Source organism: Scleropages formosus, chromosome 21 (assembly GCF_900964775.1).
Source record: "Scleropages formosus chromosome 21, fSclFor1.1, whole genome shotgun sequence".
Classification (NCBI taxonomy): Eukaryota; Metazoa; Chordata; class Actinopteri; order Osteoglossiformes; family Osteoglossidae; genus Scleropages; species Scleropages formosus.
Genome location: NC_041826.1, coordinates 4,554,929 through 4,821,023, shown reverse-complemented (window position 1 = coordinate 4,821,023; position 266,095 = coordinate 4,554,929). Strand labels below are relative to the sequence as shown.

At 44.1% G+C, this 266,095-nt stretch overlaps 5 protein-coding genes and 1 pseudogene across 6 annotated transcripts in view; 1 reads left to right on the top strand and 5 right to left on the bottom strand.

Annotated features, from left to right (window-relative positions):
* Positions 1 to 6,046: 6,046 nt before the first annotated feature.
* LOC108924226 (leucine-rich alpha-2-glycoprotein-like) lies at positions 6,047 to 12,140 on the bottom strand. The gene is made up of 2 exons (XM_029247482.1): positions 12,123 to 12,140; positions 6,047 to 7,138 (listed from the first exon to the last, which is right to left on the bottom strand). The coding sequence occupies exons 1-2, from the start codon at positions 12,138 to 12,140 to the stop codon at positions 6,047 to 6,049; spliced, it is 1,110 nt and encodes a 369-aa protein (XP_029103315.1).
* Positions 12,141 to 53,107: 40,967 nt separating this feature from the next.
* Positions 53,108 to 108,119, bottom strand: LOC108924212 (aryl hydrocarbon receptor-like). Its single transcript, XM_018735432.2, has 11 exons — positions 107,450 to 108,119; positions 103,107 to 103,294; positions 78,414 to 78,529; positions 71,722 to 71,811; positions 68,353 to 68,476; positions 67,163 to 67,296; positions 64,022 to 64,224; positions 63,721 to 63,830; positions 62,138 to 62,279; positions 59,975 to 61,559; positions 53,108 to 53,664 (listed from the first exon to the last, which is right to left on the bottom strand). Exons 1-11 carry the CDS (start codon positions 107,488 to 107,490, stop codon positions 53,506 to 53,508), a joined length of 2,892 nt encoding a protein of 963 aa, XP_018590948.1. The 5' UTR covers positions 107,491 to 108,119; the 3' UTR covers positions 53,108 to 53,505.
* Positions 108,120 to 118,176: 10,057 nt separating this feature from the next.
* On the bottom strand, positions 118,177 to 177,138 carry LOC108924283 (aryl hydrocarbon receptor-like). Of its 2 annotated transcripts, none has more exons than XM_018735551.1 (11): positions 176,779 to 177,138; positions 165,353 to 165,540; positions 131,026 to 131,147; positions 126,325 to 126,414; positions 123,455 to 123,575; positions 122,937 to 123,076; positions 122,426 to 122,628; positions 122,139 to 122,248; positions 121,808 to 121,949; positions 119,820 to 121,716; positions 118,177 to 118,957 (listed from the first exon to the last, which is right to left on the bottom strand). In XM_018735551.1, the coding sequence occupies exons 1-11, from the start codon at positions 176,835 to 176,837 to the stop codon at positions 118,856 to 118,858; spliced, it is 3,174 nt and encodes a 1,057-aa protein (XP_018591067.1). In that variant the 5' UTR covers positions 176,838 to 177,138; the 3' UTR covers positions 118,177 to 118,855. The 2 variants fall into 2 exon arrangements, with proteins under 2 accessions (XP_018591067.1, XP_018591068.1); XM_018735552.1 differs by having other exon boundaries at positions 118,177 to 118,954.
* A 14,463-nt stretch (positions 177,139 to 191,601) lies between these two features.
* ndufa10 (NADH:ubiquinone oxidoreductase subunit A10) lies at positions 191,602 to 209,300 on the top strand. Its single transcript, XM_018735585.2, has 10 exons — positions 191,602 to 191,744; positions 192,544 to 192,712; positions 193,173 to 193,388; positions 193,495 to 193,581; positions 194,318 to 194,439; positions 200,508 to 200,587; positions 201,305 to 201,359; positions 202,789 to 202,874; positions 205,184 to 205,292; positions 209,103 to 209,300. The coding sequence occupies exons 1-10, from the start codon at positions 191,670 to 191,672 to the stop codon at positions 209,169 to 209,171; spliced, it is 1,068 nt and encodes a 355-aa protein (XP_018591101.2). The 5' UTR covers positions 191,602 to 191,669; the 3' UTR covers positions 209,172 to 209,300.
* A 13,021-nt stretch (positions 209,301 to 222,321) lies between these two features.
* Positions 222,322 to 235,435, bottom strand: LOC114909286 (uncharacterized; annotated as a pseudogene).
* Positions 235,436 to 256,866: 21,431 nt separating this feature from the next.
* gypc (glycophorin C (Gerbich blood group)) overlaps positions 256,867 to 266,095 on the bottom strand; it is a 24,931-nt gene continuing 15,702 nt past the window's right edge. Inside the window, exons 3-5 of the mRNA XM_018735550.2 lie at positions 260,025 to 260,084; positions 258,497 to 258,526; positions 256,867 to 257,776 (exon numbers count right to left, since the gene is read on the bottom strand). Of these exons, the coding sequence (XP_018591066.1) occupies positions 257,580 to 257,776; positions 258,497 to 258,526; positions 260,025 to 260,084 (287 nt within the window). The 3' untranslated portion in view covers positions 256,867 to 257,579. The remainder of the gene's footprint in view (positions 257,777 to 258,496; positions 258,527 to 260,024; positions 260,085 to 266,095) is intronic.

Here is a 266,095-nt window from a genome sequence, read left to right as displayed (position 1 = left end):
GATATAACAGTCACTTTATATGAATGGTTCACTTGTGAAACCCAGAAGCTGCTGTTTGAGGCTTTGAAATCCACCACAAAGCAGGTACAGTGCAGTACCTCTTCCCCCTAGCAGAGCCGGACTCAGTTCCCAGTGACTGTCTTTCAATAGCGCCCCCTAGTGTCTGAGAACGCAGTCGTTTCCCTGAGCTCCATCCGCTTAGCGCTAGGCTTAGATACAAATATCCGGATATTTTTGGAGATATTTAGAAGTTTCTGAGATATTTAGAATTTTTCGAGATATTTAAAAAAAAAACTGATATCGTGGGAATGGGCATGGTGGTGCAGCATTTTAATCCTTTTCATTTCCAAGCAAAACCAGGACAGGGCAGCATTTTGACTAAATATTTAATAAATAATGATTTGCACAGATAAAGTACTCAACATTAAAATGATCTCAAATGTTGCTGAGCAATAAAAGAAGCCACTTGCAAGTTTGTACTGTAAGTATAATGTCTGGTCAGGAAGGAAAGCCGTAAAAACAATTTAAAGTTGGTTTTTCATGTGAAATATACAGCGAGCTCTTTCAAGGTTTTTTTATAGTATGGAACGCTTATGTTAAGCCCATCCATCCATCCATCCATCCATCCATCCATCCATCCATCCATCCATCCATCCAACCAACCATCCATCTATCCATCCATCCATCCATCCATCCATCCAAGCATGTGCCCACAGGGGAGCCATAGGACTGTAGGCCAATTGGTAAATCACAGCACTTGAGTGAAGCCCCAGCTCCCACTTGCTCTGTACGGTTCTGTACAGCACTTATAGAGCTGCAGCCAGAGGAACAAACACAAGGACAACAAACAAACCACACACACACACACACTGAGCAGGAATCAAACATACAGTATACGTCTGTTTTATTTGTGAGCCTTAATAACTACTAAAAGAGCTGAACGAGAGCAGGTAGACAGTCATACAATGTTAGATTGATTCATGAAGAGAATCTGCCTTGTTATGTCACATTACTGAAGTAATTGTGTCTGTTTTAGGGATATGTTGTGGTATTTTAGCATAAATAAGAAGAATAATTTCATTAAATAATAAGCTGGGGCTCAGGAATGCATAAATATTTTTTACTGTAAATTAATGCTAATTATGTCTTTGAATTGTGGGAATGATCCTTACAAAGGGTTTTTCAGGAGCACATTATGCAGGTAAGGGGGAACTCTGAACTCCACCTCTCTTCTGTGTCGCTGAGTTTTACTCGCTTCTGTTCTTTGGGCACATCGATAGAGGTTCCATTCATCCCGCGGCAAAAGACGAGTGAGGAGTGGTGTAGCGAGAAGCCCTGGTGCCTCTCAGGTCCTGCACTCTGGGTTTGGATGGAGGTTTGAATTAAGCTTAGTCTATGTGGAGCCCACATGTTCATCCTGTGTTCTGCATGGATTTTGTCTGGTGCTCTGGTTTCCTCCCAAAGTCCAAAGACATGTTTCATGGGAATTGGCCACTTTGCATTCCCCACAGTGTGTGTAATATGTACATCTGGTGACCCTTTCAGGAAAGGGGTACATTTTCAGAGTTTGAACCATATTAGACCTCATGGACTACTTGCTCGTCCTCTGTGAACCGCCACCTTACCGTGGTGGAGGGGTTTGAGTGCCTGAATGAGTCCAGGAGCTATGTTGTCTGGGGCTATATGCCCCTGGTAGGGTCTCCCATGGCAGACAGGTCCTGGATGACAGACGAGACAAAGCGCGGTTCAAAAACCCCTTATGAAGAAAAAATCAAGGCTTTCGTTTACCCCGCCCGGTATGGGGTCACCGGGGCCCCACCCTGGAGCCAGGCCTGGGGGGGGGGCTCGCAGGCGAGCGCCTGGTGGCCAGGTCTATGCCCACGGGGCCTGGCTGGGCTCAGCCCAAAGCCAAGACGTGGAGCCGCTCTTCGGTGGGCTCACCACCTGCCGGAGAGGACGTAAGGGGCCGGTGCATTGTGATTTGGGCGGTGGTCGGGGCCGAGTGCCCGGCCGACCACCGCCCAAACCTCAAGCGCCAACTCTGGTTTTTGGGACTTGGAATGTCACCTCACTGGCGGGGAAGGAGCCTGAGCTGGTGCGGGAAGTTGAGAGATACCATCTAGATATAGTCGGGCTCACTTCCACTCACAGCTTGGGTTCTGGAACCACTCTTCTCGATCAAGGGTGGACTCTCCACTATTCTGGCGTTGCCCAAGGTGAGAGGCGGCGTGTGGGACAACCTGGGGACATTAGATAGTCCTCATCCTTGAATAGGTGTGGGCTTATTAATAGCCCCCCAGTTCAGCCGCCATGTGTTGGAGTCTACCCTGGTGAATGAGAGGGTCGTCTCCCTACGCCTTCGGGTCAGGGAACGGTCTCTCACTGTCGTTTGTGCTTATGCGCCTAGCGGCAGTGTAGAGTACCCAGTCTTTTCCCTGGGGGGCATGCTGGAAAGCGCTCCCACTGGGGACTCTGTCGTTCTACTGGGGGACTTTAACGCCCACGTGGGCAGCGACAGTGATACCTGGAGGGGCGTGATTGGGAGGAACGGCCTCCCTGATCTGAACCCGAGCGGTGAGTTGTTATTGGATTTCTGTGCTAGTCGCGGTTTATCCATAACGAACACCATGTTCATGCATAAGGGTGTCCATCAGTGCACTTGGCACCAGGACACCCTAGGTCGGAGGTCGATGATCGACTTTGTAGTCATTTCTTCTGACCTTCGGCCATATGTCTTGGACACTCGGGTGAAGAGAGGGGCTGAGCTGTCAACTGATCACCACCTGGTGGTGAGTTGGATTCGATGGCGGGGGAAAAAGCTGGACAGACCTGGCAGGCCCAAACGCATAGTGAGGGTCTGTTGGGAACGTTTGGCGGAGGCCCCTGTCAGAGAAGTCTTCAACTCCCACCTCCGGCAGAGCTTCAACCAGGTCCCGAGGGAGGTGGGGGACACTACCTCCACATACTAATGGACTATGTTCCGCGCCTCCATTGTCGGGGCGGCGGTTTGGAGCTGCGGCCATAAGGTCTCCGGCGCCTGTCGCGGCGGCAATCCCTGAACACGGTGGTGGACACCGGAAGTAAGGGATGCCGTCAAGCTGAAGAAGGAGTTCTATCAGGCCTGGCTGGCTCATGGGACTCCTGAAGCAGCTGACAGGTACCGACGGGCCAAACGGAGCGCGGCTCTGGCAGTCACTGCGGCAAAAACTCGAGCTTGGGAGGAGTTCGGTGAGGCCATGGAGGAAGACTTTCGGTCAGCCTCAAAGAGATTCTGGCAAACCGTCCGGCGACTCAGAGGGGGGAAGCGGTGTTCCACGAACACTGTTTACAGTGGAAGTGGTGCACTGCTGACCTCAGCTGAGGATGTTCTCGGGCGGTGGAAGGAGTACTTTGAGGATCTCCTCAATCCCTCCGACATGCCTTCCGTAGAGGGGGACTCGTCCATTACCCTGGCAGAAGTTGCTGAGGTAGTCAAAAAACTCCTCGGTGGCAAGGCTCCGGGGGTGGATGAGATCCGCCCCGAGTTTCTCAAGTCTCTGGATGTTGTGGGGCTGTCTTGGCTGACACGCCTCTGCAGCATCGCGTGGAGTTCGGGAACGGTGCCTCTGGACTGGCAGACCGGGGTGGTGGTCCCTCTTTTAAGAAGGGGGACCGGAGATTGTGTTCCAACTACAGGGGGATCACACTCCTTAGCCTCCCTGGGAAAGTCTATGCAGGGGTACTGGAGAGGAGAATCCGACCGATAGTCGAAGCTCGGATTCAGAAGGAGCAATGCGGTTTTCGCCCTGGCCGTGGAACACTGGACCAGCTCTATACCCTCACTAGGGTGTTGGAGGGTTCGTGGGAGTTTGCCCAACCAGTCCATATGTGTTTTGTGGACCTGGAGAAGGCATTTGACCGTGTCCCTCGTGGCATCCTGTGGGAGGTACTTCGGGATTATGGGGTTCGGGGCTCGTTGCTACGGGCTGTTCGTTCCCTGTATGACCGGAGCAGGAGCTTGGTTCGCATTGCCGGCAGTAAGTCAGACCTGTTCCCGGTGCATGTTGGACTCCGCCAGGGCTGCCCTTTATCACCGATTCTGTTCATTATCTTTATGGACAGAATTTCTAGGCACAGCCAGGGAATGGAGAGTGTCTGTTTTGGTGGCCGCAGGATCTCGTCTCTGCTTTCTGCGGACGATGTGGTCCTGCTGGCTTCATCAAGTCAAGACTTGTAGCGTGCACTGGGGAGGTTTGCAGCCGAGTGCGAAGCGGCGGGGATGAGAATCAGCACCTCCAAATCCGAGGCCATGGTTCTCAGTCGGAAAAAGGTGGATTGCCCCCTCCGGGTTAGGGGGGAGCTCCTCCCTCAAGTGGAGGAGTTTAAGTATCTCGGGGTCTTGTTCACGAGTGAGGGAAAAATGGAGCGGCAGGTTGACAGACGGATCGGTGTGGCGTCCGCAGTAATGCGGTCATTGTACCGGTCTGTTGTGGTGAAGAGGAAGCTGAGTCGTAAGGCGAAGCTCTCAATTTACCGGTCGATCTACGTTCCTACCCTCACCTATGGTCATGAACTCTGGATCATGACCAAAAGAATGAGATCGCGGATACAAGCGGCAGAAATGAGTTTCCTCCACAGAGTGGCTGGGCGCACCCTTAGGGATAGGGTGAGGAGCTCAGTCACCCGGGAGAAGCTCGGAGTAGAGCCGCTGCTCCTCCGCATCGAGAGGAGCCAGTTGAGGTGGTTTGGGCATCTGTTCCGGATGCCTCCTGGACACCTCCCTGGGGAGGTGTTCTGGGCTTGTCCCACTGGGAGGAGGCCTCGGGGCAGACCCAGGACACGTTGGAGAGACTATGTCTCCCGGCTGGCCTGGGAACGCCTTGGGGTTCCCCCAGAGGAACTGGAGGAGGTGTGCGGGGAGAGGGAAGTCTGGAGGACTCTGCTCGGACTGCTGCCCCCGCGACCCCGCCCCGGATAAAAGCAGAGGAAGATGGATGGATGGATGGACTACTTGCTCCTGTCATGGCAATAGAAACCGTCCACCATACTTGGGGTGCACACATCACAACGCGAGAACAGTGAAAACAGTCCTAGAACAGTAGAAATAGCACGAATTGTATTTCTACCGCAACAAGTGCGGCAAAACTGACTTCCAAGTTAAAATGATCACTTGGGATGTAAATAGAGTCTTTGAACAAGTGAAATATTGTTTTAAACGGAAAATCAGTCTGTTCGTAATCCCACCGGAGTATTTCCAAGTCCTCTGCCGGTTTTTTGTTTAATGCATTTATTTTTATTCTTAAAAAGAACAATATTTTGCAGTCGTGGTCTATACTTGTATTTCTATTTACATATGGAGGGTCCTAGGGAGAGGGGGTGCAGTCGCGCGGTGGCGCAGTGGGTTGGACCAGGTCCTGCTTTCCGGTGGGTCTGGGGTTTGAGTCCTGCTTGGGGTGCCTTGTGATGGACTGGCGTCCCGTCCTGGGTGTGTCCTCTCCCCCTCCAGCCTTACACCCTCAGTTGCTGGGTTAGGCTCTGGTTCCCCATGACCCTGTATGGGACAAGTGGTTCAGAAAGTGTGGGTGGGTCCTAGGGATTAACTTTCTTTAAAATTATAATGTGATCTGAATGTGAACACACACACACACACACACACACACACACACACACACACACACACACAGTGACTGAAACCACTTAGTCGAAGCAGGGTCATGGCGAACCACAGCCTAACCCGGGATGACACGGCACAAGGCTGGAGGGGGACGGGACACACCCAGGACGGGACGCCAGTCCATCGCAAGGCACCCCATGCGGGTCTCAAACCCCAGACCCACCAGCGAGGAGGCACAGGCCAAACACTGTAATTTACAGCACTTGATTTCCACTTCCAATATTACTCCGTGTTGTTGCCTTTCTTTGTTGCTGTATGTCACTGCGATCCTGATGTTCTCATTAAAAACAAAGAAGGAAAAGGACTCTCTTTTGTTAATTTGGGATCAGCAAAACTTTAGGAATGTGAGCAAGGGACAAATTGATGGTATTTTCAGTCACCGGGAACTGATCGCTAGCCCTGGGGATCATAGGGGGTGTCGCTTTCCTCGCTCCAGTGCACGCCCGTTCGCTTCTTCCTGTTCTTCTCCGCCATGACGACGGCAGCCACCACGGTGATTACCACGGTGACAGTGATGATGAGCACGGTGACCGTCTCCGCGACGCAGAGCTGTGAGTCGACCTCCTCGAGCCGGTAGCCCTGCAGCTCGGGAGGCTCTGCGCAGCTCAGGGTGGCGTAGTCGTCCAGGAAGAGCCTCTGTACGCTGCGCAGCTTGCGAAACACCCTCTGCAGGTCGCAGTCGCAGTGCCATCGGTTTCCTCCCAGCAGGATGTGGGTGCTGTAGCTGGGGATGCTCAACAGGGTCCTGAAGCGGATGGAGCTGAGGCGGTTGTGGGCTAGGTCTAGCGTGGCCAGGCTAGCGAGGGGCGTGAAGACCCCTCCCTCGGTAGCGTCGATGAGGTTTCCCCGCAGGTCGAGCACCTCCAGTGAGCGCAGTGTGGAGAAAATGCCACCGCCCAGGAACTCGAGCCGGTTGTCCTGCAGGTGCAGCCTGCGCAGGGCTGTCATTCCGCCGAAGGCGCGCACGTGGATGGTTCGGATGGCGTTGGCGCTCAGGTCGAGCCTCCTCAGGCCATCCAGGTAGAGGAAGCTTCCGCTTTCCAAGCCCGTGAGCCGGTTCTGCCCCAGCAGCAGCTCCTTCAGGGAGCCTAGGCCCAGAGAAAAGCCAGCACTCAGGATGGAGATCCTGTTGCGGCTCAGGTCCAGCCTCTGGAGGCTCTGCAGGGAGTAGAAGGTGCCATCAGCAAGAGCGCTGATGTTGTTGCCGTTCAGGAGGAGCACCCTGATCCTGCGGAGGGGGTGGAAGTAGCCGGCGGGGATGTGACCCAGCTGGTTGAGGGACAGGTCCAGGTGTTCGGCGAAAGGGGGCACGTTCCTGGGGAGATGGCCGAAGAGGGCATCGGAGCAGTTCACAAACCTGAACTCCCCCAGGCAGGTACAGCCTTTCCCGCACAGGCTGGTATATGAAGCTGACTTAGAATGTACCACCATCACAACAGGGAGAAGCCACATTGAAAACTTCATTTCTGCTCTTTTCGAAGAGACCTGTGAAAGTTAAATGAAGCGGAGATATTTTTCAGCGTTGGACTGCTCGCAAAGTGATCGACGGAGGCCAAACCGAAGAAAAAGCGAATATGTGCATTAACGGCGTTAACAGTATAGCAGGGAAAGTATTCGAGCTGAGAGGTACTAGTTAATAAATAAATAAGTAAACGGTGGAAAAGTGAAGAGGTGTCCAAGGGGACTCAGAATGGAAAGAAAGAAGAGCTTTAAAGAAATAAAAATGGATAGATACCTAAGAAAGATCCATGATGTCATCGGTACCCACAGGCTGATCCCTGGAGAGGCTCAGCTTCAGCACCCAAAGAGAATTATGGCCATTTCTCTGACCTGTGAGTGAGGAGGAAGAGGAGGAAGAACCTGGTGGGGATGAGGCCGACGCGCAGTGACCCCGGGAGCCAGGCTGAGGCAGGAAGCACAGGGCACAGCGAGGGAAGGAGGGAGGGATGCTGTTATTGTGCACAGGATGGCTGTTGACAGGAGAGAGACCAGCAGAAAGCAGGACTGGTCAATAATTTACATTCGTGCAGGACAAAGAGAGCCAGAAAGCCTTTGGGCAACCTGGGGACATTAGATAGTCCTCATCCTTGATATACATATTAAAATGAGGAAAGGCAATTTACAATATTTGTTGTAATAACAATAAAAATATAAAATGTAAAGACAGAAAGGAGATCAGAGTCCCGGCGACTGACTTGTGCTTTATTATAGACACAATATGCAAGCGGAAATGTTTAATTTGCGCAGCCTGCTGTCAACCGAAGCATTGCTGTGGCAGCAAGACCACGGTGGATTTTAAAAAACGGAACCCGCAAACTTGCAGCCACCGCAAAATGTGTGAAGCGGCTGATTTAACGGCTATAAATAATTAATGTTATTGTTAAAGATGGAGCTGTAGGGAAAATACTACCAGTGTTTGATGTTGCTGATCCTCCAGTTGCCTCAGAGGAGTATTTCGCAAGAGTAACACTATTGCATTTATTTAGCAGACACTTTCCTCCAAAGTGACTTCCAATGAACTCTATGTAGTGTTATCAGCCCACACTTCTTATTCACCAGGGTAACTTACACTGCTAGATACACTACTTACACTGGGTCAGTCATCCATACATCAGTGGAACACACACACCCTCTCTGTCACTCACACACTATGGAGAACTTGAACAGCATGTCTTTGGAGTGTGGGAGGAAACCAGAGCACCCGGACAAAACACACAGACACAGGGAGAACATGGAAACTCCACACACACTAAGTGGGGATCAAACCCACATCCTCTCACACCTCCCAGGTGCTGTGAGACAGCAGTGCTACTCACTGCACCACTGTGCCACCATTGCATGAAACCCTACACTCAGTGACATCCCACATGACATGATGACAGCTAACCCTCAAGCACAGTAGCATTGTTTACTTCACTGCAATATTTTTTAGCACAGCCAGGCTTGTGCTGCTCTTTGCTGGCGACCCAGTGACACATCGCAGGACTGCTTTTCACTGGAAATGTCCTCAGCAGGTCTGTGCCCTTGCGCAAAGTAAACATCCCATCAATGCAGACTGCAGCACCTGGTTACCCATCCATGTACCTGACACCCTATTATCAGGTTACATTGGCTCTCCAGGGAAGAGAAGGCTTAGGGTTTCAACAAGCTGTTCTAGACAACACTAGACCCTGACCTTGATTCTGAGAACAGCAACATCTATTGATCTGTCTCTCTACATATGTATATTACATTTATTCATTTAGCTGATGCTTTTCTCCAAAGTGACTTACAATGTTAACCTATTTACAATCATTTACTCATTTATACAGCTGGGTATTTTTACTGGAGCAATTTAGGGTAGGTACCTTGCTCAAGGGTACTATAACTGGAGAGGGGATTCGAACCTGCAACCAGAGGGGTACAAAGGCAGAAGCTTTAACAGCCATCCTACCAGCTGTCTCCAGATACATTTCCACAACCTCCTCTTCATTCCTATTTGCTAATCGATCAATAATAAAAACACGTCCAGCGTTTGTCAGTTTCTGGCCGCTTTCAACTTTATTAATATGCACAATCAATAAAAGCTTTAATAAAACTGAGGGTTTCTTTACAGGTTAGGTTCTGTAAAAGTCCTGGTTATAGTAATAATACATGAAAAATACCTTGTAAAACCTTACAAAAGCCTTTAACATTTTAACTTTGATCTGTTGAGATTAAAGCCAATTTAAAACGATGGACAATGTGCTGTCTCCACAATATCCAGTACAATGTCAATTCACGACTGATTCAACTCAAAATCATCTTGTTATTGATCATCAAGACTCAAGAAAACCTGATATAAACACCGTGGAAGTGGATTGAATTAAGGCGGTTCCACACTATTTTCCTTGTTCGGTTTGGGCGTATTTCACCCTGCAACTCACTGAAATGTTCTCGAATAGATGTGAACAAAACAAAATTAAAACAATAAATTGATAGATAACTTGGGAAATGCTTTCAATTTTGAAAATTCATAACCTGACCATTCATAACACGGGAATCCAACGTATAAATATCAGTGAGAACTGAACTTGCTGTCATGTTTAAGATTCCATTGACATGATGTAGACTCCATGGGTGGGTGGCACGGTGGCACAGCGGGTAGCGCTACTGTCCCACAGCACCTGGGTGGTGCGAGAGGACAGGGGTAAGATCCCCACTCAGTCTGTGTGGAGTCTGCATGTTGACCCTATGTCTGCATGGGTTTCTTCCAAGGGCTCTGGTTTCCTCCCACAGTCCAAAGACAAGCTGTTCAGGTTTCCCCCCATAGTGTGTGAGTGACAGCAAGAGTGTGTCCCACTCATGTATAGAGGAGTTACCCATTGTAAGTAGTGTATCTAGCAGTGTAAGTCTTTGGGTGCTCTGGTTTCCTCCCACAGTCCAAAGACATGCTGCTCAGCACCCATAGTGTGTGTGTGTGTGTGTGTGTGTGTGTGTGTGTGTGTGTGTGTGTGTGTGTGTGCGTGTGCGTGTGTGTGTTCCACTGATGTATGGATGAGTGACCCATTGTAAGTAGTGTACCTAGCAGTGTAAGTCACCGTGGTGAATAATGTGTGGGGGCTCATAACACTACACAGAGTTGATTTGAAGTCACTTTGGAGAAAAGCATCTGCTAAATTAATAAATGCATATGAGGACCGTTGGCTATTCTACACTCCTAGTAGATGAAACTCCTAACCCCAAAAATTGGTTAAGAAAATCAGGACAATTTTTGAGCACCCCTATTTAATTCTGTCCTGAGATCATTGAAACAGATCATTTTCCAGTCCTATTCATGTGCAATCCGAGACAGAAACCATGCAACTGCATTGCATGAAGAGTTCGAGCAGGTTCAGACACCAGCCTCAGCACTAACTACAGCAGGAAGAAGGAACTGAAGAAACACTCACCTGCCCTCCTTGCCCCGGCTGGTGTTGGGTCCAAATCAAAAACAGCAACCTAAAGGGTGGATTAAGCTCCCTATATGAGTTCTGTCCATGCAGATCCGCGCAAAGCCAAGAATATAGAAGTGACCCTGCATGCAGGGCATAGTGTAAACATTGCCACCATGGGAAGAATTATGGCACACAACATCCGACAGAGATAAAGCGACGTATCTGCAAGCCGCAGCACGAGAATATTTTTCGAGAAAAGAAGACACCCTGATGAGGTTCTAATCCGTTCCTTGGATTACACAGGGACGATGACACGATCCGCATTGCGAGCGACCCGATGAAGGGAACAGATGTTCAACGCTCAAATAGTCATTCAGTTTAATGGTCAACTTGTTTTGGTGAAAACCCAACACAAAAATGACAATAAATGAAATTTAATGTCTGACCAAAGGGGGAGGGGGGGGGGGGAACCCTACATTTCCACCGCTGATCTCAGTAGCGTAAAGATTCATGGAGGAAGCCCAGGTGTCCTCCTGAAGCCCTTAGTAAGTATACTTGAGCATATGCGCAGTACCACGGTATCGCTGTGAGCGAGAGATACGCCCTGGATGTTTTCTGAATCTGAGTGTCATTCAGTCAAAGAGGGACAGCTGGTAGTGCAGTGTTTAGAGCTGCTGCCTTTGGACCCCCCAGGTTGCATGTTTGATTCCTACCTCCAGCTGTTGTACCCTTGAGCAAGGTACTTACCCTCAACTCCTCAACTGTATAAGTGGGTAAACAAATTGTAACCTTGACATTTTGTGTAAAAGTGTCTGCTACGTGAAGAAATGTGATGAGCTACATATCATCTTAATTTTAACATAAATTTCTACTTCCTAAACCATCCTTCCACCACCTGGATACTTTCATATTTAAAAGGAAGAAAAAGATTGAAATGCTGCTTGACATCCTTGAATTTAGTAAAGCAAAATTAATTGAAGGGTTACAGTTTATCGAACTCTGCTCAGGAAGACAGTAACCCTTCCACCGTGTTTTACCATCACATTATAACATCCTTGTGACTCTCATGATTCAGGATTAAATTTATGAATCTTATTCATCTTCTGTAGAAATAGCAGCACCAGGTGGCAGCCGGTTTAAGCTCAGGAGAGCAAGCAACTTCACACAAAAAGTACGAAGAATAAAAAACAGCAGCCAAGAGCTGTTTGACAGAAGTGTCATGTGCTTTTCCTTCATGATCATCGCTCGTTTTCATATGAGTTCTACTGCATGATGAACGCTGCTCTTCTGGCATCTTTCGGAGTTCCGCCCTATTTTCACACTTCCGCGGCAAGTGCTCTTGGCTCATTGCTGCCTCTCTGGCAAACCGTGTGGCTGGAGGGAACTGTGTCAAGGTGAAGAAGGAAAAACATCGCGGGGAAAATTCAAACTGGAGTGTATAAAGAGAGATGATGACATGAGGACTGAGAAACTTCTAGATACACATGGAAAATAAATAAAGATTTTAAGAGTCAGTTTCAATATTTCAGGTTTTCACTTCACCATGTTTTTGATGGAAGTAAGGCCCATCGTACCTCATTGGGCACAGTCATCTCCACATGCTGTAGCTCTGGGGTTGTTGCTCCCTACTTTGTCTGTAAGGGGCTTAAACATATAAAATGTATAGAGGAGATATACATTTTTGTGAATCAACGTGACAATCAGAGCTATAGGAGTCTTGCACATTTTCATTTTTTGTTGGCAGTTCTTTTTGATTGACATGTAAAGACATCTGGAATGAACAGATATGAAATGTGAAAAGCTGAGCCGTACGAAATAAATTGACACTTTATCTGGAAAACACACAAGTCGTCGGTATTAAACAGCAAAGAGATACTGTGCGGGAACAGGCAGCGAGGAATGTGCAAAGCAGAAGGAATGTTTCAACTAAATTTTATATTCATCTTACCTTTTTATCTTATCGTTAATGTATTTGGGAACTTCCCACCTGCGTTCTTAATTTTACTCCTATAACAATATGTATTAAAACACAGCATTACATCGGGGGCACGGTGGTGCAGTGGGTTTGGCTGGGTCTTGCTCTCTGAAGGGTCTGGGGTTCGAGTCCTGCTCGGGGTGCCTTGCGATGAACTGGTGTCCCATCCTGGGTGTGTCCCCTCCCCCTTCAGCCTTGTGCCCTGTGTTGCCGGGTTAGGCTCTGGTTTGCTGTGACCCTGCTTGGGACAAATGGCTTCAGACAGTGTGTTTATTGATCAACCTGGACAAAGAGTCTGGGGGTGACAATTAACTCAAGTCTGTCCTTCTCTCAGCACATCAAAGCCATGACCTGGTTCTGCAGATACATCCTGCATAATATTTGTAGGATCTGACTCTGCCCAACTACTTGTCCAGGCCCTGGTGACATCCTGTCTGGATACTGCAACTCTCTCCTGTGTGGCCATCCAGCTACTGCCATTTTCAAGATTCAAGAGTTTATTGTCATGTGTACAGTAAACAGTTCGTTACACCATACAATGAAATTCTTACTCTGTGAATCCTCTCAGCAGCCTATGACATAAATTACAAGGACATAAGGAAAGAAAAATAAAAAACACAAGGAAAGAAAAACACAAGGTGTAAATCACAAATTTACAAAAATTACTATTAGTGCAAAAATCCAAGAAACAATGTTATATACATATATAAAGTGTGCAGTGCAACTCCGCCGAGGGATTCCTTCGGGGTCCCCTGCTGGTCCCAAGCCCGGATAAAGGAGGACCCCATCCCGTAAAAAACCCACACCGCTACAGAAACGCCAACAAGTACTCAAGACATCTCAGACATCTCGGCCTTGGGCGAAGATGGACTTCCAGCTCGAAGTCTTATGACGCGGAGTGGTGAAAGCCAGAAGCATCTGGAAGCTGCTCAGCCGATCACCATCCTTTCAACCAAGGCCACCCTTAACATCGGGACGTGGAATGTGAGGACCATGTACGAAGCTGGAAAGGCGGCACAGGTGGCCGCAGAAATGAGGGCCTACAGACTTGCCATCTTGGGAATCAGCGAGTCACGGTGGACTGGCTCAGGCCAGAAGAGGCTATCATCGGGAGAAATGCTGCTGTTTTCAGGACACGAGGAAGACAACGCCCCCCACACCTAGGTGTGGCTCTGATGTTAAATAAGACAGCCCAGAGAGCTCTCACCGGATGGGAGGCCCATGGACCACACATCATCACAGCAACCTTTAGAACTAAGATGAGAAGGATTAACATGAATGTGGTGCAGTGTTACGCCCCAACTAATGACAGTGATAAAGAGCAGAAGGAGGAATTCTACGACAGACTGCAGACCGTCATCCAGAGTTTGCCAGGAAGAGATGTCACCATTGTCATGGGAGACCTCAATGCCAAGATTGGCAGCGACAATAGGGGCTATGAGGAGATTACGGGGCAGCAAGGACTAGGTGAGATGAATGACAATGGAGAAAGATTTGTCAACCTATGTGCCACAAGCAACCTGGTCATTGGCAGAAGCATCTTCCCTCATCGAAGGATTCATAAGGCAACCTGAGTTTCACCGGATCTATCTACAGAGAACCAGATAGACTATGTGTGCATCACAAGGAGGTTCCGGAGATCCCTGCAGGACGTACGCGCCAAGCGAGAAGCAGATGTTGCCTCAGACCATCACCTCCTTGTGGCTCGCCTCAGGCTCAAGCTAAAGAAGACATGGACAGGAGAGACAAACCAGCGCCAGAGATACAACACCGCCCTTCTCAAGGAGGCGACAAAGTTAGAGGAATACAGATTAACCCTCACCAACAAGTTCCAGGCTCTGCAGGAGCTTCTGGATGAGGAGACTATTGATGTGAGATGGAAGGCAGTGAAGGAGGCAATGATAACAACATGCCAGGAAGTACTAGACCTCAGGAAACACAACCACAAGGAGTGGATTTCAGTAGAGACCATGAAGAAGATACAGGAAAGGAAGGAAAAGAGGATAACTCTTAACAACAGCCGTACACGGGCCGAGAAAGCCAGAGCACAGGAAGTATACAGGGAGGCCAACAAAAGTACAAAGAGGAGCATCAAGATTGACAAAAAGAAATACTTTGACTCTCTGTCTACTGAGGCTGAAGAAGCAGCTCGACAAGGGAATATGAAAGATCTATACACCACTACAAAAAAGCTGTCTGGAAAGTTCAACAAACTAGAAAGGCCTGTAAAGGACAAGGAGGGAAGGACCATCACTGGAGATGAGGGACAGAAGAAAAGATGGGTAGAACACTTTGAAGAGCTGCTTAATAGACCAGCCCCTCAGGACCCACCAGACATCCAGCCAGCTGCTGTAGACCTGCCTATCGATTGCAGGGAGCCCACCAGGGAGGAGATCCGTAAGGCCATCAAACTGCCGAAAATTGGCAAGGCAGCTGGACCTGACAACATTCTAGCAGAGGCATTGAAAGCTGACATCGAAACCACAGTGGAGATGCTATACCCCCTTTTCAAGAAAATCTGGGAGGAAGAACTTGTCCCAACAGAATGGAAGGAGGGATACCTCATCAAGCTACCAAAGAAAGGCGACCTCAGCAGCTGCTCCAACTATAGAGGCAACACTCTTGTCGGTTCCAGGTAAGGTGTTTAATACGATCCTCCTCAACAGAATGAAGGACACAGTTGACCAACAGCTCCGAGACCAGCAGGCAGGATTCCGGAAAGAGCGATCCTGCACAGATCAAATAGCCACGCTGCGTATTATATTGGAGCGGTCAATAGAATGGAACTCACCACTCTACATAAACTTCATTGACTATGAGAAAGCCTTTGACAGTGTAGACAGAGACACCCTGTGGAAGCTGATGAGACATTACGGAATACCAGAGAAGTTTACCAACATCATCAGGAACTCCTACGACGGGATGACCTGCAGGGTGGTGCATGGTAAGCAGCTCACTAGCGCTTTCCAGGTGCGAACAGGAGTTAGACAAGGATGTCTCCTGTCACCATTTTTGTTCCTGCTTGTGATTGATTGGGTGATGAAGACCTCCACAGCCGAGAAGCGACTTGGGATCCAATGGACACCTTGGGAACAGTTGGATGACTTGGATTTTGCAGATGACCTCGCCCTTCTCTCACATACCCACCAACAAATGCAGGAGAAGACCAGCACTGTGGCAGAGAACTCAGCACGAGTAGGTCTCATCATCCACAGAGGGAAGAGCAAGATACTGAGGGTCAATGCAGGCAAGGACTCTCCAATCACACTTGACGGTGAAGTGTTAGAAGAGGTGGACAGCGTCTCCTACCTAGGCAGCATAATCGACAAGCAGGGTGGGACAGATGTTGACGTCAGAGTCAGAATAGGCAAGGCAAGGGCAGCTTTCCTGCAACTGAAGAACGTGTGAGGGTCCAGAGTTCTGACAGTTAAGACTAAGACCCGAATTTTCAACTCCAACGTAAAGTCAGTCCTACTTTACGGAGCAGAGACCTGGAGGACCACCGTCACCACCACAAAAAAGATACAGAATGTCATCAACAACTGTTTGCGACAGCTTCTCAGGATCCACCGTCCCGTGATCATCAGCAACCAAGAGCTATGGCAGAAATCAGGACAACAACCAGGAGAAGATGATATCCTGCAAAGACGCTGGTGATGGATCGGCCATACTCTACAAAAGCCAGCTTCAAACACTACAAGAAGAGCCCTCACGTGGAACCCCCAAGGCAAGAGGAAGCGAGGCCGGCCAAAAAACACATGGCGACGCCACCTGGATGCAGAAGCCAAGAGGATGGGCCAAACCTGGGGAAAACTGGAAAAACTGGCCCAGGACAGAGATGCCTGGAGAGCCCTTGTTGACAGCCTATGCCCCAAGAGGGGTAGTAGGCATAAGTAAGTAAGTAAGTAAAGTGTGCAGTGTGCAATGTAAACGTGGAAGTTGTACATGTGCAAAGTCCTGGAGAGGTAGATTGGGTTTATTCGCAGTTGAGGAGGGGTGTGTATTTGCGTAAGCAAGGTATGCGGAGGTAGTCTGTGGTCTCTGACGTTATTGGCGTTGTGGATGTGTATGTGTGTGGGAGGGATAGGGGGTAGTTGACACCTCTCAGGTTCAGAGGGTGAACTGTGTTTGCTGTGATGGGTGGAGAAGCAGTGGATGGGTGTTGTTCACAAGCCTGATGGCCTGTGGGTAAAAACAGTTTTTTAGTCTTGAAGTTCTGGCTTTAACACTCCTGTAGCGTCTACCTGATGGTAAGGGTGTGAAAAGGCTGTGCTGGGGATGACTGTTGTCCTTGATGATGTTAGTGGCTCTCCTGGTGGTTCTGGCCTGGTATAGGCTCTCCAGTGATGGTAAGGATGTTCCCGAGATGGTATGAGCAGCTTTCACCACTCGCTGTAGCGCCTTACGATCCTGTCCTGTGCAGCTTCCAAACCACACTGTGATAGAGCGGGTGAGGACACTTTCGATTGCACGCCTATAGAAGCTTCTGAGGATTTGGCTTGGCGTGGCAAATTTCCTCAGCCTTCTCAAGAAGTGCAGATGCTGATGTAATTTCTTCACCAGATGTTTTGTGTTGTGAGACCATGTGAGATCTTCAGTAATGCGAACACCCAGGAATCCGAAGCTGCTCACTCTTTCATCAAACCTGTGCAGCTTTTACAAAATGCTGCTGCACGAGTTGTGTTTGATTTGCCAAAGAGTTCCCACGTATCTCCTCTACTCATTTCTCCGCACTGGCTTCCTATAGCTGCCCGAATCAAATTCAAAACCCTGGTTATTGTCTACAAATGCATCAATAGAACTGCTCTCAGCTATTTACAGGTCTTGATCAACCTCTAAACCCAACCAGATCCCTTTGCTCGTCTACTTCTGCTCGCTTGGTGGTCCCACACACGAAAGGTAAAGTACGGAGGTTCTCGGTTCTGGCTCCGTTGTGGTGGAATGACCTCCCCCTCTCACTCAGAACTGCTGAAACTCTGTCTACATTGAAGAAGGGTCTGAAAACTCACCTTTACTGTACCCATTTCTCCCAAGATCTCTCCAGCTCATGTGTGGTGTAAATGTTCATGCACCCTAACTTCATGATCATCTCCAGATAAGCCTTTACACAGCCGCTACTCCTGCATTGTACGTGAATGCTTGTGTACCTCATAAAAAAAAAAAAAATTTTAAGAAGGTTATCAGGATTCATCTATCCCGTGTTTTAAGAAACACATTTATAATAATTTTAATTAGAAATGTAAAGGCACACTTTTCTTGCAACTTTTCATTTCAAGTTAAAGTGCACCGGGGGTGCGGTGACGTAGTGGGTTGGACCGGGTCCTGCTTTCTGGTGGGTTTGGGGTTCGAGTCCTGCTTGGGGTGCTTCCCGACAGTCTGGCGTCCTGTACTGGATGTGTCCCCTCCCCCTTCAGCCTTACGTCCTGTGTTGCTGGGTTAGGCTCTGGCTCCCTGTGACCCTGTATGGGGACAAGTGGTTCAGACAGTGTGTGTGTGTGTTAAAGTGCACCCAGAGTCTATTGACATATCTGTATGAGTAACATGACATGGGATCAGTGAAAGGGTGTATGCTGGGCTGCCCTGTATCATGTGACCATGTGACTGTCAGAACAAAAGAGGTACACATCAGACATTGTACTGTCTGTCAAAGGGCATTTTTAGAGCCTGTACTGGTGTTGCACACACAGTCTAAAAGCAGTTGTCCCAAACAGGGTCACAATGAACTGGAGCCTAACCCAGCAACACAGGGCATAAGGCTGGAGGGGGAGGGGACACACCCAGGACAGGACACCAGTCCATCGCAAGGCACACCAAGCGGGACTCAAACCCCAGACCCACCAGAGAGCAGGTTGTGGCAGACCCCACCATGCCACAACACCCCCCATGCTGGTGTCTCGTGCTAATTTAATGAACTGCACCACGGGAACTACGAACATGCACTTTCCGAAGGCCTTTGTGCAAAACAGAAGAAAATATTTCCCAAGACTTGAACAAACAAAGAGTGTGAGAAAACACACGTATAAAGGTGCACGAGGCAATACGGGTCGTGCGGAAACGCAGATGAAAAGGTGCAGGTGGAATAACATAGTGATGATACACATGAAAAGTGTGATTATGGATTCCGGTAAAATGCTGATGCAAAAGTAAATGGATGTTTTCTTATGCCGGGAGGGAATGGAAGTGGTCTGCCAACAAAAATAAATTCTTCATGCATGAAGAATATGATTGAGGATATAAGCATTGTAAAGAAATTTCCTGCCATTCAGTGACAATTACTTTCATTAACCGTCTGTCTTTTCCAGGGTGGCAGGAGTCCGGAGCCCATCCTGGAGCCACTAGGCGGTCGGGTACGAGGGCTGAGTGCTAGATGGGACACGAGTCTGATTTAGCAAAGAGATATTCAGGTATATAAAAACTATTTAAGATGTTTAAGAAAATATTTAAGTTTTTTGAAGAAATTAAGCACCATGACCTCCGCCAGGTACGAATAAATAGTGAAATACATGTTTAAAACAACGAAAGGTAAATTAATAATTGTAAAGTGACTTCCAGTTTAAAACTTGTGTTTACCAAGGTTTTTGTGAGAAGTTATGATGCAAAAATGTTGTTAATTGGTTTGCATGAAGCCAGAAATACTTGTTTATCTCACTGTCTTAATACCTTAAGTGATTTGAACAAAAGACATCTCTGTCACACACACCATCTGAAACCTCTTGTCCCATACAGGGTCGCAGCAAACCGGAGCCTAACCCAGCAACACAGGGCACAAGGCTGGAGGGGGAGGGGACACACCCAGGATGGGACACCAGTCTGTCACAAGGCACCCCCAGCAGGACTCAAACCCCAGACCCACTGGAGAGGAGGATCCAGTCAAACCCACTGTGCCACTGCACCACAACCCCCCAAAAAAGAAATACACACACACACACACATTTTCAGAACCGCTTGTCCCATACGGGGTCGCGGGGAACCGGAGCCTACCCGGCAACACAGGGCGTAAGGCCAGAGGAGGAGGGGACACACCCAGGATGGGACGCCAGTCCGTCGCAAGGCACCCCAAGCGGGACTTGAACCCCAGACCCACCGCAGAGCAGGACCGTGGTCCAACCCACTGTGCCACCGCACCCCCCCAAAAAAGAAATAGCTTCACCTAAATAACTGGATCAAGTTCTTGTGATTTCTATAGATCTACATGTAAGGTGCAGCAAAAAGGCCAGATACTGAGATAAGATATAAAATATACTTTTACTTCTTTCTGGAGAAAGGCAAGATAGCTAAACCTGAAAGTACATTTACATTTACATTTATTCATTTAGCAGATGCTTTTGTCCAAAGCGATGTAGATCTCAGCAAAAGTACAGTTTATGCACTACATTAAGAGAAAGAGACATGGCTGCAGACATGTGACTCTCAAGTAAACCTAGTTTGTTCCCTACCACTTGCTGCACCGAGGTTCATTGTTCGAGCAGGTGCATAAGACACAGGATAGACAAATCCTGATACCCTCCTACCATTTTTAAAAAAAAAATATTATAAGACACACAAACAAGCAAAACAATGCCTCAGGCTGAATAAAGGCTTATCTGGGGATGCTCATGAACTTACAGTACATGAACATTTACACCGTATGTGAGCTGGAGAAATCTTGGGCGAACTGAATCTGGAAAAGGTCAGTTTTCAGACCCTTCTTGAATGTAGACAGAGTTTCAGCAGTTCTGATTGACAGGGGAAGGTCGTTCCACCACAATGGAAGCAGAACCGAGAACCTCCGTACTTTACCTTTCGTGCGCGGGACCACCAAGCGAGCAGAAGTAGACCAGCGAAGGGATCTGGCTGGGGCGTATCAGTTGATCAAGTCTTGTAAATAGCTGGGAGCAGTTCTACTGCTGCAGTTCTACTGATGCATTTGTAGACAATAACCAGGGTTTTGAATTTGATTCGGGCAGCTATAGGAAGCCAGTGCAGAGTAGAGGACATACATGGGAGTGCTTTGGCAAATCGAACACAACTCGTGCAGCAGCATTCTGCAGAAGCTGCAGAGGTTTGATGGCATTAGTGGGAAGGCCACACGAGAGAGTTGCACTGGTCCAGATAGGATGTCACCATGGTCTGAATATGTAGTTGGGCAGAGTCAATTGTGAGGTAGGGCCGGATTCTACGAATACTATGGAGGATGAATCGGCAAGTGTCCTGCAAAATTTATATAATTAGGATTAAATAAACCAGGAAATTAGGGAAGGTGAATAAATTAAAACAAATGAAAACGCACTGAAATATTTTTACAGCTTTAATATTGTTAAGATGTATCTATTAACCCCTCCGCGAACCGCCACCTTAACGTGGTGGAGGGGTTTGAGCGCCTGAATGATCTCAGGAGCTATGTTGCCTGGGGCTATATGCCCCTGGTAGGGTCTCCCAAGGCAAACAGGTCCTGGGTGACAGACGAGACAAAGTGCGGTTCAAAATCCCCTTATGACTGTTAAATCAAGGATCTCGTTCACCCCGCCCGGTATGGGGTCACCGGGGCCCCACCCTGGAGCCAGGCCTGCTGGCCAGGTCTACGCCCAGGGGGCCTGGCCGGGCTCAGCCCGAAGCCAAGACGTGGAGCCGCTCTTTGGTGGGCTCACCACCTGCCGGAGAGGACGTAAGGGACCAGTGCGTTGTGATTTGGGCGGTGGTCGGGGCCGAGTGCCCGGCCGACCCAAACCTCGGGCGTCAACTCTGGCTTTTGGGACTTGGAATGTCACCTCACTGGTGGGGAAGGAGCCTGAGCTAGTGCAGGAGGTTGAGAGATACCGTCTAGATATAGTCGGGCTCACTTCCACTCACAGCTTGGGTTCTGGGACCACTCTTCTCGATCAAGGGTGGACTCTCCACTATTCCGGCGTTGCCCAGGGTGAGAGGCAGCGGGCGGGTGTGGGCTTATTAATAGCCCCCCAGTTCAGCCACCATGTGTTGGAGTCTCCCTGCGCCTTCGGGTCAGGGAACGGTCTCTCACTGTCGTTTGTGCTTATGCGCCTAGTGGCAGTGCAGAGTACCCGGCCGTTTTAGAGTCCCTGAGGGGCGTGCTGGAAAGCGCTCCCACTGGGGACCCTGTCGTTCTACTGGGGGACTTTAATGCCCATGTGGGCAGCAACAGTGACACCTGGAGGGGCGTGATTGGGTGGAACGGCCTCCCTGATCTGAACCTGAGCGGTGAATTGGATTTCTGCGCTAGTCACGGTTTGTCCATAACGAACACCATGTTCATGCATAAGGGTGTCCATCAGTGCACTTGGCACCAGGACACCCTAGGTCGGAGGTCGATGATCGACTTTGTAGTCGTTTCTTCTGATCTTCAGCCGTATGTCTTGGACACTCAGGTGAAGAGAGGGGCTGAGCTGTCAACTGATCACCACCTGGTGGTGAGTTGGATTCGATGGCGGGGGAAAAAGCTGGACAGACCTGGCAGGCCCAAACGCATAGTGAGGGTCTGTTGGGAACGTTTGGCGGAGGCCCCTGTCAGAGAGGTCTTCAACTCCCACCTCCGACAGAGCTTCAACCAGGTCCCGAGGGAGGTGGGGGACATTGAGTCCGAATGGACTATGCTCCACACCTCCATTGTCGGGGCGGCGGTTCGGAGCTGCGGCCATAAAGTCTCCAGCGCCTGTCACGGCGGCAATCCCCGAACACGGTGGTGGACACTGGAGGTAAGGGATGCCGTCAAGCTGAAGAAGGAGTTCTATCGGGCCTGGCTGGCTCACGGGACTCCTGAAGCAGCTGACGGGTACCGGCGGGCCAGACGGAATGCGGCTCTGGCAGTCACCGCGGCAAAAACTCGGGCTTGGGAGGAGTTCGGTGAGGCCATGGAGGAAGACTTTCAGTCGGCCTCAAAGAGATTCTGGCAAACTGTCCGGCGACTCAGAGGGGGGAAGCGGTGTTCCGCCAGCACTGTTTACAATGGAAGTGGTGCGCTGCTGACCTCAACTGAGCATGTCCTCGGGGGGTGGAAAGAGTACTTTGAGGATCTCCTCAATCCCTCCGACACGCCTTCCGTAGAGGAAGCTGAGGCCGGGGACTCGGAGGGGGACTCGTCCATTACCCTGGCTGAAGTTGCTGAGGTAGTCAAAAAACTCCTCGGTGGCAAGGCTCCGGGGGTGGATGAGATCCGCCCCGAGTTTCTCAAGTCTCTGGATGTTGTGGGGCTGTCTTGGCTGACACGCCTCTGCAGCATCGCGTGGAGTTCGGGAACGGTGCCTCTGGACTGGCAGACCGGGGTGGTGGTCCCTCTTTTTAAGAAGGGGGACCGGAGATTGTGTTCCAACTATAGGGGGATCACACTCCTTAGCCTCCCTGGGAAAGTCTATGCTGGGGTACTGGAGAGGAGAATCCGACTGATAGTCGAACCTCGGATCCAGGAGGAGCAATGCGGTTTTCGCCCTGGCCGTGGAACTGGCACTGGACCAGCTCTATACCCTCACTAGGGTGTTGGAGGGTTCATGGGAGTTTGCCCAACCAGTCCATATGTGTTTTGTGCACTTGGAGAAGGCATTCGACCGTGTCCCTCGTGGCATCCTGTGAGAGGTACTTCGGGATTATGGGGTTCGAGGCTCGTTGCTATGGGCTGTTCGTTCCCTGTATGACCGGAGCAGGAGCTTGGTTTGCATTGCCGGCAGTAAGTCAGACCTGTTCCCGGTGCATGCTGGATTCCGCCAGGGCTGCCCTTTGTCACCGATTCTGTTCATTATCTTCATGGACAGAATTTCTAGGCGCAGCCAGGGAATGGAGAGTGTCTGTTTTGGTGGCCGCAGGATCTCGTCTCTGCTTTCTGCGGACGATGTGGTCCTGCTGGCTTCATCAAGTCAAGACTTGTAGCGTGCACTGGGGAGGTTTGCAGCCGAGTGCGAAGCGGCGGGGATGAGAATCAGCACCTCCAAATCCGAGACCATGGTCCTCAGTCGGAAAAAGGTGGATTGCCCCCTCCGGGTTAGGGGGGAGCTCCTCCCTCAAGTGGAGGAGTTTAAGTATCTCGGGGTCTTGTTCACGAGTGAGGGAAAAATGGAGCGCCAGGTTGACAGACGGATCGGTGCGGCGTCCGCGGTAATGCGGTCATTGTACCGGTCTGTTGTGGTGAAGAAGGAGCTGAGTCGTAAGGCGAAGCTCTCAATTTACCGGTCGATCTACGTTCCTACCCTCACCTATGGTCATGAACTCTGGATCATGACCGAAAGAATGAGATCGCGGATACAAGCGGCAGAAATGAGTTTCCTCCGCAGAGTGGCTGGGCGCACCGTTAGGGATAGGGTGAGGAGCTCAGTCACCCGGGAGGAGCTCAGAGTACAGCCGCTGCTCCTCCGCATCGAGAGGAGCCAGTTGAGGTGGCTCGGGCATCTGTTCCGGATGCCTCCTGGACGCCTCCCTGGGGAGGTGTTCCGGGCTTGTCCCACTGGGAGGAGGCCTCGGGGCAGACCCAGGACACGTTGGAGAGACTACGTCTCCCAGCTGGCCTGGGAACGCCTTGGGGTTCCCCCAGAGGAGCTGGAGGAGGTTTGCGGGGAGAGGGAAGTCTGGGGGGCTCTGCTTGGACTGTTGCCCCCACGACCCGGTCCCAGATAAGTGGAGGTGGATGGATGGATGGATGGATGCATCTATCAAATATTTATCTGAAGACAGCAATGATGTCTTTTCTTATAATCGGGACAAAGTATGAAGAATAAACAATGAAATACAGAGCATAACAAGGAAGCTCCTGCATTTATTTTTTTTAATTTGATTTTAATTTTGAACCAAGCCCAAATGTTCAACATCCAAACCACATTAAATATATGTCAAGTCGCTTTCTTGTCATTTCAACCATACACGGCTGGTACAGTGAAACGAAACAACGTTCCTCCAGGACCATGGTCCTACATAAAAAAAAAAATAGATTGTGTAAACCAAGCTTGATGGAACAGCTAAGAAACAGAATATTATTTACATAAAAAAAATTTCCTCCGAAGGAAATGGCAGTGATTGTTCAGTAGTGTTTAGCTGACGCCATTGTCCAAGGAGACCCACGGTGCTGGACACCGTAGGCCGTAAATGAAGAGGGAAAAAACATGTACAAAGTCTTCCTTAGATTCTCAGAGACGGGTGTCATGGACACAGGTACGAGTAACAGTAGGGATGCCCTGCAGCCCAATATTGGTGCAGGTGTGAAGGAGCAGGACACTGCCAGCGCCTCCGACTGATGTTCTAACGTTTCTTAGTGTGTTGATGACACTACTGCACCTGAGAGGAAAGGGACGAAAGGGCAAGGCTCTTCATCAACCAACACTCGGTTGGGCATATGGTTGTGTTGCTGTAATATTATTACTGCCTTTCAAACCTTTGCAAATGTAAAACCTAGATGGTAAGTTATGAAATGATGTGGTCCACAGCCTATGCTGTAATAGGGAATATACTATATATAAATAGGTATTGCCTACACACACACACATATATACAGCGTATGCATATATAAATATAGATAAATTATTAATTATTATTAATTATTACATTAATAAATTCATAGATAAGCTCATAAATGGTTTATACACAAGGAATTTTTAAAACTGACAACAAGATCAGATATTTAGAGCACCACCATGCCCCCTAGTATCCCCTATACTATGACTAGATATATTCTCCATTGCTGAAAGGTTTTTCTCCAGACAGACATTGCGGCATCAGATTTTATTCGTTCTTCTGAGTAAACTGATGTAAATCCCTGCTGGGATTGGACACAGCGCTCAAGAGCCCTGATGTGACTAGTGCTGCTCCAATGAATTCTTTTCTCAAGTTCTTGGTGACCACTTTGTTTAATGAATTTAATTTTGATAAACCTGATTAACTACCACACATTTTCCGAGTTGTGCAATACTGTGAACGTATAAATCAAAATTCAAGGTGATGCAAAAGCCTAAATACGATCAATGCATTGCTGCAAAATGTTTAACTTCCAGACTCCTAAATAAAATATTCAATTTAAAATATTTAGCTTGGCCTTGGCGGTTTTTTTCAGTGTGTGCTGACCTCTCAGGTGAGGATCCCAACTAGGAATACGAAAGTGTTTGCAACTTGTTTGTTCGTAACTCCGAAGTCACAATTACCCCAAAGTTACAATAAATAAATAAATGCTTAATAACGCAGACATCTCGATTTATTTGTGGTTTCATTCTGTGGAAAACCAATTTAAAGTTATAATAAGAAAAATTGTTCTAAAACTTCTTCTTCTTTATTACAGTTTCTTACAATGGAAACAAATTGAGAACAAATTAAATTTAAATTAATCTCCATGAACTCCTGAACAGTGCTGACAGCTCACTGATTCAAACCACTAGCATGTGCAATTCTCCTCATCACTGTTTCCTGAATCTGCACTTTGTTTTATTCCATGATCATCTGTGTCATAATACCACACTGGTGCTGACTTGCACCATTAGAATGAAATACATTCCTACAGAAGCTGTAAACACCGTTGAAGTGAGTTGAATATACTGTAGGTGATCACAGGCGATCATTATTTGTCTGAGTGTGTTTTGCTATGGAAAACTGAAAGAACTATATTGTGGAAGTCAGGGATACATAAGAACATTAGTATAAATTTTTATAAACATTGGAAGGCTGTGTTAACAGTTCCATGTTAACGGCCATAGGAACCACCAAACAGAAAATGTACAAAAGCATCCTGAGAGCCATCTGTGACACATGTACATCAGGTTCAAGAAGCGAACAGATGTGGGGCGATAGTGACTGGATGTCCTGTACATTTTATTGAAAGTATCCTCACTCACTCACTCACTCACTCACTCACTCACTCACTCACCCAATAACCACTTTCATGTCTACGTCCTTATCCCAAGAGAAGGTCATGGTTGATCAGAGCCTATCCCAGAAGCACAGGGTGCTACACTAGGGAGGCTAGACCCCAAATTCTATCACACACACACACACACACACACACACACACACACACACACACACACACACACACACACACACCCTAAGGGTAATTTGCGTTACCAGGGTTCCTGAAACACATCTTTGGGCCGTGGGAGGAACCCCACGCAAACATGAGGAGAACGTGCAAACGGCACACACGTACCAGGGATGGAACCTAGGCTTGATCACACGGTCCAAATAAGAGAGGAAGTGGCTTTCCAGCCCTACAAGACAGAAGGAAATCTACAGTGTTTAGCAATAAGGAAAAAGTAAATCTATTCTGCTAGTCCAACGCAAACTGCCAACAGCCTAGAGACGCACAGCAAGCAGCAACTCTTCTAAATCCGAAACTCAACACTCAACACAAAATCTCCTTCTCAATCCATCTTTAATTGGGAATTTTCTATCAGTTGAGTGGCCATGCTGTGTGTTGGCATGTGTGAAACGCTTACCATCTGCTCATCGAGGATGGAAGTTCATGTGCAGTATCACTGGCAATGCTGCACATGAACTTCCATCCTGGACCAGCAGATGGTAGGAGTTTCACACATATTATCACCCCATTCTCCAAGTTCCTCATCTGCACATCATTGTACAGGTATCCCCCTTTATAAGGACCTAACTTGTTCCTGAAAACAGTCTGCAGACCAAGATTATGTAAACCAGGAGGTCCTCTACCATCATTTTAAATCTGAAAAAAGATGCGTTCCTGGACTTGAATGAACTTTCCCCAGAATTTCCACAAACACCCACCAAAAAACGAAAGTCTCAAAAAAACAGTAAGCAAAACATTAGGATGATAAGATACCAAACACAATCAAGAGGGAAATGAATAAAGACTAAATTAGGGCAGAAATGTATTAATTTTTTACCAAACTACTGTATAGTAAGTACAGGTAAACATATAAAAGACACATAGAGTATATTTACATTTACATTTATTCATTTGGCGGACGCCTTTCTCTAAAGTGACGTGCATATCAGAGAATAATACAGATAGTAATCTACATCAACGGAAAGAGAGATTTGGATGCAGACATGTGATTCTAGAGTAGAGTCCATTTGTCACATACCACGGCATAAACCAATATACTGTATATTATAAGAGTAGCTGCATACAGGTTTTTTCATTATTAGACAAATTGTTATTAAAAATGATAAAACAGAACAAAAACATACATGTTTATCAAACACTTATGAGATCAGGGTAGAGGTAAGTTTTGAGATCCTCTTAAATGTAGAGGTATATGAACAAAAAAAAAAAACATTGAAAAATAGAAGGAAAACATTTCTCAAAACTGTAATAGAATAACTTGAAAAAGAATGCAAAATTATGAAGCGGTTATCATATGCTGTTTAAAAGTCTGTGCCTCAGTGGCTCATGACTTATACATCACCAGGGAAAAGACTGCCTCAAACACTGTAAAAAAGTACCTAATACTGGGAGTAATCTATATACCGGGGTATAATTGTATACCATGAAGTAGAATTCTCAGAGGGGCAGCTTGTAGGACTTTCTGAGATTTTCCTGCACAAGCGCAATCTTTGTAAACTCGTTTTGGCCAAAGTGACATGGAATAATGCAAATACTTCATGTAGCCCACAGTAGATGTTTATTGAAATGTTCTTGGAAGCCCAACGTATAAAAACAGAGTGAAACGAAACACTTCGAAGTGACACTGAAGGAACAGAAGTGTTTCTGATGAACACCGTTGGCTCCTGTTGGTATGAGGGGACAAACACACGGAGGGAAAGTACGGGTGAAGATGTCCACAGAGAGGGAAAAAGGGAAACCTACACCCACTCAAGTGTCTGCCAACCAACATCAACCACCGCTTGTGCTGAACAGGGTCACAACGAGCCAGAGCCTATCTGGCAACACAGGGTGCAAGGCTGAAGGAGGAGGGGACACACCCTGGACAGGACACCAGTCCACTACAAGGCACCCCAAGCAGGACTCAAACTCCAGATTACTGAATTCCTTCATATCATCATTCAGTGAGGGCCAATACCATATTCTACTGCCCCAAAAAATACTTTTCTCAGTTTATAAGCTTTAGAAAGCTGCCCATGATACTCTGCATTCCAAGTGACTTCCCATGTTTTTGCTAGCAACTTTTGGCCCAGATAGGCTGCACTTAAAATAATTAATAAAAGATGACCCAATATGGCAATTCTTTATTCATATGAAGGGGGTGGTGGGTTGTTTGCAGAATGTTAGTGTGGAATAAGTGCTCTCGTTCACTCATTATTGGGGATCTACTGCCATGCAATCACAGTCATCCTTCTTGCTTATGAAGGTGCACCATAAATATGAATTCATTTATGTATTTAGCCCACTGCCAGGGCAAAATGTGAAAGCAACACATTGGTGGGTTGCCTGTGTGTTAGTCCCTTGGCATCATGTTGGGCTAGTATATATCTGTAGTTCAGCATGCTGTTTGTTCCCCACATGTGAATTTGCAAAAACTTGGCGATATCAGCAGCGCAAGGCAGCACGGCTCCTTTTCTTTTGTTCGTCCACAGCGTTCTCGTCTTTGCGCGTTTTGATCTGCTCATCTGCATCGAGTCGATGAGTCAACGGGTGATTGAAAGGAAGCTGTTCCTCCATAGAGATCCAAGGAGCTTCCATTTTTACATCCAAGAGCATTAGAAGGGATCAAGGGAAAGTGGTGGTTCAGAAAGGATAGCCTGACAGCCAGGGCAAGGACACAGAGCCCCAGGGGGCAGGACAAGTGGACGGGGGCGGTGCCGAGGAGACGGGTCACTGCGGTGGCATCTTGACTCAAAGGAAAATATTTTTATTGTCTGGTTAAGGAATCTATCTCGACTGGTACATTCACTCAAATCAAAAAATGAGATTTTTTTTCAGCTTTTACATTTACATTTATTCATTTAGCAGACACTTTTCTCCAAAGCGATGTACATCTCAGAGAAATACAATTTGTGCCGTACCTTAGGAGAAAGAGAGACATAACTGCAGAGGTGTGATTCTTGAAGTACAGCTTGTTTCTTTCCACTATATGGCACCAATGTTCATCACACAAGTAGCTGCATAAAACTATCCGAATATCCAGGATCCCTGATCGCTTTCCTAGCAATGATTTTTTTAAAAATTTTAAATTAATTTTTTTTTTTGAGATATCCGGGCACGATCTTAAAGTTATGGTGCATGAACATTTACACAGATGTGGGACCTCCAAGCAGGCAGATGTGGAAGAGCGTAGCAGTCTGGTTGAGATGTATCGGATGAACTCAGCATCCTGTTGAAGAAAAGCTGGTTTCCAGCAAACGTTTGACTGGTGCTTTTCAGCTGCACGGTCCCATTGATCGGAGTGATGTACTTACAGTAGCAGTACTTACAGTCGAATTTGCTGAGCCTGCATGTGACCGTCTCTGCTTCCGTGATAAAGGTACCGTGCTCAGATTAAAAGCACAACCAGAATTTGTGGAGAAGTTTGAAGAGGCAAATGTTTACAAATGATCCCTTTTCTGAAGTGGTGACAGGATACTTTTTTCAGTTTCATCATCATGTGCGCAAACACGCGCAAACACACACACTTTCCAAACCGCTTTTCCCATACGGGGTTGCGGGGAACCGTAGCCTACCCGGCAACACAGGGCATAAGGCCGGAGGGGGAGGGGACACACCCAGGACAGGACGCCAGTCCGTCACAAGGCACCCCAAGTGGGAGTCGAACCCCAGATCCACCGGAGAGCAGGACCGTGGTCCAACCCACTGCACCACCGCACCCCCTTGAGTGCGAACAGCACCGGTCAAATGTTTGCTGGAAAGCACCTTTTGTTCCACAGGGTGCCGAGATCATGAAATGAGGGTGCCATGTCTTCCCAGAAATGTCTGGGAAGTTCTGTTCAGATCATCATGCAGAAGTATTTTCCAAGGCACCCAGATTAACCCAAACTTTGCACTGGTACTGTACATGAAATGATCTTTCCTGGGAATTTTTTGTTAATCTTTCAGATTTACAGTGACAATAAGGTTACTTAAAGTCTTCGCCCCATCATCCAAAGTGAATTGAAATGCCTGTGTTTCTAGATTGGTGTTGCCATGTCAGACCTCTTTCTAGATGAGATAGACATTGCTCCCTAAAAGTATTTCTTCCAGAGCAGAGATTGACACTTTAAAACATTGTCTAATGCCCCTCTACTTTGGCTTCCAAATGTAACTGAAGCTGGAAGTCAGTTTCTGACTTGGAATTAACTGTTTGTCCACCCACTACCTACGCCACAATGACTAAAAGCTGTGATGTAATGTGATTCAATAAGGTGCAATTTAAAACATCAGAAAAAGTCTAAATGAACTGGAAAATTTACTGTGGGATTTATTTATTTATTCTGTTTTCACACAATGCGGTCTCAGTGTTGTACTCTGGAAACACTAAGTGTGCTGAGGGATAAAACACGGACCCTAGTTTATTATTTCTGTCTGATATTAACGTAAAGCAACAGTAAAGTTAATTGTACTTTAAAATGGAAACATAAAATACATCAGCCTCACAAGTGTCTATTCAAAGTGCTGAGTTCTGCTCTATGCACATGAAGCAGAGCAGTATTTCTTCTGCAAATCACAGGAAAATGAAACAAAAGAGTGTAAGTTGCAGTGAAATGGAGGATTGTATAGGGAGAACAAATTAAAAAGTGCTTCATCTTAAATGCTGACTGTGTGTCTCACGGTAAACTTTCCAAAACTGACTACGAGGAAGAGATTGATTCATCACATTAACATATTTGACAGCAACTGGTTAAATTTAATTTGCTGTCTGAATAGTGTACTAATAGAAAGATACGTCTGTTTATTTGTTAGGTAGTTTCTAGATACAACAATAATAAACTAACAATATGCTGACTATGTGTCCTATGAGAAGCCACCTGCTGACTGTTTTTGTTATTGTTTGTGCATTTTGCTGCCCCTGGTGGCTGAAAGCAGAACTGCTATGTCGTTTAGAAAATAAAACAGCGAAGAAAAGGCAATTTAGAACTTGGAAATATTTGTATGTTCGAAAATTCGTAATTCAAATGTTTGTAACACAACATATAAATATACTGCATTAGAAATTTTGCTATACAGGGAACTGGCTAAAGATAATATGAATTGGAATTGAGCTGTTTGTTTCAGCCAGTAATTTCAATATTTATCACCTTAATATAAAGCTCATGCTTGCATATGACAATGTTTTACAGCCAGTGGTAAATGGATGATGAGGGGCTTCAGCATATGCATACTTCCCCTCGATGATGAGTGAATGTTCTGTGGCTTTCCAGAAGCCCTACTAGGAGCTCTGGTGCAGCACTGGACTGAGAGCTTCCATCACATTATCAGTTCTAAAGCGACATCTGCTCGGCCCCTTCTTGGTACTGACCTCAAAAATTCTGAATTGTGTTCCTCCAGATTTACCGTTTGGCAAAGAGGATTACTTTTTTATTGCAGAAAACACCCTCTCTGTTAACAGTTTATATGAGCACAGAGTGAAAGTGAGCTAAACGTGCTGTTTTCCTCCCTCCGACTGCGAAGGAGAGATATTTAACATTTTTTCTTTGCCCGTTATCTCTGAAAGTTTACTAGAGAAGGAAAGCAGTCTTTCAGTGTGTCTTCTGTCTTTGGAACCAAACAGAGTAATTGGGGCATTTAAATAGCTCTTTTCATGTCACAATATGTTTTTATATTTTTTCTTAGCTTCGAATATTTACGGTTTTCATGAATTTGTTTAGCTGATCTTTTTGTCCAAGTGACTTACAATGTTAGTTGGCCTACGATTATTTACACATTTATAACAGCTGGGTAACGCTACTGGAGCAATGGAGTAAGTTCCTTGCTCAGAGGTGCTACAGCCAGAGATGGGGATCAAACCTGCAACCTTCGGATCCAAAGGCAACAGCTGTAACACTGTGGTTACTGCTGAAGTCGCTCAGCTGACAATTTTATCCAAAGCAACTTGAAGCATTTAGCTGAATTTTACGGAGTATTTTACTGGTGCGAATGTGGGCAAGTAAGTTGCTGAAGGACACAGCAGCAGTAGCAGGGTAAGGGCCTACAACTGGCAACTTAAGCGCTTAACAGCTGCACTACCTGCTGTTTCATTACTTAAAAAGATATTTTTCTGTATCTGAGAAAAGTCTAATTAAATCTTGCAAAAAATATATTGCATGCAACAGCATGGGTTTAACTGCTCATAATATGGACATGAGGAACAGTCCAGTGCCAAAAATTTCAGAAACCACCAGTTTGGTAGACTGGCTGCTAAATGTCGAAGTGCAAAACATACAAACAAATAAGAATGGTTGTGCCAAAAGTAATTTACTCTGTGAAAGGAGTTTTTTTTCATGGCATTCAAGACAGACTAAGACCAGATTTCAGAGTTGGCGCATGTCCTGTGTCAACCTCCCAGACACCTACTGCGTACGAGTGCCAAGTTTCAGGTGTGGAAACCACCCTCGCCTTTTGTGTATGGTATAATTGTGACCGTGGACAAAGAGCCTTTGTTTCTGGCGTCTACATTGCTATCTGATAAGACCCTTTCATGGGGGTGGGATCGACATCATCCCCAAAATACGGAAACCTTTGAACTTACCACCTTCCTGAAAGGGAAAGAAAGCACTGAGCGAAACAGGGTGTGTTAAAGGAACAGTACTTATTTTTTTCTTTTGTTCAACATCATCTCCAATGGTTGGAAGCACTACAAATTCTACATGGGTCACTATGGATACAAAGATTTTGTTTCTTCTCCGTTCTTCGGATTTCCCTGTCTGTGCGTGTGAGAAGAGAGGCTTCGAGAAGGTACGACCGCAACAAATTAAGGAGAGAACATGGTCCGGTCAAGCAGATCCATTGCTTACCTCTCCTTCTTGCTGGCACATGCACCAAGACCTGCTCTGTTCAGGGACCATCAGCAAAAGCGGGTTCACATTTGGTTCATTCACTGGTTGTTGCTACATGTCTTACCCATCTAGCTGCACTTAAGATGCACTCTGGGAAAATCGGTCCTAGAGAGTGGGCTTTCATGCCCATGGGTTTATGCGTGTGTGGAAACAGAATTAACGGTTGGGGGATGGGTGTGTGGCAGAATCGCCTGGTTGTGGTAGGAGATGCCCTATTCCTTACCCGTATCACCATCTTCCAGTGACCTGCAGAAAGAAAGAACTTAAATCATACGATGTTAAAGCAAGTTTTATGGAAATGTATGTGATACGATGTGTGATTGGATGTGGGTTTGACTGTGCAATTTTCAAGGTCTCCATGGCTGTTCTGGTTTCCTCTCACAGTACAAAGACATGTTTCAGATGATTTTAGTGACCCTAAATTACTCTTAGTGGGCATGTACATGCTACATTGCTCTGATATATAGATGGGTGAATTATCATAGGAAGTTTATTCTAGAGTATCCAGCATTGCAGGTCAGCTTGGACTTGGTTGCAACTAAAGCATAAAACAGGGGCTGATGGCCAAAGGTTTGCTCACTTTAGAGGTGCCAAAGAAAGGACAGCCTTTACTAACAAACGAGACCATCTGATAACGATTAGATGTTTACTGCTGTGCGGTTATCCACTGCCGCCGAAGTAGAGCCAAGGCCAATTAAGTCAACAAAAAAATAATTGCTGACCACATGGCGTTAATGGCTAAATCTGCAAGTGATGTGATCTGCTGTTTATGACAGTGGAGCACTGAGTTCTTTAGGGCAACTTTGACTGTGAAAAGTGTTGGAGGCTAAAACATCCGAAGGCAGTCAGGATTTTATTGGCTTTTTAGAGGCGCAGTGTGGTTGAAATAGCATTACCATCTTTGAAATCATACATTTTGCTAAAATAATGGCGACTCCCTTCCCTTCTAGTCAAATCCCCCAGTTTAACCATCAGCTATGTAGCTCCTATAGACTGGAAATGTAAATGTCGATGTTGAAAAAATCTCTAAGTGGGCGTCTCTTTCTGCAGCACATCGGTTTGCTCCATGTGAGACTGACACAGGCGTGTGTTAAGTCTGGAGAAACCTTAGGTTTGTGGACTTTTTGCACTATTACCATTTTTCCCATAACGACTAATTCATCTGTCAGAATTTTTTATGAACGAGTTACATTCACATTTATTCATTTAGCAGACTTTTTTCTCTAAAGCGACGTACATCTCAGCGAAAATACAATTTGTGCATTACATTAGAAAGAGAGACTCAGTTGCAGATGTGTGATTCTTAAGCACAGTTAGTTTTCACCATACGAACCTATGTTCATCACATGAGTAGCTGCATAAAACTCAGAATATCGATGATTCCTAATCACCTCCCTACTATTTTTTTAAAGATACATATAAACATTTAAGTTACATTACAGGAGTAGCTGCGTAAAGGATTGCTCTGGGCGTGATCTTAAAGTTATGGTGCATGAACATTTACACCTTACATGAACTTAAGAGATGATGGACCAAGTGAGCCCGGAAGAGAGGAGTTTTAAGACCCTTTTTAAATGTGGACAGAGATTCAGCAGCTCTGAGTGAGAGAGGGAGGTCGTTCCACCACAACGGAACCAGAACCGAGAACCTCCGTGCTTTACCACGGAGTTAAAAAGATTGCAGTTTGCGTTAATGCATTTTCCAATGATATCGAGCAAAGTGCTGAAGTATGCAGTTTGGAAGTAGTTGGTAGCATATTTCCCGTATCTAAATTAGGACAATTTTAATATGGGTGTGAACAGGAGGGCAGTTAAGCATAGTGAACATTACTTGCAGTGTAGCACAGAATAACAAAGTGCCCAGCCAACTGAAGGAAGAAAGACTTCAACAAATATGTATGTATGTCTATACGGTACACTTATCATACAGTGTGAGACTAAAAAAAGATATAAAAGGCAATCATGTCTTGTTGCGTGAACCGCATTTTGCTTATATTTTAGCAGCACACGATGTCATAAGTAACATGGAGTGTTTCAGTATGGATCTGCACACATGGTGTGCTGAACCACTGTACCTCTTGTTTGAACAGCTTATGTGTTCAGCTTTGGCAGCAATAAATTGCAATATTCTGGATTTTTTTATCCCTGTACTCATAAGGGGCGTCTACCTGTGGATAGAAACCCAGGAAAACGGATGCGTCACCCAAATCATTAGTTTTCTAGTAGGATTCAAGGTTACATTAGGAGGCACGCTGCGCTTGTCTTCAGGGATCCGAGTTCCAGTCTTGGTGGGACTGTGCCTTCCTTCCCTCGAAACACTGTGGGTGGCACAGTGGGTGGTGCTGTTGCCGTGTGAACTCGTGCCATATTACCGTTGATGAAGGTACTCACCCTGAATTGATGTACTAAGAATACCCTGCTGGACAAACTCATAGGTACTAGTAGGGCAGTTTGTGTGCAAAATGTACGATGTAACTCTCCTTTTACAAAGGCTTCAGCTAAAAACAATAGCAATTTTGTAAAGGAAGACAAAATATCTGAGACTCTGTTTCTGCCAAACTTAACTTAAACTTGAATCGCCCAAAGACTTTAATGAGAATCAAAAATGCGGTAATTGCATTCAACTTTACACCGCAAAGTGTTCGTGAATTTTCTGCGTTGTCTGAGATGAGTGCTGTCCTTAAAGAATGTATTAATTCTTTAAACATGCAGACTTATTGCAGAAATGGACAGCAGGGACAAGGGGAGACTTTGGGATGCTTTGTGTGCATCTGATCCTGCTTTTGGTTGTTGCGTTGATGAACAAGCAGTCGCGTACATGAGTATTAATGGAAACAGACTCCAAAGAGGGAATGCTCCCCAGAGCTTGTCAAAGTGAAAAAGTGAGGCCACCCCTGATGCTGCACAGCAAGAACTTCCATTTTTACAAGCCACAGTGTTTGGCTCCTCTCCCCATCTTCAGAAGGGCTTGACGACATTTGCCGACAAGGCTGTTAAGGGCCAGGATTGACGCCCTGTGTCCTTGGCTTCTTGGCGATCCGGCAAAGTCCTCCAGAATGTTGAGTGTGTGTGAGCCTCCCTGAACCTGACTCGAGTCCAAGGAAGCTGGTAAAAGTCCTGCTTAACCACCCAGTGCAGTGAGGCCCATGTACTAAAAATATGACCGCAAATCACTGCCATCAATCACTTTATGTGTATCACACTGAGAGTTAAAGCGAATCTCTGAGAGAACTTGATGTATCACTTAGTTTACGTCTATAAAATATTCACAGCCTTCTAGTATTCTCCCTGGGCCCTGGGAACGGTCCATCTGAACTTGAGAGAACTTTAGGAGAACTGGGAAGCTGTGTTGCAGCAATAAGCAAAATGAAGAAAAGAAAACACTTTAGGCTGCTTTACAACATCGCTAAAACGAAGACCACAAAAATGCAAGCAATGGTGTGAACTGAAAATGGAAATTATTGATAAAACGCATAAAACACACACAACGCTTTTGGCCAGGTTGCAATTTAGCTTGAAAGACTGATTAAATATTTGCCATACTGACACAAACCATATACATTCTGTTTTTGCATTTGCTCCAAAAGCCGCATTTAATTAGTTAATTACAGCAAATATTTAATATTTTCTGACCATGGTACTTTTTAGCCAATAACAAATTCTATACATCAGCATGTTTTTCAAGCCAAAACTACATGTTTGCACATGATTAAAAAGAAACTGGACCAAGAAGAGAAAATGTACAGGATGAAAACCAGCAAAGGTCTCTGTCCCTCACTGGAATGTGATTGAGACCCTTGGTTGCTGGTCTCATCTTGACACCATTATGTTCACCTTCAAGTTACTCTCAGCTGAGCCATTCTGAGAACCGCACCTTGCATACTGTCATATGACGAGATAATCCAACATCCAAACTTTAGTGACCCTCATGTTCTCTTCATACATTTGCCAAAGGTGCTCAAAAGCAAATGCAGAAGTCTACAGTCAAGAAATGGCAATACATCATTGTGCTGCGGCATGTATTAATTATTGATCGATTGACTTTGACCATGAGCTCGATGCTGTCCTTCCTGCACAGCTTGACTTGCTTTTCCACAGGCTGCGCTCTCCTCAAGACCTTAGGCCGCACTTAAGTCACATTGCATCCCAAGAGCTTCGCTGAGGGCTCAGTCAAGAGCGAACACTAAGAAGCCCTATCAAAACATTATGAGTGGGTCTCTTACATCTTTACATTGTTGGTGTTCCCCTCTGGCTGTCAACTAATCGCAAAGCATTACACAAGTCTGGGTCAGTCCGATTTCAAGTGGAACAAGGAGAAGATTTCCCTTTTGAGCTCGCTTTTAAAACCAGAAAGCCAAGAATAGAACAGAAATGGAGTTAAAAAAAATCTCTCTGTTCATAACCCCATCCATCACAACAGTAAATCCGATTTTTACCGGATCATGAAAGGAAATTTTAAACCTTGTTAAATTTATTTAAAGTCAATAAGAGACACGGCATGTTAAATCTGACTTTAAAGGCAGGGAGAAATGCTGTTTGCAGCTCTTAAAATCCCACAAAAAGCTAATTCAGTGTTCATGCTAAAATCCATAGACGGGCTTATCACGTGCAGAGCATTAAGGGCCTGCTTTTCTTTTGATCCGTCTCCACTCCGTGCTCACCAGGACCACTGTCTCTACCTTGGGTGGGTGGTGTGTACATCTGCACTGACTGGCTTACTGGGACCAGCTGCTGACCCCAGCAGTCAGAAGGTCTCATCTATCATCTGATTCCTGCTCTTCCATACTGATGTACAAGAGGATATGATTGTTCCTTGCCGTTCAACTTTACCAACAACCCTGCAGCTGGGAGAAGATTAAGGGAAAAACATGTGGAACCTTTAAAATGTACAGGACTCCTATATTTTCAACATCTGGCTGTTGATTCCTGCTGGTTTCTACAGGTGAATTTTTTACAGTACTGCAAGTTCCAGTGTAAACTGGAGGTCCATGTAGGAGCACTAGTGTTCGACTGGAGAGGCGCGCTTAGCAAGAAGAGCCTTGGCCTCCTAAATAGACAGGTTGGGTTAACGAAGGAGAACACATATTTTCTCGAAGTCAAAGCCATGGAGGGAAGTGTTGTGATGACGGACGCTTTCAATCGGAGAATGACTAGGACTGGATGTCGGATGGAAGGGTACAGAAAACATAATGAAGACTAATGATGGTGATCACCTAAACCCTTGGGGGTAATCACCAGAATGAAGAAGGGCTTATCCTATTTTTCATGTGGCGACTGTGCTTTAAACAGTCGAAATGTTGTCCAATCAGGCTGGGGTTTTAGTCGGTAAGAGTCCGACAGTACCCGTATCTAAGCATTTTCGGGTTTCCATGATGGATTTCCCCAGCCTTGGCTTGGCCAAAAAAAAATAAGACTTCAAGTGCTATTTAATTCTGCGCCTGTGTGCATCTCTTCCATGACAAACCTCACAGGATACACAGCCACAGCAAGGACAGCTGGTAGTGTAGTAGTCAGCGCTACTTCCTTCAAGTCAAAAGGTTGCATGTTTGAATCCCAGGCACTGCTGTAGTGCACTTGAACAAGCTACTTACCAGAAACTCCTCCAGTAAAAATTACCACACTGTATGAATGGATAAGTACCTTAACATTCTAAGTCGCTTTGGAGAAAAGTGTCAGATAACGAAACACATGTAAACCGTTCAGTAAATTCATTTGAGGAGCACAGCTATTTAAAGTGCTTCTTCTCCGCCTACACGCTCATTCCTGACTGAAGGAAGCTCTTGTTTAGTTTGAGGTTTACGAGGGGTCTCGTTACTACCATAATGTATAACTCATTTTCAATCAGTGTACCTTGAAAAGGTTGGAAAAATACTTAGCTGATGCATTTATGATACATATTCCATTTTGACATCTTGAGTACTCCTTCAGTCTACAGCAACCCAGTGCCACTCCAATTAAGGATGTCACACCTTAGTTGCGGAGGATCTACTAGGTAGTCGGTGTACAGCTCTGGTCAACAAGGTCAACACACACATCTCTGTGTGTACTACTCTGTGTGAGTGCCAGAGACAGTGTGTTCCACTGATGTATGGAGGAGTGACCCATTGTAAGTAGTGTACCTAGCAGTGTAAGTCACCATGGTGAATAAGGTGCGTGGGCTGATAACACTACACAGAGTTCATTGGAAGTCGATTTGGAGAAACATGTCTGCTAAATGAATAAATGTAATGTACAGCTGGTTCCCGATTTACGATTGGGTTACGTTCCACAAAACCCATCGCAAGTCAAAGATGCATTTAATACACACCTCTCTGTGACAGACTAGGAGATGCGGATCACTGAAAATTGGGGACCACTTGTAAATGTACTAGGTGGGTGTAGATGATAATAGCTTCAATCTGATAAAGTCACCATAGGCTTACTGGCCATCTGATATCATTTACATTTATTTGCTTAGCAGACACTTTTCTCCAAAGCGACTTACAATGGATACTACGTAGTGTTACTAGCCCACACACCTTATTCACCAAGGTGACTCACACTACTTACCATGGGTCACTCATCCATACATCAGTGGAACACACTCTCTGTGACACACACACTACGAGGGAACCTGAACAGCATGTCTGTGGACTGTGGGAGGAAACCAGAGCACCCAGAGGAAACCCACGCAGACACGGGGAGAACACGCAAATGCCACACAGACTGAGTGGGGTTCGGACCCACATCCTTTCGCACCACCTAGGTGCTGGGAGACAGCAGTGCTACTCGCCATGACACCCTGCCACCCATATCATCTGAAAGCTTCCAGCTTGTCTGTTACTCTTGAAACGGTGCGATAAGAAGGATTTATGTGAAAGAAGAGTGGAGTGTATCCTGTAGCTTAAGACATGGGTTCATTTAAATCTGCTTTGTGCGGCATCCGGATGGGAGTTACACAAAATTTACAAAAAGTAAAATGACCCCACGTGCAGAGCGTATTTATCAGTGCACAGTGCAAACTGTAAAGTACCGGGTGGAGGTGAAACAAAGAACGTGGGACAAGGAGACGCAACGTGTATCCGCGCAAGGGTGAAAAGTGAAACGTGAACCTGTGAGTAGGACTTGAACACGGAGGCGTAACAAAGCACCAGACTAGAACATTGGAGAACAAGAGGCAGGAGTAGACAGGACAGGCACTCAGGACCAGAACATAAACACCTATGGAACAAAACTAAGGACCCAGGGAACTAAAAAATCACCAATAGAAATGCTCATTAAGAATCTACAGTCTATCCTCCGCCGCTTGCTCCTTTTATACCTCAGCAACTACCACATTGTGAACAGGTGCATGGGTCTGGGCCGGCGGCACTGAGTGGCGCCTCCTCTGGCCCGTAGAGGTATTACCCCTATAGGTCGTGATACTTTGTGCTTTCGTAACGATGGAGTAATAGAAGAGACCAGGAATAATTATCAGTTTCGTAATTAAACCAATCAATTAATTAAATGAAGGAATAGCAAGAAAAAGAATGCATCTAAATGATTTATTTATCAGGGGTGTGATCAGAATAAACTCTATCATTCAGTCAGCCAGTTTTCTTCCCCTTGCCCGATGACAGGGTTCGAGCACTCGAGTAATGTGAAGAGTTCAGCGTTCAGAGTAAACTGGCTGGCAGTTCTTTTCATAGTGGCCCTCACATAACCACCAAAATAAGACTGAAGTCCTCTTTCCTGTGTTTTGCTGTCTGTGCTATCTTGGAATTTCTTAAACGTCATGAGCTGGTGATAGGGAAGTATAAAACGCCAAAAGCTGCTTTCAAAATACTGCCAGAGAGGAATTCAAATCTGTTGTGTTTATAGCAAATATGTGGAGGAGCTTCCAAACTGTGATCAACCAAACATATACACACATTTAACAGACTGGACATACTCAGTACAAACTTGAAGTGGGCAGGATACGCAATTTTGCTGAATTTTTTAAAGATTAGTCCATCTTTAACCCCCACAATTACTCAGCCCTTACAGTTGCTGTGCTACATTCCTCATAAGTGACGTCCCAGTGATCTCATGATGCCCTCTGACCTCCTCCAAGCAACGCCCCCTCATGAAAGTATTTTTCTGCCTAAAACTTACACAATCACCTTCAGAGTTTACTGCAAAGAGATTTGGAACATGAGAAATAAAAAAAAAACTTCAAGCGAGATTGAGGTGTCCTGCATACCTATGTTTTTAATTTAATTTAATTTTATGTGTACCCAGGCCGAGGCAATTCAGAGTGATACAAAACACAACAATGGGTATAGTGCGTGTTGATGAGGAAGGAAAAGGAAGATTTAATCATTTTAGACATTACAAAATTTGTGTTTGGTGCATACTCTTCTTTTTACTTTGATCCTCATTTAAAATTTAAAAGGCCATGTTGAAATATTGGATCAGCTTTGCACCTCATTATTTGCAGCTCTGTGCAAGTCACACATTTTTAAACCAGGTTTTAAAACCCCGTTTGTGGTCTCTCAGTGGATAATAAAAATTTGACTAGGTATGCAAAAAATCTTTCAAGAGACCAGACGTGGGCACTTAATAGCTAGACACCTCATGGCTCCGCACCACTCTCGTGGATGAATTCTGGTACGGATGCAGGCAGTGGAGTCAGAAGAGGAAGCCCTTCGGAGGGGCCTTCACAAAAACAAGGAATGCTTAAAAAAAACATATATTTTGAGTATACAGTATGTACATACAAATATATACACACAAACACTGGCTGAAACTGCTTTTCCCGAATGGGATTGTGGCAAACCGGAGCCTAACCCGGCAACACAGGGCACAAGGCTGGAGGGGGAGAGGACACACCCAGGACGGGATGCCAGTCCATCGCAAGGCACCCCAAGCAGGACTTGAACCCCAGACCCACCAGAGAGCAGGACCCGGCCAAACCCGCTGCCCCCTCCAAATATACATTTAATCTGAAAGTTGCATCCTATGCTATACCATACATTTGTCAGGGCTGGGGCAGTACTGGATAAGTCGTTGACTGGATCACACTTCTGTGTCAAGACATGTGCGTCTGTATTTGTTTGAATATACGGTATGAGTGTTTGACATATATCACAGGAGTGCTGTTTGTCTTTGGAACTGTATAATCTTTCATTATCACTACTAGCGTGTACTAGTTGAAAACAGGGTCTTACAATGAAATCAAACTGGGGCTTTGCTGTTGTGCTGTAGAGGCTTCTGCATGGCGCTTTGTTATGGGCAATGGAAAGGAAAAGGCTGTTAAACTCAGCTCTGCAAGCAACATGGGCACGGGGAGGCAGAGTGAACTGGGAGCGTCTGTGTGCTGGAGCGGAAGCGATTGGAACCGACAGGCCGCACGACGGGTTTGTTAGTGGACAGGGTCCGGTGTAGGCCGTCTTATACAAAGATCTGTACAATGGGCATCAATCATGCGTAAGATAAATGGAAAAAGAACGAAAAAAAAACTGGCTGCAGGAGGGGGGCAAAATACGGAAAGAGATCAATAACCAGTTTCTGTAACTCAAAAAAAAGGGCATAGCTGAAAAGGACTTGTTTAGGTTTCGAGGTTCAAAGAAATATCCCTGTCAGATGAGCAGTAAGGAGACTGGACTCTGAAAACATGCAAGGGAATTTGGAGTGAGGGGTCACCTGCATATGTAAATGATGTCCATTCTGGAGGATTTTACGTAAATGAGCAAATTCAGTTTCAGCCTATCTCTATGCCAGAAAACCTTTTATGATAACTAATGTATGTATGTATTCTACTGGGTTATAGCTATGGGTATAAAGATACTGTATGAAGCATTGGTAAATGTGTAAATCAAATCTGCAATCATCCGACACCTTCCTGTTTGAGGCTGCTTGTGTTTTTAGCTATATTTGATGTTGTTCTGGGTATTTCTTCCACCCTTGTGGTACCTTCTTATTGATATTCATCAGTTTCATCATCTAATTCATCATCTAATTCAGAGGCAAACATAAGTGGATGCTACTTTGTCCTAAATGGCATGGGAATTGCTCATCTGTATGACATCTGTCACTCTCAGGGCTCTTGGATTTGTAGCATTACAGAAGACCTTGAATCCAGGTCACAAGACTGTTTGGTCTCACCAATGAATCCCCAACTCAAGCGCATTACCTATCTTGCCATTAGGGAAACGGCTCTCACAGCATGAAGACATGCATTTATGGAATATTTTAAACCTTTTCTGTGGGTTGGTGGATCAGTACCAGTGAAGGCTCCCAGTGATCTATCTACACACATTCGCCAAAGGCTATTAATGCCTCTTAACTGCTACGTTTTCAGCCATGCCTTGGGTGAATGTGAACACGGCTATCATTGAACCAATTCCTTATTATGGAACACTGATCTCCATACTGTAGCTACCTCCTTCTACTCACAGTGAAAATCACAGTGGCATATGGTGGAGTTGACATTTTTCAACTACACTATGTGAGTGGTGTAATGTAGGTTGCTAATATTATTTTTACCATCTCTTTCAAGTCGTTCAGTGGGAGGATGTGGCAAGCTGAAAGACCAAAGAGAATGAAGTTGAGAAAATACCTTGTTTTTTCATTCCATTGACCATGTTGCACATGTGTATGTAAACTGGCCAGAAATGTACTCATACAGATTCAAAACCCCCAGTGGAAAACCCTAAAGTGCCCATTTTTAACTAAAAAAGTGACAAGAGGTGGGTGAGCACAGAGGACCATGTGACGTCACAGGCACATACATTGATGACAGCTTAAGGATGCAACACATTTAACATGTTTTATTGCAGATCCTGAAAATATGTCATTCAAGCATTAAAAAGGGAGATCCAAATCACCCATCTTGGATTCCTCATTGCAGTGGAACGAGAAAGTATGGCAAAAAGCAGACATGCCCTGGGGAAATTTAAAGAAAAGTTTCTGTTCCTCCTATTCAGTATGTTGCCATTAAAGAGCCATCCGGTTTTCCGCAGCTTGAGCAAGGTCCTGCCTTGCTAAAAAGCAATCCGGGTCATGGCACCAGGAATTGTTGAGGAATTTATGAAGACGTATGCTTCAGCAGAGGCTTTATTTGAACTTTTGCAAAGGTGAGCGTTCTGAACTACTCATACAGAAGAGATGTCCAGAATGTCTTCTATAGTGACTAGGCAACTCATCTCAACATAGTCAATGCAAAACGGCACTTTCATTTGTATTTGATTTATCTTAACTTGTTTACGACTGACATATCCTGATAGTAAAAATACCAGTTCCTTAGACCCCTGTTAAGCTCTATATCACAATTCTCACCAGACCATAAAGGAAAGCCATGTCATTTTTGCAAGGCCATCTTGCTGAAATTCACTTCTACTTCTTAGTTCGACTCCCTCCTTATCTCGTTTCTGGCACTTTAAATGACACATGTGTCATGACCCCAGGGGGTGAAAGTCCCAATAGCCACCCAAGACAACAGGACATCAGGTCCCAATAAATCTGATGACATATGTGCTCGCAGCTCTATCAAAGGGCTGAGGTCACGTAGGTGGTTTGCAGATTCTTAATCAGCGCTTTACTTCTGTCAGAACACTCTGTGTGTCTCAATGTACTGTGTTTATTGTGTAACTTCATTTCTTCTTTTGCACTAAGCACTTGTATGTACCCCTGTTATTGAGGTCATTGTATTTTACATCCTTGGCCGGACGTTCCAGTAAAAAACGTCCGTTTCCATTTCCTCGTCCAGACGTTACAACATGGAGGACTCGGATTGTCTGTATTTTTTTCAGTTCCAAAAAACCTTATTCTTTTGAATTCGATCCACCTTATTTTAATAGAGCGCTCTTCTCACCAGAGTTACCAGTGTGCTGAACAAGGTTGTAACGTTAGACAAGGTTACTGAAATACAAAATTACCAGTATGACACATATACTTAACAACAAGTAAGCCATCTGGTAACAGTGGACAGGAAAAAAGAGTGAAAAATAAATTTAAAAATTAACCTTTGGGGGTCCCCACATCAGTTGCTGCCAACCCCTCTTCGGCTTACAAATGTCGACACATAGGACCTCTGTGGATGTATCTAATGAATGCGGTTGTCAAGACTAAAACTAGAATTCATAGAAGCTATAATTTGTTGTTCAAGCCCAAGGTTTGTCTCATCACTCAGCCAGTAGCAATTTACACCAAGCTTCATGGGTTGGCAGTGGCTCCCAAAGACAGAAAAAAGTAAATAGAAAAAACTGGGAAAGAGAGTAATTACTCTGGTGTCATGACCTTGGGGAGATTACAACAGTGAACCACGTGGGAAGGTCATCAGAACTGATTCCACATACCTAACCAATATCTGCACCTCATTAACACAACCATTAAAAGACGTAGACTTACCTGCAGTACTCATGGAATCTCAACGAGACAACAGTGCTCACTGCACTCCTAACTTCTTGCCCCGGCTCTTGACTCCTAGCTCCTGACTCTTCTGGTTTTGACCGCTGCTTGAACCTTCGACCTCAATTTCGGATTACGGACAACGTTTGCAAGAGCGGCTCTGACTTTTGCTTGGCTCTTCGACCTAGATTTCTGATTCGCCCCACACAACAAAACCACTGCTTCTGCTAAAAACCGTACTTGCGTTCTGACTGACACCTCACAAGAATCATCACATCTGGTACCCAACAAACAAAAATGCATAATGAATAGATTGAATAACTCGACAACAAAAGAAAAGGGAAAAATCAAAAAAGGGAACCCAAAAGAAAATCTTATTTTTAACAAAACATGGACACATGCCACTGAATTTCTGAGAGCTTTCTTCGGAGAATGTATTCATTTTATAAATTTAAGGAAGCCAAAATTTCCCAGAAGTTTCAGAAATTTCCCAAAATCAAGGTTCTGTACAATAAAGTGTTTTTACTGAGTGATTTACTACATGGCTACAGAGGGAGAGGGAGCGATAAAGAGAGGGAGAACAAAAGAACGAAATGCACAGAAAGTCCGGCAAATTCCATGGGGTATGAGTTACATGAGAACACATATCTCTTCCCACATCAGACAGAGGCAGTGGAGAATAAAGAGCTGGGGAAATAAACCCAGCTTGTTATTCAGGCTAGTTTATGCTTTTGGGAGGGACTGCGAGAGAAACGGACAAGCTGGTCTAAAACAGCATTGAGGGCCTTGGGGTTGACAACCTTCCTTGAGGAGATCTTCCATCAGCCTTCCTTGAGTTACCTGGACAAGCTGTTTCTTATTTTCCTCAGCCCCTGTCCACTGGAGAGGAGTGGGCTGGGTCAGGTGGCTAGATATGACTGGATGCAGGTTCTGAGGATGAGGGAAGTGCTAGTGGGAGGCCCTACCTAGGGAACAAATACCCTATTATTAGAGCAGGCGCCCTACGTCTCCCAGTAGGCACTTCGAAATCAGTGCCCTTTCCTGTCATTGTTGTGCCTGTTTTGAGGACATGTGGAGGGTGCTGCTCCCTTTGAGGGTCGCTTTGGGGCTTTCGTGGGCCACTCAAGTGCCCTTGTGAAGGCTTTCGAACAAGTAATAAAAGGAAAAGCTGCACCAGAAAAGGGCATGAAAAGCACAGGCTGTGGATAAAACAACATGTCCAACCTTAGCACGAGTATTGATTCTCATCGAGAATGGGAAGAAACAGCTGAATGAAGGCTTGCACATGAACATCAGCAAAATTAAGCACTGGAGAAAGTATAAGGTCATTCATAAGTTTATTAGGACAAATATGCTTCACCACCTCTACAGAGAAAATTCATTACTGCAGAAGAAAGTAATGCTCAGGCTTCTCATTAGCAAAATAGAAAAATACCACCTAACCATAACGACGTAATAACAAACACCAGTTTTTTCTAAGATACTACTTAAGCCAACCTGGTAAGGATCCGAGATCAGGTAAAGGTAAAGAAGATCAAAGCTGGAAAGGATGGAGTTCCATCAAGAGAAGATGTTTCTCTGCATGTACTTTAGGTAGTGGTAGATGTTTTGTCCCCCTGCTGGGCTGCTGTGAAAATGGGAGCAAGTGCAGCAAGTGTCCAGAAAGTATGAGTGTGGAATGGGGCTGGACTGGGGGAACGAGATTAAGAGCATCTATAGGGAGAGGAGACCTTACTTGGATGTGCACGCATCAAAGCCAAGACTTCATGGATGAACAGCACAGCCTGCTCCATTCTCTCCATCCAAGAGCAGCCAATGTCAAAACTCTTCACATCTTAGTGAAAGACTTTATGTGTCTGTAAGACTACAGCCTGGTTTCCTCTTGTGTCTCTGTGGTTACTTAGTCACGGATGAACGACACTGTGGACATAAACAAGCAAAAGAAGTCAAAGGACTGCGGCCTTGGGATAGATGTCAAGACTCACAACCCTGGACTGAAGAGCAAGTGAGTGGTGACTGTATCTGGGTGCCCTGCACTCCCCTGTGCCCTTGGCCAACAGCCACTTCCCAGGCCTGAGTGGATGTCCATCATCTACAGCCACTAACACACTTTGCCTTATGAAAATGTCACCTTCCTCTGTTGAGTTCCAGATGAACCTCAGAAAGCACAATACACACATTGCTTACTGCCACGCCCTCTCCGCCGGAACACCGAAGCTCACCTGATGCCACTCTTGGACAAACGCATAAAAGGCTGAGGAAGGCAAGGAGCTAGTGCGGAACCTTGTTCAGCCTACCGACTAGCGACTCCTGACCCAGCCTATTGCGCCCTACTTCCTTTGCCCTGTTTCGTGTACCCTCTCCTAGTCCCTTTGTGCTCATTTTGGATAACCGACCTCTCGCCTGTTTACCGATCTCGTCTTTTTGGATTCCGCTTTTGCTGAGTTTCGCCCCTCGGAACACTTTGCCTGCCCTCTGACAACGACTTTGGATTTCCAACATAAAAGCCCTGTGTACTCCGCACTTGAGTCCGACTACTTCCTTCCGGAACCCCGACATGGCACTTACATAATGGGGTTAACCCATTTTGTGAAATCACCCTGCAAATTCCCACTATTCCTTATAGAAAAAGCAATGGGTTTCTCCATGAGAAACATGCTACCTAAAATTAATCAAAACACCAAAATAAAAGGTATTTGTACGTATGCAAATAACATATTTTTGCTTTTGTAATAAAACAAATTATAGCAGGTCTTTTAATGTTATATTTTCATTTATTCATTCATTATCAATAATCATTTGTCCAATGCAGGTTTGCATTAGTCCAGAGCCTATCCAGCAAACATGTGGTGTGAGACAAGGGTCACCCTGTACAGACACACTTTAGTAATTTGGCTGAGGGATGCTTATGAAATATAGAAATAAATTTCACAAAATCACTACCTATGTCACTCTGCAAAGCACTGTTAGAAGTGTTGTGTAGCATTACTAACAAATATATGAACTTAATTTGACTGCAAGATTAACACTTTATTTATGACAGTGTAAGGACATTTTACAGCTGTTTGTATGATTTCAGTAACTTAATTAATAGTTACATGTTTACAGTGTATTTCTATGAGGAGTCAAAGGTCCCAGATTCGAATCTCACTCCAGCTGTAGTAACTGTGAGTAATGTACTTGATTAAAAATCACCCAGTTGGAGAAACAAGCAATAATAAAAAATAATGGGATGAAGTGAGATTATCCTTATATTCTCCTGTGCAAAAGGGATCAGGTGAATTACACTGGACTGGACAACTCCAGATTATTTTCTATGAACCTCTGCATTTTGCGGGACAGAGAATTTAAGTGAATATAAAAACATGGTGTGGAGTGCTGCTTGGGTGGAACTTTTGGTTGTTTCTTCTCTTAAGGTAAGCATTGTATTTCTCTTCTATCTGAGTTGTAACTGTGAATTAGTGTTGTTTAAAAAAGAGGCATTGAAGGGGAATGACCATGAAAGGGACAGTGTCATTGTACTGAATAATAAGGTCGTTGAAAAGAAATGGATATTTTCATAATCCATTGTATCAGTTTTTTGTTGCACGTTGCCAACTCAAAACCCAAGTCTACAATATCATAACTCCTCAGGATACCTTTAAATCCAGGCTAAAGACCCACACGTTCAAAATGGCTTGCATAATACATGTCCTCCTTTTTCATGCCCCCTTCATCCCTTTCTTCATTCACGTTACTTTTATTTTCTCAGTTTTATTATTTTATTCTGTTGTTCTTGGGGTCATGGCGGTGTAACAGATGCCACACAGGTTTTGGGATATGCCCTTGGATGTGGGCTCTAATCTGGCATAGTTTGTACATTTACATTTATTAATTTAGCAGGTGCTTTTCTCCAGATGACATACATCTCATAGAAAAATAAAATGCGTGCATTACATTAGCAGAAAGAGAGACTTGGATGCAGACGTTAATTTTTCTCCACCATATGAATCAATGTACATCACAGGAGTAGCCGCACAAACGTTTATCTGAATATCAATGACTCCTTCCTAGTAATTTTTTTCTTTTAAATATATACAAATTTACGTGACATTACAGGAGTAGTTTTCCAAAGTTTGCATTTACATGTATTTGTGTGTAGCTCCACTGAGTGCTCCAGTGCCCTTCCACAATCCAGAGATGTGTTTCAGGTGGACTGATGACTCTGAATTGCCCTTAGTGTGTGTCGGTGTGAGTGAATGAATGTGGTTGTACCCTGCCTCAAGCCCTGTATGTTCAGAATGGGCTCTGGACCATCCCAGCACTGAGTTACAAAAGCAGTCATTAATAATAAATGGATTCAGTTTTTCTTTTTTTATTATTATATTTTTTAAGTGCTGTTTTTTTTTTTTAATTTTTGTTTTATACGGCTCTTTTATTGTATGTTTAATACCGATTCATCTGTTCAGCTAACCCTGCTCTTCAGAGCTATTTGCAAAGTATCATTAGTGATGAAAGAATAATAAATGAGATCATACAGTGTCATTCCTGCCTTTCAAGAGATTTATACACATTAAATCACTTCAGGATTTAAACGGAAAAGGGCAACGCTCTCCTTTGCCTTCGCGGTTTTTTGCACTTTAAATCTTTCTTGCTTTAAGGTGCATTACCATTGTAGCTGATACACAATCATGAGATTTTTGTGTTGCTTCACAGCAGGCACATGGGTATGAGACCACTGGGATATGCAGGAAAAATTCAACATACAATGGGGGAAGCTGTTTGCCTTGTGCGGTGGTTGACATCTCCAGGCACGTACTTTGAATAGAAATTTCTGTTCTTGTAAGCTCATTAGGCAACATTCATTACATTTGCTTTTAAAGTTCCGATTCTTGGGAAAGGAGCTTTCATTATATGAGAGAAGCCACGATACATATAAGGAAAAAGAGAAAAATGGCAGCATACATTCAAATTCCATTTTATTGTAACTCTGGTTTCCAGTGCTAAATCCATCTTATTTATATATATGCAGCTCTCTGTCATTGACTGAATCCAAGTTCAGCCTCATCAGCCATTTTTGAGACCCAACAAACAAGGCCACAAGAGAACAAGCTAAGAACATACCTGAATAACAGTGTATCTGATGAGGGTTACAGAAATGTAGTTAGTATGAACAACAATCATTTTTTTTGCCATAAAGCTTGTTACACATTAGGGCACTCTACCAAGTTCAACGTCATTAAAGCAATAATCACAATAAAATATTTTTGAAAAATTAATGAAATGTGCCAAATAACAAATGAATCAGGAACACCCACACACGCACAATGTCTACACCCGCTTGTCCCAAGTCGGGTTGCGGCAAACCGGACCCTAATCTGGTACCATAGGGCGCAGGGCTGGAGGGGGAGGGGACACACCCAGGATGGGACGCCAATCCATCGCAAGGCACTCCAAGCAGGACTCGAGCTCCAGACCCTCCACACAGCGTGCCCTGGCCAAACCAGCTGCGCCATCCCCCCATGAATCAGGAATAGCCAGTGTTATTAAAACAGAAGACAAAGTTCTGATGAAGAGGAGATGAAGATTCTGGGATTTACAATATTTCTAAAGAATTTCTGTTAACAGGATATAAGATTAAACATGGGAGATCATGATTCTGGCAGATATTCCGAAAGTGGATTCTTTTATAAACTGTCCGACATAAGACGAGCAAAGTTTAGAAATAGCCATCTCTAATGTGTGAATAGATTTTATCGAACAATCACAAATTGGTAAGATGTAAATTTGCACACTTTAATAACTTCTGTTCCTCCAAAAACACAAAAGGAATGAAATATCCAAAAGTTTACAGAAACAAAACCATCTTGGTCTTGTGACGGCCTCCGTATAAACACATCAAAATTTCAGATTACATAATTACATGAAACGGCATCATTCAAAGTGATTGCACAAATCCTTTATTTCTGAGAATCAGAGAGTACATTTTAACAAGCAGTCATAGGATAAACTGTCGCCCTTCATTTTAACATCTACAACAACCTCCAGTGTGTTAGCATATTAAAATAAATTTAACGTGATTTTTTTAAAAAAAAAAGTTTAACTTTGACAAATCTCTGCAATAAACATAAAACTCTCTGAGGTGAATTTCACCAGTATGGCACCTTTTCTTTATTGTAAGTGTCAAAACTTTTTTCAGAGCATGTCTTTGAAATGAAATACAGTACTTTAGGTTTTTATACGGTATAAAATAAAAAACAAAAACCCTATACAGCTACTTTTAGTGCTAGTGAAAAGAGTGTATTACATAGCTGTGCTTCATGTTTTTTTTTTTAAATAGTGCTTCAAGAAATGTAATAAAAATCACTTCTTTTACTATTTACATACCTGTTCTTTTAAAACTCCAATTTCGTTGATTGTCAATTTGCCTTTTAAATATATATTTTACCTTAGTTAAATTTTAAATGAGTTTTAGTTCCGATATAAGAAGCATCTTCACATATATAAAAAAGCCAAAGAAAAAAGAGGCAAACCTGTAAACAGGATAGTGGTTGTGCTGATTTGTCTGACTTTATCAAAGCAGGAGCAACTTCAGTAGTAGTAATAACAGTAGTAAAATCAGCATTCAGCACCCATATGATGAAATAATTTACTTGTTTACAACACAAATAAAACATTCAAGAATGTGTGTCATCTGCCCAGTGAAGAAAAAAATACAGCCACGATCATAAGTTTCACACTGTTTGGTTTACGGATCAGCGCTTGAGATGCTGTGATTATGTCAGATGGGAAGAACACACCACACAGCTCACTAACTGGGCTACCATTAAAAAAAAATTTCAATATGCTTTATAAGAAAAAGTAATAACCCCTTGTTGGTCTCATCACTGTAATTTACAATACTATCATTGCTTATTTTCACAGTGCAAACTGTAGGAGGAAAAAAGTTTCATCTGATCTCTCCTGCTACCACCCTGTTGATGTTACTGTTTAACACTGATCTCCACCGTACCCTCCTCTCATAAACTACTGTGCCACTTTCTACAACTCACTAATGACATCACAATAAACCCAGCATTCAGATACATCTTCATCTCGGAATCGTATTCCAACACCAAAACCAAACACAGACATTGCAGAAAAATCCTACCTGTAACCCAGATGCAGCTCAGAAAGACACCTTTGTTTCTCTCAAGGTAACATGGGAGTTGAAACCATAAAGCTTTTGAGTCTCGCTGCACCTGGCTCTTTCTAAAAGTACCAGTTTCAGAACACCTTCTAAAAGTCTTCTTTTACAAACTCCAGAAAGGTAAAAGAACTGCTACCGAAACGTTTTTTCTCAAAAGTGCTGAGATTTTATCTCTGAAATCCACGTGTCCACCTGAAACACCATCTCTGTTTCAAAGAACCTCCTTCATAAATCAAGACTCCCACTCATACACAGTAAACACTGCTGTGTGCAGCAAACCTGAGGTTTAATCACTGAATAGTGGAACGGGTACCGTGAGCCATTCTTCAGCATTCATGTAAAAACAAGGTACACGCCGAGACCATTTTTTCACAACACTTTTTGTCAGAAAGGAATAGATTTTGGGCTGAGTTCAGCATGGACACCAGACTCCTTCCTAGACACTTCTAATGTACAGTATATCATATGGCAGGGAAACAAACAGCAACATACGCACGAAAAGACAAACATACCGAAAGAACAAAAAAAGGTCAATTTTTGTTCTTGCGCTTTTATTATTTGAAAGGCCGACCCTTTGAGCAATTCAAGATACCACACTCCCTGTCAGTGATCACGAGCCAGATGCTCTCTCAGAGGTACAGGTCTGTAGTCTGGGTGCCTGGGAGGCTGGACAGTCCTTCAGGACAGGGCTGGGCGCCCTCAGCAGGGACTCCAGCAGCCCCGTTGGACAGCAGGTTGCCCCCGACATAGGACACGCTGGTGCTGCCCAGGAGGCCTATGTTCTCCATCTGCAACAAAGCAAGACATGGCATCAGGGGCTGAAAGCTGTACCACGGTGAGACGGCACTGACTCGGTAGACCTCCAGCCGGCAACAAAAAATGGACATTTTCAGCCCCACCAAATCACACCCCTTACAACATTTACAGCATTTTTACGTTCGCCTGATACACACATTTGTTTGATGGAAATTTCATATAGTGGACTTTACACTCATTGCTTTACTTATCAGAGATAGTGGTCAAAATAGTGCAAAATTTATCCACGCAGTGGGATATTCCTCAACGGTAACATTTTAATATTTAGTAATGCTAAGTGTGGGAATAGAAAACAAGTCCTGCTCTCTGTATTCTTCATTGCCAAACAGTAAGTTGTTTGTTTCAATTTCATATTTTATAATAACTTAATATTTTAACATTTTTATTTCAAGTTTTGTTACTTCATCACACTGATAATGATGTGCTAAAGATTTATCATCATAATCACATTCATCATCGTTATGCTAAGATATGATGCTGTAAGTAACACTGGGTGTGCACAAAGAAGAAGACGGAAATTGAGGAAGTGAAGAAAGAACTAGACTCAATAGTGTACATGGCTCTGGAAGGTGGTACCGTACTCTTACAAGTTATATAAGGACGCAAAGCATTAAAGATCAACTCCAGCTGGCGACCGAGACGTTGACCTTGAAGGGGGGCACATAAAGCAAGCAGCCAGATATTTTACAAATCTCTGCTACACTTCGTTGTTATGATCATGGGGATGGTGAAACCTTTAGCACAATATTCAGCACTTTCAAAAATGAAAATAAAAAGGGAACGGGGCACAAAGCACAACACAAGGGCAACACGTCACAATATGCAGCAGGAGCCATTCCGGAGTTATCGTGCAGGTCAAAGGTGAACAGTTGTGTCTGTATGCGCTAAACGCAAGGGAAAATACATCTTTTTAAAATAATCAACTAATGCATGGAGTTCAGCTGGTGTAGAAGTGTAGCTTGTTCTCCGAGCCCAGTTGTGAGCGCACCCATGCTGGATGATAAAACATGCTAAAGCTTGTTGGGAAAATGTCTGTTTGCAGTGAAGACTGTGCTACCTAAACTAGGAACACACTTATGTGTAAAATGACATCTTTGATCATTCTTTCTCTTTTTGTTATTGTTTCACTTACACACACACACTTTCTGAACCGCTTACCCCATATGGGGTCACGGAGCCTCACCCAGCAACACAGGGCGTAAGGCCAGAGGGGGAGGGGACACACCCAGGACGGGACACCAGTCCGTCGCAAGGCACCCCAAGCGGGACTCGAACCCCAGACCCACCGGAGAGCAGGACCCGGTCCAACCCACTGCGCCACCACACCCCCCTCACTTACATTTACCTTTATTCATTTATAGCAGACACTTTTCTCCAAAGCAACTTCTAACACACTCAATGTAGTGTTATGAGCCCACATACCTTATTCACCAGGGTAACTTACACTGCTAGATACACTACTTACAGTGGGTCACTCATCCATACATCAGTGGAACACACACTCTCTCTCTGTCACTCACACACTATGAGGAAACCTGAAAAGCATGTCTTTGGACTGTGGGAGGAAACCAGAGCACCCAAAGGAAACCCATGCAGACACGGGGAGAACATGCAAACTCCACACACGCTGAGCAGAGATCGAACCCACATCCTCTTGCACCACCCAGGTGCTGTAGGACAGCAGCGCTACTCGCTGTGCCGCTGTGCCGCCATGACACCCATACATTAGTGGAACTATGGGTGAACCTGAACAGCACACCTTTGGACATGCAGTTCAGACTCACTCTTCAGAAAGTCTTGGGCTCCTGATGCTGGTGAAGCCTCTGATAAAGCAAGTGCAGTGAGAGGAACAAAATACGGGAAAGGATGGAAAGGAGGTAGAAGCCCTGACTACTACGAGGGAGTGAATGTGTAGGGCAGTTAACCTCAGCAGAACAAACTGGACCGGACAGGCAGAGCTTTCTGGGAGATTATCAGGGTCGGGAGGCAAGTACGCTGGTGGAAAGATACCACAAAAGGAAGAAATATTCTTCTTTCTGCCCTGCATATTCGTGCAATGCTGTGTTCGTAGAGGCGGGGCTTCCACATGTAACGACGGGTACGAATGTAGGGCAGCGACTGTCATCAGACACATTCAGTGCTGTTGCTGCTTTTTACTTTCAATTTCCAAAGAAACACTTGTGCAAGTAATAAAACAAAAACATGTTCAAGTGGATTACAATCAACCCCTGTCAGAGTAAGTAAAAGTCTGGGGAGTTTTATGAAGCCAATTATGATATCCTTCTGAGAAACTCCTGGCGTCGGACAAACAGAACAGCCTTGGGATGTGTATGCACTGATCAAACCCAAAGAAAAGAGACTGCTGATGATCCAAACTAATGATCCCACAAATTTGGTCTAAGCAGATAAGAGGCAAGTTTACTGCGTGAGCCTGCTATGCGTTTTACTCCAGAGTGGTTTAGGGAATTCTGCAACAAACCATGTGGGAGTTTGGACCCTGCAAAAAAGCCACTGCCATGGCTATTAGCCCGGCTCTAAGTAAGCCTGATCAGTGTGTTTAAAAGGATTAGTTCGATGTCATCTGCCTAAAAAACCCACACAAGCAAACCTCCTATTGCTTCTCAACGGGACACCACATGAGTGAGGATGTGTCACTCTCAGCAGAGTCCATGTCTTCTCAAACCCATCCAGGCTATTCACTTCCGCGCATCCTTCCTTCTACTCCCTCCTCTGACCCTTGAAATCATTCGTCACAAACATTGCCACATCCCACCTCTTGCTCTTCATTGTTGTTGAACATGCGATGTGCCCTGGTGTCATGTAGGCACGACAGGGCACTGGCACATTCTGGCCCATCCTCTTACCTCTGTGGTTCTCACCTGTATCCCGTACCAGAATAAGAATGAAAGCACGTCCTTGGGCAAACCTTGGCTATAATCGGGACACTCTGGAGGCACTGAGGTTGTTTGTGAGTCAGTGTAATTACGTGTACCCCCTTCCAGAGTCCCATTGACTCAAGTGAGCTGTACCAGGATTCCTTTGGAGTAGAACCCTGGGCTTGGAGTGGCAGTGAGAGGAGTCAACCCTGAGGGTTTCACTGTGATGATTGGCATACCTCTTCTTGAGTGCGTGGGGTACAAAACACTACCCTCGTAGAGCACATTGCCTGTGTGTCACTACTCTGACTATTTTCATACTTGCACTTCAAAGTTCAACCAACCAATTTCAAGAACCACTTGTCTCAAGTAGGGTTGCTGTGAGCCAGAGCCTATCTCACAGACACTGAGTACAAGGCTGAAGTGGTGGGCACACCCTGGACAGGACATCAGTCCATCACAGGGTCACAACTAAGTAGCCAGCCACACAGCTGGGCAAAGGTACTGGAACAACTGCAGGGCAAGCACCTTGCTCAAGGGCGCTACAGCCAGAGGCAGGGATCAAACCAGCAACCTTTGGAGCCTAAGGCAGCTGCTCCAACCACAACACCACCAGCTGGCTTCAAGTTTCAATCTTTAAATTTCAAACTTATTGCAAAATCTATTGTGTTTCACATTGTTTCACATTGCGTTCATCCATCCATCCATCATTAATCAATATTTGTCTGAGTGTTACAATCGGGCCACTGACGAAAGAATGTTGTTGAAAGAGTAAGAAAAAGTTTAAAAACTGCAGGCAGAGCATAAAAAGAAATTCACAACATTTAACTGTGAAGTCTGCGCTTTCAAATAGTCATGATTACCCTGCAGTTATACTGTATTTCTGTTAAATTCCTCGTGAAACACCTTGGTACACACAGAGGGCTCATTGTTGGTGCACAGCAGGAATGCATAGTCCTTTATGTAAATGTGTATGCTTTACATGTATGAGGAAGATTAGCAGATGCACAGAACACATACACAGAATATTGCAGTTTCTTACAAGAGAATCTTACTTTTTACATTTCAATGAAAAGTTATTTCCCTGGTTTGATTTTCTATACATTTGCCTGTTTGACGATGAGTTTAATGTGATCTCAACCCAAATATTACCATTAATGAAGAAAGCCCAGGTAATCTCCAAACACTCCAATGTGGAAAAAATAATTAGTCCCCTAAATGATTATACCACATTTATACCACAACAATCTTCCACGAGTCCTGAGAATAATCTTTGTGTTTTTTCCATCCATCCATCTTCCTCCGCTTATCCGGGACCGGGGGCAGTAGTCCAAGCAGAGCCCCCCAGACTTCCCTCTCCCCGCACACCTCCTCCAGTTCCCCTGGGGAAACCCCAAGGCGTTCCCAGGCCAGCCGGGAGACATAGTCTCTCCAACGTGTCCTGGGTCTGCCCCGAGGCCTCCTCCCATTGGGACATGCCCGGAACACCTCCCCAGGGAGGCATCCGGAACAGATGCCCGAGCCACCTCAGCTGGCTCCTCTCGATGCGGAGGAGCAGCAGCTCTACTCCGAGCTCGTCCCGGGTGACTGAGCTCCTCACCCTAACCTTTGTGTTTTTTGTCTCTCATTTTCTTTTTAATGAGCATTGCTTCCACGCTTAGCTCTCACCAAAATATCTCACTTTTGCTGTGTCTGTCTTCACGTAGATTCATGAACACCGAGTTTAGCTGAGACACGTAGAGACCTACAGCCTCCTGGATGTTGTTCTACAGTTTATCGTCACATTGATGATGTTACACCTTGCTTTTTGGGAGATGACGGCCACTGCTAAGTAGACTCACCACCGTCCAGAACTTTCTCTACACACACACATTTTCTGAACCGCTCGTCCCATACGGGGTTGCGGGGAACCGGAGCCTACCCGGCAACACAGGACGTAAGGCCGGAGGGGGAGGGGACACACCCAGGACGGGGAACTTTCTCTAGTTTTGTAAAAATGGTTCTGACTACGGTTGAGTTGAGATTGAAGCCTTAGAAATCGCTGTGCAGCGTCCTCTCCGGCCTGATCGGCCGGTGCAGGGAGATCCGCCTCCGTGAACCTGCGTTCTGCCGACTTCGCTTCTGAGGGTAACGATTTAAACCGGCGGAATTCATGTTGTACGGGGTCGGCCCTAACCATTCCTCATTGTTTACCAAATATTCCAGGAGCTGAGCGCGATTGCTCTGGTAATGAAGTCCATTTCACTCTTGTGAAAGTGGCTGTTACACTTTCACACTAGATGGTTGCTTGTGTTGTGTACCAAAGAAATGAAAGAACAACAGTGGTCTCATTCTCTCTTGGCTTCCATTCTCTGGTTCCCTTCTATGTCTTGTTATGCTGGTTACATGTAGATGGTAGATCTTCACTTTACTCACAGTATGAGAACAATGGAGAAGTGGTCCCATGCCTAGGAAGCTCCAGACTTCTTATTCAATCACCTTAAACAGCTATACCTTACAGTTTAACCCATCGATATCTAGTAAACTCTTTATCAAAACAAGTCTCTTGACTGTTTCCATTCTCCGTAGAAGCTACTTTATTTGCCAAGAATTGAAAGATGTTCGTTACTCTACAGAGAGACCGTAGGAGCAGACAACGTGTGAGGAAGTGGTCCCTTAACTCGTCCCTCGTATGTCTCTCCATCCAGCCCGATTCGCTGTGTTTCTCGGTAAAGCTAGGCTAAGCATGAGAGCACAGATGCACGTTGTTTTCCTGGCGGCAAGGCGAGAGACTCTAAACTTTCTGACATGTGTGCTCAAGCTTTGCCTTGAACGCCTCAAACCAGTACATTTGTTACAGTGGCTAAAGGGCTGCTTAGCATGTCATCGGCCTCATCCCAGACAGAAGGTACAGCTCATGACAAGAGCTGTTATCGTAAAATAGCAGTTAACTGTCAGTATGTTGCAAAGCAGTAAATACATTTTGTCAGTAAGATGAATAATAGACAATAAACAGATAAATAATAAAAAAGCAGATTTGTATTTGAAATACATTTAGATCATTTTCACCAGACACCACCTTGCATCACTCAACACTTATGTTAAAGGGCATTGGGTCATCTAACCTGACACATCCCAATGGTGCTCCATACCAAGCTATACACCCAAGATCAGACATGAAGGTCTAGGAAGCTCAAACCATTTCAGAATTCCCACCAGTGGCCTTCAACACAGCTTTGATGAACTAAATATCTTCCCCAGTTGGTTTGAACTTCAGTGACGCGCAAACAAAGGACCACAGTGCACACTTTGCAAATTCCATGCTAACACAACATACCGCACAAGGTTCAGATAAACACACTATCCATTCTATGAAAATATGGTGGTTTTACAGCACTTCTATGCCAGCTTGTGAACTGGCTCTTACCTTATTGTGGGTAAGGTCCTGTGACACTGTGCTGGCGAACATGCCATAGGACTCCAGAGTAGGCATCTGCTCGGGTTGTCCCATAGTCAGAATGTGCTCTAGGGAGACATTCTGAGTTGCGTACTGTGAGAAACAGCTAGATGACACTTGAGTCTGACTGGTTGACTGCTGTTGCTGTTGTCTGGGAGAAGCTATGGGATATGTTGAGGAGGCTGACAGCACACCCTGGTACTGTCCCACACCACCATTTACTGTAAACTCCACAGAGGGTCCATCTGACGTGCTGTAGGCCACGTAGGAGGTCCCAGGTGGCAGAGCAGTGGACGTACTGGGCGCTGAGGTTACACAAGTGCCAACGTGCCAGTTGTGGATGAACCGTTCACTGGACCCCGGTTCTACTTGGCCGTGGAGAAGGGTAGGACTGCTGTAATTGTAGGCCTGCCACTGCTGGGCATCCACAGGCACCTGTCCGAGGGTTGAGCAGACCCCGTTAACGAATGCGTCCCCATTGGTGATTGTCTGTTTGAAATGACACTGAGACTGGAGTTGGACTAGAACTTGGTTCTGGTGACACTGCTGTGGTTGGAGCTTGGGCAGCTGGTGTGAGATGGTTTCTTGGACCATATCCACTTCCTGTGATGCCCAATGACCATTGTGGAGTGACTGCTCCCAATCCAGCAGTCCATTCTCCACAGGCAGGGCTTCAGAGTTGGCATGCTGGCTTGGTGGCAGGGAGACTTGCGACCCCCCCTGTTGTTGCCAGGGGTCTGATTTGGTTTGCACTGACTGAGCTTTCAGGTGCTGCTGCATTTTCTGCGAGAGCTCCAAAATGGGTGGCTGCAGCTGTGGCCTGCCGGGCAGATAACACATTTGGGCGGTCTGAAGAGAGGCAGTGAGGCTGTCGTGAGCTGGCTGGGTCATGGCCTGGGACTGGGAAACTGATAACTGGGTGTTATTGCCTTCCTCAGTCCTGCCTTCCAGAGAGTCGTGGATATAAGACAGGATTTCATTGTTGGTCAGCAGGTCATTGAGGGAGGGAATGTAGTGTGGGTCCATTTCTACACGCATCATCCTTTCATCAAGAAGCAGCAGCTCCAGGTCTTCAGCATTGAGCCCCAGGTTTTCCAGGGCATTGAAGAGCTCGCTGTTGGAGCAGTTCTCATCACCCTCCAAGGTCAAGGAATCCAGCGTGGACAGGAGTGGATCCAAATTAGCCTTCTCGAGCTCAGGCTCTTCCAATCTGTTTGCAGGAGATGTCCAGGCATCACCACCTGACAAGCCCCCACCCAGTTCACTGGCCAGGCTGCTGTGGAAAGACAATTTGGGCTCTGGAGCCGCCTGACACACGTAAACGGACTCGTCCTGTCTCATCATGGCTCCTAGGAGAGAGCTGGGGTCCACATTGTCCTGGGAGCACTTGTCGGACTTTCCCTTCTTGAACTTGGTGCTCTTGCCCTTGCTCTGGAAGGCATCGGGGAAACCGGGCATGGGGCAGCTTATCTGGTACAGCAGAGCCTCGCCAGTGGCAAATGTAAAGGGGAGGTGCATGGAGCGCTTCCGCAGGTGCTCCCCACCCTCTTCCTCCCTAGTGCAAGAAATCAAGCAATACTGCTCATCACACCTGGGCCCCAGATCAGGGAAGTGTAACATACATTAGGCAGCTGAGATTCCCGCAGAACTCTTGGGAGTTAAACAGAAGAACTGAAACAAAACTGAATGACTAAACACTGCATCTGAACCATCAAACTCCTACTTATTTAATTCCTATTAATAATGAACAGTGTGTTCACTTCTAATTTTATCCATCAAGTGTAAGTCTGGCTTTTATATAAAAACTATGACTATATTCATGACTGATAGGCTACTAAATGGTCGTTGTGCATTCTGGCCTATCAGTCATGAATATAGTCATAGTCATAGTTTAGCACAGTAGTTTTGATTTTGACAGGAAAAATAAACAGAAAGGAAGGAAATGTACAGCACCTAAAAGAGTATTACCATTTCAAAGAGATCTCAGAGCGCTTTACTGACCATTGGGGGCCTCGATATTCCCCCCCAAAAATAAACTGGTAAACTGAATTATTAATCAAAACACATTTTAAGAAGTGCAAGGCAGCTGTAACAGTAATATTTTTAGTGGACCATACAGGTATGTGCACTTACACAAGGGGCCTCTGGGTTGCAATGATGTAGTCAGGTTTGCTGTTCTTATATACCAGTCTAGCATTGGCTTGCACCCACTTCCAGCGGTTATCCTTGGTGAGGAGCCTGAAGACAGTGAGTCCGCTCTCTCCTGTCTTGATCACTGCAAACAAGTTAGTAACAACAGCTCACCATGGCATGCTGTGATTTAGCATTGTCTAAAAGCAAATGAAGCAGTGTGTGAGGAAGTATGGGGAAAGAGGTAACTGCACCATGGTCACCAACTGAGGGAGTGTGTATGAGGGTTCTTCAGCTTTCCCAGAGCTAGTTTATCAAGCAGCCAGGGCACAGGTGGAAGGAACTATGGCTCCATTGTTTCCGCAGAAGAGCCTTAGCAGTAATGGGATCAGCAGACAACTGTATGCTGGCCGAAGCAATGATCCTCAGGGGCCACTTGCAAAACGTGTCATGCTCTTAAATTCGGAGGCCAAAGACATGCCTTTGTTGTGCTTTAGGATTTCCTTATCGCCTGGGAAAGGTTTGCCCGAACATCTAAAATTCTTGCATGTGAAAACTCATTAGGCAGTACTATCTCATACTGTGTCACAGGCCGACAGAAGAGCTGCAAATGGTGGCAAAGACTTTCTGCTTGAACACATTAAAAGTGAATTTCTTGGACAGGGGTTCCTTTAAACCCAGGGTAAACCTGCCACTTTGGATAAAAGTGTCCATTAAGCAAAGAGTTAATGAATACATATCCAGAAGAACCTTATTTATTATCGCAATTTTGAAAATCAATTTCTTATATTTCTCCGCAAACTGCACTTCATATTCTGAAAGGGTATGTCAAAAATGTTTAAGTACATGGCTCCTCAGATTTCTTATTTTTAAAAAAAATTTTGATTCCAATTCAAAAACATTTAAAGCAGCACACTGGGATTTTTCATAAATTTCTCATTTCACCTCTTCAAATACTGTTTGACACCATTTCAGCTTTCGCCTACTTTTTCTTGTTTTGCGCCGCAGGTTTTTTCCTTCCACTGAGCACAAACCTACAAGTCTTTACCCTAATCGTTGTAGTATCCCTCCTCATGAAGTCACTGCAAATTCTGGATATTTACAGTTCCAGACTCGCAATCTGGATCTGCTGCCCTACTTCATTTGCCCATCCCCCCTCTGGCTTGGGCCTTTGCTCAATCTCTCCCATAATCTGGGGGATTATGGGAGACCACGTGCCTGTTTAGATAGCCATCACTGCCCCAGCTTCTGCCCAACTGTTTCTGGTCAGGAGGACTGATTACCCATCAACCACTTGGCTGAGTGGTGAGAGAGCGGGAGGGGACCCTGTTGCGCAATATCACTTATAATACTTGTGACGTTGGGTTCACTGGGTTCACACACTGAACTGGGTGAGTTTTTCCATAAAAACACAACAGAGACCGACAGGATGGTTCAGGGGTGACAAGATCAGCACAGTCTGTATGAAGGAACTGGTGCTACAGTAGATGTCATTGGCCTCCATGTTCATGTCATTATTGCAGGTGATCATCTTTTGTCTAGAAGACTCCAAGAGAATACAAAGAAGCAGTAGTGAAGAATCTTACTCCTCATGTGGTTCTCAGCACAATGGACCATATCAGCTGCGTGGATGAACTGATACCCGGAACCTCGCACTCGCAGCTCTGCCTCCGTGTAGCCCAAGACAATCTTCCCCCTGGGATGAAAACCCAAAGAAGAACACCACAAAACACAAAGTGTGATAAAACTACAATGAACATAACCTCAATAAGAGCTAGAACAACATACTGAGAATATTTTGAATAAAATGTGTAAACAGTACGTAATTCTACAATGTTATGATAATGCTTGTAATTTGAAAAGCGATGCGACAGCTAGGGCTGTTACTTGGCATCACAGGCCATGGGTGTGAAGTCCAGCTTGTGCTTGGTCCTGAAGATCATGTTCTTGGTCCGGATCTCCAAGATCGAGGGAGGCTGCAGAGGTGTCGCGATGGCAAATAGGGCAAGCTGGGGAGGCGCCTGAACACCACTGTGCAGTCGTCGGTTCTGTCCGTGGAGGAACTTCAGTCTGCCCTGTAGGTTAAGTGCCTACAGGTGCAGGGGATGGATAGGAAGGGATGATGTTACACTGCTTCAGTTATGTCATGTGAGCTTGATTTATGTGACAGTCTGCCCTCCTGGAGTTTCAACAGCCTTTCCTATAACTCCCTATTTCATATGCATACTCATACACACACAGGAGCGTGCAGCCCTTCTAGGTCAGTTTTGATCAACCAAGTTCAGTGATGATGCTGGAGTCAAACTTAAGGCAGGAGAGTCCAAACTGAATATGTATGTTGTTTAAGTAGATGCACATTATCAAAAAAGAAAAAGCAACTGAACCCAACCCCAATAAGACATCTGATCTCTTATTCTTTAATGTATTTCCTGAAAAATCATCCTTGGAAACAGAGGCCAACCATCCTTTTGCATTAAATCCTCACTGCTGCTCCAGAAACACGAAGATTTTTAACTGTGACCATTAGCTTTCTTGACAAGCATGGCAAGGGCCAGGAACACAGTCAAAACTCTTGCTTATAAGGCCAAGATAAATACGGTGACTTCAGCACTCAAATTGGGTTGTGCAAAGTACAGAAAATCAAATATTGAGAAAGCAAAATAAAACAGGAGCCTTATATTTTTGAAAGACATTATAATGAATTTGAAATTTGCGCATGATTTACCACTGAGTGAAGAACAGCTGAAACTCTATGAGGACTATGCCTTGGGGGAAAAACAGATCACTGAAGATTAATCAACATACAAGGGATAAAATGGCAAAGTAACTTAATACATCATCTTGCTCTCATTCAAACAGGCCTACATAACACAGGAGTTATTGATGGTGAAGAAAGGAATAAAGGAGTATTTTCTTGATTCAGAATTGTCAAACCATATTTAAAAAAAATCCTTCTAAAACATGCTCAACAGCAAAGGGTTTTGTTAAGGGGGTTTAGTAGCTTGTGCTAATTTTCTTTGTCTGATGCAATCATCATAAATGATCCAGTACTTGTGACTCTGATGTGACTGTGAGGGCCTTTCCTTTGAAGCACACTGGCAAGCACAAGGTGGTGGTCATGTTTTTCCCTTTAACAGCAAATTTTCTCATACAGTTCCAGTAGCATAAGAGATATGTATACTGAATAACGCCTGCAAGAAAATTCAACCTCAGCATTAAAACACTGGCCCTTGTCAGCTCTCTTCTGTGTGTGTGTCCGGACAGTAGAAAGTTTAATTCTGTGATGGTGTGTCAACAAAAGAGTGGGGGCAAGAATGGGGCAAGACCTATGAATTGGAATATGAGACAGGCATGTCTTATGGTTCACTCAAGCTGCCTATGTGGAGTAAAAGCCCCCCAAAATATTCCAGAATCCTCTATCAGCTCCATGAACCATTTAGGTAGGTGCAACTTCATTAAATCAAAATTTTGCCTTTGAATCCAAGCCCAGTTGGTAACTGAAATGTTATCCCTCGGAATCCCTTGTATTCTGCCATCCTTGCTCAACCTCTTTCTTCCAAGAGATTAACTTGGTAGGCTCCGCAGGTTACTCTTCTTAGGGAACCTCTAACAGCAGAGGCTGAGGCCTTGAGATGGGGACGTGGGCCTCTAGAACTCTGAGCTCCAAATCAGGTTTCGTCATGGACGATAAAAAGCCAAGCACTTGCACATCATTCATCTCGCTGGGTGTTGTCCCTCATGAGTGACTCATGGGTAGTGAGTCATGATACTGATTAATGTCCACACGTCATGCTACCAGCCACTAAAGACTCTGCTTGGATGTACATCCATTGGAAAGCTCATTAAAGGAATTAATAAAAATTAAGAAGAATCAAAGTCAAATGACTAATGACATTTCAAATACTTGTGTGCTATATTCATTTGGTCAACATGACTCTCTTTTACTAGGTGAATAACAGGCTTGGCAAACTGCCTGTAGTCCATTTCATTCTGATTATTCAGTTACATTTTACATTTTACATTTATTTAGCTGACACTTTCTGTCCAAAGCGACTTCCAATGAACTCTATGTAGTGTCATCAGCCCATACACCTTATTCACCAAGGTGACTTACACTGCTAGATACACTACTTACAATGGGTCACTCATCCATACGTTTTCAGTTCTGCAGCTCTATAACAAAAAACACCAAGCAGATAACAGCAAGTTCAAGCTAACAGAAGTATGTGTTAAGTCTAAACCTAAAATCAACACTGGTCGTCACTTGAAACTTGCTGGTCATGTTGTTGTTCGAGGTCAGCTATGTTCCCTTTGATTGTCCTCTTTGTAGACATGACAATAGGTAAGGCTTGGTCTTTACGTCTTCTCTAAGAAAGTTCTCTTATTTCACCCTCCTCTTCTTTCCACTGAGACTAAACCCTCTTTCCCCATGACCTAGTTGCTCTCTTAAGATGGATAATTTGTGAGAATTGTGGCTTCTCATCATACAAGGGTCTAAAGTGGTACAACACCTCATTTAGCCATACAAATGGGCTGTCAGGGTACAGCAGACATGGAAGGGCATATGGTGGTGCAGTACTGCTCATGAAGGCAGATGGAAGCAGGGCTGGCCAGGAGCCTGGGAACCCCACGCCTCTCAGGATACCCTGATTCCTGCCTTGGACGGGGGCAGTTCCCTAGGCCTTTGTTGTCCTGCTCAGCACAGTCATGGGACACCAGACTTGTGGCATAGAGGATCAGAACACTCCTTTCTAATAAACGTGATATCCACTGTTCTTGGCTTGGTGCACACCACACACATATACACACTCCACACATTCCAGCAGGCATATTTTTGTATCGGCACAACTTTTAACACGACAGTATTCAGAGCTGGATTAAACTGTTAAGTTGTACATCATTTTGAAGAACAGATTCTGCCAAATGAATAAATCTATTAATTACTTTCAATCAAGGTGAATTTCCAACCCTATGGCAATGAAGTGGCCAAAAGTTACACAGTCAGTTTAAGGAATTAGAGGTTCGCACCAGGAAGCCAGAGGAGTTATCCAGGAGACAGCGGAAGCGACACATAAAACTCCTCTCCAGGAAGGAGGAGTTTTCTGGGGGTAGCTGGTCTGGGTTGTAGGTGACCAAGGCTGGACTAGTGACTGACTCTCCATCTGAAGAAAAAGGCATGAAGTTAAGCAGTGTCAGCCTGTCAGAACAGCAGCATCTGGACTCTTTACACATCAGCTGAGAAATGTCTGATATTCACTGTGTCGAGACATAAGGTTGTGCCTTGATTTGCAAACCTTGGACAACTCCTGTCTCACCAGGTATCCATCACACACAGGCTATGCAGACTACTGCTGCTGTTCATGAACAGCCTGTGTCTTATCCACACCCAGGTGATGACGAAAGCCTCTAATGATGTGTACCCTCAGCCCGACCTGCTGGGCTACAAGCATTTCCAGCTCTTAGTCAAGCAGTTGTTTTGAACACAGAAGCATCAGTAATGTCGGGTTGCCTTTAATTAAAGCAGACGCCCATCCCTGCTGTAGCATTTACTCTGTGTCTTGGGGGGCTTCTCATAAAGGTCACAGACTTCCCTGCAATTGCACTCACCATTCAGTCCATCAGGTAAGCAAGTCAAGCACATGGGGTAGAAGGTACAGTTCCTAAGTACTCTACCAGTATAAAACCACTCAAATGGACACCGAAACAGCAAATGAAATCAATATGTAGTCTTGTAAGTAACACACATTTTAATGCCTCTTTGTATCTGTGGCAAGAACCACAGGAGGTCATCCTTGGGTGCCTGCCTGCTTTTCCATTCTGAGCAGTACTATTCACAAGGAGATGTTCAACCCATAAATACTGAAAATAACTGGTTTAAGCATACCAGAACAATTAATTTGTTCGAGCTACTTCAGCAAAACAATATAAAAAGGACTAGATGATCTACAAAGGACCTCAAATGTTTGACAGTAATATTACACCTTGTGAGTGAGTCACGTCTACCTCCATCCATCCATCCATCCATCCATCCATCCATCCATCCATTTTCTATCCCGCTTGTCCTAGTAGGGTCGCGGAGGCAGTAGTCTACCTCCTCATTCTTAATGCCACGTAATACACATGATTTGTTACGCATCGTTTGTGGTCTGTGTGACTGCAGGGTGCCAATCATAGTGGGGAGGGAGGTATGTAGGTTTAGAGAGGGAGGAGGGTCTCACCCGTGGGGGTCTCATCCTGCTCGCCTACTGCTGGCGGGTTCAGTGCCCAGTGCAGGTTTCTCCTGAACTCCTGTTGGTCCTCAGTGTGAATGAGCTCAAACACGCTCTGGTGCATAACATCCGTCTGAGGCAGGAGAGGGCACAGAGAGGTGGGCTGGTCACTACAATAAATCAGGCTCTCAAATGATTTTCACCACAAATCACCCTTCGTAGACGTCAAGTAGCTATGTCACAAAGATCAGCAGAAAAACAAACAGAAGAATCATGTGCTTTTTGGACAGCAACTATTGTATATAAATCATGGGAAGATCAAATAGTGCTTGCCACTTCAGAAAAATGTTATTATATGTATGAATATACAATTACAAATGCTAACTGAGAAGGCTATTTTAAATATATAAGCTCTTCCAAAGATCTAACATAGAATTATTCATAGGTAACTAGTAGATTACTGAATAAATCACACAAAACATCCTTCACAAATATCCAGTGTGCATGTCACAAAGATGAACGGAAAAAGCCAACTAAACCCCCAAAACACAACTGTAGGTAAACAACCAAACAAATAAGTTAATAAATGAAATATTTATTAATTAATTTATTTATAATGAATGAATGAACGGGGGGTGCGGTGGCGCAGTGGGTTGGACCACAGTCCTGTTCTCCGGTGGGTCTGGGGTTCGAATCCCGCTTGGGGTGCCTTCCGACGGACTGGCGTCCCGTCCTGGGTGTGTCCCCTCCCCCTCCGGCCTTACGCCCTGTGTTACCGGGTTGGCTCCGGTTCCCCGCGACCCCGTATGGGACAAGGGGTTCTGAGAATGTGTGTGTGTGAATGAATGAATGAAACACTACATACATTTGGGGGTTACAATACATTTTATATTAATACATTTTTGAAGTCCTTGACTTGCAGTGGGGTTCCTTTCCGATGACCTAAATCATTATAAATGTTACACAGTATTATATAAACCCTAAGGATACACATACAATTAATACGCATAAACACTGTGTTGTATAATAGGCCTTTGTTATATTTAAAAGACAATGGCTTAGTCAAAATCAATTTTTCAGTCAAATCAGAAATTTGGTGCCTTGCGGCAGCGCTGGCAATCGTTGTTGTACTACAGATGGAGCGATGTTATGGCGAAAAACAAACGTTACGTCCTTACGACGTTATGACCAAATGTCTGAACTCAAAAATAATATAATAATGTTGATAGGATAGGAGTTAAATCCAGGTCATAATAAGATGTATATGTCATAAGTCAAGAACTACCTGTACAATAACATCAATATTATTTTGACAGAATAATGCACCTAAGAAACTTAGAATTTTACCCTTCACACAATGATTTTAGGAACCAAGTACATAGCATGATCTTTTCTCCCATGCTTCTGTCTGTGTTGCGCATTTGTAGGTGTAGTGTGCTTTCAGAGAGAAGTGATAGAAGACTGTTATTAAGGCTACCGATATAGACCTATCCATTGCTGATAATTTTTTAAGTGATTTACTTTACAATTGGAGTAGAGACCTATGGCGCTACCCAAAGCCAATTTAAATAATCAGAATAAATCCATAACACTAACCTGTTCTATTCAAGATAGCTGCAGAAATGGAGAAAGACTGCATTTTACATCATACCCAACATTCAGGTTTCTTGCTCCCTGGTTTTATGTTTAAATGTGGTTTAAATTTGGTATTGACTTGACATGGAATATATTTAATACACTCAGACAAGCGAATAACATCCAATTAATTGAAGTTCAAATAAAATATGAAATCAAAAGGATAACGTATAGGTAGGATTTAAAAGGAAGAAAACTCCATATGCCTTTTACACCAGAAGTAAATTACAACTAGCGTCCTACCCGGAGACAGGCTCATTTCAGTTACAAGAATCCGACTATACAAGGAGTTGTATTTAATACCCCTAATTGGTTTTACAGGCTAGGGGGTGTGGTGGCACAGGCGGTTCGGCCTGTGCCTGCTCTCTGGTGGGTCTGGGGTTCGAGTCCCGCTTGGGGTGCCTTGCGATGGACTGGTGTCTCGTCCTGGGCGTGTCCCCTTCGTCCTGTGTTGCTGGGTTAGGCTCCAGTTTGCCGCAAGCCCGCTTGGGCTGAGCGGTTTCAGTCAATGTTTGTGTGCCTGTTTTACGGGCATTTGTTCACATTTACGAGAACCAAATCTGGATTTCTGTGCCTCACCACAGCTGAATGGTGCGATAAAAAATAAACACTTTTTACATTTATTTATTTAGCAGTCAGAGGGGTGCGGTGGCGCAGTGGGTTGAGCCACAGTCCTTCTCTTCGGTGGGTCTGGGGTTCGAGTCCCGCTGGGGGTGCCTTGCGACAGACTGGCGTCCTGTCCTGGGTGTGTCCCCTCCCCCTCCGGCCTTACGCCCTGTGTTACCGGGTAGGCTCCGGTTCCCCGTGACCCCATATGGGATAAGCGGTTCAGAAAATGTGTGTGTATTTAGCAGTCAGCTTTGCTGATAGCTTTATCCAAGGCGACTTACAGTGATAGCGACACAACACTAAACTTCCTACAATCTTTCACACATTTATACAGTACGGCAAGGTAACACACAAACATACACACTAGAAAAACACCTCTTGGAGAAAAGCCACACTAACATATAAAGTACACACAGACCGACAAGGGAGTGAACCCACAACCAGTTGCACAGTCCAGACGCTGTGACACACCGCGTCAACTTGTTCAGAAAGCGAGGAATGTGTGTATGCTTTGTCTTTGAGCGTTACTGAAATGTACGGTATGTAATAGCTACAACAGAGCTGATGAAATGCAGGTAGACAGGCGGCAGTACGAAGTAATGAATGAAGTGAAAGCGTCTTGTTATGTTGTGCTACAACTCATTAACTGCTGCAGTAACTGTTCCTATTTTAATGGGATTTTGTGATATTTTACCATAAATGGGTGTTACTTTTGGAGCTCAGGAATGCATTAAGTTCTGTCACCGAAACTAATGGTAACGACATTTTTGAGTAAAGAGAATTCACCTGAAGAAAGGTTTTCTGGGAATGCATTACATTTGTAAGGTGACGTAAGACTTTGTGTGAAAGACTCTAAAGAGGCCTAGGAACGTGAGCATAGCTATCAGTCTGGTTTATATCTGTCCCTAAAATAGGGTACAAATGAGCTTGTTTAACTTCTTAACCCGTAGATGACCTGGAGGTCTTATCAAACATTCATCCAAGGGAAATCCTGAGGAAAGCAAGATCAGATTAAAGCAGAGCCTTCCTTAGCTGGCAACCACGAACCAGAGCAGAGATAGAAGGCACATGACAGGAGATGCTGAACTAAATGCTTGGCGTGGTGCAAGTGGGGGTTTGAGGAGCTCAACTTACCTGATGGAATCCCAGGTAATCCTGAATGGTGTGAGATGAGTAAAATATGATCCCTTCTGCTGTGACCACCAGTACAAAGCCATTGAGGGCCTGTGGAAAGAAGTACAGGGCTTCTCTTAAAAGAATATGAAATTAGAAGTTTCTTCCATAATGGAAGTTAAGAAAAAAATCAGTTGAACAAGTCCAGTAGAGGATCCAGTTTGAATTGGTGCAGTAAAAGCGACCTACTACACAGTCCTAACACAGAGACTGAAAGCAGTGCAAAGGAAAAAGGCTGATGCAGATTATTACAGCACTGTGCCTCCAAGACAATTACTAAAGAGCTGTTCAGGAGAAAGAAAAACAGCAGGATGCAGGGGACCAGGAGACCATGGGATCAGGGACATCGCTGACAGTAAAAATAAGCCTCACCGAAAGCGTTTCTGGTTGTCTTATTCCTTGAAGAAATTGTTTCCATTCGGTTCTTTAGTTCCATACTTCCTTTAGCTTCATAACATTTTCATTTAACTTTATTCCACTCTCCAAATCCCCCAGCTAAAAACTCTTTAACAGCACAGTTTATAACTATGCTCCTCCAACACCACCTCTTTACTCCTTTGAGCAGGACACAGCTGAAGGGGTATTGTTCAAAACAAACATGGCCACTCTGTGGAGGAGGACGCAATCTCTCATATGCATCAGATACAGACTGTCAAGAAAGAGAAAAGAGATCTCCATGTGGTGTTTTTGGACTTGGCAAATGCTTCTGGGTCAGTTGCGCACAGTTTACGAAGGGAGGCATTCAGGTTTTGTAAGGTCCTTGAGTGTTTCGAGGCTGCTGAAAGTCTACTTCGGGGATATTCAGTTTTGTTTCAGTACAAAAAAGCTACACAACATTTTGGCATCAGCTGGAGGTTGGAATCATGGCTGGATGTACAATTTCACCACTAGTGTTCACGATGGCAATGAAAGTTATTGGCTTCCAAATGGGAAGGCAGTGTGAGGCTGCAGGATGGGATGCGCCTACCCCCCTATTAGAGTCTTCATGGGCGACATGACGACAGTTGGTGGAAAGGTGGTGCAGGAGAGGTTTTGTATCGATTAGGAAGTAATTCCCTCTATTCTGAAAAAAACTAGATAAAAGCCTGGGAAGGTGCTATAATTCCATGTTGTGTGCTAAGGAGCAAGTTGTGGCACTAAGGGAGGAGGTTGTGAAGGAAATTAAGAGCACTGATGCGTCCCTCCTGTCTGGGAAACTGAAATTCTGATATTTGCAGTTTGGGCTGTTGCCATGCTTTGAACATCCACTTAAAGTATATGAGTTTTACGTCACGGAGGTTGAAAAGCTGGAGCAAATTTTTTGTAAGGTTGTAAGGAAGTGGTTGAGAGTGCCATGCTGTTTAAGTAGTGTGGCGTTATAGGGTAAGGGCATTTTTGAGCTGCTGGTGATGAGTTTGGTCAAAAATTATAAATGTGCTGAAGTGGGCTTGAAGATGACATTGGTGGGATCGAAGGATGTGATGGTGAGAAAGGTGGTGCCATTGGTAAGGACGGGTAGGGGGCGAAACCCTAAAGACGGGGTTGGTGGAATTTGGCGTTAGAGGCTGTTCATTAAGGGTGGCGGTGAAGGGGTTGTCTGAGGCTGCTGAGAAGGCAAGTAAGTGGTCATGGACGAGAAGAGAGCAGGTTAGTTGGGACTGCAAGTTTGAGGGAAGTGTGTAATGTTTTGGTAAAGTTGGTGGCTGGTGGCTAGCAATGGAAGGCAGCTTCTGCTGGTATGTATAGAGGTGTGGTATTGTTAACTGGGATGATTTGAGTTTGTGGAGTTGGTGCGTTTGCTGTGGGTAGAGGGCATTTAACATGTGTGTGGAGGAGGGGTGGGCGTGGGACACCAGATTTCACTGTTGACCTTCCTGAGGTGTTATGGGTTTAATTCAATGAAACAGCGACGAAGGGAGGTGCCCACTTGACAAACTCAATGAAATACCCATGTTGGCACCCTGTGGTCAATGTGGTGGTTGAAGGAGGAGATCAAGCCGCTTGGTCTTGAGCTGTGGAGATGTATGATGGCAAAGCCGGACGTCTTTCTCTGTGGCTTCATGGCGAAGTCGGTTGGACTGGGTCCTTATGTACAGCCGTTGTAACATGCAAATAGGGTGTAACATCTCAAGCTGTGTATGTTGAATGAATGAATATAATCAAGGGGGTACTTTTAACATCTGTCCTTATTTTATTATGAATGTGAAGTCTAACATGACCCCAAGGAAACCAAATGCAACTGGAATATTTATGCAAACAATGGCCTTGCATGCTCAACAGCATGTAGAAAAAAGCATAAAAGTATTTTGTTGGATATGCCAAAAAAAAAAAAAAAAAATTTAAAGGTTAAGATGCCTTGGTGTGCACCCTGTTGGGTTAAAATTTGATCTCTGAGGTGAGTGTTCATTAAATGTTACAAGAGAGGAAATGCAGAAGTACTCTAATGAGTAAGGACAGTAAAGGCTTATATCTGCACAAATAATGACAGAAAACTGCCTTGGGCCAAAAATGGCGGCATTTGGTGGCCAAGTGGAAAGAGCCACTTTAATGCCAAGACACAGCTGGGGCAACAACACATCCAAACAAAAGCGCAAGGTGCCAGGACAGGGCTACAATAGTCATGTCCCATTTGTCTGCGAAAAAAGACCCAAAATAAATATGATACAACAGAGCTGTGAAAAGCACACGTTTGGCCCTCTTCCAAAACTCCACAGGATACTCCTTTTCCCCCGGTCATCTTGAAGATGACTAAGAGAGGGGTATGCCGAGTCTGAAGCTCTTCCACCCTACATGGCAATCATTGACGGCGATTCCAAATAGTCCAGGGAAACACAAACTCTACATGGTTAGATGGTTCTATATGTTTAATCTCTTGGTAAATATACAATGTTCATGAAATTAATTATAGCTTCTTCAGGGATATCGGGTGTTGGATCTCAAGAGCCTGCAGTTAACGCTTGGACGCGTAAGCTATACTATAGAGAGACACAACAAGTTCTGTCTTGTCGCAGTCATTCATTTTCAGCCTTTATGGCTACGTGTGGGACACCATTAGACCCTTTGGAGCCTCGCACAGCCAGCATCTGGTCCAAAATGACAATGTGCCTCTCTGGTTACTGCTGACTGCCAGACTCCTCAGTCCGTCCCTTTCACCCAGCAACTCTCCACAGTCCAGCTCCAGCAGTGTCCAACAAAACCTGCAATCCATGAACTCCCACTCTGTGTCAATATCAATATTCACATGCAGTTTTCTGCAGCATACAGACCTGCCCTGGGGCACCGTGACTTGTATTTCAATTAGACACTAATATAAAAAGTGCTTGGCAACATCTTGCAACTCTAAGGACCATGAACTGTCACTGACAAGGAATGAAGCTTGAGTGTGTGTGTGTGTGTGTGTGTGTGCATGTTCATGGCTGACAGAAAGAAAAGAAAGAAGAGGAAAGAGGGCGCTAAGAAGCGAGAGTGAGAGTGACTCCTGAGACATGTGGAGACGGCTGTGTTTGTTTTTACACAAGTTGTGTTATTTGGGCTGGATGTCAAGACGTCCAACGGAGTGACAGCAAACTCTGCCAAAGTAGAGCGAAAAAGGATGTGCGCTAGAAATTTCTCTGCATCTTTTCCCACTCAGCCCTCCCCCGTAGTACAACAGGATGTACAGTATTTATACATAAACAAGGAGAAACAGATTCGTATTGTCGTCCGTTGAAACTGACCCTCTCTTAACGTCGATGAAAACGAAATGCTTATGAATAGCACCTCTAGCTGAGCATCTGTGGTTTTATAATGAGATGTACAAACACAAGCATGAAGGGGCCGTGGCATTCAAGAGTACAATAAATGAAAACAAGAGACCAATTTTACATTCCCCACACACACGAGGGAAAAACGGTTAATGCAGTTTGGGGAGGATTATGATGTTTGGAGCCTCCCATTACTGTCAGACCCAAAAGTCACTACAGAAAGCTTTCCACATATTAACCAGCATTCTGCAAGTTTATCCTTTCTCCAAAAAGTGAAATATTTCCTTTAAAAGACATCTCCCAAAAATAAACAAAGCTGCTCTGCGTCTATTAACGTTAACAAGAAATGACCTTGAAAAGTATTTTCGACAAACTCCCTGTATAACCCACACTCACAAAAAAAAAAAAAAACCTATGTTCCAAAACATTGAAGAATACTTTCTGTTCTCTTTCTTCCTCCGATAAATTTTTGATGTCCTCGTGGCTCATCTATAATTCATGGCAGAGCGCAGAAAAGACGAGAGGCTCGGTCAGAAATAGCCTCCGCCGCCATTCCCGCGCGCTCCTACGAGCACGGCCCTCCCATAATGGCCTCCCTCCGGCCGTCTCTCGGTCTCTCTCACCCGCGCCTGCGGAGCCACCCGAGACGTTCCTTGCTCTGTTTACTGTTTGACTAAGCACTACTCCTCTTTAGTGGCACAACAAAGATGGCTGTGGGGCAAAGCGGCCCCTCATGTCAACACACCGGGTGCGGGGGAGGGGGAAGTTTCGCCCAATTAGGGATCGCGGGGAGGACGGCGTTAATGTTTTAATATTATTTTTTAAGTACCATCGGAGCACCGAAGCAGCGAGGGCCCGGCGTCCCTGGTGCGTTAACGTATAGACGTCCGAACTAATTAACGTCGGAAGTGTCCTCTCAGCCAAGGTCGGGCTGGGGCCCAGCGGGGTCGGCCGTCGCGTTCGGCACACACAAAGAGCTCTTGTGTGCTTACAGTACAGCTTGGCCTCCTGGAAGTTTCCAGAAAGGGTCTGTCGTGTCACCGTGCAGGACGCAAAGTTCCCCTAACCAGGTCTGAGCGCTCAAAGGAGAAGCTGCAACTAGTTACTGCGACTGCCACAAAAGCGAAAAAAAAATACCGTGTTCTGACTCTTCCACCTCATATATAGAGAGAAATAAGCTGATGGAAAAGGACTCGACAGCTCGACGTTCACGGCTGCCAAAAACAGTTACGTTACTCATGTCTTTCTCTCAAAAAATGTAGCGATGCTTATTTGCCAAGTTTCAAAACCCCTTACAGATACTATAAAAATGTTTTACTTCAAGGGGGCGCGGTGGTGCAGTGGGTTGGACCAGGTCCTGCTCTCCGGTGGGTCTGGGGTTCGAGTCCCGCTTGGGGTGCCTTGCGACGGACTGGCGTCCTGTACTGGGTGTGTCCCCTCCCCCTCCGGCCTTACGCCCTGCGTTGCCGGGTAGGCTCCGGTTCCCCGCGACCCCATTTGGGACAAGCGGTTCCGAAAATGTGTGTGTGTGTGTGTTTTACTTCAATAGTACTAATTTATAACATTTTTCTATATTTACTTCTGCTAACGGTTGTCCAAAACTGGACTAACATGTCGATGACACTCCTGCTAACGTAGAGAAAGATGGCTGAGAGAAGTTCTGACTTCAGATCATCCAAAATACATGTGGCAGCTGACAAATGCACTCACCGGTTTACAGAAACACACATTCGGGGCTCTACATGTGGAGCACTTCCGCTAATCGGCGCTGTAGAATAAACAGCCCAAGGAGCAATGATGGATGACTGACGAAGACGGATGAGTCGGAAGAGCGCTCACTGAACAGTAAATGTAGAGCCCGAACATTTACGTGCATTTATTTAGCAGACACTTTTCTCGAAAGCATCTTCCAATGAACTCTATATAGTGTTATCAGCCCACTCACCTTATTCACCGCGGTGACTTATACTGCTAAACACACAGTGCCGATACTGCATTTTCATTCACAGAAAAGCACACGGGTGTTTTTTGGAAATCTTTCTCAGCATTGTGCTTTCTTTCTTACTTCTTATTCTAATGCACTACCATTCAGGTCCATAAGCGCTAGTTCCCAAAATTTTCTTGGGAGCATGGGTTATCTCCAGTTCGTTCATTTACTGACCTCATCCCTGTGGAAATATTCAGAAACAGATGGACGTGTTGAGCAATGAACTGTGGATGATTTGCTGTCTACTGCAAACTGATTATGACTGGTAATAAGACAAAAGTATTTTGAAAAGCTCAGATTAAAAGCGACGGATTAAGACCGGGACACCGGACACTGATGGCTGGATCAGCGAAGACGCCGCGCAGGATGCGGATGGCCTGCTGGTCGTACGTACTCTTGGTGCCGTGTGGTCTAAGCCAGCACAGGAGCCAAAGTGTGATATGTCTTTGGGCCGAATACTCCTGTCTTTCCCGCTCTGCACTGGCCACGGCGACTCGAACCTTACATCGTCTGGCAGTTCAAGACACACCCTGTGAGCATAAACTTCCAACAAGCACTCTGACATCAAGTGCTAGTTCACTTTCAGTTCTGAAAAAAACTTCTCTGCCTTCTTCCTCTCCCTCCGTTCCACTCTCCCTCCCTTGCTTGTCTGTTCAAACCTTTATGCTTTATTTAGCTGAGGACAGCGGCGAGCCAGATGTGCCTAGGTTGGCAAGGGGGGAGGGACGGGCACGTGGGGGAGTGTGGCTGTGGGGGAGGATGCCAGCTAAAGCTGGACTAAATTCAGGGCGTGGACTAAGGTGACAACAGGCAAAAACTGCAAAAACACAGAAAGTGCATTGGCGACGAACGGGCTTTCGCGATGCATTCGCATACAATCTCACACATACGTGCTCATGCACGCATGCACACACGCGCGCACGCTGCATGCCCCATGTACCAACCTGCAGGAGGAGCTCTCCCTCAGGCAGCCAGTGGTCCACCAGTCCCGCGGCTGTGCCATCGTCACGACTGCTGGAGCCAGCCCTTGCCTCTTTTCCAGGGTGGCTTTTCAGGGCGACTGAAAAACGAAGGAAGAGGGCGGTCGTCAGTAACGCCTTACTGATTCACCACTGCCGATTCACACAGCATGCTGTAGTGCTTCAAGTACGCAGAGCGCGCTCGACGAGCCCCGGCTCATTAACGGCCCATCGAGGTGGTACTCAAAGACCAACGCGGTTTCCTAACTCGGTCAAATCGTAATCGCAAAGGGTCACTTCATTATCTAGGTGCCGCTCCTTGCCTCCCTGCAGGCAGCCAGGCACTCTCGGCTGGCCCCGCACGCTCTGCAAATGGCACTAAAGGGCCGTCTCCGGGTGCCCGGGGGCCGCCCTGTGTTATTTCTAAGTGCTACTGATGTGTTTGCAAACGCTCATTATGAGCGAACGGTGAGCCAGTGAGGCAGAGAAGATGAACTCGCAGAGAAAGGAGTAGAGCAGAGGCAGAAAAACCAGGAAGAGAGACGGAGAGCGAGCGAAAGAGATGGGGGGGGGGGGGGGCGGGGGGGCGAGACGAGCCTTTGCCACAATCGTCAGGCAGCTCGGAAGGTTTTGGCCCAGGAAGTGATGCTGCTTTAACACAAATCTGTCATTTAAAATAGACTCAAAGTCCAAACTAGAGCCGCATTAGCGAAAGCCAGAGCTCGCGCACGTGAACGCTCTCCGCTCTACCGTGGTGTATCAGTGTATCAGCACAACCCAAAGGGGTGAGGCGGCGTACACTAACTCACTATAAGAAGTGCCAGTTGAACAACTCAAGGAGGATCTTATGAAAAAGGCAGGAGCCCCCCACAAATGTTGGAGGCGCACTGAGACATGAGCTGAGGTGACATTTCCTTCTGGCGTCACTATATTTGTGCTCCGTGGTCTAGCTCCTCCCCTCGCTTCCCCCCCCTCTTGCCCGTCTGTTTGGTCTGGCCTCACTGCCCAGGTTTAATCTGTGACATAATAAAGGGCTGTTATTTGTGGGAGAAGAGTAATGGCCCTTATTCCCTTAGGATGGAGAGCCCTTCTCCAGCAGCGAGGACGTGGGTTAATGGTCTAAAGACAAACCCATGGGCAGTAGGGGTGGGTGTTTGGAGAAAAGGCATCTCCATATGGGTACTGCTACACTTGTTGACAAATAAGCCCCGACAAACCCCGTGACGGTACGTCAGATGGACTGGCCCAACATTTCAGTAACTCTTGATAAATGGCCTTTCCCTACTCAGACGTATGAATAATAATATTAAACACTTTCTTCTTGCAGAATGGATCACTTAGCATAGTGTCATAGTATTATAGTGTCATCTTCAGAAAACACACGCAATATCTCCTGGGTTGAATCCCCACAGTTAAAAAGTAACGGATCGAATCCCGAACCAAGCAACGTGAGCAACCACTTGGCCTGAGTGGAGTTGGGGCCAGCTGGAACCGTATCCGGCAACACGGCGCAAGGCCGGACGCACACGCACACAGGATGAGAAGCCAGTCCACCGCAAGGTACCCCAAGCAGGGCTCGAACCCGAGCAGTGGGCACCTGGCCAAACCACCGCGCCCCCTTACTCAAATCTCTTTAGTAAAAAATGTTTGGCTCTATATTTGCTGGAAACATGCATCCATCCATAACATACAAGCAAACACAAGCTCCTAGTTTCATTACACTAACTCTGAGAAAATGAGGCCTTCTGTAGATTCACATTCATCTAGCGTGGGACCACCGCTTCATTAGACTCAGTGAAGATCAGGGGCCCTAAGGAGAAAAGAGAACAGGAGCGATCGGCCTTGGCCATTTTGCCTGAGCGGTTGCTTAATTAAGGCACAAGGCGAACTTTGTTGTGTGAACCGAAGTGGTTAGCAGTGGGTGAACTGACCAGTGAACTGAAACACAACAGGGACAGGGGCCTGGAGGACTTGCATGAGTGAGTGAGCGAGCGAGGGCTGCCTTTCCTCGTCTCGGCGAGTCAAGGACGGACACTTCTCGCTCACACGATATGTGGAAAGTGCATTAATGGGGGGGGAGGGGGAGGGGAGAGGTCACCCTGGGGTGTGACATCTCAGCAGCACCTTCATCCACTGTCAGGATTTTACAAGAGAAGTGCGTGGATGGAGGGGGTGTGGGCAGTGCTTCTTCTACTGTCCATCGAATCCACAGTCACTGCACTGCCACACTCAGTAACTGCACAGCAGCGGACTGCTGTGAGCCGTGCTGTGCTACAACCACCATGTTCGGATGCATTAAAATCAACATAAGAGAAGCCAGTGCCAGTGCTAATTTACTATTCAACAAAACAGGTCAATGTGAGGAAAGATCTGCGTGCTGTGAGCTTTCATCTGATCGTATACGAAAAAAACACACATCGCAAATGTGAAGTTAATATACGTCCATCAGACGCCAACAGCAGACATGGAGGCTGATCTGTGTTAGACAGCAGTATGGCACTGCTTACGAACCAACAAGTAAGCAGTGAACAATAAAAATTTAGAAAAAAATGCTAGAGTAAATACGCTAATGAGAAGCCTTGTGGCAAGGATTTGAACATGTTAGTATGATCTGGAGGTGGGGTGGGAAAGAGCCTTCCTGACGGCCCTATGAGTTACATAACCAGACAGGTCCTGACCTATGACCCGTTGAGCAACATCTTGACATGGTTTGCTCAGTGGACCAAGGACAAGCCTGCTGTTGTCCCTGATGTGATCTGATGGCAGGCTGCGTCAAAAAGCTGGGGGCTGGAGGGCTCCTACAATGGCAGATTTCAGGGATGGGGTGCAAAGCTAGGGATTAGGGGAGGGCTATGACTACAACAGAAGGTTAAACGAAAAGCCCGCATGATCACAGACAATACCCAGTTTTATTGATCTAATTGCATTTACATAAAGATATCATCTGATGGCAACTCGTCTCTGCTTCCCAACTGCCAAAACACTGACGCACTTACTTACACTGGCATACTCACTTTGACACACAGAGAGGGCTTCCAAACACACAATAGACCAGATGACACCATATGTCCTGCTGAACCACAGCCAGATGATTATTTAAGAGCTGGGCATGTCTGGAGATAAAAGGGTCTGAAAGCACTCTAAATCAACGGCCTGGTCAAATTCGGAATGAAATTTTCGGCGCTGGCACCATTCGCTAGGCTCTATCAACCCAGCTGGGACATCCACACTGACTTTTGAACAGTTGTTTCAGCAGTTCAGCTCACAGATGTGACACAAAAAAAGACATTTCCACACAGTATTGCTCCAACTGGAAATGATTAGGTCTTCTTAATTTGCTGTAAACAAATGCATGGCGCTGAAAACGACAACAAATGGAAGAAGAATGGGATTTACTGTTTCTTACTAAGCTTGGTGGCTTTCATCTTCTTCAAACGCATTTTAGGAGCCTTACGACATGTTTCAGAGCGCTCCATAAGACCCCGCAGTCACAGTACAAATAAGATAAAAAAGATGGGCAACAGAACTACATTTCATCCATAACTGAATTAAACATCGCCAATAAAATCTCTAAGAATTTCAAACTGAGACTCTGACATTTTAAAGACCCTTTTTGTTAATTCTGAGAAGTGTCATTTTCATAAAGCAGCTGAATTGTAATTAAACTTGAGCTACTAATAAAGCACAGTAATAACCAACAGTCAACTGCATAAATCAAAGGGTCTTTTCTTTCGGCAGTATCTTTAATTCGGAAAGTGGCCAATGAAATGAACAGCAATGAAATAAAATTAAATCAAATAACATCTAATGTAACAGCGATTAGGATACGGCGGCTTATTGAATGATGAGTATGGACAGTGCAGCACCTTATTCAGCCGAAGCAACTCTTCACTATTGTCCACCGTTCGTCCGTCGCCAGCACTCATCACTGTTTTGTAGAGGGAAATCCACTGCTGAAGTGTAGCTGAATGTGTTCTAAGTGTAACTTTGTTCATGTTGACTCTTAGGTTATTTACCATCCGGCTCTAATATAAAACTAGGAGACGTCTTTACACTGTTCAAAAGTTACATTCAACATTGAATGAGAGTGGAAGGTAAATAGGATCACAAAATTTACATTATAATATTTGTCCTAGATGAACATTTGTTGCAATACTACTCTAGGCGCATCCTTTATAGCAAATGGAATTACATAATTCACCAAAATGAAAAACCTCCAAAAAACATCTGTGTACTGCTATTGCTGAAGTTCACACTCACTAGTTCACAAGACATGTGCGATTAGTGTATTAATAAAAATAATATCCATCCATCCATATTAACCGTTTGCCCTGGTCAGGGTCACAGTGACCGGAGGTTCTCCTTGAATCATTGGCTGGAAGCCTGAGGAGGGGTACACCTTGGATGGGATTCCAGTCCATTGCAGGGTAGTTACATGTACACACACAAACATACACACTCACCCATCCACACACTGTTGGCAACTGAGTTCCACCAATCCACCTGAAGAGCATGTCTTTGGACTGTGGGAGGAAACCAGAGCACCTGGGTGTGCATACAAAACTCCAGGCAATGAACTTGTGATTAACAGCTCGGGTGTGAGGCAGAATATATTTCTAAAACCCATCTGCTGCCCTGGTGCCATGCCCTCAACAACTTGGGGCCTAGCAGCCCCTCTAAGAACTAAAGCGTATGTGAATGGACTGTTTCGGACTGATCAGCATAACAGGGTGGTGTTATACCATTTCTGTGTAATAGAGGGTTATTTTAGCAAAGGATTGTTTATAGCCCCTGCCTTTGCTTTTGTTTTGGGAGTGTGTTTTCTTATGTGTGTAGTTCTTCCTACTTGGGGTTTCCTCAACCATTACCTCATGCACAAGTAATGTGATCACTGCCAGAGGACTGCATTGAGGAAGGTATATTTATCTAATAGCTGCTGTTGAAGGTTTTATTTTTCCTCCAAAAGTTTTGTTATGGATGCAGCCAACAAAAATAATCCTGTAAATAATACAGTCTGTGACTATAATTTAATAACAAACTGTATTTTATGACTATAACTAGACTCTTATTAAAATGTCAACCATCATAGTTTATAAGGGTCATTTGATGCGGATAACTGTGTTTTTAATTGTGTTTACATTACATTTCATTACATTAATGGTGTTTACATGTTCAACTGTAATTCTAGAGATGAATGATTGGCACTCTGCTGCCAGGCATTTAACCTTAAAAATACGGAGGAATCGCTTACAGTGTATGTACTGTTTTTGTATTCCTAGCACCATGTCATTACTGTAAACCACATATGGAATTCCACAAAAAAACACTTAGTCACAAAAAGGAGTACAGTACACTGAAAGTCCATGTAACTAAATACATTATTGTATAAGGCAAATGGAAATGCAAATAAAAGGTTTGTATATATTGCTATCATGGCAGAGGCAAAATTTGTTGATTTGCTTTTGTTTAGCAGTTTACCATAACTGGGAGACAAATAATCATCTTATGCGTGTACATAATTGTACATAATCATCGGATGCAAGCAGATAATGTGAAACAGTAGTGATCTGGACGATGGTGGGATGGCAGAATTGTGAAATGACAATACCCTAGAAGGCCTAAACCTAGCACCACTGAGTTTCAGAACCACATGCTCTCCCAGAGACAAGATCTATTTGACTAAGAAGCCATTCTCCCCACCTGTTGTCAATAATACCCTACAGGGGGTAAGGTGGGGTACACCCTGGTTGGGATTCCAGGTAGTTCATAAAGTCAAGGTTGTTTAGAATAAGGCAATGCTAAAGACCAAGTCCTACTTCTCTGCTGTCAGCCAGCTCCTCTGCCTTACCTGTCCAGTGTCCATTTGGGTGCCTTCACCTGCACATTATTATGACGATATTGCAGGGCAGTTGGGAGGTAACACAATAAAGTGAAAAGTTCTTACATGCTGGAAAAGGCCTTTTCACCTGTACTGCCGTTTATAGAGTTTGCAAAATCCAAAAATTAACAGATAAAATAAGAATTTCATAATAACTAACTGTTACGATGGACAAAACACAACATTACAAATCAATAGGTTGAGCACAAAGAATGTTCAGAGAAGCATTTTATTTAGGTTGTAGGACCCCATACTAAATGGGCGCCCCAGCTCAACATTCCCTTATAAATGGGTCTATAGCTCCTTTATGAATATAATTCAGGAGGTCATTGTCCCTTTAGTTTGACGGGTCATTGGCGTACCAGCCCGCTGGGGTGAACTGTGTTGTTAAGAGTGCTGCGTAGTAGGTCACTGCACATCATGCCTCTGAGCTCATGGACGGGAAAATGCATTGATTGGAAAAATTAATCAGAAAGATAAAACATGAAATACACATTCCTATGTGTTCTGTGTTGAAAACATGGTCTCCGCAACTTTAATCACCCTTTAAAAACAAAATATTTTAACAATTATCCACACTTACAGGTGTAGCAGGAAGAAATCAAAGAAATGTAAACACTTTAGATTATTTTATTAACTCGAAACTGCTCCATTCTTAATATTTAATGCTATATTGCTCTAGTATTACAGCAGTTCCAGTAATAGCATTTATTCTCATTACATTGTTATAACTATTGTACTGCCTGGATTTATTCAAACAAAACCACTTCTATCTAGTTGCCTGCTGTTCATGAAGACCCTTTAATATGATATCAATGCAATGGACCATCAAGCTTGTCTGGATGAATGAGTCATAGAGGAGCACTGGCAGTTGAACAATAAGCTGCAATGGAAAAGGGCCTTTTCTTGTATGAAATATTAACGCCGTGGCCTATTTGTGCTATATCAAGTGCTGACTACATCATGGCAGCAGATGCTGACAACTCACAGCGCCTGAGGCTTCCAGGAGCAGAAAGTGGTTCTGACTGCACTGAACTGACTGGCACTGTTCTCCAGCCCACTACCCTTCAGTGGAAGGGACGTCGCGGCGACCCCCACCGAGAGATAAAAATGTTTCCACGCACACTTCTACCCGCTACCTGCAAAATGGCCCTCTTCATCTGGGAAGACACTGCAACAGCTTAAGCATTTTTTCAGCACAACCATATGGAGTCTGGATCAAGAGCAAGACGGACTTCTACTGTTGGCAGTCATTCATTGCTACCTGTACAGCGTGGCTCACCAGCACAAAGTTAGTCTATATGCTGAAGTTCACTGCTAAGTATGGCTTTCCATTCTTGCAGTTCACGTTCTAGGAAAAAGACTTTGGGATGAAGGCTTAAGAATGGCTACACAGGATGGATGTTATCTGCCATGCCCTCTTCCGCCCTCCACCTTAAATCACATTACGAGGTGCTTTAGAGGAGAAGTTAATTAAGTAAACCTGACAAAAGCAGTGACCCAGAAAATCTGACCACTCAAAAGGGGACTCACCAGGGGCTCTTTATTGCTTAAGTATGTAGTAATGATTATGCATTAACACTGTGCATTCAGGGTAGAACCAATGAGCTGCAAGGAGATTCTGGAACATTCTGGGTACCGCAGTAATGGTCACTGCAAACTATGACAGCCATCAGGGTTCCCCTGTCACTGTCCTTAGCTGGTAACTCCCTGCTTAACGATTTAGTCTAGGTCACAGACTTACAAGCCTCCACATCCTGCAATGCTGATCTTTGGGAGCAAACTATGACGATCTTCAACACTTTCTGAAGAAAGATCTGCTTTTGCAATGCCTGAAATAGCAGGTCTAACATTTGTGGGCTGTCAGCGAAGGAACTGTGTTCATGAGATTAATTTGAAGGAAATGCAAAAATGAACAAAGGAAAGTTCTGAAATGTCCAGTCTTATTCTTATTTTCACTTATTTCATAGGGTAGCCAGGACCTAACTCTTTAGGCAAATGGACAAAACGGTGTAACCCTGCCTGACATACAACAATGTAAATTAAGGAATTTTAATGCATGCCAATAACTAAAATTGTAATAAAATAAAGTAAGATCATATTTCTGAAAGGTATGCTTAAAGATCTAGCCACACCTTAGTTGTGCAAGTGCAACATTTTTATATCCTCACTTTTGCTCTGAATTGATGATATTGCTAGTTGTGTATAAATAAATTTTACTTATTCGTGAAGAGAACATCTTTGCTTTATGTTATTAATCAAGTTATGAATCCATCGGCATCTTCGTACCTCAGGTCCTTCTACACCTCTCTGAATACCTACAAATAAGCCTTGCGTACACAGGTGTCACAACTTGAACATACACACATTGGTGGAGACTGTACACTTGATACAGTTTTGAAGAGGACTCCCCTCCTGCATACTGCAGTGTGCTTTGCCCTTCACTCATTGGGCAGGGTATGTCTCCAAACAGGAAGCGGTAAAGGGTCACCCATCCAAAAACTGTGCAAGGGAAGCACTGTCCAGTTCCCTTTAATTTGAACATCAAGTGTTAGATTTACCAACGGAACAAGGAGGAAGGAAACTCTTATGAAGAAACACATACGAAATATCCATCAGTGTCACAAGGGAAATGGTGTTCGTCCCTTTGTCCTCGCTGACCCCACATTGTGAACGGTGTTTAGTCTGAAAGGAAAGGGACACAAGACAATTCTGATCCGCCACTGTGTGAGTCTTTACTCCAAATGTCTATGTGTACCACACAGTTTGTACTTTCATGTGCTTTGATTCAATTTTCCATATGCTCCTATTTAAGCAACTACACAAAACAGTTCATGGCACCTGATTTGTCCACCACAGGCAGTCATACATGCGTTCTTTTTTCAAATTCTCTTTCTTGGTCTTGAAAGGTTTCACATTCCACTTCCTATGGCTTTATTTCTGTAGTTGTATGGAAACAGTTTCCAGCACACAAATTAATCTGTTTTCTGTGCAACCCAATCTGCAGCCATCTGAAAGCATCCTTTTCACTGCTCAAGCTCAATGTAAACTCTCTCTGCTTAACCTTGTCTGACAAAAACAATTCAACAGAACACATCAAAACAAGGGAAAAAGCAAATAAATAATTCTTTGAAAGTGTTTACCGCTTCCTGAAGTCCATTCATATTTCCTCCAAAAAGAAAACACTAAATAATAAATGCATGCAAAAATACTTACGTACAAAGTACTCTGTTAAGAACAAACGGCTAGACATGCAGTGACACAGCTGCCTTACTGCCTGGCCATCAAAGAAAAACTGCTTTAAAACAACAAATGCAAAGAGTTATTGAGGCTTGCAAGCACACAATTTAACTTTGAGACGTTAGATTTCATGTAAGAGAAGAGACATCAATGCAATTTGCTGGAAAGGTGGTCTTTGAGAGCTTTCAACTCATGAGCCCTATGACGGACAAGAATTTTTTTTACAGCAGCAGGTAACACTATGAATTATGAGAGTAAAAATACAGATAATCAATTCAAACAGCTGTTTAAGTTGGCTTATACGAAAGTTTCCTGTTGTTTAAAATATATTTGCTATTATTTATGCACACTGCCTTATTCAAATAAACACCCCGGATGATACATGACTTTAAGAAAAAAATATTTAAAAAAAGGAACAGACATGACTAATATGTAGAGTTTCAAGACCTGATGTACAAATTATTTGCTCACAATATAAAATATTCACGGAAAAGTCGAGGAACTTCTAGATGACAAAACTTGTGATCCTAGATCATTTTAATGCAACTGAAGTATTCCTATGAAACCTGAAAGTAGAGAAAGGAGCAATTACAGTTTAGATGGGAGTAACGCTGGAAAAGACAAGATCACATTCAGAGACAATGCTGTTCTACTAGTGACAAGACCATTTTGCCAACACTGGCCAACTGTCAAATTCTGGAGCTTTAGAACTGATTAGCTGATGGGTCAAACTTGTAATTTAATTATTGACCTAGCTAGGACCCTGTGGCCAACATGCCCTGTCAGCAAACAGAAATCTTTTCAACATCCTCCAGGATTACTCTAATCTCATTCTACATTTATGGTTTGAAAAGTACAAAGAGCCTGGGTCCTGAGAACAACAGTGTTTCTGCTGTACTCGTACTGTTTGATTATGTGAATGCTTATACAGTGTGAAAGACTGTTGAAAAATGAAATAGGCCAGCAGAGTTCAAATGCACTTTTGTCCATTTTAAGAACTGAAGTTGGTAACAGTCTCACAGGGATTATTAACGTCACTATTTGTTCCTTGTATAAACAAGGAAATATCACTAAAGACATTCCAGTCCAGGCCATGTGTCTTCAGAAAAACCATCTGGATACAATGGCTCCACCTGGCCCCCCCTAAAGTCCTCACATCTCAGATAATGAAACCTCTTAAACACATGTTATGCTGAATCTTCAAGCAGCTAATGTTTAAACAGCAACCACAGGAACGTCCCATAAGGGGCTTATGTCAAGGAGGGCCAAGATAGAGAGCAGACAGGATGACGGGTAGATTCCCCACAATAAGCACTGCTAAGGCGTACAGATGGCTGCCTAGTTTAATATACCTTATTTATTGACTGTCTTGTCTAGAATTAACCTTATTTCATTTTTCTGGAACTGCTATAAAACCACATCATGTCCACTAAATTGCACTGTAAATTATGTTTTTGCAGAAAATAATTCCATGACAGCTACAATATGGCACAACGAGTGGCATTCAACACGGCACAATAACAGCCAAGGGAAAGTGATCCTGATTATTCTTCAACATGCTAGCTAATGGTACCTTTTCAGTTGTTGGGCATTAGTGTTACCTTCAAAACTGCACTAGAGCAACTTCTTGCTTCTTTTAGGCTTTTGATTGAGCTCTCTCACCTCTCATCTAAACCCCAGAAACCCTACATTTCAGGCCCCTGTGTAACCTAAAGTTACAGGAACAGAAAAAAAAGGCTCAGCAGCTCTGTGAATTGTTCAACAAACACATAAAACAAAGATCCCTAAGCCAGAACCCTTTGGAATGACAGCTGTCTGTGTGCAACCTGGGTTTCGCAGAGACAAAAAGAAAATGGGGTTAGTGGATTTAGAAAAAGAGGCATCAATATGTGCATTATTTAACAGAAACACAACACTACCATCTGCATTCACTGTTTATTATTGCTTATTGCAATAGCTACACTCCAGTCTGGGACAGTCATATGAGGCCTGGTCACCTGCGTGCCTTCTGTCACAGTGCAAGGGTCTGGATGAAAAGCACTTGGAGGACGATCTAGTGACCACTGACTGAGCTAAAAGAGAAGCATGTCACAGCACAGACCTATGGATTTTTTCCTCTTGACTTGACAGTCATGTTACTGAACAGTAATTATTAGGGAAAAACATCAATATGCACTTGATTAAAGCAAATGTGTTTATACCCAACCCCAGAGCCAGACAACAACACAAGCCATTACATGAATTAAAGAACTAAAACATGGCAGCACTGAACACCTGCTCTGAATATTATTGTTACTACTAACGCACTGTAAATAACAAGAAAAATGACACATAAAACAGGCAGAAACTGAAGGAAATGTCCGAGTTTAGGTAGAAAAGCTAGTTTACAGTTCGGTTACAATAATCTTCTCTTTTGGAATCCCAAGTGGAAAAGGGAGAGGCTGATGAGAAAACCTGGGTACAGCGTTGAACAAACTAACACCAAAGAATCACGCGTCTCCATCCAGATCTCTCCTGCTGGTGTAATATGCTATTGCACTGCTCTGTTTCTCACTTTGGAGAAAAACGTGTGTAAAATGAATACATGTAAATGTAAGTAGCAAGCCTCACCCTGCAGCTCAACACTTGTGCAGTCGATGAGCAATGAGAAGCCTCAGCAATGAAGAAGGCAAGTAAGACTTTTCTGGTGAGCGCAACATGAATGAAGTTTGTTCCTTAGAGGTAAAACAAAACATATTAAAGGGCTTCAAGTCCACATGTTATGGGAACATGTAAACAGAACTAATGTATACTCTACTCTGGCCAAATCTTACTCTTCTATTTGATGTGAAACAGCATCAAAGCTGTAGTTTGTCCGTCACAACTGGCAAAAGAACAGCTGAAAAGTCATTCCACATGTGATCGGGTTTGAAATGCAGTAGTGCTTAACACACTCTGCCACATACAGACAGACCACTTTTCTGGCCATCAACAGAAATCAAGTAAAAAAAAAGAATAAACCCTAAAGTATTAATGATTACTAATAACAGTGCAATGCCGGCAGAGGGAATGTTTTCTTTCTCTGAATAGAACTGTACCCCTGTTTTTGTCTGTGAGAAACTGGTTAATAAGCCCTGATACTGAGCATGAGGGTGCAGAGGTCGACCAGAAACAGCAACACTCTTGTTAAATAAAGCTATAACAAAAGGAAAATTATGTACAGGGCATCAAAGGACCCTTTCTGTCAGGATCAAAGTGAAAACAGTGAAATTCCAAGCATAGCCTATCATGTTCAGTAAAGAGCACTTTCCCATAGGTCTCCAACACACTGGAAGTAAGCGGTAATTATAGACAACAAAGTATTATGATGGCAAAGATCAAATACTTGAACATATATGGCCTGAGTAAAAGCATGTGGTCTAAAGAGAGAATGCTGGAAATATAGTTTTTTTTTTCCCAGTGCATCTGAGACCCTTTCCTTCAATCTGTTTTATTTCCCAGAATCGCAGTTGTCTTTTCACTGCTGACGGCAAAAGTTCTGAGCATCCTTGCAGATCAAAGTGCTGGAGAAACACCGTAAAAACACCCAAATTGGCCCCTGTGCTTAAGCCCACACCAGAGCCGCTACAAACCACACAGCACTCCACTGACACAGGAAAGCAGAAACAAGCCAGCTGGAACAACTCTGTGTATTTAGCACTAATGGGAACGAATATTATTTATGCTGTAGCTGTTAGATCTGTTTTAAGTTGTTATTACAGAATTGTATCATTTTGTCAGTATGATGAAAAATACACACACACACACACACACACACACACACACACACACACACACACACACACACATTTTCAGAACCGCTCGTCCCATACGGGGTCACGGGGAACCGGAGCCAACCCGGCAACACAGGGCGTAAGGCCGGAAGGGGAGGGGACACACCCAGGACGGGACGCCAGTCCGTCGCAAGGCACCCCAAGCGGGACTCGAACCCCAGACCCACCGGACAGCAGGACTGCAGTCCAACCCACTGCGCCACCGCTCCCCCTATGATGAAAAATAATGCTCGAGAAATCGTTTTCTTCAGCTCCACTGTGGCAATCTATTTCCATTAGAGCCATCCATTTGATAGTATACATACTGAACATTAGAGAAAAACAGGAAGTATTGTGTGTGGGGCAGCAGGTTCTGTAGCGGTTACATCTGTCACTGTACACTCAAAGTATACGGCTTCAAATCCCACCCCTTGCTGCACTACCCTTGATAAAGGTACTAACCCTGAATTGCTCCAGTTCAAGTACATTTTCTCCATATATTTCTTCTGCCAACCCACAGTGCTACTGTTCAGGTGTCCTGGTGACTCCAAACTGCTTGTTCTCTGGGTCTTTGACATCGAACCTATGACACAAATGAGGTCAGACACAAACCTGTAACCAGAAGGCTGTCGATTCATATCTACTCTTGAATAAACCACAATTGCTCCAGTAAAACACTGACATATAAACAGTTAAAATCATTTTTGAAAAGTACATAAAAGCACGAACCAAACAACAAAATAAAAAAGCATTCCAGCAGATCAAACATACACTTATTTTTAAAGTCCACACAGCAGTGCATCATGGAACTTTTACAGCAGCATGTGGTAACCACCACCACAATACAAGGTCCACAATGCACTGCTGTATCCTGCACCCCTGCTGCTGTGGTTTTCCCATGGCTCTGCTTGTCACCATGCCACTGTACATGTGTCATATGCCACAGAAGAACCCAGCCAAGTGGAAATGAAGGGGTTTGAGCACAAGTATGAAAACATCTTTAGCATTGCTGTGGACACACAGCCAGCAATAACAACTTGGAAGGGATTAGTGAAATACAAGCCCAGCAACAAACCAACGGCTTTCTTTTAATGCCTGGCAAAACATTCAAATGGAGGAACTCGGATCAGAGCGCAGCCTTACAATACTGAGTGATTTTTACTGTTAGACGAAATACATTAAAGCTTCTAAAATTGAAAACACTGATTTTATGGAAGAAGAAAAGAACAAATGCAGTCATTTATGGAAAGTAAAAATATATATATATTTTACTAGTTTGTTTTTAGTGCCTGTTTCACTCTTAATGTCTTTTAATCTTAATGTCTTGACAATGTATGCAAGTGTTTCCTGAAGCCCTCGCTCTCTTACAGAATGGCCAGCCTCTCAAAATAGCTGTATTACAAACACTTGCAGAACAGCACATCTGGACAATGAGACAAATAAGCAAACAGGGAAAAAAAAGGCTGTTAAATCAAAAAGCGACATCTGTATTATTCTGACCAAAGCATAGATTAAACCAACAGACCAGAAGGCAACCTGTTCTCCTTCAATCTGTTGTGATTGCTTCATGTTGTCCCTGTGTGGTCTGTCTCTGTTCTATACTGTAGTATTTACTGAAGTATTGCAGTAACATGTACAAGACAGCAATCCCACGTGACAAGCAAGCACAGAACTGGGCCTGAGAGGAGGTGCTGTTTCCACTGATTTTAATGAGCAGTAATTGGATCTTTATGTTCAGAAAATGTTTGACATACAATGATAGATGATTCTTGGCCTCTAAAGCTGTGCATCTGCAGATCTTACTTTGAAGACAGTTCCATCCCCTTTGTCCAACTCCAAGCTCTCTGGCGAATGTTTGTGAAACACGAGCTTGCGGGAACAAAGTGGAGAAAAAAGGGTATGCTGGGTCTCCGTTACAGACTCTAGCCTCTCCCCGGCAGACATTGTCATCGTGCTCAAAGTTTACTTAAAAGCTGGCAAAGCAATTAGAGCTCATAAGCTTCCTTGGCAGAGGGCCCCTTCCTGCTTCTACTCACGCAAGACAGTCCCGCTTCGCCTTTGGGCCGCTGTCTAATAACGGTGGCTAATTTCCTCATACAGGCGAAAGACAGGGCTGGGCCTGGCCAAGATAAACGAGGCCATTGTGAAAATGTGAGAAGCCTGTAGCTGGGGCGAGAGGGGGAAGGGGGATTTGTCTAACGATGGCGCATACCAACAGCGCTCTGGCCCTGTGCCAAGCCCCTCTCAGCTGCGGCCACTTATGCAACGCGCCCTTTTGAACGCCAAAACAGTGGTATGCCCTGGCTGAACAAGACGTTAAAGCAGGCCCGTGCTGAGGGGACCACTGCTTTCTCTGCTTGTTTGCTTCATTCTGGCCTTCTGTGCTCTAAAAGTGGCTTCGAGGTGCAGGGACCGTCCGGGGAGTTTGGCACCACTCAAGCCTTGGTCACAGTGCACCATGTGGGGAATTCATGGCACAAGCGCTAAAACTGGTGTTGGACATGGCGGGAACTTGTTACAAGGGAACAGCACGGAGCTGGAAGTAGTGCTTGCTCCTAACAGCAGCTGAGGTCCAAACACAGGCCGCACTGTGTCTGCAAAATGGAGCACTGTCGCTTTAAATGGCATCTGACCAATGGGACTCAGGCAGCGTGTGAGAAAGCCCAGCTCCCCATGGTTAGGGAGCTCCCACTGTTGACAAATTGAATCATGTTCCCCTTCTCTGTTGGCAGCCTTTTTTAAATCTCAATAAATTCCAGCTGAAATGTACATTTCTTTAGGGCTGGTGTTGATAGGAGAGACCTTTTCATGAATTGAATAACATTTCACTTAACTAATAAGGAGGCACATTACTTATGACAACACAATGTTTGAGATGTCACAGAACCAGTTAAACAGGCCATATAGTTAAACATATAGGAACATATACACACACCCTTATATATACTTAAATACTGTATTATTATTTATAGAAGAACCCTGAGCAGATGGAGAGAAAATGTTCCATTTAAACAAAGCTTGTTTCACAGAGGTTCAAAAGTTCATTGCTGCTGACCCAGTACCCTCAACAACCCCTACTGGCTTGTCTTTTGACTTTTTTTTCAAAGGAATATCAGCCCTCCATAAGTGGATTAAATTAATTTATTTCAGAGATGTTTAAAAAACCTTTCATCCTTAAATGCAAATTTCAAGCAGACTGCCTTGTGTTGCATGTGGGATATGAACACATGATGGCACTGGGGGCTCCAGTCACAAAAGAAGGACAGCCATAAAAATAACAAGCCAGTCATTCTGTGATTCAGTGCAAACGGATGTGACTAACTCTGCTTGTTAGGTAAACTACAGTAAATGAGGCTGGACTGGGAGCTCTCACAGGTCCATAGGAGTGCACTTTGTGTTGTCTTTGTGGACGGTGTTTAGGAGCGGGCTGTTGTGTTAGCGAGAAACATCGAACCTTTGGGCACTGCTGGCCTCCCCTGAGAAGCAGAGGAGTGGTCGCCTCCTCCTGCTTCTCTTCCTTCTCCTCATCCTCCTCACTTTCAGCACAGAAGGCTGAGTGCTGTGGCCTGGGCAAATGATGCAGAATTGACCTACTCTGACTTGAAAAAGGGGGACACAGAAGGACCAAATGCACATACGCAGACATACAGGCGTGCGTGTGTTCGTGTGTGTGGGGCTGTTTTACTCCCCGGACGTATTTATTCCCAGACGTATCGCGGAACCAAACCTCATGGCCACAAAGCTGGTGACAAGTGAATCGGTCATGCAGCGGGATGGGAAATTCCAACCACTGCTGCAGCAGGAGTCCATGGAGGCTTCGGCATGGAACTCATAAAAGACACCTTGTTCTGCTCCATGGCCTCTGGGTTCACAAGCGTGGAGACACACTTAATTCACAAAATCACACAAAAGCACACAGCTTGGTTATCAGTGATATCACATCCTCCAGATGACTTGTGGCCTTGTCAAGACACCAGTAGCATTGTTAAAAGCAACGGATAACACTGCATTGAAGGATCTGCACTTGTGATCAAAATGCTGCTTGCGAAACATTAAGAGAGGAGACTGGAGAAAACTACTCTATTTGGACTGATTATTACAATATGCATAGCACTCCAAGCTATGAAAGTAACTCCTAAGCAGCTAATCGCAAGTAGTAAATGTTACTCCTCGATGTGGAAAATCGCGCGATCAACGGTAAATCAATCATAGTAAAAGTTACACAGCATTTAATCATCATTTTACAGCAAAAATGAATAACAGTTCCACAATATATTCCATGCTATAGCCGGTCCTTGTATTGTTCCAATGCTATTCAAAAACTGAGTGTAGCTGAGACACAGAAAAAGACGTAGACAAGATTGCAAGAGAGAGAGATATTTCTCCAAACTGACTTGTGACTCTGCCATAAGCTTTTCAGACAAGGGTTGGAAACCCAGCAAGACAGAACACATCAAGTACAAGTTGTCAGTGAAAAGAAGACAACAAATTTAAGTTTAAATTATGTTTTTTTTTCCACTTCATGGCACCTCTGCCATACTTCACTGGCACACCACACTGTTTAATGAGACTCACACACACACACATTTTCAGAACCACTTGTCCCATATGGGGTCACGGGGAACCGGAGCCTACCCGGTAACACAGGGCGTAAGGCCGGAGAGGGAGGGAACACACCCAGGACGGGACGCCAGTCCGTCGCAAGGCACCCCAAACGGGACTCAAACCCCAGACCCACCGGAAAGCAGGACTGTGGTCCAACCCACTGCGCCACCGCACCCCCTTAATGAGACTCTTTCTCCTCTAACTAGACAGCAGTTTTCAGCAGGGCTGGTACACATGCCCACTGTCGATGAGTTTCTGGCCTTACACAGAAATAGTTTTGGATTTTTCATTAATCCAAACACAGCACTTAAAAAGAAATGTATTAGAATTTTGGTATCTCACCTAAAATACCATGAAGGCCTTCATTATTTCTTCCCTATTGTTGCAGTTTTGCCTCTCTTGTAAGCCCTGGTCTAGCTAACTGCAGGTGTTGTGTGCTCCTGCCGATGCTCTGTCATAAAGGAAGTGATCAACAGCCCTTCCTTGAACTATCTTCAAACGATGTTGCTCTCCACAGATCTGCCTTTTTGCACATTCTCAATTTTGCCCATGAACCTGAAGGACAGAGCAAAAGAATGTGAGAATATCACCCTAGAATTAGACATCTGGCCTCCAGCACTGGGCAGAGGTTCAGAGGTTTTTGTTTAGTTTTATAGGCTGATGATCTGAAGTTCAAGTCCCAGCTCTGAACCTAGAGTGGGGAAGTGAACTCACTGCACAGTCACCAAAAATTAATGTAGATGTACGTTAAGGCTACTGTTTGCAGGGACTTCATTTGTACCTGAGAGTTCAGCATTCCATAACATGCAGGGTACAGCTGAATAAGGCAATATGGCTGAAGAGAATGAAAAATGCCATAGCGTTCAAAGCTGTTCAGAATCATAGAAATCATCCTGTTTTGGCTGTAATCGCCTGCTTACAACAATATATCTTACGGTTGTACATGTCACTATTGCTCCTACAAATTAACCAATCGAGTTTGTATGTGGGGTTCATTTACATACTTCTTTAATTTGCTACAGCAAAAAAGACATGGGAGGGAAATAAGATCCTGAGCCCAAGATCAAACCAGACATGGTAATTGGAACCACATTCTGAGCACACTGGGAATGTACATGTGAACTGCATTTATTCGGCAGCTTCAGCAACAATTAGAGTACCTGTTAAAATAAAGCACTGGTCTAATGGCTTGAAAGGGTGTTCAGATTATCCAAATGTTTGCCTCCTGACTGTTAAACACTTATACTTACCATATCGTATAAACAACTTGGCCAGACTTTGTCGCCTGTAGGGAGGCAGGATTGAACACTATTGAAGATGCTGTCCAGAAGACACTATCCAGTTCTACACACAGACCGCATCCCATGCTATTATGCTGCAACTGGTAGTCTATCCCCTTTGGGTCTCTCTCTCTCTCTATAAACACAAAAACCCTCCAAACTGCTTCTGCCTTCATGAAATAGCAAAATGATGCATTCACATTCTTTAAAAAAATTCTAAAATTGAAAAAAGATATGCAACATAAATATCCCTTGAGTATAACTTGTTAAGAGGGGGTGTGATGGTGCAGTGGGTTTGACTGGATCCTGCTCTCTGGTGGGCGTGGGGTTCGAGTCCTGCTTGGGGTGCCTTGTGATGGACTGGCATCCCATCCTGGGTGTGCCCCCTCCCTCTCCCCCTCCCGCCCTGCGCTCTGTGCTGCCAGGTTAGGCTCCAGTTCACCACAACCTCGCTTGGGACAAGTGATTTCAGACTGTGTGTGTTTGTATGTATATATGTATGTTTACCTCAATATTGAGACTGATGTCTTTCAGAAGAAACCACAGCATTTCTAAATAAACTTCTCTGGTGAGAATTTTGATTTTGGTAAAATTTTGCATTTTCTTTTTGGCAGATTTGCACAATCTCTCTAAAGTTGCCTGACAAACTTTTTCACAGTTCTTCATTAGGGTTCAGAACAGCTCAGAACTGTGTCTAGTCTACTCACACTCCTGTCTACCCAGAAGCTGCTTCACTACCTCCAGAGATACATTTCTGAGTCCATCTTATCAGAAACACTGTCTTCCTGTCCCCAAAAACTGAAGGAATCCTTTAAAGTTCTCATCTCAGGCCTTTCTTCTTCTTCTTCTTCTTCTTCTTCTTCTTCTTCTTCTTATTATTATTATTATTAGATAGAAGAGTTTATGGAAATCTTCCAACAATTTTAAAAGCTGGTGAAAAAGCAGTGAAAAATCAGTACTTAACTTTGTTACTGACAAGAATGTTTGATTTCTGATAAGCAGTTCAATGGCACTTCCATGGGGTACTGAAGATAGCCAAAGCAGCTGCAGTAGTGAAAATGATGCAGATGTTAATAAGGAAGCAGACAAGAGGAAGTGTAGCAGGTTGTGTTTCTCGTCAGGACTGGGCAGTATGTGTGCTTTGCTAGTTATGCTACTTCCTATCACTGAGTGACTCGCTCTGGGCCTCCAGGCTTTGCTGTGTTTCCCACGTCCTTGTAGCGCTTGGATCAGTGGTGCACTTTTCTTTCCAAATGCAGAGACTCTGGAGGAAAGAAAGAGTGTGAGAGAACACGTCTCTGTCTAAGCTGCACTAAACCCAGAGGAGGCCAATGACCTGTTGGGAAATCTGGATGGTGTGGACTTGAGAGGATCACAGAAATCAGCTGCCCCTACAAGTAGCTTATTTTCTCGGAAGTGCTCATCTTCAGACATGGGACAGTTATCTTTCTGTGCCTCATCCAGATCCAGCAGGTAAACGCTTAGGTGTCACAATCATAGCTGAACTGAGTCACATTGCTATGTGAAGGGCAGCAGGTGGTGGAGTGGTTGGAGCTGCAGCCTTTCACTCAAAGAACCAGGCTGCTACAGGACCCTTGAGCAAGGTACTTACCCTGAATTGATATACTAAAAAGTATTCTGCTGTATAAATGGGTAAATCACTGGAAGTAGTTAAATTTTGTTAGTCACTTTAGGGGAAAGTCTCAGCTAAATAAATGTAAATGTGTGTGACAAAAGTCCACACAGTAAAGGGTACACAGGAGAATCACAGATGCCTGTTAAACATGTCCAGTTTGTGCTGTTTATACAAGTACTGGTGTACCGCATCAGAGGCATCATCGGCAAGGGACCCACAAAGCTCAGCTTTGAATTTATGAAGTAGGTGAGCCATGCTTTTGCATCATGTGGACAGAATGGAGCATGCCTCAATGAAACTGCTTCACGACCCAATGGCACAGCAGCTGCACTAACACAGCCAGGCAGTAGTCAATCAGGAATGTATCTGAGTCAGCCAATGGCTCTACTGCCCTGGTGCTGGACCACTTAAGAGCCACCTGGCTGCGAGTGGAACTCCCTTTGGAGAAGGGAAGTTCGCCTGGCCAGTTTTTCCAGTTGCATGACCTATCTGAGGCCACATCCGTTCCATTATCACTATCTTGGAATGTCCTGATGTAATACAGCTGTTGTTGTCTGTCCAATAACCATGGCATTTTAAATGGAACAATTACAAAACTTAGCGTTCACTCAGAGTTCTATCTTCCCCACGTACATCTGGGATACAATACAGCAATTTAAAATGAAAAACCTTAGGCAATTTTAATATTACCTATAAATGATACAAACCAGCAGCAAAGACATACATAAAGGATACACTTCTGAGTGGATATAAATCCCAGTCATCCCAAAAGATGAAAACTTGGTAACTACAGTGATGCTGCCAGTTGTGATGTGTGACACTGTGTCCATATCCACTCACAGTGATTTAGCTATTGATACAGCAGGGTAATTTGTACTTTATCCATTCAGGGTAAGTAGTCTAACCAAGGGTACGTGAGGAGGTGAGGTTCAGACCTGGGTCCTGCAAAGGCAAAGTTGCAGCTCTGACAGCAACACCACCTGCTGCCCACTTAGTACAAGTATCACCTGCATCATCAATGTTACACACCCTGAACACACAGATTTTAAGTGATATGTCTGTAAATTGTAACCTTCACATTTTAAGCTAAAAGGGAAATAGCAAAGAATGACATCAGGTGGGTGCACTGGTTTGTGATCCTGGAACAGCTTGCTTTCTGCATCAGCATGAATGGAGGACATGCTGATGTGACCTCCCTGCCCCACAGCCAACCTCCTTCTGAAGATTAAAATGCGTGATGCATGTTTATAAAAGCTGTCAGTGCAGCCCTTTCCAGATCACAAATGATGGAATATGCTTTGAAGAGATCAACCACACAGAACACTACCTTGTTTTTTGGTTTCTGAATAAATCTTATGATGGCTCATGCGGCAAAATATTTCACAACTCCACCACGCTACGCTTTTGGTTGCTGCCACTTTAAAGCCAGCAGTCTCTTTAGACCAAGACGACAACAACAACAGAAATATCAAAAGCAGAGAAAGGTTTAGGGCCCTCAGGTCATCCCTTAAAGCCCAATGTGCATAACATCACAATGTTAAAATTAACCGTAACCTCACAAATACCCTGGAGTGTAGAACGGTCTCTCCCTTATCAAACTATTAATTTAGCTCATATAACACAACATAAGGTCAACCTTTTCAAATATTAAAAGCCCTCTGTTGTTCATCTGTGGTACTCAACGAATAATAAACACAAAACCAACATATTACACAATAAACAAAGCCGCTGAGAAAGAATTCGGTGTAGAATCTAGTATATTATTTTCCTTTCTATCTAGTAGAGGCAAACCAAAACATATGCATGCTATATTACCAATAGACTGATAAAACTATTATAGTTGCAATAAAACATTGACCAAGGCTCATCTAAGTGATCCACCCCAGTGGTCCAGTATCTCTGGTCCAGGCAGCTGTCCACATGCACACAGTGCTCACATGTGCCGGCTTGCCCTTTGAGAATCACCAGAACCAAAGTCCTAAAACACACATACACACTACCAGATCCTGCTCAGATCATAGGTACTGTTTCCATTCCACTCACTTCAACAACCACTTTCAAAGCCAGAGTCTTAAACAAACATGTCCCTCCCTCCATTTTATAAATTCTTTAAGCTCATTTTTTTTTCATTATTAATGCTTCATGAGAATCCAGAGCTCAGAGCACCACTTCCACCAGAGGAGGAAAGCCTTGATGAAAATGTGAAAATTTGTTGTGACTATATTTTTGCCTTTTTCTGGCTGTGTATGCTGAAATATTTCAACGTTAGTGTATATTACTGGTTAAATGTGCATAATTATCAGGAGGCATGGTGGCGCAGTGAGTTTGGCTAGTGCCCACTGTGTGGTGGGTCTGGGGTTTGAGCCCTGCTTGGGGTGCCCTGCAGCAGACTGGCATCTTGTCCAGGGTGTGCCCACGCTGCCAGGTGGGCTCCAGCCTGCCGCAACCCTGCTTGAGACAAGCAGCTGTAGGCAGTGCAGTTATTAGGGGTTTGCTCAAAATCATAATTCAGTGTTTAACACTTTTCTCAGTAATGAAATGGTGGATTTTTCATATCTTGCAAGAGCACAGTCACAATATACTTTTGAAATCAGGCCTTGAAATAACTGTAAAAAGGTGTAATTTGACCAGAAAATTGAATTTGTCATTTTAATGGATTTATTATCTACATTATTGCATATTTTACAGAACCACCTAACATCATGATCATATAGAAATATGATTAAACAATCTTACATGCAACTGCAAAGGTCAATCATTTACTATGAAATTTGTAGAATTATTGAATAAATTGTGTGTGTGTTTGTGTGTACATATGTAATATTTAGGTGATTATAATAATGTATACTTGTCATTGCAAACCAAATGCAAACTGCAGTAAATGAAATGAAATGCCACACTAATTAGCAGTAAATATGCCTAAATAAAAGTAAATAAAAATTACTATATACCCCATCAACACTGTAGGCAAACTCATGCCCATGTCCACAGAAGCCTGAAGTCATGAGATGTTATCACAAAGGTCTCATTTATCCTTACTGTCCTTCCTAGAGCAAAGGAAGTAACCCATGATGAGACTGCTGACCAAACTGAAGTTCAAACTGAATGTTTACGTCAGAGCTTTTCCATATCCATCAAATAAATGTCACAAGGTCTAGTGGACTAACATGAAAATTAAATTTTTCTATGTGAACAAAAATACATTATTATTATTATTATTATTATTATTATTATTATTAACAACAAAAAAAAGAATAAGAATAATAATAATAACATGTAATCATTATCATACATTAAACTCGAAAAAATGAGAGCTGATGATGGATTAAATTCTTTGTGTGCCTCTATTTAAACTTCACAACTGGGTCTGCTCTTAAATTGCTGGCAAAAATATTTTGCCTGAACTGTATGAATTAAAATGCTAATATGTATAAGTGGGTCAACGTGTAAGCTTTGCAAGTCACTTGGTACGTTAAGCCACAACATAATATGTACAGCACGTTATTCCTTCTTAATGCCCTGCAATATTACTTCAGTGTTTGTAGATTTATTCAAATCAGATCATGTGAAACAGAGAGCAAAAAAATGAAGGTTATCTGCAGCATCTGTTACAAAACCAATCATACTGATGCCTTGCATTAATTCTGCCATGGCCTGCTTCTGGAAATTTTTTAATGAATTGAAGATGAAATATTTTCAGGTTCTATCAGGACAGCTACAGCATCCTGTGTCAACCTAAAGCAGAGACAGAAGATGCTGAACTCTCAGTATAACCAATAGATTATAGTCACACAGGTTCCACTGTCACTAACGATGCTACTAGAGAACTTCCACCCTTGTGGTCGCTGTAGAGTACCTTTAGCTCTTCCTCCTCTCTTCTCATCATCTAATGAATGCACAGTATACATTTTCCATCTTACTCCAGATTTCAGGAAATGTTTTTGATGAAACCATCCCATCACCAAAGCTCTGGTTGCTCTGCACTAAGAATGTCTGCCCACCCCTTGACTAGGCCCACTGATCTGAGCTCCGAGCTCATAATCCAAAGCAAAACAAGTAGGCATTAACCACACTGGAGGGAAAGTTAAGCCAGCATCAAGAACACACCACAGAAGCCCACCCATGTGATGGCTCCATTCAGAGCCAAGCCAAACGTGCTATATGCTCAACTGAGCTACCGAACCTTGGTAACTGCCACAACCACAGCGCCACAGAAAGGGACTTGCTCTGTCTGATACAGACACTTACCACTGAAGAAGTTCTTTGCGCGCAGGTAGCTAACGCTCAGGCGCAAGATCGATAGTTTATCCAAGCTGGAAGTGACTTCCTCAGGAAATGGCAGCAGACCGGCCAGTCGGTCAAGTTCAGAGTTCAGCCGATCGCGGTGGCGTTTTGACGGGTTTGACTTGGCTCCTTCTGCTGGAGGAGGCTTCACCCTAGGAGAGTACAATGACAACACAACATGCTTCAGGTGTACACCTGGAGAACCAGGAGGGCAAGAGGGAGATGGCCTGCTACTGTCAAATGTGGATGCACATAAAGGAAGGCGAGCTCAACTGAATTTCACCCACAAATTATACATAAATAAATATTGTGAGAATATTCTGTGTGTGTGGGTCTGGGGTTTGAGTTCTGCTTGCGGTGCCTTGTGGCGGACTGACATCCTGTCCAGGGTGTGTCCCCTCCTCCTTGTGTGTGTGTATATTGTGTATCAACAAAATGCATACAAGTAAAGAGAAGTACTACTTATAAGATTTTAAAGAAGTTGGATTAGGACTCTCACATTACTGACAGTAATGGCAATAATATGTATAGCATTTGCTATGTCTCTGTTTTCACAACCTAAAAACACAATATGTATAGCTGACTATATTTTATAAATGTTAATCCTTTCTAAATATTTTAAAGCATTATTATTATTATTATTATTATACAAAAGAGGGATGAAGGTACGGCTGGGTATGGATTGACCAAAACAGGCCAGTGGGCAACAAATGACAGAGAGCAAAAGCACACAGTGACACACAGTGAAATGCAGTGTCCTACATTGAGACAGTAAGATAAAGTGAGACAAAATGAAATAGTGTCCTGTACTGACACCATGGCATACAGTAAAACACAGTGAAATACACTGTCCTGCACTTAAGACTTCCTATTTCCTACACTGCGACAAAATGATGGAGGTTGACATGCAGTGAGACACAGTAAATATAGTGCCCTACACTGAAACAGAGGGTGACATGCAGTGAGAGAGTGAATACAGTGCTCTACACTGAAACAGATGGTGACATGCAGTGAGACACAGTAAATATAGTGCCCTGCACTGAGACAAATGGTGACATGCAGTGAGACAGTAAATATAGTGCCCTACACTGAGACAGATTGGTGACATGCAGTGAGACACAGTAAATATATTGCCCTACACTGAGACAGATGGTGACATGCAGTGAAACAGTAAATATATTGCCCTACAGTGAAACAGATGGTGACATGCAGCGAGACAGTCAATGCAGTGCCCTAGAGTGAAACAGATGGTGACATACAGTGAGACACAGTAAATATATTGCCCTACAGTGAGACAGATTGGTGACATGCAGTGAGACACAGTAAATATATTGCCCTACACTGAGACAGATGGTGACATGCAGTGAAACAGTAAATATATTGCCCTACAGTGAAACAGATGGTGACATGCAGCGAGACAGTCAATGCAGTGCCCTAGAGTGAAACAGATGGTGACATGCAGTGAGACAGTAAATACAGTGTCCTACAATGAAACAGATGGTGACATGCAGTTAGACACAGTAAATACAGTGCCCTACACTGAGAAAGATTGGTGACATGCAGTGAGACACAGTAAATATATTGCCCTACAGTGAAACAGATGGTGACATGCAGTGAAACAGTAAATACAGTGCCCTAGAGTGAAACAGATGGTGACATGCAGCGAGACAGTCAATACAGTGCCCTAGAGTGAAACAGATGGTGACATACAGTGAGACACAGTAAATATATTGCCCTACAGTGAGATAGATTGGTGACATGCAGTGAGACAGTAAATACAGTGCCCTGCACTGAAACAGATGGTGACATGCAGTGAGACACAATAAATACAGTGTCCTACACTGAAACAGATGGTGACATGCAGTGAGACACAGTAAATATACTGTCCTACACTAAGGCACATGGTGACATGCAGTGAGACAGTAAATATATTGCCCTATACTGAAACAGATGGTGACATGCAGTGAGACACAGTAAATATAGTGCCCTACACTGAGACAGATTGGTGACATGCAGTGAGACAGTAAATACAGTGCCCTAGAGTGAAACAGATGGTGACATACAGTGAGACACAGTAAATATATTGCCCTACAGTGAGACAGATTGGTGACATGCAGTGAGACAGTAAATACAGTGCCCTAGAGTGAAACAGATGGTGACATACAGTGAGACACAGTAAATATATTGCCCTACAGTGAGACAGATTGGTGACATGCAGTGAGACAGTAAATACAGTGCCCTACAATGAAACAGATTGGTGACATGCAGTGAGACACAGTAAATATACTGCCCTACAGTGAAACAGATGGTGACATGCAGTGAGACACAGTAAATATATTGCCCTATACTGAGACAGATGGTAACATGCAGTGAGACACAGTAAATATAGAGCCCTACACTGAGACAAATGGTGACATGCAGTGAGACAGTAAATATAGTGCCCTACACTGAGACAGATTGGTGACATGCAGTGAGACACAGTAAATATATTGCCCTACACTGAGACAGATGGTGACATGCAGTGAAACAGTAAATATATTGCCCTACAGTGAAACAGATGGTGACATGCAGCGAGACAGTCAATGCAGTGCCCTAGAGTGAAACAGATGGTGACATACAGTGAGACACAGTAAATATATTGCCCTACAGTGAGACAGATTGGTGACATGCAGTGAGACACAGTAAATATATTGCCCTACACTGAGACAGATGGTGACATGCAGTGAAACAGTAAATATATTGCCCTACAGTGAAACAGATGGTGACATGCAGCGAGACAGTCAATGCAGTGCCCTAGAGTGAAACAGATGGTGACATGCAGTGAGACAGTAAATACAGTGTCCTACAATGAAACAGATGGTGACATGCAGTTAGACACAGTAGATACAGTGCCCTACACTGAGACAGATTGGTGACATGCAGTGAGACACAGTAAATATATCGCCCTACAGTGAAACAGATGGTGACATGCAGTGAAACAGTAAATACAGTGCCCTAGAGTGAAACAGATGGTGACATGCAGCGAGACAGTCAATACAGTGCCCTAGAGTGAAACAGATGGTGACATACAGTGAGACACAGTAAATATATTGCCCTACAGTGAGATAGATTGGTGACATGCAGTGAGACAGTAAATACAGTGCCCTGCACTGAAACAGATGGTGACATGCAGTGAGACACAATAAATACAGTGTCCTACACTGAAACAGATGGTGACATGCAGTGAGACACAGTAAATATACTGTCCTACACTAAGGCACATGGTGACATGCAGTGAGACAGTAAATATATTGCCCTATACTGAAACAGATGGTGACATGCAGTGAGACACAGTAAATATAGTGCCCTACACTGAGACAGATTGGTGACATGCAGTGAGACAGTAAATACAGTGCCCTAGAGTGAAACAGATGGTGACATACAGTGAGACACAGTAAATATATTGCCCTACAGTGAGACAGATTGGTGACATGCAGTGAGACAGTAAATACAGTGCCCTAGAGTGAAACAGATGGTGACATACAGTGAGACACAGTAAATATATTGCCCTACAGTGAGACAGATTGGTGACATGCAGTGAGACAGTAAATACAGTGCCCTACAATGAAACAGATTGGTGACATGCAGTGAGACACAGTAAATATACTGCCCTACAGTGAAACAGATGGTGACATGCAGTGAGACACAGTAAATATATTGCCCTATACTGAGACAGATGGTAACATGCAGTGAGACACAGTAAATATAGAGCCCTACACTGAAACGCAATGATAAACAATGACATACAATGACACAGTGCGCGGCCCGTGCCCCCGATGGACTATGGAAGATGTAAAACGTAAAGCTCCTCTTGCTCTTCCGCACATCCTGGCGCGCGGTGCTCTCATTTCCTACACGTGCTGCTCAGTTTTGTTTTTTTTTTTTGTAAAATGTAAAAGAGTGTGATGTGTTTTATAACGAACATAAATGATAAAAAAAACATTCAAAATTAAAATAAAAAAAAAATAAAATTATCTGAAACTAAATGTGTGCGCATCAGTATGGGCAGTATGTTAGTAGTGGCTGCTGTTGTGTTTTATAAAAAATATGAATACATGTACAGAAGATGAGGCGAACACAGAACGAGATGCGTGTTTATTAGTAAACGTCTAACGGCGTCTGGCAACTGGGGTCCGGGTGCGCGCGGAGCGGCGCGCGAGGACACGGGGCGCGCAGCTACAGCTACACACGGGCAACAGCACACGGACGGTTCCACACACAGCCAACTACGTCTCACTTCTGTCGTTCCTTTTTCGCTCTTCACTTACGTTCTCTGCACCGGTTTCCTCCGTTTACGTCCAGCATACATGTTATAAAGCTGTACGTACAGTTTATGTCCAGAAAAAAAAAAAAAAAAAACTGAACTTCACCAACGTTTCCCGACCTGCATGCGAGTGGCCGAAATATTCACTGTATTTCCAAAGTCCAGAAAGCAAGTTCACTAGTTTTCCACGCGATTTTTCTACGTCGTCCGGTGGGGTAAACCACAGTATTTATTAAAACAGTTGGATATTGAGAAAAGACACCGTCAGCGCCCCGGTGTCACCGAGTTGTGCCATTTTCTAACGGTAACAACCGTACAGCCGCCTGAGGTAACTGAGCACAGGGAGCGCGCATTCAGTCTCAAAACGGTTTTACCCGTCAGGTTCGCTTCGTTCGCGCGACAGACGGAGGCTTAAAGGCGCCTCTTCTGCTCGACATGATAAACTTGTGTTAATTAATATGGCTTTGAGCTCCGCGCAGGTGAAACTACACGAACAGGACTCGGCTCATTCTCCGACACTTCTCTCCGCAGAGCGCTCCTTGGGAGACGAATGAGGGCGCGCACCCGATGCCACAAGCCAGAGTCCGCGCACATGAGCTCCGCCGAACGGGCAACTGGGTGGGCGACCGGCGCGGATTTGTGCGAGACCGCGCAACGAACGGTGCGACGGTGATTCGCGGTGCCCGACTAAAATCTCCTGGAAACAGGGACGAGCACGTCAGCGGCTGCGTGTCCACGAGCAGCCGAATCCGTCCAATCGCAGGAGAGCCGAGTGACAGGGTGTCAGGGTTGAACCCAGGTGGACTTCGGAGTATGTGGGTCGGAGCTAACTCTTCTTTTGTTGGCATAATTTGGTGATAAACGGAAAAAAAAAATAAAAAAATAAAACGATCAGATGAATCCCAGAAAAAAATATAAACGATTAAGTAAAAAGTGAACCTTTCAAGCACGTTTCTTTTAAAGATCATTGAACAACAATCGTTTTCTCATTTCTTAGAAAAAATTTAAGGTAATTTAGAATTTATTTAGGATCTTCGCATTTTTTCATATTGATGCTATACCTAAAAACTTTTTTTTTTTAAACTTTTTTGCTTTACGAAGCTATTACAACCATATTATTATTATTATTAATATTATTTTTATTGGTTTGTGAAGGAAAAAAGTATAATCATATAATAATAATTATTGTTATTATTATTAACCTCTAAATATATGTGAAATACTTTTAGATGGCAAATACTAGATTTCCTTCATATGTATAGTTATTTAACCCCTGGTTACACTTATGCCTTAAATGCTCAATGTTGTGGCCTGCAAGGATGTTGGTAAAATGATAATGTATACAATAAATAAACAGTCTATTCTATTGAATGACATGCCAGCTATAGTTAGACATGCGCTTGAACAAACACACCACACACAAATAAAATACAGTAAAATTAATAATATTTCGAATGAGATATTTAAAATTCAGCACGTCACATACTGTGATTTTTCCTCCTGTGGCCATCAGACCAGTTCGCAATAATGTTTGAGACTCTTGGTTAAAAACACACCCAAAATCATTCAATATTTATGAAGTGTAGCTAAGATGAAATGGGAAAACTACACCTATAATTTTAAACCACTTGAGTTTACCATGATTCCTCCTTCAAGCTCCCCCCATGATACCACTCAATCTTCAGAAGTGTGCTGTGATTTCTCAGCTCATACCCAATACACTTATTACATGTATTTACTGTATGCTTTCCTTTGTTGTAACGGCGAAGCCCCGCAGTGTTCAAGTTGTTGCAGTGTTCCTTGTAATACGTTGCAGTTACAGCCCTGTAAAATTAAAATCTAACAAACATAATGTGTCCATGTGAGCACTGGTTGAAAATAACTTTCATTACATTACCACTGTATTAGAAACACCAGCAATTCATACCACCTACTAGCTGCCTTCACACAGTCTAAGGGCACTGCTGGGTATCTACAGTGCTGCTTCAAAGTATGTGAACCCTCTACGGATGGTCATTGTTCTTGTATAAAGATTGAAATTAATGTATAAGAAGAATAAATGACTGATTTACACACCTAATTCTACTTAGTAACTTAGCTGCATGGTTTAACCAGTACAACTTGGGCTTCGATTATTTTTTACACCTGCACTACTCGTGTGTTTCTACTACACACATGATTTCCTCTAAAGCAACATACGGAATTGGTCATGACACACCTATTATGTCACACGAGAAACACTGATTCTCATTAAATAGCCATTTCATGGTAAAACTAAGGAAAACAAGGGCTTCACATACTTTCAAACAGCACTGTACTGTATATAAATGCACATTTTGCAGGTTTCTTTAAAACACCACTAGTTTGTGTAATAAGAGAAATGTCAAAATGTCAGCCTGTCCCATTGTAACTTTTTTCTTCAACTTTTTCCTTGACAATTACTTCATATTGGGATATACTTACATCAGTGAAATTATTCAAAACTAAGATGACTCAAAAGAATGCACACACTGCTTTGCCAGAGTTTTCTCTGGAGGCCATTACCTAATACTAATGTTTTATTATTCTCACATATTTTGTCTTAAAATGCACAACTACAGATAGAACTTGTATTATAAGTCAATGTGAACATTTTACTAATATGTTTATTTGCAGTTCAGAAACATACAAGTTGCTTTTTATTGAAGGCACACTACAAGGTGTCAGGATCTCTGGACTGAAGATTACTAATTGTAAGAGGCGAGGCAGGAGACAAGAGATGCAGTTGCCTGTTGCAATGGGCTTTTATTTGCCCTTAGACAGGGGAGAAGGAAGGAGACGGGAAAGGGGGACCAGGTAGGGAGAGTCAGGTCGGTCGGGACACAGGCATTGTCTCAGGGTTCGGGTTCGGGTTCGGGTCTGTCTCGTTCTCCTCCTTGCTCTGTTCTCTCTACTGCTGGGCACCAGGGAAGAAATAGGGATGGAAATCAGCCCCAGCAGTGGCTGCTTTGTCCCCGTCTCCGCCCCCTCCCCGGGCCACCTCGCCGTGCTGCACTTATATACAGTATGATGTAAAAATACCTGCATGACCTTTATCTAGGATGGAATTTTATGTCCAGGTGTGGAGAAAAGAACATGATGTGAAATTTATCACACTTGGTTAATAAATGAATAGACAGACGGATAGATGGATAGAAACATATTTTCACGCCTCCGGGAACAAGCAGGGCGGCAACACCTGCGGCTAATTGACGGGACCCGGTATAAAGGGAGCTCCGTGACCGCACAATGATGTGGATTCTTGCAAATGCCTTTGTGTGGTTTTGCAGTATCATTGGGACTTTTGTGGTTTAAAAAAGTACCTTTGTGGTCTGCTTTGTTCTCAAGTTCCTGCTTCTTGACCACTGAGTTTAGTCTTGCCTGCACTGTGATGTCTGTGCCTGGAAGACCCTTGCCTGTCCTTGACCTTTGCTGTTTGTCCTGTTCAATGAGCCTTGTTGAAAATAAAACTGACCTGCAAATGGATCCATCCACTTACCTCCTGTCTCCAGCCTGTCTGTGTGACACATATAAAATACTGTAAGAAACCCACAATTGTTTTTTTTTTTTTGCTGCCTGATCAAAATTTCAAAATTTGGCAGTATGTCTGATCTTAGTTCCTGTATGAACTCAGCACTTAAGTTCATGAAGAGAATTTGAGATCTAACCTAAAATACAACCTCCCCAAAATTACTGAAGAAAATGTTGACTTGCCACAATGAACCAAACACATGTGGAGTTGTGTTTAACCAGCTAGGAGGACATGAGAACTTCTGAGTTCTCAGCCCGTGTGTGTCCAGCGCTTTCTTCAACGAGTTATGACCTTTTTATTACATATGTTTGTATAACATGGAATACAGTACAGTGTGCTATCAAAAACTGATTCAATTCTTTTGCGTGGTGTCATTGGCTCTTTTAAAAATGCAGTTTGCCATATTTGATTTATAGAGAAGATCCTTCTGTACAGTTGCCATCTTCCCCCAGGGCCAGTTAACACTCCTGGAGGCCGTACGTAGAGGGGGCCGCCGTCTCCAAGGGTAAGTCGTTCCACTTTTGCATAAACATCACTGCAGACACTTTTTGATTTATGCCCTCGCTCCCCGCCCCCCATATATGACTTTCAAGATGTGGAATAACAAGGAATTCTCCTGTCACTGGGTTCTGCCTCATCGAAACCAGAATGACTAACTGAAATATTAGAAGCCTCAACCCTCCTCCTTTCCGTCTAGCAGACTTCTTGGCAATGAAATATAACACATCCCTTTCATAACTCTGCTTATTGTTATTATTGTTCTTAACACTAAAGCAGACATCTCTCATTTTTACTTATTTACTTTCTTTATGGCTTTAGGATGTCTGAAACGCCTTCAAGCTGGAAGTGCAGTTATATGTCTGCCTTTTCCCAGGCCAAAGTGCTCCCAGGAGAACTCGGCTATAGTGGAAAAATTAGTCTTTTGAAAACCTCAGCTTTTCGAAAGATTTTTGGCCTCTCTTCCTTTTTCGTTTTCCAGACCTAACAAAGTCACTTAAAAAAAAGCCCCTTTTAGGGTTTGACTGAACATCAAATTTCTTGCGTGCGAACATCATATTATGCACAGCTGAGCGTATTACCGAATTCCTTTATTTTCTTTTGGGTTAATTCCTTATATTCAAGTGAAGCGGCGGCTATTTCCTCAGGAAACTCCTATATTTCACTGAGCCTTACTCAGAGTAAATGACATTTTGGAAACATTACATTTATATTCCACTTCCACCGTTATGAATATCTCCGTCAGACTGCCTCTATCATCATTCAGAAATGCTGGCTTGAGGTTTAACACATCTCAGTGAGTCAAGGTCACTCGAGAGCCAGAGTTAAAGTGTGTGTTAAACACCATTACCCACAAAGGTGTGTACTCATGAATTACTGGAGATCTCATGAAGCCTAACAGGAATGGTTCATTTTAGTGATTTTTTGAAACACTGATTTTTGTGTATTGACTCAGAATTACACTAAATGTAACTAAAATCAGGAGGTGTGGTGGTGCAGCGGGCTTGGCCGGGTCCTGCTCTCTGGTGGGTCTGGGGTTCGAGTCCCGCTTGGGGTGCCTTGCGATGGACTGGCGTCCCGCCCTGGGTGCGTTCCCTCCCCCTCCGGCCTTACGCCCTGTGTTGCCGAGTTAGGATCCGGCTCACTGCGACCCCTGCTCAGGACAAGTGGTTTCAGCCAGTGTGTGTAATTACAGTCATCATGTAGTAATGGAATTCTAAATTATAAGTAAATGGCTCTGTCATAATTCTTGTGTTTCTTCCCCCCAGCAGTGTTGTACAGTAAATAATTCATTGATCTAGACTCTCATTTGCTTTAGAGAAATTGGAACATTCTCCCTCTCAGGGTTCAATGTTCTCAGTCCCCCACTCGCTTTAACAACTACAAACCGGAGCCACAAAGTCTATTTGTCAATGAGTAGCAACTCTGAGGTAAAAACAAGGTAAGCGTGTCACACTGTGGGCCTCATACTTCGTGATACAAGCTCTTCTCTGGAAATACAAACGCTCGCTGCAGGTTTCTCCCGATCGCAAGATTATGGTGGCGGTGACACAGGTTTGAGAATAGGGCACAGGGTGGAGGAAGATAAAGTAATCAAAATAGAAGATCTACGCAACAGTTACGGCTTGTCCCAACACGACACAGCGCTGCCAGTAAAGCCCTCCCGCTTCGCTCACATTCCGTTGAGAGGGGACATGGTGCAGGCAGCACCCCAGCAGCACAGGCTGTCCTACACACGATCCCCACTCAGTCTGTCTCGAGTTTGCATGTTCTCCCCGTGTCTGCGTGGGGTTCCTCTGGGTGCTCTGGTTTCCTCCCACAGTCCGAAACCATTCTGTTCGGGTTCCCCATAGTGCGAGTGACGGAGAGAGTGTGTTCCACTGATGCATGGATGAGTGACTCAGCGTAAGTAGTGTATCTAGCAGTGTAAGTCACCGCGGTGAATAAGGTGTGTGGGCAGATAACACTACAGAGAGTTCACTGGAAGTCGCTTCGGAGAAAAGCATCTAATAAAGAAATTATTGTAATAATGGATCTTTACCAAGAGACTGTATTGTACATGTTTTATATGTTGCGATATGTTTATTAATGTTTGCACTTTGTTGATTATTTTGAGACGTAAAAGTCCAAGCCCCCCCGTCACCGATGCCTTCGTTTTATGAAACTCTCAGCATTTCTCCAGGACATTCCCTCAGACTTTGTTTTAATTGCTGGCAAATTCACAGAGAGAAGCACACAGCAAAAAAGTCTGACACTCCAAAGTGATTCTGAATTATTTATTCTCTCATAGGGACAAAGCACAAGTGAAGAAGAGGCGCAGATGTAAATCTGTGGTAGAGAACCGAGAGCTTGGCTCTACCAGCCGTTTCTGGCAAGTAACGGTCCGGTTCTCTTGCCTATGGAGTGTAACACAGCGGAGGAAAGCCAGGGTGTGAATATAAAAATGTGCGAGCACCACAAGTGTGACCGATAGCACTGTGTTCCGACCTGCAGGCAGAAAAACCACGGCTGCTTCAACAGTTCAGAATGCGCAGCTCCTAACCGAATTTAATATGGAGTCATAACAATAATTCCCATTTCCATTTACATTTATTCAATCGGCAGATGCTTTTCTCCACGGCGACGTACATCTCATAGAAAATACAATTTGTGCCTCACATTAGCAGAGAGACATGACAGCTGCAGACGTGATTCTTAAGTGCGGGTAGTTTCTTTGCACCATATGAAGCAATGTTCATTACATGAGTAACTGTATGAAGGTTTATCCAAATATCGACAATTCCTGATCCCCTTCCTAATTAACTTTATTTTTTTTTATATAAACATTCACATTACATTATATGAGTGGCTGCGTGAAAGTTCATCTGTTATTCAACAGTTATGATCTCAAAGTGTGACAGCATGAACATTTACACCTTACATGAACTTAAGAGATGATGGGCCAAGTGAATCTGGAAGAGGTGAGTTTTCAGACCCTTTTTAAATGCGGACAAAGATTCAGCAGTTCTGAATAAGAGGGGGAGGTCGTTCCACCACAACGGAGCCAGAAACCAAGAACCTCCATGCTTTTGCATTGAATTCATTAATTAGTCCAGGTGGCTTTGGGGTTAGTGGATGATCAGGCAATGTATTGGATGGAAATTTGAAAACTTGAGCCTAAATTAAGGTCAGTAACTCCTGAAAGATACAATATTTTACTTATTTGGCCTGCAGGTGCTTTTATGGGGAACATTTCTGAGATAATTATCACAAGATGCTTTACAAGCAAATAACCAAAATCAAGATTATCGTAAGTAAATCGACCACACACGGGACAAGCGGTTGTTGACTGTGCGCGCGTCAATATCTGGGGAAGTCAGTACGTCTGCAGCTACTGCACAGCTGCTTGTGCAAGTTGACAGATAGAACAGTGATTTACATTGTGTTTGTGCTGCAGAAGCCATAGGCACAGTACGTCTCCAAGGGAGTTCAGCTATTTTAAACATGCAATTAGCTTTCTGCTCTGAAGAACCTGAAGGCCTTAAAACCTCAGAGAAGAAGTACTTTTTTTATGGGTGCATGTTTTGGTGCTTCACACTGACGCTCTGCACCCCCATGTGGCCGTTGACTCCCAGCAAAGTGACGCTGTACTGCTTGCAGTCTGGACTGAAAACACCGACATTTACAATTTGCATTTAGCACTAAACCACATTATGACCTATTACAATTTGAAATGATATTTAAATTCCACTGTATCCATGAAAGGTACAGTATCTCAATACCTGAACGCTGAGCGGAGTGAGCTGTGAGAGGTTTCTTACCCAAATGAAACCTTAAGAACTCTATAAAAACTGAAAATCTGCGCAGTGTTTTGGTAGCTTGTGCTGTCCAGCTCAAGGATTTTTTAAGGTCATCCTGGATGAGAAAACGTTAAGCCCACAATGTTTCAGACAACACATGTTAAGTAATTAAGAACTTCTTTAATATAAAGGTGGAACATTATATTTGTGAAGCAAAAAAAAAAAAAAAATACATGGGGTTTGTCATTCATACATTTAAAAAAAAAACAAAATGAAAGATACAAGATGCTTATTGTATTTTTAAAAAGTCAGTAAAGACTTACATAACAGACTGCCGCATTGGGAAATGCACAAAATAACATGGTTTGTGATGGCCTTTATAAGACCATATGACAAAGAAATAAAATAAAACACAAAAAATTAGAAAAAAAACTTTACATAATACAAGGATACTGCATTTTGATGAAAATGCCATTAAAAAGAGCAGTACAAAATAAATATCTACAGTAGCTAGTGCTTCCATTGTTAAGCGACATGCAAAAAAGGCAACAAAATCCGATGGCTATAGTGTAGTCGCACAACACGCCCCAAACACAAGGACACGTTTCAATCCTCAACGCAAAATTTCACGGTAGTGATAAAAAGCAGTACATTGAAATAATGGTTTATAAATGACACAAAACAGCAAGCAGCTCAGTCAACAGTATCCACCTTGTTATTTACTGTGCTGTGGTCAACTCCGTCACACCTTGTTTTACTGCATTGTTAGTGAATTTAGGGCCTCATCGAACGATGTCACCCAACGTTGCGTTGACGTCGTTCCCTAAGAGCTGAAAACCAGTCCATAGCAGCCATCAAATAAAGGCACACCTGTGTACTGGTCTGCAAGTGCTTTCTTCAAAACACACACCCCCATCACCAGTCCATTTTGATGGGTAAGAAAAGGATGAATGACTGCTGCACTTCCCCCGAGAAGTCGAAGCTCCTCATTTATGAAGACTAGAGTAAAAACTAACACCACAAGGAAAAATTCAAGAAAAGCTGTGTTATTAGAGTTGGTAAGCTGACATTTGAGACTGTCTTTTGCTTAAAAAGAAAAGAAAAAAAAAAAGAAAAAAAAAAAAAGAAAAAAGCTGTCGCAAAAGAGCAGCTGCGACCCATCCTAAAAACTAGAAATTTTCAAATAAACGCAACTCAGTGTGAGTTAGTTAGCTACCTTAGTAATCTCCCATCATTTTTTGGGGAAACTGCATTCATGTTGTTCACCCATTTCCCACTTTCAAACCTTTCAAAGTGAAAGAGAGTTAAGGAAAAAAGGCTGTTTTACACCTACAAGTGAAATTTCTGACACCATATCACTTATAAATTGAAGGCACTTGGGAATTATTTTTGCATACCTGTTTAGTTCAGTATCGGCGACATACTTCTTTAAATACGACTGAATACATTTGTTACGAGATTCTGAACACAGACAGTTTCTTTAGTTAAGGGCTTTTGCAAAACACGTGCGATGGACTGTCACCGATACTTTGACGATAAAACGTAGCTGCCGCGGTACTCTTGTCTTCAAGGCAAGGTGCCATTAATGCACCTCTGCAAACAGGAAAAAAGGAAGATAATTACATTAAAGTCAGTAAGATGAAGCTGAAATACTTTTCTGTTCCACTGTTGCTAAGAAGAGCCCTGGCTGGGGGGGTGGTTCCTACAAACTTGGATCCCGCAGTGAAGCTACGGTACTCGAACCCGTGCCTTTCTTCCTGCCAGCTCCTGCAGCGTAGCTACAGTGCGGCGGCAGTGGACGGAGATACGGGTCCACTTCCCGTCCGAGCCCGAGCACAGAAACAGTTGGGTCACGAGGGCTGCTCAGCGACTGATCTCAGGAGAAAGCAGCGCTGCTTTAGCACTGATCCACACTTCAGAGTAAGAGCTACTGATGTCCATTGTACACAAGCATACAATACCTTTAATCACTTTGTTATATTTACACAATATACAATAGAGAGGGGGGTAATATCAACATAGTTGTGCGTATAAAGAAGTTAACAATGCAGGCCTTGTCTTTTTTTCGCATTTCTTTGAAAACCCCAGAATTATTATGATGAGGATAAAAATAAGAGCACATATATTGAATGGGACAATAACTCCTTCTGTCTGCAGACCAGATCCTCACCGTCTCACTTGTGCGAACACCCTTCCCCCGGCATTCTGGCAGTTCGCTGCACCGTCCCGCTGCCATTCTCCCAATATTTGCAATCTAATTACAGCCCCATTAGCGATTCACAGGAGGGTGGATGGGGAAAAAAGAAAAGACACCAACTGAATCACAGTGTTTCGTGAAACTCCATACAACAACTGCGAAAGCCTTAATTGAAATATGTTAATCAACGTACACATCTGGAACTACACAGCTACTGAGTGTTTGCATAATAAATGGTAATGAACTTCATTTCACTAAAATCCGGTTTACTGGACGTTTTTAACATCCATCACCTCCACAAAATGTCCGGTACACAATTTTTCCCTTTCAGATTTGGGAGGGGGGCCATGTTTCTAATAGCACCTCCCAAGCTCGTGATTTGGGTGTTCATTACCAGCTTAAGAACAAGTAAATGCAAATTCAACATCATAGTATCCAGGGCATAAAAACAAAACACTGCAACAAAAAAGTAAGGCCATACAAATAAAGAAAGAATGGCTCAATGACATGTCAATAATTACAGATAAATGTTTATAAAAATATAAAAGACGAACGTTTTGGTGAAAAAACAAAGCTGGATGAATAAATGATGCTTTATAATAATTAATTACCATATTGCATCTTATTATATATATATACATATATATTTATAATGAAACATTTGACAGCAAGAACATTAAAATGGAAAACTTTGGAGAAACCTCAAAGGATTTAACACAGATTTCTTATGTTCGGTTATAAGAAATGGATTGATTTTGTACTCCAATTTTTGTTAATGTCGCCAATCTTTCACTTCACAGCCATAAGTGCACAGCGGATTCCTTTCACGGTTCAGCTCCATGTGAGAAAGGCTCTGCTCTCTCCTTTTGCAGTCTACTGCTTCCTGCTTCCTCACTTCCAAGAAGTCTCATTCTAAAGTTACTGTTACTGTGCTTTTACTTCATTATGCTGTCCTGTGGCCGTGACCATCAGTCATACCCACCCTTGCCAGTTTCCAGAGCTGTTGTGTTTATATGTAGGAAAAGAATAAAAACTACATTACAGCAAACAGAGCATTCTTCAAGCAGTCTAGCCTGCTAACGCTTAACATGTGGGGAGATGGAGCATGACTCCAGTGACCCTCTCCCACAACACACACACACTTTACATAAGGACACGGACATTGTCACAGCTGCAGCTTTTATAACACAACTGTCACTTCCGAAGACCATGCAGTGTAGGAGGCCTGTGGTCATGCCATGGGTTCACATCCTGTGTTTTGCTGGGATGTAATGTCAAGACAGAAGACGGGAGACTCGGAAGGCACTGGTGGGATGGCCTGTGATCCTGGGACAAGTCCTGCTGTGCACTCTTTCTGTGTGTTACTCCACTGCACAGGACCACAGTCTAGAAGTTGCTTTGTTTTGTCTCTGAGAAGTACGGGGTCCCATGAGGGAGCGGAGGAAAGGAAAATGGCCCATTTTCTTCTGCTGTATGGCTGGGGATCTGCTTCGGGAACAGGCAAAGAAATATTAGTCTGTGGTCAAAGACCCGTAGATAAGATTGGCAGTTTATGTTTTATAATTCTTTTGTTTGCCTTGACGACATGTTAGACATTTTACAGCTATGCTGTGGGTGCAGGCATATTGAACTGATAAAATTGTCAACGACATAAACACATTTTCCTGTATTCACACGCATTTGTTCGGAAAAGTGCCAATGCAATAAAAACTTTATGAGACACTGTAAGTTCCCTTACACCGATTCTTTATGACATTAGCACTGACAATGTTTGGAGTCTTCCCAAATCCGTATACCTCTGTGCCTATGCAACCTATGGAAACCACATCTGCCATCACACACACACACACACATTTTCAGAACCGCTTGTCCCTTACGGGGTCACGGGGAACCGGAGCCTACCCGGCAACACAGGGCGTAAGGCCGGAGGGGGAGGGGACACACCCAGGACGGGACGCCAGTCCGCCACAAGGCACCCCAAGCGGGACTTGAACCCCAGACCCACCGGAGAGCAGGACTGCGGTCCAACCCACTGCGCCACCGCACCCCCATCATCTGCCATCAAAGGATGCGTATTATTGAAAAAGGAGACGAAAGTAATAAAGTGGTTTTGAGAAATTATACAACCATAATGTGAGCGAGCAAATGAAATTATGTTACTGAATTTTAATAATGAATGACATGTATTTATGCTGCAGAATGCAGTACAGATGCATATATTTTTGACATTTGCTTGTAATAAAGCCCAGAAAGCATATGTTACCATATAAACTGAAAGCATCTGGCATCCATGACCTGGCCTGATAATTGTTGAGCATAAAAGGTAACTCTTAGTGAGATGCTGTATTACCTGGGTCTGCCCGTTGCAGGAGACATACTGCTCATGTGCCAACAGATCATCTGGGGAGAAGCCAGGGGTCAGAGGGTAGGACAAGGGGCTAATGCTGATGTCCTCTTGGGGAATGACGGACGTGCCGACAATGGGCTCGCTGGCACTCATCTGGAAGTAGTAGGAGCCGTGCTGGGGGCTCCGATCTTGACTGGATTTCATCTTCTGGCATGAGGGAACGGAAGCTGCCAGCCCTGTGTCACCGAAGCGCATGCCGTTGATGGGGTTGGACAAACTGTCCTTGAACATGCAGCTGTTGGTCGACAGCAGCGGTTGGTCTGCTGCCGGTCCCTCGGTGGGCCGATAGACCCCGTTGGGCATGTTTTGTGTCCCAAAACCAGGCTTGCAGTTCTGAGAGCCAGCTGCAGACATTCTGGCCAAATCTGGTGTCTTGCCATAACAGCTGGGTAGGGGCTGGTGTCCATTTTGGTTCACCCTGTTGGGCTGTTGTTGTATCCATGACTGAAGTCTTGGAATCTGGCCACCCTGGGTCTGCATCGAGAAATGTCCTTGAAGACAGGCCACCGGTGAGGGTTCGATGCGGTCATCCTGAGCTAAAACACTGGAGGGGCAGGTCTCCAACAGTCTGTTGGCAAAGTCAGCATCAGGGATTCTGGGGGCCCACTGACTGGACGTCACACAATTTGACTGAGTGATGCTGTTCTGCTGCCTGAAGGGGACCTGCTGGGCTGGCTTCCCTGACTGTGGATGCCCCTGGAGAGCAAGAGCCATGGCACTGGGAAGGCCCTGAGGAGACAACTGTGCCTGTTCCTGGGGCTGAGGTCCCAGGCTGTTCAGCTTGACTGGGCGAAATAAAGGCTGAGAGCTGGACAGGCCAGACCTCATCTGGCTTTGCTCAAGAGCACAAGATCCTGTCTGATTGGGGGCAAAGGACCCCATGCTGTTTTGGCCTAGACTTTTTTGGGTGTCAACCTCGGAGTACTCCGAGATCTGGGGAAACTTGTTTTCAGGCTGCATTTGCTTTAAGGCGGACTGAATCTGCACAGAGCTGTTCAGTCCCATAGAGATCGGGCGGCCCAGATTTGAGAGCTTCTGCATGCCTTCAACTTGACTCTGCCCTGATAATCCAGAAGAGTTGGTCTGGGGATCTGGGACCACCTGGTTCTGGGGGTTGAGGTTCTGGCTGTCAAGCAATAAAGCGGCTGGCAACCCCATGGGTGGCAGATTGGACGGGGCAATCAAAGTGTTCTGGCTGCAAAGATAGTTGTTGACATTGCCAACAGGGATAAGCTGTTCAGAACCAGCCATACAGGGACTTACGCCTTTGTCTTTAAGCAGCTCCTCTTCCACGTAGTTGAAGATGTCATTGGTGAGGATGTCATTGAGCTCCACAGAAATGTCACTGCTGTTCATATTTATTCTCAGCAGGGTGTTCTCCCAGTCCTTTAGCTCCTCCATGCCTACGTCCATATCCTGAAGGGTGCTGCACATATTACGGTCACCCAGAATCTGCTCCAGTGTCTCCATCATGTCTTTCATTATGGTCTCCTCCTTAACATTTCCACACTGTTTTGGTGCTCCCTGCTGCCACGCATCACTAGGTGCATTGAAAACGGCATGGCTGTCCATGAAAGCTTTTTCCAGAGAGAACTGGGAATCAGGGTCAGAATACTGCACATACACCGACTGGTCCTGCTTCAACATGGACCCAAGCAATGAATTAGGATCCAGGGCCTTCTGCTCAGGCATTCTCCTCATCTTTGGGGGTTTGCTATTTCCTGTCATGTCCATCATTTCTAGACTGGGGCTGATGTCATACAGGAGGGCCTCGCCAGTAGCAAAGTTGAAAGGAAGTTGCATTTTCCTCTGACGCAGGTTCTCCTCACCCTCCTCGTTTCTGTTGAAACATGAAGTTCAGAGCATTTTCCTTAGCAGAGTGGCAGAAAGTAGATGTGCTGGGTTGGGCCCCGAAGGGCTTTTGCACTTACGTTAAAGCTCTCTGACGTGCAATGATGAAGTCAGGCCTTCCTCCTTTGTAGACCAGCCTAGCATTTGCTTGAACCCAGACCCAGCCTGCAGTCTTTGTCAGGAGCCGGAAGATCGTGAGACCGCTCTCTCCGGTTTTTATCACTGAAAATGGAAAGCGGTTTGGTCATATTCTGTCACAGGAAGGTTCTTCACAATTCTTCAATGCGCAAGCTAATACAGGGAAAAACGTTTGGTATGAGCACAGCAATAAGAGAACAAAGAATATTTTTACATGGTTATTTATGTAGCAAGTCATAAAAGGACATGGACATTGATTGGAAGAAAACTCACTTCTAATATGATTGTCTGCACAATACATCATGTCAGCAGCATGAATAAACTGATATCCAGAGCCTTTCGTGCACAGCTCAATTTCATTGTAGCCCAGAACTATCTTCCCTCTGTAAGGAGAAAAAAGCAAAGGAGTAAATTTTTGGGGGGAAAAGCAAATATTAATAACATCATTAATTAATATTCATTCATTAGCTTTCTGGAAAACTACAGTTTCAGTTTGAAACCAGATCACAGAGTCATGAAAACCACGAGCAACTGTTGGGGGTGTGGCCACAAAGAAGCACCTGGGGTCTATGCCCATGGGTGTGAAGTCCAGCTTGTGCTTGGTCTGGAAGATCAGTGTCTTGGTCCGGATCTCCAGGATGGAGGGTGGCTGCATGGGCACGGCGATAGCAAACAGAGCCAGCTGGGGGTGAGGCATGGTTCCGTCGTCATTCAGCTTGTTCTGTCCGTGAAGGTACTTCAGCCTCCCTTGGAAGTTTAGGGCCTGACAAGACAGATGCGCAGAACATTGTAGGTAATCCTTAACATGAATGGAAACTGCCTCACCAAGATGGGGGAACTGTGCTTGTAACTGTACAGTGACCTGGTGGGTTCAGTCAAAAAGACTGGCCATTTTAACAACACCGACCTTACACAAAAATGCAAAACCCTACTGGGAAGTATAAATACAAGTACTGCTCTGTTTGCTGTTTATCATGTGTTGCTATCAATTATCACAGAGAAAAACAAGCTGTAGTTTGGTAATGAAAAATGCCCCCCAAGGATGGTCGATGGGTAGATGATGGTGTTTACCAGAAACCCGGATGAATTGTCCAGGAGACAGCGGAAGCGACAGCAGAAGCTCCGCTCCAGGAAGGAGGAGTTCTCTGGAGGAATGTGCTGGGGGTCATAGGCCACAATGTTGCTGCTGATCTCATTACTACTTTCCATGCCTAGAAAACAAACCGCACAATAATTACACTGGAAATTTCTAGATCACTGCAAATCACTGAATGTACCTTCAAACTTGATACAGTGATTTTTGCTTAGCATGTCAGTTCAGACTTCTATAAAACTTTGGTCTCCAACTAACAGACTATGTCTTTCCACGATACAACGTCAAGTGTGACTTCACAAGAGAAATGAGACACTTCAATAAATTCTACACTTGTTTCCCATCAAATGGTTTGCAGACTGCAAAGACTGAGCTGAGGAAAAGTGAGTGCCCCTGTATGGATTGCATGTGCGGGTGAAACAACACTTGAAAAGTGTGGGTCGTCAGTAGGAGGTTAAGCGAATGATCCAAAATGGGAATCAAAATGGAAACTCACTGTCGCCCCCCTGATCCGAGCCAAACTGCGTTGGGTTGAGGGCAAAGTGAAGCTGGCTTCTAAACATGGCACGGTCATCTGTGTGGATCAGTTCAAACACGCTCTGGTGGACCACATCAGACTGTGTGGAGATTAGAGGAAAACAGAAAGATCATCAGTGTGATCACTGTGTTCTTTATGTGAGAAAAAGTGACAAAATCTCCTCTAGTTAGTTTTCCAGGAAAAGTCATTCTTGGTCCTTCCCCTGGCCTGCTGCTTACAAACCAGGATGTCCTGTCACACTGGCTAGAACATGACCAGCACCTTGAACTATATTGCTGCCATACACTCTATCCCCGTTGCCGCACCATGCACTCACTGCAACCCCCTGAGGAGCTGCACAACAGAAACACGTGTGTTTCTAGGAACTGTACCCATTAATGTTGCTCTGTGATGCTGAAGGTGTACAATCACACACACAAAAACCATGATTTTACCAAGCAAAGGGATGCAAAAGCACTTGTGTGACCACAGCCCCGAGGAGAGCATGAAACTGCTGCTATCAGATTATCAGGTCTTCTAAAGTAGTCGTAATCTTTGTTGCCTTAAGAAGAGCCAATGGCCAGAAATAGGCCCAGGTCGCATTTGTTTACATTTACTGGACACAGAATGGCTGGATGTACACATATTAATATGACACATCACCATAGCTCTGAAATAATATTTACCGCGTCTATACACAACTGTACTGTTATTCAGCTGTTACACATTGAGCTCATTCCATTCTCAACTTATGTTCCCCTTATCATGTGGATCACTGCCTGTAAGTGACCTTCATGCTGTTCTTTAGCTAACTCAAACAGTGCCAACCAAGACACACCTGCGTGAGCTCAGCCCTTAAGCTGTCAATGCCTCCTTTCTCCATGGACTATTAATCATGGGGCCGAGCAGTATGAAGAACACTACATCAGCTCCAGGCAGCTAGTATGTGTCATAGGCTGAACGCTGGTATGAAAGAGAACCAGAGTAATTATGTTGCTTCTCAAGGCACCATCTTGGACCTTCCTAAGGGCTTCAAAACCTGCCCCGACCTCTCAAAGTGCTGCCAGCTAAATTCACCGAATGGTTAATATTACAGTATACATGTGTCAAACTTCAATGTTTTTTATTGACAAACAGGTCTCTCTAATGCAACGCAGTCTAAAGGAAGGAATCCTTGTTGTAAGATCTGAGGGTCTATACCCTCCACAATATTCAAACCAAAAAAAGTAGTAAAAGAAAACCAAGAGACTAAGACGCGGTTTGCAAACAGTATGTAAAGGAGCCAACTGGCAACTGAGGAGAGGAAAACACTGAGAAGAACTGTGAGGAAAAACCTCTAAGGGTCTAAGCAGCAGTGGCTGCCCACCCCTTCTGTGCATATCACCCATAACATACATACTCTGTGACCCAAATGACCGTTCCCAAGGCTCAAAAACAAAGCTGCTTAGAGTAACATGACAGGACAACCTGTATGCTGGAAAACAGAGCAAGTGACAATTTTTATACCATACAGAAGTATATACGTGCTTCTTTATTTCTAAGCTATGTGCACATAGCGATAGATGAAATCAACAAGGTCAGCTTGACGTTACTGTGGAGTAGCAGGGGCAGGTGCGAAAACAAGCAGGCCTAAGAGGTAAAATGGGGGGGGAAGAGGTCTAAGCTCCCTTTGTTTTGACTTGGCACTTGTCTCTGTGATGCTCTCTGCCTGGAATATGAAGAAAAAACCACCAACACTGTCCAAAATCAATACAAAGGACAAGAAATAACATGCTGACACTCAGAGACGTACATATGTGCGAATGGGTGCGTGTTTGGACCCCAACAGAAAAAAATGGATTTTCAAACAGAAAAAATGGTTAAAAAAAGGCAGATAAAATTGCAGTCAGAATATGTTTCTAGTTCATTCTGATACCTGGGTGAGATCTAACAAAGTCTGTTATTTCCCAGCATGCACCTCATGGGGGCTCATGTTAGGCTTGAATGCCTCTCAAGTACTATGAGGTATAATTTCCACTGCTTTCACAGAGGTGAACGGTGTAGGTGTTTCACTCTGATGAGAAAAAAGGCATGGCCATAGCGTGAAACTGCATCACTTTTTTGTCCGCAAGGGACAGTTTGGGACAACGAGTTCTTTCCGCTTGTTCTGAGAAGATAGCGTCGTCCCCTTCTCTTGCTGCGTAAACTGCACTTGTTTAAACGAAACGTGTGCTCCTTCCTGCCATTGCCCTGTTTTTATCACTGCGGACGACTGATCTCTTATACAATCTTCTGTACAGGCTGGTTTTTCTAGTTTACCATAGTGCTGAATTAAAGCACTAATTATCCTGAGTGGTGGCAGGAGTCTTTCTTTTCGTGTGCTGGGTGTCAAGGGAACTGGAGTGAATTAAGCTTTGCTTTCAGCGATGGCAACCTGAAGAAGAGCTCACAATGTGACTGAAATGGAGCTCAGTTCCCCATCCAGGGCATTGTATGGTACTGTACCGTAGTATGCTTGCAGCGAGGAAGGTGACATAACAATACCCTTTTGCTGTAATGTGACCATGCCTGCAAGAGTGTTACCCAACTTTTCTTTGTTGTCAAATAGAACAAAACATTAAAGCGATTGCATAACAACGTTTCTAAAACTTTGTGAGAGAAAAAAGGAAACAAGTGACAAGGAGTAAAGTGACTGCAAGACATTTCAATCAGCACCTTTTCATATTTTGTGCCCAGCGGGGCACAGGCTGCGTTGGCGCCAGGCTGAGCATTCTTCAAACAGGTCCCTGATACCCTGACTGGCACACTATCTGTTTCTTCTGCTATGGCGGGAAAAAAATGTGGCCGACAGCAGCGGAGTTTAAACCCACCTGATGGAAGCCCAGGTAGTCCTGTACGGTGGGGGAGGCGTAGAAAACGTATCCCTCAGCGGTGACCACCAGGACGAAGCCGTTCAGGGCCTGCCGGGACAGACAGTTGGGAACAATAATACGCACCCCGTGAGAAATGTCCAGCTTGCACAAGGACACGCCAACACGCTCACTGATTCAGTTTCAGCCCTTGTTGGAAAGCTGCCATACAAATCCTGAACTGTGTGTAGTGCTACGGTGCATCATCCTGCAAGAAGAAAGGCCTCCACTTCGTTGAGGGATGAAAAAGGTAGAAATCTACTTTGCACTCTGTGCTCCAGAAGTTCCCATAAAGGTTCTATGATGCTTAGGTCTGCTGACTGGGGACGAGTGTGTGTGTAGTATTTACGGGGGCATTATCATCCTGGAATATGGGAACTTCTTGAGGAAACAGTGTTTGCACCATATTGTACCTCTGGTCCTGTGAAATGGTTTCATATTCCTTGGCTCTTATACAACCCTTCATAGCAATGAATGGCACAAGACGTCTGCCCATACCACTACAGATCCCTCCCAGCATGTTTAACAGCTCGCAACAGACATTGTGGGTTTTCATCCTTTGGCTTTCTCCAAACAGAAACCTGCCCAGATGAAGGAAACAGGGTGAAACAGGACTCATCACACCATATAACTTTTTCTGTTGCTCAAGGATCCAGGTTTCATACTCCTCACACCAGGTGACGCATCTTTGTGGGTTGGCCCTGGATATAAGAGGTTTCGAAACACAAGCCCTGTTATAAATTCCAGCTTGGAAAACTCACGACATACCGTTTTTCTTGAGACTGGGTCAGAGAGGTGCTGGTTAAATTCTGTGCTCATTTTTTAGCATGTGTCCTTTGTGGCATTTAGCAACCATCCTATAAGTGTCATCTACCCCTGTTGTTGAGCTTCAACTTGCCACCACTGTTCCTCTTTACTGATGCAGTTAGTCCATGTTTGACACATACAGCCATTATTTTTTTAAATTTTCCCCTACTACCATTGAATAATTTTGCAGGCTTGTGACTTAGGCACACGCAATGCGGGCACCAACTATTTGGGCTCTTTGGAACTCTTAGTTGTCTCATGTTGCTTTGAAAACTCACACGTCAGAGTGCTAATGATCATACATGTTTACTGCACCCTACTGCACCCATTAGTAATGCACATATGAATTCAACAGGAACCAATAAGGAACATCGCAGGCGCTAGATTGCACCCTAATCATGAAGATGGTACAGTGTAGTGCAGTTGATTCTTGATGCTTCTTAATCTCGCACAGATAGGTGCAGGTACAAGGGTGCTGTGATGATGGACTTGTGTAAACTGCCAGAACGGAATGACCAAATTTGGTCTCATATCTGGGGTTTGGTTGAGACTGGTATTGCCATGGAGCTGTGGAATGTGGAATGCTGAGGACACACTACTTCTGCTGTCAGGACATGTGTCCAACTCCACACAGCTGCTGCTCTGCAGAGTTCCTGCAAGACTAAATGGCGCCTAGTTTATAGCAGCTTCACTCAAAGAGGTTGTTTATTCCTCCTGAATCCACCAATCGATCCAACAAGTTCTGAATACTTGTGTATTTGTAAAATGTTTGCTTTGCTCCAATTCTTTTTTTTTTTTTTTTTTTAAGAGTAAGAAAGAACAACTGAGTTAAATCCATGCTGGGCAAACAGAACCAAGGAGCTGGTTAGGGTAAACATCTCACGCACTTATTGACGTCTTTGTTCAGGTGTTAAACATGTCAACAGAAAGGGGGGATATGGCTTCCAGTCACGCAAAGGATTGTGCTCCTTGTAAACACTGGGCTGCTGGGGCCCTTCCATAGTGTCAGGGAAAGAGGAAGAGAAAAAAGAGTGAGAGAGACAGACGGTGCACAGATACTGCTGGGGGAGGACAGAGGAAGGAAAAAAAAGGACAGTGAGAAAGATGAGAAAGCAGTATGGGAGGTCTGCAGTCAGTGTGCTTCAGGCTGAAATCCTCCTCCTTTTCCAAACTTCATAAAGAAGTAAAGCTTGTGAACTCAGAAAGAGAGCACAGTTGTAATGAAACACAAAGCCATTACAGAATGCTGAGAACCTACCTGACTACCTGGTCTTCTAGGTTTTGTCATAAATTTAATATGCATTTATAAAGTGAACATGGAAAAAAAAAAAAAAAAAAAATGTCTTAATCTGAAGAGCCTGGAAACGAGTCCATAAGAGAGTCAACTTGTTTTGTCTTAGCATAGAACTTCTCGTTATTGCTCATGGTGCAAAATACCTGGAACTGTTTACGATGGTGAGCAAAATCTGTAAATCCACATCACATTTTTCTTTTACATCATCGAAAGCATCCATCTGCTTTAAATGATCATTTCTGCAAAGCTTCTGGTTCGAGAGCAGGCAATCTCCCACACGGACCACCAGCACTTCCTTCTAGCCGACCGCTGTGCGTGTGCTACCAGAACATCCCGGTTCCTCCAGCTGCAGCTCATCCTCCGGGTTTCGCACACTCGTCACTCTGTATAACTTCTCCATCCTTTGTACGCTGACCATGAGCTACACATGGTTTGGTATGGCAGTCGGGCAGCCTCAGACAGAACGCCTATCCATCTCTTGGCGAGAGGACAGGCTCAGGACGAAAAACAGTGAAAGGGCCGAGTTTGTTCACTTGCAGTGGGTTAGGAAGACTGTTTCAGCTGTGTTAATCCTTCAATTACTCCAGGAGCCACAAGGTGTACAATAATGTATTTACACTTTTCACTGAACCAGTTTTTACTGACCCATAGGTGGCACAGGTCTTAACTTTCTTGCTAACTCTATTCAACTCTGTGCATGGGTCCAAGGTTCTGGTAAGGTGGGAATTTGCTGGAATTTCTACTTTGCAGCAGTAAGGGAGCATTGGAACACTGGTTTCTGTCAGTGCTGCCAAAGTATGCCACTGAACCTCTGTGGGGTGGGAGGTGCAGGGTATGAGATGCAGCCCCACTAGTTCCAGCATTTCCAAATGTCCTTTCCCGGGTTGGGTGGGTTTCTTCTTCTGCAGTCTACCTTCTGGTCTGCCCAAAGCACTGAGGGTGTTTACATTCTTTTCCTGCTGGGCTTTTCAGCCTGGCTCCAGATGCAAAGCACATTCGTGGACCTGGGAGTCTGGAGGTAGAGACTGGCATGCGATTCAGAGAGGAGAATGAGCAGTAAAAGACAACAACGAGAAAATGTCGGAGACCTCTTTCGATGTGGATGGGAATCAAGTCTGAAAAAGATGTTTTTTTTTTTTTTTTTGGCCTTTATTTGGTCACTTAGAGGTAGCAATGAAGGGTGCACTGACCAATCCCACAGGGTTGGCTCAGATGTTTAACCACTCAACTGTGGTAACACACAGTGGTATGTGAGCTGGGGTGTGGTATCAAAAAGCCTGGACAGTTAATGTGGGGCAATAATAAGAGCAAAATGGGAACTGCAAAAAAAATTTGGTTTTTTTTTTGGGTTCCCTCCTAATAAGTAGCTTTGTTTGCTAAAATGCATATGGAAATCATAATTCAGAAAGTCCAAATGGGTTTTTTTTTTCAGGCCAAGAATGGACCAGTGTGCTGGAGTGCTTTCATCAGGATGACTATGAGCCGTGCAGCGAAGCGCCCCGTCCTCTGCTACATGCCAAGTGGCTCAGGAAAAATAAGAGCAACACACCACAAGACCTTCCATCAGTGATGGCCTGTCAAACCAGACCACAACTCTGCAATCGTTCTTAATGAAAAATATGAAATGGAAAAAAGGTCTTATTATACCACAATTTCTATCTTCAGAGGGATAATTTATTGCTTCGTACATAATATTTAAGGTTCTGTGGGCAGTGTTTGTTCTGAAAGCACTAAAAACGAAACTGCAGAAGGCCCTCTGTGGGTGCACACTCGCAATTAACGGTCTGTGCTCCATGGCTGAATTACCACAGGGAAACTGGGCGTTGCTCAGAGCAGTCCCTCTTCTACCGAGCATAAGAATTCGAAGGCCTGTTGTTTAACCCCTCTGGAATGTGACGGTTATGTTAGCCGCCACCACCACCGGCTCATTGGCAACGCTGGTGCTCCCTACTCCATCACTGAGGCACTGAGCTGCTGGACCTCGACATGATGGAATATTCTGGAGACCATCTGAAGTCCCCTAAATAAGCAGCATGTATTCATCAGCAGTATCTTCAGGGTGGCAGTGGATACCCATAACTGAATCTCCAGTTTTATTCTGGGCACTTTCACCTATGGGGATGTGAAAAACAAGATGCTCCGCTGTATTCTGTAGATCTCAGTTTCAGTGGCCATGGGAGGAACTTTGTTTGATGGACTTAAGGCGTTTCAATAGTAGGGACATGGTAGAGCTGCTGCCTTTGGATATGAAGACTGCTGGTTCGAATCCCATCTCCTGTTGTAGTAACCCTGATCAAGGTACTTACTCTGAACTGATACAGTAAACACCACCCAGCTGTATAAATGAGTAAATCAGTGTAGCTAAGTTGCTCTGGAGAAAAATGTCAGCTAAATGAATAAAAAGTAATGCTGCACTGCCTGATGCAGCTACAAAGGCTGTCACTAGCTGCTCTTTGAGCAAGCTGATACTTGCTCAATCACCGAGATCTCTGCGAGGATGTAACTGAGAGATCCCCCTGCTATGCCATTAAAGTGAATTTGGCTGTGCCTTTGTTACCCACCTGGAGCAGGAGGTCCCCCTCAGAGAAGCCGACACCATCGATGGTGCACACGGTTGAGCCGTTCCCTCCAAACACAACGGCGCGGTCTGCCAGCCATCCCAAGCTGCCCTTCTTCATGGTTGCTGCAACAGAAGACAGAGATAGCTGTGCATTGGCACGCGAACTCGCACGGCAATACATGGCACAATCTGGAGATGCTTCTTTTCTTTTTTTTGTCCTTTTCACAGTGTTTATATGCTCCCTGCCAGGATCTTAAATTGTCCTCATTTTTTGTTTGACCAACAAACCCACTTCTCCATCACCAGAAGCCTCCCATTCCACAAGCCACAGCCCCCCAGCCGCTTTCCCTCACACAGGCAGCTCATTGGAAACAGCTCGAGAGACTTCAGAGAAATTCAACACAGGGCTTATATGTTTAAATCAAAGGCAAGTCAGGCCACCACCACCCCCATCCTTCTCTTCTCTCTTGTTCTTCATTCATCCTCCTTTGATAAAGGAACTCGAACAGAGCAGCATTAGCAGAGACTAAGCAGAAACAACCGCTCGTGGGCAAGTGCGCTGTGCTTTCTTCTGTTTGGCGATCACCTGGCATTGCATTGTGGGTCGGCACAGGCCCCGCCTGCAAACCTGGTGGACAACAGAGCAGACTCGTACTACGAGCACTGACCACAGAGCAATTTGCACAGGATGAAGAGTCTGATGACAACAAGGACTGGCTTCACATACAGGATTAACATTTGGGGACATAAGCCACTGAACCTGGTCAACCAAAGAAGCAACCTTGGTGGAGGGGGAAAATTCAGTAGTTCGATGAGGAACCCAGAGAAGTGATTCTGTCTTGTGGAGGTTCCTCAAATGGTCTACCAAAAGGTCAAAGCTGAAGCTGTTTAGCTCCTCCATGGAGGTCTACCACTCATGGCTGTAAGGTGTTGAAGCCTAGGATGGGTGGTGAGCGGTCGCTTCCGCCTACACGGCACACATGTGGGGAAACTATTTTGGGACTTTAAGCTGCTTATCACCCCCCCAAGTGGAACACAAAAAAAAAGCAGAAAAACAAAAAAAAAAGCTTTGAGCTCAAAAGCCCAAACGCGTTCCCACAGGACGCAGATGTTTTGAGATAATTGGGGGAAACGCTAACCCACAGACAGACCACTTAAGTAAAAGGCTGGCTATCAATATTGCCACTTAAACTGTCATGCGCTCCACCACGTATGTCAAAGGGAGGATGGAGAGAGAGAGAGAAAATGGAAGGATTTCGCAGTTTCAGAGACTACCAGCTGTAGACATGGAAGAGTTATGTTCCAATGTTTATCGCTAAGTTTTTTTTTCTGACAAGTAGTGGTAGGGAGAACACCGTTGCACATTAGAAAATTTGTAGAGGAGAACCGGTGTGAGTTTAGTCCAGTTCTCAAAAGTGACTGCCAAACGCAGCCCTTACGGAGCTGGGGAGACACCGGTATGATTGAGCATGTGCTGATGAGTTCCAAAGACACTCCACTGCTGCCTGAAGGTTGCTGGTTCATAGGACAGACAGGGGTTCTGCTGCAGGAAAGCTCTTGACCTAAACCACAGTAAAAACACCTAACTGTATCAACTGATAAAGCTACACGCTGCTTTGGATAAACGTGTTAAGCAGTGTAATAATATGAAATATACTTATGGAAATACACACTGGTGCTGGAGCGGTGGTGAAGGACACACAGTGCAAGATGTGCACATTAGGACAGTCTACACGTTTCTCTCGGGTTTCCACCAAGCCCCTGTGTATCTCAGCATCTGCGGTCTCTTCGCTCGGATGGAACGGTTAACCTCGACGCTAACACCAAGCCATGCCACCACACGCGGTTATGCTTGGTCAGGAGAGAGAGCAGAGGGAGCCTAATGACAAAAACACACAGTGGGATCATACGGTCGCGGGGCTTGCAGTGCGACGCTCAACCTTAGCTGAGCCCACTTTGACCCTCTTGGACTTGGGCAGTCACTCCTAGAGAGGCCATCTCATCCGTCAATAACTGCCACATCAAACAAAGCAAGCATCAAAACAAGCCAGCGTGTCTCCGCGCTCCACGTTTGCCAAAGTATGTCTGCTAAGATTAATAGCCTTTATTTTTAACTCCTAGTCTCTTCAAGAGGAAACAATACGAAGCCTGTCATTAACCATGATATTTATAGAAATTCAACTTTACTTATAGCCTCTATGTAATTATTACGCAATTTTCTTTCATGCTGCATTTTCCATTACAATATTGTGTTTCCATGGCGAGAGGAGTGATTGAGGCATCTGTCCAATGAGGACATCACCTGGGGCAAAAGGCGCAGGCACGAGGCTTCATATGAACGTCCATTGGAGACGAGCAGAAATTTGAGCAATTACTTTGGAGTCTGACTCACTGTGCCGCAGGGAAAGTACTTCATAGCACTTTGTTGCAATTGCCGATCAGCGCCTAGAATCAATAAACCATCAGGAACTGGCAGAAGACCATCTCATTTGTTCACTTATTAATTTTCTTCTACTCCTCTAGGGAACATGATTCAACAGATTCTTCTGACCAACGTGAAACGTTTGAAGAATGTAAGGCCCGTATTTATTTTACATTATTACAGCGCTCTCTTCCCCGGTGTTTGTGTGCATTAGTAACAGTGACACGTTAATGATACTGCAATTATACATCCAACTCGGTGAAAAAGGGCTTAGCAATAGCAATTTTCCAACCACAATCTGGAAGGCAGAATACTTCAGATGTTTGAGATAAAATTTCCACTAAATTCAGCTTTCTGTAGGAAGGCAGAGCGATAATTATGCAAGCAGCAACTTTGCTGCCAATATGTCACCGTGAACCCGTCAACATCCAACTCAATGTACACCTTACAAGTGGGCCTCAAGGCCTCTACACGTTCAGCTCTACTAGTGAGGCTGCAAGAACAAGAAACTGAACGTCTTCTCTGACTGTCAGCTGATTTCACAAGAATCTGAAGCTGGATGTGCTATGCAATTCCCATGTCAGGATACCCGCAATCCAATTATGACTTAGCTGCTGGTCCCTGCACATGGCCACAGCCCCGCCGATGCCGCCGCAGTGCCTGAATGTGTGGAGAACCTTCTGGTTGCATGGGAATCACAACTACCAATGAATGGGCCCAAGAGAGAAGAGGGAGCTCATTCACCCACAGTCTTTGGCTCAACCTTGGGATTCCTTGAAGATCAACACCACCTTCCTGAGGGTGCCTTGGTAGCCCCAGCAGGCAGGACAGATCATTCAACTTTGACAGCTGAAGAACATGTAACTGATATATGTGGCTGGATAGGGTGGCAAGTGTCTGAGGTGTTGCTGGGTAAATGTGGGATTAAGGCCACCACTGTCTCAGATCCATAGTGGTGGTCTTTTTTGAGGCTATGCAGTCCAGACAGCTTGAGGAAAGCTTTCTCTTTCTCTCCCTCTCTCTCTCAGACACACACACACACACACACACACACACACACACACACACACACACACACACACAACGGGCAACAACCTTCAAAGGGCTTTGGCACTCAAAACAGAGAGCTTTTGCACATGTTGCTCATGCTTGCTTATTAATTTCTTTTAAAAAAAAAAAAAAATATGCTTAGAATGAGGAGAGCATTCAGACTGGTTCTTCTAAAGTAAACAGTAGAATGTGAGCCTGTTCTTGTTTATGTACAGCCTCAAAACCGTTTCTAAACAAATTGAGCCAGTTTGGCCACTCGCTCACTTCCTAGAAGATGAGAAACCAAGCCGCCCCGCGAGCACCGAAATGTGTCAGAGCACAGCACGCTGAGAAACGGCCGCCCCGTGTCTGTAGATCGGTGGAAATTTGTTGCCTTTGCTGTTCTTGGGTCTTACTGACAGTCTGTGGGGCTTCCCTATTTTTGACAAGTCAATGACATTGGATCCCTTCATTGATTCTCCAGTATGGGGAGTTTGCCTGTTCTCTCCATGTCTGCGTGGGTTTCCTCCAGGTGCTCCCGTTTCTTCCTGCAGTCAAAAGACATGCTGTTCATGTTCACCCACAGTGTCTGAGTAACAGTGGAACACACTCTCTCTGATGTATGGATGAGTGACCCAGTTAAGTAGTGTATCTAGCAGTGTAAGTCACCTTGGTCAATAGGATGTGGGCTGATAACACTACATAGAGCTCACTGGAAGTTGCTTTGGAGAAAACTGTCTGCTAAATAAATAAACAAACGTAAGTACACTTTCCTGTTCATTTTTTTCATTACCGTCTTAAGTGTGGAGAGCTACAAGCAGTTGCTGCAAAGCACCGATTTTGTGATAAATGCACAAAAAAGAACAAATGTCCCACAACATCTGGTCTCTGTGCTGTCAGATGCTAGGACGTGTTCTTACCCTGCTGTGAGGGTGGTGACTGAGACGTGCCTTAGTCACTGTAGCCCTCACAGCTGAACAGATTCCCCATTTCCTGTGACAGAGTACAGACAGTACAGTCAGGATGCTCGAGTGGTGTGCACATGTGTGCCGATGAACGGAAGAACACACTTTGCGCTGTGCACCCCATTGAACCCTTTGCAAAACGAGGCACAGAACAGGGGCACGTTTATTTGCACGCTCTTTACATATGACCCCCCCCATCCCCTCCCCTCCCCACAGCTGCACACAAAGCATGACGACAGCACAAACCCTACCCCCTGCCCACCCCAAGCACCGCCCAGGTGTGTGTTTCTGTGCTCAGAGGCCTGTCGTGTCCCGGGCGCTTGGCTCGGCGGTTTAATGGCCATCGCGTGCGGAGAGAACCCGCGGCCCCGACGCCACCTGAACCCCATTAACGCACAGACTGGACAACTTCCCAGCATTCTGTTCCTGCTTCATTCCCCTCTTTTATAAATGATGGTCGGCGCTCACGGAATGCCCAGTCTCAACCCGCACCCACCACAGGACCCCCGTCCTCCCCATAATACCCTCCAAAATTAATTAAGTTCATAAATCTCACAATGGGAGAGAGAATGTGACTGCTGGCAGGGAGTATGGGGAGATCTCCAGGCTACGGCCCACCAGACAGCGGGGCACACAGTTGGAAAGGACACACACTGGCAGGTTTCGCGGGACCACTTCACACACACACAAATATAATCAAACGGCTCATTAGGATATTTAAGGTAGCACTGTGCCCCACAGCTATTACTCAGCACACTGCCTCCCAGGGAGAAGATCAAGGGAGCTCCAATAACCCAGTGTGCCGGAAGTCAGCGTACGTGGGAAATGCGAATAAATTTAAATGACAAATAACAAACAAGCGCTCCCCCACCCTCTCCACTCAGTAGTGTTTCAACATGTGCTGCTATGTTGTTCCTCAGTTTTGAAATCATGGTTTTTTTTATTTTTATGTATTGCCTTTTCCCAGTATGTCCCTGGTCTACCATGATTTATAGCAGAACATTGCATGGAAGGCAGATTTTGTGCGCTCGACCCAATGCCTGTGTCTTCCTGCAGCCCCTGGCGGCTGTTCTCCTTTCGTGCCAAGCTCTGTTGAGTTTAGGGTTCTTGCAGCGAATGCAGAGTCAGTGTTGCACGCTGTATCTCTTGATGTGCAACACTGCAGGAAGTGCTAACAACGTACAAATGTGTTACTAGTGCACCAGAAAGCTTGCTTGTTCAACATGCTGACCACATCAGTGTGTGTGCATGCAGGTCGGAGGGACCACGTGCACGCCACTGGTTGGATGGGCCACTGTGCAAACCCACTGCCTGCACGTCCTACAGGCTTCCTCTACACGGACCCTGATGTCAAGGGGTACCTGCAGAGACGCCGCCACTTGAATGTGTGCTGACGACCTCTAAGTGTGAGGACGCGATGCTGAGGCCCACAGTCTCCTTCCAAGCATCGTCTTCTGCTGCTGTTTTCCATTTGCATGATATTTCAAGTTAAGGGCGGAAAAAGAAAAAACTACCAAAAAGAAAAGAAAAAAAATGACTATAAAAAAAAACAACTAAGGAAGGAAAGAAGTTCAGTGGTACCCAGGGACTTGCACTCGTTCAGATTCAGATGTTGCGCAACAAACTTTTTACCCGGCTCGCTCTACCTTGTGGCTTAAATGAGAAGCAGCTGCCAGAGCAGATGAGCCCAGCCCCCACAACCCCACCTCAGGGAGATGGGGTCCCACTAGGGTCCCACAGAGTCCACTGCAGGGACAGCTATCTTGTCATGTCTCCACTGAGGTAACGCTGTGTCCCCGCTGTTTCACGATCTTCTCCCATGAGGCTGACCCTCATCCAAACTCCTGCGTCGCCTCCACGCACACCCACTCTCATTTACATAAAATGTATTTGCGTGCAGTTTTCCGCATTTTGAACGATCCCCTTTCAGGCTCGCTCAAATTCAAGAAAGCAGAGCTTAGTGTTGGTTGATGAGATGAAACAGCTCCAGACGTGCGCTTTGCTACCTGCCAGGGATGGAGCTCAGCAGCTACGAACTGGCCCACCCCCTGCTTGAACTAAATTAAGACCTGTCAACGTGTTGGGCCGCCTGCGGGGCATTCTCGAACCTGCTCTAGGCCAGCTCTGTGCTTTGCATGCCTGGAGATCACCCATAAACCCACCACATGTTGGAGAAGAACGAGTACAGGTTGCCCTTGACTTACGATGGGGTTAACTGGCTGTAATTTGACTTTGTTGTAAGTCACAAATCTGCTTCTCTTGTATTACACAAAGTACAGCGGTATAGAAACAATCGACATGTGTGAATGCTATGTTGTACAACAGGGCAGGGGACAGCTGGCAGCGTAGCGGTTAGCGCTGCTGCCTTTGGACCCACAGATTGCAGGTTTAATTCCCACCTCCAGCTGTAGTACCCTTGAGCAAGGTACTTACCCTCAATTGCTCCAGTAAAAATTACCCAGCTGTATAAATGAGTAAATAATTGTAAATAGGTTAACATTGTAAGTCGCTTTGGAGAAAATCCTCAGATAAATGCACGCACTCTTCATGTTAAATTATTAATACATAATAACCGTAATATGTAATGGAGCATGTTCCATGCTGCATTACTGTTTGCACTTTCATTTATAATCTTTCTTTCGCTTTCTCTTTTCGGCATCACCAGAACCATTTTTACGTGCTAGCCACAGAATCACCAAGGAAACGTTCTCTAAACAAAACAACATTTTTGTAAATAAATCACAATCACTGATAGACACGCTGACTGACTCAGTAATAAATATAGTGCCTTGGGGCTGCACTGCAATCTGATGTTATTGTACAGAAGACAGACCGGATGTCCTTGACATTTATTCACTTAGCTGACGCTTTTCTCCAAAGTGACTGACAGTGTTAACCTACCTACACTTGTGTAACCCATTTGTGCAGCTGTTTTTTTTTTTTTTTTTTTTACACTGAAGCAATGTAGGGTAAGTACCTTGCTCAAAGCTAATACAGCCAGCGGCTTTGGGTCCAAAGGCAGCTGCTCTAACCACTACGCAAGCAACTTAATATGGTTGATGGGATGGCCGTTGGAAGTCTGGGAGCTCGTAAGCAGTATATATCATAAGATGGTGAGTGCCTGTAAAATGGCTTGGTTCTTCGAAGTCACTGCTGTAAAAGGTGGTGCAAGACAAAGCTATAAATCAACCACAGCCCCTACCCCTCAACCATTGAACAACTGCAAGGTTGTGTTTTACTTTGTTTTAACTTTAGCTGTCTGCAACATACAGCAGCATGGTCATGTATCCGATTAGTTGATGAGGGTCAGGTGTGGCTGTAACGCTTAAACCGATATTCAGAGGACAGGAACATGTTGCATGCAGAGCTCAGACTGCTGTGGATGCTCATGTTGTGCACCCCGTGATGCCTCACACCTGATCGCTCCCAGCCTCCTCCTGAGATGAACACCCTCAACATAAGAGAAGGTCCAGCAGTGCAGTGGATCTGTCCGACAGCCCTTCACGCATCTAACTTTTGGACGGCTTAATTCCACATTATTTATATGACCCAGTATGAATTCATATGTAGCTCCAATGCAGATCAGTAGTGCACAAATCAGTGACGTACCGCAGTAATAAAGCGAATTACACCCTTTTTTCCCCCGGTGTCTCTGCTGCGCACTGCCTCAGTGCTCTTATCCTACAAGACGCGTTTCCCCAGCAAGCAAGAACATTGCGTTTCTCAGCATGTTTCCTGTGACATGTCCCGTACTGTCAAGGAGCATCAGCCAATCTGCTGCCAACACCCAACCCCAGGTGGAGCATAAAGTGGACTAAAGAACTTGGCAAGTTGGGGGGGAGGGATGAAGAGTAATAAAATGTGCAGGAAAAAATTAGATGATAGGAATGTGTGAAAATTCAAAGCCAGTCCAAAATGCATTAATAGTGCAAAGAAAAATGATTGCTTGGGTCTCTTATGAGCGAGTAATGAATAACAGGGCAATGGGCAAGACTTTAGAAAGCCTGAGGAGCGCAGCAGTGTGCCAGCAAACAATGGGCTGTGGATCTATGGAATAGGAGTCTGCGGTACACGAGGGCCGTTGAGTGGGGTCAGGAGGCAAGGTGCAACATCCGAGGTGACAGGCTGCAATCCCTCTTCAAAAATCTGTGACCAAGAGTGCAGAGAAGGTGCCGGAGCGTAGCTTGATCAGCCACATCCGAAATCCCCCATTTCCCCCCTTCTCTCAGTTACATAAAAACTATCTGTGGTTTTTTCCCATATTTGGTCCAACCCCACACTCTTATTCTGAGTGCTTTTCACTGCCAACTAATGGCGGCACGCAGAAATGCATGTGGCTTCTGCTCTGCAACGGACAGAATTTTTAGAAAACACAGCCGCAAAGGAAAAGCTATTCAATATACATGGATAAACTGGACCATGTTCTTAACTTCGGGCAAGTAGCCTTAACTGACTGGACTGCAGTAGATGTGTGTCTGTAGCTGAAATGCACTTCTCCTTCCTCTTTGTAGTAGTACATCATTTCAGAGAAAACGTCCATAACACGTGGAGACCGTGTACTCATACTGGGCTGCGTACGCACGCAAACGTGGAGAAAATAAACGGTGGTGGGGCGTGACGTCGGCTGACTACGTTGGGAACATTCTCAGCACGGTGTGGGACCCTGCAGATGGACCTCGGCGAGGGAGAGGTGAACGGGAAGCCGGAGAGCCCTCAAGGCCTAGAAGGGAAAGGGGTGTCGCTGTTTACATTCCAGAGTCTCATAGGGGCACCTGTTTGTTTGGCTCACACTCTCCATCCAGGGTGGATCTGCTCCGCAACCCCTCTCTGTGTGTGTGTGTGTGTGTGGCTGTGGGGGGGGGGGGTCATGGCTACACCCACTGTTTCTTTGCAGCACTTTTTTCTGGCACAATAAGGGGCGTACACGCACAAACACACACATGCGCTGCTTTTGTAGTTAAACAAAGCGCAGAAGTAAAACTTCTGAGGCCTTTATGAATCATGAATCAATAAAGCACAAAGCTGGCACGGCGCTTCCCAGTAGGGGCGAGCACTGGCCAAGTGTGTTGGAGAGGGTGTGCGCTGCAGGGGCTGCTGTGATGTGGTCCGTGAACAGCTGGGTCGGGAAGAGGAGGTGCCTCAACTATATTGTGTCTGGGCCAAAGGACGGAAGGAGCTGGTGGTGAAGCGCCTCTATCCCAGAATGCTTTGCGTGAGCCGGCGGATGGGCCGCATCCTGGGATTCAGTGGAGGAGCGCGGCTGATAAAGAAGCCACTACGCCCGTGGTGGTTAAGTGCGGGGTGGGGCAAAGTCCTCTGCAGTGAAAATGTGGCAGCTGGCACAAGGCCAGGGCTTCACACAATCTAATACCCCGGCACATCCCCCTCGTTCCCGGCCCGACAACAACATAGCGAGACAGCCGCGTCATTCCGCAGGCCCTGTTGTTTTGTGTGTTCCCGCAAGCAGCGGGCTGTTTTCCCATCAACCCCCACTCGGCCGGACCCTGGTCTCGGCACGCTCCGGTGCTGTCTGTGCCTGTTAAGGATCACCTGCTTCCTCCTCGGGAGAAAATTCGGGTCTTTGCCCATCTCCTGCCCGGGGCACCATGGCCTCAGGGGTGCCTATGGCACCGAAGACTGTTGGTTCCTCCTCTTTGAGCCAAAATAACAAGTGAGTGTGACACCTTGCTGGGGGTCCACTGAAAGGGTGAAACACCACAGCTATGTCAGTCCTTTGTGTTTTCACATCTCTATAAATACCGCCTTTTTAGTTTTGGCGCTGCTGATAAGAGCAGGCAGCATTTTTCAAGTGCAATGTCGCGTTTTTGGCACCCGCTAAGTGAACCGGTGGGTCATTTCCTACTCTAAATCACTCCATGGCACGACAACGCATGGCCGGCGCTCTGATCAGGGCCCCCCAACCCCCCCCGCTTTGCCTTGTCCTCGCTCGACCACGAGGAGGCCTGAAATAGGAGCACTCTCTTTTTCTTGGCCAGTCACTTCTCAGTTGGGCCTCCCTGCTGATCTTAATTACCAAACTCCATATCCTAGTGTAACCAAACACTTTTTCCCCTGGAACCCCCCCTTCCCCACACCACCACCACCACACTCCCACCCTCCCTTCCTTCACCACCCCCTCCCCGTTCCCTTCTCCCAAAAACTTTACCGTCGGCTGCCAGAGTTGAAAGTTCGCACGCCTTCTACTCACGCGATGAGAGGGCCCAAGCAGCTCTGCTCCTGCACACGCAAGACCCCCCAAACACACACACACACACACACACACACACACACACACACACACACACACACACACACACACACACAGGTAGACACAGTGCTGTAGAGTAGATGTGTGACGGGTAGGAGACTCAGCAGTAACAGCTCCTGCCTTTGGATCTGAAGGTTAGAGGTTCATATCCTACTGCTTTAGTACCCATGAGCAAGGTACTTACCAGTAAAAATCACCCTGCTGTATCACTGGGTAAGTAACTAAGTAGTTTATCAGTGTAAGTCTCCCTGGGGCAAACCAACAGATGTGAATGTATAAAGGTGGAACACACACAGGACACCCTTCCCCCACCACAGGAAATGCAGCAATGGCCCTGACGTGGCTCTGCTGCAGTGAAACAGACCAGGAACAGAAACGGCGTTGGAACAGAGTAATCCGATCGCGGTACTGGAGGACCTTGTCCTGTAAGTGGACACTGGCACTAAGCGCAGTGTGACAGGCAGGCACCTGTGGTGTAGGATGTGGACAGGTATAGCCCCAGAGAGCCAGGAGGGGTGACCATCTCAACACACACGTGCGAGCACACACACATACACAGGAAGGTAGGGACCCTCCAAATTACTGAGGGTGCTGTTCCCGAAGTGCTGTACCTGGATTCCCCAAAGGTCATGGCCCAGAACCCCCGAGAAGGACAAGGTGTCAGCTGTGCGTTAAGCGATGAGGGGCTCTTACACTTCCACGCTGCTGAAAGAAAGCCGGACAGATCGTTGTTCCGGTCACTCATGAAGGAGCCATACAGTGTGCATGAATGTTCTGTCGAAATGTGTGTGGCACAAGGACACATGGGACACAGAAGTTGTTCGCAGTGCTGCAAAGACATTGCGATAAGTGACATTTTGGTGTGGGGATGGATGACGGCGTCCGGGCTTCGAAAAGCATTCTCTTTGCAGCGAAGCGCCAAAACCGCAGCGCCAGCGTGTGAAAGGCGGCGCAGCGTGCCAAGAACGGCGCTGTGCTTGGCAGCGGTGCCGCGCCGCATAAAGAGGATCAGGTTCTCAGAGCGGCCGCTTCCGTGGTGCGGCTCGTTTCGCTCAATCAGCTGCATTAATTAAGGGGCCGGCGACGAACCCGCATGCACAGACACGCGAGGACAGCGAGGAGCTCCTTTAACCGCAATACGAGGCCTGGGTAGCAGGATCCCAAGCGCACATCACGTGCACACTTAAACACGCCTGGGAACATTACATTTATTCATTTAGCCGACGCTTTCCTCCAAAGTGTCCGACAATGTTAATCTACCTGCAATTATTTAACCATTTGTACAGCTGGGTAATTTTACTGGAGCAATTTAGGATAAGAACCTTGCTCAGGAGTACTACAGCTGGAGGTGGGGATCAAACCTGCGACCTTTGGGTCCAAAGGCAGCAGCTCGAACCACTACATTACCAGCTGTTCCTGAACACGCAGAGTAAAGGGTTCGTAAACAATGATCAAAGAAGTGGCAGTGCTAAGGAGGTGATGTGGGCTGGACGCTCAGTGCGGAGGCACGCAGCGGCACGGGTCGGCCAACTGGAACTGAGGAGGGAATGTATAGCAGCAGGGAACGCTGCAGATGGGACAGAAAACGGGATGCAGACAGGTACCAGGGAATGGGTCCAGAATGCAGCCCTCCAGTGGGACTCAAGGTTTTCTGGATGGAGCCCCAAAAAAAAGTGTTCTGTTCACCTTCTTCTCACCTTCTTCTCTTCCTCTGAAAGGAGCCTTTTTTCAAAAGCACTCCGACACACACACACAGTCCACTCACCCCCCCCCCCCCCTCGCTCTAAATAAACTCTTTACACGCAACGCCACTGGCAAGGCAGCCACTTCCACACTGCATCTGCCAAGTACTGTCAGTCAGCTCCTGCTGTCCCGAAGGAGTGCAGACCACAGGGTGGGCGGGGCCACACACACACACCCACACCACCTGGCACACACTCTACCATCGGGGCACCAAACTGAAACGAAGGCACCTACCTCTTTAAATACGTTTTATATACAAGTGAGTTTGCTACAGTAAATATATTTATTAATGTAATGCCCCAAGATACGCCCATTTGAGTTCCATAAATTTCACTTTACAAGCAGTTTCATTTAACTGCCCTACTTCAGCATATGGGGCAGCATTTGTTCACATTTACTATGTCTGAACTTGGATGACACACACCGTCTGACAGCTGAGTGGTGCAACACATCTCCATTTATTCACTTAGCAGACACTCAGTGGACATTTGTCCAAAGCAAACTGCAACGATTATTAACCAGTTCTTAGCTGACACTTTATTCAAGGTGATCTACAGTACTTGATACAGTAAACTGCTTACAGTCGTTCGTTCATAGATCTATATAGTAGAGCAATGTAACACACACACACACACACACACACACACACACACACACACACACACACACACACACGACCATTCAGAGTCAGCAATACACCTGAAACAAACATTTGTGTACTATGGGAGGAAACCCACACTTGATTACGTGCAGTACAGTACTTAACGCAGAGAGGCATACAGTATAAAACAATAATTAATGAAGATAAACTGTTTTGTTATGAGAACTAATGTTATTAAAGTTTTGTTGATATTATTATAGCGACTGTGTTTATTATATGGCTATTTGGTCATTCTGGCATCAATAGGTGTCAGTTTTCAGTGCTAAGGAATGCAAAAACATTTTAACCACGTGGACCAGCTCCCTCCGGCAGGAGACGGAAGGTAAACCGATCCTGGCGATCATGTGCGTTGCGCCGGGGACGCTCATGGGGTATGCAACCAGTCCGCAGTTTGAATAGTCAAATGTCCCCGATGGAGAGAACTGACAGCCAGGCAAATGAGCACGTGTTTCAAAACATGACGCTTCCAATTTGTTTTTTTTCTTCTTTTGTTTTTATTTCCAAGACTTGGTTTAAGTTGTGGTCGAATGCCCTGCTGTCCTCCTGCATCCAATCCCACCGCATCCCTTTAATTCGTTCCCTAGTGGTAGCGAAGATCTCACCACCCCTCTTCGACGCACATCTTCCCTCGGTTTACACAGCAGCGCCCCACGGCTCTGTCTCTGCTTTGCTTATCCCGCCGTCACATTTATTCTTTCATCTAGATATTACATAACAGGTGACTGACAGGTACGTGCTCAGCAACTGGCTCTGAGCCCTCGGCAATGTGACCATGCCCGAAAAGAGACACAACAGGTTACATTTTATGAACACATCTGGTCCTTTACCTGCACACTGGAAAATGACCATTCAGTCTCTACGTCGCTAGCTGCTCACACGGTAAACTTTACTTCACCATGCGTGCTTTACATTCACACTTGCCAGTTAAGCACTGGGACTACGGGGTGGCTGCTTGGTAGACAACCGAGTAACCAACACTGCCCTGTACTCTAAGTTTATTTATGTGCACTTATGTATTCGTTTAGCTTGCATTTATTTAGCGCATTCAACTTATAGCGTTAAAAACTACTTGTGTCACGCTGCTCTAGAGGTGTGTCAATGACTGCAGGGGGTTTAGTGTATGGTATCTAGCACCTTAGAGAGGGTTTCAGGTGAATAATCATCATTTTAGGTTGCTTTGGAATTAATGTAAATTTAAGGACCTGGGTTCAAACTACTCATCCTGCTGTAGTACCCTCAATCAAGGTACTTACCCTCAGTTATCCAGGTAAAAACTTCCAAGCTGTATAAATAGGTGTAAGTGGTTCAGTGTACAACCTAAAACTGAAACTTCCTCTGGAGAAAAAGAAAATGAATGAAAAATAAGCAGCTTCATGTATTAATAATTCAAGTTGCATGGAGTGGAGAGAAGGGAGAAAAAAAAAAAAAAAAAAAACACACACAAGTGGAAGTCTGAGTGTGGTTCTGCTGGTAATGCACAGACATGGCGGCGACAGCCACTGAACGCGCCGCTCCTCCCTGCCCCGACAATGTGGCAATGGCCCTAATGACAGGGCGCTGGTGACAGTAGATTACAGATACACACTGCGGTACACAACTCACTGCAGGGCATCCTGGCAAACTGAACCTGCACTTCAAGACATCAAAGAGACTGAATACTTGCATTTGTGTGTTTATGTAAATACAGTGCCGCCTGAAAGTATGTGAAGCACTTGTTTGCCTTAGCCTTACCATGAAATGGTTATTTAATGAGAATCAGTGTTTCTCATGTGACATAATAGGTGTGTCATGACCAATTCCATATGTTGCTTTAGAGGAAATCATATGTGTAGTAGAAACACACAATTAGTGCAGGTGTAAAAAATAAGTGAAGCCCAAGTTGTACTGGTTAAACTACATAGGTAAGTAGAATCAGGTGTGTAAATCAGTCATTTATTCTTCTTACACTTTTATTTTAATATTCTATACAAGAATAATGAACACCCCTATAGGGTTCACACACTCATGCAGCACCGTATAAATAAATGAGGCATAACAATTAGTAAATAACTCCTATACCACGGATTATATCCCTCATATTACAGGAGCCAATATCACTCTCATCCTGATCATTTTTGCCTGCAGTCATTACGATTGTGAACGTAAAGATTTTAGCTGTATAAGTAGTGAGGAGAAATGCATCAAGTTTTACCATAGTATGTCCCTGTTAGACAAGAGATAAGACTTGGTCCTGTGATATGTTTTTCTTGTGTAGAAAGTTTTTTTGGTATCTTTATTGAAAGACGGTATTGCAAAACTAGGACTATGTTTTTAGAGAGCATTTTTGATGGTTTCTGCGTGACTTCGACTTTGTGTTCTTCCTCCTCTTTTTGCTCATCATACTAATAAAAAAGATGATGTCAAATGCAGGTTGCTGCACAGCCAACCACATACCCACACGGACGGCACGTGGCGCCCAGAGGGCCGACTAACTGACTGTCCTGCTGTAATGACACCCACGCCATGTCAGGTATCAAATGCCCAGCACCACCGTGTGCAGACAGGCAGGGGGCCTGGAAGCACAGCAGCGCTGACCCAGAGTAACGTGTCAGTTACTGCACCGCAGCAAGAGTCGAGGTGACATCGCGGAAGTGATGGGTAACAAACACATCCCTGTTTGCGCCTGTCCTCCTCGTGAGTCTGTCCTAATGTCTCAAGCCCTTCCTGCGCAACATGTGCCAAGGGAAGCAAGAGCATGCGCGGTTCGGTGCGGCAGGGCCCTGAGCCAACCCGGGGTTCAGCACCACAGACAGCACAGCTGGCAGCCTCTAGAATGAACACACATGTGTAGAGGAGAAAAAAAAAAAAAAAAACACATCTCTTACCTTTTGTCACAGGCAGCGGAAACAGCGCATGGAAAAAAAAGAAAAGAAAAGCGTTACTTTCACACGTAAACACTATTGCCGTCACTGGCATCCATATATGCTATGTTTATTTTCTAAAGCACATGATCACTCCCCCCCCCCACAAATGGACAGTAGCGCACAATACAAATTAGACGCCTGTTTCATTTTTCTAACACAACAGCAGCGATAACAAAAGATGAAGTCATGCTAAGAAAACAAATCACATCCTCGTTTTTGAGGCAGAGCCAAGTCTCCCATTTTTGCACCTATTTTTAACACAAGTAAGGCCACAGGCAGACAAGACAAGAGAAAAAGTAGAACAAAGGCCACAGAGGCAGAGCAGTTAATTATCGTTCAATCACTCACTATCATTTACTGCTTGTCCAAGTGAGGGTCGCGGTGGTGCAGAGCCTATCACAGAAGCACAGCATGCTGGGCAAATCAAGAGTACATAAATTAATGTGACAAGTAACATTTGTACAGTTAATGCTCCTCCATAAGTGCTCCCAGACTTTACACATGTTCCAGCTGCCACGGTTTCCTGTGTTACCATTTAACATTTATTGTACTGTATACAAATGTAATGAGCACACTGTCTTCATGTAAGGAACGCATTCCAAGCAGTGTATTCCTCACCATTCGGAAAAAAAAGGCTGGGGGCCTTTAAGAGAACTTGCACTATTGAAAAAGTACATCATTAAGTGTACACGTTGTCGGGGGACAACGAGTGGGGAAAAGAACGGGGGAATACACGTAAAGTGTGGACGAAGCTGCTCGCGGGGAACATCTGGAATGGAGAGATTACTTTGACACAGCCTTGTCTACTTACTGTGAACTCCTGCCAACAAGTATCAAAGGAACTAGTTTATTTCAGTCTAGTGAGGGTCAGGAAGGGGAGGTGGGTGAGAGAACAAGAGCACGGGGGGGGGGGGGGGGGGGGGGGGGGGTGATTAAAACACACAAACTATGTGGAGGGATATTATCTTAATCTGAAAACATTTAGTTCCAGTAGATCCCGTGCACAGATCTCTCCTAGCACGCAGGGTACTAGGGAGCAGTGGCAGCCAATGGGAGAGGGCAAAAACGGCCAAGACCCGTCCCTTTCATAGCTGCACCCCCACATACCCAGTTACCATCTTCATCTCTGTAGGATCCTCCAGCATATTCAGAGCCGGGGGGGTGAGCACAAGCCCTCGGCAAAGTGCAGCACGGTCAGAATGCTTTTTGTGTTTGTGGGCGAGTCTGGGTTCTAAAACGAGGATAAATGACAACGTGTTTGCACTGCGGCTCAAATTAGATTTTTTTTTCTCCCCCATTTGAAGAAGAAGAAGAAAAAAAAACAAAAACAACAACAAACCAGCCCAGTAAAAGTGCTGGGTTGTCATGGCCGAAGAACGAAATGCAAAACCCACGGACACAAAAGCACGGTGCGGCAGTCCTTGGCAGTGATTCGGGAATGTGGTGTTTTCCAGCGGACCATGCAATGTTTCGGTTTGACGTGACAGATGGTTACCTGAGACGGGAAGCGGTACTGCTCTGTGTTTCACAGTAACATGCCGTTCGGTGCTAGGCTGCAGTGCACTGGCCACACGTCGCTCTGCAGCGGTCAGACAGCTGCCGCCAAGGAGTGCTGCTTAAGCTCTGAGCCGGACAGCACTCATTCACCACAGACTGCCACCTGTTCTACTATGAGCAACACGCTCCACAGAGTGGTAAAAGCAAGAAAATCCACAGCTTGTTTCATCACAGAAGCAGATCCGCTGTCCTTGCGAACAGCTCTAGGTGTATATATTTGGAAGCTATAGGTGTAGGTACATATCTAGTACAAGGTATTTATTTGGTGCATATAGTATGTATTTTTTTGGCATGTATAAGTATGCATTTGGTACATATTTGGTAGCTATAGAAGGTATTTGATGCATATAGAAACAGATACGTATTTGGTAGACAGGAGGGTCGGTACACATCTGTATACACATTGGTACATACAGTATAGCAGGTATACAATTAGTACGCAAAGGTATAGGGATTTATTTTGTGCATGTAGGTACAGGTGTACATTAGTAAGCCCTGCACAGAGAAGTGCACGTTCTCTGAGTGGCGGAACAGCGACACGGCAATGATAAGTGGATGGAGGGTGACCCTACCAGTGGGGTATTAACTCAAAGCGAACGGCATGTTTTGCTCTCAACCGCACTGGTTAACTGGCAGAGTGCCATTTGCAGAGCGTCAGGCAGCAGGGGCAAAGAGCGCCATCGCCGTGTTTATTTACTCCTCCGACTCCTTCGAAGAAGAGCATCTCACAGTGATCGGAGCATTCTGAAAATTTCTCAAAATCTTTGTCATATTTTCACCTCCAGAGACCGTTTTCTTTAAAAGCAGAGCGATGTCAAGCGCTCTGGCACAGCAACTTATTTAAATTGTGCCTCTTTCAGTTACACATTCTACTGCCTAACAGAGCTCCACGTGTAATTACTGTACAGATAAACAAAGGTATACTTAGAGTTTCACGTTGGGTTTGAGGCCAAGTCAGGCCTGCACTAAGGATGTAAAAGGGCTGAAAGACGACATTAGCATAACTGTATGTGCTATACATAATTATGTGTAAAGAAAAACAGGCACAGATTTCTGAATTCCCCATTAGATAAATTTGATCCATTTTTGATGTAAAGCAGTCGGTACCAAACTCATACATGTCAAGCGTCCACCTCCAGACCCAAGAAAAACTCCACTGACTCGGACGACATGGCAGATTTGCCACGCGATTGGACCGCAGCTGATCAGCACGCTCACACGCCACCTCAAAGACTGCGGATGCTGACTGTAAACAACGCTGCATCACCATAGCTACCAAGTTCCTCTCACAGGAATGCACTGCACCCTGGCATGAGGAGGCAATAAAAGACAATTTTACTGAAGCTGCATTGCCTCAGAGAAGTAAACTTAAGCAGGTCACCCGTTTTAAACCAGTTACTTATTTTAAAACATGAATGTTTTCCAGCACCTAAATGTTCAAGCTGCGCAGGAAATGTGCTGAACGTTTTGGGAATCGTACGGGATTTGATAACAAGAAATCACATTGAAAACACATGGCTGGTAAGCAGCCGGTCCAACTATTGTCTTTCTACAGGTTGGTTTCTCACTAAGTGTGGTGTGAAGGAATGTACAAATGCACAGCGGAATGTCGTCAGCAGGGTTCTGTGCCTTGCGGAGCCGCTTGTTTTTAAATCAGAGCGCTGAGAGCAATCGGCCAACTGTGCTGCTTTGTGGTCAGACAGGTCGCGAGCTCATCCTGCTACATTACCCCGTTCCTGATGAAGCTCAGCTGCCTGGTCCTTGAACCACACACAACCCGAGGGAACTGCGCTTGCACCGTTCTTTTGGAGTACCATCGTGCTGCTCATGGAGAACTTCAGAAGGAGGACTTGCACGCACCCTTGCGTGAACAGAATGCCGGCTGCAATGCGTGGTGCAAACAGTCGGCATGCGGCCCGAGCCGCCCGGGTTCGGAAACACTGGGTCCTTTCCTGAAGGCACCGTGTGTTTAAGTGAAAACAGCAGCGCTGTGTGAGCAGAGTCCAGCGTGAGGCAGGAGAGACGCAACAGATGGGCAAATTCCTTGCCAGCATCACTGTAGCACCACGCTGCATAGTGACACTGCACGCACGCATCCATGCAAACGCACACATATGCAGTCCCAGGGAACTGAGGACCTCGTCGCTTCCATCCATGTGTGTAGCGAGGATGTGGTTCCCACAGTAACGACAATGAGTACCTCGTTATCATGGACGTACCGAGATGTAACCCTTCTCCCTTATTTGGAACCATGTACATCCAGCAAAAAAGGAAGCTGTTGAGCGAACGAAAGCAAGCGGAGGACAAGGTTCATAGCAGAGCTCAGTGCCACAAGGGATGCTCGCCTTTCTGGGAAGGAGCCACAACAGCAGTTTCCTCGTGCTCAAGGATGAGCCAGACTCCTACAGAAACAAGCCAAACCCTTTCTGAGTGCGAGGCAAAGCGTTGCCCGGATGGACACGTTCTCAGGAGCCCGTGGAGTGACCTCTCGGGCGTTGCGTTTTCAGAGCAAGTGTTTCACTGACACCGCTGATGGTCAACACCACCACAACTTTTTTTCTCCCGTTCAATTTGCTGACGACAATGATTTGAGTTTACAGACTAAATGAACGCGTCCAAACATGAGACATTATTGCTGGCACCGTCACAAAAACTAAATTCCTATGCTCCAGCAGTGACGTCATATTCGTGGTTTAATTACTGTAACTTCACTTTCAAATGCAAATACAAAACAAAGTAGGAGAACTCAGTACTCACTTTCACCCAGTACTCATCAGATCAGTACTCTCAGCATATCACTACATACCTGGTGAATGACACCATGGTATTGTCATTCTATAGGAGTCCCCTGTTAAGTTACTCACTTTACCATCACAGCACCTGCACTATATTTTCCACAATGAGTCCAGAACACATTGTGCAGAGTTGTTTCACTAACAGCTGGTTCGCTACAAATCTGAAGTGTTTAAAGTTACCAGCTATACACATGAATCAAAACACTTTCTCCTGTTCCCCAAAACAAACTGATTGGCAGCACTACATGTTACCCCCCCACAGAGAAACATGTCAGCACTGATCAGACTTGCCCTCACCGGGACAGTCAGAGTGGCAGTTTGCACGCTGACCCTACTACAGGGCTCGCCACCCTGGGATCAGCAGAAACCCGGGGACCTGGGGCTGGATCATGACTCCGTCAGGCCTCTGATACAACACTCTCAGGCAGGTCTTCACCCACCTGTCGCCTTCCCACCCTGAGGATCCCGGTGAGCTGACGGAGCAGAACAACAGCGTGTCCCGGCAGCGGCGGGGCGGAGGAAGGGAGTCAAGCGCTAATGCCAGAGACCTTGAGACGTCCCTGTTCCGCTGACAGATGGGCGGCCGCGCTCTCACGCGAAGTCGGCCTCCCGGGGGAGCGGCAGCAGCCAAGAGGAAGGAGCGCATATCTCTTCCTGTGTGCCTCACAGTGCAGGCAAGCCCCACCTTCCACACACACACACACACACACACACACACACACACACACAGGCCCTTGCCTGAATTTAAAAACAGAGCCCTTGTGGTCGTGTATCATGCAGTAAGACCGCCCAACAGGCCACCCAGAGGAAACTGGCAGCAACACAAAGTAAACTGCTCTCACCCCTGTAACAGACATCCTCACAAACTAGATATTCTTCTTGATACTTTCCCCCCCCAACCCCAACCTTCCGTACACCCGCTGAGAAATTTTGCTTTTGGTTCAAGCACACATCACATTTGGAGTGGAATGTTACTGCAGTGGAGTCAACTCTTGCTCTCCGAGACACTGACAGCTCCATTTCCTTTTTTTTTTTTTTTTTTTATTTGCCCCATAAAGTATTTCTTTCGGTGCATTTCCACCTTTCATCACTTCTCCTCCTCATGTAATTATGGCTTTGATTTAACTAATTAAAGGCCTGTGTTTAAACAGATGACCCTGGGGATTTACGATCAGCTGCGCTATTCTGCATTTACTTCCATGCTTTATATATATGACAGGATAAAAAATGTTCAGTAAAGAAAATGCTGACTACGCCTGATGGTACTGGAAGGATGAAATGGAAATGGGTTCTTTGTCAGTCTGCCTGCTCATCTTTAGTATGAAAGACCTCACTAGTGTACAATGCGCATGGAGGCAGCACCTTTGTACACTACATACAACATTTATAACGCGCTGCTCTCCAGGGCTGCACACATTCAGCAACAATCTCCACTGTGACAGCAAACAGAGAATACCTCTGACACCTTGTGCGTAGTCGGCAGACCCCATCTGGGGAGCGTGTCGTGCTTAACGGAGTGTGACACAAGCAGGAGCTCAAAGGCTGCAGGGTCAGAAACTGACACGCGTCACCTGTCAGTCATTTGCTGGTGGAACCCTGAAATTTGGCAACACAGCATGTTTCACCCACCTCGTACTTAGGAGGCCTCTCAATGGAAAGAATGTAACGCTCGTGGACTTCAACGCTCACCCAAGGGCCGCCGCCCTGCATTCACTCCATTATGGGGGTGTGTCAGGAAACAACTTTTTCCTACTCGAGAACACTCCAAAGTGTCCTGTGGCACTTCAGTCATCATGCTGGAGCCCTCAAGACCTTAAAGCAGCTTCCACAAGTACTGTCCAAAGGCTCCCCGTGGACACACACACACAGATCACTATTACTGGCTGCTCTTATTATAATTTTATTTTTATTGAAAATGTTAATGCTTAATTTCCCAGTGCACGAATCACTGTCCGCGACAGGTTTGGCTGGTGCCCGCTGTGTGGTGGGTCTGGGGTTCGAGTCCTGCTTGGGGTGCCTTGCTGCAGACTGGTGTCCTGTCTTGGGTGTGTCCCCTCCGCCTCTAGCCTTGTGCCCCTTGTTGGCTCAGATTCACCGTGACCCCTTGGGGCGAGCAGTTGTTGACATTGGTTGGTTCGTTGGCTCAATCATAGTCTTCCCTACCTAAAGGTACTGAGATAACAACATGAACTCCAAGGGGTCTGGCAGAAAACACTACTCTATGCACTTATATGTCAACTTGCCAGTTAATCTGATTTCTTTAAGATGTCACTGCCCTTGGGAGAAGAGCTAGAAAAGAAAGGGGTGGGGGTGGGGGGGGTGCTCCTTTGGTGGACATACAACATATGTAGCTGGACTAAAAAGATCCCAAGTCATGTGATCCTTGAAAGCTGAGCAATGTGATGTGAGCTGCTGTATGGAGTGGAAGTGTGTTCCACAGTTGAGCTGGCTTGACCCCCAGCCAGCGATAGCCATAAATTGAACCGACTTGACATAGACAGTGCAGCTGTGGCATGAAAGAATTGGGGGGGGGAGAAAAAGGCTGAGAGGAAGGGAGAAGAGGTGGCTTGCCAGGACAGATGGGCTCAATAAAAGCGATCACAAAATACTCGACTGAATCAGGGGTCTTCAGCAGAGCTCTCGGTGTTAGTCACATGAGTGCCAGTCTGGGAAAGATAGCGCTGACGGCAGTCATGGTAATGATAATGAGGATCATAATGATGGATTGGCAGGCGTCCAGGAGTTGCTGATGCCAGACAGGTGGGGTTAATGGGGGCATTTGGGAGCGGGGGTGGTGAAGGGCGCTTGGCCGACTCGCCGCAGCTGCTTGGAAGGGTGCCGGCGCTACTGACAGCTCACCTGACAGCAGAGTGGGGACAACTGCCGGGACACGATCGCTGTCTTAATTTCACTTATGTACCCTTAACCAAATAATTGGTCTCCAGAACTTTTTTTTTTTTTTTTTTTAAATATTCATATTATAAGCTTGTATTTTTTATGGCTAAACAGTATTGAAACATGAATAATCACATTTTTGTTAAAAATCTCATTACTGTAATTCTGTATTTAAAGTAGCTATAATTAGACTAATATACACCACTGTATACAAAAAACTAGTTAAGTAAATATGCAATGTCTGGACACATTTCTTGTTACTGTTACATTTGTCACAGTCATGTCATGGTTACAGAAAAGGCCTTAATAAACAATTCTTCCACCATGTCTCATCAAGAAGTTCAGACTAAAGGCAAAGACAACATGAGCAGATCTTTTGTATTTCAGACCTTGAAATGTCAGTTCTCTCTGTAACCCAAATATGACACCATGAGTTCTCGTTAATGTAACAGGATCTTGTTGAAAATCCTAAGGGACTTAAAATACAACGATTGATCGTTTTGAAAGACAAAGGGCACAAGACGATGTAAATTTTTTTGCTAAAGCATCACGTCTGCCACCACAGTGCACAAATATGCTAAGGATTGCCATTACACTGAGACTATGTTCACATCTGGTTTGGTTTAAAGTTCATGTGAGCGACCCAACAGAGGGAGTGAGCAACAGGAGGCCAGGGGGGCAGCACACTGGGGCTCTGAGAAGACGCAATGACTTGGGAGACGTGGTCACAGAAACTTGGCCAACAAAGACATCAGTACTCCGAGAAGGCCATCTCCTCCCCAGCCATTGACTACACCATTTTAAAATGGTCCTGTGAAGCTGTGACTGTGGTCTTACAGAAAAGTGGTTGGGTAAGACTCGAAAGCTTACAACCCCCACACACATTTTCTACTGGAAAGTTCTCCTAGAAAGATCTACCTCATCCCTCAAAGAGGGAGATTGTCAGTGAAGGCTACTACTCATAAAGAGCATTAATCCATTCTTTGAATGTTGTCAACAGCTTTCCCTGCCTCTTCTACCGGACCAGAAAGGTGGGTTTGAGAAGACGCTGCCGCCCCCGATTACCCCCACACTGAGCCTTAGCTTCACTCAGGACTTGCTGAGTGGCAGGGGCCCCCGGCGCTCAAAGTCTCTCTTCCTACAGTCCTTTCTGTCGGAACAAAGAGCGCTTCCTGAGTACATAGCTGAGATTAAACAACGTGTTTTACAGGTTCCCCCACACAAGGACTGTGAAGGCCTGCTTCTCCAGCATTCCAAGCCATGGGGAGCACTGGAAAGTGAGCCCTGTAAAAATAAAAACATGAGTAATGATCTTTCTTTTCATTCCCACGACACCCTGGAAAGATGAGCGGCTCTTTTCACCTAAAACACTTTGACAGAGGAATCCATTGAAGCGAAACAAAATCTCGTGCACATAAACTATCTACCAACACGGGGACACAACACTATGGCTTAATAGGAGCAACGGTACAGTTTAATGGCACCGCCTATGTCTCTAGAGTCCAAACACGGTCTTTGCAACAAGAGGAAGTGTGAAAAAGCCTGAGGGGGTGTGTATGAGAACAGCTTTTGACACACTCATCAACTGACATATCTGATGCTTCCAACAGTACTCCTCGCCTTCCTCCATGTCAAAACTGCCTGCATTTGTCATAAGCTTGAAGGGCGATGCCATAGAATTTGTAACACAAGCAGACAGAGCAAAAAGGACATGCCCATGTGACTTAACAGCCACCGCTGCGCTCTCTGGTCCTTTCCTTATTCTAATGTTTGTGATCTTTGGAGCAGCACCCATTCATCCCACCCTTCTTCTTGAAGTGTGCGCAGCGTCTAGGTCTGTCTGATGTTACAGATGAGGGCTACAACATTCTACAATGACCCAAGTGGTTCCACTTGTCCACGTGCAGAAAATGTGACTCTTACACTGCATTTAGTACTTGGTGTTTGTTGGAAGCCGAACATAAAGACAAAAGACACACAGTGCTCTCCTGGAAAACAACCCAACAGCATTCACAAGGCCATTCCCTTGCATTGTGCCTTGTTTTGGAGCGGGTAGGATCTTTATCCTCAACCTGTACTTGTCCCCACATGATTGTGTTTTGACTGAGGGAGACTCAGAGCCTGAGCTGGAAAGCCATGCTAGCTGATGATATCTCCTAAAGTGCACCAGGGCTGCCATGGTGAAGGGGCCTTGCAATTTACTCTTGTTGCCCTGTGACACTTGAACTTGTTAATGTGCTGTTGAATCAGCATCACCATCTTCTCCGAAACTAAGAACTTCAGGACAGTATTTGTACCAGACTGAGTAACACATTCTGAAATGAATGATTCCAAGCACAATATAAGACCAGCATATCTAGACTTGTGAAGCAGGACATTTCAGGTGTGACTGAAGACTAGTGGGTGAACTGTGACCTGCAAGTGCTTCCTGTCATCGACGATCCACTCTGTTGTGCTGAACATCACTAAGACCATTACCTGTTTCAGATTAAGCTCCTACCTGGACAGGTTCAACTAAGCAGAGCATATTCTACGGCATTTTCTGCCCCCCCCCCCAAAAAAAAAATAACAATGGTGCCCCTTTATTTGAGCTTGGTTTGAACACTCATGTTTTGACTAAGCTCTTAGGACACTTGCCCCTGCCTGTCATACTAGCAGACATTCTTTTTGTGTTGAAATAAAGATGTGGAAATCAGATAAAGCATCTATACATCTAATATTTTGCAAGAAAACCACAGTGGACAAGTAGAATCCCTCTTGCTAAGTCCAAATGCAGATCTTTAGATCGGTGTGACTCCTGACTGCAGTGACAAGTTCCAACTCCAGCAATTCCTTATCAAGCCAAGACATTATCCATGGATCAAAATAAATTCTTTGCAGCTAAACAGAATGACAAAGCTCTAAGATGCTTTGTTGAACAGGGTTTTTTTTAAGAACAAAGATTTCCTCAGCTCATCAGACCCATAGAACATAATGTGTCTCGTCCCATTCGTTTGCGATGATGCTCCTGCATCCCTCATGACAATCATCACCCGCTGCCATAACCATGGGGAGAAGTCCCGAACCATATCTCCTACAGCAGAGCTCATCTGACTCTGACCTGTGGCCTGAAACCTGTGTGCTGTACACATCTAACTCCTAGAGCCAAGAATAACCTGAACTGCACCTTCCGTCACCCTTGCAACCAGGAAAACGGTAAGAAACCTGGTGACACACAGTAGCTCACGTACACATACACCTCAGGTATGACCCTTATTGAATGACCCCTATTTGGAATATTTACCATGTCAGTCAACTGCGAATTTTTCCTTTTTCTTTCGCACTTGAATTCTTTCTTTCTCTAATGAGCTCAGGGGACAAGGATGCAGCCGATCATAAAGAGGCCTTAGAGAGATTAAGAGGTGCCGCCCCGTGTTCCTGTCAAAAGGGTTAAGTTCAGGTCAAGGCACCAGTTGGACAAGATGCAAAAACAGCCATTTACGGTATCAGTGATCAGACTTTGGCATGTGGATGCACTCCTGCTGCTTCTGCTGGGAAGGAATCCTCTCTTCAGACTCAAACGGCTCGTGTTGTTTGTTACTTTCCAACAGCCATTACGTTACACTCCCACAAGCTTGCCAATGCAAATATTGACATCTTACCCCTTTTCTGAAACAAACCCAAACGCTTTTTCCCATCAAACAAAGGAGTAGCTGGATTTGTTCTCCAGAAACAAAGGGTCAAAAAACAAATACATTGAAGAAAAATAGAGTCCCTCAGAGGACCATTTCATAAGCTGTTTTCACCATCTAGAGGGAAAAAATTGGGGGGGACAGAAGAAAAAGCCGAGAGCTGCCCCTCCCAAGTGAGTTCAAAAGATATAGTGGTGACAACAAGAGCTGAAGGGCCCACAAAAGGCCCAACGATGAATCACTCACATTGGGTGCCTGATCTCCCATGAAAGCATGGCCTTTTTTCTGAGAGAAAAAACAGGAGCTTCCCGTATGATTGCTTGTGCAGGAATAGATCACCTCCTCAGCACATTGCAGGCTGACCCAAGGTGTGTGCTTACAGGGACAGGAGGTCCTAATGTGACCCCTGATCTGGAGAAAAAGCATCCGCTGAATAAATGCATGTCATTGTAATTAATCAGTGTGTGAAGAAATTGTGCATTTTAAATTCAATGGATGGACACTCAAAGGTGTGTGAAGTCTGGTAGGAGATTGCTCCAATAACATGGCCTCAGAACCTTACTCGATGGTACACATTTTCATACAGAGGAGTCTTCCATTTTGAGGCTTAGGATTACTACTGTGTTAAACTGGACGCTATTGGCACAGTGGTGATGCAGCTGACTTGCAATTTTTTCCTTCCAGTTACAGAAGATGCTCTGAATTGCTCAAAGTGCATTGAGTGATGGGCATGAGCCCAACGCAGCCCAGGTCCTCTGATTTGTAACAGTGCCCATGGCGTGATTCTGAAAAAGGTCAGAAATGGCCTCAATTGACCTCTGGCTGTAGTCTGTCGTTACAGCCACCCTGGGTCAGACGTGCTGTTGGTGTCGGAGACGACTGTGCTCCACGGTGTCCGTGTTTCCTTCATGCATCATTAGGCGCTGTGTTCCGGGATGGAACCACACTGAAAAGTCTCTCTCAATCTAAGAGAGCAGTTTCCTCGTAAAAATGGTTGAGACCCGGTGGGGATGGAGTAGCAGCAGACACAACTGTACTGGCTGACTGCAGTGACTACTCTGTAGAGTCAGACAAGGAAGTCCACCAACCTATTGATCTGTACTCATTGATTTCTTGCCTGGAACCCATTCAAGTAAGAGTTTCCTCCCAGACAAGCCTTCCAGGTGGCTTGTGACCACAGTCTTTGAAACCTTATCTTTCCTGCAGAGGATAAGACCTCAGTAGGTGATTTCAGCCACACCAAACAATGAGTAAATGGAGCATAGGCTTCAAAACAGGCATACAACTGAGCACATGAAAAGTGCTCTAAATAAATCCAGCCATATAAAATTCAGCCAAAATGTTATTTCTTTTTTGCTTTCATATTTACACAGGCTTATTTATCATTGTGTCTGTTTTCCATGGCCTGTTTATATTAACTTGATCTAGTAGATATATTGCAGTTGTATTCAATTATGGCATCTATGCACCCATTCTAAAGCCAGTTATTATACCAGTAGAGCTCCAAAAAAAAAAAAAAAAAAAAAAAAACCACACACACACACACAGTCCAGAGTGAAAAAGAAAATCAGTTACCACATATATTTATGTATGGTACAAAATAGGGTGCAAATTTAAAGACCACAGTCTACACGAGCGATCCAGTGCTCCCCCCCCCCCAAAATGTTTTTCACATGAACAACGACAGTTTAAAATGACTCATTTCTGTGTTGCTGAATAGGAAAACAGGGAACGACAAGAATAATGTGTTGCTCAGGCACGTCCCTCAAAAAATGGATCTTCCCTGCTGGGCTATGAGCTTTTTTCTTTTGCACTTTATCTTCATGTGTCACCATTGTAGTTGTACAAATCTGGGTAGGTGGAGGAAATTCATTTGAGGCTCTTTGCAGAAGTGGTTAGTTTACTGAAACTCCAACATCCCACATGTTCATTTTTACATTAAGGTAAATCATTCTTATGACATTTTACAGAAAAGCACTCCTGCAGCCCACACGCTGATCTCATTACGCTACTGAGCGCTCGGCCACGTCACATGGAGATGCCACTTCAGAGACAGACTGTGGACCGGTTCCTCTTCCACACGGACAGACGTCTCAAGCACCAGCGCACGGTTAAAGTCCCATCTTCGCCCAGGTCCTGAGTTCCCGTGTATCATTACATCACTCCATGCACACTGCTGTTGCCTGTGTGTATGGTGTATAGCACCAAGGAAGTTTTGGTTGCACACAGGCAGACCTACCCACTTCCATTACACACCACACACTGCATTGCCTTTCATTCTCCATGAACTCTGGAAAGCCGAGTGTGTCGGTGTCGCGAGCTTTGTTAGGAGTCCAACAAGTCACTTATCTTCAGGCCCATAAAGAAGCCTTTGACTTATCTGACACTTAGTTCTACATCTGATGCAGGTGGAGAAAAGAATGTGCTGCATGTGGAAGTACATGTGTTCAGGACAACGCTCTGTCCACAGAGCACCTCTGGTACCAAGCAAAACGCCGAGGGTTGCAAACGATAACGTTGGGCAGTTTTCTGCCTCTTTCACGCTTAGTCTTGGGAGCCCTCAGCAGTGCAGCTCACCAATGACCCGTGCTGCCCTCGAAACCCTGATCCCAAAGCTGTTAAAACATCCGGAGGAATCGTGGGGTGTTAGGGACGCAGCAGCAGAGTAAACATCAGACTCCGGAGAGAAACAAGCCGGGGGACTGAGTGGGCGATAGGACAGGTCGGAGGAGGGGGTGCAGGTGGAGCCAACAGTGGCTGCCTGCCAACAGCAGCACCAGCAGCAAGGCTCACAATCACCAGCGGGGCCCTCATTTCGTGCCGCCATGCTTCAGAGCTTTTGAGGGCCCTCCTACCCCTCCCCACCATTGGTCAGGATGGCGGTTGATGCACTTGCTGATACAGGGGCTTCCCGCAGCCATTGAGGAGGGAAGGGGCAGGCAGCAGTGACCATGAGAGGGGTAGAGAGCAGCCAGGAGCTCCTGGGCACAACTGATGAAAACATATTTCCACAATGAGTTCTCTATCCACAGACAAGATGGCACCTGAAACTGATTCTTCCAAGAAGGATGAGCGCAACAGATTGTACCGTCTGCATCCCTGAACGCCTGCTACAACAAATGGCATTAACTGCCCTTTTATTCAATTAACACTTGTCTCCAAAACAATATACAATTACTGTTAATTAGTATTCATCTGACACATACATCCAAGATGACTCCGTGTTAGATGCACTGCACTAAACCCCCTCCAGTCATTCACACATCTACACAGCACAGCAGGATAACACACACACACACACACACACACACACACACACACTCTCGCAGACTGAGTGTATATGGACGATGAGCCCGACTGCATAGCTCAGGATTCCCATCGAGATGAAGAGGGAAAAAAAGGATGTTTTCGTGATTTCTAGAAGAACTATCCCATTGTCCTCTGTGCTCGAAATAAGGAATTTTCTGTCAGCTGGAACGGTAAAAGACACAGTAGAAGTGGCACTGCAATGTACAGAACACAGAACGCATAGAGACGCAGTGACTGTGCAGGACAATTGGAGTCACTGTGGCCTTCTGTCATGAGAGACACAGGGCTGTCATTGGTGTGTCCAACAACGCCTGGGGGCAGAGGCCTGTAAATAGCCAGCCTCATATCCTCCATGAGACAAGAAGCAGGCTGTGTGCCAGGGGCCTGGGGTGCCCCAGGGGCCAGGGTGGGCACTGTGGCTCCACGCCGTGCCGCGCCAGCCGGATCAATGCGCAGCTCTGTAAAGGAAGCAGGCCATCCTGGAAGGTGGAGGGGGCACACAATACGGCTCTGTGCAGACAGCGTGGGACCCCAGCCCGAGGCCCATTCTCATCACCATCGTCCGGTCCATTGTAGACCCGTTGCTGACCTCCGTGGAGAACCTCAGTGTACAGAGGGTCTCATCTCAACAGCTGTGGTACTGAAGCACAGTGGACCAGACAGGACATGAACTCTACACCCTCTCTTTTGAACTGCAGCCCTTACAAGGCTTCAGTGCTCAAGACAAATACTGCACGAGACAAGTATGTCATGTCCCCGTGAAACTGTAGTCTTTGAGCGGTCGGTTGTCTAATGCTCAAAGTTAACTCAGCGGTTGGTGACCTTTTTATTTAACACATGTATAAAATCACTGCAGTGGGGCAGCACCCTGCTCCTTCCCATTCTCTTTCATGTATAACCGTACTTTGTGCACTCTGTGGGGTGTTGACACAAATGATCCTCGTTATCTGTTCACAACAGGATGTCTAGGCAAAGACTTCTCAAGAAAACAACCACAACTTCATGACAACATTTACATTTATTTAGCTCACACTTCTCTACAAAGAGACTTGATAAAGTTAAGCTACCCAGAATGATGTACTTCTTCATTTACCGCTTAAGGATACTACAGCAGGAGGTGGGATTCAAACCCGGGTCCTTTTGGTGCAAGGCAGCAGCTCTAAATACTGCACCACCAACTCAAGTAAATGTGCACAGAAGTTTTTTTTTTTTTTCCCCCCCCATAAACTTAATGGAACAAAGGCAATAATAGAGGGAAGAAAACACAGAGGGGCTGTCAGAAAAAAGCCAAGAGTCTTCTCTATCATCAAGGTATATCATATTGCTGTTTCAGCAAGGAAAGCAGGATATCCAGGTCTTTGGCAAGTGTACTTCGTGCAGTAGATCAGAAAGACATTTTTCGGGGCCTGAACAATGTCAGAGATGCCAGAACACAGGGAACATTATGCAAACACTTGAAAACACTACAAGAAAAACAACACGCAAAAATGCTGCCACGTTTGTTTACAAAAGCAAGTCCCTCCGTGTCAGAATCAAGGGCTCTGGAGCAGGACAGCAAAAATGGAGGGAACAAGAGGAGGAAGACACAACCTGCTGCTCAGGGAATACAGGAGGCCTGGCCAGGAGACGGAACAGTGATGCAGAAGGGAGGGCGACTACCCTAGGGTCCCGGGACATGGGCTCCACGAGCCAGAACACAATGGCAGGAGGCTCACCGAAACCACGTGAGACACACGCGTGGCCATGCTGCACTCTGCTCTTCTCATAACTTGTAGGTATGTAGCTCTGAGGATACACTTGTCTGCTCACACGCATGCCCTGTAGCTGAAATCATTACAGCATAACTCCACACTCCATAAAGCAACAGGTTAAACAGGTTCATGGGTCACATTTCATTGAGAAATGAAGCCTAGCTCCTAAATTATCCCACATTCTCAACATAGAAGGGGAATAAAGGGGAAGGCACGAGTAATATTTGAGGAATCTCCTTCTTCCATTATTATGCTGTTGGTTCTCAAAAGGCCCGGGTCCTCACACACGACCCACGCAAAGAGGATTTCAGAGCGGCGATTGGCACTCTGCTGCCGTGTCCACGCTTCCAGAATGGCATCGGGATTCCGGTTTGGCTGCGACAGCGTAAATATAAATCGGCGTGCCTCGGTCTCCCGAACAATGTTTACTCCGAAGGCGCACGCCATGCTGCACCACTCCATGCAGCCAGTTGCCAGGGGAACTTCCATTCAGTTGTATGGAAAGGAGCTTGTTTTACATTCGCCTCTAATCCAAGTGATGTTCTCCTGGAGCTCTGCCAGTGCTCCCCATTCAGCGGTGAGGCCCAGTTCTGCTTTTAACTACCGATATTTTGGTGGCAGGGAGGACAATGTGAGGAAGCCTGTGCTGAGGCTCCCTAGGAGACAGGGCCCATCCTCTATGTAATTAGAGCCTGGGTGAGGCAGCCCACGGCGCCCTGCTGGAACGCTGCGAGGGCACTAAACGCGACAACACACCCAGCGACGCGTACCGACTTCCTCAGTGGAAAGGGAGCCGGCGTTATGGCTGAGTGGGGTCGGGACCCTCTCCGCAGCAGTCTCCTTCCGCCGCCCAACACATCCTTCTACTGAAGGAGGCAGGTGCTGGTCTGGAAGGCGAAAATTTGCCCAGCCTGGTCCCCCGCAGGGCTCACGCCTGGATGGCACTGTCATCCCAGGGCGTGGAGCTCAGAGTCAGCAAGTGGAAAGAGCCTTAGTCAGCGAAGCACCTGCCAATGTTTCCACTTTTATCGCTGTCAAACCACAGATGGTGCCTCGATGACTGCTGGCACACAATCACCAAACACGGAGAGACTTTCAAAGATGCACATGCCGAGCATACACTGCATACCTGCGTAGTCTCCTCAATGCACAGCGCAGGTGAGTCACATACCTGGCGAGGGCCTGCTTCACCTCTCTGTGCGCATCACAAAGGAACAGTGGCAGAAACGTACCCTTCGGAGAAAGACAAAGTGAGCACAACAGGTGCTCGGAGCAGACCTTCAAATTCACAAAGATCACAGTGGGGAAGTAGGATGAACCCTTAAAGCATGTTGACAACCACACTGGGACTGTGCCTCTTCCGCTCAAAATGCTTGTACTCCCCAAACTCTGGGATTGTTCCTCTGTGAACAAACAATCCCAGCAAACAGATGACTTCTCCACATAATTGAGGACTAATCACAGAAATTCACATGACTCCTCCAGCAAGTCACAATGGTTAATTTTTTAAAATTATACACTTCACGGAGAACAAGGAGTCTCCACTTGGGTCATACAGTGGAGAGAGACAGACTCGCGGCATTATCTCCAGGCTACATGCCCCACCAGGAGTCTGCACTCTTATGAGAAGAAAGAAAGATGTTCCCATGTCATCTGAACCAGGGGTGTGTGTGACTAACTGACCTGATTGAGCAAATCCTCAACCACGCCTTTACAAGCACAGGAAAGCAGAAGGTGTTGGTCTTCCCAAAGTGACATGTTGCCATCCGCAGGCTTTGGCCGATACATCCCTTCGCCTAGAACCGTTACTGAACATTTTCGCGCTCAAAACCCGCGGCCCGCGTCAGCCACAACCTTTCACCCTCAAAAAGCCCTTAACCACATATTGTGGGAGGGCCCTTTGATTCTTACACAGGAAACAAAGCAGTAACAATCGAGAAGTTGCCTCTTTAAGCCAAGGCTGAAAATCAGATGAGCATGAGGTGTCTGAAGTTCCTTCCTCCTCTTCTCTCTTACGAGTTGAGGTGTAGTCTGAGTTTGTTTCCCTGCTGCTCAGTTTCGCTTCAGTGCAGCGTGTAGCAGCAGAGAGGAATCCAAAAAAGTGCAGGGAGTACAACAAGCAGCACAGTAACACAGTAACTAAACAAAGGTTTTACTGCCTGTGGCAAACACCAAGACTCCGTGAGCAGCGCTTTGTGCTGGATTACTGATGACCATATACTCTTGAGCAAAGCAGGCCAGCAGTATCATGCCTGCAGCCTCCCACTAATCTAAAGCAGAAATCCCACGCTAGTTAGGTAGTTACGGCAGGCCAGCGCGATTCTGAACATGCCGAGCCAGATCTTGGGGAGGAACTCACCGTTGAAGAAACTCTTGACCTTGAGGTAGCCCACGCTGAGCCGCAACACGGACAGCTTGTCCAGCCGAGCCCGCACATCCTCCGCGAAGGGCAGCAGGCTGGTCAGCTTGTCCAGCTCCCCATTCAGCCGATCTCGGTGGCGCTTGGAGGGATTTGACTTGGCGCCCTCGGGCGGAGGAGGCTTGGGACTGTCAGGGAACCACAAACAGCGAGAAGACCACATCAGGCCAGTGGAGACAAGACAACCCCCAGGGGTGCATTAAAGGTGAACTTTCACTGTGTGTTCTTCCCAGTAGCACCTGAGCATTAGGGGGCTGGAGAAGGAGGGAATGAATGATGCCACCAAGTGGAAATAATTACATTAGTCTTTACATCTTATCAAAAGCAGAGACAAGTACACACAGCTACTGCAGCCATATGTGCCTTTTCATTATGTTGCAAGGCTATATTACCAAAGACACATCTAGCACCGAAGCACAGAAATTTCACGGCCGACACAGTTGACCTTCTGGAACATGAAGCAATGCAGCGTCAGTCGACCCTTTATTGAACAAATTCTGAGAACACAGCCTGCTCCACCTTGGGCATCATCTCCGGAAAGCTCTGACACAAAACAAATGACAAAGGAAGTATAAAGGAGAAGAGGAACATGTTGAAATGTTTGCTTTCCTGGATTTCAACGTCAACACTTTGAGATGACCCTGACCACCGCGAAGTCAGCTGGAGTCTCACCGATGTGACGGCCAGCTGTGGAACGAGTGCATCAACAGGGACTTGCAGGCTGTCTGACACTAGCAAGTATGTCTCCCATTCTCTTCTGCGCAGACTGCGGGCAGAAGACAGGCTAACTTCTGACTTGTACTTTTATTGATCATGTTCTCATGCAGAAAGCAGCCCCCCGCCAAAGCATTCAGGAACGGCTTCTGAGAAAGACACATTGCGTATGTTTATGCTTATGGGGTAGGAGAGGCCCTATGTTAGGTCCACTGGGGTCCACTTGAAACTTATTAAAGCAACTTTAAAATCTAACTGCTCTTTTCAGACAAATGTGGTTTCGGGTCAAAATGTAATATGACCCAAATGCGTTGTATTATGCATTTCCGAAAGAGATGAATGAAGCCAAAAGAGCAGGATCAGAACAGAGGAATGCTTCAGGAATTGCACCATTACTGTATGGGATTCTATCCAATACAGTACTAGAGAAGGGAATTAATTGTGGTCAAAAGTATGAGGGTTTCCATCCTGAACAGGACACTGATTTACTACCTCTCTTAGATATACAGTATCAGCCAAGCCTTATATTTGTGCAATGGACTGCTAGATAAGCAAAGAGCACAGCGTACCAAAGAACGTACAACAAAAGACACCTTGTGTAAGCTTTGAGCTATAAATCACCTGTCATGGATCAGCTATTGGCTCCAGCTCCATTCCCTCACCTGCCAAATTTAAGGTTTTGCAATAGGAAAACATCTTGAGAAACTTTGATCACAATGGGTTTCACAGTTACATACACGGAGTTGAGTAAATCAGTGCAGTTAAAACAGACACACGCGCAAAACATAACTGCTTGGAACCTGAGCAGCCAGCTGTGATGAAACAGAATTACCTGCAGGACAACAGACATATCCAAATGGTGGGGTAAACAAAGAAATAAGGATGAAGTGGAACAGATCTTACAGCAATATCCCAAGCAGCAAAATGTAGATTTAAATCATGGATAATTCCACTGTCAATGCAGCTAATCCAGCCACAAATTCTGCATGACACATTCTTGAGAAAGTACCATCAGCTAGTGGTGCAATAACACAACGGGGATGAAAATAAGTCTTAAACATGATTCAAATGGACAGGTTCGAAGGAGTCGTCCTCTGTGTGAGTCACATGCCCGTTACCATGTTGGCCAGTTCAGGGATGAGTCTGTTAAGAAGGCTTGGAACCACTTGGGTGATGAAACAGACCGTCAACTTTCAAGGAAGCTAGTGACAGGTATGACATCACCAAGAAACAAGCCCAAACCTGGTACTACTTCAGCCCTGGGGGAGGGGCTGTTCCACCAGGTGGAAAAGATACACCATGGATGGAACCATGGCGCAATGGGGGGGGGGCGACACACACCTAATTCACAGATGGCAACGTTTCCAGATGCCTTAACCAAGCATGGCACATGTCCACATATCACAGTTATTAATGGGAACAGGTTAGGGCAGGAGAAGGAAGCTCAAACAACTGGTGTATTACATGGTGAAATGAACTTGGTTACCAGCTTCCTGACAGCACGCCTCTGGTTTATTTTACCGTGGCCTCACTTTTGGACTCGGGGGGCAGCACTGCTGGAGCAAGGGTTCAGACCACCCCTGCGAGGGGGCCAAAGGTTGCTTTTTGAACAAACATTCTCATGTGTGGACACGTGCCATTAATTACTAATGAGGAGCAGATGCTCCTCAGGTTCATGCCAGTGGGATAAAACGGCAGCACATTTTCAGCCTGGACTAACAAGCCCCCTCCGAACCTGAACTCAAAACTGACAACCCCATTAAAAATAAGCATGAGCAGCAATAATCCAGGATTCAAGGCATTATATCGTGACTTTAAAAGAAGCTGCACACTATTCAAGATGGTGTGTGAGATTTTTTTCTGGCTCAGACACACATGGTGGTGCAGCAGTTTTGGACTGTGCCTGCTCTCTGGTGGGTGAGGTTGAAGTCCTGCTTGGAGTGCCTTGTAACGGAGTGGTGTCACATCCTGGGTGTCCCCCCCAGCCTTGTGCCCTGTGTTGCCAGGTTAGGCTCCGGTTCACCGCCACCCTGTTCGGGACAAGCGGTTTTAGACAGCATGTGTAAGTATGCATGTACGTACAAATATAGGTCCATAATCACAAAATGCCATTTGTTCCCAACTTTTTAAAAAGTGTCTCCAGACTTTCGCACTCCACTGCACAATATAAATTGCCATTTCTTGATTACTTTTCAAAAGGCTGAACTCCTCAAAAACTAAATTATCAAAACATTATTCTGAATTATGTTGTCCATTTTCACCACGGAGGCCAAAGGATGCCCGCCTGAGAACATAGCCTGTTCCTCCTTAGACATGATCTCTGGGGATGACTGATGACCTATTGTACATTAGCACAAAGCCCAACACTGGAGAAAAATTATGAAATTTTATGACCGGTGAGGGGGGGGGACCCTGTGGAGAGACAAAAGACTGCTTTCAATGTGTCAGGTTGGGGCAGTGGAAGTGGTGTCATTGTTGGCACACAGAGCGTCTTTATCTCATAGCTGATTCATTCATGGAATGTTCTTCATCCGCAGCACACAACTCCAGAGATGAAGAAAGATGACGAAGAAGCAGCCTTTCTACAACACACACAATATACCTGCTGACAATACCATGCCTGTCAATACTGATAGCTTTTATTTTTCAGCACACCCTCCTTTGTCAGCTTTACCTTTGTTGTGAATATGAACTTGGGATTGCGTACATGCATTATGAATATTTTATTTCTTAAAGGCTTTTATCCAAAGTGACTCAACTGAATAATTTACTGGAGTAACTGAAGCTTTTGGTAAAAAGGTTCAACAGAAGTGATGCTGCTGGCACTCGGACCCCAACCATTCACATTACACGTCTGTACCCTCAACTATTAAATCACCTGCTGTACTTACGCCACCATAGCGACATATTACCAAAGCGATATTCACTTCCGCTTAAACAGGTCCGTTTGGAGGTTAAGCACCATTCAGTGAATAGGTACTGAGAAAGAACAAAAACGTAATTGTCCCAGGTGGTGTTCCGTTTGACGATTCATACAAAGTGTAAAAATGTTAAGATGTCACCATATTAAAATATACCTGGTAACAGCTGAAAATGGTCCCATGCCTTATGGGTTATGTGTGCATGTGAACATCAGTGCAAATGGTGAAGGAAACCAACTGTACTTAATCACACACCTGCAGCTATGTCTTTCTCCTAATGTAATGCACAAATTACATTTTCTACAATATGTACGTTGCTTTGGAGAAAAGCATCTGCTAAATGAATAAATGTGAATGTGTGGAGGGAGAACTTTCTCTTTTTACTGTACAGGACTTTGCTCAACTAATCCCACTAGTTCCATTTAGAATTATTATTAATAATTATATTTTGAATCTTTCACAGTAATGCATGAGGGTCTTGTCACCCAGAGTTCTAGGGACTACAGCGCTCTGTGTGTGTGTGAGAGAGAGAGAGAGAGAGAGAAGCAAGTCGGGACATGCTCGGAAATGTTATGCTGTTGCTCCGACAGGCTCGTATCTTAAAACCTTCAAACGGTGCCCCTGCTTGGGATTCCTCCTTTCAAAGGAAAGGACGAGATTCCAATCAATCAATCAGTACCATTGGCACAAACCCACGAGGGTGCGCTTTATTACGGGAACATAAAGCTTCACAGAGAAGGGGAAGAAAATAAAGTAAACCAGTACTGTTATTTACATTTCTTGGCTATATATTATTTTTACTATGTTATAGCTCTGGATGAATACATTTTACTGGTGTTGCCAACAAGGCACCCAATTTATCCTCCTTGTATCCAAAACAGAATGTAATGAAACTACTGGAATTACAGGTGTACATAACCAGTCTAGGAAGGTGCACCTTGGGCCATGCAATTATGACTTATGTACAAATTTTTAGAGTTTTTTTTTTTTTAAATTTATGCTTTATAAACAGTACAGGATCACAACACTACACAGAGAAAACCAACAAGAATGAACCACTAAAATAAACGGCACTTCTCAGCGGTTGAAGTAGTGGTAAAACACCAGCCTAAAAACAGAAAATGCGGGAGAAAAGGAAAAAAAAAAAAAAAAGAAAAAAAAAGCTGATAGCCACAAAGTGGTATCGGACAAAGCAGAGCTCTGAATAAAGGTTAGTGTGCGCAGGAAGGACAGAGAGGGCTTAAACAAAGGAAGTTATGTGATGAGAAATGGACAGCAGCTATTCGAGATAAAGACTTGAGAGCAGAGGTAAACTGTATAGCAGAGCATTTCTCAGCACACAGCACAGGAAGGAGATTTCACAAAACACTCCTATACAACACATCCTGGTGTTGGGGGGTGGGTATCAGGCCCTTTGAGTTACTGTCACAGCACTTTGTCAGCATTTAATACGAACTCACCACGTCAGGCATCGGTGCAACATCTTTTTATTTTCGGTGTTTCTATTCATCGTTGACAGCTGCTCAGTTAAAGCATCTTTCTGAGCTGCAGCGATGAGCTCGTCTTCCTCGCCAACGGACGACACAGTTTCTCAAGGTGCTGCTGATTTTATTGAGCCACTGGAGGATCAGCGATGTTGACGCAGAGCCGGGGCCCACGGTGACCGCGGCGGCACCTACAACCAGCCTGCTGGAGGCTTTTGAGGGCTTGGGGCCAGTATGGGTTCGAATCTCCACAAAGGCTGTCGCAGTGGGTCACCTACTCGCAAACCTAAGAGGCGCCGAGAGCTCGTTCATAACTCAAAACATTTGTTAGTGGAATGGCACACAGCTGAGTTGTATAATTCTACTCTATACACAGCTACTCGTGTAACATGTGCAGGTAAAAAGGGTGGCTTTGGACTAATCATCCCATATCTGTGTCCTCTTGTGGGATTGTGCTTTTGTTTGCTCTCCGAAGCAGAGCGTGTGACTCGGAGTAGTGTCTCCTAAATAAACATTTATAAACGTCAGCAACATGACAGCTCTGCATTTTATACGGGAGCAGAGCAGTACTGTCGTCCTCTCTCGCGCACTCTCTCTAGATACCTCTCAGAAAAGCAAGGGCTGCCAAAGCCAGCTATAGTACCCTTGAGCAAAGTACTTACCCTAAATTACTCAAAAAAAAAAAAAATTACCCAGCTGTATAAATGGGATAAGAATCATTTAATAAAGTCAGCTGATGTGGAGCATCAGCTAAATGAATAAATGTAAATTTACACAATGCCAAGAGGTATTCACTTCTAACCCCAAGAACATTAGCAGAAGTAGTTTAAAATGCCTCTTCTCGTGTGTGTGGTCCTTTCTCCTGCTTTCGTAGCGTGTGTTCTGTCCATGTCCTTCTCACAAAGCAAGTGTATGTGTTATTGATTGAGAGCTTTAGGCTGGACTGCAATGAAACCATTCTTGGCAGACACACTACAGCAGGTCCACATGTTTACTGTGTTTTTCACTCAAAGATGCTGCTTGCAGAATTACACTGTGCATGTTAGCTTATTCTGCTGTTTCCAAGCTGCTTGCCCTTCCCGAGTCTTTCGGTTTTTATACATTATTTCATGGTGGATCTAGCTAGACTTCTCTTTCCTTCCCTCCCTTTTATAGGAAACACAAAAGAATCGTTATTCGTGATTACTCAAGAAAACATCTAACATATCTGTACAGTATGCCTGCTGACTAAACAGGTCCTTGAAATGAGCGATGTGCCCCTCCTCCAGCATGATATTTTGCCTGCTAAAACAAAATCTTAAAGGTCTTAAAACCATGGTGGGCAAACGACATGTATTCATTTAAATTAAAAACGATGACCCTTGGATCCTACATGTTATCCACTATGCATCAAGCTGCCCATTTCCATTATGACCCTTTTTTAAAAAAATAAAAAAAAAAAAAACCCCTTATGTTAACATATTCATACATTGTTCATAATTACCTGAGCTATTCCCACTTCTCACAAGGTTCGGATCCCTTCCTGACACTGAGCCCCCACCCGATAAGTTCTCGCAGCGCTCACAAACATCTGTTTTTCATTCAAGAGGCCAAAACAAAAAGCAGGGCAAGAATTAAAATTGGCTCAGACAGCAACCTTTTACGCCGCGGTCCCTCACGGCAGTTTATCTTACATCAAACAATGGCTGGATTTGCGAGATCATCTGCTGCAGCATTTGAGAAGCATTCCCCTTCCTGACAGGGGCACTTCGCCGCTGTTGGTATGACTCCCTGCAAACAAAGGAGCACTTTGCACACTGCAGACCTGCTCTTGTGTGTTCCCTCCCCTCCTATCCCCTCAAGAGAAGCTGTGGGGGTGGGTGGGTGGAGGGGGGGAATAGGTGCGCAGTTTACTTAGTACCAGTGTGGTATTTGTGCGCCCCCCCAGCCACTGGGCGTCAAAGCTGCCCCTAATCCGTTTGCTTTGCTGCCAAAAATAACCTTTTCACTGGCTCATTCTGGTAAGCGCTTTCATAATAAGCTTTTGTATTTCTGCTGAAGGGAGCCAAGGTTCCAGGCTCGGGTCAGAACCTGGACGGCTCCAGACCCGCTCAGGGAGAAGGGTGCTGGGTTTATGACCCCTACGGTCGCCCTGATGCCAACTCTCGCCACTCGGCACCACCCAGTCACTGCTTTAATAGCGACTCTAAGCCAAACTCATACCTTTGAAAAAAATGCAACTTAACGGGACACGTGTGACTTTAATAAAACTGTCATTAACCATTTCATCACACGCTTCATTTTACTGCTTCTTGTACACATCTGCCCTTCTCCCCCCAGTTAAAATGAGCACATGGGCGAAGGAAACCTGACACTCTGACTCAAATCACAAACATGAGCTATACAGAATTAGAACTCAAAGTAACATATTAACACACACACACACGAGTAAGGGTGCAGAGTCCGAGCAAACATCTGCGGTGATAAAAACGGAGCAGCTACTTTACAAGGCGCTCTAATAAGAGATGGGCGCCCAATAAAAGTTACTGCAGACAATGCCGACGACAGGTTAACAGCGCTTCACAAATGGCCTCTCATACACGCTCTCACTATAGCGTAGTTCATAACATACTGTACATTTTCTCTTTGAGGGGCACAGCAATGAACTGCTGCGCACACAGTCAGAAGTGCTCTACAGTAACTGAAGAATGAGAACTCTATTGTAGGGAATAATAAGTCACTGCTATTCTTCACAAGCTGATGAGCTTTATCTGTAGAAGATCACTCACTCACACATGAACGACGATTCAAGTTCTGTGCATTTTTCAAGGGTTCTGCGGCTGGACCTTTACAGGGAGCTGAACCAACAGCCATCTAGTCGCAAGACATAAATGAGGCCGCCTCCCCATTTAATTTTCACGTGGGGTGTATGGAATACAGTGAATGTTGTGAAATAAAGAAACAGATGAGGTGTGTGACATTCTGTAACGCAGCAGGAAGCTCCAGGAAAACCAACGCTAAAGATAAGGGTTCAAACACAGTCCAAGGGTCAAACACTGTCGCTACTCGCAAAGCACAGGCTCCTCAGAAAATACTACAACATTTGGACTCTGAAAATTATTCTTCAGGGAGAATAAAACAACTTCTGCTTTTGTGATGTGATCCCCTTAGCTTGTGTGACTAATAAAAGTTTGTTTTACGTGACTCATATCGAAGTGCAGTTTGTGTGTGTCGCATGTTGTCTTAATCCTACTTTACAACATAAAATCTGAGTATGTTCACATTCAGCAGACACTCTTCATTTACCTACTTTTATTTACCCATTCGTACAGCTGGGTCATTTTACTAGAGCAATCTAGAGTAAGTACCTAGCTCAGGGGTATTACAGCAAGAGGTGGGATTTGAACCTGTGACCTCTAGGCCAAAGGCAGCAGATCTAACTGCTGCACTAGCTGCTAAGATTAGTTTTTGTAGCTATGTCTTATCAAGCAGTGTCCTCAAACCACAATGATGTCTAAAGAAGGGAATGGGGTGCTCCAGGATGTCGTAATACCCCTGAGCAAGGTATGCAGTGAGACAGTCTTGAGGAAAGTTTTACCCCCCATCTCCCATTTTGTGTTTCCTCTCTGAAGCACGATACCGCACCAACCCGGTAAGCGGTCGTCATCTTTGCGTTCTGAGGGAGGGAGGCTCTTTGGAGGAGAGAGCCACTTGCCTGGTTTGACTCGCAGCCCTCCAGGCGCCTGGCTGACCGTGGGAGCCCCACTTGATAGACCCCCCCCATGCGCACTTGGACTAGAGCAAACAGCAGGCGTCTCACACACTCACACACACACACACACACACACACACACACACACACACACACACACACACACACACACACACACACACACACACACACACACACACACACAGCTGACCGAGTGGGAGAAGTAGCTGTACCGCTGTTCTCTGCTGCTGTGTCCAGTCAGGACTCAGAATGGCGCCTTTGTGTGGACGAGAACGTACGTGCCCCCCCCCTGCACCTGCCTCCAGCATGTTCCTCCTCTGTCTACAGCAGCAACATTGGGACATGTTATCAAGGGTTCCTAATTTTTCTCCAACATCAAGGGGGCACATTCTATTTAAATTGTGCCAAGACATCAGGGTTCAATCTCTTCCATCCAAAGGCGGGTTGGGGGGGTGGTGAGAGTATATATCAACTGTGGGTGGGCTCAGTTGGAATATAAACAGGTACAGTAGTGAGTCAGCATGAGCACTCCTGCTGCACAAACATAACGCTAACACTAATTATAAACAAAAGGCTTTGCAAACCCACCACTTTCCACTAATCCCCACTGGGGGGGACATAAGAATATATACAAGAAGATTACACATGCATACTAACTGTAATCAAAAAGCTTCACCTATTTTTTTAGAGAGAAACCAGGTGAAGAACATGCTACAGTATTATTACTTTTAATTAATATTACCAACATCATAATAACAATAATCATCATCATCATCCACAGTCTGAAAATGCTTGTCCTGAGTGGGGTCGCGGCAAACCGGAGCCTAACCCAACAGCACAGGACATAAGGCTGGAGGGGGACGGTGCACACACCCTGGATGGGACGCTAGTCCGCTGCAAGGCACCCCAAGCAGGACTCGAATCCCAGACCCACCAGAGAGCAGGACCCAGCCAAACCTGCTGCTCCATCCCACCCCCCCCAATCCTAATAATAATGGGATGTGACCCCCACCTCCTCCCTCCTGGCCAAAGGATCTATACACACGGCAGGATCTAGAACGTCAGTGACACATGCAGTGCAGGTCCATTGCACCAGGTGGCGCAGTGGTTACAATGGCTGCCTTTGGACTTGGAGCCAGGTTCGAACCCCACCGCTCTCATAATTCCTCTGAGTGAAAACTTACCCTAAATTCTTACAGTAAAGATACCCTGGCTGCTGTACGGGCCTTCTTTCATGTTTCGAAGCAGCAGTGCCAGTGACACACAGACACATCAAATATGGACTACAACAGAGCACTTGCAGTGGTTGAAAGTGCTCTGTTGTAGTCCATATTTGATGCAAGAGAGTTTTCAGCGCTTTGAAACGTTTCCAGCTTAAAACCTAAACTTTTTTTCCCCACAATTAGGGAAAAGTTAGGTGAGTTTAGCTTCGATCGACTGCACACAATATATGCAGTATTAATAATAAATAAACAGATAGATAATAATAATAGACGAAGATGTCCCGAAAGACCGGGGATCTCCGCTACTGCGACGCGCGCGCCGACAAAACCGCACGAAAACACGCGCGCGGTCCGCGCAGTAAAAGAAACCTTAACACGGTAAAGCAGTAAAAAAAAAGCGCACCGCGCGACCTCGTACCGCGCCGAGCGGTTGTGTAACTCCATCGCGTGACTTTCGAACAGCATGCTAATTCGAAAGAAGAAAAAAAGTAAAGCAGAAAGTGCCGTCATAATGAGAAGAAGCGGTATATCGGATTACAATAACACAGCACAGAGTCCCGCGTACGCCCCCCCCTCTTCCCTCCTCCGCGCGCGCGCCCCCCTCCCTCGCGCATCGCGTGCGAGCAGCGCCGACTCTCCGCTTGATTATGATTAATGCACGAGCACTATTTCCATGCCGGAGCGGAGCCCGACCGCGCGGCCACGCGCGCGCCCTTAAGGTGGCCCGACTTCCCTCTGACGAGTGACACGAACCCGCCCGGCAGGGACTGTCAACACTACACGCGTCAGCGTTCATAGAAAACGTGCATCCGAAAGCAGAACTGTTGGTATATATAAATAAACACCTTTACAAAAAGTCACTAACATACTACCTTCATCATGTTCAACAACTTTCCAACTCACAAATGTTTATGCAATCATAAATATTTATTTAAAACAAACAAAGAAAATACTTGCTTCCGTAATGAAAGACAGTCCCTGCGCATCGAAAAACACTAGGCTTAGTTTGGTCAGGTTAAGTGGGGAAATAGTTTCGGCGTGTATGTCTTATTCCAACCTAGTACAGCTTAACGCGGTGGTCTGTGGCGTGTGGTGAATAAAACATAAACCTTAACGCGGCTAATACACAGTAAACTAAGAGAGGGGCTCGGTGTCTCAAGTACATAACTCGAAAAATAGCTGTACATACACGCTGGGGGGGGCGGGGGCACGCGTTGTGTAAGCCGTAAGGAACATTTCATAACTTCACCTGATGATCCGAACAACGACGTGTACTGTGTTGTATCAAAGCCAAGATACGGTGAAAACTTACATTTTCTGCACGGGCTTCTTCCGTTTCTTGGCCGCGTAGATGCCGACAGTCGCCGACATGGTGGCTCTGTCAGTGTCGGAGAGCGTAAATGATCAGCGACTGACTCCTCCTGTGTGCTCGTCCGCTGAAGAGCGCTTCAGCACTCGGCCAGGTGAGGCAACCCACGGCTACAGCGAGTCCGAGCACCTGCGACTCCGCAGCTACAGCTGCGCCGCTCACAGACAGATACAGTCGCGCTTCCTTCAGGGGGTTTCGGAAGGTTTGGGAAAACTTCCTGCTCCACGGACGACCACAATGGCGAGATGAGAACTAATTTTCATCCTTCCTTTCTGCCTCCGGAGCTGTCACTCTCTACCGCCCCCAAACACACTGCGCTTTGAGGTGCTTCCGAAGATGTTACACTGCGCTCACACCAATCCGCAGCGGTGTTACTCTGTGCCCGAGCCAATCCGGAGGAGAGTTACTTTATATTCAAACCAATCCGGATGAGAATTACCCTGCGCGCAAACCAATCCCGACGAGTTACCCTGCACTGAGACCAATCCGGACGGGAGTTACACTATGCTGAAACCAATCCGGACAACCGTTACAGTGCTTATGTCGGCGCAGGTAAAGCTGACTTCTCACCATTGGCGCGAGCGGAGTCCAGGAAATAACAGACGTACAGACAGTTTTTAAGGTGGACTAACAGCTCCAGCTGTGGAGGTGACGAGGAAACCACTCCTTCTTTTTTTTTCGTCATTAATTATACATCGATTCTTCAGCTTTGCCTTCATGTCAGTAATTTCACAAACCCTCCCCATGTTAAGATGTGAATGACAGGAGAACATTGACGTGCAGCCTGTAAATAACACTGATGGTAACCACATGTACAACATTGAGGCAGCAAGTCCCTCACACACACACACTGTATATATGACCGTAAAGCAGGTACCCAGCAATGAAACTGTGACAGTACCATGGCATGTTTTACCTATGCTATGCTATGAATGAGTGTGGAAATGAGCTGTAAATGACTGTGAAACACATGAGGGACTTTTCAAAGGAAGTAGAGCAGTGCTAAAGGAAAGATAGGCAGAATACTGCGGTGACAAGCATGGTAAAAAGCACCAGCCAGCGTGTGACACACGTGCCCTGGTTTTCTTGCACTTTTCCTGCTCTCTCGTAATGGCGCAACAAAAGGAGCCCGACACACGCCTTGGTATTCCCACCATTCCACACGGCAACATACTCTACGTAAAGAAAAATAAAACGGCATGAGAGGAGGCAACATCTGCTCCAGCTGTGCTTATCCATTTATAGCCACGACAAATGCTATAGATGTCAAATCCTGCTCTTCGAAAATATCCCACAGTAATCATAATAACAGACATAATTACCAGATAAATGTTCTTTTAAAGTCTCCACTGACATGTTCAGCAAAATAAGCGATAATCAGCTTCTGGTTACGTTGATTCACTTGAAGCAACTTGCAATGTTAAGGTTACCATTATTTACCCATTTATACAGCTGGGTAATTTTACTGGAGTAATTTACAGTAAGTACCTTGCTCAAGGGGGGGCACGGTGGCGCAGTGGGTTGACCCGAGTCCTGCTCTCCAGGGGGTCTGGGGTTTGAGTCCCACGTGGGGTGCCTTGCAGTGGACTGGCATCCCATCCTGGGTGTGCCCCCTCCCCCTCCAGCCTTACGCCCTGTGTTGCCAGGTTAGGTTCTGGCTCCCTGCGACCCCATATGGGACAAATGGTTCATACAATATGTGTGTATGTGTGTGTGTGTGATTTACAGTAAGTACCTTGCTCAAAGGGGGGTGTGGTGGCGCAGTGGGTTGACCCGGGTCCTGCTCTCTGGTGGGTCTGGGGTTCGAGTCCCACTTGAGGTGCCTTGCAGTGGACTGGCATCCCATCCTGGGTGTGTCTCCTCTTCCTCTAGCCTTACTCCCTGTGTTGCTGGGTTAGGCTCTGGCTCCCCGTGACCCTGTATGGGGACAAGTGGTTCAGACCTTGCTCAAGGGTACTGCAACCGGAGGTGGGGGTTAAACCTGCAACCTTTTGGATCCAAAAGCAGCCGCTCTAACCACTACACTACCAGCTGCCTTTACATCAGCTGTCCCTAGTAAACCGGAACGCTAACATCCAAGAGCGTTTCTTAGCTGTCTGAGTAAAACAGCCCATGGTCCACTATTTTAAAGGTTTTGCTCAAATTTCCTGGTTATTGTGTACAGTTAAAGTACGTTTTGAGACGATAGTCTGATGGGGGACGAGCAGTTCGGGGTTGTCCACCTCCACTCCAGTCAAACCCGGGTCCAGATCCTGTATAACACATTTACATATTCTCACTGGGAGGCATTCAGCACACCTGCTGTATAGGACACCACAGAAAATGTTTCATTTTACCACCCGAAACCCTGCAGATGCATTCACAAAACAACTTTTGCATGAAAAAGCTGGATTGTCTAAACTTTTAATGAAGTTATCCAGCAAATTTAGGTATTTTTGCTTTGTGAATTACCACCCGGGTGAAATTGTTTAATACCAAAATCATTATTTCAATTAATTTTTATTATTTAGCAGATCAATTTAACCAAGCCAGTATACGACACAGTAAAAAGTGCACTTTGCTACAAAGAGCTTTAGATGCAGACACGTGATTGTCAAAGCACAGTTAATTTGTTCAATACCCCCAATTTTGCAGTTGCAAATTACATGTGGAACTTCCTTATGAAATTGAGAGGAAATAAATATGCGATAGTGAGTGAAAGTGGGATGGAAATATATAAAGCTAAGTGACCAGAAGAGAAGTCAGTCCGAAACAAATCGATTTTGAGACCCTTCTTGAATGCTGAATGGAACTCAGTAGTTCTGAGGGAAAGAGGGAGCTCATTGCATCACATCGATGCAAAAAAAAAAAAAAAAAACTGAGAACCTGCAGACTTTCTGTAAGCCGTAACCACTCCTGAACTTGATAGGGGCGGTTACCGAACACAAAAAAGACAGCGAGGAGAAGGGGAGGGATAAAGCAATGAGTTTTACACTGCTGTCCTCAAGGAAACGGAAATGTTGGACATGAAAAGAAATTAAGTTTAAATTAAATTAGCTTCTCCTAAATGTGATTTATATTTACAATATATACTGTGGTGAAAACTAAAACAATTTATTGAAACTAATCTGCTGGACCCACTCTCCCAGTTTGGGGGGGGGTCACAGCTCCAAGTGCTCCTATTGCCACTGGGACCACTCTGGACTTCACTTTCCACATCCATTCCAATTATATATGTGTATATATAAATAATTATAGATATATAATTATACGGTATATAGTTTTGGTGTGTGTGTGTGTGTGTGTGTGTGTGTGTGCGCTAAGAATCAGACATTGGCAATATGCCCAGGAGCTAACCATTTACATGTTGACAACTGATCTAAGCAGTTCATGACTAACGACTAATAACGGACAACGTGGTAGTGTGGAAACTAGCACTGTCTTTTCACAGCGCCTGGATGGTATGAGAGGATATGGGTTCAGTCCCTGCTTCATCTCTGTGGAGTTTGCATGTTCTCCCTGTGTTTGCATGCTTTTCACATTAAATACTTGAATTTTGTAACAATCCATTAACATCTGGTCTAACGGTTTTTAAATTCCAGACATGATCTCTGCATTATCCATATATTTTCGGAGTGAAATGGTGACACGGCGAGTAGTGCTGGCACCTCACAGCATCTGGGCTTTTTGAGCATAGGGTACAGTCTGCGTGGAGTTTGCATGTTTTTCCCAGTCTGTCAGTCTCCTCCAGGTGCTCTGGTTTCCCCCCACAGTCCAGAGACTTGCTCTTCCTTTACATTGTGCCTAGTGATTTGAGGATAGGCTCCAGACCGCTGCCACCCTGACCAGGACAAGCAGTTACCAAAACTATGTATGTATTCTCAGATATTGTATTTCTTAAAAATGTTTCGTAAAAAAATTTTTAGACGTTTGAATCCGGTATCAGTAGAAAGAAATACTTTGGCCGCGCTTGTTAATTTCAGCTTAAGATCTACACATGCTTCTAGTTTTACATGCATTTTAGGTCTCTTAGGAAGAATCTAGGGGCAGTCACAAAGGAAGACTGCCTTTTCACCTTCGCAGCAAAAAGTAAAATGTATTTATACTCACGTCGATTGAACCTTATAATAAATAAGAGTTGTAGTGCAGCAAAAAGTAAAATGTATTTATACTCACGTCGATTGAACCTTATAATAAATAAGAGTTGTAGAGCACTTCTATGGAAATTTTACTACAAGATCAGCCACAAATTAAACAAAGTTTGAGGCTCACATGTGCAGTAGGTCATTAATCTGAGAAGGTCTGTTGACCTCCCACAAGTGTCAGAGAAGAACTGCAGTGAAACTGAACAAAAAGTGTCGTGTCTGTGTGATGCAATTACATTTCTGGGAGTAGAGCTGTAGGCTCTCTAGGCTCATCCTCCATAACAGTTTTTTATTATTATTTTTTTCCCCCCAGGGTTTCTTTGACAAAAACAAAATAAAAAAATCTAAGCTTGCAAGATTTCTAGTTGTCACAGTTCTGAGAAGTAATTTGTCCTGGCATTTTATGGCCATAAGCCTTTCTGTTGTTCTCTGAGCCAGCAACCACTATAAAAAGAAGTACAATTTTTCATGCTTCTCATGTGTGGTTCCACATTCAAACAAAATTTGCCCATTTCTTGAGACTCATAGTAAACTTGTCTATTTTTACTATAAACTATTCATGTTTTAGTTTACTTAAGAATTGTATTTTGATATGTACAATACAGCTGTAAATTACAGTACTTTGTACCCTAAACTAACCCAATTTAGTATACTTGTGTAATTTTATTTAGTGAATTGAAGCAAAACCATTTACATTTATTTAGCAGACACTTTTCTCCAAAGCGACTTCCAATGAGCTCTATGTAGTGTTACCAGCCCACACACCTTATTCACCGCAGTGATTTACACTGCTAGATACACTACTTACACTGGGTCACTCATCCATACATTGGTGGAACGCACACACACACACTATGGGGGAACCTAAACAGCAAGTCTTTGGAGTGTGGGAGGAAACCAGAGCACCCAAAGACTTACACTGCTAGAGACACTACTTACAAAGGGTCACTCACCCATACATCAGTGGAACACATGCACACACAAGTGAACCTGAACAGCATGTCTTTGGACTGTGGGAGGAAACCAGAGCACCCAAAGACTTACACTGCTAGATACACTACTTAGAATGGGTCAGTCATCCATACATTAGTGGGACACACTCTCTCTGTCTCACACACTATGGATGAATCTGAACAGCATGTCTTTGGACTATGGGAGGAAACCAGAGCACCTAGAGGAAACCCACACAGACACAGGGAGAACATGCAAACTCCACACAGCCTGAGCAGGAATTGAACCCATGGCCTCTTCCACCACCAAGGTGCTGTGAGGCAACAGCACTACTCACTGTGCCCCCATGCCGCCCAGTAAAAGACGTTCTCAAAGCCTGACTCCAGCCGAAGATGTTTTTTGACTGTTACGAAGATTATGAAGTTTGTGCTCCTTTATGAAGATTGTGCTCACTTTGCTGGGCAGATTACCTGAGAGTGAGCTTTGAAAAATCATCTTAAAAACTTGCTGTCTGAGCTCCCAGACTGATGTTTGATCAAACGAACACATCCCCCAGGAATTTATAGTCAGAGTCCAAAAAGTAAATAAATAACATTTCCACACAGCTGCCAATGTGAAAAAAAAACAAAAAAAACAAAAAAAAAAAAACACTCACAGTAAAATTCTGCCCATTGGAGCAGGGAGCAAAAACTGTTTTTCCACCACAAGAATTCTGAATGAGTCTTCAATGACTTCTACATAGCTGCCACCCTGGGATTCATTTCTTCTGGCTTTTTGTTTTTGTGGGCACTTCTCATTCCTCGATAACTGGAATCACTGGTAAGACTGTCTACGGAGGAAACATCCAGTCTGGGCGCTGTTTTATGAACAGCGCTGAAAATGCCTTTATTGGATGTGTCTCTCTCTCAATGTACCGAACTCACCGGTCAGTCGAAGTAGCACTGTAACAATTTGTTACCTGTCACTCAAACATCATCTTTTTTGTTGTTTTCCTTCAGTTTATTCCAGGCTGAACTGAGCAGCCACTTTATGGGCTGGAAAATTACAACATCCAGCACTTTCTTCATATACTACTATAGTATATGACGTAGTATATACACATTTTTTCATATACTACATTATTTCAAAATCACTTAAAATGTGTTACATTTTGCTGAGAGTGCGGCAAAATGTTCCTGCTATTTACTGCTGCCACACACACGCACACACACACACACATCTTCTGAACCGCATGTCCCATACGGGGTCACGGGTAACCGGAGCCTAACCCGGCAACACAGGGCGTAAGGCCGGAGGGGGAGGGGACACACCCAGGACAGGACTCCGGTCTGTCGCAAGGCACCCCAAGCGGGACTCGAACCCCAGACCCACCGGAGAGCAGGACTGTGGTTCAACCCACTGCACCACCGCACCCCCCCTTACTGCTGCCATTAACTGGTAAATTCAAGTCAACCGCCCACCAAAATATTTAGAATTTATACATAGGAGGAGAAAATTGCTATTGCATTCTTGCATGTATTGCAGTATACACACACACACACACATTTTCAGAACCGCTTGTCCCTTACGGGGTCACGGGGAACCGGAGCCTACCCGGCAACACAGGGCGTAAGGCCAGAGGGGGAAGGGGACACACCCAGGACAGGACGCCAGTCTGCCGCAAGGCACCCCAAGCGGGACTTGAACCCCAGACCCACCGAAGAGCAGGACTGCGGTCCAACCCACTGCGCCACCGCACCCCCCGTATTGCAGTATACACACACACACACACATTTTCAGAACCGCTTGTCCTATACGGGGTCACGGGGAACCGGAGCCTACCCGGCAACACAGGGCGTAAGGCCGGAGGGGGAAGGGGACACACCCAGGACGGGACGCCAGTCCGCCACAAGGCACCCCAAGCGGGACTTGAACCCCAGACCCACCGGAGAGCAGGACTACAGTCCAACCCACTGCGCCACCGCACCCCCCGTATTGCAGTATAATAATACCCTATTTTGGCCCGAGGCCTCTCTGGGGAGAGAGAGCAAGAGACACACACACACATGCAGTCTGAAACTGCTTGTCCCAAGCAGGGTTGCGGCAAACCAGAGCCTAACCCAGCAACAGAGGGCGTAAGGCTGGAGGGGGAGGGGACACACCCAGGATGGGACGCCAGTCCATCACAAGGCACCCCTAATGGGACTTGAACCCCAGACCCACTGGAGAGCAGAACCCGGTCTAACCCACTGTGCCACTGCACCCCCTGGAGTAACACCACTGAATAAAAAAAAAAAAACAAAATGACACATAAAAACAACATTCATCATTATCAGTACCAAACCCTGTAATACAAATGATAACTGAAAGAATTTTTTCTGGTTGCTCGCTGAGTCATGCTGTAAGTTTAGCAGAAAGTCCCCTCGTAAACCGAACTTCTGCCAGTTATGATTTATGTAATGCTGGTTGCTTGGGGTTGTCTCTCAGAAATCTTTTGTTGATTCGTAACAGGATCAGCAACACTTGTCCAAAAGGAACTGTCGTAACTCCCCGGAGCTACAAACCAATAAGTGCTATCACAGCTGCTGCTATCCACAAAATTTGACTTACGGTTTATTACTCTTAAACTGCACTGCATCCCTCAATGAAACCGAAACTAAGATAAACATAAAGTTTTGAAGTCTTTAACGGGAACTAAACACTGCGTATTAGTCTTTTCCTGTTACTAACCTTGTATCACCTATGCATGGATGTGCCATCAAGTTGATTCTGACTCATAGTGACCACTCACATGGTTTCTAACACAGAGGAGGAACACAAGTGGTTTGTCATAAAGGTTGGGTCCAAACCCAGGGAGAAGCATGCAAACTCCACACACCCTAAGCTGGACTCGAACCCCACACCCATCAACCAGCCCAGGCCTTTATATTAACCACTGAGCCCTGTTAGATTGCCTCTGTAGTTCTAGTTATCGTTGCTTTCAGTAAATGTTTTGATTTTGCAGAAAAAAGAATGCTATTAATTTTTATTAACATTTATTTTATATTATATTTTCTATGATTTTTTTATTTATATATTTAATGTTATATATAAAGGGGGGTGCGGTGGCGCAGTGGGTTGGACCGCAGTCCTGCTCTCCGGTGGGTCTGGGGTTCGAGTCCCGCTTGGGGTGCCTTCCGATGGACTGGTGTCCCGTCCTGGGTGTGTCCCCTCCCCTTCCGGCCCTACGCGCCCTGTGTTACTGGGTAGGCTCCGGTTCCCCGTGACCCCGTATGGGACAAGCGGTTCTGAAAATGTGTGTGTGTGTATATAACAAATTATTTATATTATATTTTATACAGTATATAAAAAAATATAAATAAAATATGTTCATTTTATGTTAACAATTGATATTTAGATTAGAGGTGGTGCAGCGGGCTTGGCCAGGTCCTGCTCTCTGGGAGGTGTGGGGTTCGAGTCCTGTTTACGGTGCCTTGTGATGGACTGGTGTCGTGTCCTGGGTGTGTCCCCTTCCCCTCCAGCCCTATGCCTTGTGTTGCCAGGTTAGGCTCCTACTCACCGGGACCCTGCTTGGGATAAGCAGCCTCAATGTGTGTGTGTATTTAGATTTACTCCTTTTGTTATTTTGCCACATAAAAAAAAATACCATGTTTGTGAAGAAAGCAAGGGCCATGAAAATTCCTCAGTAGAACTCTTCCTTACTTCCATTGCCCAATGTAATATTGTTTTTCAGAATGACATTGCTGCAGTTCCTGTTTTTAAAACCTTTAGGTGTCTCTGAGGGCTGCATGTTGGCACAGTGGCTAGTGCAGGTGCCTCACACTTTCTGTACTGAGGATTCAGGGCTGGGCTTGAATCTGAATTTGTGTAAATTCTGCATGTTCTCCCTGTGTGGTTCCATCCAAGTGCTCTGGTTTCCTCCCACAGTCCAAAGACATGTGTTTCGGGTGAACTGGTCACTAAATTGTCCACAGTGTGTGTATGTGTGCAGGAATGAGTGTGTGTTGTTGCATCCATGGTGTACCCTGACTGTAGACCTATGCTTTTGGGACAGGCTCCAGAATACTGCAACCGTGCACAAGTGGTTTTTAAGGAAAAAACAAAAACTGAAACAAGGTTTCTGTGAATATGAAAGGCCAAATGAGAAAATTAATGCATATAAAAGCTGCTTGTAACGCCCAGCTGCAAAATGTACACGGATGTATTTTAGTGTAATTTCCCGAAAACTGACGTAAGTGCAATGATCTCAATAGCAGAGTGTACATACAAGTGCACAGTGCGAATTAGGAAAAAAGTGCAATGATGACACAATGAAGAGAGAACAAAGACACGCAGTGTCCTGACAGTAAGTGAAATGAGGTGACGTGCACAAAGCAAATACACAGGCACGAGCTGTGGACGGAGTCGGGAAAAAGGGATCGAGACAGAATCATGAAGGGCAGATGGGACAAGCGCACAGGCTGGTGACCACGTATCATTAGAGAAATCATAGTAAAGCACTGTTCAGTAATCCATAAACTAGGGACATGACTTTAGCCTTTTCATAGGAGTGGGAGCTGGTCAGCTGGGTCCAGGTGTGTTGGTGCAATTAGACTGATGCATCTGGTGAACATCAGGGATTCTGCCCTTGGGGAAGTGACACTGTTTTACCTACTTTTGAATATATACTTTTGCATATGTAATAAAATGTGTTCATGGTTACACTGAAGTACACTTTCAGTGTCCATCTTTTAGTGTCTCATACATTCTTGAGTAGTATCATATTTTCTCGGGAATAACAGAAAAAAAAGAAAGTTTAACAATAGGGTGAATGTTTGATGTTTAAGCCACTTATTATTGTTATTGTTATTATTATTATTAGCTGATGCCTTTGTCCAACGTGGCTCAGTTAATCAGTCTTTTGGGTGCTGGAACACGTTACAGCAGGATGGGTCATGCAGGCTCTGTACACCCAACATCCATGCCATAAATAGCTGAAACCCAAATACACTACCAAAAATTCAGCTACCTTCATATGAATGTATAACAAAGATTAATTCATTATAAGGCAGCATATTATAGAAAAAAAGAACAAATTTTGGGGCAACAAATACACAGCAAGTTCTTCACTTATTATTACTATTTTAGTTTTCACCACAATAATTATTACATATTGTAAATATAATAAATCACATTTAGGATAAGCTAATTAATTTAAACTTAATTTCTTTTCATTTCCAACATTTCTGTTTTCTTTTGGACGGCAGTGTAAAAAAACATTGCTTTATCCCACCCCAAATAATAATTATTATTGTCTTGGTCCAAAAAAGGCATCTGCAAGAAATGTAGAATATTACAGCGCGCTGAAACCTCTTAATCTTCGGCTGAAGGGACGAAAAGCTGTCTTTTTTGCTCGTTTGTTGGAGAACTCCAAATAAAACGGTCCGGGGCCGCAGACTGCCCCTTGCGCACGGAGCATAGCGGTGCGCCCCGTTTGCTGATTGGCTGATTCGCGGACGCGCTGATTCGCTGATTGGCTGCGCGGTAATTGACGCACCGCAAGTGTGCGCGCTCCGGCGGCGATGGGATCGCCAGTGGAAAAACACACAGGGACTCGCGCACCGCCGCGCCCGACAAAAGGCGCTGGCAGAGCGCTAATTGAGCGCCGTCAGAGAAAACAAACAGCGGCGGCGCTGAAAAAAAAAGCGCACAATAGAAATGTGACCCGTTACGGTGGTCGGCGAGAACATAACAAACTGAATACAAAAAGCCCACTCGGTGCTGTGTTAGCGTTCCCGGCGCGGCAGCTCAAGCTTCGCCAGATTTCTGTTACACAAGTTCCCGGCGTAGTGTAAAATAAGGCAATTAAAAATTATTTAAATAGAGACAGACGGATTGAAAGAAAGAAAGAAATAATAAGAGTAAAAACACGGGTGCTCTTTATTTCTGTTTATGCATTTCTATTCTTTTCATGTAATACAGATTATCACACTCAAATGAATTTGTTGAGTACAATTTTTTTCCTCTTTATAAATTATGTGCAATGTCAGTTCCCCACCACCTTACTAAGATGACAATTCCCTGTGTATCATTTCCTTTCGAATTAAAAGTAATGGTATGGTAAAAGGGTGTAACACCTTCTCTGGTATTGGGGCAGAGACGAATGAGTAATAGTACTCAGTTGGAAAAGCTGGGGGACAGAGATAGTTGTGTCCCACTGGGGTGGACAGGTATCCTCAGCCTTGTTACATCTATGGCGTTGAAAAACACTCATATTCATAAGATGAAGTAGAATGGAGAAGTAATAGTTATGAATGTTTTACCAGCTACACCTATTTATGTATAATCTCTGTTATTTCTATGCCCATGTAATTTAGGCTCATAACCTATTATGTATTATTCTTTATTTATTGCATCTCCTTAGAATTTTCACTGTATGGTTCTACCTGCTACTGTGATGTTGTTCTGTGCAGTAAGTGATTACTACATAGTGTTCTTTGGAAGTGGCTTTGGAGAAAAGCATCTGCTAAAATGATTTAATATATAAATATGCTGTAATTGTAAATCAATTACGTCAGTGTCCTTGTATGTGGAATTACTTGGCCGTTGAAAATAAGGTACGTAATGGAAACGGTCAGCTGCCTATTTATTTTCTTTTCAAAAGCTTTTTGTCTTTTTGTCGAATAAAGGCAGGGTGCAGTAGTTAGATTCATGAGAGCAGTAGTTAGACTGAATGTGTTTAAGTACAGTAATGCACTGCGGTTTAGAAGAGTAATGGAAAACACCTCGGCTCCCTCTCGGTATTGAAAAAAACATTTGAGAAAAGTTGAAATGTGCTCTGTGTGAGAGGACTGATTTCGCTCTGCTTGTTAATGGAGGGAAAGGAGAACTTGGTATTACTCAGTATTTCTTGCTCACCCTGAAAGCAGCTCCAACTCATTTGGCATGAACTACCTAAACAGGAAGACCCGTTAAACTGCGGCCGCAATCCAAACTGTGACCTAAAATCTCTTCCGTTGCCATGGAAGCACTGTTGCTTGATTATAAACATCACATCCAATTTTTAATAGCTCAATTTGAAACACTAGCCAAAGCAGCGCTATTAAATTGTTGACAAAATGAGGAAAAATCTGTTGCTTTAAAGAAATCAGTGGAAGTAAAACTGCTATTAATAGAGGATATTTAGCTGAGATTTCACAAATCTTTGCCGCGCAAAATACTAGTAGCAGGACCTGAACCTGGTATTCTCTTGTTTATATGTTGCTTTTCTGTTTCCTAAAATGATTCACATGGAGGTGGTATCAACAAAACTTTTGTCACTTTGAAAACTGAATGAATTGAAAATAAAATTCAGTTTTTTTATGGCAGGTTCCCTGTTTTCTTGGATCGGGTGGAAATTGTCTCCTCAATGTGCACAGTTTCCAACACAAAATACTTAAAACAGAGTAGTAAAATGGTGTATTGTGCAATATGGGAAAGACTGGACTAAAAGTGGTTGAAAAGTAAACATTTAGAAATGCTGTTATATGGGTAATGTCCCTGGGCCATGTATTTTAAGCAAGACCTGGACATTTTGACTGAAACTTTTTTTAGTATCTAGATAAAGTTTTGGAAGAGCATTAAAATGTTGCATCAGTCACATTTTTTCTATTGCATATTGATTGATATTTACTAATTTTAACTCATAAATGTTTTAACCCATTTTTATTTTTAATCCATTATTTTATGTTTATAGTGTATATATTACAAGCATAGTAGTATTTACATAGAATATATTTTACATAGAATGTTTAAGGTGGTGTTTAATTTTAATATTAGTTTTTAATTATTAATTGTTCAAGGTGTGTTTTACCCCGCTCTATTGTTTCACCTGTTTTTGACAAGTTTTGATAGAAGCTCAGGTGTAATTTTTCATTTAAATATCCTGACCAACAGCATGAATAAATTAGTTTATATAGTAGTTCAACGTTATTATAAGACAAATATATGTCAGAGTCAAAGGGAACTTTATTGTCACTTCCGCAAATTGTTTGGAAGATACATAGGAGTGAAATAGCCTGTCTCCTGGACCACGGTGTGACATAGAGAACAACATATACTATTACTATTACAGGACTGTTCACAATAACTAACTACTCAACTAAAAAGACTATGGAATAAAGCACCGTGGTGTGGTTGGTGCAATAAATAGAAAAGTAAACAGATTTAAAAGCGGTAGTGCAAAAAAAGTGAGATTTTTTTTGTGCAATAATTGTTTGGAAAAAAGGGGTAGTTTGACCTCATGTAGGTCGATGTGGAATGAATTACAGAAATACAGCAGCTATGCTTAGGACGGACACCAGTTTAAGTGAGGTTTCACATATTCAAATATATTCAGTATGCATTTTCCTTTCTGACATGAAGGGTACTATGCGTTCCGTACATTTACTGCAGACTGATTATATTCTTAGAACTTTAATAAACACTGCAGGCAGAGCTAACTTAGGAGAGACTTGGAAACAGCGTGTAAGTTTCTGACAATAGCAATGAAGTGTAATTTAAGTTTGTTGATTTATATGGGAGTGCTTTCTTGTATTACTAATAGTTTTCAAACGCAAGTGGTAATAATGTTCGATGCAAAATGCTGTACTTGTCTCGCGAAACCAAAAACGTAGCCTTTGAATGGAAATAAACTGAAGCTGTGATACTTGAAAGCAGTATACATACAAAAGGAAAGCAAGTAAGGGCCAGAAGCTGCTGTTACAAGATAAGACAGATTATGGATGCATGAATCATTTCTGCCACATTTTCTCATCCTTTACTTGCACGGTACAGCTTATCTGGTTTATTTCATCTTAAACAGGAAGGAGTGGCGAAATAACATAATCATGTGCAGCTCCAATAGCCGTGATTCACCTCTAATTGTTTATGAATTGTTTATATAGAGCACTTAGTGCAAGGAAGGAAATGGAAGTGGCTGCAAGTCACCTTTTCCCTGCACAGAGATCCATTTGACCACGTTTTTAATGACAGGGTCCAAACAATTGAGTTCTGATCCAAGCTTGCTCTTACTGGCTATGTTCATTATATACATTATTATTATTTGATATAATTAAAAATGTATATGGTGGTGGTTAACATAGAAATTCACCATTTAGTTTATACCAGTTGCAGTTTATTAATACAGACTACCTGCATCAGTTTGATCCATAATATACTCATCACAATTATTAAAGAAACTATTACTGTCATTTAGTTTAATGTAATTAATCAATTGAATAATGATTTAATGAAATAGCTATCATGCAAAGTGTGAGAATGCTTGAGCAAAGAAATCAAAGCGCAGCATAGCTCCATCTGTTGGGTAGACAGAAACCCAAAAACTACACGGTACTGTTTAAAAATGCTACTGTAAATATGTGTGAAACTGTACTGTTTGCTTGAATTGAAATGAACCCTGAAACGAGGTAAGAAAAATCTATGAAATATTATAACAAAAAATTGTGTATCCTGATTTAGATTATTAAATGTTGTTGTTTCAGCAGTGCATTGGAATTTAACATCTCATTGTATAAGTGTGTTGTGAAAACATAGTCACTGGTTTGCACTGTTGTTAAAAATGAAGAGATTAAACTTCATACACGTGATAACCTGCGAAGCGCCAAAGCGCACAAACGCCTTAACAGGCATTGACGTGGCCGACTGCGTAGTGACGTCACTGGTACGCGACTTTTCAGATGACGGGCGCGTTGACGCATATTTGTTGCGTCTCGAAGGAGAGCGACTCCGGGGTCAGAGTAGAGATTCCGAGTGACACAAGAGATGGCTCTGCGGGCGGTGCGGCTCGTCGTGCAGCCCGGTGCCGCCGTGTTCAGACTCGGCGCTGTGCTGCACACGGTAAGGTTGTGGAAAAGTGCATGTTGAGACACGCGGGTGGACACAGCGCTCGCGCCAAGGACACGAAGCACCAGCTCAGCTGTCACATTCAAATCACTCTGTCTCTCTGTGTTTGTAGCGCCGTTCTGCTCCGCCTAACACTGGTCATTGTTCACTAAAATGTAGTTTGGAATAGCACTGAATTTACGCGCTCCATTTCACAAACTCAATAATTCTGACACAGTTGAATTTTACTGCTTCAGACATTCTTTTGACCTTTTCTTCTCCTGAGGTAGGCCGCACCGCCCGGGGTCGTGAGAATCAGAATCATGTGATGAAGTCATTGAAGAATGTTGTTGTTGTGGTTTCTGTGGCTGGCAAGGTTTTTAGTGTGGGTTAGGCCTCATATTTTGGTTATTATCATCAAATGTCCAATTTACAAATATCTGTAAGTAAAATTCCCTTTATTTGCTTGATGATCTGGAGCTGAGTGTTACAGTAACTTAACCCCTGCCTGGTGTGGTGGTTAAGTACAAGGAGTGAAGGACTTGAGTTGAAGGTTGCTGGTTCAACCCCCCATATTGCAGTAGCTTTGAGTAAGGTTCTGTCAATTTAACTTCCCAGCTGTGTTTTAACGGGCATGTTTATGAAGGCTAATTTGGCTAAGAGAAAATATCTTAGTGTTGAAGGTTGCAAGTTGTGATGCTGACTTCAGATCAGCTGCAGAGTGAACAGTGTCGGTTTGTGTTGTTAAGTTACTAGCTCACCTAACTTCACATAAGGTTTTTCCTGAATTCATTAAACTTGTCAATGCCAACAGGCCAGGATCCACTCAGGTGGCCCCAAGAACCTGCAGTGTGGCTGGTGGGCATATGCTCTGGGTGAGCGCACCATGCCACGGTTCAAGGAGAACAGCAAGATCTTCAGCATCGATGGCAATTTAGCATCTGGGAAGGGTGCTTTGGCACAAAAGCTTGCTGACAAATTAGGTAGGTCATTACTAAATCAAAAGTGTCTTAGAAGCTGTGGATACGACTGTGAATTTCCTTCCTTCTGCTTTGAAATTTTTAAATTTCTATATCTTGTTTCTGTGTGTGAGATGTGCATTTTAAATTCTAATCATAGGAATGTTTCATATGCAAAGATCCATCCGTTCATCCATTTTCTGTGATGACAGTCCATCACTGACCTCTAACACAACTAAACATTTTCACGCACTATGGGTAGTCTGAGTCAAGCAGTTTATCTGAACAGTGCATCTGAATATGCAAAGAAACTTCTGCACCTGCTTTAAACGAAGAACGCAGACTAAAAACAATAACCATGTTGAAGTTGGCGTGTTTTTCGAAATGGTTCCCGCATGTTGTGTATGGATTGGAGAGTTGTAAAATTAATGCACTGCCTGCCTGTGGCTGACCCTGTCACAATCTCAACTGCATTTGGCCATAGGGATGCTGTACATGCCTGAGCCTGACACACACTACCTGGACAAAGTAACAGGGGAAAGTCAGCTTCTGGACATGCAATTCAATGGCAACTGTAGTCTGGAGAAGTTCTACAAGGACCCCAAGGCCCCTGATGGGAATTCCTACCGCTTGCAGTCCTGGATGTACCACGTCCGCCTCCTGCAATACTCGGATGCCATTGAGCACCTCCTCACCACGGGTACTGACACAGTGCTCATAGCCTTTGCTGATTCATGGCCAAAAAAAAGTCTGTGACATCTGAGAAGGTGGATGTGCTCTTGGTTTTCCCTTCTGTCTCTCTGCAGGACAGGGTGTGATCTTGGAGCGGTCCCCATTCAGCGATTTGGTGTTCTTGGAGGCCATGTTCAAGCAGGGCTACATAAGGAAACAGTGTAAGTGAACGCTGTGGCAAGTGGAAGAACGACACAGACTTAATATGGAGTCAGTCAGAAAGTCTTTAGAAGCGTGAAGGAGCTCTCAGCTGCAGCTGCTACCTTGGAACAGGGTCCTGGAAACATTGTAAACTGCATGGTCTCACACTGCTTTGCATGGTATTTTCTTGAATTACTACTGGTGGTTTCAGTGTTGATGATGTTTCTATGAGAGATGACTATATAGGCAGTTTCATGAATAATATTCCTCCCATTAAATCATACAGTCATTCCAGTGTTGTGAAAACATTTTATTGTGAATGCACTAGTGAGAAATTGTGTAACTAGAACATTATGTAGGTATAACATTGTTTGCTATTTGAATCAAAAAGATGGGGGGGAGAAAAGTTGTGGTAGAAGGTAAAAGCTCGTGGTCAAAAATTGCAGCTGCCCTTAAAATTCTCATCTCTCCTTCTTCCTGGAGCTTTTTAGTGCAGCCCTGTGCACAAGCTTCATAAGGTTCCTGATTGTTCTGTTCATCTGTTGTTCTGTGTTTTGTGTATTAGGCATCTAGGAAAGCACTAGTTTTTGGTGATATGGGCCCATCTTAAGTATGAGTCAAGAAATTCCATGCCGTTAAGATTTTTAATACTGTTTGTATTGGCTGTGCTCTACTTGTCCTACACAAACATCAAGCTGTGTGTGGGAATGCTGCAGTGAGAACACTGCTGATGCAGGAACTGTTTCCATGCTACAGGTGTGGAGCACTACAATGAGATTAAGGGCATCAGCATTTGTGAATTCTTGCCTCCTCACCTGGTTATTTATGTGGATGTCCCAGCTGAAGAGGTGCAGAAGAAGCTCAAACAGACAGGAAAGGTAGGTGGAACATGATGTCTGTATGTCATTACGTGAACAGTATTGTGGGGGGGTTGTCTTCCTGGTTTGTTCATTATCAGCATCTTTAGAAGTTAATTTTCCATCAGGATGGTGCCGGAGTTTATATGATGTGAGTGAACACTGGGAATGTATTGCTTTATTGTACAGCCAAAAACATGACTTGTAACTGAAAAGCTGCAGATGTACTACCCGAAAAGGTCCTGCTGCTGTTCCCTTTAGAAGGATGCTTAACTGAATTGTTACAGTAAATACTGTCAATTTTATATTTAAAATGAAATGAAATTTGTAGTAATTTTGTACAATATTTGAGAAATTACGGTATAACAGCAATTTTGTGTTGTCATTGTGTTGGGTGTCATGGTGGCACAGCAAATAGTACTGGTGTCTCACAATGCCTGGGTGGTGCGAGAAGACGTGGGTTCAATCCCCGCTCAGTCTGGGTGGAGTTTGCAGGTTTTCCCCGTGTCTGCGTGGGTTTCCTCTGGGTGCTCCGGTTTCCTCCCACAGTCCAAAGACATGCTATTCAGGTTCCCCCATAGTGTGTGAGTGACTGAGAGTGTGTTCCACTGATGTATGGATGAGTGACCCATTGTAAGTAGTGTATCTAGCAGCGTCACTCACCTTGGTGAATAAGGTGTGTGGACTGACAATACTACATAGAGCTGAAGTTGCTTTGGAGAAAGTGTCTACTAAATAAATGTAAATGTCAGCTACATAAACAAAACAATTGTAATATTCCATACATTAATGTTTTTTTAAATTCTTATTCTGTTTGTTTGGCTCTTTTAATTTAGTCATGAGTGTTGTTCATGAGCTGCAATACCAAACTTTAAAAATAGAGAAAAATACATCAGTGGAATGATCTGCCTAGAGAAAGTGCTCGTATGACAATTAACAATGAAGCCCTTCATCGTTTCAACTTGGTAAAGTGTACCCTAGTTGTCTCTCTGACTCCTCGTGGACTGTGGAGCTGAGGAGCAAAAATAAGAAGGCAAATCAGGGCTTTAAAAGACAATGATGTTCATTTGCTGTCACTCTTATTTATGATAACCCCCTCTGTGTTTAGCTCTTAATTTCTGTGACCTTGAGTCAAAATCAGCTCAGGGTTAAAGCCTGTTTGCAATTCTTCCATTTCTCCTTACAGAGATGCGACAACTGTGCCCTCATGGCATTCTCTTTTGTCTTCTAACAGTAGGCTGAATTCTTCATAAGAGCTGTAAATAAAGTAGGATCCCACATGTGATGTGTGGAACACAACCTGTATAAAGTCAGTCGTTGAACAATGACTCGTCAGTTCGGATCTTTGATTTTCGTTCATTAAATAATTCCAGTTATTAGCTATATAATTACAGTGCTTTTACAACCACAGAACGTTTCACCAGTCTACAGCACTCAGTTCTTTTGTTTCAGATGTCTTTTCTTTGGCAGGCTTCTAGAAATGGTAGTTATTGAATGATGGCACACACAAGAACCCCAGATTAAATGTGGACAGTGGTACGGTGGGGTTCAGAGCTAAGTTAATACTAAAGGGCGACCCCCTCCTGTCTCCTTATGTGTGTACATTTGTGTCATGTCCAGTGTAAAAACACATCTTCCTGAATGCACCAGGGCCCTAATGGAGAATTGTCTGGAACACATTAACACACAAGCCAGTGCATGTAATATGTCCCACCTGTTACGAAGTGTATAAAAATCCCAATTACGCTTGCTATTAAAACAAGTGAAAATGTGTAATTTCTCTTTACAATTAATGCAGTTCTACATGTTCTAGTTGTGGTAAATCCTCAGGCCTGGAAAAACACCCCAGTAACTAGTTGTTCTTGCTAATCAGGTGGATTCTTTCGTTCCTTGTCTGGCTGAACAAAAAAAAAAAACACATTTTTAGGTGAATGTGTGAAAATAATGTAGCTGTGTCTTTGAATTTTAAAACATCAGTTTGGAGAAATGGACAGAAGTATTATTTATGGAGCGTAATTAACCCTGGAGTTGTGTTCAAGACAACTTTCTGTTTTTGATGTCCCTGTCCAAAATGGGCTGGTCCATTGTAGTTGTTTTTAAAGGAATTATAAAACATTTATTATGTGTTACACCTTTTAACCAACTTCATTCCTAAAAATTCTCATACGTTCCACACATTTTCTTGGGATTTTTTTTTTGTCAATAGCCTACATTTCCTGAGATGAAACCACTGCGCGGGGGGTGCGGTGGCGCAGTGGGTTGGACCGCAGTCCTGCTCTTCGGTGGGTCTGGGGTTCAAGTCCCGCTTGGGGTGCCTTGCGGCGGACTGGCGTCCCGTCCTGGGTGTGTCCCCTTCCCCCTCCGGCCTTACGCCCTGTGTTGCCGGGTAGGCTCCGGTTCCCCGTGACCCCGTAAGGGACAAGCGGTTCTGAAAGTGTGTGTGTGTGTGTGTGTGTGTGTGTGTGAAACCACTGCGCATGTAGGTAACTCCTTAATTTGGCATGTGATTCTTTATTATAGTCTCACCCATTCACTTCCTATGGCCAGCCAGGTCTCAGCATGTACTCCGCTGATATACAAATGTGAATCACGCATTTAAAATCCAGTGAAGGTGGTGATCATTAATTTTGTGCGTTTAGACACTTGGTGTGGAGGATGTCGCAAAGCTTTATGGCAATCTAATGAAAGGACCCATATTTCTTATAGGGAAAAGTTTTACACACGCACACTGTCTGAAACCGCTTGTCCCATACGGGGTCGCAGGGAGCCAGAGCCTAACCCAGCACCGCAGGGCATAAGGCTGGAGGGTGAGGGAACACACCCAGGACAGGACACCAGTCCGTCCCAAGCCACCCCAAGCAGGACTCGAACCCCAGACCCACCACACCCTCTGGGAAAAGATTTAAACGAGTAGAATTTGAAGGAAGAAAACCAGACTGTTAAGGGGTGAGTTACTTGTTGCAAGTCCAAACTAATATATTAGATTACTTTTGCGCTGAAGGCCTTTTTACTGGAGTTACGTGACAGCAACTTTATGGAAGATGAGAAAGATCGAGACAAAGTTTGATGGATAATTGTGACTTCCTCTTAGGAGAAAAATTCACGTGGGCTGTACTGCTGAGTTTAGGCTAACGTGCCATTTGACCTGAGGATCCAGAGTTGGTCTCCTATGATTTCTGTGCCTGTGTACTGTTGTGGAAATGAGGTTACGTTTCTCCATTCCTTTTCTGGCGCATGATTGTAGCGGTCCTCACTGCAGGCTCAGTTAAATAAGTGCTTGTCCTCAAGCAACCTTTCCCCACTGCCGCCAAGTTCTTCGCTAACAAAATGCTGAACTGTGGCCAGGAATGTCTGAGGCTGTACTGGATCGCGGATCAGAAGAAGCAAAAGTGTGTGGAGGGGGGCAGCTGCTGTGAACCACCCCACAGCGGATGCCCAGATTCATTGCGTTGGATGAGCAACGAGAAGAACTGAAGAGGCTGGGACTGACTGGGAGAAGCAAGAGAAGAGGGAAGCTCAAAGTGTCAGAATGGCTGCAGCCTGAAAGAGGCAGTGATAGAGAAAATATGGGATAAAATGAACTAATCCCTCTATTGATCGCTTTATCTCTTAGTTAAAGAAACAACCCCTCCCTGATGATAAATGGGCAAAGCTGGAAAAATGCTTATGAACATCACTGAAGAAGGCTTCAAGATGAAACATTTTTATTTTTTTTTTTTTCCCCTTCGTGTGTGACACAATCCTTTTGAAGTTACATCTAGTTATGCAAAAAGGTTTAACTTTGAGGGTGTTGCACATTGTTGTTTCTGAAACACACCTTTCCAGAGAAGCGTAGACATTAGGGACAACTTTTTTCTAATGTACTTTTTTTTTTTTGTGAATTCGCTGCCCCCTTTTTAGTAAACTGTCGTCTTTGTTTTTGTGCATTATGTTTAAATATCTTTAAGCATAATGCAGTTTTTGGTTTAGAAAGTAAAATTTCGATAGTTTTTTTTTTTACTTAAACTACAGTCTGGCTCTTGTTGAAACAGTATTTAGTTCTGTTGTGTTTAATTTTTAATGTACAATTTTAGTAGATTTTCTTGCTCATTGTTTTTGGGATACCTGTTGAGGTTTTCATGAAGAGCATTGTGTGACTTTTCCTTACAGACATTCCTTCAAATTCAACTTCTTATGCCCTGAGTATATAACTAAACCTCAGGATATAGTTTTGCACAGCAGTGTAGCAGAGAAAATTCTTATTTTGTTTTTGAACAGCTTTGTGCTGATGATTTTATGCTTTGCATTCTTCATACTTTGTGTTTTATTCTTGTGGCCTGTGAGGTGTCTGCACAGGTGCTAGTGACCATTTAATGTGCTATGGAACTTTAATGGATCATTCAGCAAAATAAAAAATGACTATCCCCAGGAGAGCACACCAGCAGTACAGTGACCTTGCATCACAGAAGTTAGTCTTTTTACAGGAAACTAAAATTGGACTTAAAGTGGTAACACTTGAATGTGTGACATGTGGTGTTGAAGGCTGCAGCCAAGTCACTGACATCCTGCTCATTTTGTCTTTGAATGTTCAGGGGGGATGGCATCGCCCTGCAGATGTGACATTACAAAAACCCCGAGCGCTGGACAAACCTTCAGCGTGTGGGGGTTTTTTTTTTTTTTTTTAAGAAAAAATTGTTTTGGACTCTTAGTTGTCCTTGTCCTGAAAAACGGTGTCCCTCGAGATGGCCTGTGAAAGGGCCCACTGCCTTCTTACACCCGCTCGGAATGCGATCTACCTCAGAGAACAGGCCAGCAGCGTTCCGGTAATCGGTGACAGATGTTGGCCAGCACGGTGGAGCAAGTGTGGGAGTGTACACGTATGTGTAAGGTATAAGGATGGGAGGGGGTTCCCAGAGTGGGGATGTTGAATAAACTTTACCTTATCGTCTGGTCATGGCTTTTTCCATTCTCTCTGCTGGTGTTGTTCTCTCCAGCTTATGAATCACACATTGCTGAAAGAAAGACTCAATCCCGTGTAGGCGTTGGACTAGCCTTTGGAAGACCAATCCTTCTCATTCCTCTCTTCCTTTTTATGATAGAGGGATTATTGCTTTTGGTTGTTTGAAGTAGATGTAGGAGTGAGTTATGCCCTCTGTCACTGCGAGGGTGTGTTGGACTGTAGTTCTGTTAACGTTTTATTGTATTCTGGGAATTATTCTTTCATTTTTGGATTGTTGAACTTGGCGTTAGGCCAGGTCAATTGTGTACCTATGACACACTGTCATAGACAGGTGGATCTCACCATATGCTACACAGCACTTAAACTGTTAATTTCCTTTTTTTGCATTTAGTATCAGGTAGCAGATTGTTGAAGACTGTAATATTTAAATTTCTTAAGTTGCTGCCATGACCGGAGGCCTCGATTTGACAGCACACCCCCTTTATTCTACTAGCTCGGCAATGGTACCCATCCTGCTCAATTTTCTGCAAGTGTGAGAAAACAAACGTGCTAATGAAGAGCGGGGCACACCCACGGCTATGGTGACGCTCACACATGTGGTTTGTGTTGTGGGCGATGAGAGGCTCACCTTCTACAAAGCCCCTTTGGTCGACACCTCAGCTCGGCTGTTTCTTTGCCCCACCGCCTGATGAGGTCCCGCGTTTGAACATATGGTAACATTTTAATATGAGGGAGACTTGCTGTGCTCTATGAAAACAGGGGAAGAGAGCGGCCAAAGCTCAGCTGTGATTCAGAAACTAAATGGCAGGATTTCCCTTGGTGGAAAACCAATGTAAACTACTCTGCGGTTTTATTTATTTTTGTTTTTAAACGTTTCAAACACAGACTGATGGTAGATTCATCACAGCGTGCCTTTGAACCTGGCTGTATTGTGCTCCGCTGCCGCATGATCGCCGTTTTCCGTTTATCCTTCTCTCATGGTGAGGAACAAGAAAAGTTGTTTCTGGGGGGATCATCTGTTTTTGAAATATGCAAAAAAGGATCAGTGGAAGATGTACAATTGTTCCATCTTTACTGGCTTTGTTGTTTGCTTTTAGTCTTCTAGTTTATCGTAATGTGTAAAAACCATTGAATTTGTAATCCTTTCCAGCCGGAACTTGAAAACGTCCCCGTGGCCTACCTAAAGAGCATCGAGGAGTCCTACAAGAAAACGTTCCTCCCGAAGATCAGGTGAGAAACAGTGTATTGGCGCGGTTGGGGTGGTGTGTCTGCTGACAGTGGATATTGGGGGACTGTTTGCTGTAGGGCCCCTGTTCACTTAACATCTGACCCTGGATTAGGGAAGAGAAGGCAGGGGGGTCAGGGTCCGTTGACAGCAGTGAACTGAGAGAATCCAACAGTGCTGAGTACAACTTATAACCCCAGCTCTAAACCAGCATCATTTACACTTGTGAGAAATCTCTTGTTGATTTAACTCATAGACATGTTTCAGTTTTTTTGCTTTTTATATATATATTTTTTTTAAACATCATACTCCATCAGTTTCCTCAATTTTTAGGGGGGGGGAAAACAAACTACAGCCCACACAGGCTTGGTTGCTTGATGCTCGAGCCAAGCAGAGCTGTGGAATTTACCAATATATCACACATCAGGTGTTCCCGCAGCGACATGGATACAAAACGCAAGCGATGGATGGAATATATAAGGGTGGGAAGAATGTTTTGTTTTATTTCTTCATGCCTTCCATCAGTGCTCTTTAGAAAGAAATCAGTCCCGCAGAGTTTTGTTTGCATTTCCAAGGGCAGTCCTGCATTGCCTACATCAGTACCTTCGTCTGAAATGGGCTTTCATTTGAAGCTCCAGACACGCGGGTCTGTGAACTTGGTGACGTGAATTTGGTTGGAGATCTTTTTTTTTTTTACATTTATTTCACTTCTCTGTTTTCAGCGAGTGTTCTGAAATGCTGGTCTATGATGGAGCTCAAGCCCTGGATATTGAGAAGGTAAGGGGTCATTTGTACGGCTGGCCACTACATGGTATCTGTCAGGCCCAGGCATCAGCGATGTGTGTCTGAGAGAGAGATTCAGATCCATGTCAGAGGAGAGACACGGAGTTCTTGGACTGGACTACTGTCCTCTTCTGTGTTCCACCTGTTGCAACTGCCTACAAGGTGACGATGTCAGTCTCTCCCAGTGACATTTTGCAAGGGCGTTAAATCCACACGTTTGTATAGATAGACCACAGGACATGCCCTTACAGCTGCCCTTTTGAAGGCACTGGAACATGCAAATGCATATTTGCATTCTGTTAAAATTACAGTAAATCTCATGTAGCTTTTCAGAAAGTCAGGGTTTGATCTTTGCGTTCTCGATCACTTTAAGGTGTGGCAGCAATGGAAATAACTTCTAGACCAAACATGACTGTGTGGACAGGGTGGGACTGGTGGGATTAACCTTTTTATTGAGCCACATGAACCAGGCAGTCTGTTCGGTCAATCAGCCGACAGGGGAGTTTAATCGAATTAGTAAGTGTGAAGGAATTCTTTCAATAGAAGCCTGTGGAACAGCTGCAAGTGCTCAGGAGGGAACACTTGCGCTTAGGTTTCTCTTCTCTGCTACTAGAGTTGTTATTCAGCTCTTTTCTGCCTCTTCAGTCCGCAACAAGCTCGTCTAATTGCTTTTTGCAGAGCCGCAAATTTGTTTTGTGTTGGATGGAAAGACTTTGTTCATCGACAAAAAAAAAAACTCAATTTTTGCGGCATGTCTATTTGAATAGAATTTGTAATGCAATTTAGGCCATTAGGCTTTTTAGATGACTTTCATTTAAGCACGGCACACAATGCAAGAACGCCTATTACTTATGCTTGTCCTCAGAATGAAATTCAAATCAAATGCTGTAAAAGGGAGTGGAAAATATGAATGTGATTATCAAATAAACCAAATGGCACACCACATGCCAGAGTTCCCCAGGGTGTAAAGTGCTATCACCACAGACGGTGTTTGTGTTTCGCCTGACTGCTCCGTCGCTCCTCGATTGGCAGAAGACTGGAGAAATGGAGACAGTTGGAAGTGTGGACATAGCATGGGCGGTGTTAGTCAAGAGGGCCCTTTGTTCTCTCTCCATCTCCTGCACCCTACAGATCAGACTGCTTTGGTTGTAAGCTTGAGCTTGTCCTCATGTGTGGCAGGAGGGGCAAAACAAGTGTTCTCACAGGTTTGTGGAGCCTCCTCACGTGATGACAGCAGCATCTCGTAAATGAACACATTCAGAGTTAACTTCAGATTTTACCATCACACCGTTGCTAACAACAGCAAAATAATTACAAATAACTGAAAGTAAGGTCTACGGTGGAACTATGTGGAGAAAGTTGTAGATTGTAGAAAGTTCCACTCTCTTAGTCTTCCCCCCCCTCCCTTTCTCTTACCCCTTAGGTTGCAGAAGACATTGAGTACTTGAAGTTTGACAAAGGGCCCTGGCTGGAGCAGGACGATGTCACCTTCCATTATATGCGGATGCTGTGAGTGTCTCCATGCAGGAAACTTTGAAAAACACTTCTCTGTTCCCTTCCGATATGCAGTTTGTGTTCTTTTTCTTCTCCTCTTGCAGTTTTGCCAGTAAACTTTCATTAGTAACGTTCTTAGTCTTGAGACATCCATGCCCACTGTGTTAGAACTTTGTCTGCAGAGCTTGAGTTAAAGATGAAATACCACCTTGCTTCCCCACCTGTCCTTACAGAACCACAGAATGCAAGTGTTTTGTGCCAATTATTCTGCCCATGTGTTCTAGGGTAGAATAATGTCTCTTCAGGCCTCGATAGAGAAGTCTGAAATAACTGCACATTTCCATCAGTTCAGCTCCCTGGCACCTGTTTGGGCCTCATTCCAGAGGCCAGGCACTGCCACTCGTATAAATGTGAAATGTTGTTAATCAGCCATCACGTTGTGCCACGGAAATATGGGGCTCTGAGTAATGGGCATGGCGGTGCTTTTCCTTGCCAGCACCACTCCCTCTATCCCTCGGGGTCCAGATGCATGAATATGGGGTATGGAAGTTCAAAGTGGAATGTTCTGGATTGTCTGCTTAGCACAGGGGAATACGTTTTGGGAAAAACACTTTAATTGATAACTTTTATTGTAATATATGTTGACATTCCCAACATCTGATCATAAATCACCCCGAATTGTCTCCCCTCTCTGGAGCTGACTAGATAGCAGGCTGTTTGTGTAAATGTTGTGTGTTTTGCAGAGATCTAGGCCTCAAAGTAGGCAAAATATCTCAAGCTCTGAGATTGCACATTGAGGCTATTTTGGTTACGGATGGGTTGGAACAAACACTGTATCCTGTGCATGCTTGTAAGAAGGTCATGACCCTTGGAACTTTTTCAGTCTTTGGAAATAAGAGAAGGAGGTTTTCTGGAAGCAACTTGGAAGCAGACATGGAATTTTTAGATCTTTTCTCCTGGGCAATGGCAGAGAAGTGCGGTTAAGGTACATTGTAGCTGTTTGCTCACGTTGACTGTCGGCATGCCTGTCCTCCTTCGTCCGAGTGGTCCAACACTCTGCTGTAGTGCGCGTGGGTGTTAGCGGACGATGGAGCTACCTCTGTCTGCCCCCTGCTGGACCATCACAGCCATGGGCATTTATTGAGTCTCCTGCTCACTGGCAATTTGTTCCTAAAAAATCCCTTCTAAGGTGAATTCTCACAAATGCAAGGTATAATTGCCAGTAGTTTTAATGGTAAACAGCACCCCAGACTGACGGATTTATACTAAAATACCACCAAAACTATTAAAGTTGACTCAGTCACTTCATTAGTTAACATTATATATCATAATGCAACATAAAACAGCAGTTTCCCTTCATTAGTTACTCTATAATACTTTATCATATCCACCTGAGGTCATTCTATTTTGTAGGTATTATGTACCGTACATGAAACAATTGCTCTCAAAACATACGATACTCAATATTTATGTGATAATTTACCCTTAAATTCCAACGGATAGAACAGTAAAGACAAAGCAAACAAATGAAATCAATGCTAACAAACTCACACTCGCCAAAGAAGTGAGCATGGTTTGAATAGTTCAGATGGAGGGACATGATTACCGAGGTATAACAGGTGAAACTAACAAACAAGGGCTGACGGGGGTTGAGAATTTTAAGGACTACCAGCCAAACTAACTGCGACAAAGACTGCAGGGTGGCTCTGGTCTTGTGGCGCTCCAGATTTGGAAGGCATATGAAATCCAGATCGGTCCCCATAAACGAAAATGAATGCCTTGTAAGCCAAATGAGGGGTGTTAAACGAAACTTTGCATAAAGGTGAATTCTAGTAACCCAAATGGACGCTCTCATGGTCTCGCTGTACTTATTTGACACTTTTCTCCAAAGTAACTGACACTATTCAGCTACCTAAAATGATTTACCGGTTTAGACAGGGCCGAAAGCTTTACTGTATTAAATCAAAGTAAGCACCTTGCTCAAGGCTGCTACATCAAAGTCGGGTTGAACCTGGGTCCTTCGAGTCCAAAGCAGTACCTCTAACCGCTATGTCATCTGGTGCCTTTTAACGAAAAAACTAATATTTGCACTTGCTGCTGGTCCTCAGAAGATCTCTGTATAGCTTTTAAAGCTTTCTGGGGTACGGAGGTTTTATGTTTGACCACGAGCAATTCTTTAACTGAAAAGTGAAGCAGACCACAATTTATGGTATATTGACCAGAGTGATCCTGCGACTGACCACTATACGTGTGTCTGGAGGATGCCTGTGTTATCGCTCCAGTCTATTCACAAGTGGGATGCTATTCTGCTGTTCTCTCCCCAGGGTTGAGGACAAACAGAGGGTTGCTGACCTGACCTGCATCCCAAGGTTCCTCCCCGAGGTCACCATCGGGGCCCACGAATACGACAAGGCCTACCATGACTTCAAATCGGTATGGGGAAGCAGGAAACTACAGCAGGGACCGGGGTGGGAGTTGCACACTTCTTAATCTTGGTACAGATGTGTTCAGGCTAGGATAATTGCTGCCGAGTCAAATTCCCCTCATGTCAGCCGCTTGTGTATGTTTTTGTTTGGGAATTGTTTACCACGGCCTTCTTCAGCGCATGTGTTTGTGTTCCGAACACAGGGGGAACATTTAACATCATATATGCCGAGATAGATTCAAACCTACCCCCAAATGCACAGCTCAGGCACTGACAGACACCAGCAGTACACCCCTGCATCACCATGCTGTATAGATGACTCTGAGGAATTACCAGTTTGTATGAGCAAGGGTGCCACAGTTTCTACAAGCTGAACATTCTCCACTTCAAGAACGCTTGTGTAAAGTCTTAGAAATCTTGTTTGTGCTCCGAAGGGAAGTGCAAACAAAGAGCAACACAGCTCTTTCTAAGGATACAGATGAGCTGCTTTATTGCTGTAATTTACCCTAATGATGGACTAATGATGTTTCTTACAATGCTTCAGTAATGCTCTCACTGATCTAGTGTGTGACGCTTCGGTTCCTCATGGGATCACAGATATGTAGAAGGGAACAATTTCATTTTGTTACACTTTGCTCTTCCTTTGAAACACATAAAGGTAAATGAGGGTGTTAGAAATACTGGATAAATTCGTATCCAGTCACAGGCTTTTATTGACTAATTTAATAACTGAATTCTCATCAAAACAGCTTCTCACTGGGAGTAAAGTAGAATGAAAGCAGCTTGCTTTGGCCAGAAAGCCTGCTGTCTACACTTTCTCAGTATTCCTGCAAATTAATAGCCTGCTCTAAATGTTCCTCACCCGAATGCTGGCTTGGTACCTTAATCGTGCTTGGGTTCCCCTGCCAGAGGCAGCGCATTGGTAAATAAATGCAGCTTTTGCCATGTTCGGCTCTGTTTAGCTCAGCTTGTGTTGTTCTGTGGACTTCTTGACATATCAAGGAGAGTGTTTACTGAAGCAGCGTCCTGTCTTTTAGTGGCATCTGGGGCTTGTTGACCGCTGTGAGTCGACCGCTCTTTCAAGCTTGCATGCAGGGAGCCCCCCGTGCACTTATGTGCAATCAACAGTTTTCACACTAGTTTACAACTAAATATGTACATGGAAAGCACTGGAAATTGTAGAGACCATAGGGGATTAACATAAAAATGTATTTTGCCCCTCTGCTGCTTGGACTCCGTTATGAATAGTTTAATTTTATTTGAGGCCGACATTTGCTGAAGTTGTTGTTGTGAATGTATTTGGGACTGGATGTGTTGAGGCAGCAGGAGGATGGAGAAGCTCAGTTAGATGTAGGTGCCCCTGTTTCAGCTTGGCACTCCTGTGTATAGAAAGCACCTGCTCTTGCTCAGCCATGGAAACTGTGTGCCCACACCAGAGGCCGGCTCCCTCATGGTGCGTGACTTGTGACAGATCGCGAGGCGAGCTTTGGCTCCAGTATCAGTCTGACAGCTGTTAGACCCTGGAGGACTGAGGCAGAATTGACTAAACAGAGAACCAGCCACACGGACCCATCGTAGACTCTAAAACCACTTAGAGTGATGCCCACCCTCCAGGCCTGGAGTCTGCACCATTCAGGCACTGACTTCACTGACTGAGGACTATTAGATGTGAGGTTTTGTACCCAGGCTATACAACTGAGACCAGCCCCTTTAAGCTGAGTGTTGCGTTTTAATATGTGTGTTGTCCTTGTCCCAGTGTACATGTGCTTAGGTGTGTTGCTTGTTTGGATCACACCCCAAAGCCCAGTTCTGTCTAGCGTTGGAAAGGGTTGCATTTGAAGAGAGCAAATAGGGGAGGGTAAGGGGATGTTTGAGGTCCATATGGACTTACAACCCAGTTTGGAGTTTCTTGATGTGCAACGTGCACATTTTACATTTGTAGTGTGAAGAAGTGTGGATTTAGTGGTGGTGAAATGGTGTGAACTGGAGTGTTTAATGCATGCCTGTCATCGGAGCCCTAGTTGTGCTTTGTCACTGTTATTAATTATAAATTCACACGTTACTTTAGCCTTTTGGTCCTACTTAAGTCCTCAAAAAAGGTCTCCCAGTTGCCCCTTGGATTCTTGAGTGTGGCACTTTGATGCCATCAGTTGCTATGACCTGTTGATCCCCGTGACTAATCACTGCAATGAGGGAACTGTAATGTTGAAAGCAGCCATCAGATTGCCCAGAGCTCCATACTTTTGGAGGGAGGACTCTTTGAATAAAATATATATATATATATATATATGCATAATCTCTCACACACAGCCAGAAATAAATTAAAAAAGTGTCAATCTGAACAGCTAAATTAATAGTTAAATTGTAGAGATCCACATTTGTGGTCCTTATGGAATATTTGACTAAGTAAAAAGCAAAGCAGTTTAGTAGGTTGTTCTGGCCAATATTTGAGTTTTCTGTCAAAAGTGTTTGCTTTGAATATTGGCTAATGTGCATCAGACTCTGTTAATGATTTGCCGGAGCGTGACTGGGAGGAAAAGCCTGCCAGGACTGTAGTGCGAGGCAGGAAGAGATGATGTCTTGTTCGTGTGACACCGCTGCTTTGCAAGGCACCCGTCTCCTTTCCTCCGAGGGGTTGGCTTCGATGGAGTGGGGGGGACTGGGGAGTTCAACCTGGGTGGGTGGTCCATCCCCACGTTTACGGGAAGATGCTTGGCTGCATTCTTCAAAAAAGAGTGTCCTGTTCTTCAGGAAATTTGGCTCCACGTCAGTCGAACAGTTTCAGAAACGTCTGAACCGCAGATAACTCACTCCCACCCAAAGGCAGACTTGCTGCTCAGCACTGCCAGCCTCTTAGCAGACCCTGTTTATCAATACAAGAGCCAAGCACACATCCAAAACACACTTATTTATAGAAATGGAGGAGGAACAACAACACACCAGTGCTGGCTGCCTGGCTATTTTGACGACTGACTCTCCCAGCAGTAGAAATCAAGCACAGTGCAAACTTGAAGCAGATATGCATCTGTTGTTTGTGTTTTGAACTCATTTGCCAGCATTAAATGGCAGTGCTTTAATTCGAACACAGCAGCTTTGTCTTTCTTCCTTGCGTGCTAAAACATGGCCCTTGAATGAGCCGGTAATTATATGTTTTTAATGTGGCTCTTCTTATGAAAATGCAAGTGGCAACAGCGACAAGTGAGTTCAGAGTAAAACGTCCTTGGAGCTGCTCAGCTTGTAACTTGCTGTCACCAGCTATTTATCCGGTGAATCACTTGTTGAATCACTTTGTTGGCATGTGCTTTCTGCTTTTGCAATATCCCCCAAAAATGATCCTACTGTGCTTCGAAGTTTGAGGTTGAGAAGAGATTGTTTTAAACCCCCAAGTGAACTCCCCTTTCAGCTGATCTGCAGCTTCCAGATGCTATGCTAATTACTGAGGGATGCACTTTAGGCAAGTTAGTGACAAGACTGTCCCACTCTGACAGTTGACAGGACTAGCCGTCTGTACCCTTGAGGCAGCATCTTCACCCAGGAAGCAGCTCTGATGAAGCCCATTTTCCTCCTCAGATAGAGGAGCTCTGTTGTGCCATTAGTACCAGACAGTCCTCTGTCAGCCTGCTTATGTGTCTTTATGTTCAGGATGCTTCTGGTCTCCTCAACTGTTCTCCCTTCTAATGTATTTATTTACTGTACTATATTTTTGTATTTTGTGGTACTGAAGGTATATCCGAAACTTCTCACAATATAGTTCAATTTGAGGAACAGCACAGCTTCCCATTCATTCATTCATTCATTTCTTTTTCTCCTGTCCTAAGCTTCCGGGGAAGAAGTATGCCCCAGGTTACAACGCAGACGTCGGTGACAAGAACATCTGGCTGAAGTGATAATGTTTCTTTCTTTGGATGCTGTATAGAAGACTGCTCTGCTCCTCTGCGGTTCTACTGTATTGTACAGGGGCTAATTTGTATGTCATAAGATTATTGTATGTATTAAAAGGGACATGTTCTAAAACATTGTGGGCTCCATCAGTTCTTTCATTAGTTTCCAGTATTTATGATGAATGGTTAGTAATGTGTAAGAAAAACTTGTGAAGGGTAAGAGTTCTTTGTAAGCACAATTTTATAAACTAAAAGAGCCTTTTATGTAAAATCTCAAACCTCTATACAATTATGGAAGGCAGGATGAAGTGAGCTGTTCATAACCGCTTGACTGAGTCCATGGATTTAACTGGTAGAAGGCCGTGACAGCAACAAAACAGAATGGTTTTGATGTTCTGGTGAGGGAAATGTTTGCTTATGCCTGTAAGAGAAAGTCTTTAGTTTCTCTTTTACGGAAGGTCAGCTTCAGACTTTTAGCTGAAGTTGACGGGTAAGTACTAATTTGTCAGAGGGATTCCTGTAAACATCTCCACAAGCATGTTTATGGCACAAACTCTGGTGCCAGATTGTTACTAATATTGATGGGCTGATACTGACAGGTAGCCTCACATGAGTCCTTAAGAGACCCCTTGCAAGAAGTTCAGTAACAAGGTTCCTTACAAACCTCTTTAGAGGCAGTAAGTGGGTCAGGTCAAATTGTGGAAAGTGCCTTATTAGCATGTATAATATATACATAGTGACAGAGAAATTTGGGAGGTTTTCTTGTGTGGGAGTGGTGGAGTGACACCATGGATGAGTGAAGGCAAAAGAATACATGGCGTATGGATGTTTATGCATCCCGTGTGGGCAAAGTCTCTTAAATCTCATGCTTCATGGACCACCTGTCAAGAGTGATTACATTGTTTTTATTTAAAAAAAAAAAAACTTGTACATAACACTGCATTAGGACTTGACTAAGCAGGAAAAATATGTGATGTGAGAACTTATAAATGGTATCAGTTGTGTGTGTCTCGCACTCACAGCTTGAGAGTTGTCACCCCCGGCACAGAGAGCCAATAAAATCAGGAATTGTACACCAGCGCTGGTGGTAACGTGTAGATAAGTAAACTATAATAAAGGACATTTTGCATATACCTGAGTTGGGCTTCCTGGTTCAAGCTTTAGGCTGTGAAAAAAGTGGTCTTTCCTATCTAATTAGTGACTAGAAGCTTCTGGGGCTCCACATTGCATGCTCCTCACAGGCTGCGGAATCTACACATGAGCGATCCAAAGAGGTGTTAAATTTCTTGAGGTTGTGTTAATGCATCTTGAAATGATGAAATCAATGTCATTGACTAGCGGAGGTGAAACTTAAGACTGTGCACACGTGGACCTCACAGTAAAAATAGGAAATGTTTTAATTTTTGAAAATGTGTGACTTGAATGCTTATAACATGAGGTACCCATGTGCTTGTATCTTCAGTAGAGATACTTGGTGCTTCACAGAACAGCACTCATTACAACCACTTTTCCCCTTCAATCCTTTCTAATTCTCAATGCTTGTCCCTCCCATCAAGTTTTGCTGTCTTGGGTCAGTCAGTATCCTACGTTGTTCTTAATTACTTGGCTTCCCGCATGAGAGCCGAGTTCCCAGCATTAGCCCTGGGCAGACTAGGAACAGCAAGACATTCCTGCTTCTGCTGAGTATTTGAGAAGCCCGTTCTTCTGTAATCAGTGGCGAATAACTCACACCAAAAAATCCTAACGGCATCAGTGATAGAAGGTTCACACGCAAAGAAAAGGAAATGCCAAATCAGTGTGTGCTTACTCAGTGCCTGGGTGGAATTAGCCACTCAGATCCGCCATGCCTTACGCCTTGGATCTGATCAATAAAAATGCTGTCACCGGACAAATTCCCCTATTACGTCCTCGAAGGAGATGTGTAATCCGAGCTGGTGCAGTGACATACTCTAGTATGTGAAGATCAAATTACGTTATTGAATAAAAGTAAGGGCCTGGCAATTAAGTAATTATAAAGCAGTAGTGACAATTTATTATGTGATATAGTTTCCCAAAACAATCTGTGGGATGAAATTTAAAACTTGAATGTTAACATTTTCAGACCTTGGAAAAGGGTCCATCATTTTTATATTGAAATTAATATGAACTGTTATTGTGCGTTTCGGGACACTTCCGTTCAGCTATAATATCAGACTTATTTATCACTCGGTCAGATTTCTCACTGAGCCGACTTGCTTTGGACTTGCTAAAGAGGTTCTTCACATACATTCAGATTTATTTGTGAAGATTTCTCCACCTTTCATCTTGCTGACATTATTACCTGCCTTTTACCACTGGATGGCAACCTCAGCACACTTCCTGTGAGCTCAGTACCGGGGTACAGTAGGTCTTTTCACCCACTTGCTGTATGAATGTATGCCCGTACTGTAACACTCATCCCTCATCCACAGGAACGGTGCATTATGCTGTTCCAACTTAAGTCCATTCTCATATGATTAAAGTTATACAGTGTTTTGGTCTTTCCATCTTTTTTATCTTTCTATTCCACATGCATGAATGTTTAAAATCCCTGGAGGGCCTTGTCATCTTAAACTGTGAATTTTGGTTCCTTTGGCTCATAGAAGTTACTTTAGGCTATTACATGTGGTTTGGGGTATAGATGTTAAAAATAATAATAATTTAAAAAAAATATTTGTGTATCTAAAAAAATGGCTTTATTAATATTTCATAAAGTAAAGCTGCATTTCTGGCCGTAAATTTAGTTTTAATGTTGCTTTTTTTCGCATTGATTCTTATGTACCTCTCCGGTTGCTAGTGCCAGGCTGCGGGGACCGATAGAGGCAAACTCTGCCAATACGAGTCATTTCTGTCCGTAGGTGTCCAGGGCAGCGGGAGATGACATGGGGAGACTTTGACAGGCGGCATGCTGGGCAGGAGGTGGAATACATTGATTGGAACTGCTTTTTTTGGAAGAGAAATGACAGGCGGATCAGAGCATCAGTGTGTTGCATGAGCTGCAGTGCTCACTTTTGAATGGGATGATTGGTTGTCAGTCGGTTGCTGTCCCACTGATTGACCTTATTGCCAGTCTTGTTTTTTTTTTTTTGACTTTTTCCAAATAATTTACATGAGCAGGATGTTCAATAAGACAACATCCTCTCCTATTCTCCTGTCACTGGTCTAATTACTGGGCAATTGATTCGAAAGAGTCGTAGAGGCCGATGCTTGTCAAAATCAGCCTTGGCCAAGATGGGAGAGCATAGAGCAATATACCAGGCCCACAATGCAGAGAAACAGGTGTCTAACAGTAGCACAGGAGACAGATAACATCACCCTTACTGCCAGACTGTTCAGAGGCATCATTCTGGGTTCGTACTCATTTGTTTCCCAGACCTTGAAAGCACTTTAGAAGATACCTGTGTTTGATTGTTGGCTCAGACACTAGGCTGTCCTGAGGATTGCTGGCTGAAACCGAGAGAAAATTGTCCAGGAGGACTGGGGTTGTGACCATCACCGTACATGTCCCTTCTCATCTTTGGTTGGCCAGTTACAGTCTAAACAGTGGTTGCCACTAGAACTCAAGCACTTGTGGGATAATAACCCTTAGAAGAGCTGCACATTGGGGTCAAATGAACACTTGGTCTCTGACAACTCAGTGGATGCAGTGCAATCTGCTACTACAGTCCTTTGAACTTATACTCAGAAATGGTAAATACGAATGAATCATATGCCAGTATAATGGCTTATTCAGTCCACATCCTTGTATATAACAACCTTTTGCAATGTTCAAAATATTATTCACCATCATTCTATGCCTTGTTAGCTTCAATAAAAATTTCCTTCTGCTGGTTTTATTTCTCCTGCACAGCTCTCTACAAGACCGGAGAGGCCTGAAGATTCATAGCATGTAAATGCCCCTCTGAAATATTCCTTCCTATCTCTTTCTACTGTGCAGTCAAGTATTTATTTTTTTCGGAAAAACGTTGTTTGTTGATGAATCCATTTTTTCCTGTGCATTTACTGTGCATTTCAGGGCTGTTTGCTGTAAGTTAGTAATATTCAAATGCTGTTATTTTTCCTTTGAGATCCCATTTCCTTTAAAATGTTTTTTCAAACTCTAACATTTGTTTATTCAGAATCCTCAAACATGCTCAGTTTGGGAAAAAAAAGACTTCTGTGCAATTTTTCTATATTCGGTTATACAAGGAAAACTCAAGCTTCTCACAGCTGTAATTAATGTGTCAAAGTCTTACATTGTGCTCATTCAAAATCTGTTACAGACGTACAGATGAAGGAAGGGATCAGTTTGTTGAGGTAAATACAGGTGATCTAAATAACCTGTTTGTTGAGTTACAGATGGAGTAAAAAATCAGCTTGTTGGGGTACAGATTAAATAAAGAATTGATTTGTTGAGGTACAGGTGGTGTTAAGAATCCGTTTGTTGAGGTACAGGTGGATGAATCAATCAGTTTATTGAGGTACGCGTGGAGTAAAGAATCAGCTCGTTCCAGTACAGGTTGAGTACTAAATCAGTGTGTTGGTTGAGTACAAATGGAAAAATCAGTGTGCCTGTTCAGATATATGTAAAACAGTGAATGTAGTTGTTCTGGTAGTGTTGGAATAGTCAGTGTTTGTCAAAACAGAGTATGTATTTGATAGAGTAAAGCTGGTGTGATGAACATGTTGGTCAGGGTAAACGTGGTGAGGTTAATGTGATTATATTAGTACAGGTGGTGCAATGTGTGGTGGAATTCAGCTGGGATGCTGAATGTATCGGAGTACAGTTGAACCAATGAATGTCTTTGTAAATGTACATCTGATGTTAAAATGTATTTTGAGGGCTAAAGGTGGGGTAATTAATGCATTTCTTTTCATACAGCTGAAGTGACGGATGTGTTTGGGTTCAGGCTGGGTGACGAATGTTTTTGAGTTCAGGTTGGGTTATGGATGTGTTTGGGTACAGGTTGGGTGACGGATGTTTTTGAGTTCAGGTTGGGTTATGGATGTGTTTGGGTACAGGTTGGGTGACGGATGTTTTTGGGTTTAGGTTGGGTTATGGATGTGTTTGGGTACAGGTTGGGTGACGGATGTTTTTGAGTTCAGGTTGGGTTATGGATGTGTTTGGGTACAGGTTGGGTGACGAATGTGTTTATTATTGTAAAGATGGAGTGATGAATGTGTTTTCTTTGGTACAGGTTGTGTGATGGATGTGCTTGGGTACAAGTGGAATTTTGGATGTGTTTACTGGTGAACATCTGGGCCTCTCTCACTGTGTTGAGACTAGACTCCCTTTTACAGATGTACTTCTAGGAGGAAAGAGCCAACAGGACTTGACTGGAAAGCCAACCTATATGTACCCCAGTATGAAATGGGCTTGTTCAGTGCTGGCAACCACCCCAGTGAGACAGTCCCACATGCTGCCCAGTCTCAGATTTGACAGACATCCACTAATTCAACAAATAATGAGTGCCCCTCCTCAGCCTAAATAAACAGTCCCTGAACTGTCCTTTACTCCAGTCTCAAAGGTTCCCCTTAATCTGAGACTTTGGCTTCAACCCCTCTACTTGAATTACTGGGGATGAGGCTCTTTGTTTCCCACATAAACTGTCAGAGTTGTGTGTGTGTGTGTGTGTGTGGGGGGGGGGGGGAATTAGCAAATGATATGCAGATGCTGCCTGAATCTGAGTTTGTCTGTGATCCCTCCTTCTCTGAAAATATCTATATGGGGGGTTATGTTGGGTCTGCATTGATCCTTTCAAACCCCTGGCCAATTAGCAGATAAGTAGGTCTGCAGGCTATAAAACTGTAAAAGGTGAGACCTGTGCATTCTGTCTCACTGCATGTGTGACTTTTGGTGCCAGAAATCACTCTTTACATGAGCATATGCCATCAACAACAACAGTTATGTTTGATTTGCCAAAGTGCTCCCATGTATCTCCTCTACTCATTTCTCTGCACTGGCTTCCTATAGCTGCCTGAATCAAATTCAAAACCCTGTTTACTGTGTACAAATGCATCAATAGAACTGCTCCTGGCTATTTACAGGACTTGATCAACCGGTACACCCCAGCCAGGCCCCTTTGCTCATCTACTTCTGCTCGCTTGGTGGTCCCCCACAAAAGGCAAAGCTTGGAGGTTCTCGGTTCTGGGTCCGTTGTGGTGGAATGACCTTCCCCTGTCACTCAGAACTGTGGAAACTCTGTCTGTTTTCAAGAAGGGTCTGAAAACCCACCTTTTCCAGATCCATTTTGCCCAAGATCTCTTCAGATCGTCTATGGTGTAACTGTTCACGCATCGTAACTCCAGAAGCATCCCCAGATACAACCTTTATTTAGCCATTACTCTGGTATTGTACTGCTCTTTTGTGTATCTTATAATATTTAATAATAAAACAATAAATAAAAAAATTGGTGTGGGTATCGGGATTTCTCTATCCTGTGTCTTATGCACCTACTTGAACGATGAACCTCGGTGCAGCAAGTGGTAGGGAACAAACTAGGTTTGCTTGAGACTTTCATGTCTGCAGCTATGTCTCCTCTCAATGTAATGCATAAATTGTACTTTTGCTGAGCTGTACGTCGCTTTGGACAAAAGCATCTGCTAAATGAATAAATGTAAATGTAAATGCAACAAGGGTTACGTAACATATGTTGATGGTGTCGCTGATGGTGAATGCTCTCTTTTTGTGTGTTCCAGTTGTGTGAAAGACGGAAGAGGTCTTCTCGTAGGGTTACCCTTAAATGCTGGGTGAGGGAGGGAAGGAAGGATCCCGAGGGGTGCTAATAGCAACCCCGCCACTGCAAACATACAACCTCTGGGGTGATCCTTACAGTCAAGACCCATTGCAGTGTCAGTGAGCCTAGGTGGAACCCCCACACACTGGTGTCTGGGTCTGCCACATTCATTTTTCTGTCCTGATTATGGTCGTGTCATAGCAAGCCTGCTGCTCTCTCATTTGCCAAACTCTCCTACCTGAAAAACTACACAGCCAGAGGACCTTGCCTTCATGGTGTATCAGTCACCTTGACAGCACCAGGCAATGGATGCCAGCCAGGCTGACCTTCTGTCCTGCAACTAGGTGAGGTACTTCTTTCGTTCTGAAAATGTTGTACAGTTTTTCTGGGGACTGCTCTAGGTTATCGCTGATGGGAGACATCTTCTAATAAAGCAACAGTGAAATGAAACCAGGATCCCTTGACAACCAGGCAGCCAAATCTCATATATGGACCAGGGAGAGATGGGGAAGGTTTCGACAACTAAGGCGAAGAATATACTTCACCTGGGGGTATGCTGTGCTTTTGGACGAGCAGACGGTGCATAGGAGTCTGGGAAAATATGCAATAACAATAACAACAGCTGGAGAGGTGACAGTGGGTTTCAGCATAGAAACAGACACTCTGGAGCTGGAGAAAGCCTCAGAACAATAGTACACCAGCAACCGGAGACCCCCGGGATGGTAAAGAAGGTATTTAATGTGTGGTCTGACAACAGCAACACTTAAGAGCATTCCTTAGCAGTGCTGGAAGAAAGATGGAGTCTGATATGGGGCTGTTATCAAGTACTTTGAGTAGTCTCGCCCGACTTTCTGAGATAAATGCTTTTGCACCTTTTCGGCAGGAAATGTCTGAACTAATATCATCACAATGTTAGAAAGAATAAGAAAGTCATAACATCAGCCCTTTTTTGGGTCTCAACCCATTTGCATTCTGTATCCTCAATGTATGCTGTTGTTCTTATGAACAATAAATGCGAGTTTTAATATCCATGTGCAGAATTTGAAATTTCTAAAAACAAAGAAGGAGCACTGACTTTAGGGAATTTCAGGAAATCCAGCTAATTTGCTCCCTGCCTATAATTAAACCTCAAGCCTTCATAAATTAACATTTCATTAGGAAGGGAAGGGAAAACAGGTTTAAATATTCATACGTTCCCCTCCTCACACTTGAGCCCCTTCTGATTAGATTTTAATGACATTACTTTGTCTTAAACAAATGAGGAGCAGCCGCTTAAAAGCCTATTTGTTTAGGGGATAATTACTACACCTGAAAGTCGGAACTCAGACAGGAGCATTTTTACAGACTGGAATCCCTTTTAGCTCAGCTCTGCGGTGCAAATCCAGACACGCTTTGACCTCACCGGAAAGAAATGACTCAGAGCAAATGTCCAGAACCCAGTTTTCCTCCTCCTTCTTATTTCTTTGATTTTTCTGCTTCTCAATTTCTTCTCCGGTCGCTTTTTACACAAAAGGGGTTTTCTTTTTTTTTTTTACATGTTGATTTCACTAATGAACAAGTGCTGCAAACTGGAAATGATGCAGCATCCCTCTCTCCTCAGAGACCACGCTGGCACTTCAATGTACAGAAGCATTGCTTTTTTGTGTTGAGTGGGGATTTGTTCTATGTGTGGGTTGGTGGTACCCAGAGCTGCAGTCGGAGACAGATAAAAATAACACCTCAAAGCACAATGAAGTGTTGAAGACTAGAGCCAGGAAGAAATCCTCCAGCGTGTGACAATTGAGATAAAACAAAGTGCAAAAATCCCGACAGAACAATCAACAATCGTGTTTAATCATTTCCAGCTAAGGCTATGGAAAGGGGGGGGTGGCTTGTTTGGGTAAACTATTGATGTGTCGAAAACGAAAATGGAAAATAAAGTGTTGATTTCTCTTCCTAGCCCTAAGCATGTCTCTCACGCTGTGGTCTGTGTAGTTTGTAGAGGAATGCAAGTGCCCACCCCCCACCCCAAGGCCCTCAATTGTGCCGTTAGAAGAATGCCATCGTCCCAATAAAAAGTAATTTCTGAGTGAATAAATTGGTTTCCTTGTTCCACCACTTTTCAATTAGCCGCCCCTTCTTGGGGCGCAGATGTGGCACAGAAGAAAATGGGCTTTAATTCACTGTGTTCCTCAAACCGGCACAGAGGAGGAGAGCAGCAAATTAACACTGAGTGTTAACCGGAGCTAGTATGGCATGTAGAATGAGGCCCCACACCTGTGAAATAAATAAATGGTCACATCCACCCATCGATGCACTTAGAAAGACTGTGATTTATGCATTTTTATGTTATCCTGAGCAGCTGTAGTGTACCTATAGTATTCTGTATTTCTGTAGCAAGGCAGCTATATTCTTCTGGTGGCAGGGTCAGCATTAATTGTTTGTGTTTGTTTGTCCACAGGACAGGTACATTTCAAAACTCCCTACCCTGTCCAATTTTGCACCTGTCCGGTGTCGGAACATATTGGAAACCAATAAATGTCAGGTTAAAATAATTTTTAAAAGGGAAGCACACATCGCAAATTTTTGTTTTCACAGGCTTACTTAATTACATTTTTGCAGGCAATGCAATTTTAATACAAACATAGATCTTGTTGAGAGCAAATTTAAATGATGAAATATAAATTTAAATGAAGCACTGAAACAGAGATTACCAAGTGCTCCAGGTAGTCCTTGACGTATAAATGCAACTTACAACCACTCGGACTTACGATGGCCGTGCCATCAGCCTTAATATATTATTTGAATCTTATCGTTTAGTTATAACAATTAAAGACGACTGCTCCATCTGCTCTAGGATAACATCACCTGGCAGCGCTGCCCCAAGGCACCATATCTCTTATCGACTCAGTCAGTGTATCTAACAGCCATTATGTTTTACATTGATATCTGTTTACATTATGTTTCTACTTATAAAAACGTTTCACTTAAAGAACATTTAGTTTTTGATTCCATTTAATTTACGTCTTATTTAAACTGGTTAGCAAGCGAAAATGTGTGTATTCTAACAGCAAAGAAAAGAAAAAGCTAAATAAAACAAATTAGAAAATTAAACTGAAAACAATAATGCAGCACAAAATTTAATTACAATACCATACTCTATTTGTATTGTTATTATACACTATTAACATGAATTTTAGGTGAAATAAAACAAAAAATATAATAAAGTGAGGCAATCAGTGTATCACGTGAAAGAAAGCATAGTTACAAAAAAATTCAATGTAACGAAATTGCCCAAAATAGAAAGATATTGGGAATATTTTGCTTTTTTTTGCCAAATTTCTACCAAGGAAATGATTTTAAAATCAAAATGCAGATGCTCATTAAAATTCTTATATTTTACCTTAAGTTTTTACACACCTGTCCATTACACAGGCGTCAGATTGATTCTGCCCGACCGACTATGAAAATTTTGGAAAATTTCTTGTCCTGGACATCCAGACAACCACTAATGTTGAGCCCTGAATGGTTTACTGGAATAGCCTTGATTGCCTGCTTGGTACCTAGCACTCGAAGTGAAGTGTGTCATTTAGGCACATTTTGTGAGAGGAAGTGGATTCACGCATTGCCTTTGAGAGCTCAGTTCTCCGGGGTGAGCTTTGAGCAACCACTCAGAGAGACGTGCTCAACGGGAGAAGCGTGGCGTAGGGTATCTGTCAAGCTGCTTCTTGCTGTCGACACGAAAGGAGAAGACTTGAAAAGAAGTGCCACATATAAATCACAACTCCGAGTGTGTGTGCCCTAAGGAAGGGGTTTCCAGCGTAATGAATGGACGTTGTTTCATTGGCTGTGCCTGAAGAACCAGCTGTGTCCAGGGTGCTGCCCGGCAAAGGGTAGGGTGCTGGCTGTGGTTCAGTCGGCTGTGTCATCAGGAAAGGGCTCCATGTCTCCCAGCACCCCATCGAACTTATGTGGCACCCTCCTCTCCTTCCTAGCATGTGCTAAATGGAGCATTTCCTAAGTAAGGTGTTACTGGGTTCAGCCCCAGGTGTTGGAGATGCAGCCTGACGTGGTGAGGTGGTGCTTCCTTTCCCCTCATTTGAAGAACTTGGAGCAAAACTGACTGGCAAAGACATGGAGAGAAAAGGACAACAAAAACATAGTTGCTGACATTGAGGAACGCTGTGCTATGCTGCCATTTATTAAGCAGAGATTATCGAAATGCTTTGTTTCAATTTACAGCCCAGTTCATGCGTTGCTTTCGTTTTTAGCCCTATGGTTTCCAGAACTCAGGTAAACACCAAGCCAAGAAAAACACAGTGTCAACCTTGACGTCTTGAATCCAGGAAGGTTCCTCTTTAAGCGTTACAGCACCGTCATCCTTGCAAACCAACTTACAAACATGCTTACAAAGTGCGTCCGAAGGTTTCCTGGCTCCTCAGTTGAGGACCAAATGGCGGTTTATGCTAATGAGTGCTACTGATCTATGGCAGTGGTTGAGGCATGCTCAGTTCCACTGTGTTAAGTCTTCTCCTTTTCCCACCGAGTGGACACAGTTTCATTCCTCTCTCCAGTGCTATGTAGCTTCTCTGCATCACGTCGCCTTTTGCATCGGAGGTCTTGTTACCTCGGAGGCAAGCATGCTTGGACTCTGGCTCTCAGCAGGATTGTTATTGCCGTAGAACGACTTCTCCCAGAGGAGAGCTTTGGCTATGTTCGCTTAACGGATTGTCGGAAAAAAACATTGCCCGCCCATGTGCTACCGGCAACTTTCCATCTCCAATTTACTCTTTCCTTTTCTCCATGTTCACTCTGTCTGAAATATGGCTGATTTTCTCAGAGGGACACCCTAACAGAGGAACCCCACCCACGAACGCCTGTCAAGGTATCCGTTCTTAAGTTCCCTTCACTGCCTCGATCAGTAATATTTTGTGTGGGATTTGGCAGAAAGGTGCTGACGACGGAGATGGAAGGCGTTTTTCGTGGGAGACATAATGGAATAAGTGCCTGCTCTAATGAGTACAAAGCAGTGGAATGGCACTACAGTGTCAGGTGCAGTGACAAGTGATATTAGACTCCCAGTTTTAATTAAAACGAAAAATGGCCTGGCAGCCAACTGAGTAATTACACCCAGGGTGCTGAATTATCTGTCGCAAAGTTTGTCACAACAAACATGCTGGAAGGCTAACTTCAATGGCCTCCCGCCCTTTTTTCTTCCGCAAAAATGATTTCACATTTATATTTCCATATCCAATATATGGCTAAAGGTTGTAACAAGTTGGAATTTGACATGTCTTTGGTGGTTTTCAGCAGATCAGTGCAGTTTTGCTGAACAAAATGTATATGTGTGCAGTCTGGGCAACACATGTGGTGGCATGGTGGCACAGTGAATAGTGCTGCTGTCTTACAGCACCGGGGTGGTGCGAGAGGGTGTGCTTTTGTCCCTGCTCAGTCTGTGTGGAGTTTGCATGTTCTCCCTGCATCTGTGTGGGTTTCCTCGGCATGCTCTGGTTTCCTCCCAAAGACATGCTGTTCAGGTTCCCCATAGTGTGTGAGTGACTGAGAGTGAGTTCCACTGATGTATGGATGAGTGACCCATTGTAAGTAGTGTATCTAGCAGTGTAAGACACCTTGGTCAATAGGGTTTGGGCTGGTAACACTACACAGAGTTCATTGGACGTGGCTTTGGAGAAAAGTGTCTGCTAAATATGTAAATGCACCTTACTTGACTTTCATTAGCTTATACTGACTTCTTACCTGGCTGTTAATTCATTGCTTATGTTGAGTACATTGTCTAATGCTGGCTCCTTCCAAGGTCTTTAAAAGCAACCACCCCTTTACTTTCTTAAATATTAGCTTTCTGCAGTTTGTTGCACAGTCTCCTTCAGCACTTTCTCTAAAAAGAGACACTTCCCAACTGTGCTGGTATCTGTATATGCTGAAAAAGTCAGTTAAATGGCTATCTTCAAAAGTTTTCTCCTCTTTAAAGGCCCCCCCCCCCCCCTCCCCAAAGAGAAATATGACGTACTAGCATTAATCTTTTTGCCACATCACCAGCACTGGGAGCGCACCAGCAACAGACCTCAAATAATCCCACAATTAAAGTGAAAAATTCTTCTTGTTGTCTCGTTTTCTGAGGCACTGCACATTTTTGTTGCCCTCTTGTTGCTGTGGTACTTTCATCACAACCTACCTGGTTCTGGTTCATCCTGGATTTTGTGAAGATTAGCACTGCGTAATGACTGTAATAACGGACAACGACTCCTTCGGTGTAGGGGCTCAATTCACAGATTGACTGCAAGAGGTTGATTCATCGTCAAGATGGGGCAATAACTGGAAACGAAGGACTAGTGTTTTTTATATCAGTGCACCACCCCCAGGAGGAGTACCAGACCCCAACCCCCAGACAGATGAGTGAAACACTGATGGTAGTGGCTGTCTCACTAGCTCATGTCAAGGGAATCCAGAAACCACTGGAACTCATGTAGGAGGTAGAACTTCACAAAGTGAGCAGACTGATGGAAGATTTGCATCAATATTAATCTTTTCTAATGGTCCTGGTGTTGAGCTTGCTCCCCCCCACTGCAGCAGTTATTGTCTGGAAATGAATATTGAGGAAAGTAAATGTCTGAGGTGCATTTTCACACTCAAAGCTGGCATTGACAGGTCTGTTCCACTACAGAGTTCCAGACTCTTCTTTGTCAGTCCATTACAATGAGCAAATAATGGTTTTTACTGGTTCTCCTTATTTCTTGGTCTTATGCTATGAACCTTTTCTCTAGGACCAATGCTCCCTTCTGGAGCCTGTTTATCTGCACTTCCAAAGAAACAGCTGTAGGCACTTGGTATTTGTTGGGAATGTCTTGCTTGTGTCAAATCACTGTTCATTTGTCCCAGAGCTGTACAACAGAACATGAGCACAGGAAGGACCTGGGGCAAAGGCTGCTGGGAATTAAGCCCTATCAGATATCCATAAAAAAGGAAAAAACCAAGAAGAGCCATAACATTTCCTTCAAAACCTATTCGAAATGACACTGTCAGGTACAGTCATTCACGAACTCTCATTTCTTGTGGGACCATTGCCTTGGGAAGCTTACCCATTAGTCTTGTTACCATACACAGTCATATGCTGGCAAAGCATGTTGAAATGTTGCAATATTCTACCTGGTTGTTCCAATTTAAATAGCAAAACACCTAGGTATCTTTGCTTCTCCAGACCTCAATCACCTTCTTGACACCAACTATCTACCATTATTTAAGAAGAATAAAGAGGACCTAGCCTCTTGGACTTCTTTAGCTATTTCAGTGTTCGGTACAATTACTGCTGTTTGAATGAATGTTTTACCTCAATTGTTATACCTATTCCAAAATCAACCATGTTACTTGCCAAACATTTTCTTCAAAAAATTAGACGTCTGGTCTCTTGGTTTGCGTGGTGCAATGAAAGGCCCAGAATTAGACAATCCAGACTTCATCAGCCAAAAGACAATGGTTTGGCTTTTGTACTAAATTTGAAATTTTATAATTGGGCTGCACAGATTTAAAAAATGACTAACTGGCCCAAGGCTAGACCACATTCACTCTAGGTGGATTTGGAATCTACCTCATGCCATCTGAGAATGTTAAGATACTTGCCAAAAATTCATAAGATCCAATCTTTATCCAAAAAAATTATCCAAAAATTCATAATTTCATAAGATCCCATCTTTATCTAAACACAGGTGAGCTTCAAGCTTTTCAAAAATAATTTCAACGTACCCAATACAGACTGATATATATATTGTAGCACACTGCCCTCTGGGGTTGGATGGGATGAAGAAGGTGCATGGAAACCGTTCATTACTAATGTTTATTGGAACAATGGTGCACAGCGAGAGGTATGGACACAAACACAAGGAAATAATGCTCTCAGTTCAAGAACTCCTTTTATTCAAGAACCCTGAACCTCAAGCCAGTCTTAACAGTTTCCTTAGAGCCTCTCAGGCTTTTTTTTCCTTCTCCACTGGCCAACAGACACTCATCCCATTATATTCCCTGTGAGCCTCCACAGCAGTTGAACAACTAATTCACATTTTACCTAAATTCTCGCCAGTTGACATGAACATGTTTTCCACCTCAAACATGAGTAACTTGTAGTAACTTGGGTCGTTACAATATCTTCAACTCCGTCACTTTGCTGTTGCAGCAGAAAAGGAGAACAGATGATGGACAAAATTAACAAAGGTTGAGGAACAGCTCATTACACCAAAAAACTCCAGAGGCATTATTTCGGCATAATATACTGTATCATTTTATCAAGCATTGGAACAGGCTCTTTCAATGTACTGAGGGAGACCTCAGAATATCTGTATGTGCTAAAGTCTTCCTTGTCTGCTCCTCTGTCAGCATCCAGGAACAAATCTTCAAGTTCATTCACAGAATCTATCTCACTCCAATGCACCTTCACAAGTTGATCCCAGGGACAACTGTTCCTCTCCCAGCACTATTGCACATTTATTCTGGGTTTCTGAGTATAAAATATAATCTGGGTATAAGATACAAATTTACTAGACTGGAGCAACGCTCCAAGAAACCTTTAATAAAAAAAAAATATTTTCTCAACTATTCTGTTGTTAAATCACAATCCCAACTCCTTTCTTAATGCTGTTATGATATGTAGAATATCCCCTCTTACATATTTGGCAAAGAAATGTATTTTAATGCTGTGGTGTACACCAGATGGCCCCTCTATAAACACAGATGACTGAGGCGTTGAAATTTCTCCCACTTGAAAAACTGACATTTGATTTGCATGACAACTCAAATAATTCTGAAATATGTGGACACCCTTATGAAAGTTATTAGAAAGTCCTGTATGATCATACCTGTGATAAACTGTAACCTTTTGACCCTAAGCCCTCGCTCTTTGTCTGTGGACATATTTGCTTTTTCTCGGTGCACTGTCTATTTGCAAGATGTTTTGACCCTGTGCTAATCATAAAACCAATAAAAAAAGAAATGTTGCAATAATGTTATCATAACACAAACAGAATGGAAAGACTGGCTCATGCTACTGTACGGCACGCTGAAAGACATCCAGCTGCTGAGTGCTGTGGAAATTGCCTCAGGTCTTGGGCGACTACCTGACACAACTGCTTCCCATCTATGATAAAAAGCTTCTATTATTGGCCTGAAAGGTCTGACCTGGTTCAGACTACGGCATGTCAACTTTGGTGAGAAGCCATACCAAACCTGAGAGCCATTTAAGAATAACTAGTAATATTCACCTGTGTACACATGTATTCATTTAGTTGACACTTTTCTCCAAAGTGACTGACAACATTAAGGTACTTATCATTACTTACCCGTTTATACAGCTGGGTATTTTTTTTTTTTTTCACTAGAACAATTTAAGGTAAATACTTTGCTCAAGGCTACTACAAGAGGTGGGAATCAAACCTACAATCTTTGGGTTAAAAGGCAGTAGTGCTTACCATGATGCTACAAGTTGTCTCTACACAATAAATACACACACACACTTTCAGAACACAAGAAAATATTTTATGAAATAAAATATAATACGAAAGGGAGGCACGGTGGCGCGACGGGTTCCTCCGGTTCCCGCTGTGTGATGGGTCTGGGGTTTGAGCCCTGCTTGGGGTGTCGTGTGACGGCCTGGCAACCTGTCCTGGGTGTGTCCCCTCCCCCTTTGGCCTTGCGCACTGTGTTGCTGGGATAGGCTCTGGCTTGCCCTGACCCCTCTCGGGACAAGAGGTGGTTGATGATGGATGGATGGATGAAAATATAACATATTAAATAATAATATTTTACACAATAGAAGCACTTCTGTTATTCTGTTCTTCTTACCCAGGTAAACCTACACAAAGAATCACATTCTTCGGTTATAAGAACAAACAAACATTTAGTCTTTCACTTCATGAATGATTATTGCTAATGTAATTTTAAGTAATTCTCTTATCTCTCTGGATGGGGTATTCACATCAGCTTTGAAATAAGTCCTTGTAATGAAATAAGCCCATGAAATAAATCACACTAAACTAACTCTCTCTTTTTATAATTGTGACTGTGGGGAGTCTTCATTTCCGCACAATTGGCTTATCAGGGACACTGATGAAAGCCGTGTCAAAAGCTGAGTCCGCATTTCTTCTCAAGAACGCACACTGCGGCTGTGGGCCATGTGCATGAGTCTCTTTTGAAAGCCATCGGGCTGTTTGAATAGAACCTTTGAGTTTAATGCGCCTGTGTTACTGGGATTTCATACCAATCAAAAGACAAGAAAAAAATTAATGAGTACTTCACCAACACCTTTGGCATTCCACAGTGGCCAATGCTGAACAGTTCTGATACTTCATTTGGAAGTTTAGTTTATGCTTCTAAAATGCAGGAAAGCAATGGGCCTTCCTTCCTGCTCCTCATTTACAGAAGTGAAAGGAGGAGACTGGGTCAGCTCAGGTGGAAGAGTCCCAGGGGGCTGCTGTGGTAATGATAGGAAAAAGTAAGAACAATACCCAGAACACCACAACACGGAGGCTAAATGAGACTATGGGGAATATCAGTCTGACTGATGGATTGTAAAAGTAGTAATGGGAAAACAACTCCCAATGGAAGACTGGTGATCAAGCTGATGTTTGAAAAGTTTGATACGGGCTAAGCTGTGAAAAACTTCAGCAAGTTGCCCCTTCGTTAGAATTAACCCAATGGGGTACCTGTGAAGAAGCTGGAAGTCATGTACAGTATTTGAAGTAACACCTGGATTCTTTGCTTTAGAGGTATAAATTTGACACAGTAACGCTGGTGCTGCACAGCTCATGGACTTTGGCTTCGGAGGTGAGTTAGAATCCGGAACAGTCCGAGTGGAGTTTCCATCTTCTCCCAGTGCTCACATGGATTTCCCCTGAGTGTTCTGGTTTCCTCCCACAGTTAAGAAACATGTTTCTGGTGAACTTACAATGTAAATGTGCTATATTATTAATAGAACACTGCCTAACAAGGTAATTCTTGTAATTATTATAACGACTTTTCTCTGCTGATCTGTCCATAAATTATGAATTGCAATAAAGGAATAATAAATCAAGTCAGACACACACTTTCCAAGCTGCTTGTCCCCTTCAGGGTCACGGGGAACCGGAGCCTAACCCAGCAACACAGGGTGTAAGGCTGGAGGGGGAGGGGTCACACCCAGGACAGGACGCCACTTTGTCGCAAGGCACCCCGAGAAGGACTTGAACCCCAGACCCACCGGAGAGCAGGACCCAGTCCAACCCCCTGCACCACCGCACCCCCCTCAAGTCAGGCAGTCACCCGGAATGAGAAAAAGTTGCTTGTCAAGAGAAATCTCTGCATCTTATCACATGAGGTTTGAGATCAGACTCTATTTTCTCTTTTCAGCTTTTAGCACTTTCTTGTTAAGATTTTAGCTTATGACTCTTATAGTTGATAAAAATGGACTAGATTTGTGAATTGCCTGTGAGATGACATGGAAATCTTGCAATTCATACGCTCATGAGAACCTACAGCATATACACATAAACAGAGCCCATTTAACCTCAGGGTTAGGGACCAAAGCGCTGCAAATAATTTCATGACTTCTAACTGCAAATCAGGTTAAGTTATGCAATTAAACTGGTTAGCCTGCTATGAGGTCTTAATATTTTAAAATAATGAGCAATAATGTCATAAGATGCAGAATGTACATAATACACTTTACCATGATATAAATGACATACCATATGTGTGTGAATGTAGTTTACCCTTGATTTCACAGAATTTTTATTTTCCCCACCAAAAATGCAGAAAACTGGAAAGCCTTACCACACACACACACACACACACACACACACACATTTTCAGAACCGCTTGTCCCAGACGGGGTCACGGGGAACCGGAGCCTACCCGGCAACACAGGGCGTAAGGCCGGAGGGGGAAGGGGATACACCCAGGACGGGACGCCAGTCCGCCGCAAGGCACCCCAAGCGGGACTCGAACCCCAGACCCACTGGAGAACAGGACTGTGGTCCAACCCACTGCGCCACCGCACCCCCAGTGGAAAGCCTTACCATCTTTTTTTAAAGTTAGGACTTCACTGTAATTCATATTTCAGGTCTGTATTAGGAAATGATTAATGGATATCAGTATTTATTGAATACGTATGATCATGGTCCCTAAAGTGAACATTAGTGATCACGGTCCAAAAATGGCACGGTCATTAAAACGAGCTGTCCTGAAATGTGTATGGCATTAACTCGGCAATGCACACACAAAACTAAAACTTCACTCACTGTGATAGTCAAAAACAGATAGTCCTGCTTGCTGGTGGATTGCAGCGCTTTTTGCAATAAACAAAGGCTGGGTGACGCATGCATTTGAACACTAAGCTGAAATTAACTGACCTTTTCATCATATTACGTGCAGAGCGCTGTTCATTATGTTGTCTGTGTATCGTAACATTTCCTCAGATTGTACAGGAGTACCTGGAACACAGAATTACAGTACTACATCTATGCAGCTCATCTAGTTTGGTTATATTTTGTTTTTTTAACTGATTAGATTGAAAATTTTGACTACAAATATTTTTAGATATTTACTACATATGATGTTATGAGCACCCAAATACAAAGCTCCCAAAACTCATAAATATGGTGTAAAGAATTGCATCCTACGTGTTCCACATTGAACTACTTCACTGATAATGTATATTTTCAGAAGTGGAGCACTTTCAAGTAAAATCTGATGTTCAGATGAAATAGTACACGTTTTCTGCTTGCTTGCAGCAGATCTTTACCGAGTCTTAGTGTGCTATGTCCAGGTTTTTTGAGCTACCCAACAAATAGTCATAATTACCGAACAAATAGATAAATTTTTTATTACACACACTTCCCACAGAAATGTCTATGCAGCTGAATGGTGGATGTGTGGAACCCAGCAGCTTTTCATTTTCCACCTCACTAGATATTCTATAAAGCCTGCAGTAGTTTGCTTTGCTCCAAATGCTCTTTCCCAGGAGATGCTGATTGGCCAAAGACATACACAAGAGCTCAAAACTTATCTATTTTTTCTCTTCTGTAGGGATATTAAAATAGATAGTTGGGCACGTAGTTATGCTGGAGCTACTGGAGGAATGGAAAGCATGTTTAGTTCATTTCCTTGGATGATAAACACACCACCTGGATTGCAGACAAAAAAGACTTGGGAAGCTTTGTTCCAGCTCCCCAGCTAAGGGTGGGATAATCCTCAGTAAACATAGTAAAAACTGTTCCATTATATATGAACATGTTATTTATAAAATATGAAGCAAGATGCCAACATTTCATGGATCAAAAACTACATTCAAAAGAGAATATTTTACTAACTACAGATCATACTATTGCTTCTAGTGTTAAGGTCATAGTTAGGTCACTGTCACATATGTAAGGAAAAAAGTTATTTGGCATTAAATTTTGAAAGAAAATAGATTTAAAATGAGGCAAAGTTTAAATAATTCATAAGGCTGTTTCAGTGAGGGCACAAGACTTTTGTTCAAAGCAAATTCCTGCCATTCTTTTGATATAAGGACCTCTCCTGTTGGCTCACGGAGTGACAATTTCACAGTAACAGGCTCACTGTGTGAACTGTTATGCCTTTTCAGGTTTGCAAAAGCAATGGTCCTCTACCTCACATCATTACAGAACATTACTGAACCAAGCATCAGGCTGGGCAATCTTTTCAAAGACACATTGAGAAGGAACCGTGTGCACGGTGCTTCAGGGCTCTCAGAGCTTAGCATGTTCTCCTCTCCTTTTGTCAGGAGCAGAGACAGATGGAACATGATTTATTTCCTCTTTTTCTGATAGCATTTGTTTCCTTTAACATTTTGTCCATCAGCAGGAGGCTAGCAAGGGTTGCCTGAACTCCATTTCAGTGAAAAGCTCCTCTACTGAAATTAATGAAATAGTTCCCTGAGCTGCAGTTTCACAGTTATCTTTTCTTTTAATTCACAGTTATCTTTTAATTTTTTAAAAAAAATTCTTATTGTATCTCTGCACTTTCACCGAGTCAAAAATTATTCTTGCTTCAATGTTACTCTGTTAACTTACTCTTACTGAGTCACCTGCTAGAGCTCAGTCAATCCAATTTTTTTTTTTCTGTAAAGCACATTTTTATGAGCAAGTCGCCAAAAAAATAATGAAGTATACTTTCCAGAGGGGGTGCGGTGGCGCGGTGGCGCGGTGGGTTGGACCAGGTCCTCCTCTCCAGTGAGTCTGGGGTTTGAGTCCCGCTTGGGGTGCCTTGCGACAGACTGGCGTCCCGTCCTGGGTGTGTCCCCTCCCCCTCCGGCCTTACGCCCTGTGTTGCCGGGTAGGCTCCGGTTCCCCGCGACCCCGTATGGGACAAGCGGTTCAGAAAATGTGTGTGTGAAGTTTAACATCATAAGGAGGACATATATTGCACAATGTGCATGAAAAATCAAAGAAAATAGTGTATATTTACAGAACATCTAACAGAGAGTGTATAAAAATGATTAAAACCTGATTTATTATTAGATGCTGGAAATTATGATTGGAGATTCAGGGATTGAATGGGGAGGTCTGGATCATTGAAGCTGTATGAGAAAGTAGTGAATCTGGATACTGCCATGAGCTTGATGTATGGGTTTTGAAATATATTTACAAGCTTGAGCCACATGCCCCAGGTGTTAGCCAGCAGAGTGCAAGAAGAATGCTTAAATTCTTTTATTTAGAATTAGTCTGAGTGACAGAAAGGTAGATGCAGCTAAGTAGTATGAATGAAATGCCCTAAATAGATTAATCCAGGAGAGATATATAGGATGAGATGCAGAAGATACAGAAAACACCAAGGGAGACCAAAGATGTTTCATACCAAATGATATTGTTACACAGTCTAAAAGGTTTGGGCTGCCTGGGGCCTTTTGTGTGGCTGTGTATATCCTCTATGTGAAAAGCTAAGACAACAGCAGCAAGTGCTTGACTCTGTGCTCATGCTCTATTCTTACTAAGTACTGCTATTTCTGGGACTTGTTAGCTTAAATTATAGGTATTAAATTATAATATCACTCTATTACTGCAAATAGTGAATGTGTCAATATGCTGGATGCAACCTGTTACTGTCCTCACATACTTAGTAAATCAATTAAGCTGATAGGTATTGTCTTTATTTGTGCAGACATACTCTTACTGAAACTGTTCATATACTTGATATATTCTATTACTCTATCCATACTTGGTGGGAGGGGGTGTAGGGTGGCACAGCAGGCTTGGTCAGGTCCCACTGTGTGGCAGGTCTGGGGTTTGAGTCCTGCTTGGGGTGCCTTGCTGTGGACTGGTGTCCCATCCAGGGTCTGTTCCCTCCAGCCTTGCACCTTGTGTTGCCAGGTTAGGCTCTGGCTTGCTGCAACCCCATTCAAGACAAGCAGTTTCAGCCAGTGTGTGTGTATCCATATTCTCAGAGAACCAGTCTCATACATTTACAGTTATTTATTTAGCAGACACTTTTCTCCAAAGCAGCTTCTACTGGATACTGTTATCAGCCAACACACCGTATTCACCAAGGTGACTTACATTGCTAGGTACACTACTTAGAATGAGTCATTCATCCATACATCAGTAGAACACACTGTCACACACACACACACTATGGGTGAACCTGCACAGCATGTTTTCAGACTGTGGGAGGAAACCCATGCAGTCACAGGGAGAACATGTAAACTCCACACAGACTGAGTGGGGATCAAACCCATGTTCTCTCTCACCACCCAGGCACTGTGAGACAGCAGTGTTACTCGCTGTGCCACCATCCTGCCCTTTTATATTGCATTTATTCATTTAACAGATGCTTTTCTTCAAAGCAGCGTATGTCATAGAAAATACAATGTGTACATTACATTAGCACAAAGAGAGACTTAGATGTATCATTCTAAAGTACAGTTAGTTTGTTACTTTTCATCATATGAAGCATCACAGGAGTAGCTGCATAATAGCTTATCCGAATATTGACAATTCCTAATCACATACACACACACACACACACACACTTTCTGAACCGCTTGTCCCATACGGGGTTGCGGGGAACCGGAGCATACCCGGCAACACAGGGCGTAAGGCCGGAGGGGGAGGGGACACACCCAGGACGGGACGCCAGTCCACCGCAAGGCACCCCAAGCAGGACTCGAACCCCAGACCCACCGGAGAGCAGGACCTGGTCCAACCCACTGCGCCACCACGCCCCCCTATTCCTAATCACATTCCTAATAATTTTTTTTTTAAATATTTACATTACATTACATGAGTAGCTGCGTGAAGGTTATTCATTGTTCAACAGTTATGATGTGAAAGTTATATAACATGAACATTTACACATTACATGAACTTAAGAGATCATGGGAGAAGTGAGTCCGGAAAAGATTAATTTAAAGACCCTTTTTTTTAAATGTGGACAGAGATTCAGCAGTTCTGAGTAAGAGAGGAGGTTGTTCCACCACATCGGAGCCAGAACCAAGAACCTTCATACTTTTACTTTTTGACCTTTTGTGTGTGGGACCACCAAACAACACGATACGAGGAGCGGAGATACGAGGAGGGAAGATATGTGAGAATGCTTCGGTAAGTCAAACATAACTCGTGAATCAGCATTCTGTATCAGCTGTAGAGGTTTGATGGCAGTAGCTGGAAGACCAGACAGGAGAGAGTTGCAGTAGTCCAGGTGGGATATCACCATGGTCGGTTGTTAGATAGGGACGGATCTTGTGGATTTTATATATTAGCAGGTCCAAGTTGTGCCTTCAATGTGGTGAGAGAAAGGCAGACTTGAGTCAATCATCACTCCCACACTCTTAGCCGACGAGGTAGGCAAAATCAGTGAGTTGTTCAGTTTGATAGAGAGTTCAAAACAGGAAGACAGGCCAGCTGGGAGGTGAAGGATCTCTGTTTTGGAAAAGGTTGAGTTGTAAGTGGTGATCAGACATCCGGGCTGAGATGTCCGATAGACAGGCAGCAATGCGTGAGGAAATGTCTGATGTTCCAGGTGGAAATGAAAGGAAGAGCTGGGTCTCATCGGTATAGCAGTGCTAGTTGAATCCATAAGAGGCAATGACAACAGGGCCAAGGGAAAAGTGTAGATTGAGAAGAGTAGGTGGCCCAGTACTGAGCTCTGTGGGACACCAGTTGAGAGAGGCTGAGGAGATGAACGGTAGCCCAGCCAGGCCACTTGGTAGGATCTGTATGACAGGCAGAACTCAATCAATTTTAGTGCTGTTCCTTTGATGCCAAGTGACCAAGAGAGGAGAATAGAATCTGATAGTTGAAAGTGTTGAATGCTGCAGACAGGTTGAGGAGGATGAGGACCGAGGAGAAGGTGGTCGCTGTAGCCGAGTGGAGAGCATATAAAACTGTCAGGAGTACTGCCTCGGTGGAATATCTAGGTTTGAATCTGGACTGGTATCCGTTGAGGAGATGGTTCTGGGTGAGGAATTCAGATAGTTAATCACAGGTTGCTCGTTCCAGTTTTTGAGAGAAAAAGGAGGAGAAACACTGGTTTGTAGTTCTGGACTGAGTTAGGATCCAGAGAGGGTTTCTTTACCAAAGATGAAATGAGAGCAGTTTTGAAGGCAGACGGAAAGCAGCCATAGGAAAGCTTGGAATGGATGATCTTGGAGATGAAGGTGGAGAGTTGCAGGGAAATGATCTGTAGGTCTATCGATGGGATAGGGTTGAGTGAGCAGGTGGTGGCCCTGCGTGACAACAGGAAATCGGAGATTTCAGTTTCTGACAGGGGCTTGAATTTGGAGAGCATGACTTTGCAGAGAAGTCCAGCATGATCAGGGCAAGCAGATGCCAAGAACTTGTCCATGATTGTGTTGACTTTGTCTCTGAAAAACAACGCAAAGTCATCAGCTGTGAGAGAAGATGGAGGAGGAGGCGCCAGAGGGCAGAGTAGGGATGAAAAGGTGGCAAAGAGCCTGTACGGTGTTTTGGTTGTAAACTGTGTTTTGTTGTGGAAGAAGGTTGTTTTAGCTGAGGAAACATCAGAGTGAAAGGTTGCTAAGAGTTATTTTTAGACATCCAGGTCCGTGGGAGTCTTAGATTTTTGCCATAATCGCTCTGCAGCCCAGAGTTTGGTCGTATTGGCACATAATGTATCAGTCAGCTATATGGTGGAACTGGGGTGTGCTGGTCTGGAAGTTAGGGGCAGAGAGAATCTAGAGAGGAAGATAGGGCAGAGAGGAAAACATCAGTAGCACTGTCTGTTAATAGATCTGACAATTGTGCAGCAGAAGGGAGAGCAGACAGTGAGGCAAGACAGGAGGGCGAGAGAGATTTTAGGTTACAGCGAAAGGTGACAAAGGTTGCAGAAGAAGAGGGATTAGTCATGAGGCAGGCTTGGAAGGAGATGGAGAAATGATCACAGACATGTAGTGGAGTAACAGAGAGAACAAGATAGCCACAGTTACTGGAAAGACAAGGGCAAGGCGATTGCTGGTTTTCTGAGTAGCGGGGGACTGGGACAGGGTGAGGTTGAAGGACTACAGGAGTGACAGAAGACTGCTTGCATGAATGTCCTCAGCATGCAGGTTGAAGACACCCAGGAGAATCGACAGAGTGTTGTCCCCTGGGAGAGAGCCCAACAAGAAGTCGAGATCATCCAGGAAGCCTCAGGGAGGGCCAGGAGGGCAAGAAAGAACAACCACAACAAGAGTGGTAGGGGCTGTGATAGAGACAACATGCAACTGGAAGGAGGACAGGTCATACAGGTGAAGAGTGAAAACAGAATATTCAGACTGGGCAGAGATAAGCAGGTCTGTGCCTCCACCTTCGCCAGAGGGACAAGGGGTGTGGGAGAATGAGTAGTTACTGGAGAGGGCTGTGGGTGTGGCAGTGTTGTCTGGGGTAATCCAGGTTTCAGTTAGGGCCAGGAGATGCGGCAAGAGATGGGAAGCATAGGCCAGGATGAAGTCATCTTTCCTCACAGGAGACTGGCAGTTCCAGAGTCCCATGGAGAGGTTGAAACAGGTTCAAAGGCTTGACAGACGAGGATAAATCAGGTTACTGTAGCAGCGAGAGCGTCTGAGTCTCTGATATGACGATGATGTCGCACGGCTTGGTTGCCATAGACAACTTTGATGTTCGACATGTTCAACGCATGATCCCTCGTAGACCACGATGTTGAGGAGGCCTCTTTCGGTGAACTCTCACAGGTAGACTCTTTGCACCCCGAGTCTTCACACCTTGAGGCTGCCGCTATGCGTCACCTGCTGAAATTTGAAGCGGGCTAATTCACGTGCTGCGATGCCAAATCGAAACGACTCCTACAATTGTAACCGAAACAAACAGAGGGCGGCACGATTAATTGAAGCACTTGAGTGACACCCAGTCTAAAATACATGACACAGTTTTTAGCTTTCCACGCACTCTAACAGACTACAAACTGAATAAAATAGTTACTTAAATAAATAAATAGTCGACAGCTGCGCAAACACAAACTGATTACTTTTATCTATCAGCACAACTACACGATAAGAATCTGTATTGGGATATGGCAGTAGCAAAACAAACTTACCGGATTCATGATGAACTGCAGCAGCGATCCTCAAATGCAAAATATAATGCACAATTTACCGTTAATTATACTTCACTTACTCCTCATTACATTTTTCAGTGTATGTTTTTACCTGTATGCCTTCCATTTTCTTTGTTATGGATTTTTTTTTTTTTTATGGCAGTTTCATGGCTCAGGCAGATAAGGATAGTGTAGGTAGATAAAGGGCAGTGGGGAAACTAGAGGCACAGCTGGCTCGTGAGGTCCTACAGATTTGTAATAAACAATTTTTTTTAGTTTATTTTTGCCTCATTATTGAAAACTCTAAGGGAAGTCAAACTAACTGGAAAAGATCAGTTCTAACAAAGCTTTCTGAACCAGTTAGTATATTAAATGTGATGTCAATCTGTCACTATACTCGAGTGAGTCAGTAGTCTCATAGCCGAGGTTTGATTTGTGCACTTCAGAATGCTATTAATGCAAAGCATGTTGTGCAGACAAAGCACTTGTTGAGAATTTTTTGTGAGGCCGCTCACCAGCAGCGTACAGTGTGCAGCACAGATTTGTGGGTCCCATAGTTTATTGTTTATTATGGTAAAAATTATATACATACATGTAATATAAATATAAGCGGTAATAATTCTTCCATCATGCTCATTTTGACAATGATCTAAAATTGCTACATATATACATATATTTTTATTCAATTAGCAAATGGTTTTCTCCAAAGCAACTTATAACACAAAATAAACAAAAGTGCTTTTCACCAACAGACAGAGGAATACAGATACAGAGATGAGATTCACAACATAGATTCATTTAGTGCATATTAATACGTCAGTTTTCGCCATCATGCAGTACATGAATAGTTAGATACAGAACTGATAAGGAGTATTTTTAAGGAGATCAGGAGAAAGTGGGTCCAAAAGAGCTGTGTTTTCGGACTCTTCTTGAATGTTTTGAAAGATTCTGCAGTTCCAAATGAGAGGGAGCTCATTCCACCACACTGGACCCAAAATCTAGAACCTTCGGACATTTGATTTTGGACCTCTTCTGTGTCGGACCGCCGAACAGCCAGAGGTGGAGCGTAGTAATCTGGCTAAGTTTTACTGAATGATCAGGTCCTCCTGGTGTTGAGAAATGCATCCTTAACTTTTAGGGCCAAAGGCAGAATCTTGCACTTGGTATGGACAAGTGTAAGCAGCCAAAGAAGAGAGATGAGGAGGGGATATACAGACACACTCTTGACTTACGAAAATATACCATTCTTCAACCCCAAAAGTTACGGATGTCAGATTCCCCCTCCTCCGCTGTCATTCAACATCATCACGTGTTCCTTTATACATGCAGCATGCAGCATCCTTCACTATCATATTCATAGTCAATACGGTTAAACCTGGTTCCTCTGGTATAGAAAATAATCTTTGTCCACCTTCATACTTTTGAATTTCATCTCCAAATTAATTGCTTTATGCTTGCAAGATGGTTCTCGTTTTCCTTCAAGTGCACGTTTACCACTAGACACTGTGAATAATGAAATGGGTAAAAAGCATGCAAAAATAGCTCTACATTAATGAGAAGAGATGCGTTCACAGCTCAAAACTCATGGGAACTGGGAATATGCAGCTTCCTATCTTGTCTGGCTACACTGACTTGTGCTTCACGTATTTGAGATGTTTTGTGTAAGCGCTAGAGAGAACTCTTTGGTAAGTCAAATACAACTCATGCCACAACATTCTGGTTAATCTGGGGAGGTCTGATGGCAGAGGCTGAAAGACCTGACGGGAAAGAGTTGCAGTAGTCCAGGCAGGACATCACCATGGTCTGGACCAGGCGCTACGTAGCATGTATTGTGAGATAAGGCTGGATCCTGTAAATGTAATGTGAGATGCATCTGCAAAACCAGATTATGGTTGGGAATGTGTTATGTTGTACATTTATTTATTTACAGAATCCATTCATCCATTCATCCATCCATACATCCATCTATCCATCCCAGTCATCCCAGTCATGGGTTCTGATTATTATGCATTGTCTTGTAATTCCAAGAGAACAAGAAACCGGTTTAAGAGACGAGTTATGAGCTTTTTCTTTGCAACGTTCCAGTATGCCTCCATACACACTGCCATGATTTCTTGAACAAAATCTTTAATCATTTCTGTATTTATCAAATCTAAACAAAAAAAAAAAAATCACTCACTTTTATGGGAATGCTCTGCAGCACAAAGTAAACCAGACTTTCACTTCTGTCAAAGATTTTTCTTCTTGAAAAAGAGTCCAACATCCCAGAGTTCTGGTACTATATGACAGCATTTACAAAAATATCTGAAGTGGTTCTCAAAGCAATAGATGTCCTAATTTATTAGTTATTGACATTAAGTATTGTTTCCATTACTTCTTGAACACCCTTACGTGATTTTAATGCTCTCAGATTTCTCAGGAAATAACACCTTGCATAGGCACAGAAGTGTTTTTTTTTTTTTAAATGACTGATAATAGCCATGTGATACTGGATGCTTGTTGGGTTTATGCACCTGCAAAATGTTAGGGACTCTCAAGCCTCAAGCCTGATATTTAAGGCTCATTGGGCAGATGCTGAGGATGCTACAGTTACCAGAAATAGCAATGAGACATCCATCACCACGGACAGATATAATTTTCTCCAGGCACCTTACACAGTATTAAACTTTATAATTTTTTGCCACGCTGACAATGCAGCACCTAACAACCGACAGGCATTGTGCCGCTATTTACTGGGAAATGCAAATTTTATGGTATTTAATATCTAAAAGAGCAGAGGCATACTGAAAAGGAGGCTGCGGTGAACTGTAATGCCTCTCTCTGAGACTTTTACTGGCAGTGCTATGTAACCTCAAATCGTCTTTACTGGCTGGAGTTCAGTGCAGACAAGCTCAACTGAGTCATGTTTTTCCTTTTGCTTCGCGATAGATTTTGTAAAATGCATTTTAAAACCCAAAGCCCCGTAGCTTGGCTGTGACTGATGTGTATAACAGGATAATTTCATTTGTCACACTCCTTTGTCGCAGAATCCTCTGAATATCATCACATCGCAGCTCATTTCCCAAACAAGGGCAAAAATTATGGCATTACCTTGAACTCTGATGGAAAGCCATGAGTTGGGAAAATAATTTATTTCATATTGTTTCTGAAAAGAGGGTGAAATAGAATTTTGGGGAATTAGAGGATTTGTGAATCACTGAGTTCAAAACTTTTAGAAATTTATGAAGTGTGATATGCATTTTAATTTACTGAAGCTTGGAGTAATTTATCAGTGAAATTATGAATTTCAAAGCCTAAGTTAATATTAATCTGGGCAATTTTATGCTTTTTCAGTCTTCAGTTTTTCACATTCAGGATCCGTCACTAGGTTTAAACAGGTTGTGGTATTACACTTTATTTCCACACACTGCATATCCAGAAAAGGATCATTGGAATGTAAATGCGAACTTAAGTTACCAGTTTTTAAGAAGGTACTATGCCTCCCTCCCTCTCTCTCTGTCTCTCTCTCTCTCTCACACACACACACACACACACACACACACACACACACACACACACACACACACACACACACACACACACACACACGAAGAGTCACAAAGACAGCTATACTGCATGTCTCTGAAGGTTGGGCAGAGACCCACATGAACCCAGAGAGAACTCCACAACGAGAGAGTTAGGGCTGATTCTATACTCACAACCCTGGAGCTATTATGCACCCACTTTACCAACTATGGCAACCTTGGAATGGTTTTGAAATGCAAAGCAAATACAAAAATTAATGAATCATTAAATTGTACCTGAAACAATCACGCTGCGGATTTTTGCAAATATCTGAAAGAGATGCATAAAATCAACGTTATAAAGAATAATTATCAACAGCACGTGGAAGAAGAAAGTATAGAAAATGTATATGCTCATGGTGTATTTCCATTTATGATTTCTTATTTACAAAGGTATCAAGGATCCTAAAAGCGTTTTTCATCTCCCTGGAAAAGTGAATGAAGGGTAAAGAAATAAAATTGAAATTTTATTGCCTGTTTCCAAGGACCCAGTGCAATTACAAGTTTTATAAGGTTATCAGTTCCTCAGACCTAATTTGTATTGATTGGGGCCACTGTGTATTCTACTCTGGTGACATATAATCCTTTTAACAGGCCCAGGGAAGGCAGGGTGCAGAAAGCTGTGACACCATGCAGAAGAACAGAAGCCTGTAGTGTTTAATCTGGCCTCCATGCCCCAGTTGCGAGGCACTGTTTGGTGGCTCAGAATCCTCCATCACTTCCACCTTGGCCTATAGATGACTTTATATGATGTTACGGCCTGAAGAAAAGTCATTTTCCCCCTTGCCTTTTTCTGCCCCTGGGGTGCTTTTTCATGCTTCCTTTCACAGATTTTACAACAGGCGATGTTCTGCATGCACCATTTCTGGCAAGCACATACATTTTGCCATTCCAAAAGATTTTTCCAAGCTCCACAAGTGATCTGATTTGAATTACACAGAGGTCCATCTAAGGTCCATCTCCGTAGTTTAACAGTCTGTCTTCGGAGGTTCAAGACCTTGAGATATTCCTGTGGGGAAGTGAGGAGTGGATGAGGGATGCAGGAGAAAGGTGTGAACTCACCGAAATCCCATTGTTAGCTGTGCGTTACAACAATTTCAGTCTTTCCAAGGCTTATATTTCATTTCTATTGCAGTGTTTATATTTACATTGATTGATTTAATGGATGCCTTTCTCCAAAACTCCTTAAAACTCAGAAATCAAAAATGCATTTAACCAATTATTTCTCAGAATGTTTTAGTTTTTATAGTAGGTATGCATTGTGCAAGACAGCACGGAACATATGTTACAAATCTATGACTACGGATATCAATAATATTAATAATTCAATGTTAAATTAAAATGAACACATTTCAGTCTATAACAGAACATTTAGTATACTTAAATGGCAGATTTAAGTAAAAATAAAAAAGAAAAAAAAACATTATTTGCTATTCACTGTTTTTTCATTGGGGGGGGGCGCGGTGGCATGGTGGCGCGGTGGGTTGGACCACAGTCCTGCTCTCCGGTGGGTCTGGGGTTCAAGTCCCGCTTGGGGTGTCTTGCAACAGACTGGCGTCCCGTCCTGGGTGTGCCCCCTCCGGCCTTACACCCTGTGTTACCGGGTAGGCTCTGGTTCCCCCATGACCCCATATGGGACAAGCAGTTCTGAAAATGTGTGTGTGTGTTTTTTCATTATTTCACTGTTATTTCTGTAATGGGAAGAGTGTCAAACTCGAAGGAACCAGAAGTGAAATACATTGCTTGTTAATGAAGACTATGCCTTGTGTGATCAAACAGGCCTGCTGAAGAATATAATGGCATTGATGAGCTATCAGGCACTCTGCTAGAAGTTTTCTCGGTGCCAAATGAAACTTCACATGCACTGCTAAAGCTGCCGTAAGTGTTTCCCCTTTGACAACCATTGCACTGATCAATAGGATTTGACACACTCTCACTGGTGTCAGAAGTGTGATCGACGTCTCAGTATAGTAGCAGTCTGTTGTCTCCCCTGTATGCTTACAGACCTCCATGCTTTGTCCTCCTCAGAATGGGATGTCATTCACCTCCATGTTGGTGTGCAATAATGACAGGGCCTCTACTCCCCACTTTCAGAAACATAATGAAATTTGGACCCCCTGCCTGTAGACAATTCGATATGCCCACTGATGTGTTATAGCTTGCATTCGTCTTTTCCTCTTAAAGTGTGTCCTACAGTGCCAGAGAAGTATCCTTCTCTTAGAGGACACTCCGCAGTGTCAGCTCGGAACAGATGCTTCAGAGAAGAGAAAGAAACAAAACAACGACTGTCTACCTGAAACAGAGATCTCCTGAGACTACCCTGATATCAAATTAGCATACTTATTGCTGAGCTGTGTGCGCTGAACAATCGGCACTGGGCACGCTGCCATGTAATATCACCAATTCGGATATTTCGACCACAGAGAGCAAAGCAGGACCTGGACCTGCTAAGGTACTGGCGAATCTCCATGAAAGGAACAGCAGGGATAGGAGGAACAAATGATAGTCAGAGAAACTGCACCTTCACTCTTCCTGGAACTCACAGTTCCATGTGGAAAACTGACATTGTGTTTGCTTTTCAGCCCTTTTGTTATACAGTTTCCCGAAAAACTGACTTTGTGCAGCTCTAATTTACATACATGCTTTTGTAAACGCTGATCATGTCATTTTCTGCATCTTCAATAGATTTAGTGTTCCTAATTTGATATATTTTTCTGATGTTGACATTATATTTAAAATTGTATTTTAAAATTGACTGAATGTATAGAAATTTGTTCCTTATACTATGACTGCTTACAGTAGAACAATTTAGCAGTTTGACTATACTCTGCAGTGGCACATATATATAACATTTCTATGGGATATAGGAAATATAAAGAAACAAGGCATTTAACAGCAGACTAAGATATCTACACAGAAGAAAATGGTTTTGTGAATTTACAAACAGATATAATTGGTGATTACAAATTACAGATTAAATCAATCCTTAAGGGTGACTTTTAAATATGCATTATGGAATGTGGTTTTCTCATATAATAAAAACAAATCATTCATCATTCAGAAAAAAATCTTAAAAAATATTACAAGTTTTAGCATTAATGTTAATATTGTTTTTGTAAAGGAACACATTTACATTAATTTATTTAGCAGATGCTTTTGCTCCAAAGAAACTTTCATCATATGCTACGTAGGGTTATCAGCCCACACACCTTATCCACCACAGTGACTTACACTGCTAGATACACTACTTACAATGGGTCACTCATACATACATTAGTGAAACACACTCTCTGTCACTCATACCCCATGGGGCAACCTGGACAGCATGTCTTTGGATTGTGGGAGGAAACCAGAGCACCTAGAGGAAACCCACACAGACACAGGAGAACATGCAAACTTCACACACTCTGAGTAGGGATCAAACCTACGTTCTGTCGCACCACCCAGGCTCTCTGAGACAGCAGCACTACTCACTGTGCCACCATGCTGCCCACAGCTGATATTTCCTCATAACACCTCGTGACACCTCATGTATTGCTGTGGGGACAGCTAATAGCATAGGGGAATGTACTGTCACCTTTGTACCCCAAGGTCACAGGCTCAAATCCCACCTCTGACTGTAGTACTATTATGAAAGGTATCTACTTTAAATTGCTCCAGTAAAAGTTACCCAGCTGTATAATTTGGTAAAAAACTGTAAGTACTTTAACATTCTAAGTTGCTTTGAAGAAAAGTGTCAGCTAAATGAATAAATGTAAGGTTTGTTTACTGCACAGTTTCATCCCTGTTTTAGTAATTTAATATTTTTTTAAGAAATGCAGAAACTAAAACAAAAATACATAATTATCAGTTTTTCATTTCTAGAAACTAGTGGAAGTAAATATTGTCAAAAAAATGTAGGCAATGTAAGAGCTGATTGAATAGCCCAGCATCTCTACTGTGTACACAGCATTATGGATGGTGTTTTGACAACTTGTTCGCTAAATGATCCTTTTACTCCATATATCATATCTTTTTCCAGTCACTCTTTGCCATTTTAAATGGCAGTTGGAGCTGGCCAGTATGTAGATAAAGGAAAGTTAGAGTTTAGAAGGTAATAAAAGTGTTTTGGTTGGCAGAACCAATAACACTGATGACCTGTCCAGCTTTGTTCAGATTGTAACTCACATTTTCAGCCTGGTTTGGAAAGGCTGTCTCTCAGAGCAGAGACAGGTTTTGTATTACATGGTGGAAGGATGTGATATTCATTTCTTTAGTTTTCAGGCAGCAGTTTTGATCTAGTTTAATGAAAAACCCTCTGGCCAGTTTTTTTTCAGGCAATATGTGACTCTGGGCTACTTTTGTCCTTACTACATTAGTTATAGAAAGGACTGAAAATGATGAGTAGATAGGGGAACTTTTCATTTTTTCCACAAAACTTTTTTAGATTTAAAAACGTAATTAAGACACTCCAAATTAATCAAAACATACCTTAAAAACATTACACAATCTATAACATACATTTAAAATATTCAAATTATAAATACCTAAAAAGGAGCGAAACACACAATTTCTTAAATTCATTCAAAGGACAGATACTGATTATACATTTCCAAAGAAACCATGACCTCTGTCAAATATAATATCCAGTTTAAGGTAGGGGAACATCATTTCCAGAAGGTTGGAGCAACATCCTGTTGTTTGTAAGTGTCATCCTTGTCCCACTTACATCATGTTGTTATTGTCATTTTATGTTTTTGGTCCATTAATGATGTAATTTCCTAGTTCATGATCTCAGAACTTTATACTTTTTATTATGGTTTTCACTGCAAAGAGGTATGCTGATGATGGCTTCCTGCCAAAACACATCCATCTAGAAAAACAAAGATATTTTGTTCCCATCTCATCTTTGGTTCTAGTTTACTCATAACAGGGGGTTCTGTGCACCCAAGCCATTTACTTGATTGTATTAAGTTGAGCTTGAGTTCTGTTTTAAATGACTCTAAATTTGCTTCCAACTAATTCAGCATTTCTTGTTACTAGTAAACACTCTAAAAATGACAAAAAAATACTGTAAAAAATTTCACTTGCATTTTCAAAGACTCTTTACCTAATGTTTCTACTCTTTTATCAGACATCTAAATTTTCCCAAGGATCTGTCAAGGTTGGGGTAATAACTGAATTCATTGCTATGCATGATTATTACACATTTCTCTGTTCTTTTTAATGCAAGTAACAATCAACAGACATATATTACAGCATAATAGTTAAAGTCTGTGCTACAGCATTGGCCACAAGAATGTAGGTAGACAGGGGTGAACTGGAAGACATGGATGCCTCTTGAACACATATTTTGGCTCCTGCCCTAACCCCAGGTGCTTATTTGGTTCACAGAAATATGGTTCTTTGGATAGTGATTTAACACTAAATTTAATAATATTTTGTCACAACTGCTGAGAGGGACAGTTTACTCCTACCTGAATGATTTTCATTCAGTGTCAGCATGTTTAATGTGCCCCCTCATGGGAAACTACAGTCCTTAGAATGGAATTGAATGCATCTGCCCATTGTTTTTTGATGTGTTGGCGTTTCTAAGTGAAAAATGTAGTTAACTTAATTAATTCCTGAACCTAGTATTGCAGTACATATTTTGTTATAACTAACAGAGAAGACAGATGCAAAGATTTAAAGAATAATGATTCCAAGTTATAGGGGGTGCGGTGGCGTGGTGGGTTGGACCAGGTCCTGCTCTCCAGTGGGTCTGGGGTTCGAATCCCATTTGGGGTGCCTTGCGACGGACTGGCGTCCCGTCCTGGGTGTGTCCCCTCCCCCTCCGGCCTTACGCCCTGTGTTGCTGGGTTAGGCTCCGGTTCCCCGCGACCCTGTATGGGACAAGCGGTTCAGAAGATGTGTGTGTGTGTGTGTGTGTGTGTGTGTGATTCCAAGTTAAAATGAAAATCAGTATGCTTAGATTCTGACATTCCTTTTGTTTTCTTACTTTCATTTATGTTAAACTGTATTCAGTTTCCCCTCCGTGAACCGCCACTTTATCGTGGCGGAGGGGTTTGAGTGCCTGAATGAGTCCAGGAGCTATGTTGCCTGGGGCTATATGCCCCTGGTAGGGTCTCCCATGGCAGACAGGTCCTGGATGACAGACGAGACAAAGCGCGGTTCAAAAACCCCTTATGAAGAAAAAATCAAGGCTTTCGTTTACCCCGCCCGGTATGGGGTCATCGGGGCCCCACCCTGGAGCCAGGCCAGGGTGGGGGGCTCGCATGCGAGCGCCTGGTGGCCAGGTCTATGCCCACGGGGCCTGGCCGGGCTCAGCCCAAAGCCATGACATGGAGCCACTCTTCGGTGGGCTCACCACCTGCCGGAGAAACCGTAAGGGGTCGGTGCATTGTTATTTGGGCGGTGGTCGGGGCGGAATGCCCGGCCGACCCAAACCTCAGGCGCCAACTCTGGTTTTTGGGACTTGGAATGTCACCTCACTGGCGGGGAAGGAGCCTGAGCTGGTGCGGGAAGTTGAGAGATACCGTCTAGATATAGTCGGGCTCACTTCCACTCACAGCTTGGGTTCTGGAACCACTCTTCTCGATCAAGGGTGGACTCTCCACTATTCTGGCGTTGCCCAAAGTGAGAGGCGGCGGGCGGGTGTGGGCTTATTAATAGCCCCCCAGTTCAGCCGCCATGTGTTGGAGTATCTACCCTGGTGAATGAGAGGGTCGTCTCCCTACGCCTTCGGGTCAGGGAACGGTCTCTCACTGTCATTTGTGCTTATGCGCCTAGCGGCAGTGTAGAGTACCCGGCCTTCTTGGAGTCCCTGGGGGGCATGCTGGAAAGCGCTCCCACTGGGGACTCTGTCGTTCTACTGGGGGACTTTAACGCCCACGTGGGTAGCGACAGTGATACCTGGAGGGGCGTGATTGGGAGGAACGGCCTCCCTGATCTGAACCCGAGCGGTGAGTTGTTATTGAATTTCTGTGCTAGTCGCAGTTTATCCATAACGAACACCATGTTCATGCATAAGGGTGTCCATCAGTGCACTTGGCACCAGGACACCCTAGGTCGGAGGTCGATGATCGACTTTGTAGTCGTTTCTTCTGATCTTCGGCCATATGTCTTGGACACTCGGGTGAAGAGAGGGGCTGAGCTGTCAACTGATCACCACCTGGTAGTGAGTTGGATTCGATGGCGGGGGAAAAAGCTGGACAGACCTGGCAGGCCCAAACGCATAGTGAGGGTCTGTTGGGAACGTTTGGCGGAGGCCCCTGTCAGAGAGGTCTTCAACTCCCACCTCCGACAGAGCTTCAACCAGGTCCCGAGGGAGGTGGGGGACATCGAGTCTGAATGGACTATGTTCCGCGCCTCCATTGTCGGGGCGGCGGTTCGGAGCTGCGGCCATAAGGTCTCCGGCGCCTGTGGCGGCGGCAATCCCCGAACACGGTGGTGGACACCGGAAGTAAGGGATGCCGTCAAGCTGAAGAAGGAGTTCTATCGGGCCTGGCCCTTGTTCCTCTTAATCTGAGGTTCAATTATCGGCTGGAGCCTCCTTTCCAGCACCCTAGCATAGACTTTCCCAGGCCGGCTGAGAAGTGTGATACCCCAGTAGTTGACACACACTCTCCGGTCCCCTTTCTTAAAGATAGGGACCACCACCCCAGTTTGCCAATCCCAAGGTACTGTCTTTGAGGTCCATGCAAAATTGCAGAGGCATGTCAGCCATGACAGCCCTACAACAACCAGGGCTTTAAGCAGTTCTGGGAGAATTTCATCCACCCCCGGCACTTTTCTACTGTGGAGTATTCCAACTACCTCAGTGACTTCCACCAAGGATATGGACTCTGACACCCCGGAAGCCTCTGATCCCAACTCCTGTAAGGGAGGCATATTTCTTGAGTTTAGGGGTTCGTCACAGTGCTCCTTCCACCTCCCAACGATCTCCTCATTTCAGGTCAGAGTTTCTCCACCTTTGCTGAGCACAGCTTAGGCGAAGCTCCTCTGACTCTTGCTGAGTTTTTGAGACTGACTGAAAGTCATTTGGCCTCCCCAAACTCCTCCCCTGCTTCGGATTTTGCTTCTGCATCACCAGCCACTGCCACATTTTTTGCCTGCCGGTACCTATCTACTAAGTCAGGAGTTCCCATAGCCAACCAGGCCCTGAAGGCCTCCTTCTTCAGCTTGGCGACTTCCCTTACCACAGGTGTTCACCAGAGGGTTCTTGGGTTACCGCAGTGACTGGCACCAACAAGCTTTTGGCCACAGCTGTGCCTGGCTGTTTCCACATGAAGGTTTGAACCAGGTCCATTTGGACTCCATGTACCCTCCCTCCTCCAGGACATGGGTGAAGTTCTCACGAAGATGGGAGTTAAAATCATTCTGGACAGGGTCGTCCAACAGTCGTTCCCAGCATACCCTCACTATGCTTTTGTGTCTACCAGGTCTATGCATCAGTTTTCTCCGACATCTGATCTAGTTCACCACCAGATGGTGATCAGTTGACAGCTCAGCACCTTTCTTGACCCGAGTGTCCAGAACATAAGGCCTCAAGTCAGATGAAATGGCTACAAAGTCAATCATTGACCTTTGGCCCAAGGAGCTCTGGTACCAAGTATCTTTATGAGCATCCTTGTTTTTGAACACTGTGTTTGTTATTGACAAATCATGGCTAGCACAGAAGTCCAAGAACATTCCATAATTCGGGTTTAGACGAGGCAAGCTGGTTTTCCCAGTCACCCCACTTCAGATTATCCCAGTCATTGCCAACGTGAGAGTTGAAGTCCCCCAGTAGGACTATGGAGTCTTTAGGTGGGGCCCTGTCCAGAACCCCACCCACTCTCTCCAAGAAGGTCAAATACTCTGAGCTGCTGTTTGGTTCATAAGCACACACAACAGTCAAAGTTTTCCTCTCTGTGACCTTAAGTCACATTGACGCGACCCTCTCATCCACTGGGACAAACTCCAACTGTATGGCAGCCAGCCGGGGCTTGTGAGTATCCCCACACCCACCCAGTGCCTCTCACCCTGTACAACTTTTGAGTAGGAGAGAGACCACCCCCTATCGAGAAGTTTGGTTCCAGAGCCAACGCTGTGAGTGGAGGTGAGCCCAACCATATCTAGTGGGTATCGCTCAATCTCCTGCACCAGTCCCGGCTCCTTCCCCGCAATGAGGTTACATTCCATGTGCTAAGAGCCAGTTTCTGCCACCCCGCCCCCTCCTGCTGCCTGAAAGGTATTGCCCCTGACCCCCATGTTTGGACCTTGTGGATGGTGGACCCACATGGCCCCCACATTGCCTTTTCAGGCTGAGCCCAGCTGGGTTATATGGGCTGCCTGGCCACCAGACGCTCGCCAGACCAGGGGTAGGTGCTGGTGACCCTATTCCGGGCAGGGTAAATGTCTTGTCTACTTTTTTTATCGAAGACCCTACCAGGAGCATACTACTCCCGACGAAATAGCTCTGGAGATCCCTAGATCATGCAAGCCCTTCTGCCACAACAAGGCCCTGATCCAGGAAGGGATGTTTATAGTTTATATATAATTGTTTCAATATTTTCTCTATGTGTAATTGATAAATGATAAATGATCAGTTTTTTGCTGTCAGGACCATAGACATAGTCACTCATTTCTGTGATATATATGTATGTGAAACATACAAAAAATGCTGAAATGTGTCAGTTTCTCTCTCAGTTTATGTTATTTTCATGTCTGATTATAAAAAAGCAATACAATATGTATATTAAAATCACAGCAAATGTCATGACCCACAGGGACAATACCCGTAGGGGCCAGAGGAGGTGCCATGCAGTGCCACTAGCCCAGACCAGTGCACCTGTTCACAATCCGATGATTAGTCAAACATAAAAGGAACAAATGACTCAGATTCGATTGTGGATTCTTAATCAGTGGTCCATTGTGATCTGCTATCGAACTTTAGTTACCTGTGTCTAAAATCCATAGATTTTTATGTTCCAGTTCCGAGTGCCTGTCCTGTCTACTCCTGCCTTTTGTGTTCCTGTCCAGGTCCATTGTTCTAGTTTTGTATTTCATCACACACTGTGTTTAAGTCCTGCTCCCAGATTTTTCACCTTTGTAAGAATACACTGTGGCTCTTTGACCCATGTTCGTCATTTCACCTTTACTCTGCACTATGCAGTTTGCACTGTGCATTATAACTTCACTCTGCACGTGGGGTCGTTATACAGTACTTTACATCTGTGTCTCGACGTTACAGCAACACATGTCCGTGTCAGACTTATGTCTGGATGTGACACCAAATATTTAATGCTTTAATAAAGTTTTATATCCCAAGCATCAGTGAATACATGTCTTAAGCTGGAAGCACTGGGGGCTGGATCCTACCACATTTTCAACCAATATATGATTAAAATTGTCACATCAAATGGGTCTGTACTGTAATTGCTTGTCTACCTGCTTTCTGCATCCACCTGATTCACAGGTGATCTGCTCACAACTCAGCACTACTATTTGTGAGCTGCTTTGTGTTTGAATATGGTGGTTTTTAGGACTAATCCATAACTTGTGTAGAAATACAGATTCATTCATTTAGCTCATGCTTTTATCCGAAGTGACTTACGATGTTAAGCTTCTTCATCACCAACTTAAGAAGGCAGTTCAATAGTAGCCTGGTCTTCCTGGTTAATTTCCTCCAAGTGTCTCCATTTGTTACCAATATATGTATCAAAATGTCCCAGCAGGAAAACAGATTTGGAAGGTGGCAACCCCTATATCGCTTCAATTTTTTGTTTTCCATCAAACATTTAGAAAAAAAACATCAATCATTCATCAGTGGTCAGGCAAATTATTGGTTTTATGACAGTGCATCCAAAAATCAACTGTCATCAAACTATTAATTTAATTGCATGTCCACTCCTGAACGATTGATGTTTTTTTGTAAATTTTTGATGAAAAACAAAGAATTGAACTGATAGTTTAGGAGTCAAGTGCAATTTAGAATTTTCTCATTTTAAATGTGAAAATGTTATTCATTCTAATTAGAATTTGTTGGACAGTGGAAATATTTCTAAGAATTACTTTTATAAATGAAGGGATTGGTATATCTTTACTTGGCTTATAATGATGTATTGCCAATACCCCAAGTATGGGATTTCTTATGTATGTAAATAAGATTGACTAGAAATTTATTCTGTATAATACATAATATACACTGTATACACACACACACACATTTTCTGAACCGCTTGTCCCATACGGGGTCGCGGGGAACCGGAGCCTACCCAGCAACACAGGGCATAAGGCCGGAAGGGGAGGGGACACACCCAGGATGGGACGCCAGTCCATCGCAAGGCACCCCAAGCAGGACTCGAACCCCAGACTCACTGGAGAGCAGGACCTGGTCCAACCCACAGCGCCACCGCGCCCCCCTATACACTGTACATACTTACTAAAAATTCCATCCAGTGAAAATTTCAATAATGGGGGCGCAGTAGTGCAGCGGGATTGGCCGGGGTCCTGCTCTCTGGCAGGCCTGGGGTTCAAGTCCTGCTGCAGGTGCCTTGTGACGGACTGGCATCCCTTCCTGGGTGTGTCCCTTCCCCCTCCAGCCTTGTGCCCTGTGTTGCCAGGTTAAGCTCTGTTTTGCTGTGACCCTGCTTGGGACACGTGGTTTCAGACAGCATGTGTGTAAATTTTCAATAATTACCCATGATTTGGAGATTTCAGTATTTACTTCATTTTCTTTATTCTTTGGATATTGGCAAACTTTTGAACTGTTAACTCCATGGCTTTACATAGTTCAGCTGAAACATTTTAGAGGATTAACCTTGAGCTCCTGGTAGGAATGAATGTATGCAGGTAGCACATTTAAATGGAAAGGCAAACACGTCCAACACAAGTGCACCAAGGTACAATCTTCTCTGGCATAAGAGGCTTAAATGTTGATATTAAATTGGTCTTTGATATGACAAAGCTAGTATTATATTTTTCTGCATGGAAAGGCTGTGGGATTTTATCAGAGATGGTAACATTTAAAACATATTCTCTTTGCTATCTTAGTGCAAGATGGAGCATTATTACCTTTGGCATACTCAAAAGAACTTCACCAAGAAAATTACTTTTATTCAGCAATGTCATTCTTCTGTGGAATCACGGGAATTCTTTTTTAAAATCCAACCATAGAGGCAATACAGTAAAGGAAACATTTTTTTTCTGAAAACTACTTCTAAATTCTAAAGCAAGCGTTGATTTGGGATGACTGTGATTTTCTGTTTATAACTCATATCTTGTGTAAAAATGTGCAGTAGGCACTGAAGGGGAAATGTAATTAATGCATTCTAGTTAACATTTACATTTATCCAGCAGATATTTTTCTCCATAGTGATGTACAACTTGAAACTGGATAATAAATAGTAAATAAAAAGTTCAAAATAAGGTTCAAACTTCAAGTTTAAATTTCAAAGTTTTAATTTTTAGTAATATTATTCTGAATGTATGAAAGGGTGTGGTGGTGCAGCAGGTTTGGCCAGGGCCTGTTGTGGTGGGTCTGGGGTTTGAGTCCTGCTGGGGGTGCCTTGTGGCGGACTGGCATCCTGGGTGTGTCCCCTCTCCCTTCAGCTTTGCGTCCTGTGTTGCCAGGTTAGGCTCTGCTTTGCTGCAATCCTGCTCGGGACAAGTGGTTGTAGACATTGTGCGTGTGTGTATTCTGACTATTGCTTAATGATGTTCTTTTAGACATTTGTTCAGACCTGTATATCCCCAGCTTATTATTATTGTTATTTGCTGTTACAGAGCACATGATAAGACAGAGTATTAAGAGTGATAAGGGAACAGTATGCAAAGCAACCATTCATTTGCACCAAAGCCTTGCAGTTGGGTGGCAGAAACCCAAACTGGTTCACTGCAAGTGGTGCAAATTATAATGTTGCCGGCTCTGCAGTACTGAACATTTTGCATCCCCATGCCTAGTAAAAATGATAACTCCTCCACACCCGAGAACCCTTGGCTTCCTCTTTCATCCCTGTAAGCTACTTTTCTAAATCACTTTAACACACTCAACTTATGTTGCTTATCTATGCCTCGTAAACTTACAAACTTTGATCCTAGGTTGAATTCTATATATTTATAGATGTATTTATTGTATGAATGCTCACACTATTCAAAATGTTTAATAAACACCTTTTTGTGCAACGCACCATTTATCATCAAAAAATCTTTTTAAATGAATGAGACTGGAAGTCACTTGAAGGCCAGTTTCTGGGAACTTCAGAAAGTGTAGAACTTATGTAAAGTTGCCAGGTCTCATTGCCTTCAGCTGTTACTGCAGACTTGCATAAGACTTTGGTAGGACTGCTCACATGATGTGGCACTAAAATCAAACAAGTCTCATGATACAACATGTAAAGAAATCAACAAGGAAAATCTCATGACAATATGGATAGATATCAAACAGGGAAGGTCTCATGACATAATGTGGACTTCAATGTGATGCAAAGGCAGTATCACCGGTTGGCACAAACGTTTCCCTTTTAAAGCTTACTGACAAATGAAAGAGAATATCCAAAGAGCATTAAATTAGGGTGAGATGATTAAGCTTGACTTCATGGGAAATATTCATTTAGTAAAAAATTCTGTTTTTCACTCCTGTGACATGTAGAAAAAGACAAACATAGTAAATGAAGTTATTAAAATTTGTAAACTCAAATAAAAGCAAATCTGCTATTCCTGGCATATTCGGCTGAAGTTATTTTTGATGCTAACAGAGTCTGAGTTTCAAGCCATGCAGAAAACATGACACATGGGCTTTTTTCACAGTCACTGTCTGCACCAAGTAAGGCATTAAAAGTACTGTTTATTGACACCATGTTTTCCATTAACACTAAGCCAGTCACATATTCATATTAATGAGATCATCCTAGAAACAAAACAGTATTAAAAGTTAATATTACACTAGGCACACCAAAGCATGGCTAAGCATGGTAAAGGGCACCATTATCCAGAGATGTGGCTATTCATATATTTCTTCTGAAATGTTGCTGCTGTTGTTATTGCTTTCTTATTTTGTTTGGACACCACCTTTCCGAGCCTTGAAGGAACACTGTCCTTGCTGTTTTTTGGAATCTCTTCATAAGGCAAAATGAGGTCATTGTTTATAGCCGTACCACAGTAAAGGGAGCTTTGAGTATGTAGTCTTGTGTTTTTGTGGGCTCCTTGTCACTTTTAATGGTTCCATCACATGGAAACAAGAGGATGAAGTAGCTGTCTAGTCTTTGAAAGAGCAGTTACAATATTTTAAAATGAAAAATCACAACACCCAAAAATAAGCTTATCAGTTTTGCGACATGCTTAAAAGACACAAAATTGTTTCTTTAGGTTCCACCAAAGTGACTCTCGACTTCTTCTTGTACAACATGGAAATGCAGCACAGGATGATGGAATTCTCCATCTGTCAATCTATTTGCATCTTTCACAAAGCATGAGTTTGTGGGGGTGCAGTGTTTTCATCTCAGTTTTGAACATGTTTTTTCATTTAGTATATGCTAAAAACAAACAAATCTTTTTCTCCACCACAGATCTGCAGCTGAAAGGTAAGTCCCCCGTGTCACTACTGTGTCTATGTTCTTTGCTGGTGCTGGGGCAGAGTTTATTTCTAAAGACTGTGAGCGAAACTTTACACTTTTTATACAGAGGTTAATTTTATTACTTAATGGAAGGTAATTTTATTTAAAAGTTTTTTTTTTCTGTTGAAGAATTATTTATTTAGTCATTTCAATTAAATAACCCTAAAAGTATTGAAATGAGTTGACACATTAACTTTTCTGACTGAAAGAATAGAATCGATTAAATACTTCTTGTGAAATATTTTATCTGCATCTTAGAATAAGAATAATTTGATATGCTAATTTACTAAATAACAGAATATGATTGCAAAGTCATGGAATGACCAAATATACCTCTGAGGCAGTAGAAGGAATAAGAAATGCGCTGGAGAAATTCTTAGTCTGTGGAGACAAGAATCTCTGAATCATTTCTGTTACAAAAGCTAAAATACTAGTCTATCAGAAAATGTTTACTAAAGACGAATTTGCTCTCTTTCTTAGCAAAATGCATGCATTACATTTAGTCATGACAATTTGCATCAGTAACTCAGTAGCAACTGATACTGAATATTAATGTCTCTATCTTATATTCCTGTTGATACTCACTTTGTGACACTGAACAATAAAGAGCTGCCAAGATATGTAGTTATGCATGTATTTATCACTACATTACTGTGCAACAAAAGGGCACTTGTCACACAAAATAATAAGTTAACAAAAATGTTATTTAAACACCAGTTGAAATAATTAGTAATGATGCCACTTTGGATGATCAACATGGATAGGACATTGAGACATTCCTTTTGGTCCACTGGTGCTGTCCACACTATGGTTTGCTATCTGGTCCCCTGCCTCTATTTGGCCCCTGCAGGTACGGCAACTTCACACCCTCTTCCCACCTTCCGCAGTCTTAGCTGGCTCTCTCAGCTCTGCAGAAGCACACATTAGTGTCTTCTCATCCTTGATGCACAAATAGTAGATTATGAGGTACCAAAAAATAAAGAAACCTAAAGATAATTAAAAGGATTAATGTAAAGTGCACTTAACATACGAAATAAGTATAAAATTGTCAGAGAAATAAAAAAGTAGAAGATGGTAAATGACTGCAGGATGGTAATTTCAAACCTTTCACTGGTAAATACCCTACTTTCTGAGATCAATTCCTGTTAAGTCCTCATTTACCAATCATCCTTGAAAGTTGTAAAGTTTTGGTCAGAAAATGTCTTGTTTGCTCATTTCAGAGTATGAAAAGTTCATATTTGCTTCCTAATTCATTAACATTTAGCTGCAATGACCCCTATGGGAGCAGGAGAAAAAACAAATTGGGGAGTTGGTGACACTGAATTTCCTTTAGTGTGTGAAAAGGTGTGCGTGTGGCTACCCAATAATGCGCTGGCATCCCATCTAGGGTGTACCCCCCACAGCCTTGTGTCCAGTCCTTCCGCAATAGGCTCTGGATCAATGTGACCCTGGTCAGGACGAACGGTTATAGAAATTGGATGGATGGAATAATAGAGCTGCACTTACATTTAACACTGTGTGAAGGAAACTGAAAAGATGTGACAAAGAGCACTTTGAGCGAGAACTCGTCTGCTCAAGGTCAGCCTTCTCGGGTGCATCAGATGAAACAAATCCCCAGTTGGATTTCATATTCAAAGCCAGAGAAAAAAAAATACTGGGGTTATATTTTTACCATGACTTCTCAGGGTTTTTCTGCTCTGATTCTTTTGAGTGGCACCCTTAGGTGGAGTATCACATCCTGACCTCCAAAGGACTTGCAGGCACACGACCAGCTACCTGCCCCCGGCAACAGCAGATGTGACAGAAACATGTCGATCAGCCTCTCGTCATGGGAGAGAGGGCTAATTCCCTATAACGTAGTGCTGTCATGGTGAGGGATCTGTCATCGATATTCTGGCCTCTGTAGTTGCCTCTGCCAGTCTAGGCTACAGGCTCGACAGGTGATGAGCTACCGAATCGAAATGATTTCTGTGATTTGCGTGGTTGCACCTCAGTTACCTTTTTTCCCAGAGAGAACACACATTCAAATACCTTACCTGTAATCCTGTTTAAAATGTGTATAATCTTAGGACGGCACTTTTGGAAAATAGACACTAGATCAAGCCCCAAAAGTAACTACATTTTATTGGATTTCAATCCAAATAAGGAAGAAAAAAAAAATTGTGTGGCTTTGTAGTTTTGTTTATTTGCATGGTTGACTGAACAGTCAACAAAACCAAGAAGGAGAAATAAATAAATGAAAACATAGATAAATATAAAATAATAGATAAAAACTTTTGAAGTCTTTAAAAATAAATCCAATGAACCTCACTGAGGTTTATATTTATGAAGCTTGGGACACAAACTGAGTTTAGATAAAAAAGAAAATATGCGTTATTTTTCTGATTTAATATAATTATTTTGCATATTGAGGTAAAGAAAAGAAGGTTAATATTTTCGTTTTCCATAATTCTTTTTCAATTTATTGTACATTTCAAAACTAAATATTTTAATATTTAAAAAACCAAAAAAGCATTATAAAAGCATTACAAAATGCCCAGGAGAGCTTTCATTACTATCACAAATCACAGCTGTAGAATATTCATGCACACTTCATTTACAAAGTCTCAAATATAACTCCTCATGTTAAACAATAGAACCTTTGTTTGACAAAAAGACTTATGTGACATTAATAAATTTTGGTTTTTACCAATTTTAATTTTAATCAAAACAGTGATCTTCCGTCCGAAGAGAAATATGACTGCGAAGAATCTTTGCTCTGAGATTTCAACATCATAACAATTTTATGTCTAAAATATGTGCTGCAAAATATAATTTACAATACTCGGATGTGGCCAATACCTGAAAGCATTTAAAATTAAAACTGGAATTACATCTAACTGATAGCAACATACAGTATATTACTCAAATAAATGCTAACTTCCGGCAAGTGAGAAGCCCCACTTGCTTAATCGAAAACAATTGAACTACCATAATTGCAATGCAGCCACTATATCTCCGCAAGGTTAAAATCTGGATGACATGAAGTAATTGTGAGATATGCACCGTAACATACAACACTGTATTTGGTGCATGAGAAGCAAAGACATTTATCACCTTGTCATTTGGCAACTGAAAAAATGGGAATAGGCAGGTCCTGGACATATCGGACAGGGTTTCAAATGCAAAGAATCATGGAAGATGCAGCATCTGTTGTTCTTCTGTATGTTGGTTGAGATATCAGGCCCCAGTGGCAGTTGTAGTTTCCCCATATGGGTTGTCATTGTATCCACTGAGACACAAGGAGAATAGGTGTTGTTTTCCTTCTCAAGTGATTGAGGTTATACTTCTTTTATATTTGCATTTATTTTAGCAAAACAGCGCTGGGATTGACTACACAGCAAGGAAAAAACCTGAGGTGATACGTTATTTGGTTTAAGTGCAGTGTATTTTGGTGTGCAGGAATATATAAGTATACGGGTAGCTACTGCATATAGCACTAAGACTGGGATACAAGTGTAGTGTTCAGACCTGCAGAAAATGAGTACAGCAGGCATTTCGAAAGTACATGGATGTGCCTTTGGTCCCTCTTCAGAGCTTGGGGTCCTTGTCTTGATAGACATTGTCTCAAAGGCCATTCAGCAGCCCTACTATCCAAAGACTTTGGTGATGTCAGAAGGGATTTGGTGAAGTAAATCTGCATCATGGACAGCGATTTCCAGCACTGGCGTAAGAAATAGAAGCGGTTGCTGAGCTAGTTGAGAAGATTGTTAGAGAGATGGGAGTATAGGGCAGGGTCAGTGTCATGGTGGTGTCACATGCTCTGTGTCTTTCTGGCTAAGCTGGTGTCAGGTACTTCATTCTCAAGCTTCATTTAAGAAGACACAGAAAAAGACCTTTTTGCGATGGCTTCTCAGTATCAATCAATGGCCAATCTGTAGGATATTTATAATTTTTTTTTACAGGCTGAAGTCTGTCCCCAGCAAGCTGTAGACTGAACTCCAGGCTTGGTAACGAATGCAGATGAAGTGCTCCTCAGATGAAGTATTCCTTCTTGCTGTCATCCACGGCCTCCCGGAGGGCAGGGTCTCCTCTAAGTGCGGCGTCAGCCGTCTCTGCGTGCTCCGTGCCCTTAGCCTCATTAGTGTGGTACGAGCCCTTGTGGCGGTACATGTAGCGCAGCAGCACAGCGGCCAGTATGAGCAGTACCAGTATGATGGCGATGACAACCCCTGCAGAGAAGAGCCAAACCACTGGGCACACCTGTAATCTAGTGTCTTGCAGCATTAGACCTGCATTGTTCACATTGAAGTATGTCATGTGAGAACTAATACTGACAACACACACATGCAGAACGAACTGTTAATATTTAATTTCAATTGTAGGTTTTATGATTCAAAGCATTGCAGGTCTGGACAGTTTACATTTTTCTTTCTAGGAATCAGTCAATACAGTTAAGTTGTCTAAAGTAGTTAGTCCCTTTTTTTTTCCCAACTCCTCTGCTTCTCTGCCCTTAATAGAAACTAAGCATGTTCAGAATGAGTTTGACATGAAAGCACCTGTTGATGGTGCATGTTTTAAAAATAACTTTTTACCTCTTGGTATCATCAAAGGTCATTTTATGGATATTTTTTCTGCACAGCATGAGAAATTTTTGCCTTTTGTTTGATTGAGTTATAATTGTCTTTCACTGGAGCATTTAACATGAGTTAGAGACCCTATTATGTTTGTAGAGAATTGCCACTGTTGTCTCTGTTGTGACTGACTTTTGAAAGAAAAGCTTGAAAAGAGACATCATGGGATTGAGACTGAGATAGATGCAATTCGTAAGGTACAACTTTGCACCTTGCTGTCCCATCAACCTCTGGGGGTGGGGATGTTAATTTCCTAAGGTGTCATGGATTCCACCATTGGTTGTTGGCTATTTTTTGGTGAAACAAGGCTTCACTCACCTGCCAGGATGCCATTGTACCACCCATAATCTGAATGGAGAGCAGGAGGGAGGATTGGTGTTCCAGGAAAAAAGAGAACACAGTGAACCACCATCAACCAGTTGTGATGGCCTTCAAAGGCCTTACACACTGCATATTTAACAAAAGCATTAGTTCCTTTTATTGTAATAGGAGCACTGTGTTGGAAGTTAATAAAACAAAAAAATGGCTTTGCTTTCCATTCATCAGCAGACGATGGGGTGCCTCTGGAATACCTCACGGGGAAGGCCACTTAGATCCCCATCTCACCTCATCTGTCTCTTCTTGATGTAGAAGAGACCTTGGGCTTCCCTGATCACTGAACTCTTATTACTACTATTCTCAGTCCAAAACTTATGTGGCTGTGGGATGACAGGAAAAGCAATGAAGACAGCAAGCATCTTTTTGGAGGCAGACTTTCTGCTGACATACCCTAGCCTCATTAAATAACTCTTCTTCTCTACAAAATATAACTGTAACTGCCTCATTTGCTCATCTCCTTTTGTCCCTTTCTTTCTCTCGCTGAAAAAATGCATGGTACCATGTTACTATGGTGATTTTAACTCTTTAGTGTTTCAAAAAACTGCACATCGAAAATGTTGATCTTTCTTTGAGATATGAAAAACACTGAATGAGGGCTAGGGAACTGAGGCTGTGTTGTTTGGGCTGGAAAGGGATGTGTTTCATCCCAGTTTCCTTCCTGAAATAGGGACAGCTGGCAGTGTAGTGGTTAGAGCTACTATCTTTGGCTCTAAAGGTCACATGTTTGCTCCTTACCTCCAGCTGTAGTACTCTTGAACAAGCTACTTACCCTAAAGTGCTCCACTAAAATTATCCAGCAGTGTAAATGGGTAAATAATTGTAACCTTACCACTGAAAGTTGATTTGAGAAAAGTGTTAGGTAAATAGAAAGTGTGAATGAATAACTCTTGTCACGTGACAGACTGGTTACATGTCATGTTTGAAAAATAGTTGTACCGAGGTGGACCTGTAATTTAGGGTATTAAAAACGTATAGTTTTAGTACAGAGACTGTTAGGAGATGCCTGTATGTTGAATGATAATGCACACTTTAAAGGGACCGTTAACAGCACATGGGAGAGATTCATAACCATTTGAATAACTAAATTCTCTATATTGTGCTGAAAGTACTTAACTTTTTTCTGCAGACATTTTAAATAACAAAAAAACAAATTAAAGCAAGTCAAAGTGGTACATGTAATGCATAAAGTAGCAGTCAAAAGCATGAGTAGAACTGGACACCCTGGGCAATACTTACATGAGAAGAACTAGATAGAAGTAAGTGAGTGAAAACAAAGCAGCCCAAGAGTGTCCAACATCTTTGGGGACTGCTGCAGAAGGGCTGTACAATATATTGGTTCACTTCCTGCTTAAACTTTTCAATGAAATACCCTGTGAAATAACTAATTTCGAGCAAGTGCACTCAAACCTTTCTCCTATACTGTATGTATCTATGGATTGTACCGTATCTATATTAAACGCCTACTCACCAGATCTGGGGGCATCAGTTGGAACTGCTGAAGGAATGAAGTAATCCTCCCTAGAAGAAGCTGGATAACACATTGGGGCAGATATTCAAAAATCTTTCTGCAACGTTGCGCATTTATAAAAACTGTTAATTTCAATAATCAGTACTCAATAACTCTCAATTGCAACATTCAGTTTTAATAATCTCATTCCTCACAAAAACTCATACTGAAATTAAATGGAGTATCTATGATATTTTGGAATAGGTGCAATGTGTTTCATGTATTTATTTACTGCTGGGTAAAATGACCTTTGCTATTTTTGAGGGACCTTTGGGAACTGTAAACATCAGCAAATACACTGTGGTCAATGGAAGTGGAGATGAACACACATGGCTCATTACGCCAAGAAAAACAAACATTGGCCACCAAGCATCTGGGCTGCAGTGTGTCTAATCTGTATTGTCCTGCACACAGCATGATAATTACGCATCACTTTTCATATATTTAGTCCAGTGGTTTTACTTTTTTGGATACAAATATAGTTGGGGTTTGTAATAGAGACATGCCACTTTGGTTCACATAAAGCTACATTCAGCCCTAAATGCACCAATTATAAAGATTTTGGGTTGCTGCATCTAACCATCTCTCCTAAGCTTGAGCCTAAGCCTAAGCCTAAACCTAACTTTACCCCTAAATTCACACTGATCTATCATCAGTTCTAAATGCACCAGTTATCAGGTTATTTATTAATCCATTTTAAATATAACACATGTTGCTTTGAATTCTGCTTGAAATTGTGTCTCAGACAGCTTGAAGGACCATTTTCAGGTTTTTTTCTGGTCTATTGTTCATAGCAATTGTATCGAAATAGCAATTCTGTAAGAAAATATTCCTCAGTACAGCCACCGCCATCTCCCATTTTCCTTACAGCAAAAGAAAGCACAAATAGCTTGTTAAAACATGTGTAATCTCTTTATAAGGTCATTGTACACAGACAAGCTCTGCCAAACTAATCTTTTTTCCTGTGTTGTTACTGGTGTGAAATAACCAGAAGCCAGCTGCAATAAGGTTATTTTAATTAAGTAGAGGTAACTGCTGACTAAAAGTAAGAAGGCATTAGTAGAGCTCACTTGGTTCTGGCTGCAGTAATAACAATCACACATCACACACACATTGTCTGAAACCACTCGTCGCGGGGTCATGGCGAGCCGGAGCCTAACCCAGCAACACAGGGTGCAAGGCTGGAGGGGGAGCGGACACACCCAGGACGGGACGTTAGTCCATCGCAAGGCACCCCAAGTGGGACCCAAACCCCAGATCCACCAGAGAGCAGGCCCTGGCCAAACCAGCTGCGCCACTGCGCCTCCGCTAGTAATAATAATAATAATAATAATATATATATATATATATCTGTAGGGGGCATTACATTAGGAAAAAGAGACATAGCTGCAGACGTGTGATTAAATACAGTTAGTTTCCTTCACCATATGCACAAACTTTCCTTATAATGCTTTCCTTATTGTAGTTTTATTATATAACAAATGTTATATTTTACAACTCAGAGAAGTGTTCATAAACTGAAAGTAATCAGAAGAATCAAAATTGTGTTAATTATTTGTCCTGAGGGGTATTGTCCTGGGGGGGGGGGGGTTGTCCTACACTCATGTGTAGAAGCCATGTACATCACAGAAATCCATTTCAAACAATTTGCTGCCAGAAACACAATTCAGACTCTCCACGAAAATAGTACATTTTTGAGGTATGTTTGTACTGATTTGTATGAGTTGTACTTAATTGCAGTGGTGTCCTCTGTTCATTTCTTGCATCTAGGATCATGGTGTAAATAAATAAAATGGCCGTGCTTAACTGCGGATAAAATTCTCCGTTCATCGTCCCTTGCACAGGCTTGCAGCATCTCCCAAAGACGGACATCTGTCATTTATTATTTAACAGAAGAGGGCTGCTTAAGTTGCCATCTGGAATAGCAGAAATAGCATTTCCTTTAAACATCTTATCAAAATCTCCTGCTTGACGTACAGTTATAGACAGCCATACAGCATTTCCTCTCCTGCCTTTTTACACACACAAAAACATTCTATCGACATTAAAACTTGACAGAGGTGCGATATGCCATATGAGGTTAGTTGTGATTTGAGCTGGGGTAATTTTAAAAATACTTTAAACTAATACACACACACACACACACACACACACACACATTTTCAGAACCGCTTGTCCCTTACGGGGTCACGGGGAACCGGAGCCTACCCGGCAACACAGGGCGTAAGGCCGGAGGGGGAAGGGGACACACCCAGGACGGGACGCCAGTCCGTCGCAAGGCACCCCAAGCGGGACTCGAACCCCAGACCCACCGAAGAGCAGGACTGCGGTCCAACCCACTGCGCCACCGCATCCCCACTTTAAACTAATAAATATATAATTTATGATTCCAGATTAGCAAATTCCAAAATTTATCCTGTTTACGCATTCTTAAAGTGTACAGTATTTGCAAATGTAATTTCATTCATTGTAATATCTGGGTATATGACAGGAGATTGTAGTGCTAATAAGGCAGTATTAACAAAATGTTAGTCTGAAACCTGTAACTGCATGGTCTTGATAAAAAATCAGTAATAAAGGGAAATTTTCTCAGTTATTGATTTCAGTCCCTCATAAATTATTAATTTGTTTGCATAACACCTTATACAAACTGCCACAGTTGACAATGATGCAATGAGCCCCATGTGAAGCAGTAGAACTGTAACCGGAGGCATACTAGTTGAAAGGTGTTCCTTGTTGAGCTCCTGTGTTCCTGCAGCGTTCCTGCATTTCTGGTTGGAACCCGGAGCTTTCCGATGGCTGGAACTTTGACCTCATCAATGCCTTTCCTCGCCGAAAAACTGACATCAAAAAGATTCCATTAAAAAGTCACCACCGTGGCTGAGTACTTTATATCTGCTGACAATTGCATTTGCTGATTTTGTTCAGAAGGTGAAAAAATATTAACACATTTTTCTCTTTCGTTTTGTACACCTGAACTTTTGCTTGAAATGCAATTGGTTTCATTACTTTTTCAAATTTCCTCTATTATTTATGCACATGTGCTTTGGGTAGTGATTCCTTTTGCATTACAGGTACTAGAAAATTCTATTATACTTGCTTTCATTTCAAAGACAGCAAAAAAACACTTTTTTTATTTATCATTTATTTATCAGGAAGGGTATTTCAGGTTGCATCCATGATTTAGTGCTTAAACTATGAAGGGTATTACGAGAGGTATTATGTATGAAATTATATTGGCAAAATTCTTAACAGCGGATGTCATAGAAGATTTCCCTCTCAGCGGAGGTTAGAGGTCTCTAAAACAAGCCCAGGAACTGAGATTTCCAAATGCCAGAATCCTGGATTTAATTTAACCTAAGGCCTACTTTCTGTTGTGCAGCAGAAGGCCTTGTGAAATGAATTGTGTGTGTGTTTCATGTGTAACTCTTAGACTGGAGCTAAGATTAGAAGTTTAGAAAACCTCCAATCTCAAGGTAAGAAAGCATGGGATCCACCCTTTCCTCTTCATGTTGCCATTACCAAGCTTGCTGAGGAGAATGGTTCTAGGATGACTTGGTAAATGTAATTTCTGTTCTGTTCCACAGAGGCAGTGGGAGGAATGGCCGTGCAATGAGGTCATTCTGTCACCCGGCCCAGTTTGGTGTTAATGAGGTGCAGATGAATCTCCATGGAGGGAGGTTGTGATGTCACAGCTGGGATCCCATGCGGAAAGCCATTAGATGATCGGAACTACTTCTGAAGAAATGGAAGTAAACCTTTGCAGACAGAAAAAGGACATTTCCATGAAATCAGCGTTGGCTTGTTTTATCTGTGTTTATGTGGAAAATTACCGACGAGTGATGTGATGACGTGAAGGATGGCTTTGGGGAGCAGATTTGTCAGATGTAAACAAAATGCATGAAGGAAACTTGGGACTTCACCTTTTGTTATATTTTCTAACACTAGCACTTTTCCACTGAAGATACTGTAGCACTGTACTTTCCCTAGAAAAAAAAGCCGTTTTACCACTATCTTCATTTCTGAGTCATCTTCACCATATGAGCATTGTTAGAAATCTGATGGATGAGCAGTCTGTTACACCTACTCAGTTTCACAGTATTAGGATGGCTTGTCATCTCCGAAAACCTGCATTACACAAGAACTCAATACAAACACTTAAGTCACAAAAAATAGTGTGACTACCAGATGATTTTGGTACTAATCCTCCCTTTTGTGTGGCTAACACTGGCTATGAAACGGCACACGGCATAATAAATCTTATGTGATTCTTTGGAACATATTACGTAAGCAATCAGAAATATTCACAAATGCGAAAAGCATAGGGCGGAACCTATACTTCTGCATTTATTCGTAATTAATTTAATCTGAAGCTCCTTACATTTAGCTGACATGTTTCTTCAAAGCAACTTACATCGTTGAACTACCTACAACTATTTACCTATTTGTACAGCTGAACACTTTTAGGCAAGTATCTTGTGCAAGTGTACTACAGCAAGAGGTGGCCCTCAAACCTGTGACCTTGGGGTCCAAAGCCAGTAAGCGCTAACCATTGAGCTAGCAGGTCCATCTGAGCACTGTTGCTGGACCTCCCTTTCAGATGAACCCCTTCTTTGGATAGGTCACTCAGGAGCCCACTGACCTTGACGGAAAAAGCTCCAGGCTGGTTAAGGACACAGCTTAAGCCAGACATAGGTGTCCACGTGGGAATCCCAAATGAGCTGGTGTCACCTGTGTGACCGAGACCATGTGCTCATCAACCCCATTTGCACCCCAGCAGAGACAGTGCCGAGATCCGGTCAGCTGCCAGTGACCACAAGCCTAACTCCTGGGGCCCTGGTTCCAGTTATGGCGATAAATCACACCTTTTTCCAGTAGGTAGACTCAAGTGTGAGAGAAAACACACTCAAACTCAGCTGTGTGAAGAGGCCATGGACAAATCAGTGCTTCAATCAGGATAATTACCTGTGTCAAGATCATGCAAATGACGACCTCATTTACAGTAGGTGGGTGTGATGTGGGTGTGAGCTCTGCATGAGCAGTAATTAAATTCTGTTTGTGAGAGCAGGAAGCTATTTCAGTGCAGCATGCTTCGCTGGGAGTGTGTGGGTTTCACTGACAGAAGGGGGATTTTTTTCTTTCTTTATTATGTGACTGCCACTTTCTAAGCTATGTCATCAACGTTTGCAATACGGATAATTATCTTACTTAAGGTGTTGCTGAACTGCATGATACGATACATCTGGAAGTTCTTTATGTGTCAGTCAACATTTTAAAAAATACATAATACGAGATCAGCATAGCACAGCTGTAAAAAGAATGTTTTTGGCAGGATCGTATTTTTATATCTGCTAATCTTTTTTTTTTTTTTTTTTTCAAATATTGAAACGTTTTTCATATCCGGTAATAATTAAAGCTATCATTTTTCCCCCCAAAACTTGAAGTACCTCAGCAAAATTTCCTTTCACTATTCAGGGCAGTGAATTTGGTGCACAACCTCTCAGCGTAGCCTGGTTTTCAGAGCTCGAGACATGATAAAGTGTAAGATTCTATCAGAAAATTGCCCTTTGATGGTAAACTGGTTGGATGGCAAATTGTTTTCTCAGAACTCTCAGAATTTAAGAATTCAGAATTTAAAGTCTGCCTTGATGGTCAGATGTTGAGGCCTGTCCCCTTCCTCCATGACACACCTTTAGGTTCTTCCGCTCAAGTTTCCAGAAACTAATACCATAACCCTTACCAAGGTACCATTTTTGTGAGATCATAGGGCTGGTCAGCGGTTCATTAGGATGCAAGAAACAGCACTGGAGCCTCCATTTCAGAGTACCTGAATATTGATGTAGAGCTCTGGTTTATTTCCTCTTCTATTAGTCCCCCATTACTGGGACCCTAACCTGGTTTTTGAGAACAGACAATGGATGGATGGAGGTTTCAGTGGATCTACATTAAGGACTAGGAAGTATATCTCAAAGTCTGATTCTGCTTCATTTTATTTACTTTTGTGCCTTTCATCATTGTGCTAGAAGCCTTTG

Bases quoted from the DNA above. Each gene is read 5' to 3' on its own strand.
- LOC108924212 (XM_018735432.2), bottom strand. From the start codon at position 107,490: ATGTATGCTGGACGTAAACGGAGGAAACCGGTGCAGAGAAC. The intron at 78,530-103,106 runs GTAAGTGTCTGT...TTCGTTTTTCAG, and splicing joins CGCAAAGAACTTCTTCAGTG to TCGCCCTGAAAAGCCACCCT. The intron at 68,477-71,721 runs GTAAGTTGAGCT...CTCCTGCCTCAG, and splicing joins ATTACCTGGGATTCCATCAG to ACGGATGTTATGCACCAGAG.
- LOC108924283 (XM_018735551.1), bottom strand. From the start codon at position 176,837: ATGTCGGCGACTGTCGGCATCTACGCGGCCAAGAAACGGAAGAAGCCC. The intron at 126,415-131,025 runs GTGGGTAACAAA...CTGTCCCGGCAG, and splicing joins AGGGGGACCTCCTGCTCCAG to GCCCTGAACGGCTTCGTCCT. The intron at 118,958-119,819 runs GTAATACAGCAT...CTGTTCCCGAAG, and splicing joins CCTGCAACGGGCAGACCCAG to CAGATCCCCAGCCATACAGC.
- ndufa10 (XM_018735585.2), top strand. From the start codon at position 191,670: ATGGCTCTGCGGGCGGTGCGGCTCGTCGTGCAGCCCGGTGCCGCCGTG. The intron at 192,713-193,172 runs GTAGGTCATTAC...ATTTGGCCATAG, and splicing joins AAAGCTTGCTGACAAATTAG to GGATGCTGTACATGCCTGAG. The intron at 202,875-205,183 runs GTGAGTGTCTCC...TTCTCTCCCCAG, and splicing joins TTCCATTATATGCGGATGCT to GGTTGAGGACAAACAGAGGG.